This window comes from Zalophus californianus, chromosome 2 (genome assembly GCF_009762305.2).
Source record: "Zalophus californianus isolate mZalCal1 chromosome 2, mZalCal1.pri.v2, whole genome shotgun sequence".
Taxonomy (NCBI): Eukaryota; Metazoa; Chordata; class Mammalia; order Carnivora; family Otariidae; genus Zalophus; species Zalophus californianus.
In genome coordinates, this window is record NC_045596.1 from 86,145,174 (window position 1) to 86,425,305 (window position 280,132).

General features: G+C 37.3%; 1 protein-coding gene and 1 pseudogene across 1 annotated transcript; both read left to right on the forward strand.

Annotated features, from left to right (window-relative positions):
• Positions 1–53,176: 53,176 nt before the first annotated feature.
• TET2 (tet methylcytosine dioxygenase 2) lies at positions 53,177–186,727 on the forward strand. The gene is made up of 11 exons (XM_027598453.2): positions 53,177–53,429; positions 90,936–91,080; positions 136,711–140,174; positions 141,869–141,959; positions 143,360–143,453; positions 144,076–144,284; positions 172,865–173,015; positions 174,750–174,839; positions 180,383–180,520; positions 182,956–183,310; positions 185,203–186,727. Exons 3-11 carry the CDS (start codon positions 136,757–136,759, stop codon positions 186,693–186,695), a joined length of 6,039 nt encoding a protein of 2,012 aa, XP_027454254.1. The 5' UTR covers positions 53,177–53,429; positions 90,936–91,080; positions 136,711–136,756; the 3' UTR covers positions 186,696–186,727.
• Positions 186,728–223,032: 36,305 nt separating this feature from the next.
• On the forward strand, positions 223,033–236,306 carry LOC113925520 (annotated as a pseudogene).
• The last annotated feature ends 43,826 nt before the right edge of the window (positions 236,307–280,132 follow it).

Here is a 280,132-nt window from a genome sequence, read left to right on the forward strand (position 1 = left end):
CACTCCAAACTGGAGGTCAAACAAGTACAGCCAGTGGGCCAAAACCACCACCACCAGTTTTACTGGAACACAGCCATGCTTGTTTACTTTTGTACTGTCTCTCGCTGCTGCTTTCATGTACTACAGAATGGAATGGGGTTGCAACAGAAACCATGTGACCTGCAAAGTTAAAAATATTTACTATCCAGCTTTTGAAAAAATACAGAAAATTCAGAAAACTTGCCAACCTCTTTTCTAAACCTCTGATCCCTTTTACTTTTTCATGTACAATTGATTTAAATTTTCATGTAAACTAATCATTGCAAAATGCCATCTTAATTCAGTCACCTGCTAACAATTCTATAGTGACTTCTAATTATGTATCTGATAACTACAAACTCTATATTCCTCCACCAAATTACTTTAATTTACCCAACAAAATTTAATTTGCAGTTTTTCCAAACCATCTTCTCCAATCTAGTGCATTTTCTCTTATTGGATTTCAGAATCTAGGAACATAGGAACTGTCTTATGCTCTAGAAATATAGGAATTAAGTCTTATGCTTATTCTTGTGCTCTGGAACCAAGCACAATGTCTGGCATATGGCAACCAGCGAGTGTGTGTTAAATTAATGCTCCCCCTGAATACTGATTTTATTTATACTTTTTTAAAAAGATTTATTTATTTATTAGAAGGGGGAGGGGCAGAGGGAGAGAGTCTTTTATAGTAGGCTCCACTCTCAGCAGGGCTTGATCTCAAGATCCTGAGATCATGACCTGAGCCGAAACCAAGAGTCGGACGCTCAACAAACTGCATCACCCAGGCACCCCTTATTTCTACATTTGTTACTTTATTTATATACTTCTTCTACTTAAAAAACCCTCTCCATTCTTCTCAATCTATCCAAACTATTTTCTCTAGTCCTAGCTTCTCTCCAAACTGTCTTAATCTTAATGATCTGTTCTTTTATTCAAATTCTATGACACTAAAAATACATACCATCCATCCACCCACTGCCTCCTTGCATAAGTGGATATGGGATTAGTCACAATATTGATTGTTGAGACAATAAGAACGTGCCATATGTTTAAATATGCACATTTTGTAACATCTTTTCACATACATCACAGTTATCCTTTGAGATATTTCTTATTAGCCTTGATTTGGGATTGGTCCAAAATTATAAGGCTAGTAACTATTAAGAGCCAAAATGATGATTCAGCTTCTAAATATATAAGCTTGAAGTCCAAGATCTAAATTTATAATGCTTTCCAGGAAATGTCAGATGAGTTGTGTATTATAAGATTTGATTCTATTTTTTTTTGTAAATTGAGAGTTAAAATAATTCAAATAGAAAAAGATGAAAGAGTTGTGGAAAAGAAATAGAAAACACTTATTCACTGGTTATTATTCAGAAGAGAAAATTTCACTTAAACAATCTAAAAATTACAACCTACCCTTTCAACATTTGTGAAGAAAATTCTGAAGATGATACAGACATCCCTGGAAGCCAACTCTTAAACTATGTGGTTTCAGGTCTTACATTTTGGTCTTTAATCCACTTTGAGGTGTTTTTCTGTTTTCATTTGTTTTTGTTTTGCATATCGTTCAGGAAAGTGGTTCAGTTTCCAGTTTCATTCTTTTGCATTTAGCTGCCCAGTTTTCATAGCACCATTTATTGAAGGTTGTCTTTTCCCCACTGGATATCCCTGCCTCCTTTGTCATAGATTCATTGATCATATATGTGTGGGTTTACTTCTGGACTCTCTATCCTGTTCCATTAATTTTTGCGTCTCTTTTTTGTGCCAGTACCATACTGTTTTGATTACTATAGCTTTGCAGTATAATTTGAAATCTGGGATTCCTTTAGCTTTGTTCTTCTTTCTCCAGATTGCTTTGGCATTCAGGGTCTTTTATTCCATAAAAACTTTAGAATTATTTGCTCTAGTTCTATAAAAAATATTATTATTATTTTAGTAGGGATAGCAACCCTGATCTTTTAAAAATCAATGTAAGTGGTATTTTTCTGTATCTGTCTCCTCAGTCAAGAGAAACAAAAGCAAAAGTAAACAATTGGTACTACAGCAAACTAAACACATTTTCCACATTGAAAAAAACCATCAATAAAATAAAAAGGCAACTGAATGGGGGATGATATTTGCAAATGACATACCTGATAAGGGGCTAATATCCAAAATACAGAAAGAACTCATACAACTCAACACCAATAAAACAAACAATCTGATTAAAAAGTGGGCAGAGGATCTGAATAGACATTTTTCCAAAGAAAAATACAGATGACAAATAGATACATGAAAAGATGCTCAATATCACTAATCATTAGAGAAATGAAAAATAAAAACCACAACAATATAGCACCTCACAATAATCAAAACGGCTAGTATCAAAAAGACAAGAAATTACAAGTGTTGGTGAGGATGTAGAGAAAAAGGAACACTCACGCATTGTTGGTAGGAATGCAAACTAGAGAAGCCACTGTAGAAAACAGTATGTGGGTTCCTCAAAAAATTAAAAACAGAAATACCATATGACCCAGTAATTCCTCTTCTGGGTATTTAGCTGAAGAAAATTAAGCACAAATTCAAAAAGATATATGCATCTCTATGTTTATTGCAGCATTATTTACAATAGCCAAGATATGGAAGCAACCGATGCATTCATCAATGAATGAATGAAGATGTGATATTTATATATACATATATAATATGTATATGATGGAATATTAGTCAGTCATAAAAAAGGATGAGATCTTGCCATTTGCAACAACATGGGTTGACCCAGAGGGTATTATGCTAAATGAAATACATCAGAGAAAGAAAAATACCATATGATTTCACTTATATGTAGAATCTAAAAAATAAAAAAATGCAGAAGGAGACCCACAAATATAGCAAACAAACTGGTGATTGCCAGAAGTGGGGATGAAGGGGTGGGGGGATGGGTAAAATGGGTGAAAGGGAGTAGAAGGTACAGACTTCCAGTTATGGAATGAATAAGTCATAGAATGAAAGGTACAGCATAGAAAATATATTCAATGGTATTGTAATAACATTGTACAGTGACAGGTGGTAGCTACTCTCATGGTGAGTGTAGCATATTTTATGGAGTTGTCAAAACACTATGTTGTACACCTGAAACTAATGTAACATTGTATGTTAACTATACTTCAACAACAGCAAAAAAGGAAGTTGGCAAATGATACAAATAAAAAAAATTTTAGAGTTTTCCAGCACATCACTGGGTATATACATACATTATAAAAGAAGAGGAAAAGAGAAACAGAAGGCAATAATAATCACAATATTAATTAATAATAATTGATAAAGACACATTAATTTAGTATTTACTCTGTTCTAAGCCACGTGTTCTAAGCACCTAACATTTTTTCAGTAGTGTGCTAAAGCCAGCTAGTACCAGCTTGCAAAAGCTAATTATGCACATCTCTTCCCAGCTCTGAATTCAGTGACCTCACATTGGCACCTTGAAATCAGACAGTGGGAGTATCTACACCGTGGAAATCAGTAGATACTACAAATCAGGATTTCTTACCCAGAGAGCCAGTCATCAAACCTTAACACATCACAGGTCTTAAGCCAGACTTTTACAAGGCAGAATAGTCACTATGGTTTCTTAATGCATTATTCTGTATTATTTCATCAATAGGAAACCTATGCTTAAGCAGAGGAAAGGAAAGGAAAAGTATTAGATTGCAAAAGTAGGAAAGACTTGACTACAGTACAATTAGTCTGTGACAGCAGAAAGCTGTGGAAGCCCTTGCTTACATTACCTTCCTTCCACCAGAGGAGCTTCTGGGAAAAGTCGGTAGCATATTCTTCCACTGACCATGCTATCTCCATCATTCCTGACCATGGCACAAAAGAGAATTGTGAACAGTTCAATCACTTCACCTTAGCTCTTTGAGAGTCACTGACTATTTCTAATCAGACAACACTCTTCCAATCAATAAGTAGGTACTTCCTAAACCCAGACAATCAGCTATTAAACTATAACCTTGGGCAAGTTCAAAGGGATACTGCAGTGCTGATGCAGTAGGCAAAAGGATAGGCCAAGGAGGAGAGAGCCAGAATAAGAAAAGAAATTGAGAATGACACCTCAGGTAGGGTGAGTTCTGTAGGAGCTGAGTTTCCACTTTATTAATAGGGTTCCCTTGGTGATTTGAAATGATAACACTGTGCCTGTGTTTGCCACTCCTCCTTCCTTCCTTAATAATTCTCGGTATATCCCAGAGAGTAATGTGGGGCAGTGCACAAAAGGAAAATTATGACAAGCTTCTTCTGTCATAGCTCCACAAAAGGATAAAATGTCTATACTTCAAGGGCTCCAAAGCAAAAGTTAATTTTTAATCCAAGCTTATGCTTCCCTTAAGGGGAGAGCAGTCCAGTGAATTAGATAATTTTCAAAATTTGCTAGCAGAAATACAAATCCAAAAATTTGAAGGAAGAAAATGAACACAATAACAAATCATAAGTTATCTGTCATAAACAACAACTGCTGGGTCTTGAAAGTAGAAGAGGGAGGTGTACAGCTTAATTAGGAAGTGTCCTCCCAGAATACCAATGGCCTCCCAGATGCTCTACTTAGTCTGCCACAGGCCATTGTTTTCCTCCATAAATTTAAATTAGCATCTGCAGCCACTCTCCTAGAAATAAAGATTGAGCTCTATGCTTCATTTTCAACGCCCACTGGTCTTGAACTAAAATTAAATCATGAATGGAGTATTAAAGGTTGATAATCTTCATGCAACATCACTTCAGCAATGAAACTAAAACCCTTGAACAAAATTCTGCTAAATACCCAAAAGTGTCATGGTTAGGTTCCAGCTTAATAAAATTGTCTAGCATTTGTAACTTTAAATGTCTTTGGGCAGTTTTTTTCAAGAGGATATTATAATCTATACAAGATTGAGCATGAAGTGATTAAACAATACAACCTCGAGCTGATGGGGGGATGGGGGAGGGTGATAGAATTCCATGGGAAGTGTCATGGTCCTGCCCAAACTGGGGGAGAGGGAGAAATTCTTTTTTCTCTTTCCCTTCTAACATCAAACAAGAAGTAACTCCTCTGTCCCAAAGGGGTTCTTAAAGCCTCCATCCCAAAGAAAACACTGATTGCACTGAGAAAACATTGATTGCTCTCAGTAGCCAGTTAAATCAGAACCAGAAGCACACATACTAGGGAGCCATCCAAAGTGATGCCCTCAGTTAACAAATTCTTTGTTATGCTTATGACATCTAGAAGCATCTGTAGGTACATTTGTTATGTGGCAGAAGGGCATAGTTGGAAGGAGGTAATCTTGTTATTATTACACAATCACAAAACTGCCAAACCCCAGAAATGGTGCAGACCATCTTTTCTATTTCGATCTGTAGATATTGTCCCTAGTGCCACACCAATGGCTCCTTGTAGTGCTTGGTTCCCAAAGAAGGCTATACATCCTGCAAACTCTTCAACTAAGATGAGCACTTAAAATGTGATACTTTTGATATGTTATTATGGTTTTGTGGGGGGTTGGAGAGAAAAAATGAGATCTTTAAAAAAAAAAATCCCAGACTAGAGAAGAGGAACTACCTAGAGGGATCAAAGAGAACTGAACAGAAAAAGATTCTACTTCATTTTTATGTTTCCTTCCCATTTAAAGATTTAGCCAACTCAGTAGTGTTCCTGGAGCAAGCATCTCAGCTCAGGGTAGACTTTGAGCTAAGAACAATAGCTCAGACAGTGTTCACGTGACAAGTACATGCCAAACTTCTACATAGTCCTGAGATATAAGCCTACCCCAGATGGCCCAGATGTTTATGTGAGTAATTCCAGCATCTTCCAGAAGCCCTACCAGGTATCAAATAGATTGGCTTTATATCTAATATCCTAGAAGTATATTGTATCATATACTGAGGCCCTAATGTCTTGCTCACTGAATGTTCAGAAACATATGAAAAGTACCTACTATGGTCTCAAAGACTGAAGAAAGCTTTGGGATGCTCTAATAGTTCTGGGCTTCAAGGAAATAGATCAGCCCATTCTGCCAGAAAGAGGACACGGGCAGATCTTTTTGTGAGTATGCTAAAAATTATTAGGGAAGGAAAATAACACCAAGAAGGAAGGTTACAGTCAGACTCCACAAATGGTTGTGGCATCAATAAATCAGTAAACAGTTTGAGGTACCCATGTGATTTATAACTAATAATCCTAAACATCTATGGTAGATACAGATAGGTATAAATGATACAGACATGATAGAGAATGTATAGAGATAGAGGTAGGGATGGAGAGAGTTATATACATATACTCCAAGCCTGATACAGGTAGAACTGAGACAAAAGTGTGACTACTATTATCAATCAATGCGTTAAGAAACAACATGACAAGTCCGCTACTACTTCTACTTCAGTTTCAAGTGCAGGGTAAAAGAAAGAAGTATTCATGCATCAATTGCTGTATTTCCATCAGTGATATCATCTTTGATTTTCCTTCCAAAATAGCACTAGAGTGATCATTCTAATCTTAAAACAGTCCCATAGGGCTTTGTGAACTTTAAAATCATTTCCTATGTGTTACTTAATCTCAAAATAACCCTGTGAGGAAATCAGGCTATCGGGGCACACATAGAGGCATGACGAAGGAAAAGGAGTGTCGGGGAAGAAAGAAAAGAAGGGGAGAGAAGGAGCGAGGAGAAGAGGGATAAAGGGACAAGGGAAAGCTGCCTACTCAGCTCTTCCTGCCGTCAGATATCACTCTTCCTCCCAGTAACAGTTCCTACCATCACCACCTCCTAACAAGCATTCCAAGGATTTAGATCCACACAGTTCTTCTTTAGACTCTCCAATAATAATTGCTGTATAAATTCTAAGTAGTAATATCATTATCACCAATTTTAGCTATCACATTTTTCATAAACTCAAATATGAAGTTGGGGAACTTCAGAAAAAGCAACAGTAGGAGCAAGTAAAAAGTCAAGAAAGTGAGTTAAGAAAGAAAACAACAAGCACCTCACTTTCCTTATAGGCCTCATAATCTTTCTTCACGAGGCAATCTAAGCAGGCAGTAAGCTTACATTAAAAATGGGGCGTGTAAAGAGTGAGTTCTTGGAGACCAGCCTAGGAAAGGAAAATCCCTCCCATTTTGTCCTCAGTTCAACTCCCAAGATTCCCAGCCTCACCGTGTGAGTCACACTGCAATTGCCTAGGATAGGCATCTGCACGGATGCCTTCTGCTTTAGCAGGGATTTCAAGCTTCTGCCTGCCTATAATAAGGGGGAAAATCAGTGCAACAATGTGACCGGATGCTGAAAAGCTGGCAGCCCGGGAAAACAGTAGTGCATTTGGCTAATTTTCTATTTCAGGGCTTTTTACTGTTAAGAAAATTGGCCTCCATGGATTAAGAGAAATTCAACATTTGCATCCCTTTCTTCAATTTGATCTCTTTGTTTCCATTTTAATATGTCGTGGGAAGTTTCCTGTGAATATGTAAACAAGCTTTGTGTTTATTTTAATCACTTTTTCCTCCTGTTTCCAGGCTTTAGACAATGCAGGCCCTCACTCAGATTCTGCTGTTTCAAGTAGAACACAACCAAGTTGTAACCCAAGTCTCTCCTTGTGTAAGAGGAAGTGGTACTGGGATAGAGGAAAGGATGGCATTTCCTAAAGCAGCTGAGACTCTTACTAACTGGCTAAAGAACCAACTCCTCAATAAAGAATTAGTCAGATGAACTAGTTTAAGAAAGAAATCTTTGGGCTGACATAATTTACAGCTTCGGAACATGAATAGCCACCCACGATTCTCTCCCTTTCCTGTTAATCTTGAATGTTGTACCTCTACTTTGCTTCTCAGGGAATCACCTTAAATGCATTGTCATATTCAGGGTCTCTAAGCTCCCCATCTGGTTTATTAACCCACTGTAATCTTCCTTTGGTCCTTACTACCTTATCAGTAAGGTACTACCACTTACAAAGATGGTGGTCAAAACGACTGACTTATTGATAAATACAGTGAATGTTTCTCAGTACTTATTTTACTGGATTTCTCTACGGCACTTAAAGATGATGACCACCTTCTCCTTTGAGAAATTTCTCTTGTAGTCTATGATACCATGCTCTCCTTATTCTCTTCTATCTAGATCAGTTCTGTCTTCTCTGAATTCTCCTCCCCCATGCTCTTAAAAATAGGTGTTCTTTGTGTTCTCCACCTCCTCTTTAACAATCTCATTCCTTCTTATGTTTTCAATATCTCCTCTACATAATTTTCACATCTGTATCTCTAGCCTAGACTTTCTTCCTATGTCCTTTTATTTTCACCTGCCTATCTCAGTTGTCGTCAGCTGTGGTTATTAAGGACAATTCCAACTCGGCTCCTGCTGCCACACTCCCACCTCAAGTGCCTGCTGTTGTGTGTCTTTCCATGTTTTGCCCCCAGGGTCTTCTATAATGCCATAGGAGCTGGCTTGTCCACTTAAACCGGGGAAACCCACAATGAAGGAGTCAGTAGATAAATGCTCTAAAGTCCTGTCTCTCACATAGGCTAATTCTTGGAGGCCTTCGTTGTTCTTCTCAAAAGTCCCCTTGTTGCCTGGAGCACTGACCTCAGTGAAGTACCCTTACACTGCATTTTTCTCCTTCACTGTCTCACTCTCCTTACTTGGTCACTCATGGTTTGTGGGATCATTTCCCAAGGAAACTACCCGTACCCAAGTTCTTATTGCAGGTACTACTTTCGGGGAAACCCAAAGGCATTGGGTACCAGAAATGGTCCTGGAAAGCAGACTTTCAAAATGAGATTCTATAGTTGGATTGTCTCTATTTAGGTGATACCAATAATCCAATTACTGGTGGTAAACAGGATATGGTGGTAAGAGTTAGCATAATGTAGCATTCAATTACTAGGATTCTCACCCATAATGGATGTGATGAAGTATAGGAGAAAGGAAAAGCATTGTACTGAATGATATGGAGCAATGGTAATTATGGTTATGGAGTTGAGTGGCTTTTCTTAAATGCCTTAAAAACTGTGAAAAAGTAAAATATGGAATAGAAATAAAATACCAGGCTGAGGGCAGCTATCAATTCAGTGCACACTGTGAAGATCAGAAAGCTTCCATAGAAAGTTTCTTTTTTTTTTTTTAAGACTTTTTATTTGTTTGACAGAGAGAGACATAGCGAGAGAGAGAACACAAGCTGGGGGAGTGGGAGAGTGAGAGGCAGGCTTCCCACCGAGCAGGGAGCCCTATGCGGGACTCAATCCCAGGACCCTGGGATCATGACCTGAGCTGAAGGCAGACACTTAACAACTGAGCCACCCAGGCGCCCCCATAGAAAGTTTCAAAAAGACTTTCAACTCCTATAATCAGAGGGCAATCTATGCTGAAAGGCCAAATATCTAAACCTTATGGAAAGACAGAATGTGTAGTATTGAGAGGTCTCCTAAACTGAAGACATAACCAGTAGAATCCTGAAACTTGATATGAGGACATTAGGTGGGTTCATTTAAGAAGATTGAAACTCCACGTTCTCCTGGATCCTCCAAATTGGCAGTTTCCTCCCCCTCCTAGAGGAAAGGAGTCTCCCTTACCTGAAGATCTTGCAAATGCCTAGTAAGATGATGTCTCCTCAAAATCCACAACTGCCTCCCCTTATAGCTTACAAACCAATAATGAAGGTATGGCTCAATATTAATTTAGCAGGGAAATACAGTTCTTGCTCTAGAGGGAAATAGCTTTTTTTTTTTTTTTTTTACAGAAAATGTAGTGCTGGTTTATATGTATTGTCAGGAATTGGAAGAGTATGTATGGGAGTGGTTTTTAAGGATTAAAATGGGGAGGCAGTATATAAACTTGGATAGGGGAGATTTATTGACATTGAAGTATACTCTTCCATGACTCAGGATTTAATGTCTCAGCAAGAACACCTGGCAAGCCAGAGCTGAGAGGCCTCCATGAAGCTTAGTCACAACTTTGGCCTATAGTAATAAAGGTAGAGACACTGTAACTGCCTTGGCAAAGTATTGGAGAAGAATTTGAAAGTCTCAGGGAAGTATGAAAAAAACTCATCCTAACCATGTTTTGCAGGATACTTCCTTTACTAAGAAAATAAGGAATAAATTTTTGATGAGATTCCATTATATATTTGAGAATTTCAGTGATAACTCTTCTTAGTAGGCCAGGGTAGATAGTAGGAAATTATGCCATGGTGGAACTCATTTCCAATGAATCAATGGGGATTGATAGAATTCAAAAAAATCAGAGAAAAGGTTATAGCATTTAGAGGCAAGGTAGAACTGATGACAATAATGGGCATCAAATCCAGAATGGCAATCTGAGAACCTTGACCATGGTGTTCCTAGGAATGAGAGAGACGGGCACTTGACTACAGACAAAAATCAAGAGCTGGAAAATGGAAGTCTGATGTCAGCCTCCACTGTAGAAAAATCACAATTATTCAACCAATTTTAATATTGGATCTTGTTCTCAGACAAAGAGCCAATCATTGAAGGGGGGAATGGTCCTCCTTAAAGAAAAATCCGTGAAGATTTCCTTAGGGAAAGTATGTGTATTATATATACTACTGCAACAAGCATATACAACAAACATCCCCTAATTCATTACCAAAAAGACCTGTGGCCATTTACCACAGTAAATTGTACACTGGGAGAAGATGAGCACTCTGACCTTTCAAGGATTATAAGATACAGTTCTAGGCTGAAACATGAGTGGAACACCCTCATGCCCTACTACATTAGTTAGAGTGGGGCTTTGAAGGTCAGATACATCCTGACCAAGAACTTTCTCACAATGTGTACATCGACCTGATTTTGTTGTTATTTTCCTTGTCCCTGAGTATATAAATGGTATGGATATACTCAGCAGCTAACAAATGCTCATATGGTTCCCTGAATTGTTCAATATAAGCCACTATTATATGAAAGGCCAAGGATAAGACTTTGAAGCAACAGTCAAGATGGTAAATCAGAAGCAATACTACAATCCACATGAAAATACAATGTTAATGTTTCAATCAAGACATAAAGGACACAAGTATCATGGTCCTTATATTGCTGTCTAGTTAATATCACTGTAAATGGTAATTGATTACCATGAACTTGCTAAATGAAAGCCATAGTTATGTGTCTATGTGAGATGTGGTATCTTTACTGGAACTGATCAACACTCTTTCTTAATCAAATGGTAGCATGTGGTATGTAGCTATTAATCTGTTGAATATATTCTTTTCAATCCCTATCAATTAATGAGGATCAAAGCAATTCACATTCATGTAGAAAAGATACCAGTACTCAAGGTGTTGATTGTGCAGCTCTAATCAATCATAGAATGGAAATAATATACCGTGATTCAGGCCTCAACAGATCTAGAGGACACAAGTTAATCATATGAATATATGGCCATGATCTCTCTATCACTTATCCCTATGGTACCAGTGACTCTCCCTCAACATACTTTTGTCCCAAGTCTTCCTCCTCACAGAGGAAGAAAAATCTTGGTCCTATACACAGCTCAATAAATTGATGTGAGACAGAAAATCCTGCCACTACACTGCAGCTCCACTCATGATTTTTTCCTAGTGGAAAATAATGAGGGAAAATGCTGTTTGGCAGGGCTTTGACCAGTATATTTAGTCGGCCACATTTTTTTGGAGGGAGAAGTGGGCTGAGGTAAGGGTATATAGAGACTCCTATGCAACAGATTACTATTACCAAGAGGTAAGAGAAGGATTGGCCCCTTACCATCACTGCCAATAATACAATTGCAAAATTTGTGCTCTTTCCCTGCAGTCTTAGTCTCTGTTGGATTAGAGGTTCTAACTCTGAAAGGGGTGGCAATATCAGGGAATTCTTCCATCAGCAAACATTGCAAGTATTCCGTTGAACCTGAAGCTATAGTTCCTCATGCCAATGGACCAACTGGCAAATAAAAGATACTCTACTGATGGAAACATTCAAATGTGATTCTCTTGTGGAGCTAGAGTTGCCACAGAATAGAGATAAAGTGGACTATATCTGCAACTTGGAGCATTGGCCATAGTGTATTATGCTTCCATGCCTGGGGACAACAGCTAACCGGCAACTGGAGCAATTACAGCTTCATGAGGGCAAAGTAACCAAAGACTCAGACCCCCTCAACCTGACAAGGCAAGCAACTTAGACCTGCTTAAGTGTTGGCTGAGGGTTATAAAAATCTAGCATTAGTGGTGTAAAAGGAAGATGATAAAATCAATTACAGTCTGAGGACCAATTGAAACAACAAAGACTATAGCTTATACTACCAATTAACATGAGCATCTTCCTGCCTTCTGTCCCATGGCCTTCCCTAACACAAAAGTTCCCCATGGCTAAGAGAACTGCAGTGCAGTTCACACCTCTGCAGGCTTCCTTCAACAACACTCATCCAATCAATTCCTGCATCCCCTTGACTCTACTTCCCAGGAATTGTTAATATATCATTTGAACAGTGTCTCTTTTTCTGGTTCCCCTGACTGCAACCTTACTCCTTCCAAACATTCTTCTCTAATGCCAAGATAGGATTTTAAAAAAGTAAGTTACGTCTCTGCTCTTCTTTCAATCTTTCAATGGCTCCATATTACCTATAGGTTAAGGACTAAGTTCTTTAACATGGTATATAAGGTCCTGAATAGCCTTTCTCTGCCTATGTCTCCAGTCTCATTTCCTGTCGTTTTTCATCGCTCTCTAAATATCAAGTACCTTAAACTTCCAAATACTCTGTACTAGGTATTTTAATATTCATTCTCCTTTCCAGAAACCATAGTCTAAGTTCTCCCCCCTTTTAGAGTAGATGCTTGCAATTAAGCTATAGTGATTGTCCCAGAAATGGGCATTACCCAATCATAGCCAGTGATTCGTGATGAAATTTATTTTTTCAGGAATCTTGAGAAAGAAATCCTCAAGCTTTTCTATTAAACACAAATCCAGAATTGTGTAACCTCTGGATCTACTGGCAGCCATCTGGGGACTACAGGGGATAGCCCTAAGAATAAAGCCAACACAGAGGAAGCAAAGTGAATGATGGAGAGAAAAAAATTGGATACTGATTACCTCATCTGAAACCCATGTGCAGCCAAACCAGAAGCCAGGTCTACCCGAGGCTGTTCATGTATGTGATCCAATACCTTTCATTTTTTTAAAAAAATTTTATTTATTTATTTGACAGAGAGAGAGACAGCGAGAGCAGGAACACAAGCAGGGGGAGCAGGAGAGGGAGAAGCAGGCTTCCCGCTGAGCAGGGAGCCCAATGTGGGACTCTATTCCAGGACCCTGGGATCATGACCTGAGCCGAAGGCAGACGCTCAACAACTGAGCCATCCAGGTGCCCCAATACCTTTCATTTTTAATTTAACCTAATTTGATTCAGATTTTCTTTTATTGACCACCAGATGCGTCCAAACTGATACACACATAGTGCTTCACGCCTCCATATACTTGTGCATGCAATTCCCTCAATATCAAATGCACTATTTAAATATTTTGGCTAAATGTTATCTTCTCTTAGAAGTCTTCCTTAATGACCCAGAATCATCATCTCCTTCATTGTGTTCTCTCTGCATAAGAATATGCTACTGTTGAATTTATCACCATATATCATATGCATAGGTAATATATAGGTCTCTCCCACTGGACTATTAATTCTATTAGTTTCTTGAAAGAGGTTGTGTCTTCATTTTTTTTAACTAGGCCAATGACAGGTACATAGTAAGCGCTTGCAGTTATATATTGCTGCATAACAAAACTTCCCCAAACTTAGTGACTTAAAGCAAAAAAAAAAAAAAATTATAATTTCTCTTGATTCTGTGGTTTTATTGGATGGTCCTTCTGCTCCATATAGTGTTATCTGGGGTACTAGGGCAACTGAATGATACAAAATGGCTTCACTCACATGACTGTTAGTTGACATGCAGGAGCTCAGCTGGGATTGTTAGCCAGGGCACTTGGTTCTCCTTCACATGGGCCTCTCCATGGGGCTACTTGGGCTTCTGCACAGCATGGTGGCTGGGTTCCAAACAACAAAGGCAGTAGCTAAAGATCTTTTAAGGCCCAGCCTCAGAAGTTACACAGCATCACTTCTGCCAATATTGTTGGATGAACTTCCCACAGGCCAGCCAAGATTCAAGAGGAAGAGAAACAGACTCCAGCTCTCAGTAGATGACTACCAAGATTATTGCAAAAGAGCATGTAAGATGGGAAATATTGTTGCCCCATCTTTGAAAATGAAATGAGACAATCTACTGCAGCACTCAATCATTTCTGAATGCATGAATGAATGAATGAATGAATGAGAAAATGAATGAATGAAGCATTGTCACCTTTATTCCTGTCACTCTTCCCATTTTACCACTTTTTTGTCTATGGTTTCATGCTGTTACTATCCTTTGTTGGATAACTCACCTTTTTTTTAATAAAACCTACTAAAATTTTAAGCTATTAGGATCAAGATTTAGGTTAGTTCATATAACTTTTCTCTAATATTCTCTGGGTAGAAAAAGCAATCCCTCTTTTAAGCCTGTATTTCAGGACTGCGTGTGTGTGTATGTGTGTGGGTGTGGGTGTGGGTGTGTATGTGGGTGTGTATTTGCTTATTACATATCTCCAACAGTCCTAGAGTGCTTTAATATTCTGGCTCAAATTTTAAATTTCTGAGTTTCAAGGCCCATGTCTAATTTCATCACTTTATATAATACACAGTACAATGACATTTAATAAATGTGAGGAAGATCATGAGTTGACTTGTAGTAAGATTGCTGAGTCTTTAATAGCCAGATAAAGAAGTTTGTTACCGTGTTTCCAAGTCCATAAAGAAACTACAAAACTCCATAAAGAATGCAGAAATGTGGGGCACCTGGGTGGCTCAGTTGGTTAAGCTTCTGCCTTCGACTCAGGTCATGACCTCCGGGTCCTGGGATAGAGCCCAGGGTTAGGCTTCCTGCTCAGCTGGGAGCCTGCTTCTCTCTCTCTGACTCTCTCTCTCTCTCTTTCTCTCTCTCCCTCTGCCCCTCCCCCATTCTCTTTCTCTCTATCTTAAGTAAATAAATAAAGTCTTTTTTTAAAAGTGTAGAAATGACTGCTAAACATAGATTAGCATTGTATTTTTTTCATGTATAATAAAACAGACACACAGTGAAAACACTCAGTTTTTGAGGAGACATGAATATTGTTAAAGTCCCTACATTCCTTCCATCCACTGAATTTCTTTTAAGACCAGATGGCCCTGGTCAGAGGACTTTTAGTTCAATTAGTCATTTCCTGAGGAGAGATCTCTATGGTATGTCCTTTTGAGTATAGTTCCTCTTCCTTTTCTTATTTATTGGAGTTTGATCTAACTTCTCTTTTGAGTGGAGTATTCTAAGATCTCACAACATATTTTTGCTGTATATCTTCATAAATTGCCATGTTTGTGTACTTACCATAGTCTCATCTTACTCTAGCTTCTACCTTTATCTTTCTATTCCTTTTGTTTCTCCTAGTTTTTGCCTCAGAAATCAAGCCCTAAGTATAATAATAAATTCTCTGTTCCAAATGTTCTTGAATCAAAATCATTAGCAACTGTGTGAACCATCACTTGCCTTGGATCTACCAAACCAGGCTCCATTCCTGTGGCCAAATCTGTGGATTCATCTGCTTGGAGATTGGCATATATATCTTCACAATATCTGTGATTAGGTTCTATGAATCAATGAAATTCTAATTAACCTGTGATGTAGCTAAAAATTTGCTAATTGTTGGACAAAATTGCCACAAGCCAGCCAAGATTCAAGGGAAAGAAAAACAGATTCTACCTCTTGATGGGATGAATGGCAAGATTATATTGCAAAAGAATATGTAAGATGGGAAAGAGTTGAGTTTTAAGTAGCAGGTGTATTTGAGTTTTAAGTAACTGAAAACTCTGAAATTAGAGAAAGAGCAGCTTTTATAGTAGCTTGGTGAGATGGTTCTCATGACAATAGCCATCTGTCTACCATGTGTCTTCGTCCAGGAAGCATGTTTCAAGTGCAAGCTGGAATTTATTTTCTGAGTACTGAAAATGGCACATCTTTCTTTCACTTGCCCTAGTAGGTGAGCTCATATTGTCAGGGAAATAGTTCTAGTTCCCTTCTTCAGAAATTTTTAAAAGCTTCTCACAGAACATAAGGAACAAGGGCTTATATTCTGTCTTAAGCCCCTCTTCTATGGGGGTGGTATGTGTAATCTGTGTTTCTTAATCCTTGTTCCCACTTGAGACACCAAACAAGGTAATAATAGTTGATGCTGAACATGGACTTCTTTTTTATTGTTATGCTAATCACCATACATTACATCATTAGTTTTGGATGTAGTGTTCCATGTTTCATTGTTTGTGCATAACACCTAGTGCTCCACACAGAATGTGCCCTCTTTAATAACCATCACCAGGCTAACCCATCCCCCCATCCCCTCCCCTCTAGAACCCTCAGTTTGTTTTTCAGAGTCCATCATCTCTCATGGTTCGTCTCCCCCTCCGATTTCCCCCCCCTTCATTCTTCCCTTCCTGCTATCTTCTTCTTCTTTTTTTTTTTTCTTAACATATATTGCATTATTTGTTTCAGAGGTACAGATCTGTGATTCAACTGTCTTGCACAATTCACAGCACTCGCCATAGCACATACCCTCCCCAATGTCTATCACCCAGCCACCCCATCCCTCCCACTCCCCCACCACTCCAGCAACCCTCAGTTTTTTTCCTGAAATTAAGAATGATACATGTCTTTCTCTGATTGACTTATTTCACTCAGCATAACACCCTCCAGTTCCATCCACGTCGTTGCAAATGGCAAGATCTCATTCCTTTTGATGGCTGCATAATATTCCATTGTATATATATACCACTTCTTCTTTATCCATTCATCTATCAATGGACATCTTGGCTCTTTCTACAGTTTGGCTATTGTGGACATTACTGCTATAAACATTGGGGTGCATGTACCCCTTCGAATCCCTACATTTGTATCTTTGTGGTAAATACCCAGTAGTGCAATTGCTGGATCATATGGTAGCTCTATTTTCAACTGTTTGAGGAACCTCCATACTGTTTTCCAGAGCGGCTGCACCAGCTTGCATTCCCACCAACAGTGTAGGAGGGTTCCCCTTTCTCCGCATCCCCGCCAACATCTGTCGTTTCCTGACTTGTTAATTTTAGCCATTCTGACTGGTGTGAGGTGGTATCTCATTGAGGTTTTGATTTGGATTTCCCTGATGCCAAGCGATGTTGAGCACTTTTTCACGTTTCTGTTGGCCATTTGGATGTCTTCTTTGGAAAAATGTCTGTTCATGTCTTCTGCCCATTTCTTGATTGGATCATTTGTTCTTTGGGTGTTGAGTTTGCTAAGTTCTTTATAGATTTTGGATACTAGCCCTTTATCTGATGTGTCATTTGCAAATATTTTCTCCCATTCTGTCGGTTGTCTTTTGGTTTTGTTGACTGCTTCTTTTGCTGTGCAAAAGCTTTTTATCTTGATGAAATCCCAATAGTTCATTTTTGCTCTTGCTTTCCTTGCCTTTGGTGATGTTTCTAGGAAGAAGTTGCTGCGGCTGAGGTCGAAGAGGTTGCTGCCTGTGTTCTCCTTTAGGATTTTGATGGACTCCGGTCTCACGTTTAGGTCTTCCAACCATTTGGAGTCTATTTTTGTGTGTGGTGTAAGGAAATGGTCCAGTTTCATTCTTCTGCATGTGGCTGTCCAGTTTTCCCAACATCATTTGTCGAAGAGGCTGTCTTTTTTCCATTGGACATTCTTTCCTGCTTTGTCAAAGATGAGTTGACCATAGAGTTGAGGGTCCATTTCTGGGATCTCTATTCTGTTCCATTGATCGATGTGTCTGTTTTTGTCCCAGTACCATAGTGTCTTGATGATGACAGCTTTGTAATAGAGCTGGAAGTCCGGAATTGGGATGCCGCCAGCTTTGCTTTTCTTTTTCAACATTCCTCTGGCTATTCAGGGTCTTTTCTGGTTCCATACAAATTTTAGGATTATTTGTTCCATTTCTTTGAAAAAAGTTGATGGTATTTTGATAGGAATTGCATGGAATGTGTAGATTGCTCTGGGTAGCATTGACATCTTCACAATGTTTGTTCTTCCAATCCATGAGCATGGACCGTTTTTCCATTTCTTTGTGTCTTCCTCAATTTCTTTCATGAGTATTTTATAGTTTTCTGAGTACAGATCCTTTGCCTCTTTGGTTAGATTTATTCCTAGGTATCTTATGGTTTTGGGTGCAATCGTAAATGGGATCGACTCCTTAATTTCTCTTTCTTCTGTCTTGTTGTTGGTGTATAGGAATGCCACTGATTTCTGTGCATTGATTTTATGTCCTGCTACTTTACTGAATTCCTGTATGAGTTCTAGCAGTTTGGGGGTGGAGTCTTTGGGTTTTCCACATAAAGTATCATATCATCTGCAAACAGTGAGAGTTTGACTTCTTTTCCGATTCGGATGTGGTATGTATATATATACACAATGGAATATTATTTAGCAAAAGGAATGAAATCTTGCCACTTGCAATGACGTTGTTGGAACTGGAGGGTATTATGCTGACGAAATAAGTCAATCAGAGAAAGACATGTATCATATGACCTCACTGATATGAGGAATTCTTAATCTCAGGAAACAAACTGAGGGTTGCTGGAGTGGTGGGGGGTGGGAGGGATGGGGTGGCTGGGTGATAGACATTGGGGAGGGTATGTGCTATGGTGAGTGCTATGAATTGTGTAAGACTGTTGAATCACAGACCTGTACCTCTGAAACAAATAATACATTATATGTTAAAAAAAAGAAGAAGAAGAAGAAGAAGATAGCAGGAGGGGAAGAATGAAGGGGGGGGAATCAGAGGGGGAGACAAACCATGAGAGACTTGGACTCTGAGAAATAAACTGAGGGTTCTAGTGGGGGGGTGGGGGATGGGTTAGCCCGGTGATGGGTATTAAAGAGGGCATGTCCTGAATGGAGTACTGGGTGTTACATGCAAACAATGAATCATGGAACACTACATCAAAAACTAATGATGTAATGTATGGTGATTAACATAACATAATACAATTTAAAAAAAGACAAAAAAATTTTAAAAATCATGCAGTTGAAAATCTAGACCAACCAAATGTTGAGTACTACATTTCAAGTTGCTGGAGTCCTAAGCCACTGAGAACTCCAAAGGTAGGAGCCAGAGGAAAAAGAGTTTTCATGGTATCCCAGGAAGATGGTTCCCATGCCAAAAACATATATATATGTGTGTCATTTATAAGTCAAGAATCATCAAGGTGTGCAGCAGAGAATACATGTTATCCAAACCCATAACTGACACATATCAACCTAAGTTTATGAAATTTTGTTTATAATTTTTTTCAAAAGTTAATGCTATTTTATATAAAACTGCTTCACATTTAGAGTTTTCATTCACTTTTTCTATCTCAGTCCTAATTTTCCTTTCTAAAAGTAAAATATGAAGCCTTTAACGCAGTAGCCATTTTCCCCAATGTTCCAGGGACCCCACTGATAAGACCCATAGTATAGCATATGTCACCCTTTAAACATAAACCATCGACCTTTGTCTACCTTTTCCTAACAAAGGTTTTTACAGCTTTCTCCTTTATCACCTTTCCCTTGAAAAACAATTCCTGACAGCTTGAAACTACAGTTTATTTGAATTTAGTGAACTGCTTAGTGCTTGTATTAGGGTGCATCCCCGGCCTTTGCCACAAACCACAAATTCACATTTTGATGCTCTTCAACAATAAATCCTCTCAACAAAACTGTGGCATTGCCTTACATGTCTACTTCATACATAAGTTCCCCTATAGAATTTGTGTTATGATGGACATGAGGTATAAGATTCTGGAATCTTCTGTAACATCTAGACCAAAAAAGGGTTATATTTGGCATTCTTCTAATATTATCCTCTCTTCCTCTCTCTATCCAAGTCTTTTCCCTAGAAACTTACTCAGCCGTATATTCTTCCTGAGTTAGACTTTTACACTTCATTTTTTAAGCGAGATGTGTTAGTAAGATAAGGCTTTGGCTGACTTACATGCTGGCCTAACTATAATTACCTGCTCTGTATGCTGCACCCTTCCAAAAAAAAGTAGGAGGAATTTTTCTGGAGATCCCAGTGATTTTTTTTTTTGACTCCAGTAATTTTTGTATAACTTGTCATTCCAAGGTGTTAGTGGCCATTTCCATTCTCCAGATTGTCTGGAGAAATTATGTATTAAGGCCAAACCTAGCTCAAGGTAAGCCCTAAGTCTTCAGTCCTGAGCAATTCTCAAGAGGCCTTATCTCTCTTCTCAATTTGAAGTATTCTTCACCTATTAGCCAACACTGAGAAAGGGGCGGCCAGAAGCACAACCTCGTGAAATTCAGCCCAAGTCTTCCCACTTTTTAAGTATCATTTCCTACTAGCCTTACATTTAATAGAGGGTCACTGTGGTGTAGTACATTATTTATCAAGTACAATATCCTGAAGTTCATCTTTCCAGAGATGTCTGAAACATTCAGGAGTTAGGTCATCAGTTCAAAATTTATCCCACCGTTAGGTCAACTCCAATTGACAATTTAGTTCATGTATCATACTCTTTGCCAAAAAGTCAATTATCAATTATCCACTTAGTTATTGACCGTATTTGGGTCTAGTCTTAATAACATTTAAAAAATATTTTATCAATAACAGTTGAATGAAAATGATTAATCATAAATACAGAGTTAGTTTAGTGATTTTTTATACTTAAAAGGAGAGCATTAGTTAGTTATAAATATCCATTATCAGAGATGATAGAACATAAACTATAGATAGCCATCTTGTCAAATCATATTGGCAAGAAGAAACAATGTGATAAATCAATTTAACTGTAAATAAAATTCCTGTTGGGTCTCACCAGCAATCCTCTTAGAATGGAGAATACAGCAGTTTTGTGATATTGGGGAAATTCCAACTTAAGGCAAAGGTAGTTTTGGATAGCTATTGGCATCTCATTGACTGGGTAAAAATCAATAAATCATTCAAACATATTTATGCCTCAGTTTCTACTTCTGTGAAAGAGAATGAATCGCATTTGTGTTTGAAGCTCTTAAGACCAAGAGAGGCAATATATCATAATGATTATGTGCATAACCCTGGAAACATACTGAATGAGTTTGCAGCCCATTCTGACACAATCAATAAATAACCTTACGCAAGTAACTCCAGCTTTCTGTGCCTCCATTTTTGCATTTGTAAACAAGGAGAATAATAATATGCCAACTGTGGGGGATGTTGTAAAGACTAAATGAATGGACGGATGTCAAATACGTAGAACAGTATCTGATACAGAGCAATAATTCAATAAATGTTAGGTCTGTAGCCATAGCCATCAAAGCAAGACTATATATTTTTTTAAGTTTTTATTTAAATTCCAGTTAGTTAACATACAGTGGAATATTAGTTTCCGGTGTACAATATACTGATTCAACACTTCCATACATTACCTGTGTTCATTACAACAAGTGCACACTCCTTAATCCCCATCACATAGTTAACCCATCTCCTGCCCACCTCCCTTTGGTAACCATCAGTTTGTTATCTGTGGTTAAGACTCTGTCTCTTGGTTTACATCCATCTCTAAAGCAAAACTATATTTTTAAAGCAATCAGAAGATACAGCTAATGAAGCTATGACTGGCCTTCTTGACAGTTTGTTATCATACTTTTCCAAGTGCTTTGCAATGATTTCTGTTATGTATCTGAATATTATGTTTAGGATAATATTAGATTGAAGCACCATGAGAGCAAAAGAAATCATTTTGAACTGAGAATCGGGATATAGTGCCTGTCTCTGCAATGAACCAATTGTAAACCTAGGTGATTTGGGTTCTGTGTTTCCTCATCTGAAAACTGAGGGCTGTAAATTCATTATCTCTAAGGTCTCTCCAGATCTTTCATTCTCTCTACTAAGATGCATTTGATCAGATTATCTTGAAATAACTGGAATGCCATTTTATAATAGCCATTTTTCAACAGGTATGTTTGCAGAGGTAAAAGCTCATTTTGCTTCCTTTAAACTTTAAATCCAAGGTTTGTGTTAACTAAAATAGACAGAAATCTCATGAATGTTGAAGCAGAAATGTACCAAAAAGCATTTCTCTACCAAAGAGTCAAGGTTAGGTAACTATGCTTTAAATGAACTTAATTTTAATAAAAGTAAACTTCTAGGTTAGGGCAACTCAGAAAATGAAGACTTCAGTTAAGATCTACATAGAATAGAGAGAGCTGGGGAATTGACAGAAAGCAAGTATAAGTCTTCAAGGAGAATTTAAATTACACTTTAGAAAATATTTGTAAAACAAAATGTTTGTCTTTGCAGGGAGCACATAGTCTTTAAAGGGAGGTGCTAAAGAGTCAGAAAGATGAGTAATACCATACCAATGACAAAAATAGTATTATCTCAAGGAAACAGATGAGTCCCTATAGGGAAGGAGGAAAGTTGGTTAAGAAAAAAAATAAAAGTAAACCAAAAAAAAAAAAAAAATCCCCCAAACTGTTGAAAAACAAGAAAGGGACTTTTTAAATAAATAAAGGGGAGAGATATGGAGATGGCAGTGGCGGGGGGGGGGGGGGGCAGAGACATAAAAGGAACATATAGAGAGAAATTATTTCAAAAGTAGATTGATATGACAATCAAAAAGACATCTTCCATATTTCAAAAAGATGGTGAGGATAAGTCTGAGAACCTTCAAAAATGTCAATGTCATGAAAGATTTTTAAAAAATTAAAGACTGAGAAACTGTTCTAGATTAAAGTAGACTAAAGAAAATAGATGATCTTTGATAGAATCCCAATTTTTTTAAGAAAAGTTGTAAGGCATTGGGATGACAGGAGAAATTTAGATATGGACTATGTATAGACAGTAGTATTGTGTCGATGGTAAATTTTCTGAGAGTGATAATAATATTGTGGTTGAGTAGGAGAATGTCGTATTATTAGGATATATGTGCTAAAGTATTGAGGGGTAAGTAACCATGATAACATGCATCTTACTCTCAACTGACTCGGGAGAAAAATGTAATATAAAGAAAAGGAGACACAGTAAATGCGGCAAAATACTGACAAATAGTAAATGTAGCTTAAGAATCTACAAGTCTTCATTGTTTTATTCTTGTAATTTAACTGCAGTTTTGATATTTTTCAAAATTAAAAGTTTCTCAAAATTAAAAAAAGACATTATTCACACATAAACTTCGAGTAAATAAGTTGTCATGCTGTTTCCAAAAAAATGAATTTTCAGCCAACCACCCTTGTCCATCAGCCTCCTTCCCTAGCTTCATCAAAGAGAGAATGTGTGAAACCAAATCAGTACTAGTTGCTGATTAGCTCTTCACATAAAAACACCAGGTTCTTTGGAGGTTAGGTTCTTCTTATAATTAGAGCCACAAGAGTTCTCTACCACCAGTTACTTTGTGGTATCTATTAGGTAACATCAAGAGACAGAAAATGGGAACCTCTAAATGAAAATTCAGCTTATGGTGAAAAAAAAAAAAAAAAACAGGTAGCCCAAGAGAATTTATTTTCCTAGACTAAGGTAGCAGTGTAATGGTCCAGGGGACAAACGGCAGGGATAATTTGACAAAGATTGCCATATGTCTCATATATCTTGGGAAGATGTGGATGGCAGAGAATAATCTTATTTTGGTAGGCTACCTCTAGAAAGAGAACTGTATTGAGCATTTTTTTAATAATCAAAAGATTAACTTCTCTAAAAATGTAAAAGATGAAAAGCTTTAAAAGGAACTCTCCCAAAAAGGTAGAATTTTTGCTAATAAAGAAGCATTCTACCATTTAAAATTATAATGAACAATTCTGGTAAAGATGAAAAAAATGATACATATATTACTAATTTCAGCAAAAGTTGGTACATTTTTGGTAAATAATTTGGCCAAGTTTCAAGAGTTGAAAAAATTTTCTTTTTCTTTAATCACTTTTCACAATTTATTTTAACAAGACAGAGAAAAAGAGGAGTAAGGGAGACAGAGGAAAGGAAGGAAGGAAGGAAGGAAGGAAGGAAGGAAGGAAGGGAGGGAGGGAGGGAGGGAGGGAGGAAGGAAGGAAGGAAGGAAGGAAGGAAGGAAGGAAGGGAGGGAGGGAGGGAGGGAGGGAGGGAGGGAGGGAGGGAGGGAGGGAGGAGGGAGGGAGGAAGGAAGGGAGGGAGGGAGGGAGGGAGGGAGGGAGGGAGGGAGGGAGGAAGGGAGGGAGGGAGGGAGGGAGGGAGGAAGGGAGGGAGGGAGGGAGGGAGGGAGGAAGGGAGGAAGGGAGGAAGGAAGGAAGGGAGGGAGGAAGGGAGGGAGGAAGGAAGGAAGGAAGGAAGGAAGGAAGGAAGGGAGGAAGGGAGGGAGGAGAAGTGAACTATATATAATATAGTCATTTCAGATACTTAGAAGAAAAGGAGGGGGGAAGAAAAATCTCAAGAAAAATAAAATGTTTATATAATGCACATCAACATTAAATACATAAAACATTTTGTAAATCATAAGACTATACAAGAAAAAAAGAAAATGCTAATATACAGTGCTAAGCGCAGTATATAGAATTAAAAATTATATCTGCCTTATGACTCAACCATGTAAAGTCATGAAGCACAAGGAAAAGTTAATTTGTTAGACTAAAATCAGGATGGGAATCAGAGTTCTTTTAATTTAATTCTTTTAGTTGCTCTCTAAATAGGATATGGCATGCATGTAGCCAAGTCTATCATAGTGAATGTATCTTTTGGGGTATCAATAAATAAAAATTCTCTCTTCACCTCTGCTACAAACTGTGAAATTTATGTTAAATCCCCACTACTCCTCAGCCTATTCTGCTATAAAACCATCTTTTCAAGACATGAAAACAATATTTACAAGATTAAAAAAACTCTTTATGCCAATTTGGTGAGAGCATTTACTTTAGATTCTCACATTTACAGTGTGATTTTAGAACCGGCAACAATTCCATTTCTATTTGTCCTTTAGAGGAAGCTTGGTTTAGAAGAGAAACCGTATACTACCGATCAAATGAGGGCTCTAGACTTAGATAAATCTGGGTTTAAATCCCTTTGTCCATACTAGATGAATATCCCTGGGTAAATTTCTTTTTTTTTTAAGATTTTATTTATTTATTTGAGAGAGAGAGAGATAGCAAGAGAGAGAGAGAGAGAGCACAAGCGGGGGATGCGGAAACGAAGTAGGCTTCCCACTGAGCAGGACCCTGAGATCATGACCTGAGCTGAAGGCAGACACTTAACCAACTGAGTTGCCCAGGCACCCCCTGGGTAAATTTCTTAATATCTCTCTGTACCTCCACTTTCTCATCTCTAAAGTGGCACAAAAATTATATATACTTTATAGTGCTATCAAATAAGTTGATGAATATGAAGTTTTAGCACAATGCCTGGCATGGAGTGACACCAGGTAAGCATCAGGTATTGCTGTTGGTTCTCTCTAATCTGCCATTTTTATATAGCATGTAACTGAGTCTAGGGGTGGTCAGAATAAAGCACATCTTTAATACTGTAGGGCTTTGTTCTATAATTAGAATCATTTCCATTATAGCCAGAATATTCATGGCAATACTCCTTGAAGACATCTTCAGTGCCCTAGTTCCATCACCATATAAGATGTTATGTTAAGTAATATAATAATAGGGGTGTGGGAGATTTTTCAGGAAAAACTTTGCAAACTTATATCCAGATACATTATTTCTTGAGTCCCACAGAATGTATGTGCTTGAGGGGAAACTGAAGAGTAAATTTTGGTCCTTCTGAAACCAATGCAGGAAGGAATTCACTTCTCAGTGCCTCCTACTGTATTCCCCAAACCAACCCTCAGGGTTTGGACTATCCAGGAAGATATTCAGATACTGTAGATAATCTGCACTTTTTTGTTTTTCAAAAAAAGTCAATTGTGTAATAATGGAACTCATCCAAACTGTGTTGAGGGGGCTAGTCTAATACCTAATCCAGCTATTATCAGGAAAGCACGAAGGAAAGCACTAAGAAAACCTCTTTGGAATAAGCAGAGAAAATCTGACACTAATAAAGAAGACATGAATGCAGACTGCATCCTGTTATTATTCACCAAGCAATTTGGAGCACTTATAATGAACAAGGCTGTATACCAGCACAGTGGAGAAACAGGTGGCACTATCTTTGCTCACAAGTAGCTTACACTTCTGTGATCAAAAGATATCCATGAATAAATACATTATGAATTAGTAAATGCACACAAAACGCAGTTCTGATAGCATGATTGTGTAAATCCTAAGGAGTTTCTCCAGCAAGTAGTATTCTTTTGGTTCTTGTTAGTTCCACCAATAACAGGTCTTGAACTTTCAACACTTAATTAACCGAAAGAAAAGGCTGGGGCAATCACTGTTGCAACAGCATGACTGCTATTTTTTTTTACTCTCAAAGCCACCAACTGATAGTTGGAAAGCTGAACCTCCTAAAAATGTGTTGAGAGAGTTTCCAGGCTCAGCAAAGTTCACCCTCTTGCTGTCAGGTACAATTAGACATTTGATGTAGCTCCCACGGTAATTATAAAGTATCGCATTGAATTAATAAATGCTGCAGTTGCCCTTGCAATGAGGAAAGACGGTACCGAATAATTCAGCTAGCTCTCTCTGGTTGGCACTTGGCAATGTTAGTTATTTAGCACGTCAACCTGACCTGGGTTATGTTGCAAAAGACCACATGGGGCAGCTGTGGAAGCAAATCAGCAATCCTAGCATAAGGGTCACACAAAGCATTCTGTGCACGTTTATTAAGTTCAGATACCATATGCTGTAAGCTGGGTTTCTCCTGTGGACTAAAAGTAAACATGTTTTGCCACTTGTTTAATTGGTGAAATATTTTATTTTGGAGGCACATTTCACTGAAAGTATTCTGCAGAAGTATTACTAAATTTGGGAAACATGAACAATATACTGATGGAGTGAAAAGAGTCTATTCTTGGAAAAGGTCTTTCAATATATATAATCTATGTCCAAAGTGCATTTAAAAGCAACTCTGCCTGAGCATATCAAAAGTGACTTCTAGGGTGCCTGGGTGGCTCAGTTGGTTAAGCATCTGCCTTTGGCTCAGGTCCAGGGTCCTGGGATCGAGCCCCACATCAGGCTCCCTGCTCTGCAGGAAGCCTGCTTCTCCCTCTCCCATTCCCCCTGCTTGTGTTCCCTCTCTAGCTGTCTCTCTCTGTCAAATAAATAAATAAAATCTTTTTTAAAAAGTGACTTCTAAGTAAATTTGGTGATTTGTTTTATTATAATAATAGAAATGACAGTAAAATATTTCATCTTTTCTCCTCCTAGAAGATCTTGATAAATATTTCTTCAATAAATAAATAACCTGGGGAAATAGAATTCATTTGGCATTTATACCTAATATTAATTTCCTGGTGATTTCCACTGGTATTTTAGGATAAGTTTTGAGATCCCAGTAACCTAATTTCTTGCTATTCAAAGCATGGCCCACAGACTAACATCATCAACCTAGCAGCTTGTGAGAACTACAAAATCAGAATTGTCACATTCAAGTCTGAGAAAACCTGACTTAAAACAAGTGAAGTCCTTTTAAAATTAACATCAAAAGCCTGCCTTAAAAGGAAACACAAGGGAAGTGATCTCATAAATGGTGACAGAACCAGAGGTGATGTTTAGAAGGTCAAAAATATTACTTGCATATATGATATGGCTGTACCCAAGTAATTATGAAACTTTGTATAAGTTTCTTAACCTGTCTTAGAATTATATTAAAAAAGAAGAAGAAAAGGCCAAGAGAGAAGTCTTCTAGCCCTAATGTGAGTTTTCTCATGTCTTCAAGTGCCTTGGTTTTATTTCCTACAAATTAACAGGGCTATCTCTTTCACCCTAGGTCACTCCTATTTTGGCCTTTGCCTATGTCTCCTGCCCCGCTCTGTCCGCTACTCTGCCCAGTTTCCTGAGACATGTGCTATATGCATTCTAAATATACTTTTAGCCCATGCATTGTAAAAACAGCATGTATTGCCAAAAGCCCTTGTTATTTCAGATAGATCAGAAAAGAATTTACTCATATGTATGATACCTACTCTCACTCAATTAATGGGGCACAATAAAATAAATATCTAATCCTTATAATATTCCCTCTTCAACACATATTCACTCCTATTACACTTCATACTATTAGACCAGATGTCCGTTTTTTCCCTTCTGCACAATTTTTTTTTCATCTTTTCATTTTTATTATTTATTTATTTATTTTTATTATGTTCAGTTAGCCACTGTATAGTATATCATTAGTTTCTGACATAGAGTTCAATGATTCATTAGTTGCATAGAACACCCAGTGCTCATCACCACACGTGCCCTCCTTAATACCCGTCACCTGGCTACCCCGTCCCTCCAACCCCTCCCCTCTGAAACCCTCAGATTGTTTCCCGGGGTCCAGAGTCTCTCATGGTTCATCTCCCCTCTGATTTCTCCCCCTTCAGTTTTCCCTCCCTTCCCCTGTGGTCCTCTGTGCTATTCCTTATGATCCACATATGAGAGAAACCATATGACAATTTCCTTTCTCCACATGACTTATTTCACTTAAGCAGAATTCCCTCCAGTTCCATCCATGTCGATGCAGATGGTAGGTATTCACAAATTTTTGAAGAAATCTTCCAAAAGACCTCTTTCAATTTTTTTAGCTTTGTATTTTTATTGTTCTATGAACTTCGTAAGAGTCTTTCAGTACATTTAAAGGGGATCCCATTATTTTCCCTTTGATTACTTTATGGTCTTTCTCCTATGGCATCTTTGTTGTTCCTGACTGGCCTGCTCATCCTGCTTGCACTCTTCATGGGAAATTTCCCCCCAAATCTACAGACAAAACTTTGGAAGGAAATAGGTTAATTGGCTTGGTTTTCGGGCAGAACCTTTTGTACCAATCATCTTATAGGTTATTGGCATTTTTATGGGTGGGCTTTAATTGGCCAGGTACCCACTTTGGTCATATTAGGGTCTGACTTTGCACAAAGAATGCATAAAGAGCCTGGCGCTGCTTTCCTGAGCAGGCAGTTCATAGGAACATTGACCATGGTTGGCACCTAATCTGATTGTTCTGAACAGTTCATGACTAAATCCTCAGACCTTTGAATTAACCAATTACTCCCTATTAAAATGCAGACACTCCCTGCACACATGAAACTACTCATCAATTGCTTAAACGTTAATACACATGAGACGTTTCCAATGTAATCTAGCTGCAGGGGTTCAACATTGGAAGAGAAGTCCTGAGATCTATGGACACTTGATAGAGCAGAGGTGCTAAAAAGAAGTCAAGGAAGACTTAAAGGAGAGATTAAAGAGCCATGAAGGATAATTTTTCCTATTTTTGCCCAGAGCGGGCCTTTGGCTTAAGAGTAGAGCTACAGACGAGATTTTTCTAGATATGTCAGATCCCTTGGAAGATCGTATAAAGGCATAATATGGTGATTAAGATTGTGTGACAGTAGAGGAGGCAGAAGATGGGCCAAGAAGATACGTGAGGAATGTCAACAAGGGGTGGAGCCTAGACAAACAGGAAGAGAGTAGAAATTTTGAGAAGTATAAAAAGTATAAGGCCCTAAAAAGTTATCCACTACGTAAACTTCTTCGGTGAACTCAAATACTTAAAATCAGCATCTGCATAATAGATACATGTAGATAGCCATTATTTACTTCTAGAACTTAATGATCTGTATGCATCCAGAGACTTCCAGAGTTTTTGAAATTGTATCCCCTTTATAATTTTTTGAGGAATTGCCAATCTGAAATGTACATCATCTCAAATATCAGGGCTTTTGGTATACTATGCAGATGATCCAGAATATTGGGTGCAGAAAGGAACATGAAAATTACCCAAGTGGCAAAAGTCAAATAAAGTAGCCTCTTATATAAACGAATTTCAAAATCTCGACAAAGCATATTCATTTCTCATGCAAGAGAAAATCTCATTCATTCTCACCAGTTTATATAAAAGATTTTTAAAAATAGTCTTTCTAGTGTTAATTAGACTGAACTTTTTTTAAAGATTTTATTTATTTGATACAGAGAGAGAGAGAGAGAGAGAGCACAAGCAGGGGGAGCAGCAGGCAGAAGGAAAAGCAGGCTCCCCAGTGAGCAAGGATTGATTCGGGGCTCAATCCCAGGACCCTGGGATCATGACGTGAGCTGAAGGCAGACACTTAATGACTGAGCTATCCAGTCGCCCCCGGACCTAACTTTTTAATTTCAATCAAAGACTACATAATCAGGAAATTAACGACTTTAATTTTAATGTTCTCTCTACAATATTTGTTTATTTTTATCCACTCCACTTTATAAAACTATAACAGTAGTGTATCATAGTGCTCAAAACTATAAAAACAAATTCAATGAAAAGGATTTCAAATATAAGTCTTGTACTCATTACAAAAAGAGCCAAGAATGTGATTTCTGTATGGTAGATCACAAGGAAAAAGTTTGGGGACACCACGAAAGAATTCATATGCCAGAATTTGGCCAAGTATGCATTTTGGTGAAGGCACTACAGAAAGAAGAGATCTCCTTTAGTCATTTGAAAAGGTCCCTAACTCACATAAACCCTTCAATAGCTTCTTATTGCAACTAGAATAAATTCTAAATTCCTTCCCTTGGTCTCAAGTCTGCTTACTTTTCTGACCTCATCTCTTTACACTTCTCCACACCACAGGCTTGTCCTACTGGCCTCTTTCTGCTCCTTGAATGTGTAAATCTCTGCCTTGGCTCAGGATTTTGACTTTTGCTATTCTCTCTGGCCATAGTGCCCACCCCCACCCCCAACACCTCAGATCTTCTTATGACTGTTTTTTTTCACATCCTCCAGTTCTTGGTTCAAATGAAAACTCAGAGAGGCTTTTTCGTTTCTAACTATGTGTGGTAGGCAGAATTCTAAGATGCCCCTCAAGGTTCCTGGCCCTGGTATATATGCATACCTTCTCCCAGTTAGTCAAACATTAATCCAGCGCCTGCTGTGAAAGGATTTTGGAGATGAAAGCAAGGTCCCCAATCTGTTGACTTTAAATTGGGAAGATTAACGGGATAGACCTGACCTAATCACATGAGCCTTTTAAAAATAGATAATTTTCCCTGGCTGTTAGCAGAAATCAGAGATTCAAAGCATGAGAAGGGTTTCACATGCTGATGTTGATGTGAAGATGGATGAAGTCAAAGAATGTGGGAGGCAAGCATAGCCCCGGCTGACAGCCTGCAGGGAAACAAGGACCATGGTCTTACAACTGCAAAGAACTGAATTCTGCCAATAACAGCACAGAGTTGGGGAGTGTATTTTTCCACAGAACCTTTGGATGGGAACAAATCCTAGTCAACACCTTGATTTCAGCCTTCTGAGACCCTGAGCAGAATGGAGTCACACTGTGCCAGATTTCCGACCTACAGAGTCATAAGATAATTAATGGGTGATGTTTAAAATGGCTATGTTTATGGTAATTTGTTGCACAGCAACAGAAAACTCACCTGCCATTCTAATTTTAAAAAATAATCTAAAAAGTCACACCAGTCATTATGTATGTATGAACCTATTTTTCTTCCTTCCCAATATATAAAACTATAAAGTTAATATTATTTATGTGCTTGATTACTTGTAAAATGTCTTCCTTCTAATATTAGACTGTAAGTTCAATGGGTGAATGTAAAAAGTTCTCACACTTAATATTTGTTGAACAAACAAATAAATGCCTAAAATTAAACAAAGGTTTTTCAACAAGATTTTTTTACCAAATCTTTTTTATCTAAACTTTTATCAAATATTTGATTAAATTTTTATCAAATGTTTTCATCAAAACATCAGCCTAAAAATCTGTGGGTTATTTTTGTTATATCTTCTACTTGTCAAGATTGCTGTACCTGTCTTTTAACTTTTTTATTTTTATTTCTATTTTTTTTTAGAGAGAGAGAGTGCGCGTGTGCTACAGAGGGGCAGAGGGAGTGAGAATTCTAAGCAGGCTCCATGGTTGGCAGAGCCTGAGGCCGGGCTGGATCTCACAACCCTGAGATCATGACCCGAGCTGAAATCAAGAGTCCCATGCCTAATCCACTGAGCCACCCAGGCGCCCTGCTGTAGCTATCTTTTAAAGACCTAAGATCTTTCCATAATATGAATTTCAATTTGTATTTAAGATTAAACAACTTGGAAAATGCATAAAAGTTAAAACAAAGTTCTTAAAGGAGTCAGCTGAGTACTTGGTTCACTCCCAACCCAGCTTTTAAAAAAAATGTTAGTCTTCAACAATGAATCATGGAACACTACATCAAAAACTAATGATGTAATGTATGGTGATTAACATAACAATAAAAAATTTAAAGAGAAAAAATGTTAGTCTTCATTAATGTGGAATGTCGGAACAAATATGCTAACAAATCATTCCACAGGCCAACTATAGAAATCGTCAAGAAACATATCCTCTTACTTAAGGCAATCTTTTTATGATAATTTTCTTTATTAACAGCCTAAGCCAGACATTTTTGTTGGCCCCTCCAAGTCCATTTTCCATCCCTCTCCATCTTACTTTCTGCTATAGGAGGCTGGCCTCTAATTAACTCCATCAACAGACTCCTATATTCCCTTACTTCTGGTGAGTTTATCCAGTACTCTCCAAGAAAAATGATATGATATAGGTGGTATATGATATAATATAATATGATATTGTATTATAATGCAGAAATGTATGTTTTAATTTTAATAATTTTCTAAATATTTTATATTTTCTAGCAGTACATTTTAAAATTTAAAAACAGGTGAAATTAGTATTAAAATCACATATTATTTATCTGTTACATATAATAAATATATATTTAATAATGTAAGTTAATATTTAATAATATATACATTGAATATACATCTAAAATATTGCCCTTCCTATTTTTATGTAAAATTATTAATGTGATGTTTTACATTCTTTTTAATACTAAGGTTTCAAAATTTGGTGCATGTTTTACACTTATAGCCACATTTCAAGTGCTCAGTAGCCATCTGCGACCAGGCTACCACAAAAACAGTGCAGTTCAGCCCAATGGGATCCCTGGCAATGGATCAGAAAGAAGGTGAAGAGTAAATTTGGGATATTTCTTCCCTGACTCCTTCCCTGTGAGGTCATCTCAGATTGTTTTTGTCCTTTACCCAAGGTCATAGCTCCTCTAAAGGTGGCTTACTTAATACATTGCTCCCCTTTTGGGTTCTAGTAACCATTCCCTCATCTTGCCCCTTCAAGCTTAAGGGTTATGTAAGTGCTCTCCTTTGTGATTTCCATTAAGTCTTCTGCAAACATCTATAATATCTCTTTATTAAAACCTTCTCAAAGGCCCTTCTCAAAGGGCGTATTTGAGTATGTCCTCTGTTTCCAGCTGGGATCCTCACTGACCCACAGTTCCTTTATTGAGATTTCTCTAATGGAGTTAAGGGCTATATTTCCTGAATATTATTTCAGGAATTATCAATTCTGAATATCTACCTATCAAATAATAGGGTGGTATGCCTAAAAGGTAAACTAACAAGCAGAAAAATTAATTGGAATTTGCTAAATTAAAAGTTGTTTAATGTAATTATAAAAGTCCCTAAGAGAGATATACCTTCTGTTCAATTTTAAAAAATAACATCATGGAAAAGTTGCTGGGTTTTTAAAAGTTGCAACAATCTAAAAAACGTTAAATGCCGGTATTTTCCCATGTTCCAGGACTTCTGTACACAATATTCTAGCATGAATAAAAATTCTGGAAGTCCTGACAGGTCTTACATTTTATGGATCAAAATACCATTTTTCAAAAAGAATGTAAGAAACAAATAAAATTAAAAGTTCCATTATGTAATATAGATATTGACCTTGTTAGCTTTATGTTTGATTTCTAAGGTTTATCTTGATTGAGAAGGGCTGTTAAACCACTTTAGGAAGGGAAATGTACATAATTATCTTTCTAAGTGGTAAATAATATATAGATCTGGATTTAAAAATTCTTTGGCACATGTTTTTAATAAGAAACCTTACTCTACTCCTTTATGGAAGAAAAGAAGGCTACCAAATTATGTAGTACAATCCCTCATGTAAGCTGTTTGGGGACAATTTCTGAACACTCTTTTGGACCTACGGAAATGAATGTCTCCTTTGTCATAAACTGTGATCATAATTTTGAATTTTTATGAAAGAAAGAAACTTTAATTATTTATCCTTCTCTAGGGAATTCCAGGCCTTTTAATGAAATACTTGCTTTTGTAGATGTTCTTCCTATCTAGGGTAGCTGTCCACAGGACAGATGGAAAAATCTATGCTGAAATGAAAAAGTACTTGGGGTTCATAAATTGACCTTAACCTAATGTGATGAGAATATCTTCTACTCTAAAAAGTAAAGTGCCTGTCTTTTTTCAGAGATCAATAGGGTAGTAACAACACTTTTGCAAAACATATTTGAATGAGATTGCATGAGGCATAGTAGAAACAAAAGCACTTACAAAATCGGTTTTCAAAGTTAAATACCATTTGTCTCACTGATGCCAGCCAATGCCCTCTATGTTTTGAAATAGTTGGCAGATGTCCTGAGGACCATGACATTATGGGTGCAGTCAATTTCTTGTGGCTAAACTCACATTTATGTATTGGTTAAAATAGAAGGGGAGTGGGAAGGTTACTCTTAAGCTGTGGTCTTCACTGATGCATATGTGGATTCATCTTAAGAAACTCAGATTTTAAGGACAATCACTTGTAAAACCACAAAAGGGTTACCCCAAACCTCGGCCACTTAGAATTGGCCACAGAAGCCTGGTTTTGAATAACAAACTCTGTCAAACAGTAAGTTAGTCTCTATGTTTATCCTCTTCTGCTTCTGCTCAAAGGGAAACAGTTTAACATGTTAAGATAGGAACTTGTTGAGTAAATAGTCTCAAGGAGAGTATTTCCTTTTTTTTTTTCCTTCTGAGAATGGGTCTAATGAATTACCCAAAATATTGCCAATATTGTTGGCACAAATATCTCTTAGTCAATCATTAAGCAAAATGTCACCCACAAAATTCAGTGATCTAGGTTTTTAGGTCATTCTTCCTCAGTAAAATGTTGACAATCATTGACAAAAAAGAACACTGAAGGAAATCTTGTAGCTCAGAAGCATTTGGGGATGGAAAGGTAAGTAACAAACCAAAATATATGTAAAGGTTAGCATCCTGATGCAGGAGGACTACAGTGGGAAGCCAAGGCAGGTATTATATCATCAGAGCTTTCCAGATTTTTCTAATGATAATGAAGTCATGAGATTTCACAAACAGAAAGTAATAATGTGGTGGCAACACTGAATGGGGAAAAAAATGCTACTTACTTTTTTATTTTTAATTGGCTATATCCCCGATGCTGTATTATACATCTCCATGACTATTCATTTTATAACTAGAAGCTTATACCTCTTAAACCCCTGCACTTGTTTTATGCTACTTAATTTTAAAGTGAAAAATTGTATCAATAGCATTTATTCAAAAATCATACAAAAATCCACCAACAAAACCTGGCTTGCTTTTCTCAAAATTATTTTTCCTAAAAATCTTTCATCAGACACATATTACTGACATCATGTTACACAATTATTCCTCATAGTGGTATGACACTGAGAGTTTCCTTTTGTAAATACCCAACTCATTTTTGCTTTGCGATTGCAAAGTAGATCATTGCAGAGTAGATAATAGTATAATAATTGCAAAGTAGCTAATAGTAATTTACCCAAGTCCAGATATATAAAAGGTTGCCAAGAAATTTGATACTGTTGATTGGTAGTTCCTTTTTAAATTTATATTTATATCAAATAAGACTTCAGGTTCTAGAAATCTGTTTATACAAAGTAATTCTTGAGTTTCTTGGAAAGAAAGGTTTATACTCACTAATAATGTTAATATCAGAGTGTAAAGTGCATTCTTTCCACTGGAATGAAAACACCCAAAGAGAGCATTTTTAAATGTCCGTTGCAGGCAAACTGCTTAACCATTCAAAAACCCACGAAAAAAATCAATGTGTAAAAAGTTTCACCTCTTTACTTTTAAGTTGCATAGATGTGAAGTCCCACTTGTTTGCTCTTTTGAGTGAGAGAAGCGTTTAGAGCCACTTGTCTGGAAGAGAAACATACTGCTCTGCTGCCCCTCGGGCCTCCCTCTGTCAGCTGCTTCCCACCGTGAAGTGAACATAGCTACCTTGAAGAAAAATTTGCATTAGGTCATAATTTTCCCCTTTTATGTTTTTCTTGCATTCTGAGGAAGTGGAATAGGTTCTCAGCTGAAAAATAGATCCTTTTTTCTTCACAGCAAATACATATTAGAGGTAGAGGACACATTTTTTTTTTTTAAATGAGGGAAAGAGTTTAACAGCATAGTTTAGGGGCTTGCTTTATTTATTTTTTTCTTTTCCCCAGATTGGCTTTTGTTTTCCTCCAAAGCATTATCAGATAAATTTTTTTTTTAATTTTTTATTGTTATGTTAATCACCATATATTACATCATTAGTTTTTGGTGCAGTGTTCCATGATTCATTGTTTGTTCATAACACCCAGTGCTCCATGCAGAACGTGCCCTCCTCAATACCCATCACCAGGCTAACCCATCCCCCTACCCCCCTCCCCTCTAGAACCCTCAGTTTGTTTTTCAGAGTCCATCATCTCTCATGGTTCGTCTCCCCCTCTGACATACTCCCCTTTTCTTCCTCTTCTATTATCTTCTTCTTTTTCTTTTTTCTTAAAATATGTTGCGTTATTTGTTTCAGAAGTACAGATCTGTGATTCAACAGTCTTGCACAATTCACAGCGCTCACCGTAGCACATACCCTCCCCAATATCTATCACCCAGCCACCCCATCCCTCCCACCCCCGACCACTCCAGTAACACTCAGTTTCTTTCCTGAGATTAAGAATTCCTCATATCAGATAAATTTTTTTTCTTAAATCTTTTTTAGACTTGAGGATTTGAAGCGAATCAGGAGACTAAGTTTAGTATTTCCTTTCCTTTTTCTTATGTGCTTTCTTACCTCTTGCTGCTTCAGAAAGGAAACATCCCTTGTTACTCTGTTACATATCCCTACTTTTCATAAAGCCCATGCAGTTTTCTATGGACAGTGTTGACAAATCTACACATAAAGTTTCTTAGGCCACTTGTATATAGTTACCTGTAATGCTTGTTTAAGAATGTAGACTCCAGGACCACACTCCAGCCTGAGTAGATGAGAATCTCTGGGAGTAGAATCAGAAATTGTCTTTTTAAATAAACTTCCCAGGAAATTCTTATGCATTCTAAAGCCTGCAGCCATTGCCATGGAGGGTGATCCCTCCATATTATGAGAATAAAGGACAAGTTGGGTTTTGTTTAGTTTTTGGTCATCTAATCTGCTACACACACGCACATACCACATACACACACCACATACACCATTGCTTATTTGGAAATAACAATCCACTGAATTTGATGGATGTATATATAGTTAGGTTACATGCTAAACTGATGTAATAAAGAGCCACCAAAATACCATGCTTCAGATAAAACAGAGTTTATTTATTTCTCATATGTGGTCCAGGGTAAGTAGGTGGCTCCAATCCAGGAGGTCACTTGGGGATCCAAGTTCGTTTTACCTTGTTGCTCTCCCTCCTCTAAAGTGTAGGCTTCAACGCTGTCTTTATACCATCATGTTCACAATCTGGCCCATAGTGGGATGAGGAGATGAAATAAAGGGCAAGAAAATCCCTTTAAAAATGTGATATACAAGTTGTATACTTTACTTTTACCTATTGGCTAAAACTAAAAGATTTAAAAAAAAAAAACAGGTTAGTTTATATGATACGCCAGAAGACAGCAAGACACTGCTAATTTCATAATAAAATTCCCAACATTTCTTCTTAATGAATATATGCACATGGGATATAATCAATGCTAACAAATAATTCTTTATCTTTCTATAAATAATTATAGCATTTAATGGGCCTGTTCTCTTCCATCTTTTCATAGAAAAGAAAAAGGAGTCCTACCAACTGTCTTCTCAAATTTTTAATTCACAACCAGTGAATGAACCAGAAATTTAGTCATTTCATCTGTGAAGTGCTAACTGGCTTGGTAAAGGTATAAAAGTATTCATGGATAGAATGCTATGCAAAGTAAAGGAAGATTAAACAGCAGACCTTAAAGAAGAGTAAACAAAATGATGTGTATTCAATATTCATCTACCGTGTCCCCAGTAATGACCCCTGAACCCCAGTTACCTTTGGTCTCGCTACAAATATTGAGTACAAATATAGGTACAATCAGTAAGCTGACTGATTTTTCTTCTTTATTACTTTTGGGGAATGACATGGAAAAGGCTTTAGTGGTGTTCCTTCAAGAAGAGTTGCTCAATCAAACCTTAGTCTTCAAAAATCGCAACCCTGATCACATCCCTCTCCTGATAAAATCCATTTCATGACATCCCATTGCTCTTGAATTAAAGACTCTTTCAGTTGGGAAGAAAATAAACCCAACATAAAATAGACTGCCTGCCCCCCCCCCCAAATGTGGGAGGGCAGGGGATTAACTCACATAATAAAAAATTTCAAGGATAGATTAGATTCAGCTAGATGTGAAGCGGCTCAAACGCTATCACCAGGACTAAGTCTTACTATCATTCTGCTCTCATTTTCTCTATTTTTGCCCTATTGTCAGGTAGGCTCTTCATTTATGATAGCTGCTAGAAGCTTCAAGCTTGTAGTCTATATTTGCAGCAATCTCAACAGAAATAAAATGCCTCTTGCCTCGCCCCAGAACTGCCTCATTGGTTTTAATTTAACTGGCCTGCATATTAACCTGCGGTTCAGATGTCCAAAAGCAGTCACTGAAGTCAGAGGGTTATAATGTCTGATTGGCCAGGTCCATGTCAATGTTGACCTTCTCAGTCTGAAAGAGAACTTAGAATCACCTAGTCACATGTAATGAGAGTTGGGTGGGTGGGAAGAGAAGAGTAGTTCCCCTGAGAAAATCAGGTAGGGAACCTATGAGAAATGGATTCTAGATAGGCCAAAACACAGACAGCTATTACAGTTCACCTCCTGGCTACACAACATCCACATATATTTTTCTTATACCTAAATTTTTTAAATTCCCCAGACCTACATTAGGCAATAATATCAGATGGAATCAAAAACATATGTACTGGCACCACTCAAGTTTTGTCCAGTTACTGCATTCAGCCTGAGTCCAGACTCTCCTTAATGCACTTTCCTCATGGTTCAGAAACCTACTGTAAAATGATACATTTAACCATCTTACACATTTATGAGGAGGAAACAAAATAACTACCATAAAAACTTCTACTTGGAAAAGGGGAAATTGGAGGAGGGGCAGTATGCAATATACTGTCTGCATACATAACTATCCTGTTGGACAGTAGAGGGATCCCTTGTCTTGACTTCAAAGTGAGTTTCTTGGGGGTCCCTTCTTTCTGCTTTTGGATCTGTCTTCTGGGATGTTTTCCCTTGTAATCTGTCCTATATAGCCACAGCTGAGAAAGGCACTGGGGAATATCTACTTACTGATTATCATAACTGACTAATAGTGCTGTTTCTGTTAGTGTGGCTTTAAGATACCCACTAAGTATTGCCTTGGGGGTTGAGCAATCATAGTCCTGAGTTTATGGGTGTTTGAGTTTCTCTGGTAACCCAAGTTCCTTAAAAGCTTAGTAAACTTTACAATCTATTTGTTTCCAGTAAATTCAGTGAGTTAGCAACAAAAGCCAGAGTTAGTATGGAGGCCTAATCCTTGACTAGATTCCAATCAGGTTGTTTCTGTCTTCTAACTATTGACCTTGATGTTCTGTCAACAGGAGTGGGTAGGGCTTCTGTTTTCAATCTTATTTTCTAATTTCATTCTACCCTCCCCAACTTTGCTAGCACTAAATTTAGATTGGAGGAGAGGACCTGACTTTTCAAACCATAAACAGTTAAAATGCTTCTGACTCTTGGCTGTTTTGGATTTCAGGGTAAGGGCTAATGGGCTACTCTGACTGTATTTACTGCTTCCAGGCAAGCCAGCTTTAACTGTAGTTTGTCCCTTTTATGAAGGACCTCACTAAACCTCACATGAAGGAACAATATATTCCTGTTTTTTTTTTTCCTCAAACATGCTTTCCAACCTCCAGTCTCATAGGCCCGGGCTCTGAGTCCCAAGATACCACAGATAGCAAGTTAATCAATTGCTGTGTTCATTTTCTGCTAAAGAAAGAGGGGTCATCATTGCATCTTTCCAACCTAGTTAATATGCTAACTCCACATTTTAGAGTCTGTTCCTACCACACTTCAATTCTTGTACCATGTTTAAAAAAAGTAAATCAAGACTCTTCCAGATCTGAGTGACTACAGTATATCTCAAACAGGATTGCTTGGTAAGAGAAATTTACTGTTTCACAAAAATGAAAATCATTTATTTCAACTGGACCCATCTCTTCATCTCTCAGCTCAGCTTTTTTCTGCATTGGCTACACTGTAGGAGAGACATTTCCTTTGAGAGAATTGAATTTTTCCCTTCTGGTTGCCATTGCTTTAAGTTTAGATCCCACAGAACTACCAATCCTCACAGAACGTTCCACCACAACATCTACAAAAGGCTCTGTTAGCCCTATTGGAACTGATTGGCCTGGCTTGCATTGTATGTTTCCCTTTCTTAGCAGTTCCTGTAGGGAGATGAGAAGGTTATTCTCTGATTGGCCAAGGCTGGTTTAACAAGTGCTCACCCTTGAAGCTCAGGGTAGACTAGCTCTCCCTGAGCTTCATGGTTTAAAGATTGGTTGCCCAAGGATAGATCATACTGTCATTCATTGCCTGACAGAAGCAGGAAGAGGTGAAACCTGAGCAGGTAAAAACAATAGATAATTATAAGGACGAATACTGAACATGACCCACAAAGCCTTGCGTGTTGGGCCCCTGCTTACCTTACCACTCTCATTTAATACATTCTCCTATTTATTAGGCTCCAGCCACATGGGCCTTATGCCATGTGTCTTTCTGCTTTTGGACATTCCCATGTGCAATTTCCTCTGCCTGAAACAAGACTCCTCTCCTCATGCCTCATTTGATTGATTCATTTCTATTTATTTTTCAAAAGTCAGCTTAATTATCACTTCCTCAAGGAAAAAAGTTGACAAGGAAAGCTTAACTAAGTTTTTCCCTTTTCATCTTCCCCCATAGCCTCCTAACTTCTCCTTTGTAGTGCTTGTCATGATTGCAAGTAAGTATTTAATTGTGCAATTACTTTTAGCTCTATGTCTGTAAATTTAAAAATATTAGGGGTGCCTGGGTGGCTCAGTCGGTTGGGCGTCTGCCTTCCACTCAGGTCATGATCTCAGGGTCCTGGGATCCAGCCCCATGTCTGGCTCTCTGTTCAGCAGGAAGTCTGCTTCTCCCTCTCCCTCTGCCCTTCCTCCCACCTCCACCCCTGGTTCATGCATGTGAACACACACTCTCTCTCTAATAAATGAATTTTTAAACACTTAAAAAAATTTTTTTAAAGATTTTATTTATTTATTTATTTAATTGACAGAGAGTGAGAGACAGCAAGAGAGGGAACACAAGCAGGGGGAGTGGGAAAGGGAGAAGCAGACCTCCCACCAAGCAGGGAGCCTGATGTGGGGCTCGATCCCAGGACCCGAGCCTAAGGCAGTCACCCAACCAGCTGAGCCACCCAAATTTTTTTTTAAATATTCATTGAGTGACTAAATGGGTGCATGAACACATGAGCAAGCTGAAGGAATATGTGATGCTGGAGATAATGACTTTTTTTCTCCCATTAGTCTCTGTATTTCTGGATCCATTTTTCCTCCAACTCTCTCTCCCTTATACACCAAGACCAATTTTTCCCTATGTTAGTTGTTCACTATTTTCTAACAGAGAATATATTTTAGTTGCCTAACAGCACATGACTATGAAAGAAAAAATTCAGAACAAAAATAATTCTAATTAGATATTTCTGCAAGACACCTCATGTTACTCAGTGCAAAAGGCTCACACCCTGAAACTGACAAGCCTGGGTTCTAATGCTAGTTGAGCCATTTACTAGCTCTTTGATTGTAGAAATTTATTTTCTCTGAACCTTTCCTTATCTATAAACTAAAAATAATGATATCTACCTTTTAGGATTCTTATAAGAATATAAAAATAATATACACTTTGTACCCAGCACTCAGTAGACAATCATTATTTGATATGTATTCTTATGATTATTCTTGGATCACAGACCTGACACTCTAGTGGGAAGCATGGATTAAGAATCATAGCCATCCCTGCCCATCACCCAGAGGAGATTCTCTTGCCACCATAGGGTAACTTTATATATGTAGTACCTACAACGTTTTACGATACACCCTTGTGTTTTAAAAGAAACTCTGACCTCTAGAATCTTGTATTATATAACAGACACCACCCCAGTCTTGCCTAAAACATCAGCATTTAATTCATAGTACATTTCACGGACCCCATTCCTCCTTCTCTCCAAAGCAATGATAAAAACTCATGAAGAAAATCTTCAGGACCCATTAGAGAGGGAGAGATCAGGTAGGGCACCGTGAAATGAACTTTTAACCTCTGTCAGTAACTACGGACTACACCCTACGTGAACCATAAGAAATGTAAAGAAAACTTCACATTGAACGGATTAGCCTATCCTCCACCTCAGCTTATCAGCAGAATAATTTTTTTAAAGACCTCGCCTTTTAGGGACCTTGTACAATAAGTTTTATGTTCTTTTCTACATCTTTAACCACCCACCTCAAACTGATCTCTCCCATCAGTAAACATGCTCAAGTCTTTCCCAACTTAAAAAATACTTTCCTCAATCCTGTATCCTCCTGTTCTTACTTTTCTATCTCCTTCCTCCTCTCTTGAGCTAACCTATAAGTAGTCATTTCCACTCCCTATCTCCTCATCCTCACTCGCTATTTATCCTTCAGGCTCAGGCAATCTGGCTTCTGTTACCCCTAATCTTCAGCTGAATGGCACTTTGCCAAAGACTGCAATGGGTGCACCCCTGCCATGTCCAAGGCACACTTCTTACTTGTCTCTGGTGACAGCTCACTAGTAGGTGGCATTGCTAACAGGTCAGACCTCCTCCAGACACCTCTGGCTTCCTCCTTTGGGGGCTCTATTTCTTTCTGTCAAACTCAGTGGTGACATTCCTCTGTTTCTCTCCTAGACCTCTACTTTTCTTCTCAGGGCACACAGTTATCTTTCTCAGCTGCCATCTTTATACAGATGATCCACACCTTTATTCTTCCTGTTATTTCTGTCTCTAGTGAAAGTCACCAACAACGGTCTCATTGGCCAGGTCAGAAACCTGGGTGGCATCCTTGAGCCCTGCCTCTGCACTCACTCCTACTTCCAAGTAGTAGTTACTATGCCCCATTTCTTCTATGTCTGTGACATCCATGGACCTCTCCTTTTCTCTCCTTCCTATCGCCTGATTGCTAACACAAACCACTCTCATTTTCCCTAAGTGACTTCCTCTGTCTCCTCACTGGTGTCCTAGGCTCTGCTATTGTGTTCTCTCAATCTGTTCTCCCCACTGCAACTACCAAGATATTTCCAAAGTCCAAATCTGGTGATTTTCTTCTCCTTTAAAATCCACTATTGATTTCCCATTGCACTTAGGCCACAAGCCAAACCTTTCACTATGATTTATACTAACCCTGATGATTAGCTCCCTGCACGCTGCTGCAGTCTGAAAGTTCACAGTCTTGCTCTTGACTTTCTAAACATGGCATTTGGAATGTATTTTATTTTTTCAAATATGTCATGCTCTGTCATGCCCCGGTTCTTCATACACTCTTTCTCATCTCCACCAAATACTCTTCTCTGACTTTCTACCTGGACTTAATAATTCCTATTTACTCTTAAAATCTCAGATTAAATCTTACTTTTAAGGGACATTTTCTCTGAGTTAAGCATCCTTCCTATTGCTGCCCGCACACTTTTGTTCATACATCTCACAGTGTTATATAATTGCCCATTTACAGGTCTGTTTCCCCACTTGACTATAAGCTCTGTGAGGGCAGGGGACACATCTTGTTCACTCTTGTATTGCTGGATGAGAGAAGAAATAAGAGCATATTGAATTGAGGATAATGTTGTGGGCTAAGGAAGCGGAGCATGGGAAATGCCAACACTAATGTGGAACAAGGATGAATAGATATGTCATTCTTATAACACTCTTTTCAGGGGTGTTCTATGATGGTATTTCCATCCACTTCTCATCCCTCTCTGTTTGAGCATTTCCTGAGCAGACCCCCATACTGATGCCATTTGACTCAGTTTGGCCATGCACTGATTAAACTACCTCTCAAAAATGAGAAAATTAAGATACAAATGACACACCAGTATCTCGAGCACCACCAGAAACTATGATAAATTAGAAATACAGACTTGAACAACCACGTATGCAATAGAAAGTGAAACTAACAATCCTTCATTTTTAAAGTTTTTTTAAAAAACATTTCTGAGAAGGTGTCCTGACTAGGTTAGTTTTCATTCATCCCAAGTCCTTTTGTAAGCTTCTCCCCAACATCCAATTCATAGCACAACTCTTTCATGAGCAAAGCAATCCAAAATGACCCAACTAAAAATTTCTCTTGTCACCCAAAGCTATGCTTTTGAATTTTATGCTTTACTACCAAAATCAGTGCCTTCATAGGCTACCATGCATGAAGTTTCTAAAAATTCAAAGGTAAAAATATATGCTACCAAGTAAAGTAATGATTGTCACCAAGAATTAACAATTCTATAATAAATTTGTTCTACATTAGACTTTTTTATAAAGATATAGGATATATGATAAGGTTTTTTGGTTTGTTTGTCTGTTTGTTGTTTGGCAAGCAGCCCTGTTGGAGAGCATTGTTATTTGCTAGAATTGTACGAAACGTGTCTTTTCATGAAATGGTTGGGAGGAAAACCGTTCACTCAGTCCAGATTGTGTGCATGAAGTTTCATTCTGAGTTTTGGTTTCATTAGAAAATCTGTGAGTTTGAAACTCTGACTTACACTAAATCAACCACCAACCCCCCCCCCAGCCCTACTCAATAAAAGGGGAATTGTTTACATTAATTTCAGATATTAAAAAAGTTTTTTTTTTTTGCTTTTTATGAAAATGTGAGTCTATGTCTTCTTATTCAACAAGTCTGCTTCTTTTACAAACGTTCATACTCCAAACAGCTTTCTCTGTGGCCTGAGAAAGGAGAAATCAAGGAAGAGGTCTAACATTTTATCTTTCATACCTTTGAGCAACTTGTTCTCTCCCTTAGAAATGTTTATAGGGAATAGATTAGCTCTCACCTCACATTTGGAATGAACAGAATTCCTACCACGATGGATGACCTACTTAAAAAAATACAAGATGTGGCACCTGGGTGGCTCAGATGGTTAAACATCTGCCTTCGGCTCAGGTCATGATCTCAGGGTCCTGGGATCGAGCCCCGCATCGGGCTTCCTGCTCAGCAGAGAGTCTGCTTCTCCCTCTCCCTCTGACTCTCCCCCTGCTTGTTCTCTCTCTCTCTCTCTCACCCCCTCTCTCTCTTTCAAATGAATAAATAAAATCTTAAAAAAATACAAGAAACACATTTTTCCTAAATGTAGCCTTCTCCTCCATGTGGGTGAGCATAGGCAAGGAATGAAATGTATCATCCTAAGATACAATGTCACAAGTGCCTAAAGCTTCTTTTCTGCCCCCAGAAAGGAATTAAAGTTGGTTTATTTGTTTCCTTGGTTTGTGGAAGGCATACTGAAGAAGACTTAAGTCTGAGAACTTATCACCTGCTGTGTGACCCTGGGCAAGTTACTTAATCTCTCGGACATGTCCCCTCATGTGTTAAACACATGTTCTCTAGTGCTAAAAATATTTTTTAATACTTTAGATGATAACTCTCTCACCTATTTTCAAGATTACTGTAAATGAGATAATTGTAAATGAGATAAGGCATATTAAAGTTTTCTTGGTAGATTTTTAGTAGCAGCATCTAGGCTACAATCCTAGACTATGTCATTTACTTAGACCGAGCTTAATACCTTCAATAGCTATACTTTTACTAGTTTCTCTTTCTAAATTTTTGGAACATGTATTTTGTGAGTTCAGACTACTTTTACCTTTAACAGCAGGCCTCGCCCATCAAAATTATGACTTTACCCTTTTCTGGGTTTTAAACTTAGAGAGAGACTCTTAGTTCTTTTCACTAGCAGAAAGTCGCTATTGATGTTTTATGATTTCAGGAGATTTAGGAAAGTTTCCTTCATGATAATGCATTCATATTATCACTAAGATTGCGCCCACCTGACAACCACCACCCCATGCTAAACACACCTGTCTCCAATAGTTCTCACTTCCTTGCCTCTACCTACCCAGTCTAACTAGAGCCAATGATCATAATATTACCGAGAAATAAAAATTAGGGACCCCCAATGAAATGTTCCTTTAGAATTTGTTTTTTATATTCTAATTTAGTGTGTGTGTGTGTGTGTGTGTGTTTCTTTACACCTTCTACTCCAATCTTTCCTTCAGGAACCCTTATTTTGTGGTCCCTGTTTGGATATAATTCATTTTCTTGGTAACAAAAGTCATTGCAAAATGCAGAGTAATTGAAAATCAACCCATATTCAACTTAGAGGCATGCCTAATTACTGACAGATCAAGGAGGTTTTTCTGCCAACTAGCAATAATATTGTACTCTAATATATAAAATAAGAAAACAAATTAAACAGAAATTGGTAGTGCAGAGTTTTCAGGAAACTACTCGGCCTCTCCTGCTCCCATTAGCTCTGAGTTGGCACGAGTCAGATCTCATTACGTTTTCTCACACATCTCTAGAAAGAATGAAACATACTTCAGAATATTTGAAAAAAAAATCGGATGTCAAATAATGGCTACCCTACTTCCTTTATAAATTTTTCTTTCTTTTTCATACAGAGTAACTATAAGAAAGGGATTAACCTAACAGGGACCTAAAATTAGTTTAATCTCTATAGCTCTTCCTTCTAGAAGCATTGCACTAACAGCATGGAGCTATATAATACATTCACAAACTATTACATGGCCATTATCTTGGGGATAATAAAGAAATTAGAATCACTTTGTCTAATTGCCTAGATTAAAAAATGGTTTAATTTTTTTAGGGAAAAAAAAGTGTGACAAAACTCAACCAATAGAATTACCCCGTGGGAACGCCAATCCCAAAATACTCTTCACAAATTGAACGCTGGCAACTTCCGATACATCTTTCTTGCATCAGGGTATTAGGGTATCAATACTATCACTTGCATTTTCCCCTGATATTTCTTTTTCACTACTGATAATCTGGGTCATTCTTTGGCTGCTAATCATTTATATTTTCCTCAAAGGAGATTTATTTTTTACCTGTCACAAGAGAACTTAGATGAATTCCATCAACCCGAAATATAGAAAGAGAGTCACAGGCAGCTTTGCTGGATCTTTGCAAAGGTGTGAGGGTTCCACCAGACTATAGAGGTGTACACACTATTTGCTCTTTTTCATGGGACATTCTATGAATGACAACATTGTGTGCCTATTAACTATTAATATTCACATATTAAGCCACTCCAGTGATTTTTAAGCAGTTGTACATCTGATTGTCCATGAATGTTTTTAAAAAACACTGTTATCTCATCCCCATGCCAAACCTTATTAATCAGAATCTCCAAGAGACTTTGGGGGTAGAGGAGTGGAACCTAGTTATGCATATTTTTCAAGTGTTCCATAGGTTATTCTGATTTGTTTTCCCAATGGAAAGATTTGGTGCTATCGCATGCTGAGTATTTTATCCCCAAAGACCCATGTCTTAGTAACACTTTCGGTAGGTGGCGCTCTTTCCACCTGCCAGCTTCCCTGTTTGGCGGGAATGAACTCAAAGTCATTCCAGGAAGTCAGGAGCAGATCAAGGGTGCAATTCCCTTTTACCACACCAATATTGAAAACAGATAGCAGAACTTATTTTTCCAAAAAATTTGTTAGTGAGGGAAGACATATGTTAAAGTGGTGGGGGGGGGGGGTGGACAAGGCTGTGGCATCACTTTTATTACACAAATGTAATCATTGTTCCAAAGAGTTCAAGCATGCCAACTTCCTGACATGAAAAGGAAACTAAAGAAACAGAGGAGAGAATAAATGATGAGAAGAACCCGAGTAGAGATTTAGACAGGCAAGACTTAAATATATAGAGATGGGGAATACTGATGTTATTGCTAAAAACTGCTGTGTGAAGAACTTATGGTGTAAACATAGGTATCTATAACTGCTAAAATGGGGAGACGGTACAGTGTAGTTTGCAAGGATATGAGCTTTAGAATCAGACAAACCTAGATTTAGACCTTGGTTCCAGCTCTTTAATATTTAATCCCAAGCAAATTACTCAACCCTTCATTCTCAATAAGATGATACCTACATTATTTGGTTTTAATAAGCATTAAATTAAAAGAGATAGTAAATGTAAAACAATTATCCACATGCTTGGTGCATGGCCAGTATTTAGCAATAGTGTTACTTTTGGAGTACTAAAAATGAGTAAATGTAAATGCTGTTTTTTTCTTCTCTCTTTTTTTAAAAGATATTATTTATTTATTTGACAGAGAGAGACAACAAGAGAGAGAACACAAGCAGGGGAAGAGGGAGAGGGGGTGCTCAGCAGGGAGCCCGATGCTGGGCTCGATCCCAGGACCTTGGGATCATGACCTGAGCCGAAGACAGACGCTTAACGACTGAGCCACCCAGGCGCCCTGTCTAAGTAACAAAGAATAATGGAAAATTATTGTGAATTTTGGAGGGAGGATTCCTATATCAGTCAGTACTATTAATAGTAAGAACAATTTAGAGGAAGCTGAACAGGAAAAGATATATAAGGCTAATTTTAGTGTAATGAATAAGGCCTGAACTTGAATTCACAAAGCTCGAGTTTGTGAGGTGCTCCTTCCTCTACACTCAGGCTGTATGATCTTGAGAAAGTCACTTAAACTCATTTTTCATATTTATAAGATAGGAATAAAATTCAATGCCAACTTGAATATGGCATATGATTTGAATATTAAACATAATGGTATATCTTTACCAAAGAAAACAATAGTGTACAAAAAAATGCTTTGAAATCTATAAAATCATATATAAATGCAAAGGGTGTTGTTGGGGTAATTACCAATAGTTAAAACTTATTCATTATTGAAGTTCATCATTAAAGCTGAAAAATTATCCTCTCAAAAAATGGGTGTATTGAGTTACCAAACTTGGATGAAAAGAAAAAAAAGTAGTTACTAGATTGTGAAATCAGAATTCATGAGGAGAAAAGAGATTGATATTAACATCATATTTGCAATACTTCTGAAAGCATTTCCATGATGTTTGTCCCACTAATGATCCTAATATTCTTTTTATAATGCCTTCAGCAATATTTGAACAGGATTAGAGTTTTGAGTTTTATCTGACATTTCACTTTGCGCCCATTATATCAGTATACACATTGGCTAGCACCTGACTCGAATAATTTAGGATTATATCATTTGTATCTGTTCCTTAAAAATTTCCAAATTAGAGAAAGAGAAATTAGCCATATGAGATAAGGTCACAAAAAAATAGAAATCATATTAATAAAAGAGACTCTAGCAAGACCTCATTACATTATGATCCCTGGCCTTAGACAATAATGGTTTTTGTTAATAATAATACTTATATCAGTAAGGTAGTGTTATGTGTAAATGTTTCATTTATTGGAAACTTTTAAAATTAGTATTCTACCCGTGTTAAACATGTACCTTGGTATGGTGTGCAGTAATGTCACCAGATAAGAGAAACAAGAAAGTCCCTTCACAGCAATGACTGCTGTGCTGTTTGAAGGTCAATTGTCTTTTAAGCATGCAGAGAATCTTTATCATGTCATACTTCAGAAATATGGTTTTGGAGATGGGAAACAACAGGCCATGATTTAATGTTTTTGTTGAACCACTGTAATTCTTCCAAAGCAATACGTATCACAAAAATTTCTCTCTGTTAAAGAGAATATCAAGTCCTTAAAGAAAATTTCCTATTTTGCAGGTAGAGAGGAAATTAAGAATGCACCTTTTTTGTTGTTGTTGTTGTTGGTTTTGTTTTGTTAGTACACTATAAGAAATTTGCATTGTAAAACAAGCCGCTGTTGTCAGCTCTCTTTAATGGACCAGAGCAGTCAGGAAGCTGCCTCCACCCTAAGAGGCTTAGAGACTGAGCAACTGAGTTAGACAGCAGGTGCCCAGGCCAATCAAGTCAATTTTCTAACACAAATGCATGTTGTGGAACTTGTTCTATTAGTCTTTTTTCTCTGTTAAGGAAGCAAGAATTTCTCTGTGTGGATGCAGTGCTGCTATTTCCATTTTGAGAAAAAAATGGTGAGGAATTTGATAACAATTGACTGGTATTAAAACAACAAATTACCTTTTAAAAAATAGATTATCCACACCTATAGGAAGAATCTCAAGAAGGAACATAGTTAATAAAAGCTGGTTCCTAATTACACATACAAATATGCACTAATGTCCAGTAAATAACTGGTTGTGTGCACTATATCTTTTCTTTCCCAGAAAAAGCAACAAAGCAAGAGGGTTTTTTTAAATCAACAATATAAAAATCTCATTAACATATTTTACAGTTGGAGACCTTCAGAATTTTACTTCCTTTTGCTATTGAAAAGTCACAATAGCCAAAAGGAGTTAATGTATGTTCTTTTAAATTAACGAATGTGGTGGTGGTTAAGGGTGGGGTGAGGGTGCACAGAAAGAAGTTGGCAAGAAAAGGTTCAGGGCCTGTTACAAAACCAACTGCAAGCCAAGTATGATTCCAGATAGACAAGAACCACCTGTTACAACAGAGGGAGAGGTTTAGAAGATGAAATGAGAAGGAGGTGACCTTAAAGATCATTTTCCCAATTATAATACAAACAACTAAGGGAACATGCAGATATTTATATCAAACACATGTGAATACAATATTTGCCACATGTTATTCAATATAAGAAGGCATATAATTACTTACGTATTTCAGTTAATCAAGAGAAACTTCTGGAAGTAGATGGTTTATTATTGGTAATAGTAATGACTACCTGGACATTTACCTAGAGCCCTATTGAATCCTCACAACAACCCTTGTGTTTCAGAGGGTGTTTAACACATGAAGAAACTGATACACAGAGGTAAGTAACATGCTCAAGGCCACACACTTGGTAAGGGATACAGTCAGGATTCAATCATATCTGTCCAACTCCAAAGCCCATGCTTTCAACAATTCTGCTGTACTGTGCACTGCATAAATATATGTCATAGTCTTTGGAAAACTTTATTTTCTGGACTTGACCAAAAAAAAAAAAAAATTAGAGGGACCTCCCAAACAGCTTAAAGTCCACTAACAATTGCCAGGACGTCCATGGCACATTAGTGTGCAGTTGGAAAAGACAGAAATTCAACGTTACATGAAATGCTTAAGGAAAAATGAATTTTACTTGGCCGTTGCAAAATCAGAAACCCAAATGAACTCTGCCTCAGAATGGAATATACAATGTTTCATTAGAACACACTCTAAACGTTCTTCTTAGTAACAATGTGACACACAGAAAGAGTTCCCTTTTTAACTCTTTTCAGGGGAAATATTCCAATTTCATAAAATTAGGAAAAGGCTTCACTTTTAAAGAAATTACAGACAAAAAAAAGAAGCTACACAAAATAACTTGTGTTGACTTATAAATATTGTGATCACAATGCAGTGATCCTATAAACGATGTGCCCGAAATATCTATTTAAAAGTTGAATGTGAGTACGTGAAAATTTCTTGTAGAGGGCGAATCTCAACAACTGATGTAATGATTCATAAGAGCTGTTCTTGATTCTTACCTTCAAATAAAAATTTTATGATTAGAAAAGGGGCATTAAAAAGAGAATTAAAGTTAGTCGGCAATAGAAAAGACAATCTGTCAATGGAAGGACGTAGGTATAGAATCCGGAACGTCAGGGAATATCGAGCGTCCGTCACTTGGAATTTAGTTCTTTATGGGTCGATTTCTTCATTACTTAATTATACGTACGGGTAGAAATTTTTTTTTCAAAATAGAGGCTCTTACTGGAGAAAACGTAGGCATTTGAAAGCGCAGGTTTATTTCTTAAAACCGAGTCGAGCGAGAAGTAGAGTCACTGGTGAGAAATTCATCTTGGATCTGTAAGAATCCCTCTTTCCCAGCCCACGTGGCAAAAGTAAACAGAAGGTGGGCCGGGGCGGGCTGAAGCAGGGCTCGGTCAATTTCCTAATTTGTCGAGTCTTTAAAACTACAGGCCCCTAAAGCACTAAGGGCATGCCCTCGGTGAAACTCGGGAGCGCTTTTGTAGAGCGAAATTAAAGCGACGGTGTAGAGGATGCCAAAGCGGGGGCGAGGCGGGAGCGGGTGCACCTACTGGGGGTGGGGTTGCTGGCCCTCGCGCGCGGAGGTGGGTGCGCGCGTGGGCGTGTGCGGAGATACCTGCAAGGAGGTGGGAGTAAGGGCTAGTGCGAGGCTGCGGGGTAGAGGTGGCAGCGCGCCGGGCTGAGGGGCGCGCACATACCTCTAAGTGGGTGGTGGAGTGCGGTACTAACAAAAAGTTCAAAAGGTTAATCTAGGGTCTCCATCCTTGTGCCAAGCACCCACGCCACCTCCCCCTGCGCGCCTGCCCCGCGCCTTCACCCGGGTGGCTTCCCGTCCGAGGGGCTCCGGGGTGCCCCGGGTCTGGCTGCGGCGCCCAGGGAATGGACTTTCCCCCACGCTCGCCCCCACCCCGCGTTCACCCCGGCGCACAGTTCCCCAGGCTCCACCGCCCAGCGCCAGGGCAGCCCCGGCCTCGACTGCGCACCCCATTGTACGGCCCCCAGGTGCCGCCGGCCTTTGTGCGGGAAGCCCCGGGCGGGGGGCTGATTCCCTGGGAGCCGGGGCTGAGGGCCCCAGGGCGGCGACGGAGGCCAGGGCGGAGGAGGAGGAGGAGGCTGGTGGAGGAGGAGACGAGCCGGGCGGAGGAGGAGGAGGCCAGGAGGAGGAGGAGGAGAGCCGGCGGCAGCAGCGGCTGCGGCGAGAGCTCGGGCGGCCGCCGCCGCCGCCTCCTCGCGAGCGCCGCGCGCCCAGGCCCGGCTCGCATGCGAGTCACGTCCGCCCCCTCGGCGAGGCCGCCCCGAGACGCCGGCCCCGCCGAGTGATGAGAACAGACGTCAAACTGCCTTATGAATATTGATGCGGAGGCTAGGCTGCTTTCGTAGAGAAGCAGAAGGAAGCAAGATGGCTGCCCTTTAGGATTTGTTAGAAAGGAGACCCGACTGCAACTGCTGGATTGCTGCAAGGCTGAGGGACGTGAACGAGGTCAGAGCGCTTCTCTTATGCCGCGAAACTCTCCCTTTCCTCTCCCCCTTGCTTTCTCTCGGGCTTCCAGGGACTGGGGAGCAAACCCTGCAGTGTCACCCACAAATACCAAGAGGGAAGAGGGAAGCTTCACAAATTACTGGAGCCTCTTCAACATGGCTGACAAATATAGTTTTAATTCCCCCCCCCCCCTTTAAACCTGTAGTTCTGTGTTCTCTCCGCTCTCCTGCTAATGCTCCTCTCCTTACCCAGAAAACTTACCTTTGTGACTCCGACCAGCCGGTTTCCCGGCCTTTTATCCTCAGGAAAGTGATTTTTTTCTTTGCTTTCCTTTCTCAAATAGTTCAGCTTTGGGGGGCATTACTTTTCCCTTGAATCCTCCCCGACCCCCTTTCCTTCTTGTAAGTCAGACCAGTCTCTCGTTTAACCTAACCCACCCCGGAAAGAACTCTGACGGAGTGTTTTTCGACCCTTTTATCTGTTGTAGGGTCTGAGTCTGGGTTTGCGTTCGCGTCCGCCTCTTTCTACCCCGGTGTCCGCTTTTTGGGGGGCGAACTAAGCGAATGTCACGGGGAGTGGACCTGTAGTACACTAAGTGGGGTTTTGTTTTTTCCTAAGTCCGCGCGTTTTGCTAGTGGTGCTGAGTGAGAGAGAATAGTTTCTCTGGTCCCCCAAACAAGACCAGATCCCACTTTTCTCAAGGTACATCAGCTCTGCAATGGGCTGTGCCTTCCAGCCTGGGGAGTGGGTGTAAGAGAATTTGTGGGCAAATCTGTGTCCTGGCTTTGTGCTTCTCCCGAATCAGCTTCGTTTGGTTCCCCGGTAAGTGACAGGCAGACACAAAGGCAGGCGCAGGCCGGGGGAGGGGGCGGGCGGGCGGGAGAAGGGGGGCAGAGTTGAGAGTTGGAAGACTGCAAGGTCAGGGGCGCCGAAAGAAATGAAACCCAATCCCAGCAAAGAAACGGAGAAGTAGGGAGCTGATTTCTAACAGTCCCATCCAAATTTCTCTCTCTGTGTCTTGGTTGCTCTCTTTCCTTTGGTTTTTTATTTATCTGCCTTTCTCTCTGTGTCTCTTTTTTCCTCCTCCTTCTATACACACACACACACACACACACACATACACACACACGAGTCTTGCCGAATCTTTTCGCTGGGGCTGCTTGTCTAGTGTTATTAAGCTAACAGAGTTTCTATGGAGAGTTTTCTACCTATGACAAAATAAAGTGTGGCCTGGATAGACTCCTGGGAAGGTCGAATATGAAATATAAGTGTTATTTACTGGCTATTGCTTTCATGACATACATACATAATCACTGACTGGTCCCCCCCCCCTTCTTCATCTAGTGTTTAGTAATTGAAAGAAGGGTTATTTCCCAGTTGTTTGCTTAAAATTTACTGAAATATTTTTATATTTTCCTGTGTAGGGAATAGGATATATCCACGAATTTAAAATCTAAAGTCTCATAATGTGCTTTCACCTCTCCAGTAAGGGATAATAATGGCAAATCCAAATAAAAAATATTCATCAACAAATGATCCAATATAGGAGGAAGATTGTTCCTTAGGGGAAGTTGGGATGTAAAGAGAAAAGATATTGGTTTGCTTTGCTTTGCTTTGGTTTAAGACTGTGGGTATTGTTGCCTGGTTAATGAAATCATTTATTTGCGTTTTAATGGAAAGTTGAAATGCTGGAGGAGAGTTACATTCTTTTACATGTTTGCATGTGTGTTTCCTAATAGGTTTGAGGTAGAATATAAGTTTCATCACAATATTGGTTTTTTTTTTTAATGTTATTAAGCAGAGAAGTGTTAGTGAAGGACTGGAAAGTCAAACTTAAGCTTAGAAGGCATGTATATGATGAAAAGATGGACGGAAGGAGGAGTACAGTAATGGACATTACTCCATAAACCAGATTTCCAAAACCATTTGTCCTCAGTAGTTCACTTTGTAACTCTTTCTATTTTGATCTCTGAAAAAGCGGTTAAGTTTAATCATTGATACTGAAGGTTATTTCACATGATTACAAGGGAGTAGTATTACTGATCTCTGGAATAGAAACAGCTCATTTGGTTAGTTCTTATTTGTCCTAAAATAAGGAAAATACTTAGGAGTTTAGCATAAATGCTTACTGTTCCTTGAGAAAACTATGATTAATTATTGCAGTAATTCAGAGTTAAAAATAAACAGTTCCTTTTGCTAACAGACTAATATTTAGCTGCTTTTTTGGGGACTTTTCAAATGTTGTGGTTTATGCTTCAAGTTATTCAACTAATAATAGATGTAGTATTTTCCATTCATATTGGTAAATAAGAATACCTACATTGGTTAATAATATTTATTGTGACCGTGAAGATTTGTTCTTTCATATCAAATTTAGACTCTTGTTATTTTATGTATCCTATTTGTATGCTGAAAATAACTGTTAGTATGAGGGGCTTAAGTGATTATTAGGAGGAGATGCACATTATTCACCAATTTCAATATAAGTACCACTTTCTCCTTTATTATAAAAGAGAAATTATTTGAATTCCTTCTTTATTATATGTGTGATAGTAGCACCTGGATGTTCTCAAAATTTCATAGGACAGAATTGTCTTGAGCAGTTGAATTTTATGGAAATGATAATGGACAATAACAAGATAGATCTTTTTCTTAAACTGCAGTATTGTTTTCCTTATTTTCTTATTGAACTAATGGTTAGTGAGAAATTAACTTGGAACGAAGAGAGTCCCTTGTTTTGTTTAAATTCACAGATTTACCAACTATGGCTTTAATTATATTTGGCATTATGCTGGTCCATGCAAGGAGTCAAGGGGATTGATATGATTTTGATGCAGTGGCACATGAAGGTAGACATTGGCAGGTCAGCATCACTTCCAGAACAAGTGAAATGCACCTGCCAAGGAGTTATTATGAGAGACTTCCAAAGTCCTGTTTAGGCACTGGGCTTGTTGTATCAGGTAACAAAAAATGGAGTTAATGTTTTGGTTTCACTTGCTGAAGTTATAATTTCTCTACCAATTCCTCCAAGGCTCCACCCACACACAATGTTGAAAGCCAGTGTCACTATTGAAATGTATTTCCTTATTTGCTGATCTCATTAAGAAACCTTTCTTATAATTCACAGACACACCTGGCAGAAACCCATTTTCCATTATGTCCCAGATCCAAGTTGATAAATTCTTATGAATTCTTTGAAATTATCTTTAAATAAAATATCATCAAAAGCTATGGGTGTTTGACATGTTAGAATATCTAATACTTGGAAAGATTAAACGTGCTTTTTAATGCTCTAATTCCTTCTTCGATGAGTTCAGTTGTCGTTGCTTAATAGAATTTAATAGTCTTACCTAGCCATCTCCGATTACTGGAGGGAGCCTTCTTTGTTTTATAAACAACTCTATAGACAAGGTAAAGCTTTGGAGTGGCTGTCAGTGTTGGTTCATCAAAATAACATTTTCCTCAATGATTATGCCACCATTGCACACTAGTTCTTAAGCATAGTAATGGCACCAAAGCCAGTAGCAGGAAAATATTTTACAAGCCAACTTTACAATTGGAGCCTTAACTGTGGGAGAGTCGTTTTGCCAAGTAGAGCTGGTGGTTATCTTGGAAATTGTGCTGAAGAACACAACCACAAATGATTTTGCCAAATATACAGTATTTACTTGGTCTAGATCTCTAATTTCTGTTTTGACTCACTGCCAAAACTCAGGGAATACTGTGACATTATTTAAGGAGGTTATATAGTACATCTGTATACCTTGGTGTACAGTACAAGATATATATACTTTGGTATACAGTGGGAAAGAAGAGTTCCACAAGAGGAGAGGGTAAAGTGAGAGCCCTTGAATCAGTGTGACTGCAAGCCAAAAAGTCTTAAGTATCTGCTATTTCCAGCATTATTCTGATTCTAGATTGTACATTGCAGAAAATCCCTGACTTAAGATAGACATATAATCTTTTCGCAATAAAATAGATTTTGGTTGCCCCTTCCAAAATAGTAAATTCTATCAGCTTTGATTTATGCTTGCTCCACTTGTCATGAAATGCAGTTAAATGTGCTAGGATTCAAGAAGTAGAAATAGTAGGTGAATTTTCAATATTCTGTGTAAAAACAAACTCAGTGATAATGTCAACCTACCTGAAGTTCTAAGAATTTGGAATTCAATATTTTATATTTACTCAGGATTGTTACTCAAACTGACTTGAAATCAAGCTCCAAATAATCTGAGAATTAAAATTAAGAGATGAATAAATTAGGATGAAGTGTTTTTGGAGGACAGATTAGGTCATAAAATGAACTGGTTGCTTCACTAAAGATACTATAAATGTTTCTTTTAAATTAAATTTATGGTTCTTGGAAGAGAGGCACTGATTTCTACATCTATTTATTCCATAGTAGAACTTAGTGGTGTTCTACTCAGTCAATATGTAATGAAGGGAGTACAAGCTTCCAGTTATAAGAGGAATAAGTTCTGGAATGTAATGTGTAGTACAAAGTTCTCACCACACACACATGCAAACTTTGTAAATATGTGAAGTGATGGATGTGTTAACTAACCTTATTGTGGTAATCATTTCCCAATATATACATATATCAAATCATTACATTGTACACGTTAAACTTACGTAGTGTTATATGTCAATTATGTCTCAAAAGCTGAGAAAAAATAATGAATGACCTAGAACTGGAAAAAAGTAATGTCATTTAATTAGAAAATGTATAATCTAGTCTCAGTGGTAATGGTGATGATGGTGGTAATGATGGTGGTTTTTCCTTAAGTATAACTTCTATAGGCTATGGCAAATGTTTCATAAAAGCCATCCATTGTAAACATACAGCTTAATGATTTTTAGTAAATTTACACAGAGATCACATATTTTTAATTGAAATTTCTATTAAGGTGTTTGTAGATTCAGATACAGGTATATGAAATAATAATAATTGGGCATGTACCTTTTGCCCAATTTCTTCCTCTGGTAACTTTTGGTAAAAAAAAAAATATATATCACAACCAGGATACTGACATGGATATAGTCTACCAGTCTTACTCGGATACCCCCAGTTTGACTTGGACACTTGTGTATTGTATATTTAGGTCCATACCATTTTATCACACTATCAGGTATCTTTAAATCTTTTTTCCTGAAAGCAGAAAAGTTAACCCAGTTCTACTTCATCAGTCATGTGATTGTGCTACCATTCCTTATCAAAACGTGCATCAGAATGTAGGTTTTTGTTTACTTAAAAGTGTTTTTGCATAAGATGGCCTTTGTGTTCAAAATATTTTAAATTGTTTTAATAACTTACTACATTGTAACTATGTCATTAATTCTCTTCATGACTGGGGGTATTATTACCCCCATGGGTAATAATACCCATTACAATGGGTATTATTATCCTCATTTCAGGTGAGCTAACTGAGGCATAGTGGGGTTGAATGACCAAATTCATACAGCCAGTACATGGCTTAGCTAAGGTTTGAATTAGGCAGTCTGTCTCTAGATCCCAGCCCTTTAACCACTCTGCTGCTCTGCCTCATTACTAGTAATAAAAAAGTAAAGCTATGATGTAGGCTATGCAGGGAAAGTCCTAAGAGGAGACTTAAAATACACACAATTTGTCTACATAAAAACTGGTACCTGAATACTCGTAGCAGCATTATTCATAATTGTCAAAAATTGGAACAACCCCAAAGTCCATCACAACTCATAAATGTATGAACTGTGGTATATCCATACAATGGAATATTATTAGGCAACAAAAAGGAACGAAGGGCGGATACATGCTGCATCATAGATGAACTTGAAAAGAAGTAAATAACAAAAAGCCACATATGATATGATTTCACTTATATGAAATCTCCTGAATAGGCAAATCTAGAGAGGCAGAGAGTAGATTACTTATTGCTAGGGGCTGGCGGGGAGAAGAAGGGGGGCTGACTGTTGATAGATACAGAGTTTCTTTTGGAGCCTAAAAATATCCTATAGTTAGTAATGTTTGCACAAATCTAAAAAAGTACCCAATTGTATACTTTAAGAAGGTGAATTCTTTTATTATATGTGAATTATATCCTAAATAAAGTAAAAATGCATACAACTGACAAGGTATTTGGCCTTCAGAAAGTATCTCATGTCTCATGCAAAGCAATGTAGGGTGCTATTTGAATTAAGTGGTATGGGGCTATGCATATCTTTCTAGAAACATGGCACCAGTGAGTTTTTTAGGATTTGTCCCTATGAAATTAGGATTTTTAGTTTTGGAAACAGAGGGTGAATTACTTGGGGTTGGTTTTATTTTGAATTTCTAACTTAATGTAATTCTAGATACCAGACATTCTTCTTGTTGAGCAATGCTTCTCTCCTTCTTTATTCTGATGAGAATGTTGATTTGCTGCCAATTGGATTCCATAGTTTGGAACTACAAATATAACTAGGGTGGGGGAGATTCAATTATCTGCAAGCATTCAACTTTAATAATGTATACATGTTATTGTACTCAATAAGGAAATGCCTTGGCTTCATATAATTGCTGTAATCATTATTTTTTCAAGGAATCGCTATAGCAGTGGCCAGAAATTCTGCTTTTTAAGAGTGTGATTATAGCACTTACCTGTAGGTTTGTTGTGTATTTGGAACAGGTACAAGTTAGACACTCACATTAGAATCTTGATCCTATCAAGCTGATGGAGCGATTGTTGTAGAAAGCAGTAAGGTAGAATATAGGTCTGGTCCTCCATATAGGAGAAATGAAAAGCTTCCTTGTTTTTACCCTCTCTTATTTCTCTTAATACTTTGTGAACCACCTCAGTTGATAATAGGTTTTTATAATAGTATTTCCATAATAGTTGTGTTCAAAAGTTGTTCACTGGGTTTAGTGTGCTGTTCCATCTTTGCTTTTTAAATATACTCCCAAAAATCTTAAATTTTTTCAAGTAAATTAAAAATATAGGAGATGAGATATTTTGATTTGTTTATATTTTGAGCTTTGCTCTTTATAAGTAATTTCTATGAAAGATGCCCTATATTCAGAAGTAAAACATAGGGCTGTGAATTTTTGCTGATGGACTGCTGTCTTCAGGGAACAGAATTGTCTATGGTCAGGCCTAGATATAGCAGATCTCCCATTAAGGCATGCCATACACAGTATTGTTATTTTTTCATTTGCTCCTTTTACAGTTTTGAGATTTGTTTCAGTTTGTTCTGTGAATGCTGCAAAGTAATGATAATTTTTATTACTATTGTCATATATCATTAGCCATTGCTAAAACCTGCCTTTTCAAGTTGCTTGCTTTCTTTATCGATAGAGTATTAACCTAGCTTCTATGTCCAGATTATTCTTTAATGAAAACTATTCACCCAAATCTCAAGATGAGTTTTTATTATAGTATTTCTCCTCAAATTGGTATATTTTTCGTCTTGTAATGTAGAAGTAAAAAGGCTTAAATAATGATAGTGAAACCCAGAGGATATAACATGATCTATCTCTGAGTTATTCCCCATTTTTCTTCCCTGTCTACATTAAGAAACAAGGGCAACCATTAAAAAATACCTTAATTATTAGTTTTGCTGCTTCTAAAGTAAAGTGCCAGGATCTGAAAATAATACGATGACACCACACCCAGATTCCATCCCTAACATACCATCTTGTTCCTATTAATTTATTTTTTAATCTGTTTGTTCTTTCAGCACTTTCTCCATTTTTTGTTTGAAGTCTCTTACTTTGAAGTTATAGAATTTTCATATTTGCCATTGGCTATAAAGTTCTCTCAGCTCTTTTATAATCTCTCATGATTTTTGCATTAAAAGGATTACTTTTATGCACCCTCTAATTAGTTTGGATGATTATTAGCTTTTTGTTTGTTTTACTGCATACATCATAACAGAACAAGAAATCACTTCTGCAAATAAAGTGATCATTCATAAAATTAGAATAAGCCTCTTAAAAAGTGAATCCAGTTATTGAAACATTAATTAATTTATATTTATATTTTAATGTACCAAAGAGAACTGGTGAAAGGAAAAATACCATATATGGATACTTTTCAAACATGAAGGAAGAACAAATTTTCCAACATCAGACTAACCACGTAAATTGTTTCAGTAAAAACAGAAGCAGGTACATTTTAGCAGGAAAGCATATATTTTAAACTTTATACTCTAGATTTAATCTAGCTTTATACCAGTATAGCCAACCGAGCGGTTATTTTTTTTCTCCTGTGAAGTTATAACATTTAGTTGAAAGTAAGACAAAGTTGTACTTATTTTTGGAATGTCTACTACATCATAACTTGGAGAAAAACATACTGGTGGGAAGCAAAGCTAGTAGACATTTTGCTAATGGCTTACCTCTTAATATCTATAATTTACTTATGTTTTTCTAATGAAACACATAAGGTAAGGACATTTGTTATTAACTTTGGGAACTAAATTTTCAATATTTTGAAACTTGTGATTCTTATATTTCAAGTAGGAAATTTTATAGACATCAACTAATTTTAATATATAATTTAAAAACATTTTTTACCAAGTGTGTAGGAGATATAGAATATAGCATTTTAAAATGATTTAAAAAATGCTTGAGATTTTGTTGAAATCAGAGTATTTTTCATATCACTAGTTTAATTTACTGACAGTTTTGCTTCAGTTTTTTTTTTTTTTGCATTGTTATAATATGTCATGCTTTAAATAAAGCTGAAGGTTATGGGAAACTTTCCATATTTAGGGGTAAAAATCTTGATACTGACATTTTTCTTGAATATTGGTAAGAGCTCAACCCCCTTAAGAAATGGTTTGCTTGTTTCCTGTTCATAAACCCATTGTAAAAGATGCAATGAATATAGATGAGGGTGAAAATTAAAATAAGAAGACAGGTAAAATACTAAATTGCATTGCTCTTTACTCAAACATAGGCATGGGATACTTTTTGCTGAAAGGGTCATGTTGTAATTTTATTTGGATGTAAATTGTCTTTTTGCAAACCATTTGCCTACTTAAGAGTATCTCTGTCGAGTAGTTGTGTAATCCTACTTCTCATAATATTTCAGTTCACACCAAAGTAAGTGAGCAAAGATAAAGGAGAAGTCTTGGGATAAGAGGAGGTAGAAAGTGCATTCAGAATGCATTGTTGAGATTTCAAAACGTTCCCCAAATTTAATTAGAAAAGGCAGTTAATTGTGATTCTGTACTCTGGTTAGGTGCTGTTTAAAGAAGGAAAGGAATACAGTGGGGGATTGGTCATTTCTCCTGTTCTTCCTCCCATTAATTTGGGGGGGGGGCAGGCAGAGAGAGGGTAAGGAAAGGAAAAGGTAAAATAAATCACTCTTAGAGATAGTTCCTTGACAGGCACATGCTCATTTTTAGGGCCAAAGAAAAGGTAGGCTTTTCTTCGGAGCTTGTTGATGCTCTCTCGCCTTCTGATTACACGCGGTCACATCAACATTTGACACGTGGGTACCGTGCGCATGGCAGCGCTATTTACAAACACCATCCTAGGATTCCAGAGACTCTTATGTAACAGCTGAGAGAGTGCGGGCTTTGTGTGTCTGTGGGCGGAGGAATCAAACAGTTTAATTCATAGTCAGGGAGCCCTTGTCTGGCTCTGACAGGGTCATGAACCAAAGATCAAGGTGTCTAGGTCAGGATCCGCCCAATACGCCGTTTTCCTACCAAAGTCTCAAAGGCAGTGCTTTAATACCAGATTAATCTTTTTTTTCTTCCTTCAGCAAATGGAACCAGTTATGCCAAACTTTTTTTTTGTGATTTTGGTAAATGTGGGCAAACCGTACCTTGGTTCTGGTTGTTAATTTGCAATGCCACTGAAAGTGAAGTGTGCTTGCCTATCACTCAGTCTCATAAATAATGCCTTTAAAAAAAAAAAGATGTATTTTTGAATTTGTAATCATCTTCAGATGCAAGACAATTCATAATCTGACTTGCAAGATTAGACAAACTACAGAACACTCAAGAAAGTGATTAATTGATCATCCTCCTTATGCCTTCCTGCACTGACCCCTCTCCTCTCCCTTCCCCCTCCCTGTTCAGTTCTTCTTCATCACACCTCCCTCAACCCTCCTCGGCTTTTAACTCTACATCAAGACTTGGGTTAAAAAAAAAAAAGTCTCTATACTTAGGGAATTGCTTTTCCTTTCCCAGATAGATTTTAAGAGTTTTTCATTTATATTTATCAATAAAAAGAAAGTCTTGAGTTTTAAAGATTTTTATTTATTTATTTATTTGAGAGAGCGAGAATGAGAGATAGAGCACATAAGAGGGGGGAAGGTTGGAGGGAGAAGCAGACTCCCCGCTGAGCAGGGAGCCCGATGCGGGACTCGATCCCGGGACTCCAGGATCATGACCTGAGCCGAAGGCAGTCGCTTAACCGACTGAGCCACCCAGGTGCCCAGGAATTTGTTTAACTTTTAAAAATAAAGAATCTTTTCCCCAAGAGTTAAACCAAGCACCAAAAATCTATTTTGTTTTAAGTACTGTGTTGGTATAAGAAAAGTTCAGATCTGAAATAATTTAGAGATTATCTGTCCAAATTTATTATTTACATATGAGACTTAGAAAGTAGGTTTTAGCTGTTTAACATCTGAATTTGCTCTCATGTGGAAGAAATTGCCAAAAGAGTGACTCATTTAACCAACACAACAAAGTCTAAGGATGGGCATTTTTCATCCCTGTTGCGTAAAAGTTCCTTCTGGACTTGAAAAGATATAATTTATTTAAAATATTTTGTACATTTCTAATACACTGAATTAAGGTATGTGAAAGTAGATTATAGGCTTACAAAGATTCTTTTCATTTGCTTTATTTGCTTGCTTTTTTATTATTTTGGCCTAAAGATAACGTATTCATCTTAATCACTGTTGGCCTAAATAGTGAAAGTTTGTGTGAAATTACGTATGAGTATCCTTTTCTAAGAGCAGTGACAATTCTGAACATTCGTGGGCTTTCACAAGAATTATCCTATATTAGAACATTAATATTTTCCTCTCAACTTTTTTGGACACTTAATTATATGTGATCATAAGCTGAAAGTGCTCAGAATTTGATAAAGGCCATAAATTAACACATTTCTGCTAAGAAAGGGATTTAAATATAACTTTCACTTGATTGTACTTTGGTTTCACTTGAAGTGGCAAGCATGCAATAAAAATTGATTTATTCAATGGATGCACTCCCTTCACAAAGACGATACTTAGCTGCAATTGTCTTAGTATTATAAAATATCAAAATGGTACATTGAATGTGAAAGATATATGCCAAAAAGCAGTGTGAAATTTTACTTTATCCCCTTTCAATTACTACTGTGTGTGTGTGCATGTGTGTGTGTGTGTGTGTGTGTGCGCATCTGTTCACATATATTTTGGACTTCTGATATTGTTTAAGTCCTCTTGGTAGAAATGGTTAATTAAACAAACCACAGTAAAAGTTTCTGTCTATGAATATAAAGTGAAAAAATAACTAATGTCATGCATCTTTTCAGATATCATGAAGTTGCACAAAATCCTAAAGTTCATTTGTATCAACTGCTTTTATATGCCCTTTTAGAAGACAGCTGAAGAATCAAATAGGAGCTCACCCAGAAACAGCTGGCTTGATGATGTTAAGATTGGCACCAGGTGTTCCCTCTTCCCATGTGGTCAGGCACACATGACTCTAATGTTTACACACGCTGTTCCAGAATTCTGAACACCAGTGATGCAACAATGAGTATAGAAGGAGCGAGCGGTCTGTATCTCGTTAATTGTTTAGCGACCTGGATCCTGAATATTGATGCAGGATAAGAAAGCACTGATTATAATAATGCTTGACTGGGACAGAGGGGGATGAGGTGAGGGGGCATGGTAGATGCATAAAGGAGGCTTTCCCCCAAACCCTGCACACTGTTATTTTAAACTGTTTTTACCACTCGAAAGGAGCTTTCTACTTTGAACTTAAAATAGTAGCTTTTAACCAGGACAAGTGACTAAGGGCTTTAGTATCCAAGGAGTGAAGGTGATGAAGCTCTTAAGAGTGTTACTCTCTCTCATAACCAAGCTGACTCAGACTCTTTTAGAAGCTATTGTGGCAACTTATCCATGTCTAGTAAGTTACTGCATACCTGCATGGAAACAGTTGGAGTTCGAGCTGCCATTTTCTCATGTTTTAAAATTGTTCCTCACTCATTATTTGTTTTATGTTTGAAAATATGCCATTCCTAGTACATATAGAAATGCTTTCCAAAATCACTGAATAGGTTTGGGTAGAGCTAATTTGCTTAACATTATACTCTGTTTAAGAGCCTATATCTGCAAAAACGTGGGGGGAAACTCCCTTCTTATCTGGTAGAATCATGATAAAGGAAAAGGTATGTGATAATTTTGGAAAATATATAATAACAAAGTGGTGGCATTCATTCAACTAAATACCAGCAACTACGTTTAACGTGGAAACGTGCCTTAAACAGTGAGGGGGAAAACATGTAAATATAAGGAGGATATAAAGAGTTTTTAATGAATAAATGTTCTGTCACAAATGATGAACATTTTAAAGATCTGTTTCAAACTCTCTTACTTATAACAAATTATCAAAGACTTTTTCATCCACCTTCCTTTGAACTTGTAACAGTTTTTTTCTGGACTATGGGTTTAATTCTGTGTGCATGTATGTGTGTGTTTGAATACGTTTTTATATTTTAGATCTAGCTGTGTAAACTAGAGTTGTTTCCAATTGCTTATATGGTATTGCCACCACTTTTACTTCAACATTTCAATAAATCATTCATCAGATTTGCAAAAATATAGTTCATTTTCAAATATAGAATCATGGATTGTTGTCAGCTGAAAAGGACTTTAGAGACTCTCCAACCTGTCTGTTGCATTTACAATTGAAAAAACGGAGCCATAGGAAGGGAAAGATGTTTGCCTCAAATTACATAATAGGATCTCTATCATTCTGGTAATAGCCAATATTGACTTAAGTTCTTACATTGTGTTAAGCACCATGCTAGGCACTTTACAGAGATTATCTTATTTTTTTCTCACGTCACCTCTTTTTGTTTGTTTGTTTGTGCTGTATATCCCCATTTTACTGAGGAAAAGAATAGGTCATAGGGTTTTAAACCTCTGCATGAATTATATTTAACATCACTGCCGTTCTTTTAGACTGTAATTTCTTCCTCTTTGGTATTCTCACTTGTGTGACCTTTCTTTCCATCCTTTCCCAGTTATTCCTGCTTTTCACCATATTTTCCCCCCAAAGGAATCTACACTGCCACCTTATTTCTAATGGATCACAATGAACTAACTCTTAAACAGCTGGCTGCCATTAAACAGTTTGGCCTTTTGGGTTAGGAAGATCTAGTTTTGAATCCTAAGTTTCCTTCTTATAAACTGTGTATGTTTTTACCCCACATAGTAGTTTAAGCCTCTCAGAATCTGCTTCCCCATCTGTGAAATAGGAATAGCTAATAATTCTTATCTCCCATGCTACCAAGAGGGAATAAATGAATGAGTTAATATAATGAAACATCCAATGTATTAGTTGGCAAAATTTCAATGACTGAATAAGTATTTGGTCATTCCTCAAGCATATGTTGAGCGTCTATGTATTAGGGAAGGAGAAAGCCATTGTCCTTGCCCTTGTAGAGTATATAGACTCATAGGAAAGAGTCAGTACCATGATCTTTTAAAAAGCGTAATGAGATGAAAATTGTAGGACTCACAGACTGGTCAGGTGGGGAGTTTCCCAGGATGCATCTAGCCCTCTGCTCGAAGGATGATTCTTCAGTTGCCTGAATGGTCCTAGGCACAAGAGTCGGCATGGCTTTCTCAACACTGGGGCCTGACAGAGATTGCACAAGTCTAACAACATTGTCTCTGAAGAAGGCCCCTAGAAGGAAAGATTATTTCCATCTCTTTTATTATCTCAATCAGGATACAAATTATGAGTCCATAGTTTCATCTGTTCACAATCATCTTTTACTATATTAGGTACACTGAAAGGATACAAACTTGTCCATAGAAATATAAAATGGTAGCATGCATGATTTAAAAACTACTGAGGATGGTAGATGTTACTTGTTCTAACTCTGTTTCGTATCCTGTTTTTAGGAACAAGGACAGATACTTTGGCACACCTTGCTTAAAGATAGATGATAGTCTTGTGCTAATCCCAGGGACTTCCCATGAGAATGAAGATTCCTTACATGGTGGTGTCATGGGATTTGGCACCCATGTGAAAGATGTTTTGGAGTGTCTCCCAATTACTTAACAGTTTAAAATATATCAGCTATTTATGTGTCAGCAACTGCCTCCTTTCATCATGATAGAAGTTTCCTTGAGAGCCAGGATCATAACTTGTATGTTCATTGAATCCCCCCACAATAATTAGCATGCAACCAAGTGCATAGCAGGCCCTTGGTATACATATATGCATACTGATAGACTGGTTGCCCTGTGTAGGTTGGAAATATTATTGAGTACCATTCCGGTCTGAACTATCATTTCTGGGAAATAAGGAACACAAAAACAGAGAGATTTGATTGATTGGTTGGTTTCTACAGTGACTTTTAAAAAAATACAGGTATGTGGTAACATCAAAAACAATTTAAAATGATGTAATAAGTATGTCTTTATCACTTTTTCCTACGGTAATACTTAATTTTCAAAATTATCAACATCAAACCATAGCTTCCTGACTCCCCACTATGCAGGATATGAACATTAGTATTTCTCATTTCATTTCCTTTTTCCCTTGGCTTCTACCAACTTCTGTATTCTATACCATTCTCTATTGCTAAGTTTATTTATATTCTGTTTATATATTTATATTCTGTTCTTCATCTATAGCTCTCTCTCCTGTGCTTTGTTTGTTGAGAAAAAAAAAACCCACAACATTTATAATGTTGTGATTATAATAAATAGAATTCAGTGTAACACCAAGTGGTGTGGTTGAATATGTAGAGAAGGAAAAAAAAAATGATCCCATAGCATTAAAATTTTGTTTGTTCCGAAAATAATATGTTAAGTGCCAAGATAAAATAGATTGCACTTTCTTAAATGCCTCAAATTGTGCCATATATTAGTTTCTTTCACATTTGGACTTACATTTTTTCTGTGAGCTTTAAATTTTTCTTGAAAATTCTAATTTCTTTTTTGGTGTTCTTGATAGAAGAATTATATGCTTTCATCACATCACAATGATTTTTCCAGTTATATCACTTGGTAAATGAAATATACCATCTTCTTTTTTTTAAGATTTTATTTTTATTTATTTGACAGAGAGAGAGTGAGAGAGCACAAGCAGGGGGAGCAGCAGAGGGAGGGGGAGAAGCAGGCTCCCCGCTGAGCAGGGAGACCGATGCGGGGCTCGATCCCAGGACCCTGAGATCATGACCTGAGCCAAAGGCGGTCGCTTCACTGACTGAGCCACCCAGGCGCCCTATACCTTCTTCTTCTTCAGGTCATTCTTCTCTGTGCTGTCTGGTTCCTTTTTTCTGAATTAGGGTTTCTTTTCATTATTCTCTTGGTTAGATCTGCTTTATTATTTCACACCCTTGTCTTGCTTGGTATTTGATTTTTTCCCCCCTTTCTCCTTGCATACATCCCCAAGAGTTCATTCTTGTTTCTGTTTTCCAGAAATGGTGGGTAGGAAGCAAACTGAGTCCTTGCATATCCAAAATGCCTTAATTTTTTCCTCAGAGTTAACAATTTATTGTGTATATGCTCCTTGGTTCAAAGTAATCTCCCCTCAAAACTTGGGAGACTTTTATCCAGTGTTGCTTATGAGACATCTGATAAAAATTTGATTCCATTTTTTTTAGATAACTTTTTTTCTTATTTAAATGGTAATTAGGATCTTTATCTTGGCAGCTCTGAAATTCCACCTAGAAAATTAAAAGCTCACAGGAAAATCTACGTCCAAATCTGTCTAGGCATAGCTCTTTTAAAATGCATTCTTCTCAGCCGTAAATGGTCCTGTACAATCTAGAAAAAAAATGTCCTCATTCCACTTTAGGAAGTTTTCTTCTGTTGTACCTTTGACTATTTCTTCCCCTGTATTTTTTCTTTTCTCTTCATGGAACTCATCCTAACTCTACATTTGACCTCCTCAATTTATTTTTCTTGTGTATTAAACTCCCCTCATATTTTCCATTTGTTTTCTCTATATATTTCCCCAATTCACTTGATATTTTTTAAATGTTAATAAATTTTAATTTCCCAAAATTCTTATATCTGATTAACTCTTCTTAATGGAAGCCTTTTTTGCACTCACATCCTAAGGAATGGATGAAATTTTATTAAAAAATAGAACAACAAAGAAAGAAATGTTTGTAACTACATTACCATATATGTTAGCAACTGAACACTCTGATGTTATTGTAATTGAATAGTATTTCAGTTATACTGTGTTTAAGAGGCTTCTGGGACTGATTCAAAATATGAGCATGATTTGCAAAACTACTTTAAGTTTTAAACAACTGATTTATGAATAGACTTTGGAGCTCAAGCCTCCTGAAGATGAGTACTGCCTGTGTTCTTCTTTTGCTTCTTTTCTTTCAGTTCTGTGGCTACCAGCAACCTTCTGGGCCACAAGAAATAGCACTGTTTCCAGTATCTGTCAGTATTTACTGTCATGATGAGATAATATTAGATTGGTCCTTAGTTCTGGGTTCAAGTGAACTTGGCATTTATTTCCTAGTGAAAAATAGTTATAGGTAGATGATTCCTTATACACAAGTTTTCCATTGGTTTGGAAATACCTTCTTTATTCATTTTAAATATGGCTAAAATAATAGTATTTTTGAGTGCATTTTCCTTGCTGCTGTTATTGTAGTTATTATTAACAGTTCAAAATCCTGCAGAATTTGAATTTGATTTGTAAGCTCCATGATGGGCATTCTACTTCTGTTTTGTTCAAACTGTTATCTGCAGTTTCTAGCACAGTGCCTGAAACATTATAAGCTACAATCAATATTTGTTGACGAATTCTCCTTCCAAAGATTTAGCAGCGTAAGAAACCCATAATGAGGGGTGCCTGGGTAGCTCAGTCGTTAAGCGTCTGCCTTCGGCTCCGGTCATGATGGGATCGAGCCTCACATCAGGCTCCCTGCTCTGCGGGGAAGCCTGCTTCTCCCTCTCCCACTCCCCCTGCCTGTGTTCCCTCTCTTGCTGTGTCTCTCTCTGTCAAATAAATAAATAAAATCTTTAAAAAAAAGAAACCCATAATGAGTAATGCTCTTCTCAGTGCTAGTGAAATGAAGTACAGGTAGAGTAGCTCTTTCTTTACTTTTTTTCCAAATATAGAGAACTTTCTGAAACCAGAGAATTGATTTATGAGTTTTAATATGTTTCATTGACATAATAATGTGTAACCAGGAAACAGAAACCAGTTCTTTAAAAAATGGCAGGAAGATGAGAAAAAAAAAATCAGAGGTCAAAAAAAAATTTAAACAGTATAACTTACTGAGGCATCTGAAATCTTTGAATTCTGTACTGGTGCAATATATGACTCTTGAGCTACAACTGCTTTTTGATAAAGGATGCTGGTTCATGCTGCCAGTGTTATATCTTCCCCTATATAGTACCTGAGATGTTGAAAAAGGTAAGGCAACATTCATACTTGTGAGCAGACCTACAGAGATAGGCTAGACTCTTTCAGATTGCATTATTCATTTTCACATGCTTGTCTTTACCTCTTTTGGAAGTCTGTTTTCCAACCTTCCAAGGCTTATCATCTCCTTCGTATGTCCATTGCATGCTTTTTTCAGAGCCCAAACAGAATTAGTGCATACTTTGTATTGCAAAAAAGCGTTGTTGACATTAAATGAGGTCTTTGACTTTTCATGTGATGCTGGGCAGGAAGTTTACTATTTCCTCATTTATCAAATGAAGGACTTGGACATCTTTTCTGAAATTTCACTGAACTTAAAAGTCAGCATATTAGATATATATGACTAGTTGGAGCATATTGCAGATGTTAAATAAATATTTGTTTTATTGCATTTTGTAAGTGACCACATTATTTCCTTTTAAGGAAAAAATAGTATTACATTCAAATGCCTGTATGTTTATGAGAAACATTTTAAAACTGTTGAGGTTGAATTCAAGGTTTCTTACAGATGGTCTTTGTACTTTCAGCAATATCTCTCATAATGTGAGAATATTGGTGGACTCAAGAGTGAAACTGATTAACTCTGTCCAATTAAAAAAAAATCTTTCAGTGAGGGGGAAAACGTATTCATCAGAAGTATTCTAGTAAATGATATATTTTTGGTAATGAAACTGATAGGGGCAGAAAAAAAAAGGAAACTGATGGGCAGTTAACAGTTTTTTCTAAGTTGGCTATGCTACTACTATCTTGTTATGCAATGATAATGGTTTTCTGACAGGGCAGAGAGCAAAGTTACTTTGTTCTTATTTCCATTAACCAAACCTTAAATATCCCTTCAGAGAATAGATGTGAAAAAGAATTCTGCTTCTCAGATCTCTTAAGAATATAGATTTTGTTTTTAAGACGAAGTTCACTCCTGCTGCACATAAAATTGCTATTTGCTGTGTACAGTCTAGGAAAGTGATAAGTTCCTGGTTGTATGAACAGGATTACAATTTAACAGAGATTAATACTGGTTATGAAAAATCTTGAGACTTCTTTAGGACTTCAGTTTAACAAAATATTGACTAGCTGTAGATGTACACATGGAAATATAAAACATTCATGCTTACAAAAATAGTGTCCAGTTGACCCTTGAACAACACCAGTCTGAATTGCTTGGGTCCACTTATACACAGATTTTTTTTTTTTTTTAAATATGGTATGGTAATAGAAATGTATTTTCTCTTACAATTTTCTTATTAATATTTTCTTCTCTCTAGTTTACTTTATTGTAAGAATACAGCATATAATACATATACAAAGTATGTGTTGACGGCTTATGTTATTGGTAAGGCTTCTGGTCAATATAGGCTATTAATAGTTGAGTTTGGGGGAGTCAAAAGTTATACATGGATTTTTGTGCAAAGGGTCAGTGCCCCAACCCCCACATTGTTTCAGGGGCAACTCAGTATCATTTCTTAATAGTAGGTAGCAATGACTTCAAAAGGCCATAGATCCCTCTGTCAATATACACATTGACAAAATTATTACAACCATGAATTTAATATGTTAATTCCATTTTCACCTAGAACCTCAATTCATTCTATCACTAGAGTACATATGTGAATAAAAACTTATGGATATTAAAGAGAGAAAAGAACAAATATCTGTACATAACCACGGTAAGCCTACACCTTATTTGATAGGCCTTAAAAGACAGTTTACCACTGCTTTTTTCTAAAACAATCATTTATACATTGTAAAAACCCTTTCTGAGAAATGGCTTGCCACACACACAGAATTTATAGTCACTAGGATGTCCTAATACATATTTGGAAAAGAAGACTTGATATATTACTAGGACTACATATGGTTAAAAAGTTTAAAAAACTATATTTAAAAAACCCTAAGATTTCCAGTTTCCACTTTAACATGTAAGGAGCTTACTATTCCAACAAATAAAAAGCTGAACAAACTGAAAACAATCAATAATTCTTCTTAGCTCTGTAAGAGAGGTGAGGTCACAGGGCAAACCACTGCCCCCAAAAGTAGAGAGACAGGCGAATACGGAGAACCACAACCTACTGGAGCAGAAACCCACACAAGTAGAAACGTCCATAGGAACCAGAGCTAAGGTAGAAAAATCTGAACTGTAAAACAAATTGTTGGAGGCTCAGTGTGGATAAGTCATAGAGTAAAAAACCCAGGGGAACTCAGTTATAGGGAGCCCCCACACTTTCATGAGCTTTACCTCCAGGTGTCCTACCAGTCCCTTCAGTAAATATCAGAGGAAAGTCCCCTTGTACTTCATTCAGTAAGGGGAGAGATGAACCATTGTGAAATATGCCAGAACATCCTGTTCTTCTTAACAAGGCCTGCTCTCAAAAGAAACTATTTTACCAGAGCCAGGGGGAAGGGAAATTCCCAACTTCAGCTCCCTCTAACCTTCTATGTGGGGGAAAGGAAATATGTACTTCAGCTCCCTCCAACCTTCTGTGTGGGGGAAAGGAAATATGTACCTCCAGACCCCTCCAGCTGTCCTGTCCTACTTAGGGAAGGAATGGTTGGCACTGAGAAGTACTGGTAAAGTTCACAGTTCAGTGTCACAGGCTGACCAAAAGACTGAGGTGGAACCTAATCATACGACAATAGAATGCTTCCCATCCCTCCACACCTTACCACTACATTACTAAAGGCCTCTTTACTGCAGTTCCGTTTCCCCAGTACATCTTGTCCACCTTAAAACAAAAAATTACCAGGTATACTTAAAAGGCAAAAACAGTTCAAAGAGACTGAACAAGTATCAGACCCAGAATTAAATAAGGCAAGAATGTTAGAACTATCACACTGGGAATTTTTTTAAAAACTGATTAATGTATGAAGGGTTTTAATGAAAAAAGTAGACATGATGCAAGAAGAGATGGATAATGTAAGCAGAGCAATGGAAATTTTAAGAAAAGAAAAAGAAATGCAAGAGATCAGAAATACTATGACAGATGAAGAATACCTTGATGGACTAATTTGCAGACTGGTTATGACTGAGAAAGAAATCTCTGAGCTTGAGAATATGACTGGAAACTTCTAAAACTAAAAAGTAAAAAGTACAGGGAAAAAATAATATCCAAGAACCATGAGACAGTTACAAAAGATGTGATATAGACATAATGGAAATATCAGAAGAAGAAAGGAATAGAAGCAATATTTGAAGCAGTAATGAGTGAACATTTTCCCAAGTTAACAACAAACACCAAACCACAGATCCAGGAAGTTCAGGGAACACCAAGTAGGATAAATACCAAAAAACCAAAAGCAAAACAGACAGGACATGTAGGCATATCATATTCCAACTTCTGATATCAAAGATAAACTCCTGAAATAAGCCAGAAGAAAACTACACCTTACCTATACAGGAGCAAAGATAGGGACTACATTTGACCTCTCCTGGGACACCATTACAAGCAAGAAGAGAGTGGAGGGAGAAATTTAAAGTGTTGAGAGGAAAAAAACAAAAACAACAGAAACCTAGAATTTTGTACCCTGTGAAATTATCCTGCAAAAGTGAGGAGAAATAAAGATTTTCTCAAACAGAAATTGAGGGAATTTGTTGACAGTAACCTTCCTTACAAGAAATGTTTTAAAAAAGTTCTTTAGGCAAAAAGAAAATGACATAGATCAGAAACTAGGATCGATGTAAAGAAAGGAAGAACATTGGAGAGTAAGTAACTGAAGGTAAAAGAAAACGTTTTATGTTTCTTCTGTTAATTCTAACAAAATATAGTTTATTCAGCATAATAATGTATTAAGTGTATCAGTGAAATAAATGAGAGCAATGATACAGACAGACAAGAGGTGGAATTAGGAATATTTTGTTATTATAGGGTACACAGACTACCCAAAAAGTGGTATAGTGTTATTTGAAAGTGAACTTGGATTAGTTATATATGTACATTGCAATCTCTAGGGCAACCACTAAAGAGGGTTTAAGAAGAAGTATAACTACTATGCTAAGAAAGAAGAAAAAAGGAAATATATACAAAGCTCAATTAAAAATACAAAAGAGAGAAAAAGTATGGGAGACAAAAATAGGTACAAAGTCAACAATTAGGAAAACAGTAATGAATATGGCAGATGCTAATTCACCTGTACCAATAATCACCTTAAGTATCAGTGGTCTAATTCACCAATTAAATAATCAGAGTGGATCAAAAAGATACTTAAATATAAAGACATGTAGATTAAAAGTAAAGAGATGGAGGGGTGGCTAGGTGGTTCAGTTGGTTAAGCATCTGACTCTCGATTTCAGCTCAGGGCATGATCTTGGGGTCATAAGATCAAGCCCCAAGTCAGGCTCCATGCTCAGCATGGAATCTGCCTGGGATTCTCTCTCTCCCTCTGCCCCTTCCCCCATTCATGCTCTCGATCTCTCTGTAAAATAAAACCTTTTAAAAATAAGTAAATAAATGGAGAAATATATACCATATTAACATTAAAAGGACAGCTGGGGTAGCTACATTAATTTCAAACAGAGCAGACTAGAGCAAAGAAAGCTATCAGACAAAAAAGGCATTGCTTAATGACAAAGAAGTCAACACTCCAAGAAGACATAACAGTCTTTAACATGCATGCATCTAACAACAATGTCAAAATACATGAGGCAAAAACTGATAGAACTGCAAGGAAAAATAGGTGAATCCACTATTATAATTGAAGACTTTAATGCTCCTCTATCAGAAGTGGACTGATCCAGAAGGCAGAAAATCAGTAAGAATATAGTTGAATTCAGTAGTTCCATCAATCAACTGGATATAATTGATATCTATAGACTACCTTATCCAACAACAGCAGATTATATATTCTTTTCAAGTTCCCATGGAGCATTTAAACAACATAGACCACATTTTGGTCCATAAAACACACCTTAACAAGGTTAAAAGAATAGAAATTATATAATGTCTGCTCTCAGACCACAAGGGAATTAAACCAGAAATCAATAACAGGAAGATCATTGGAAAATCCCAAATACTTGGAGATTTAACAACAAACTTGTAAATAGCACATGGGTGAAGGAAGGAATCACACATCAGATATAAAAATATTTTGAACTACTCTACTTAACACTGATTTGTCATGCAGTTCCAGTGCTACTTATATTTTCACTGTCTGCTTACTTCATTCAATTTTTGTGAATTTCTTTCTATCAGAGGATTTCACTGTCTGAGGACCCGTGACCACAGTGTTAAAGGTACAGTGAAAGTTACTATAAATCTGAAAAATTTTTGAACTAAATGAAAATAAAACATCAAAATTTGTGTGATGCAATGAAAATAGTGCTTAGAGGGAAATTTATAGCATTGAATGCATATATTAGAAAAGAAGATCTAAAATCAATAATTTTTTTCTTAATTTTATTATGTTAGTCACCATACATTACGTCATTAGTTTTTGATGTAGTGTTCCATGATTCACTGTTTGCATATAACACCCAGTGCTCCATTCAGTACATGCCCTCTTTAATACCCATTACCTAAGCTTCTATCTTAGGAAACTAGAAAAAGAGCAAATTAAATCCAAAATAAGCAAAAAAAAAAAAAAATCAAAACAAAACAAAACAAAAAAACCCTAAAAATTAGAGAAATCAATGAGAATAAAAACAGGTAAGCAGTAAAGAAAACCAACAAAACCAAAGCTAGTTCCTTAAAAAGATCAAAAAAATCAATGAGCCTCTAGCCAGGTAACTAAGATAAAAAGAAGATAAATATTACTAATATTAGAAATGAAAGAGGGGATAGCACTACAGATCCCATGGACATTAAAAGGATAATAAAAGAACAAGTCCATGTGCAAAAATTTGGTAACTGAGATAAAAAGAACCGATTCCTTGAAAGGGCACAATCTGCCAAAACTCACACAAGGAGAATTAGGAAGTCTGTATATACTCTACTACATAAGTCAATCAGTAATTAATAACTTCCCAAAACAGAAAGCATCAGGCCTGTGTGGGTTCACTGGTGAATTCTACCAAACAGTTAAGGAAGAAATTCTATCAATTCTCTATAATCTCTTTCAGAGAACAGAAGCAGAGAGAATACTTCCTAATCATTCTGAGGCCAACATTACCCTAATACCAAAACTAGACAAAGACATTACAAGAAAAGAAAGCTATAGAACACTCTCTCTCATGAACACAGATATAAAAATCCTCAACAAAGTATTAGCAAATCAAATCCCACAATAGATTAAAAGAATCATACACTATGACCAAGCTAGATTTGTTTCAGGTATGCAAGGTGGTCCAACATGCAAAAATCAATTAATGAACTGATCACACTAACAAGCTAGAAGAAGAAAAGGCACATCATCAAATCCATGGATGCAAAAAAAAAAAAATTTAACAAAATCCAACACCTATTCATGATAAAACTGCTCAGCAAATTAAGAATAGAGTGGAACTTCCTCAACCTGATAAAGAGCATCTACAGAAATCCTACATCAACAGTTAATGGTAAGAAACCCAGATTTTTTCCACTAAGATCAAGAACAAGGCAAGGATGTCCCCCTCACTTCTCCTTTTCAACATAGTAATGGAGGTCCTAGCTAATGCAATAAGCCAAGAAAAGGAAACAAAAGGTATATAGATTGGTAAAGAAGAAATAAAACTGTCATTATTCCCAGATGACATGATCGGCTATGTAGAAAACCTGAAGTAATCAAAAATCTCCTGCAACTAGCAATTATAGCAAGGTCGCATAGTGTGACATTAATACACAAAAGTCAATCACTCTTCCTATATATCAACAATGAGTAAGTGGAACTTGAAGTTGAAAACACATTACTATTTACATTAGTATCCCCCCAAATGAGATGCTTAGGTACAAATTTAACAAAATAGGTACAAGATCTGTATGAGGAAAACTACAGCATTCTGATGAAAAATGTCAAAAAAAGGAAATAAATGAAGAGATAGTCCCATGTTTGTGGATAGAAGGATGCAGTATTGTCAAGATGTCAGTTCTTCCCAACTTAATCTATAGATCTAACACAATTTCAGTCAAAATCCCAGCATTTGTGAATATCAACAAATGGATTCTTAAGTTTATATGGAAGAGGAAGAAAACCCAGTATTCAAACACAGTATTGAAGGAGAAGAATAAAGTTGGAGGATTGACAACTCAACTCCATGTCTCACTGTAATGTTATATCAATCAATACAGTGTGGTACTGGTGAAAGGATGGAAAAATAGATCAGTGCAACAGAATAGGGAGCCCACAAATAGCTCCACATAAATATAGTCAACTGATCTTTTACAAAGGCTAAAGGCTATGCAGTGGAGCAAAGACAAACTTTAAACAAATGGTGCGGAAACAGCTGGACATCCACATGCAATAACAGGGATCTAGTCACAAACCTTACACTTTTCACAAAAATTAACTCAAAAAGGATCATAGACATAAATATAAAATGCAAAACTATAAAACTTCTAGAGATGATGACATAGGAGAAAACCTAGAGCTTAGGTATGGCAATGATGTTTTAGATACAACACCAAAGACATGATTCATGAAAGTAATAATTTTTAAGCTGAACTTCTTTAAAATGAAAAAAATTCTTCTCTACTAAAGTCAATGTCAAGAGAATAAGAATACAAGCCACAGACTGGGAGAAATTATTTGCAAAAGGCTCATCTGATGACTATTATCTAAAATATGCAAAGAACACTTCAAATTCTCAAAACAATTTTTAAAAAATGAGCAACCTAATTTTTAAAATGGGCAAAAGACCTGAACAGACACCCCATCAAAGGAGATATACAGATGCAAGTAAGCATATGATAGATATTTAACATCCTATGTCATTAGGGAATTGCAAATTAAAATAACAATGATATTCTGCTACATATCTGACCCACCAAATGTTGGTAATGATGTACAGCAACAGACACCATTCATTGCTGGTGGGCTTGCAAAATGGTACAGCCACTTTGGAACAAAGTTTGGCAGTTTCTCACAAAATTATACTTACCATACAATCAGCAATTGCACTCCTTGGTATTTACCTAAAGGAGTTGAAATTTATGTCCACACAAAAATCTGTACATGGTGTTGATAGCAGCTTTCTTCATAATTGCCAAAACTACCCTTCAGTAGGTGAATGGATAAATAAACTTCAGTAGTCAGACATTGGAATATTATTCAGCACTTAAAAAAAAAAAAACTACCAAGCCATAAAGAAACATGGAAGAAACTCAAATGCATATTATTAAATGAAATAAGCCATTCTATTCGGTTCCAGTTGTATGACATTCTGGAAAAGGCAAAATTATGAAGATAGCAAAAAAATTAGTGTTTTTCACAGATGAGGGGTTAAGAAGGGATGAACAGGCAGAATATAGAGGATTTTGAGGGTAGTGAAACCTTTCTGTAATGTACTACAGTGGTGGATACATGTCATTATACATCTGTGAAAACTCATAGAATGTACAACACCAAGAGTGAGCCTTAATGTAAACTATGGACTTTGGGTGATAGTGATGTGTCAATGTAGGTTCATCAGTTGTAACAAATGTGCCACTCTGATGGGAGATGATAGTGGGGGAGATTTTCTTTGTGCGTGGACAGAAGTATGTGACAACTATATACTTTTTGCTAAATTTTAGAGTGAACCTGAGTCTGCTCTAAAAAATAAAGTTTATTAATTAAAAACATATAAAGCGGGGCGCCTGGGTGGCTCAGTTGGTTAAACAACTGCCTTCAGCTCAGGTCATGATCCTGGAATCCCGGGATCAAGTCCCACATCGGGCTTCCTGCTCAGCAGGGAGTCGGCTTCTCCCTCTGACCCTCTTCCCTCCCATGCTTTCTATCTCTCAGTCTCTCTCTCTCTCAAATAAATAAATAAAATCTTTAAAAAAAAACATATAAAGCAACCTGAAAAAAACCCCTAAATTTGTAAAAAGAAAATAAATTAGGCAATACATGTCTTCTCTTTCTTATGGGTAGTTGTAACGTTTCAATTCAAGTCCTCTTTTGACACTCAGTTTTCCAACCTGAGGTTAAGGAAAAATACCCTAATCTCCTTCTTAATTAACCTATAAACTTATTTACAATGAACCATTAGTACCAGTCCTTCATAAAAAGGTGAGTGGAAGTGGAGGTATAGGATGTCCAGAGGCAGTTAATAGGCATAATTCAAGTGGCTTCATTCAGTGTCTGTGGTACATCAAAGGCTACCAGCCAAATTCATGTACCTACAGACTCAAAAAGACAACAGCCTTTTCTCAGGGTGTTGAAGATGAAAGATACTTGTTCAGTTTTATGTAAGGATCTCCCCCTCACCAAACAAACCTCGAAAAATGAAGGGTATGTATCTTCTTCATTTAGGAAATGACTGCTTATAATAGAAACTTATTTTTAGTCAACTGTTACACTTCCATGATTTCTGTCACCTCTGACCTGCTTTCTGATAAAGCATGACTTCATTCATGGCTCTGGACATGACCTGTGTACACTGACCTGGCGTAAACCTGGAGTGTTAAGTCATTTCATTGGCACTTGCTGGAGGGAAGATTGACATCCCACTATAAGACTGTCTGCAGTGTAAAGCAGCTGCATTCCTAGTGAGACCTGATAAAGTTTATCCCCACTATTTAGGCTCTGCAGTATTACTCACCTTCTCACAAGGTTTTTTAATGGCTATTTTTTTTTTGTCTATGTTATTTTTATTATTATTATATTAATCATCATACATTACATCATTAGTTTTTGATGTGGTGTTCCATGATTCATTGTTTGCATATAACACCCAGTGCTTCATGATGCCCCTTTTAATACCCATCACCAGGCTAACCCATCCCCCCACCCCCCCTCCCCTCTAGCACCCTCAGTTTGTTTCTCAGAGTCCATAGTCTCTCATGGTTCGAAGGAGAGCAGTTTTTAGCATGCAGCATTATCTGGTTTTTAATGGCCACTGAGCTAAAATAACATGCGTCTATGTATGGTTGTTCATTTGTTTCCCTTCTCTTCTTTTACTGGTTCATTCTTGGAGGTTAGAGTAGTTGTGCCCTTCTGGACAGCTGACAATTGACCCTTCTTAGAAATGACACTCACATGTCCAAGTATAAGGAGTTAGATGCTCCAGTTTTCGTTTACCTTCTCATCTACTCAGAACCAATGAACAATCAAGACATTCAATAGTGATTTTCGTGGCCTGTGGACCTGTGTCAACTCGGCACAAAGGGCTTGTCCCAGACATTTTTCTCTGAAGGCTAAGTCGTGGCTCTTTTTTTCCCCAAACTCCACTTTGCTCAGTGATGATTTAAAAATGGTGATTTTATTCTTTCAGTATCTAAAAATGGTGCCCCACATTCCAAAACCTCCATCATTAATACATAAAGGAAAATACAGATTTTGACATACCTGCTTTTTTTTTCTACTCTTATAGATTGATAAATACAAAATATATGCACACATGTCCTATAATTATTAAGCTCTTTTAAAATACGTAGTTTCTTTGTTTTACTAGGGAGCTAAGTTATGTTTATTGCAGAGCTTATTTCCTGTACTCTGGAATATGACACTCAAAAAAACTTTCTGAAATGTTAATATGCTCTATCATTTACCTCATTCTGTTCCATTATCACAAACAGCATTTCACATTCTAATTGATATTGTCCCCTTATCAATCTTTATAATTCAGATCCTCATATTTATTATTCTGTGTTAAAGTTGCTTCCCCTATGTCCTGTTCTACTTTAATAATCATTCCTTGTTTGCCTCTATAAAAGTAAGTTCAAAAATAAAATCTTCTATAAATTATTATAATGCCCATATCTGTTTCTACCTAGAATATTTTAAAGCCCTTAACAAAGTTTCCATTATTGAGTCCCCTCTATAAGCTATGATCTCTATACTCTTTGGTTAAGTTAAGTCTTTTGTTATTTTTTGGAGTGTGTATCTCTTGTCTGTGTGGTCAAGATTTGTAAGCTCTCAATTTAATTAGACTTAATATGCTTTTATAGGAGGTTTTTTCCCTGGGAATTTCTTGATGACTTTTACCTTGTCATGTGATGAAAAATGTGTGTCAGAGCACTGTAGTGTAGCACGGTGCTTTTCTACTTGCTTGCACTCTTCTGTTTTAGATGAACTGGTAGTAGACAACCAACTATTCTATTTTGGTTTCTACAACACAGAGGTTGCTAGGTGATTTTAATCCCTCTCAAAAAGAGGACAATAAACAACAACAAATTCCTGTTCTTTATATTGACGTATTCCACCTAGGAGATCTATCGAATAAAAAATGATTTAAAACATTTTCTAAATGTGCAGTTCCTTATAGACCACCCCCTACATCTCTGTAACATTGCAGCAGATGTTTTTTAATTATGCTGCTATTTCTTCCACATTATGATTTTGTTTGTTCCTAAGAGATCAACTACTAAATAGCAATAGTTGAACACCAACTCCAGGAAATTTAAAACATGAACATCCAACTTATTATGAACACGATAATTTGGTAAAAAACTACTGTGTCAAAATTTTATTATTTAAATACCTATTTGGATTTCTCATCCATTTATATGATTCTCCAGTCTTAGGTGTGATTATAGCTTTTTATTCTAAAGGTCTTATTTGTTTAGGGAGAAATATATTTAAATTCTGTCATCTTGGTCATTATTTGAAGGTCTAACCTCGTATTTTCATTTTTAAATAATTTAAATAATGTCATAAAATATTTTTATAATTTTCGTTTCATTTTGAAAATTAAAAAAAACATCTTTCATCTTTAAGTTTTCATTCCTTCCCCTGAACTTCCCTCATGATGTTGCTTGCTAGCTACTGCCAAAATTAATAGTTAACATTTTCTCTAGTAACAAGTAGTAGATTTTCAAAGACTTAAACAATTGCTTAATGCTTTTTAAATCTGTATTTAAGAATTACACGAACAGCCAGAGCTGATATGCAGCAGGTATACATGAGTGTGGCTATAGCTGATGTTTACTGAAATTTTTCGAAGGTAGCCAGAGAATTCTTCCCTAAGATACTGTGGCTCCCTCTGCATGACTCCCTGGACCTCCCCACAATCTTGTAACTAAAATAGTAATATATGGCCTGTAGGTGGCCTCTAGACCCTCCTCCAGCCCTATGACCCATATTTTGACATGTCAACTGTTAAATATTTTTGTTACCGCTCATGTCCATGGCAAGAGAATCATCATTTATTTGTCTTAACTTGATGTTTACTAAACTGTTTTTAAGAATATCTTATGATAGAAGTTTTTTATATCGTCTTCCTGACACCAGTTTTGCAAAATGCATAATTTGCTTTTAATGGTCCTGGTAAGCATACCTTCAGAGTTTTCCTATATGTTCTGAAATCTTTTCAATGTAATATTCCACTTTAAGGAACAGAATAAAATTAGAACCTTTGGGAAATTTGTGGAATTCTTCATTCTCCTTTCTTTGCCTTTTTATTAGAAATAAAATTTAATGAAATTTCCTTGTTTAAACTTTTAGAATGCAAAATGTAGACAGTATTATAACTGAAATAATATTGCTTTTTACAAATAGTAAAAAATCAAATGTTGGCAATTTTATATATACTATAAAAATCTTATTTTATACAGCTTACCAACTCATCAAGCATTAGAATTTGTCTCATTGATCCTTTGCTGTTTGTATTGATGTTATTAATGTAATGGCTTTAAACCTTAACTCATGTAGCCCATAAGACATAAAGCATTTTTACATGAAGATATTCTTTGGGCTTTTGAATAATTTATATCATAATTAATGATTTAAAAATTTATTCTTTTACTTCCCATCTGTCCTAAAGAAATAGGAAGATGGAGTTAGTATACATGTAATAATTTTCCTAAAGAGTAAGGAGAATGGACTCATTGAAAAAGTATCTAGGTTAATGCTGTAGATTTGAAACAGTTTTTTAAAAAGCACTTACAGTCTACCAAGTTATTGATCCTCAATCTATGGCTGTTATAAATGGATGTAATTAGCAATTGACTCTAAATGAACCATGGTAGTAGCTTCATTACTTTGAAAACTTCATTATGTTAATTTATAACATGAAATTCCCAAATCTAAAGGAATAGAATATACATTGTATATCTTAGAATAGAATGTACATGCAAAAATTTCTTTGGAGTTACATATTACAATTTAAGAAGTATTTATTATAAAGTTTTAATGTAAGTGTTTTTAAATTGGGATAATTCTACCAATATAATTTTGCTCATTTTTACACCTTATTCATTTTTGCAATTACCCTTTTTTTATATTTGTATTTGTTCCACCCTTATCAAATTAATAGTATCTAAGCCATAGAATCATAAAGCCCAAACCTGATTTGGAACAGAGATAATACAATTTAATATTTTATAGCCTTCTCTAGTCCTCAGTTTCCTTAAGTGACTGGCTCAAGATCATGAAGTTATGGAGAATTAATGTCAGAATTAGAGCCTGAGATGGATCTATACTTTGGTTGTATCTTCCACCTGCCTACTTCCTTAGCTTATTTATGGGTTTGTGAGAGTTACAGGAGAGAAGTTTCTTTTGAGATTCAGCTTAATACCCAGCTCCCAGTAGAATTATTGTCCTGCAGCGAACCATATAAATACAGTTGCCAATTCCCAAAGTCCCTTGTGTAAAGAAAAAAGGAAATGACAGATGAACCATTAAATAAGTACACACTCTTTTCTTTACCTCTTTCCTCTCTTCCACTACATGGAATTTCTAGACAGAATCCCCCAAATGCTTGGCACTAGGAATGGCAATTCTGTTACAGAAAATTGTATTTCCTGTTTTAGTGGATGAAGAATAAACCATATCTTCTGCTGGCTTTTTAGAATTAAGATATTGGGCACACCTCTATTAGTTTATAATAGCCTGTTCTCGGACCAAAGAGGTCAAGTATTAGCAAGTATCAGAATATCATAGAAATGTTTTAATTTCAGATGTAAGAATTTGTATGGTTTTTTTTTCTGATTTTTATTCAGTGTTTTTTCTAATGTGGGTTCTCCATCTTGGTTTTTAAAATTATTGATTCCATCATAACTTTTTGTTTGTTTCTGGAAGGTATATAAATTGATCTGATAATGTACATAGAATGCCAAGTGAATTTATACCTGTCCCTCTACATTCCTGTGTTTGATTCTTAAATAATTTTTTGTGCAGTGGAAATGCTGTGCCAAACAATTTCCAACTGCTGCCTATACTTCAACTTTGTTTGGCAGTTTTAGTTCTATAAAGACTGTTGATTAGAAACAACCTTGTTGGGTGTATATTTGTTTTTAGCTTAGTGGAATTTGTTCCGTAAATGCTTACTGAATTTTTCCTTGGAGTCACCACTTTGTCTCTGTTAGGAAGTGCAGGGAGTAAATATGCATGAGGACTTCCTTTAGTTTTCTTCTTAGAATTTTAACTGCTGTAGTGATTTTTTAAAAGCATTAATAGAATAGCCGTTGCTGCCAAGAAGCTGACATTCTGAAATAGCACTTCCCTTTGGGCACCATACAGTTGGAATCATTTACTTGCAGAAAAAGTGTATGGGAGTGGCTATGGGGAGGGGGGAGGGAGGAGGAAAACCATTTTATGGGCATATCCTGCTGAGGTCAGTAACCTGCTGTTCAGTGAACTCCAGTCTGACCCCATTTAGACCTGGAGGAGGATCACATAGAGCAGAGAAGCAGCTGAGGCAGCATCACAACAGAAGGAAGCACCTATTGCTGGAAGCTTTGAAGAGACATACAAGGAGGATGGACAAGTAGCACAAAAAGGAAAGGAAGGACTGGATCCAGCAGGATAAACATAGTTTGTGATGAAAGCATTAATGACTTCTGATCAGTGATTGAGAGGAGAATGTATTTAAGGCCCCAGAGAAAGATTTCTATGCAGGATGCACAGCCTATATTGATATATACTTGTTTATAGGTAGAGTAACTGGTTTACAGAGAAAAGTTTTATTTTGATTTTGAGATAAAATATCTGCTTCTAGGGTTTGAAAAAGAGAATAGTTTACCTTTCACCAAAATGAAATGTTTTCTTCATTGAATCTCTTACAAGCTGGTAATGTTGTGAAGCATGGTCGGTAACCGCACAGGCTCCAGAGGCCTGCCACCTACAAAGTGTGTCCTAAGGGACAAGACTGGGAATGTGAGAGTAGTTTGAAGGTTAAATGACTAAGCATGCATTAATAAATTGTAGCAATTTTTATTGTCATTGTTTTTTCATCTATGTTCTGGAAAATATAGAAAGTAGATACTATCTTTTAAAAACACAGTGAGTAGTTGATGAAGATTAAATATACCAGAATAGACTTTAATTTAGGAAACAAAGAAAAATCTGTCTTGGAACCACATTATCCTTAGCAAGATTCCAACTTTGACCTTGAGGTTTATTTCATTCAATTAAAAATGTAGATATGTGTGTGGGAGTGAGAACATTTAAATGTATTCATTGGCTTTCCCTCAGATTTTTTTTCTCTATAGCTCTTATTTTAACCTCTTTCTTCAGCAGTAACCCTTCGTGTTTATTCTGTTTTGCCTTCTGGGTGATTTTTTTTTTTTTTTTTTTTTTTTTGTATAATCTCAGTGTATTAGGTCAGAGGGAAAACTCAGTGTGTAAGCTGACTGACAGTGTTGCATTTTCTTGGAGAATATTTACCACAGCATCCTAAGTAGTACTAAATTTTTCTTTCAGAACAGGTAACCAAGTATGTGAGTCATCACTGCATTGATTTCTGAATGTTACTATTTTGGAAATTTTCCAAAACTGAACAAAGCCAGAATCGTTGACCATTAAGGAACTGTATTGTAACAATAGACTTGAGGTCTCTTATGGGTGTACATTCTAATTGTTGGTTTTTTGTTTTTTGTTTTTTTATTTTTTAAGGGGGCTGTTTGGGGCATAGAAAACTGGAACTTCATGTTCTCCTTGAGAGTTTGCCAGCTGGTTTCCAGCCAACCAGATAACTGCTTGTAGCGACATTCATTTCTGTCGGCCTCTTGATCTTGTGCCAGCCCTTAGAGGGCAATACCACTAAGCCTGCTCACACCATTCTGAACCAAGGGCACTGCTGTCCTGAATGCCTCAAAGTATACATAAAAATCTGGTAAGTCCCCTCAAGGGACTTACAGCTCAAGTTCTGATGAAACTCTGAGTGTAAAGAATATATTATTTTACTATTTAAGTTTTGTATTAGTATTTTAAACAGAAAACAGGAAGGCAAATACAAAGTTCTGTCGCTCTGTATTCCTCAGTGTTTGGTCCATAAGTAAACCCAGCCTTAAGGAATCTAAACATGTACAGACAGTGGCTCTCTTCTAGTCTTACCAATGCCTCTTTGACCCTTTCTAAAAACACAAGATATTTTATTGTCTCCAACCCTGACCTCCTATCTGATAATTAATTATTTGGATTACATTGGTTCTCAAATACATCATGGCAACAATTTATTTTGTCGCTTCAGATTTTTTTCTAGAATTATCTCTGATTAATACCATTATTTTTCTTTGCAGCCAAGCTCAAAGTTTTACTTCTATAATCGAGTCTTTCTTTTTCTCCCTATATCTACAATGCTACTAATATCCACTCCTTTCCCAATCAGTAATATTTCCCTGCTTGAACATTTTATTTCCTCTGCCACCCTCTTGTTCAGACTTATCACTTTATATCTGAACTACTGCAATAAGCCAATATCTTGTATGTAATAATTTAGAACAGCTAAATCTTCTACTACTCCATAACTGGGAGAATGGCTTTTAAAAAAAAAAAAGTCAGGCAATAACAAGTATTGGTGAGGATGAAGAAAAATTGGAACACTCATACATCGCTGATGGGAATGTAAAATGACACAGCCATTCACTTTGCAGAACAATTTAGCAGTTCCTTGAAAGGGTAAGTATAGAATTATCATGTGACTCAGCAATTCCACTCCCTAGAGAATTAAAAAGGTATGTCCACACAAAACTTAAAAACAGTGAATGCCATGTTCATAGCAGCATTATTCACAATAGTCTAAAGGTTGAAGCAATGCAACAGATGAGTAGACAAACAAAATGTGGTATATACGTGTAATGGAATACTATTCAGCCTTTAAAAGGGAGGAAATTCTGATGTGTGCTACAACATGGACAGATCTTGAAGATGTTAGGCTAAGTGAAATAAGCCAGTCACAAAAGGACAGATATTATATGATTCTGCTTATATGAGGTACCTAGAATTGTCAGATTCATAGAGACTGAAAATAGAGTTGTATTTACCAGGGGCTTGGGAGAGGGGAGATTGGGGAGTTATTGATTAATGGGGATAGAGTTTGAGTTTGGGAAGATAAAAAATTTCTAAATATGGGTGGTGATGATGATTGCCCAACAATAAGACTGCTTAATGCATAGAGCTATACATTTAAAATATGGTTAAAATGCTAAATTTTTGTTGCATATATTTTATCACAATATAAAAAGAGTTGTAAATGAGTGTTGATAGCAGCATTATTTATAATAGCTAAAAAGTAGAAATAACCCAAATATCCATCATGAATAAAGTATGGTATATCTATACAGTGAAATATTACTTGGCCATAAAAAGGAATGAAGTACTGATTCACAATAAAACATATATGAACCTTGAAAACACTATGCTACATGAAAGAAACTAGACAAAAAAAAAAGTCAAATTTTGCATGATTTCATTAATTTGAAATATCCAGAATGAGCAAAGACAAAGAAATAGAAGGGTGATTAGCTGGAGGAGGGATGAATGAGGCCTGACTCCAATTGGCTAATGGATTTATTTTGGGAGTGATTAAATTGTTCTGGAATTTGATAGTGACAATAACACAACTTTTGTGCAATGGCACAACTTTTTGGCTGAAACCCACAGAATTACTTTAAAATAATTTTATGGAATGTGAATTATATCTCAATTTTTAAAAACCCTAGGTGTTAATATATAACTCTTGTAATGCTGTGTTCTAAAGAAACAGCATGTTGTCTGGTCTTGGCTTACTATTTCTAGCTGTGGAATTTTGAGAAAATTAAGTGACCTCCCTTCTTACTCTGTAAAGTAGGGATAACAATAACTACCTAACCAGATGTTTGTGTTAAATGAGATAACATATGTAATGCATCAAGCACAGTGTCTGGCATTTACTAAGAACCCAGTAAATTTACTAAGACCCCTTGGGACATGAGCATTCAACATCTCTCAATACTATTCCAGGTACTATTTCCAGATATTATAGAAAATGACCCAACTTCTTTAGCCATTTATCACTAGGCTGTACATTCTAGCTCAAATCTGCCTCTCCAAATTCTTGTAATGCTCCCTTTACAGAAATCCGTCAGTCAGAATGGGCTGTTTAGTCTCCCTCAGTTTGCTGCACATATTCTAACAGCTATGTCTTTGAAAATGCTCTCTCCCTGTTCCTGTCTTTCTCTGACTTTCAGCCTGCCCTTAGAACTCAGAAGACTTTCTTCATGCATTTAGCTTTCTCCCTCATTTCAGTTCATGGTCATCTCTACTTTTGGAGCACCCAAGATTCTCACTACATCTTTGACTAATGAAGCCTTACTTTGGTTATATTTTTAAAAATATGTGTCTTATCATGGATGGAACTGGAGGGGATTATGCTAAGTGTAATAAGTCAAGCAGAGAAAGATAATTATCATATGGTTTCACTCATATGTGGATCATAAAGAATAGCATGGAGGACCACAGGGGAAGGGAGGGAAACTGAATGGGAAGAAATCAGAGAGGGAGACAAACCATGAGAGACTCTGGACTCTGGGAACCAAACTGAGGGTCACAGAAGGGGGGTGGGGAAATGAGGTAACCCGGTAACTGGGTGATGGGTATTACGGAGGGCATGTGTGGTGATGAGCGCTGGGTGTTATATGCAATTAATGAATCATTGAACAATAATCAGCGTAAACTTCCGAAGCAAAGTCTAGGCATAGAAATGTGTTGTGGACCCATAGGAGATTTCAGGAGTAACACAAATGAGAAATGGGAGATGGTTGTATCTTATTCTAATGTAATTTTTGAAAGTACTGACTGAGGCTGACCAAACTCTGCAGTCTGCTAGCATATCAAATGTATTATCTGCCTTGTTCAGTTTGGTGGTTAAGAAGCATTTTCAAGTGGACCCATCTTAATTGCATGTATAGTGATTGCTGTACTAAGAAGGGTCAGCAGAATGGGAATTAAACAATAATAATAATAATTAAAAAGTATGTGTCTTGTTAGGTGATCAGATTAAAATTTGTATTCAATCTCTTGAACTAAATTAAAGTCCCTGAGCACAGGGACCACATGTTACAATGTTCTACCTTTACCATCACACTTAGTACATTGCCTTGATATAGTATATTCTGAATAAACATTTGCTATTTATAAGTTAAGTTAGTGCTGCATCTCAACAAGTACAAGGCCTTAAATTAATGATTCTCAATCCTGGCTGCACCCTAGAATTACTTGGGGAATAAGGCTTCATTTTTAGCCCAACAAATCAGAATCTCTGAGCATTAGCCCCCAGCATCCCGCCCAGTTGATACTGTTACAACCAAGGCTGAGAACCACTGGATTCAACAGATGAAGTAATATAACCCAGTGGGTCCCAAGACTAACTGATAATCACAGTCAAGATATGAGGATTGCTGATTAGGCAGAGATACTTTGGGCATTGCAAAGTTTTCTCTACAAATATTAGTATTGTATTATGGTGCATTTGGGAGTTTTCATTGCTTTGAGAATGATCCTCCAACCCTGAATTTTTTAACAGCCAGTGGTCTAGTTGGACATATCAAATTATGGGCATCTATAACCTTTAAACTTTATATGATAGTTTTCATACCAGATGTATATCTTGTTCCTTTTTGCTAACTTAAAAATTTTCAAACTCTGTGTCTTTTCCAGGCTAGCCAACATCATCATCAAACCCTCTCAAGATTGTCTACTTGCCCTTGCTCCTGTTGAGTTACCACACTTGGAAGCAGGAGATGGGCTCAGCAGCAGCCAACAGGCCATGATCCAGGAGTAGCAGTAAGGGATAAAGCTGCTGGTAAGAATTTGGGTACAGTTGGTGCTTGGTTTCTGAGAAGTAGAAATTTATTCCTAATTTAACGGTCAATCTCTCTTCTAACTTTCAACTCGAAATTATTCTGTACTCTCTCAAATATCTTAATTATCTATGCTTAGGACACATGGGTTAGATTTTAAGAGCTGTGAATGTCCTGGAGTTTTGTGCTAGCCTGTATGGATGGATGGTTTTGTATCTACATTGTTTTCTGGAGAAAAGGAAGGTTTTCATCAGATTCTCAAATGTCTTTGAATTTTTTTAAAAAAGATTAAGAGCCATGCAAATATAACTATAAGCATGGAAAAATGTGATATCTGTAACCACTTGTCACAGTATTTCTCCTCTCCATTATTACCTCACTTGTGGTCACTTTGTCTTATTTGTTGAGGATGAAAAAAAAAGTGATTATTTGTGGTTATTTGCTGATCAGAAAAGTGAGCACCTCCTGAACCTAGGCAGCCAGTTTTCATGATAATTTGGCCCCATAGAACCATCAGGGAACTAAAGTATACAATGACCAATTTCAGGAAAGCCTATGTAATTTTTTCACATGATTTTTCTGAAAATATAAATAGAGGTACTGACAGGGAGATACCAAGTACTTTTTTCATCTACAGTTGATATTAATAAAGATCAATTTGTTCTGAATGCTCTTCACTGACAGGCTAGTAGGTGTCCCAACCTAAGGGTTATTTATCAGACCATTAACATTTATATAGATGAACAGAAATGGGGAACTGGTAACTGATATTTTTTCCAAAATATTCAAGATGGACACCAGAATGAATTCCATGTATACCTTTGCCCGTACTTTCAGTCAGTTAAAATTATGGGGGCATCGTTGGAAAGAAAATGGAGGTTACATTAAAAAAAGAAGAAGAATGAGTGTTGTTTTTTTTTTTCCTTCTGTAACTCTTAGCAGGTAGTTCAGCTTCAGTTTCACTGAATCTTGTTTATGCATTCAGCATAACAAATCTTCTAAAAGGCCCATGTAGCTGTAATCTCTGCCCTCACTCTAGATGCCTGAGGATATAAGTATCTACTCTGCCACTTGATACTTCTTAGAGACTGACCTGGTGCTGAGAAATCCTTCCCATTGTGTCCTCAATTAAACTCCCATGATTCCTAGATGTTGCCATTTTCCAGACATAAGGCAACTACGTCTGCCTAGATTACCTCTCTACCCTGGGAATTTTAAATCACTCTGTAAGGGAAAGAGAACTCAGCACTACTAACTCTCAGAATGAAAATTTTCCCCTTGCATGCTAATATTTTTAGAGTATTCATTGTCACTGAAAATAGACTTCCTCTTTCCCCTCTAAGGCTGGGCTGGAAAATCTTAGGTAATTATGAATAAAGCATTCTTTGCTTTTCCCCTCCTCCCGTAATGGATGCTTTACCTCTCACTGTGAGGACTGTGGCTACTCATTCTATATTTGACCTTTATATGAGAAATGAGATGCATTTTTAAAATGGAAGTTTTACAATAACATTAGAATTTTTCTCTTCTTGGAGATGAAGTGTAGGTAAGGAAGGAAGTGCAAAGTTTGGGGGAAAATGTAAGAGAAATTACTAAGAAAAGGAGAAATTAAAGTATTAGCTATTTGTGAGAGAGAGAGAGAGATTGATTTCACAAGTAACTCCCAGAGGAGTTCTTCCTTCATATCCGAAAAACAGTATTATTTTGTATTTAGCTTTTTACAGTTGGATAAGCTCAGCCTAGGAGATATTTAGAAATTTAGTGATAAATAAACCTAGGACTTATTTTTAATAATATTTATTAGCTTTGTGTTCTTAGGGAAATTATTTAACCTCTTCAAGTCTTGTTTTATCTGGCAAGGAGGAAAATAGGTCATAAATAACAATAATGGGATTATATACATATATGGATATATGTACATGTATGGATAATATGTACAGGGCCTGGCACAATTAAATTCAAAATCATATTAGTATTTGTTTATTATTACTATTATTAATGTTGCTTTCAGTTTTTAAATAATAAATGCAATCAAAGAGTATTTCCTGAGTTCCTATCAAGCACCAGGCGCTCTTTAGGAACCAGGGTGCCTTACTGAGCAGAAAGATGAAAGTCCCTGTACTTGTTTGGCTTAGAATCTAGAGTGGCGGACAGATATAAACAAGATAAATAAATAAAAATGTATAGTGCATTAAATACCAAGAAGTGCTAAGCATAAGAAATTTAAGACAGAAAAAGAAAATTGGGGGGATGGTGAGGTAGTAATTAAAGATGGAGTAGTCAAGAAAGACCTCATGAGAAGATTAATTTTGAGTAAAAACCTAAAAAAAAGTATATAAATAGACCATAAAGTCATATGGGGAAGAACAGGTAGGGGAGAATACCACAAAGACCTAGAGTAGTAAAAAGTTTTCACAGAATGATCCAAACAGAATCAGAGGATCTTATACAGCTAAATCATCTACCATCTGTAAGTATGTACACATACACCCAAATAAGTGATACAGATAAGAACTTTGGAAGCTCAAGGAATAGCAAGGTCCCTCCAGACTAAAACAGTTAGAGGAGGACTTCGCAAAGGAAGGTGGCAGATGGTGGCCTGGATTTGAAGGATAGGAAGAAATTGCATAGTCAGCAAAAGAGTACAGACTTTCAGTTATAAGAGGAATAAGGTCTGACAATCAAATGTGTAACATGGTGTCTATAGTTGATAACACCATATTGTATAATGGGAATTTGCTAAGAGAGTGGAAGTGTTCTCACACACACAAAGAGTGGTAAACATGTGAGGTGATTAATATGTTCATTAACTTGATGGGGGGGAATCCTTTCATGATTTATATGTACAGCAAATCATCACCTTGTGCACTTTAAATATCTTACAGCTTTGCTGGTCAGTTGTACCTCAATCACACTGAAAGAAAAAGTTCTAATTAAAGTTATTTTTGTACATCACAGTTCCATAGCCTTCACACTTTCAGCCATAAAAACAACAACAACAACAACAACAAAACAAACAGGGAATGACATCCTAATGGAGAAGTGGAAGAGAAACAGCATGAGATGGAGTGAAATAAGGATGTTGGTGTTGAGGGCAGGTGGGCGAGACAGAGGACGACGGGGGAGGCAAAGAGAGGCTACCTTGCATAGGGATGGCACTGGTGGGAGCGAAGATAGAAAAGCAGGTGAGGCCAAATTTTGTAAAGCTCTTAGGCCAGGCTAAAGGTGATTACATGCCATCATACAAATACTGAGGAGCAGTGGAAGCAGGTGAGTAACCAGATGCATCCAGGTCATTAGCAATACTATTTATTTTGGCAAGTTTAGGAGAGTATGGAGATGGAGGAAGTGGTTGAGTGATTCAGGAGTGAGGCTGAGAACATGGATTATGATATTAGAGGTAAGACTGAAAAAGGAAGGTAGATTTGATAGGGAAAATCCTGAGGATTTGATCACTAATTGCAAATAGAGGATAAGAAGAATCAAAGTTTTCTCTTCAGGTTTTAAATGACCAATTAAGTGTTGGCATTAAAGGAAATAGAGAAGTAGGGGCATATTGTGAGTTTGAACTTATGGTGAAGGAGGTGACGCAATCTAGGGTAGGTATCCTTAAGACTACTAAGGATAAAGTTCATGCAATGTTTGACAGGCTGAATTGAGTTGCTAAGAGAAATTTTTCACTGTGCATTGAAATCTAAATATTAACCTAGTGCAAAAATTGTATGAGAATATGCCTATCAAAATGTTACATTTTTACACCAGGGAATCATAAAAGTATTGCTCAAAAATGGGCCATTAGACATCACCTTGGTCCAGTTGGCTAATTTTATGGCAGGTTAAAGGGTACCCAGACATAATACATGACTTCCTAAAGGTCATGTCATTAGCTATTGGCAAAACCTGGACTAGCCCCTCAGTAAGTGTCCTTATTGAGACCTACTACCTCTCTATGTCATCTGTAAGAAGTGTTAGTGATTTCTATTTTGCTGTCTTGTTTGTGGAGAAAAGAGTTAGAAGGTTTGGATTTGCCCATTAACTCTCTTGTAGCCATTCTTCTAATTATTATGGATATTCTCACCCTTCCTCATGAAACGGACCTTACTCATTTACAAGCTTCACTCTTCTTGCCTTAGTCATTTTCTCCCACCTATGGTCATTGTTGATGTATCCTGATTAAAAAATAAGTCATCATTCTATTTCCTCAGTAGTTTGAGACAGAACAGTTATTTCTAATATTGTTATTTTTTCCTGTTTATCTTTTGGAAGAAAAATGGCTTTTCTTATCTCAAATTTAAATCACCACGTAGTCTTTAAAATGAAGACTCCAAATGTCCTTTCTTTGCAGACCAGCCTTATGAACTGAAGTCCATCATCATTATTCTAACAAACCCAATTGATTTATCCTTTGAGTCACAGAACTTTAAAACAAAAATAGATCCTAGAGATCATCTAAGGCAGTGCTCTTCAAACTATTATTCTCCAACCCATCTGTTACTAAATGTTTTCTTAAATGTAATTATCTAGCAATGTGCAGAAGTGTATTTAAAAGAGGAAAATGTTTACTTTTTTATTTACAATAGTGCTACAATCTTTCTTTATGTTTCTTTACTCTCTCCATTACACATGCCACATTATGATACAAGTCATGGCTGAACTGTATGAAAGCTGTATCTTGTGTATATTTTAAGGCCCAGATTGGTCTCATTGTCTCTATGTCCCAAGAGACTGAATTATAGAAGACTATTGACATTCTCATGGGATTCTACTGAGAGCTTTGGCAATCCCTGAATTCACAAATAGTACTGTAGCATTTTTTTTTTTGCATTAATGCCTGTCCACATGTGACCTGTACTATGAGTTTAGAACAAGTAAGCCATGCTAAAATAGACTACACACTATGAAAGTTATTTTCACTATTCTTGTTTCAGTTTCCCATCAAAGGGTGAAGTATCAGTTGTCTCCATTTATCTCATAGGATATTTTAAGCAGAAATGAAAGTCTTGGTGAAAACACTTTGTATTCTGAAAGAAAGTTGCAGTGCAAATGAGGACATTAGAAATGTTTACCCATCTTTACAGATGTTAATCTGACCAAAGCGTTTTCTCAAAATGTGAAATAATGCAGTCAATGTAGTCTCCCCTTATGGGGGAGGGGGGAGGAGGGATGTTCCAAGATGCTCAGTTGATGCCTGAAACTGTGGATAGTACCAAACCCTATATATACTCTTGTTTTTTCCCATATATACATACCTGTGATAAAGTTTAATTTATAGACACAGGAAGAGGTTAACAATTGTTCTAAAAATAGAACAATTATAACAATATACTGTAATAAAAGTTACATGAATGTGCCCCCTTTCCCTCTCCTCTCCCTCAAAATACCTCTTTTTTTTTTTGTAATGATGTGAGAAGATAAAATGCCTACATGATGAAATGAAGTGAGGTGAATGGCATAGGCAGTGTGACATAGCACCTTCTGACCATGTGTCAGAAAGATTCTGGATGGTAGATGACCACGGATAACCAAAACTGCAGAAAGCGAAACCAAGGGGGGCCAGGGCAGCGATTACTGTAGTGTGTTATCTTGGCTTTTTTAATGTTGAGAAGATTGGGAGAATAATTAATGGGTTTCTTGGATAATCTGTGACCATATAGTTAAAGTTGTATATGTGTATTGCACTTTTGTAATTCTTAAAAGGCATGTACAGTCCTTGAATTTTGCTAAGAGTCTTAGAGAGACTTTAAGGAAAAAAACCTTGGCCATCTTCTCAAGATCTTGAATCCTCCTCCATACTTACACATGTGCACACTTACATGCTTCCTTAAATCCTTCTAGCCAGCTTGCTTCCTACTTTACTTAGAATATTGAACTCATTGGGCAAGAACTTCTACTTTTCTTTTCCACTCATACCCTCAAATCCAGCTGATCCATATTACTTCTCTTCAGAATTTTCTGTTTTTCCATGAATTAATTATTTTTTAATTGTTCCCTCTGCTATTCTTTTCTTTTTCCTGATGGTCAGTTTAAAGTGTCCCAGTGTGCTTATTCTTAAATGCAAATCTAACCATGTATTCTCCTTCTTAATACCCTTTAATGGTTACCCATTGTTAAACTTTGCTAAAGCAATAGAAGCTTCCTCCTCCCTGCCCCACAAAGTTTTTACAGTTAAAATGGAATTCATCTGGTCAATGCAGGAATAGATGCAATTTTGGGACTCTTAGGGTCACCTGCTAACCCCTCTTTAACCAGTGTGGCTTGAACAGCTCTGTGAACCATTGATATCTAAAGTACTCAGTTTGGAAAACCATTGACCTACAATGGTTTTGTAGCCCTATCTGGCTCTTAATTACTCTTCAACCTCCAGGTCACCCTACCGTCCTTCAGATTCCATGAGGTAATTATTCCTTACTGTTTATAGGTCTTGAACCTAACATTATATTTCACACATTCAAGCCTTTGTACTGGCTGTTTCTCTCCTCTGCCTTTTCAGTAAAGACCCAACTCAGGTTTCTCATCAGCAAAGCCTTGTATCTGTGGCACTCATGTTCCTCAAACCCCACACTTACTGTAGTCTCTTGTGCCTGTTTCTCTATAAACTCAAATCCCTAGGACAAAGGCTGTGTCTTATCTTCTTATTCCTAATATCTTGCACAGCATCTGGTTACATAGTAGGCGCTCCATCACACTCTTTAAAACAATTCACTTTGTGACCTTTTTCATATCTTTTATTTTTTTTCCTTTGTCCTCTCTAATCCCCTATTAAAATAAATACAACACCTGCCCCTTTGGAGGATGGGGGGGTAAGGAACTGTGGAAGGTGAGTAGTTGGAACTTCAAGTTCCAACTTGAATCCAATAGCAATATCATATACAAAGTTAACATTATTTCAGAACTTGAACCCCACACATACTCAGTTGTAACTAACACTTGTATAAGTAACATTTGCTACCTGAAATATTTTTTTTTCCTGCAGTATCCTACCCAAATTAAATTTATTGCCATTGGGATTTGTGCTTTTGTTGGCTATTTTGGGAGACTTTGGGGATGTATTCAGTGTTCTAATTCCAGTAGTATTGATGAACATAAATGCTTCACTATGGGAAGAGAGATTTGAAGAGATATGATATTTAATGTCTACTGGATGATAATTTTCATGAATAAATACACTCAAGACTTCGTTTAGTAAAACATGAATTTGGAAAATGTTTTGAAAATTCCAAAAATTTCAGTTGATGATAGATTTTCTTCTCAGGCCATTTTTGTTTTGTTTTGTTTTTTTAGTCTCAGGGAGGGAGGAGGAGAAAAGTGGTCAGTGTACTTCAGAACATAAGCTCTTTGGGAGGCCATATGTTTGGCATTGTTGTCTGGGTGCTTTGTGGTATTAAGAGGACATAGCTGGGAATGTATGCAAGGTTGCCGGGCTAAATCAATATGCTAGAACTCTAGAGAGCATTTTTGGAAAGATTTCTGAGCTCCAGGTTCCCTAACCAAATAGTAAAGTGATTATTAGAATCCATAGGTTTTCTAGATTATGAGAATTCATAGAAGAGAGTAAATAAACTTCTCAATTAAAATGCAGAGTTGAATCACAGATCTGTACCTCTGAAACAAACAATACATATATGTTAAAAAAAAAAAAAAGAAGAAGCTAGCAGGAGGGGAAGAATGAAAGGGGGGAAAATCGGTGGGAGAGACGAACCATGAGAGACGATGGACTCTGAGAAACAAACAGGGTTCTAGAGGGGAGAGGGGTGGGGGGATGGGTTAGCCAGGTGATGGGTATTAAAGAGGGCATGTTCTGCATGGAGCACTGGGTGTTATACACCAACAATGAATCATGGAACACTACATCAGAAACTAATGATGTAATGTATGGTGATTAACATAACAATAAAAATTAAAAAATAAAATGCAGAATTGAACACTTGGACTTATTAAATGTATTTCACTAAGAACAAAAAAAATGTATAGCCTTTTGTCATATTTATTCAAAGTATAAAACCAGGTGGTCTCAAAAAGGTTTTATTTCTCTTGTTCAGTTTCATACTTTCTTAAGGTATAATATAGTAAGTTTTCTTTGTTTAATTTGTGCTTTAGTTGTCCCCTGCTCATTTTCAAAAGTTCTGCCTTCTCAAGGTGGGTCATTCTTTTAGACATTTTAAAAATTGAGATTACTTTGATGCTCATTCTACTAGCAAGTTTTCCTAGAGTAGCAAGGTAGTAAAGCATATCTGAATGAATGCCTAGCACATAGTAAGTATTTAATAGTTTTTGATTGAGTAATGGGATTATCATCCTATAGAATGGAAGATAACTTAATATCAAAATGTTTTTCAAAAACTAGCTTTTATTAATGATGTAGAAGATACTTCTCTTCATTAACACGGGTCATACAACTGGAATTTATCATAAAATGCCTACTTTCAAATCTTTATCGAGGCAAGTTTAAAAGGGCAGAAGGGGAAGAGAAGTGGCCAGGAGATAAAGGAATTGACTAAATTTATGAGACTCAAAATATTTACTAAATTTGTAATTTTATAATTGCAAATTTTGTAATATTACAAAATCACAGAGAAAAGTTATATTTTTAAAAGCTCAAAGAAAATGATTATTTCCTTTCATGCCATGGAGGAATCTTCTTTATTGCCTTCCTAGAAAGGACTAGTCTAGCACCTGATTGGGTTCTTCTGATAATGGTCCACGCACTGATTTAGCACATTTTTAGGAAGTCCTCCTGGTTCAGTGTCATGCTGAGTTACAATCCGCATTTACTAAAGAATGTTGGATCCCTTTTTCATACAAAAGTCCCTTAAATATTAAACTGTGGTATTCGGTATTTTAGACACTCTCAGATCACCTGGGGCTCCCCTGTAGTTGTCTGGACACTGCACATCTGTCACTCGAGTCCTGGACCACACTTGCGTCCTTGCCTGCGAGTACACACCGCTTTTCACACTCCAGTGGCAGCATACTCCCCCCCCCCATACAAGCAGCTGATAAACAAGATCTCTTCCACCTTTATTTGCTACTGTGATTGTCGAAATCAGTGTGGAAGATTTTAACAATTTATTAAATTCCATTTTGTTATTTTTAGTTCCTCTTTTAAGCCTACACAAATTTATGAAAATCTATTTCCATTCCATGTATTGTTTATAAACACAGGTTCTCTTTCTTTCTCATTTCCTCTATAAATTTTGTAAAGATGACTTCTTTTTTATTACTGATTTAAGTTGATATAATTTCTTTTTTTTTAAGTGGATAATGATTGAGAGAACATGTCATATGTTTTTAATTAAAATCTTAGCTAAAATTTAGAAGAACTCTTATTATATCCTTCATCTTCTCTATTTTTAACTTTCTCCTCTGGAAAATGGAGGCATCAGATTTCTTACTTAATAGGAAAAAAGGATCTACTTTCTTGATATAACATCATACTTTTAAAACTCTAAAAGTCAGCTTTACATTTATAACCAGCAACATAATAGATGGCTCCCACAGACTGGAGGCAGCTGGAGAAGGATGTGATATGCTCTGCGCACCCCACCCCACCCCACCATGTCCTCTGTCCCTAAACAAGGGGCAGATATGGAATTGGCAAGGCCTTACTGGAGTCATTTTAAGGAATTTGTTCAGTGAGTTGGACACAGTGATGAATCATGAACCTAAGGATGTACTAGAAAGTAGGTTTGAAGATGTTGAAGCAATTTTCTGAGTTCTGAATGTGTGGTTCCTTTTGCCTTTACTTAGAGATGTTCCATTGGTTGTGCAGATAATGCATTTTTCACCTTATTTTTCATATAACCAATTTATTAGGAATAGCAGGTAATATACCTGATAAATCATAGAAACCTGAGAATGTTTGGTCTAAGTCACATTAGAATATGAGGGTCAGAATGACATAATAAGCACAACTGGCATTGATATGAAGAACTGTGATTTGTTTTTAGAGAACATTAGAACTGATGTATATAAGCTTTAAACTTCCACGACTGTTTCTCTAAGCCTCAGTTCATCCATTATTTCTATTTGGGAAAATTCCTTCAAGAGTTTTGTTTTGTCAACATAGGAAAAGGTATATTTATGTATAAAAAATATTAACTCCCTATTCTTTGTATGTTCACTCAACCACTATCTAATTACCTTTTTACTTAATTCTCATTTACTCCCTTCTACTTTTTAACTGTTTTTTCATTTTCCTCCGTCTGAAAACACTGCTTCTTGTTTGCCTGATATGAATACACACACACACACACACACACACACACACACACACACACACACATTTTTTTAAACAACTAGGTCGTACTCTTAACCAAAATGAGAAAGAAGGTTGACTTCACTGGAGTGCTTTTGTTGTCTTTTATGTTCATGAGATAATTATGTCTTAAGACCCTTGATAATACTGTGATTGAAAGACCTGTTGCTGAATCCTTCTACCCCTGGAAGATTGGTAAGAATTCCCTTTAAATTAAGCTATTCAGCTGAATCATTTAAGTACTTGCAAATCAAGAGTTTACTTTGGAAACATTACATCTGATGTATTTTAAAAAGTTGGATGAATTGCCCTTTAAAACAAAATCACTTCTTCAGAAGAGGCCCCATTTTTCCCAAATACTTAATGGAGAAGAAATCTTTTCCTATTGAAGTGATTCAGACTTACATTATTTGCTCTCTTGTTTAATGCAAGGGATTTCTTAAAAATTTTATGGAAAGTGTAAGTATATTTTCATGCATTCATAATAAGCAAGACAACAGAGGTAAGGCAAAAAAAAGGATTTAAAAATGATAAATAATGTGGGCATTGTTGCTATGCTAATTTCTGTTCCCATTTCAGTGCTCAATAGCTTCTGTAAATAAAATTATCAGTTGATAACATTTAAACTAGGCACTTTAGTAAATGGAGGTATTGCTTATATATGAGCTTTTTAAAAAAAAGTTTAATTTTACTGAGGGGGTTTCAGGACTACTAATCATGGATTACATGAAGCAAAGTATAAAGCAATAGAAGGTCACCTCCAAGTTGGGGATAGAGTTGAATTCCTGCCAATATAGTTAAATAAGGTATTATTAACAGGACACCTTCATCCAAAATCTGTACATTACCAACTCCTGCCCTCCAGATTTGTGTGACCATGAAAATTGCTGCATATTTCCTGAGATAACACCTGTCCCCCAGCTTCAGTCCTTGACATATTGTGAACAAAGATATATGTCCAATGAACTGGTTCCCAGGGAAATGAATGAGTGTACACGTGCGCGCCTGCATGCGTGCGCGCATACACACACACACACACACACACACACACACACACACACCTCTTCAGACTTTATTATTACAGACGATTTGCAAAATCTGTGGATAAATAACATGCATTAATCTTACTTAATGGATAGATGATGCTGAAAGTAATATGAAAATCAAATTAATTCTGTTTTTCCCCATCCTTGCCTTTGAGAAACCTGAGTCTTCTGAGAGGTGAGGTGACTGCTTCAGGATGGGGTGGTGAATTACTGGTGCTAGTGGGTCTGCCTCTCAGATCCTCTGAATGCATACATAGGTAGCTTTTCACCCACAGCTCCATATAACATCTATCTTAAAAAGTCTGTAATTCATAGTTTCTTTTTAATCTTTTTCATAAACATGCATTGTTATTAAAGAAATTATTAAAGGAAACACTTTTCTAATTACCCATGGTTCTGATATCTTAGTGATTGTTTTTCTTCTCTGAAATTCTGTATTCCTTAAAGGCAATGGATTTTTGTGTCCTCCTCTGAATGACACCTTGTTTAGTAACATAACTTTAATCAATCAGCATGGCCACATTAAGCCTTTATTTTGAACCATATTTCTACTTACTTTTTATAATGAAGTTTGGGTGTTTCTTTCTTTTTTTTCCTTCATTACTTGTAATTTATTAAAAAGAAAGTACTGCCCTTTAGGTTCCATAGTTTTATAACAGGATTACTGACAACAAAAGAGTGGGTACTACATTAGCACCATAAATATTTTTTGTATCAATTTTTTATTTACATTGTAGTTGGTTAACATATAGGGTAATATTGGTTTCAGGAGTAGAATTTAGTGATTTATCACTTACAACACCCAATTTCATCATAACAAGTGCTCTCCTTAATACCCATCACCCATTTAGCCCAAAAAGATTTCATGGTGAAGAAATGGAGTGACTGTTAACTATAGCAGGCAAAATGAAAATTTAGTAAATGCAAACATTTTCTGGAACAAAGCAGAATACCGGTAAATAAAGGTATCAAATATAACTGGTTACCTGGACAAATATTTTTAAATGTTATAAGAAATATCAATGAAAACATTTGAATTGTGTAGTCATCCACATAAACTGAAAATGACCTGATGGAATTTGAGCTCCTGAAGTACTTGGACTTCTCTTTTATCCTTATTATGATCCCTAACACTGTGCTTGGAACATGGTGGGTAATTAATAAGTGCCTGGCAGATGAATAATGATTATCATTGATTTACTGAATGAGGAAGTGCGTTGGGAAAGTGCTGTCTATCAATATCAAGTTGGTTACTTTGAAACATTTTATATAAGATTTGGGAGGAAAATAAAAGTGTGCCATTTGATTATGCTATATTAAGAATTCCATTCTTACACCATATAAACTCATATTTGGCCTACATAATACACAAAGCACCAAACTGGGTTCGAAGATAGTTGGAAAAGGATGTGGTCAGAGAGGGTTTTAAATTATGGATTTACTGGAAAATAATCTTGTTTCTAACTTTAAAATCCTAAACAATACTGTAAACAGTTGGGGATTGAGTGTGCTTTGTGTCAGAGAAAGGTCTTTGTATGTATTTATTAGCACATTTCATCACACAGAAAGGAGTGCCTGGCTCTGGGAAACACACCTACTGAACTCTTAATTGCAGTAGTGATGCTTCCAAGCAGTAGGGAATACCAAAGACATCAGAGCCATGATTGAGGATGTTGAGGAAATGTCTTAGGCAAGATTTGAGTAAGTTTTAATTGTAGTAAGAAATACACAACCTCTGTGAAGTCATCCCCAACTCCTTGAAGCAAATTTAGACCCTTTCTTTTCTATGTCTGCAAAGCATGTTTATAAAAATCTAGTGAAAAACTAATCACACTATTTCCTTATGATGTTTCAAGAATCTCTCTTCCTCAGGGACAAGAATCTTGAATCCTTCAGACATACCAGGTACTTAATAAATATTCAAATGAATAATGGGCTATTATTGCCTAAAAATACAGAAACCATGTAATATCAGGTATATAGTTGAGAGAAAAAAGTGCTCTCAGTTATTCACAATAATTTATTTATAGAGAGATCTCTAGTAATCTCTTTCCCTGTGCTTTTTAAATTTTAAATAGCATTAGAGTTACATATTTCTTGGGAAATTGAAAGAGTGTTTGTGAGAACATTTGGGCTCTGGGCCTAATTGCCAGATAATAATTTGAAAAGTTTAAAGATTATAGTCCAAAGGTATAAACTTATTTAGGCATTTTATTTTTTTGAGCTTATTTTAGCAGTGTATATTTCCCTATACCACCATTCTATCTATCTAGGTTTTCTAATTTGTTCACTGAAAGTGTATAGCAGGGGCGCCGGGGTGGCTCGGCTGGGCGACTGCCTTCGGCTCAGGTCATGATCCTGGAGTCCCGGGATCGAGTCCCGCATCGGGCTCCCTGCTCAGCGGGGAGTCTGTTTCTCCCTCTGACCCTTTCCCCACTTGTGCTCTTTCTCTCTCTTAAATAAGTAAACAAAATCTTTTAAAAAAGCTATATAGCATTTTATTTTTTAATATTCTCTATATCTGTATTTATAGCACCTCTGTCTACATTCGTTTGTGTTTTTTTTTTTTTTTTTTCTTATCGTTTTAGTGATTTTTCTGTCCACTGCATTCCTTCTCAAAGAATCTACTCTTGGGGGATGCCTGGGAACTCAGGTCATGATCCCAGGGTCCTGGGATGGAGCCCCTCCTCGGGCTCCCTGCTCAGTGAGAAGTCTGTTTCTCCCTCTGCCCCTCCCCTCGCTGGTACTCCCTCCCTCTCTCTCAAATAAATTCTTTAAAAAAAAAAAACTCCTGGATTTATTCATTGAACCTACTATATATGTTTTTGTTCTTAATTCTCTTATTAATTACTTTGCTTAAGTTTGTTTTGTTTTATTTTCCTAAACTATTGGGTTAGAATGCTTATGTCATTTATTTTTATTCTATCTTGTGTTGTAAAAGATTTTAAGGCTGTGGTTATAATTTGACTACAGTTCATGCATTTCAGGATGTCCTGTATTAATTACCTGTTTTTCAGGAATCCTTTCTTTTAAAGTTTTCATTAAAAAAAATAAGTTTTTGTTTCTTCTTTGAACAAAAAGTTATTTAGAAAAAGAAAAAATTGTTCAGCTTATTCTCTACTTGACTGATTTTTTGCAGTATGAACTCTATTTTTTTTTCTTCTTTTGATTCTGTTTTATATTTTGCTATAGAATTACGTCATCTGGCTCTATTTTCCTTAACTTCTTAATTTCAGTGTCTTTTCCAATTTAATCATCCATCTGCTGCTTCAGAAAGTACCTGTGAAAACTTCCCTTGGCAGGACAAGGCACAGGAGATCTACAATTTATTTCTAGAACACTAAGCAAATCATTTCTAAAAGCATGCTCTTCTGCTACTATTGAGTAAGATGTTAATTTTTTTTCTTTCAGTTGAAGTTCTTTTTTTTTCCCATAGGTACCATTCTGGATTATCTCCCCTTACTCATATATCCTTGAAGGAGGGCTGATTCACCTACTACCACAAAAGTGTAATAGTACCTTAGACTATTCAAAACATTTCTTTTACTGGGACATTTAGAACATTATTACTTTTTTCTATTTGTTGAAACTATTGCTTAAGAGATCAGGTCCCCCCACCCCCAGTCTGTCTTTGTATTTCTCTTTCACTTGTGGTCTCTAGTCCAGGTTCATAATTTGGTTTTGTCTGATTTCCCTCCTCCTTCCCTCCCTCCCTCTTCCTTCCTTCCCTTCAGTCCCCCTCTCCCCTCTCCCTCTCCCTCCTCCTGCCCTGTCCCCCAAGTAAGGGATATTGGGGCAGTCAGATAGGGTTTTCTTTATTTTCCACAACTGACTTAGGAAGAGGGACTGTGGTTAGACTCAGTGTTGTCCCTTAATATGGATTCATCTGCAGTTTATCCATAAATTTCTCAAACTTACTTTCAGCTAGCACTGTTCCCTGGTATTTTAGTGCTGCTGCAGGATATTTTCCAATTTTTGTTTTTCTTTGATTATTTCAATGATCCACTGGGAAGAGGGCTTGGATATCTGCTCTGTGTTACCACTCCTCTACAAGTCCTCCAGCCTAATTTTGTTCATGAACATGATGAAAATTAGCTCCTCAAATGGATTTAATATTGGATGCTGCTTTCAAGGAAATTCAAAATAGAAAGTAGGCTTTCAAGAAGAGAGAATAAATTATCAGCCAGTCTCTCAAGGACAAAAATAAGCCAAATCTTATGAAACAGGTTTTGGAGTAAACTTTTTTTTTTTTTACACATTTCTAATTTAAGTTGAACTCTTCAAATGAAACTGAAGAGCTAAAATCTTTAACTCACAAGCATTCTTACATAAATTTTGCTAGGAAAAGGGGACTCGTTGCTTTCCTAAGATTCTCAAGAGGATCTCAGAGCTTAGGAATGAATGCTGCAAATGCATAAGAAAATTAAGGCAAAAATTCATTATCTTATGAGTTTCTATTTTGGATAATAAGCCTGATTCCACAAGAGATTGCTTTAGCACAAACATGAAAACTTTAAGCATGAAAACTCTTTTTACTACATAAAAGGGGAGAAAAGAGCTGCAACTGGAGTGCAGAAAACTGGATGATTTGAACTACATCCAGAATAATCCACAGATTTTAAACAAGATCCTGTATTGCGTAGTTCCTCTGGTATGCTGAAGGAAGAAGGACGAGGGAGTTTTAAAGACAAGTGAAGAGCACATTCAGTTTCTCTTGGCCTCAGCTTCAGTTTCACTGTCTGTATTAAGGGCACATAAGAAGGAACTAAAATGATTGGTCATGATGGCAACTGTGTACTTCTATGGTTGCGGAGGGGGAAAGAGCCCAGCTATTTCCCTCTTAAGACAACTTTTTCTGCTAAAGGTATTTTGCTAAAAATACATTCATTATGTAGTTAGGCACTAGCAGAATAAATAAAGCATATTCTGATGTATCAGGATATTTTCATCTGCTGTTTGTTTTGGTGGACTGGTAGAACATATTTCTACAAAAATTGAGCCAGTTGATTGTTCAATTTGTGAATAACTGTCCAGGAGTGAGCAGGACTCCTCAGTATATTCCTCTGCATTACTGGTAAATCCTCTGAAGAATCAGTTTCCCAAGTTGGGAAACTCTGGTTTTCTCATTTATTTTTATCGTCTAATTATTTTTCTTACCATTAAGTGAAGTATAAAGGGCACAGAAAGACCTGATTTATTTTTATGAGCAACAAGTAAAAAGACCTAATTAGGGCATCTTTATTTTATTATTTAACCTTTTTATATTTCTTGAATCTTTTCCAGTCATAGAAAAGTTGCTGATCATGCTCAATTTTATTTACTAGCTTATAAGATGAAAAAGAGTAAAATAGGAGTGTGTAGGACACACTGATGAGTAGACAGTGTTTCCAATTAATCTCAAAGTTTGGGATTAATTTAGCATTAATTCTATTCTTTGGTGTCTTCCTGTGTTTTTTTTTGGATTTTGTTTTTGTTTTTTTGTTGTTTTTTTTTTTTGACATGGTGACCTTCCATAACAAAGAGGAAATAGCAGGAAACTTGGTACCAATTAAAACCAGTTCTCCTTCCACCAAAAAACTGAACTGTCAGCAAATGTAATCTCAAATTCAAGTAGTGATAAGTGTTTTAGAGTGAAACAGGAATAAAGGAACAAAGCTATTAAATTTTAGCATCTGCTGGAAAACAATTAAAATGCATGCCAGCTTAATTAAGTTTGGTATTTAATAAGTTACAACTTGCACAACAGAAGTATAAATAGATGCCTAATGCATGCTGTATATGTTTGGATGGGGGCCGCTTCCAGCAAAACTGAATACATTGGGATGAATGTCTGCATGAATATTGTTTATACATTCACCTTTGGTGTTCATTCCCGCTATGAGTTATTCAACCACTATGATTAAGTTTGTACCAAAAAAACTCCAAGTTAAGTTTGCATCTGATTAGCAGTATTTGAAGCTTGAATTTTTCTAGGATGAGTCAAGTGTAATAACAGGTTTCTGGATCCAAACAAGTCTTCAGCCGTATCATCGAAAGAAACTTAAAATTTGAACTATCTGTTCTTACTGTAACCAAGATGCACTGGATAATCCTGGACACAATCCACTGACTTTGGTTCCTTCCATCACAGTCAGTTGAATTGTCTTCTGAGGTTAGAGGTCTGAATACTCTGTGCCCATTGATTCAGGTCCATGGCTGTCATGATGTGCCTCTAACAGCTTTCTTTTGACTAAAATAGTGCACATGTCAGCTTGGTCTGTTACAGTGAGAACAGAACCGAAATCTGATAGCAGATTTCTCTCATATTTTTTTGTGTTTCTTAATGAAATTAAATATGTGACTTTGCTCTTCTACAGTGAATTAAAAGCTGTCTTTAGGAAAATTCAGAACTCTTAAACTTGTAGCTAGCCATGAAATAAGTATTTCAAGTAGAAACAGAAAACTTAGAGTTTATTTCTAATCAGCTGGGAATACCAAAATGCTAAGACCAGGCCCATGTGGTTGGCATACAATATTTAGATATAGACATGTTACTGACATTTCAGGTTTGTTTATTTACAGTGGAGCCTGTCAAAAATAGTCATATCTGTTCTGTTTTCATTCAGTCAACAGGCAGTCTTTTGAGTGCCCGCCGCATACCTGTGTTAGGTTTTAAGATGGGGAGGGAAGGTAGATAAAGCACAGTATTTGCCTGGAGGGATTTGAGAAACAACTAAGCCAAAGGACAAACCATGTTAGTGATAAGTAGAGGAGTTATCAAGGGAACTTAGGCTCCAAACCCCTCTGAAGTCCTTGCACTTCTATCCACTGTGCTAAAAAATAAGTGAATCATTTTTATTGTGGTTAGGCAGTTTTTTGAGAGTTTGTTTTTGTGTTTGTTGGGACCTGGGTTGAAAATAAACATGTATGGGAAGAGACTTTAAACTTGTTTTTCTCAACTGCTAATTCATGACTAGGTTTCATTTTTTTCTAGGTAATACCTTATCTATACCTGACAGTATTTTTTTCCTTTTATAGAAGTGTTGTGTGTTCCAGCTTTTAATATGCTTAGTCACTAAAATAAATTTATATGTTAAAAGATAGGATTGCTAAATGTAAATCTTAAGATTGCTAGAAACCAGCAGGAAAGAGGATACGTATATACTGTCATTCATTCATTCAGCATATATTGAATATCTACTTTGTGCCAGGTACTGACTGAAGTATTTTAGTTACGACTATGAAACCAATAGACATAGCTCTTGTTCTGCAAGAAGTTTAAGTCTGATGGAAGATGCAGATAAGAAATAGGTAGCTATAGTATAATGTGTTAAGTGCTGTGATGAGGAAAAATACAAGGTGTTCTTGGAACACTCTGGAGAGCATCTAACACTCTCTTGGAAAGTCATTCAGGGTTTCCTAGATGAAGTATTGTCTACACTAGGACCTGGATAGAATATGTGAGAATTAATTTGCCCAGAATGGTAAGGGTAAAGAGGAGAGAGATAAGATTTGCTACAGCGAGAGGGACTACACGTATAAAGGCACAGGGGCAATTGAGAACATGGTATGTTAGAGGAACTATATAAAAATATCAATAAGAGGCTGGGGCAAATAGGCATGAGAGAAAATCCCAGAGAGGCAGCCAGGGCAGATCCTGACAGCTTTAGGGTCATATTAGTGGGTATGGAAAACTAAGAGGATCTACTGAGGGTGGGAAGAAAGGGAAGTGATGGTATTGAGCACTGGGCTTTAGTATAGAGAATAGGTAGAAGATGAACAAGACCAGAAGCAAGAAGTCCTTTTAATGGACTATTGTAGTGAGCCAGGAATGATAACAGCAAGAGTCATGGTAGTAAAAGTGAGGATGTAGATAATTTATGGATTCCAGAAACAATTAGAAAGTAGAACTAATCATACATGGTATTTAATGGGATGTTTCTATGAGGAAAGAAAGAACTAAATATCCAAGGTTTCATAAGTAAATGGGTAGATGATATTGCTACCCAGTAGGACAGGGAACAACATACACGAGGGGACAAGTTTGGAGTGAAAGACAATGAACTCACTTTGAGATACAGAGATGATTAAGAGACTATTGCAAATTCAGACTGGGGACTCTGCTAAGGACTCAAAGTGGAGATCTGGGATTGATCTGCACCTAGAGCTCATGGTATGTAAATGGGTCATCCAGCAAATGATGATCTCACTCTTTCTGGCCATCTCTTGGATCACCTTGCTGTCTTTTCTTTCTCTTTGCAATCTCTAAATTCTAGAGTTTTCTCAGCCCCAATCTTAGGCCATCTTCTCTAACTGTACCCTCACTCAGGATGATTTCATCCAGTGCTGTGGCTTTAGATAGCATTTGTAGGCTGACAAAGCTCAAAGTTATCTTCAGCTTAGACTTCTTAGCCCTTAGACTTCTTACTAGCCCTTCTTACAAATGCATGTCTAATATACCCACTTGAGTGATATCATGCATTTACACAGGTTGTTCAAGACAGAACTTACAATTTTCTTTTTTTAAGATTTATTTATTTATTTTGAGAGAGTGAGAATGAGAGAGAGAGTACATGAGAGGTGGGAGGGTTAGAGGGAAAAGCAGGCTCCTCGCTGAGCAGGGAGCCCGATGCGGGACTCAATCCTGGGACTCCAGGATCATGACCTGAGCCGAAGGCAGTCGCTTGACCAACTGAGCCACCCAGGTGCCCAGAACTTATAATTTTCCCATCAGTTTTATTACTCCCATTCTCCTCTATCTCAGTACATGGTACTATCTTCAGCCTTGTAGCTGACCCCAAACTAGGCATTAGCTTGGTTTCTTCCCTTTCATTTATTCCCTCACATTCAATGCAATTCCAGGTTGTTTTGTTTCTGTTCTGCCTCCAAAATGTATCCTAAATCCATCCATCCACTTCTCTGATTTACCACCACTGTCACCCTAGTCCAGGATATCATAGCCTTTCTCTTGGATTACTACAGTCTCCCAACATTTATGCTTAATGCCTTCACTTCACTCTCTACAGACTACCAGAGTGATCTTTTAAAAGTTCAAGTCAGAGCATGCAACTATTCTATATATAATGTTCTGATGGCTTCCCATTGGATTTAAATAGTAATTTAAGTACCTTACCCTTACCTGGCTTTTGCATACCTCTAACCTCATTTTAAAACCGCTCTCTATCTTGCTGAGAACCAACCAGACCAATTTCTCTGTTCCTCAGATTGCCAAGCGCAATTATGCTTCAGTGCCTTTGTATACTCTGCTCCTTCGGGATGGACTGGTATCCCCCCAGCTCATCCTACCATAGGCTTTTTTAGTCAGCTCAGATAGATGTCACCAACACAGAGAGTCTTTTGCTGACGTCTCTGATTAATCCCATTTCAGTTCTTCTCTATCCTGTCTTTCAGATTTATTTCCTTCATAGCACTTATCAATCTGCAGTGTCTTATTGGCTTACGTGTTTGTATAAGTAAGCTTTACTAATGGGGGAACCCAGACTATCTTGTTCACTCATACATCCCTTGAACTCAGAATGATACTTTGATATAGCTCTCTGTTGAATAGATGAATGAATATTGGGGAGGGTCTCCACTAGAACCCTGAAGACACTAGCCTTTAAGGAGTAAGCAAAGGAAGAAGAGCTTGATGAGACTGAGAGCAATGAGAGATAGAGGACCACTAAGACCAAGATGTCACTAAAGTGAAATGCAGGTCTGAAGGAAAAGAGAGTTGAGAATAAGGCATTCCTTCTGTCTGAAAGGGAGCAGGAAAAGCTGTATGGAGGAAGTGAATTTTGACTGAACCTTGGAAGTTAGGTAAGGGAATCTTGTAAGAAGGATTGAATGGAAGCTCAAAGGCCTAGGTGCAGAAAATGCATGGCTGTTTGGGGAACAGAGTCATCTCATTTGTCTTTCACATACCTCATTTAATTCTTAGAGTAACCCCTTTAGTATTAGTCACTAGATTAAAAAAAACCAAGCCTCGATCAAGATCACACAGTAAGGGGAAGAATGAGAATTTAAATTCACATCTATCTGAATCTTACTCTTACTCCAACTTTAAGTCATCAAATTTCTATAGATAACTCATATTCTCCCTGCAAATAACAGTATGCCAGTGATGGAATGAGGTGTGAACAAGCAAAATGGCAATATAACAGATAGGCTTAACTTTGAGTATTCCCATTATGGCATTAAGGGAAATTGAGGTTGAGGATAAAATTAACTACAGGCATACCTTGGAGATATAGGGGTTTACTTCCAGACAACCACAATAAAGTGGGCATCATGATAAAGTGAGTCAAATGAATTTTTTTTGTTTCTCAGTGTGTATAAGAGTTATGTTTATGCTGTACTTTGGTCTATTAAGTGTGCAATAGCATTATAGCTAAAATAACAATATATGTACTTTGAAAAATACTCTTTTGCTAAAAAATGTTATTATCTGACCTTTTAGCAAATTATAATCTTTTTGCTGGTGAGGGTCTTACCTCAGTGTTGATGGCTGCTGACTGATCAGGGTGGTAGTTGCCGAAGGTTGGGGTGGCTGTGGCAATTTCTTAAAATAGGACAACAATAAGGTTTGCCATGCTTGATTCTTCCTTTCATGAATGATTTCTCAGTAGCATGCAATGCTTTTTGACAGCATTTTACCCATAGTAGAACTTGTTTCAAAATTGGGGTCAGTCCTCCAAAACCCTGCCACTGCTTTATTGATTAAGTTTATGTCATAATCTAAATCCTTTGCTGTCATATCAACAATCTTCACAGCACTGGGGCACATGGGTGGCTTAGTCAGTTAAGCATCTACCTCTTGATTCTGGCTCAGGTCATGATCTGATTGAGATCGAGCCCAGCATCTGGCTCCATGCTCAGTAGGGAGTCTGCTGGAGATCCTCTCTCCCTCTCCTTCTGCCCCTCCCCCTGCTCATGTGCGCACGCTCTCTCTCAAATAAATAAATAAATAAATAAATCTTTAAAAAAAAATCTTCACAGCATCTTCACCAGGAATAGATTCCATCTTAAGAAACCACTTTCTTTACTTATCCCTAAGAAGGAACATATCTGTTTTGTCATGAGATTGCAACAAATCAGTCACATCTTCAAACTCCACTTCTAATTCTAGTTCTCTTGCTCTCTCTACCACATGTTCAATTCCTCCACTGAAGTCTTGAACCCCTCAAAGTGTTCCATGATGGTTGAAATCACTTCTTCCAAATTCTTGTTCATGTTGATATTTTGACCTCTTCCCATGTTCCTAATGACATCTACAATGGTGAATCCTTTCTAGAAGATTATCAATTTACTTTGCCCAGATCCATCAGAGGAATCACTATGTATGGCAGCTTATGAAATAAATATCTTAAATAAGATTTGAAAGTCGAAATGACTTCTTGATCCATGGGCTACAGAATGCATGTTGTGTTAGTGGGCATAAAAACAACATGAATCTCATTGTATATCTCCATCAGAGCTCTTGGGTCAGGTACATTGTCAATGAGCAGCCATATTTTGAAAGTAACCTTTTTTGTTCTGAGCAGTAGGTCTCAACAGTGGATTTAAAATACTTACGGGCGACGGGGTGGCTCAGTCATTAAGTGTCAGCCTTCAGCTCAACTCAAGATCCCAGGGTCCTGGGATCGAGCCCTGCATTGGGTTCCCTGCTCCGTGAGAAGCTTGCTTCTCCCTCTCCCACTCCCCCTGCTTGTGTTCCCTCTCTCACTGTGTCTCTCTCTGTCAAATAAATAAATAAAATCTTAAAAAATAAAATAGTGAACCATGTTAAACAGATGTGCTGTCATCCAAGCTTTGTTGTTTCATTTATAGAGCTCAGACAGAGTAGATTTAGCATAATTCTTAAGAGCCCAAGGATTTGGGGGATAGTAAATGAGCACTGGATTCAACCTAAAATCACCATCTGCGTTAGCCCGTAACAACAGAGTCACTCTGTCCTTTAAGCTTTGAAACCAGGCACCGACTTCTCCTGTAGCTATGAAAGTCCTAGATGGCATCTTCTTCCAACAGAAGACTGTTTTCACCAACATTGAAAATCTGTTGTTTAGTGTAGCCACCTTCATTAATGATTTTAGCTAGATCTCCTGGATAATTTGCTGCAGCTTCTACATCAGCACTTGCTGCTTCACCTTACTCTTTTATGTTACAGAGACCATTTCTTTCCTAAAACCTCATGAACCAACCTCTACTGGCTTCCAACTTCTCTTCTGCAGCTTCCTCACCTCTCTCAGCCTTCACAGAATTGAAGAGAGTGAGCTCCTTCCTAACTCTGGATTTGGTTTTGGCTTAAGGGAATGTTGTAGCTGGTTTGATCTTCTATCCAGACCACTCAAACTTTCTCCATATCAGCAATAAGACTGTTTCACTTTCTTATCATTCATGTGTTCACTGCAGTAGCACTTTTAATATTCTTTAAGAACTTTTCCTTTGGGGCACCTGGGTGGCTCAGTCGGTTAAGCGGCTGCCTTCGGCTCAGGTCATGATCCCAGAGTCCTGGGATCAAGTCCCTCGTTGGGCTCTCTGCTCAGCGGTGAGTCTGCTTCTCCCTCTGACCCTCCCCCATCTTGTGTTCTCTCACTCTCTCTCTCTCAAATAAATTAATAAAATTTTAAAAAAAAGAACTTTGCCTTCACAAGTTGGTTGTTTTGTGCAAGACGCCTGTTTCAGCTTTCCACAGGAATTCCTCACTAAGCTTAATCATTTTTAGCTTTTGATTTAAAGTGAGAGATATGTGACTCTTTCTTTCATCTGAATACTTAGAAGCCATTGTAGGATTATTAATTGGCCTAATTTCAATATTGTTGTGTTCCAAGGAAAGACCCAAGGAAGAGAGAGACTGCGAATGACTGGTCAGAGAAGCAGTTAAAACACATACAACATTTATCATTCAAGTTTACCATCTTATGTGGGGGTGGTGCATCATGCCCCAAAACAATAATAGTAACATCGAAGATTACTGATCACAGATCACCATAACAAATATAACAGAAAAGTTGAAATTACCAAAAATATGACACAAAGTGAGCAAACGCTGATGGAAGAATGGTGCTGACAGACTTGCTCTACACAGGTTTACCACAGTCCTTCAATTTATAAAAAAAAAAAATGCATTATCAGCAAAGCACAGTAAAGTGAAATGCAATAAAACAAGATGTGCCTGTATTCTCATTTCAGCATTTTATCTGTCCCAAAATGTGAGAAATTCCAAAATGTTTGAACCGTGCAGTTTCCATTGGTCAGATTGTTGACAAATCGTTTACTTGTAATGAGAAGCATCTCCTCTTTATCATTTTTTTGTTCTGTTTTGCAAAATGACCTATACAGATCACTTGATATTTGAAACATACCACATTTTCTTTATCCATTCATCTGTTGATGGACACTTAGATTATTTCCATGTCTTAGCTATTATAAATAATGCTGCAAAAACATGGGGGGTAAAAATATTCCTTCAACATCGTGTTTTTGGTTTTGTTTTTAATTTTTAATTTTTTTTGTAGTTCCAAGTTTGTATTTAAATTCCAGTTAACAAATAGTGTGACATTAGTTTCAAAAGAATGAAACTGGACCACCTTGTTAGACCATACACAAAAATAAATTCAAAATGGATGAAAGACCTAAATGTGAAACAGGAAACCATCAAAATCCTAGAGGGGAACAGAGGTAATAACTCTTTGACATCAGCCGTAGCACTTTTTTTTAATGTGATTTTTTTTAAGTTTTTATTTTATTTTATTATGTTATGTTAGCCACCATACAATACATCATTAGTTTTTGATGTAGTGAGCACTTCTTACTAGGTATGTCTCCAGAGGCAAGGGAAACAAAAGCAAAAATGAATGGTTGGAACTTCTTCAAAATAAAAATTTTCTGCACGGCGAAGGTTACAATCAACAAAACTAAAAGGCAGCCTTAGGAATGGAAGAAGATATTTGTAAACGACATATCTGATAGAGGGTTAGTATCCAAAATCTATAAAGAATTTATCAAACTCAACACCAAAAAAACAAATAATCCAGTTAAAAAATGGGCAGAAGAAATGAATAGACATTTTCCAAAGAAAACATTGTGTTTTTGTTTCTTTCAAGTATATACCCAGAAAAGGAATTGCTGGATCATACGTAGTTCTGTTTATTTCTTGAGGAACTGCCATACTGTTTTCTGTAGTGATTATACCAATTTGTACTCTCACAAGAGTGCGCTAAGGTTCTCTTTCCTTCACATTCTCATCGGCATTTGTTATCTTTTGTCTTTTTGATGATTGCCTTTCTAACAGGTATGAGGTGATATTTCATTGTGGTTTTGATTTGCATTTCCCTGATGGTTAGTCATGTTGAGCACTTTATAACATACCTGTTGGCCTTTTGTACCTCTTCTTTGGAAAAATGTCTATTCAGGTTCTTTGCCCATTTTTAATTGGGTAGTTGTTGTTGTTGTTAGCTATTGAGTTGTTTATGTATTTTGGATATTCAGTGCCTATCAGAAATACGACCTGCAGATTTTTTTTCCCAATCTGTAGGTTTTCACATTCTGTTGATTATTTCTTTTGCTGTTCAGAAGCTTTGTAGTTTGTTGTAGTCCTACTTGTTCATTTTATATTTGTTGTTTGTGTTTTAGGTTATATCAAAAAAAATCATTACTAAGACTCATGTCAAGGAACTTTTTCCTATGCTTTCTTTTAGGAGTTTTATGGTTTCAGGTCTTTATGTTCAAGTCTTTAATTCATTTGGAGTTAATTTTTGTGAGTGGTATAAGATAGGGGTCTAATTCCATTTTTTTGCATATGAATACCCAGTTTTCCCAGCATCATTTATGGAAGAGACTGTCTTTTCTCCAGAATTCTTGGCTCGCTTGTCAGATATTGATTATATATACCTTGGTTTATTTCTGGGCTCTTGGTTCTGTTCCACTGGTGTTTGTGTCTGTTTTTTACCAGTACCATATCATTTTGATTACTGCAGCTTTATAATACTGCTTAAAATTAGAAGTGCATTGACTCCCGCTTTGTTCTTTTTCAGATTGCTTTGTCTATATGAGGTCTTCTGTGGTTTCTTACAAATTTCAGGATTGTTTTGTTTTCTGTAAAAAAAAAAAAAAATGCCATGGAAATCTTGATAGGGATTGCACTGAATCTATAGATGACTTTGGGTAGTATGGGTATTTTAACAAGATGAATTCTTCCAGTTCATGAACACAGATAATATTCCATTTATTTGTGTCTTCTAATTCTTTCATCAATGTTTTATAGTTTCCAATGTGCAGACCTTTCATCTCCTTAGTTAAATTTATTCTTACGAATTTTATTGGTTTTGATGCTATTGTAAAAGGAATCATTTTCTTTATTTTTCAGCAAATTCATTGTTAACTATATAGAAATGCTACTGATTTTTGCATGTTAATTTTGTATCTTGCAACTTTATTGAATTCATTGATTATACCTAACAGTTTTTTGGTGGAGTCTTTTGGATTTTCTATATATAAAATCAAGTCATCTGCAAATAGAGACAGTTTTACTTCTTCCTTTCCAATTCTGATGCTTTTTATTTCTTTTTTGTTTTTGTTTTGTTTTTTTGCCTGATTGCTCTACCTAGAACTTCCAGTGCTATGTTGAATAAAATTGGTGACAGTGAGCACCCTTGTCTACTTTCTAGTTTTAGAGGAAAAGCTTTCAACCTTTCACCATTGAGTAGGATATTAGCTGTGGGCTTGTCTTATATGGCCATTATTATGTTCCCTCTGTATTAAGTCTGTTGAGAATTTTTAATATAAACATGCTGAATTTTGTCAAATGCTTTTTCTGAATCTATTGAAATGATCATGTGATTTTTATCTTTCATTCTGTTAGCATGATGTATCACATTTTTTTATTTGAGTATGGCAAACCATCTGTGAATCTCAGGGATTAGTTGCACTTGATCATGGTGTATGATCCTTTTAATGTGCTGCTAAATTTGGTTTGCTAGTATTTCCTTGAGAGTTTTTGCATCTGTTTTCATCAGGGCTGTTGGCCTGTAGTTTTCTTTTCTTGTAGTATTCTTATCTGACTTTGGTATCAGAGTAATGCTAACCTTGTAAAATGAGTTCGGGAGTGTTCCCTCTTCGATTTTTTGGAAGAGTTTGAGAAGTATTGGCCTCTAATCTTAATTTTTCTTTTCAGTGTTTAGTAAAATTGCCAGCAAGACCATCTGGTCCTGGGCCTTTCTTTGTTGGGAGATTTTTTATTGCTGATTCAGTCTCCTTACTCATTATTGATCTGTTCAGATTGTCTATTTCTTCATCATTCAGACTTGGTAGTTTGTATGTTTCTAGGAATTTATACATTTCTTCTAGGATATTCTAGTTTGTTGGTGTACAGTTGTCCATAGTAGTCTTACGATCCTTTGTATTTCTATGGTATAATTTGTAATGTCTCCTTCATTTATAATTTTATTTAATTGAGTCTTCTCTCCTATTTCTTGGTTAATCTAGCTAAAAGTTTGTCAGTTTTACCTTCTCAAAGAACCAACTCTTAGTTTTGTTAATCTTTTCTACTGTTTTTTGGTTATTTTATTTTATTTTTTTATTTATTTCTGCTCTAATCTTTATTGTTTCCTTCTTCTGCTAACTTACAGGGTTTTTTTACACAACTAAAAATAGAATAAAATTCTTCCTTTGAGCACACTAAATCAAAGCTTAGGATTCCCAAAATTCTAGAAGCTAAAACTGAAGGCTGTCTATATTTTCTAGTGCTGGTTTTTTTCCCCCAGCTTAAATACATTAAAAATTGAATTAATTTTATTAGTCTTGATTTTCTAACTTTCTTTTATTAAAAAAAAAGGCATTCATTCTGCACCCTACTTCCCCTACCAGAAGACTCCATGTAAGTTTTAGTTTACAAATGCATCTGCCCATCTAATTTCTTTTTATCTGCATAGACCAGTTTTTCAAGTCTGAGTTTAAATTCTGACTAAACTCTTCAACCCTTCTTCTGAAATGGAAACGTACAGCCACAGTATGAAATAGCTTATAGTGACTGTTTTTTAGGACTAGACGTCAATATGTGTAAGCATGTTGACATAACTTGCTGAAGTTTGATAATATACTTGGTTTTCCTAAGGTCATGGAAATAGAATTTGGGAAGATTCTCAGTTTTTCAAATATATTCAGAAGTAAAATCTAGAAGAAGCATACTAAATTTTTAAGCCAATTTTAATCAAGTTGAGTGATTATGCATCAAAGCTTGTAACAATCATAAATAGCCTTTCTAAAAATGACATCCTAATTATGATCACATCTGTACCCCTTCTCACTCTAAGGTTTTAAATATACCTATGTGGAACTGAATTGGTTTCTTGTTATTTTAGGATCTTTGTGTTTTAAGTCTGCTATAAATTTTCTCAAACATTTTCCTTTACCTAGGATGGTCTTCTCTCACTGCAACTGAAGAAATCCTTAAAATTCTTAAGGTCTTCTACCAATCATCCTCATTTTGATATTACTGTAGTTCATGTTTGTATGAGCCTGATGGCACATAGCTTCTTTTAACTCCATGATCTACCTTTAAATTAAGTGTAAGCTCCCAGAGAGCACTATGGCCAGTCACCGTTGTGTTTTTCATGGCATCTAGCACAGTGCTCAGGTGATAGGCTCAATAAACAATGAGCTGAACTACAGTTTTGAAAATAGGTGTCAAACCTACCATTAAACATTTGCCATGTATAGTAATAAATGTGTAATGCTTACTTTCACAGAAAATGCCACATGAAAGCTTTTATAAAATCCAACTTTCTTTAAATAGCATTTAAACTGAAGAGAATGGGTTAGTTCAGTGTGTCTTTATAACAGCATCTTATGATCACTTGCTAGATTGTAAAATATATATTCAAGAAAATTAATGAAAGAGCTTTTTAATTTTTGTGACATTTGACTTATATTTATTACCAAAATATCTGAATTCTTATACAGCATATTATAATTTCAATTTATTTAAAACTTAAATTAGCTAGCAGGTACTTTAACTCTTTACTAAGATTGGTAGCTCTGTGGCAGTTTCCAAAGCTGGGAATGTCAGAGAGGGTTCTGAGGAAAGATTTAGGGTTTTGAAAGTATTTTGAATAGAGAAACAGAAAGGAATACATTTTCCCAGCATTGTTTCAATAATGCTATTTTAACCATCCTTTCAAAGCATTAACTTCCTTCAGCAGGCAGTGTTGAATTTTTATGTAATACTATAAATGAGTGGCCTAAGTAATGTTTAACTGTAAGTCAATACCTTTGAATAGAAAACTCTGATGATTCAGAGTTCTATTTTCTCCCTATGTGAGTAAAGTAAAGTAATTTCCTATTAGGAGACTACCTACCATTTCCTTCTATCCTTTGTTTTCCCCTCAAAATTATTTTAGCTTCATAGTATTTTAAGATCTTCATTGTTAAATGTGGGTTTAGAAGACAGTGTAAAATATTTCCACACTATGAATATTAGAGTTAGTGGACTTGGGTGTTATGCTGAGTGAAATAAGTCAATCAGAGAAAGACCTGTATCATATGATCTCACTGATATGAGGAATTCTTAATCTCAGGAAACAAACTGAGGGTTGCTGGAGTGGTGGGGGGTGGGAGGGATGGGGTGGCTGGGTGATAGACACTGGGGAGGGTATGTGCTATGGTGAGCGCTGTGAACTGTGCAAGACTGTTGAATCACAGATCGTTACTTCTGAAACAATGCAATATATGTTAAGAAAAAAAAAAGAATAAGAAGATAGCAGGAGGGGAAGAATGAAGGGGAGTAAGTCGGAGGGGGAGACGAACCATGAGAGACTATGGACTCTGAGAAACAAACTGAGGGTTCTAGAGGGGAGGGGGTGGGGATGGGTTAGCCTGGTGGTGGGTATTACAGAGGGCACGTTCTGCATGGAGCACTGGGTGTTGTGCACAAACAATGAATCATGGAACACTACATCAAAAACTAATGATGTAATGTATGGTGATTAACATAACAAAAAAAATTTTAAAAAAAGAGTTAGTGGACTTGGACTTTGGTTAGAGTTTCTGGGGCAGATGGAAGAGGACAGGTAGAGTAGAAATTAGTATTTTTAAAGCCAAAGACTAAAACAAATGAATGTTTCAAATGTGTTTATTTCTCTGTAATTCTTTGCAAGGATAACTTTGCAGGTAATTAGGTCTTATTTTGAATTCAAATGGTATTTTTAATATAGACATATATGGAAGTATATTTTTAGTTTTTATTAATGCTTAGATTTAGTGAGTTTATAATCCTCTTTTTAATATTCTTTTTTTCTTTCTTTTCCTTCCCCACATACTCTATGAAGATATATGAATGCAATGCTATATTAAAGGAACGGTCGCTTAGATTATACCCTGAGAGCAGACCTTTCTCTTAACTTTAAAAACATAACTTAGTCTATTTTGCTCAGATAAAAAATTTTTTTAACAATTTCCTATGTATTTGGGCAAAGTAAAGAGTTACATGGGATAGATTAATATAAATAAAATTTCTACTGGGAATCTGAATTTTCCTGTTTCTCTTCATTTCATTTTTAAAAAAATTATGCTTCAGGGTTATTTTACATTATGCTAAATACTATTTTATCTAATACCTGATGTATTTGGAAAGATTTAGAAGAAAAAAGTTTAATCGTTTATTTCAAGGCTGACAAAATCTTTGATAGAAAATTATTTCTCTTTCATATATGAACATCATAGAACAAACATTTCTCATATTTAAAAAATAATCATAAAAAGCTGTTTTCTATTCCTATTTTATTCAGTAGAACCCTTTATATCATTGTATTTTCTCAACTCTAATCTGATTTTATTTCTATTATTTATACTTAGTATATAAAAATTTACCTTATGTCAATCCTTATGCTTCCATTACATTTTGATGTGATCTGGTATTGGACAATTAAGAGTAGATTTCTTGATGTGGCAGGTGGGAATGTAGAAATCACAAAGGCTATTTTTACAAAATTTAAAGCTAAGCGCTCATTTGTCTCTTAAAATAAGAATATATGATGAAAATCGCTTTTGGCATTAAAAAATGGCTGCCACTCTTAGAATTATCAAGAAAAAATGTTACTATTACAGAAATTATGAGTTACTGTTTCAATACTCTTATTTCAATTTGAGACTTTATTACCGCTTTTGAACATTTCTACCAGTACAGAAGAGATTTTGAGCAAAAACAGCCATTTCTAAGGAAGAGTTTGAATAATTAGGATAGTAATATAATTAGAAGAAATAAGATGAAGAAAATAAGTGTTTATATGTTTAATTTGAAGTAAAAGCAAGACTGGCATATATACATGTCTTTAGTTCTTGAAGATGGACTCAGAGCTCTTTATAGCTAAGTTATGAGCAGTGACATGAATTTATATTCTCCTACGCCACAGGTTCTCGTCAGTGCCTCAAGATCCATGTACATATTAAAACTGCATGAAATTATCATATGCATCTGAATTAGAGTTTTCTAGTACGTGCTATTCCATGGGATGCCGGTTTGTAAGATACTCCGAAATGGCATATATCATAGTGCCTTTTTAGAGATCCCATCATCATATTAAAGTCTTTGAAGACTTTCATTAAAGAAAGGTTTAAATTTATTTTTAACTTCATTTCCCTACTTGTTCTTCCTCAGCCTGGCCCTTCCTTTTTATAAATAAGTATTAAATCCATGTGATGTGACGCTGTTCCAATAGTATGGGTGTGTATTTGTGTTCCCCTACCTATACATACAGACTCATCTGTAGTTTATTAGCAATACACTTATAAAGAGACTTGGTAGAGATATCAGGAAGATCTAACTTTGGGGTGGACACCATTGCCCAAGATCTGTGCCTTAATTTGAAAATCCAGTCATCCAATTTTATCTTCCCCTCACAGTTGATTGGATTGATGGAAAGGGATTTGTTTTAATCAGACTCACATGAGGTTTAGTGTTTAAACAGATTTATATATTTGTCAATTCATAATCAGGAATTCATATTTCCAGTGATCAAAATATGATTTACATCCACTATTCAAAATGCTTGCATTAAGGGTACCCAGTGTTTCTTGGAGATGGAGAGTCTTAAGGAATATTTTATTATTTAGCCCTTAGTGAAGACAGCTTCTTAGTCATCCCTGTCCCATAGAAGAATTTGCTGCCTATTGACTGTATTCATATCAGCCAATCCAGTGTTTCCCTTCCCAAGACAGTATTGATAAAGAATGTTGAATCTGCCTCTCTGCCCTGAACTGAGCACCCCTCCATCTGTTCATAATGGCTCAGAAGTTGGGACAGGTCTGCATTTCTTATTTACCTCTGCCTCATGTCAGCAATGCCAATCTGCTTTACCCTTTCAGCTTCTGTTTACTTATATGTAAAATGACATGAAAATTATACCTTCCAGACCAAAAGTAGTCTTTGTGATGACTTATTTCAATAAGACACCAGTAGATATTTGTCATTGCCAATTTTAGAGGATTATAGCATTTTAGAACTCAAAAAGACCTTAGATGTAATCTTGTTCATTTCCTTCATATTTACATTATAGATTTTTTTAATTGTGATGTGTAGAGGTTGTGACTTGCTCAGAAATCCATATCCAGAACTAGAAGCCAGCTTTCTTATTCTGAATAGGTATTCCCATGTCTTGTCTTGCCGGTTAAATACTTTAAAAAAATCCTTAAAGATAGAGACCATATTTGATACTACTTCTGGATCCCATAGATTGTGCTTCCAGAAGTAAGAAACTTTTTTGAGGAAAAAAAATTTAGTAGTCTTTCTACTTTTATTTTGATAACATTTAAAGTGTACACTGTAATTTTGGATGATCTAAAGTATTTATCAGATCTTTTAGCAGAACACAGATGATCAAAGAAGGTGAGAGTAACACAACATAGGGACATATTTCTGATGAATATGTGGTTATATGATACTCTTTTAAAACATCTATGTAGTTGATGTTTTTCATTTTCCTAATGCTTTACCCACTTAAGAATTTACTTCTTTTTCTTCTGAGTATAGACCAAAATTATTTATATTATAAAATGTTAGCAGTTTTCTTTGGTACTGGAGCATACTACAGTATCTTAAATTGATAGCCATTGGTGGGTAATGGGTTTAATGGCATTTAACTAGAATATTCATTTTGCCCTTAAGTATAACTTTGTAACACCCTACAAGTTAATTGAAACACAGTAGTCACTAATTGTTCCAAAATAGGAAGAAGAAAAACAACTAGCTTTTCATAACTGTAGCAGATTAGGACTGGGTTGGTATGAAGATGGATTGTTCAAGGTTATATAGAACATCTCAGAACACAGATGACATGTCCTTTGAGGCAATGGGGGGGGGGATTAAAACACCTTTGAGGAGCAGATTTCATGAATACTATACAATGAATAATTACCAAAATTCATGTGTGTAGGGATTGCTAGTATAGTTTTCAGTGAAATTTTAGGTATGTTATTATTTTCACGTTAATATTTTTAGAGCCCCTTGGTATGTCACAATTTAGTTGGCTCTAATATAGTTAACCATCTTGATGGTTTTGCTTTTTTTTTTTTCCATTCTTGATTTTAGGGCTTAAGACAGGATAATGTATCCAATAATATAGAATTAACACATTGAATAACTAAGATCATCTCAGTGAATTGGATGTTTATTATATAATTTGGCTCCAAGACCTTGTTCAGATCTCACTATCTCAATGAGACTTACTCTGACTATGCCGTTCGATACTGCAACCTGCAAACCCCTCCCTAGTACTCTTGATCCCTCATTATTTACTTTTCCCTTAGTACTATACCATATCATTTATTCCTTATTATGTTTATTGTTTCTCTCCCCACTAGAATATCAGGTCCAATAAGGCAAGGGTGTTTGTCTCTTTTGTTCAGGGTGTACTGCTGTTGACTACAATAGTGCCTAGCACATAGGATGTGTTCAATAAGTATTTGTTAAAAAGAATGATGAATACATTGACAGGTTATTTGTATGACTCTACCACTGTCATTGTGTAAAAACATTGAATGATCATGAACTGTCAGAATTTATATAAAGTTCTTATATATTACTAGAAACTGTTTTATTGGATTTATGTAACCATTTTATTGGAAAAGTCATACCTCAAGGTATAAAAATGAAAGCATTTCCCCTATAATTGCCCCTGAGATATATTATGATAATCTCCTCCCAACCTACTCTCCCTATGGTGTCTTCTTGACTAGATTCTGTGATTTTTATAGATCTTTTGGTTATTAGAACAATTTTATTCCAGTCTTTGAAACTCAGTCCCATTCATCATAAAACTCCCAAGTCAAGCCTGATTCAGTACTCTTCTTCCCCAGCACAGGCTTGACCTCAGGTTCCAACACTTGCAGTTGAGAGTAGGGGAGTCTCACTCAGAATATCTCCCCCTGCTACCTACTTTAAGTTCCAGCCACTAAAAGGTTGAGCAGGGCTGGGAAGGATGAAAAAAAGCTTAGGGCACCAGGGCTCCTTATTGACCTGAATAAGACTGCAGGACTTTTTGGTCCTGCTATTTTGGTAGCTGACATTGACTGGCCATGGGATGCCCTCTGTGAGGCAAGCATTCACATACTCGCTCTCTCTTGACACATATGAGTTCTTCAGAGGGGCTTGCAGGGGCTCTTACTGCACAGCTCCCTCCTTTTCATCTCTTCTGTCGCCTCACCCACTTCTGCTTTGCCTACAGAGTCTACCCTACAGCCTTTCTTCTACTGGGTCGGCTTGCCCACTGGACAGATTCTACATAAGGTATCAGTGAGGTCAAGCCCAAACAACTGTAGTTTCTGTAGTGTATATATTTTTAATTGAAAGTGTCAAGCTTTGGATAGTGTAGCCTAGTAAGTATACTCTAAAAATAATGTTTGTGACAAATTACATTTTGAATTCTGTTTGGGGATCTTTTCCCTCAGCACATATTAATTTCGTGAGAGTTAGAGAGCAGGAGGAATATGCCCAAATTTGAGAAACAATCCCACAATTAACAGATATTTGGATAATTGGGAACTGACAAGATGATGCCCATTTTACCCATTGGGAACCAGGTTGGCTGGAGTTGCAAACTGTAAGCAGATACGTTTCTAAACTGTCAGTTGTCTCCCCATCTTAAATGCAGACTTCTGTCTGTAAGGCTCTTCTGTAATCTTCAGTGACATTCCTCCTGAGTCTCCTCCCTCAAATAATCTATACGTTATTAAATTTTGTCTCCACTGTTATTTTAAGATAAGGAACAAATTTTAAAACTTCAAACATTGGAATTAAATAGTCTCTACTGAGGATTATGAAAAACTTGACAAGGTCTCCCCTCTGAGTATGCAGCCCACTGCAGGAGCAATGCACATGCTTGTCATGTGTATACGGCTACTTCTTAGTGCACTTCCAGAAAGGCAGGAACTTTCTCTGAGATTTTGATATGCTTGTGTGTTCACAGGTCCTTTTCAAAAGATGTAAAATGTATCTTCACAGACTCCTTAATATTAAGATTGAAAGTTCTTAAAGATTGAAAAATGTAAAAGTCAGTTTTACCATGAAAATACTAATTCACCTCATATTTTTTCTATACTTAATGCATATAGGAACCATTATATTCCAGTCTTAACATATAGCTTGGGTACATTAATTTTGCTGTTGAAAATATATATTTTTGGATTGACTATTTGCCTTTAAATTTTTGTTTTAATATGGAGTTAACATTAAACTAATAAAGAATGGCTTTTAATTTCATTGATAATGCCCTATAAAAAACACTTTGCTTACTACCTGAGTGGGACTTAACAACCATACTAATATTATCTGTTAAGAAAGAAAGTCAAACTAAATGGAATTTCATAGGTGCAGAAGATAGGGGTTGAAACCAACATTATGGTTAGGATTTTAGAGCCCTATGCATACAGATACTTTAATAGGCAATACTGAGGCCCATTGTCCTGCTCGTATCCTGAAATAAATGTATAATTGACACAATTATGTCCCATTTTGGTAGAAAGATTCTAAAATAGATCTGGAGATTAGTACCATCTATGCAAGTAGAGTCAAATATATCGTCTTTACTCAGCATTTTCTATGTCAAGAACGAATTAATTTTTTAACACCAGAATTACCTATAGGGTTTGCAAAGCCTGCCAGTGGAGGTGTTGGAAACATATTCAATCATCTCCTAAGGCTGATGCTGAAACATGGACTTTAGATACAGTCCCTACAAGTACTGCTCTTAAGAATTTACCTCCAATAATTTGCTTATATCAGTAAATAGGACTCATCTGATGATGGCAGAATATTTTATGTACTCTTAATATTAGTACATGAAGTGAAAGGTTTTTTATAGAAAAAACTTTACTGCCTTATAGTATGGCAACTACGCAGATCTATAAATTGACTCTTTTGTCTCCTTGAAGAAAAAACTGACATGAGATTTAAATGATATGTTTTTTCTCTTAGAACAGTAAAAGACACACCACCAACAAAATCAATAAACCAAAATATAAAAGCAGAAACAAAAAGCCCTCTTCACAAATTTTGAGCACCACCTACAGCTTTATGTGGTGAGAGATACAGCTACCATTCTTGAGTGATTCAAATAGAGTCAAATGGTGTTGAGCTAAATTACAACCCTAAATGCATATTGGTGAAATGAGATGCTGATCCATTTGCACACTAATGTGCTATTTTTAAGTCATGCATCATAGCATCTTCAAAGAGGCCTGTCATAATTATGATGGATTAGACTGCAGAGTCAGTCCTAGATGCAGTAATTGTTTCACAGATGCTGCCGATGTGACTTGAATTCATAATAAATTATGTCAGAGAGGCCAGAGAAGGAGCCAAATCAAATACCAAAGGAAAACTGCTGTGGCTAAACCTGTTTTGGTTTTAGGAAACTGGTCAAAAGACCAGTATTTTCAGCTGAGTAAATTTGTACCTCTGACATAGAGGATGAAGGTTGACATACTTGGCGTTTTCACTTAAAGTTCTCAATCTCAAAAAAAAAAGCTCTCAACCTCTGTCTCATTATCTTTCTTTCCCTCCCTCTCCCCCTCCCTCCCTCCCCTCTGTCTTTCTTTCTTTCTCTCTCTCTCTCTCACTTACTCATTCACTCGCTCACTCTTGTAGCTTCTGAAAAATTATTCAGGAGCATTAGCTGCAATCATAGGGTGACCATAACATATTTTTGCCTGTTCCTATATATATATTACATTACCTGGTTATAATTTGACCTTTAAATGTCCAACAAAATTGGTGATATTTATGACTGATAGAACTGTTCTTTTACATTCCTTAGAAGGGCATACTGTATGGGAAATATTGGACTATTAAAGGGATAAACATAAATAATATGACTAATAGGATCTAAATTACGACATTTTAAGTTGTGGTTTAATTGACATCTGTCATTTAAGTAAATAATTGCTAAATCTGTCTCTTTAGTCTTTAAAAAGAAATGCCAGGAGCACCTGATGGCGCAATTGGTTAAGCATACAAGTCTTGGTTTTGGCTCAGGATGTGATCTCAGGGTTGTGAGATCAAGCCTTGTGTCAGACTACATGCTTGGCGTAAATCTCCCTTTCCCTCTGCACCTCCTGTTCATGCTCTCTCTCTCTCCCCCTCAAAAATAAATAAATAAATCTTTATTTTAAAAATGCCAAAGCCGGTTTTAGAATTTGAGTGTTATATTTTGTGCATTAACATTTAAGTCATATTGTTGCCTTTTTTAGGTATGAAGAAACCTCATACTGTACCACATAATCAAAAACCATGTGTGTGTGCATGTGTGTACAATTTAAATAATGAGCTACTTACTGCATTTTGATTAGCAAAGATAACTATTAAAGCAGATAAGTGTATGCCGTGTCTTTTCCTAGGTTAAGGGTTCAGTAGTTAGAAAAGTTTCTGTAAGTCATTTGTTGAATGACTTTTTTTTTTTTTTTAAATATACTCTACTGGGACACCTGGGTGGCTCAGTCGGTTGGGTGTCTGCCTTTGGCTCAGGTCATGATCCTGGAGTCCCAGGATAGAGTCCCACATCGGGTTCTCTACTCAGCGGGGAGTCTCCTTCTCCCTCTGACCATCCCCCCTCTGGTGCTTTCTCTCTCTTACTCTCTGTCTCTCAAATAAATAAATGAAATCTTTAAAAAATTAAAAAATTAAAAATGTACTCTACCAAGGTTTTTACATAGTCTCCTCTATACTTGATGACTACTGATATATTCTACTTAAGACACTAGTCCTTCTGCCTCAGTGATGTTGATAGACATGTTTGATGAACATTCATTATCCTTTTAAAACTAACTTTGACTTAGTGGGATAAGTATTTGTTTCTTACTGTGGCAAGAGGGAATGAAGTTAAATTTCATGAGAGATTTTGGTTGATGGTATGCAGACCTTGACAGCTAGGAGTATATTTCCCCTCTCCTATAGTCCTGTGGCTCTTGAACAGTCACACTGCCTTACCACAGTCGAGGGCAGTACATGATCTGTACATCTTTGTGTTTGTGCTACTCCATAGCACTTGCACTGAGCGGGGATTCAACTAATGCTTGACTGAATGCACAAATGAACTAGAGAGTGTTGGGCTCTAATTCTCTCCATAACATTACCAGGGAAATTGTCCTCAAATACTTTAGAGAAAAAATCATCAGCAACCCAGCATCAGTTGAAAAGGTAATCTAGAGAGGTAGCAAAGAAGGGATCAGAATAACTGTGGGAACTTCAAATTCCATGTACTAAATGTTTCCATTTTCTTTTTTATTCTGTTCCAATTCAAAGACTTGATACTTCGAAATACATGTAAAATGCCCTTAATTGTGCAAATAGTTACAGCCCTACAGACGTGTAACCAGAATACTTTATTTTTTCATCCTAATCCTATAAAGAGTCAAATGTTGGCAAAGTGAATTTATTAATAAAATAAAACCTACTCTCTGAATTATGTGTTTTTCTTGATATTACGGAGCCACCAGTCTAGCCCTTGGGGGAGATTATTTTGATGCCTAACCTCAAGCAAATTGCTCAGTTTTTTACATCTGTAAAGTGAGAGAATGGAACTAGATCCTTTCCTATACTCTGAAATGTTTTATACATTGTTAGGACCGTCATCATCACATATTATCACTCATTTTGGATATGTCACTGTAAAATTTCTTAGCCTTCCAAAAGTTTAAAATGCAATTCACTGATTCTAGGAACAAGAGTTTTGTTGTCCAGTATGACTCTGGATTGAAGACTATCAAAATAATATGGCATGTACTTGATCTTAGGGAACTTTCATTCCATTTTTTAAAAAAAGAAAAGAAAGTAAGTAATATGATTTGTTAATATTTTGGTAGCTCTAACAGTAGTGTGTTAGAACCAGCTTGTAACAGTTTGTGAGAGCAGATTGTAAAATTTTCAGGAATTTTGTAAGCTGAAGGTTGATAGCTTGAAATCAGCCATGACCCATAAGAGCATTTCTTCAGGTATATGTTAAAAGTTCACTATTCGTTTTTAAATTGTAACTAATTACTGTAACATGAAGTACTGGCACCATGAAAAAGATTCCTGGGTAAGCCTACCCAGTCAGCCTCACCAGGTTTACCAGAAGCTCTTCTGCCTATACTCTTGCATTTAAACTTCATAACACTTTTAGGGAAAAAAATGCCTTAACTTTGATTGGACAGTATCCTCTTAGGTGAGTCACTATCCCTAGTGAAAAATTGAGACTTCTAAAAAAAAAAATTATCTCTCCTGGTTTTTATAGATACAATTTTATTTGGCATAAATTACCATACACAAACCTCCAAGAGCTAGCATTACTTTAAAAAACATTTGAATATTCGGTTGCCCAAGGGAATAGTATCCTGATTGGTACTGTACATTATAGTAATTAAATAAAGGATATTTAATCTCAATCTCAAAACACTCAGCTATGAGAATTCAAAGTATTTCTGATATCAGTTACTTATAAGAGCAGATATGAATGAATAAAAACGATTTCTATTCCTGGTCTCTAAAAAGCAAAAGGAATGTCACACAAAAATCTCTATAGCAAAAATTTACATTCAGTTTAATTTCAGAAAAAGTTTTTTTTTCCCTAAACTTGTAAAAACCTATTAACTCTAGTTTCACTGATCAGCATATAGATATCTACAAAAAATTATCTTGGATTTTTTCTTTTATATATAAATTATTGACTTTTGTAAGCTTGGAAAAACTTTGTAAATGATGCTGTAAAGATTATAGTGTCAATGCTTTTTTAAATATTTCTACAATGAGCAAGAGGAACAGGTCTCATTTCTTTCTTTCATTTATTAAAATAAATAATGCTTGCCAGTGTCAGTATAAAATCACCAGTGTGATTTTGATTGTGAATGAATAATGTGCTGTACAACTAGATTACTGGATCATGTAATATTCTGGGGTATGTACACAAAAAGTGTGGTTTAGGATATATTGAACTTGAATAAAGTATTTTTTCTTCCTCTACAATGGCACTTTATTGGTTTGAATTTTCTGAATCAGATTCATAAACCAGTTACAATTAAGCCTCAAAAAAAATTATCCTTGTCCTAAAATAAAAAGATAATACATAATTTTCTTGCTCTCCTTAAAAATGTTAACCCTTTAGCTTTTCACATCCAGTGGTTATACTCAGTTAAGAAATTGCTGTCACAGACAGAATAGTTCTGTTAATAGTTTAAATTAGTATTTAAAGATGGTTATTGTGTTTAAAGTTCCATATTGAAATAAATTTCATTTTAAGTCACCTTCATTTGTTCTTAGCTATTCTCATAAAAGATTTGCAAACTCCATCTATGGTAATTGTGCCCTTGACACTTTAAAGAATGTCCAAATTATGTGGAACGGATCATAATAGAGAATAATGTGTTAAATGCTTACAGTATTTTATATCTAGAAAATTAAGTAGAATAATATATATTGTATATGGAGCCTGCAAGTTTTATAAAATATATAACATAACATAAATGTACATGTGTGTGTATATGTAAATACTTTTTGATTGGTATGAGTGTGAAATGATTTTACAGTTGCCAAAAGAAAGCATTTTTTGTTATAGTATTTGGAAAGCTGATTGACCTGGTCTCTAAAGAATTTATCTAGGCTTATTTCTGTGCTCCTTAATTTTTGAAAAGTGGTAGTGGCCCTGATTTTGCAGAAACCCCTTACATTTAAGACTACAAATCAATTTTCATTCATGATTCCAGAACCTAAAGTTTTTTTTATTATTATTAAGGATTATTGATGATCAAGAGTATTAGTCTAGCTCAGAGTTGTCCAATAGAAATACAATATAAGCCATATATGAAATTTAAAATTTTCCAGTACTTACACTAAAACAAGTAAAAACGTAGGAACAAATGAAATTACTTTAATGATATATTTTATTTAAAATATCCAAAATAGGGCACCTGGGTAGCTCAGTCGTTAAGCGTCTGCCTTCGGCTCAGGTCATGATCCCGGGGTCCTGGGATCGAGTCCCACGTCGGGCTCCCTGCTCAGCGGGAAGCCTGCTTCTCCCTCTCCTGTTCCCCCTGCTTGTGTTTCTGCTCTCGCTGTCTCTCTCTCTGTCAAATAAATAAATAAAATCTTAAAAAAAAGAACTACTTTATAAAAAAATAAAAATAAAAAAAATATCCAAAATAGTATTATTTCAACATGTAATAAATATTTTTAAAAATCAAATTATTTTGTATTTTTTTGTCCACACTAAATTCTTTGAAATCCAGTGTGTATTTACACTTATGGCACATCTTCATTTGTGCTCAACACATTTAAAGGGCCCCATAGCCATATGCACATCTAACCCATTTCTTAACATTTGTAGGAAGTTGGTCTAGCAGAAATAAACACTATGCTCTGTTTTCTTTGCACAGTAGGAGTTTGACTTGGCAGTTTAAGTTTTATTTACTAATTAAGTAATATACATGCCTAAAAGTTACAAAAACAATAATAAAAAGCAGTTTCCTTCCCAGTGCTATTCTCTGGACTCTCCATTCTTTTCTCTGGATGCAAAATGTTATTACAATTTTGTTGTATGTTCTCCCAGAGCTGATTTTATATTTATTTTTGTAAATGTACAGGTTGTAACATTTTTTAAAAGATTTTATTTATTGGTTTATTTGAGAGAGAGAGAGAGAGAGAGACAGCAGGAGCTGGGGGGGGTGCAGAGGGAGAGAGAGGGAGAAGCAGACTCCCCATTGAGCATGGAGCTCCACGCGGGGCGCAACAACTGCAGGGCTTGATCCTGAGACCCTGAGACCATGACCTGAGCCAAAGTCAGACGCTTAACCAACTGAGCCACCCAGGCGCCCCCAGGTTATAGCATTCTTATACATACCATTCTGCAGCTTGCTGTATTTCATTTAATTACTTGGAAATACTTCCACCTGAAAATGTAGGTTGTTTCCCACCATTTACTATTGCAAAAGATTGTTCACACATTACTTAACATATATATGAGCATATTTGTTAGATAACTTCTTAAAACTGAACAGTCAAAGAAAGTTTCTGTGAAACTCTGAAGATTATTGTTAAATTGTCCTCCATGGTATTTGTACTCGTTTTCATTCCCATGAACCACACAGGGGAGTGTTATTCCCCATGTGCTTGCCAATATCTTGTATTATCAAACCTTTTGATCTTTGCAAATTTGAGGAAAAAAAAGCTGTATCTTGCTGAGGTTTTAATTTACATTTCTTTTTATGAGTGATACTAGACATCTTTTTAAACATTTAAGGGCCATTTGCATTTCATTTTCAGTGAACCCATGTCCTTTGCTCATTTTTCTATTCAATGATTGGTTTTTCCTTTGTCAATTTGTAAGAGTTCTGTATATTAAGAAAAGTTTTATGTGATTTTTTAACTTCACTTATGGGTTTATTTTTGCATGCATAAATTTTACTGAACTTTCTCGTTTTTTATGGCTTCTAAATTTTTTGTCATAAAGACCTTACCCAGTCATTAGATTATTTTTTTAAAGTTTTCTCAGACTGTTTTAGATTTTTTTTTTTTAGAGTTTTGTTTTACATATTAAGTGTTAAATCCATCTAAAATTCATTTTGGTGTAAGATGTTGGGGGTAAATCCAACTTGATCATTTTTTTCAGAAGCTGTCCAGTTATTCCAATATCATATTGATTTGCAGTGCCATCAGGATGCCACATTTCTATGTGTGTTAGGATCGATTTCTGGACATTCTGTTCTGTTTCATTTGTCTTATTAACACTCTTTTATTTACTAATTTGCAAGTACAAGCTGTGTTAAGTATAGTAGCCTTTGTTCTTTTTTAGTATCTTTTAATTTGGTTACTGCCCTGCCCAGACCCCTTTACAATTCTTTTTCAGGTTATTCCTGGCTATCCAGTTTGTTTATTTTTCCACATGAACTTTAGAGTCAGGTTCTTTAATTCCTCACAACAATCTGCTAGTATTTTTATTGAGAATAAATTAAATTAATAAATTCATTTGACAACTACCCAAGAACATATTATACCTTTCTACTTGTTTTGCTTTTATGTATCTGTCAATACAGTCTTAAAGATTTATTTAAATAGGACTTCCACATTTCTTTTTAAATTTATTCCTAATGTTTTAAGAATATTTTTTCCTGTTACAGTATTTTATTCCACTAAAGCTTCTGACTGGTTGTTGCTGTTATATATCAAAGCTATTGATTTTCTTATTCAACTACTTTTCTCATAAACTGTAACAGTTTTTCAGTTGATTCTCTTGGTTGACCAGTATACGATCTTATTATCTGTAAATGATAACTTTAGTGTTGCTTTCCAGTGTTTATATCTTATTTCTTCCTCTTTTGCACTTAATAAGCAATGGCTATAGTTTTTTGTAGCACAAAAGGAAAATAGTCTAGATTTTTTACTTACCTCCTTAAAATAAATGTGATGAGAAAAACTGTAGGAAAATAAAGCATGACTGTACTATGAATGGGGCAGCATTCACTTTATATGATGGATTATTTATGTTTTTTAGTGCCCATTCCTCCATGCACTCCAATCATTTGGACTTTGAAATCTCCATCAGTATTGGTCTCAGAAATATTTGAATTAATGAGTGAATGAAGAAATGATTGTAAGATGAGCAAATTTATATCAGTTTCGTGAAACTGATTGGATGCTCACTCTATACTAAGCACAAAAACAGAGTAGAGTAATCTTAAGTTCACAGTCCAGTGAGTAAACAAAATAAAATCAAGTATGATATGTTCAGCAGCAAGCCATATACAAGATATGGAAATAACATAGAAAAGGGAGTGATTTATTCTCTTAGAAAATCAAAGAAGGAATCGTAAAGGAAGTGATATCAGACTATTTCAGAGGAACGCATAGGAGTCACTGGGCAAATCAAGGTACTCAGAAGACATTCTAGGCCGACAAAACAACAGCATGGAGGTCTGAAACCATTTACCATGTTTGGGTATTTATAAGCTGTTGTTATAGTTCAAGTATAAGCTGTGAGAGGAAGTAGGAGGAGAGAAAAACAGAAATCTGCCTATGAAAAACCATTTGTGTCAGGCAGGGATTCTCAGTAGAAGTGGGCAGCCAGCGCCTGTGGAGGAAGACATAGAATAGAAGTGACATTTTATAAACGACACTTCTCACCCCATTCCATTTCCTGGAATATTAACACTAAAGGGAGCATGCCTTGTCTTTCAGGCGTGTGGGTGAGAAAGTTTGAGAACTACTAATACAGGCAATATGGAGCCAGAAAAGCATGTTAAGGAGGCTGTGACATCAGATTTGCATTAAGAACATTTCCTTTGGTAACAATTTGAAGGAACCTTGAAGAACTAGGGAGAGGACAGGGTGGGCAGGGGAAGAAACCCTCTAAAAAGCTACTGCAACAAATAATGAAGCAAGATAATGTATGTCTGGCTACCAAGTATCAGTGGGATAATTCAAGGAACATATAGGAAATGGAATTGATAGACCTTAGCAAGTGATTGGATGTATAAGGTACTAGAGAAGAAAGAAAGGATTGGCAATCTTTCTCTATTGTTCTTAGCATTTTGACAAAAAGAGTTATTTGGGAAGGAAGTTGATTCTATTTACTAATGCACTATGAACTTCCCACATTAGCTGGTGCTTTTGATCATATTTGTTCTCTATGACCATAAATATTTGAGAGTTGCTGAGAAGACAAGAGTAATCAGTTCCCGAGTAGCTATCGGTTGTCAGTCTGAAACATGCAAATGAGTATCGCAGTTTGCTATGTCTAGGAATTTCAGTATCATTAATGCCATGATTATGCTCCCAGATTTATTATTAGTGCTAATATGTATAAATGCACTTCAATTTCTGTTTCCCTGCTCTTTAGAATTCATTCAGAGGGCAGCCTTGTGGATGGCCCCGAAGCAAGCCTGATGGAACAGGATAGAACCAACCATGTTGAGGGCAACAGACTAAGTCCATTCCTGACACCATCTCCTTCTCCCATCTGCCAGACAGAACCTCTGGCTCTAAAGCTCCAGAATGGAAGCCCATTAACTGAGAGACCTTATCCAGAAGTAAATGGAGACACCAAGTGGCAGTCTTTCAAAAGTTATTATGGAATACCCCATATGAAGAGAAGCCAGAATAGTCGCGTGAGTCCGGACTTTATACAAGAAGGCAGAGGGTATTCCAGGTGCTTGCAAAATGGAGGAATAAAGCGCACAGTTAGTGAACCTTCTCTCTCTGGGCTTCATCAGAACAAGAAATTGAGACAAGACCAAAAGGCTAATGGAGAAAGAAATAACTTCGGGGAAAGCCAAGAAAGAAATCCAGGCAAAGGCAGCAGTCAACTGAATGTCTCCGATTTGAGTGATAAGAGAGAATCCGTGAGCTCTGTAGCCCAAGAAAATGCAGTTAAAGATTTCATCAGTTTTTCAACACATAACTGCAGTAGGTCTGAAAAACCAGAGCTTCGGATTCTGAATGAGCAGGAAGAGAAAAATGCTAACTACCATGACAAGAACATTGTATTACTTCTTAAAAACAAGGCAGTGCTAATGCCTAATGGTGCTACAGTTTCTGCCTCTTCCATGGAAAACACACATGGTGAACTCCTGGAAAAAACACTGTCTCAATATTATCCAGATTGTGTTTCCGTTGCGGTGCAGAAAACCACATCTCACATACATGCCATTAACAGTCAGGCTACTAACGAGTTGTCCTGTGAGCTCACTCACCCATCGCATACCTCAGGGCAGACCAATGTCCCACCGACCTCGAACTCTGAGCTGCCTCCAGAGCCAGTTGCAGTGGTGACCGAGGCCCGTGATGCTGACAAAGCCAGTAAGACAGCTGCAGTGATAGGGACCTGTCCCTTTCAGAAACCAGAAAAACAAAAATCAGTTTTTGACATATGCCTGTCGCGTGCTGAAAACAGTCCTATACAAGGAACCACAAAGCTGGTATCTGGTGAAGAATTCTGTTCAGGTTCCAGCAGCAATGTGCAGGCTCCCAGTGGCAGCTCTGAACGGTATTTAAAGCAAAATGAAACAAATGGTGCTCACTTCAAGCAAAGCTCAGTGTTCACTAAGGATTCCTTTTCTGCCCCTACCACATCACCACCATCACAATTGCTTCTTTCTCCCCCTCCTCCTCTTCCACAGGTTTCTCAGCTTCCTTCAGAAAGAAAGAGTACTCTGAACGATGGAGTTTTGGAAGAACACCATCACTACCCCAACCAAAGTAACCCAACTCTTTTAAGGGAAGTGAAAATAGAGGGTCAACCTGAGGCACAGCCATCCCCGAGTCCTAATCCATCTACACATGCATCCAGCCATTCTCTGATGCTTCCAGAAAGGCCTCAGAGTAATTGTGTTAACAAGAATGACATGCAGACTCCAGGGATGATGACGGTTCCAGCATGTTCTGAGAAAGCGAGACAAATAGCAGAACACCTCAAGCATAACCCACCAATTCTTGGTAGCAGTGGGGCTCCACAGGACCCCTGCCAGCAGTTGATGGGACACGAAGAGCAAGATATGCCGAAGGGTCGAGACAAGGAACAAACACGAGGTCTTGTGCTCCCGGCACAGCACTATCTGAAACCGGGGTGGATTGAATTGAAGCCCCCTCACTTTCGTCAAGCAGAATCGCACCCAAAGTGTCATGAGGCATCACTGCGGTCAGTTCTTCAGTATCAGTCCAACCCCGCCAATCAAATGACCTCCAAACAATACACTGGAAATTCCAGCTTGCCTGGGGGGCTCCCAGGGCAGGCTTACATCCAGAAAATAATGCAGCCAGAGCAGAGGCCACAAAGGTACCAAGGTGAGATGAATCCAGGGCAGTCTCAAGGTACAGTGGACCAGCAGCTCCATTTCCAAAAACCCTCACTCCAGGTGCACTTCTCCAAGACAGACCCTTCATCCAAAGCTCACGTGCAGTCATTGTGCACCCACAGGTTTTATTTTGAACAAAGACCAGATTCCCAAAGTGAGAAACTCATACCCCCAACGTTGAAACAGCACTTGAATCAGCAGGCTTCAGAGACTGAGCCATTCTCAAACTCACACCTTTTACAACACAAGCCTCATAAACCGGCAGCACAAACACAAACACAACCATCCCAGAACTCACTTATGTCTCAAAACCAGCAGCAGCAGCAGCAAAAATTACAAATGAAGACTAAAGAACAAATGCCCCAGACTTTCTCTCATCCCCAAGGCAACAATGATCAGCAAAGGGAAGGATCATTCTTTAGCCAGATTAAAGTGGAAGAATGTTTCCGTGGTGAAAATCAGTATTTGAAATCAAGTGAGTTCCAGACTCATACTACTCAAATGGGATTGGAGCAAGTACAGAATATGAATAGTAGAAATTACCCCTATGGTCAGATCTTGAAATCAAATGAAAGCAAACTACAGATTTCTTGTTCAAACAGTACACACCTAGTTCCAGAAAATAAAGAACAGACTATAAATTCTGAACTCTTTGCAGGAAACAAGACCCAAAACTTGCATCACAGGCAATATTTTCCAAATAATGTGACTCCAAAGCAAGATGTTCTTCATAGGTGCTTTCAAGAACAAGAGCAGAAGCCTCAACAAGCTTCAGTTCTACAGGGATACAGAAGTAGAAACCAAGATATGTCTGGCCAGCAAGCAGCACAGCTCCCTCAGCAAAGGTACCTGATGCAAAACCAAGCAAATGCTTTCCCTGTGTCTGACCAGGGAGGAAGTCACATTCAGACGCCTCCCCAGAAGGACATTCAAAAGCATGCTGCTCTAAGGTGGCATCTCTTGCAAAAGCAAGAACAGCAGCAGATACAACATCCCCAAACTGAGTCTTGTCATAGTCAGACGCACAGGCCAATTAAGGTTGAACCTGGATCCAAGCCCCATACCTGTATGCGCCCCATGTCGGCACAGCCAGAAAACAAAACATGGAAAAAGATAACTAAGCAAGAGATTCCACCCCCGAGTTGTGATAATGTGCAGCAAAGGAGCATCCTTGAGACCATGGAGCAACATCTGAAGCAGTTTCAGGTCAAATCATTATTTGACCATAAGGCTCTAACTCTCAAATCACAGAAGCAAGTAAAAGTTGAAATGTCAGGGCCAGTCACAGTTTTAACTAGACAGACCACTGCTGCAGAACTTGATAGCCACACCCAAGCTTTAGAGCAGCAAGCAACTCCTTCTTCAGAAAAGACACCAACCAAAAGAACAGCTGGTTCTGTTCTCAATAATTTTTTAGAGTCACCTTCCAAATTACTAGATACTCCTATAAAAAATTTATTGGATACACCTGTCAAGACTCAGTATGATTTCCCATCATGCAGATGTGTAGGTAAGTGCTAGAAATGTACTGAGACACATGGTGTTTATCCAGAATTAGCAAATTCATCTTCAGATATGGGATTTTCTTTCTTTTTTAAAAAAAAATCTTGAGTCTGGCAGCAATTTGTAAGGGCTCATAAAAAACCTGAAGCTTACATTTTTTGTCTTTAAATTACAGATGCTTGTGCTGTGCAAGAGAGAACTTCACTTACATTCAGTTTTTCCAAAAAAAATTAAAACAATGTGCATGCTCATTTCTTCCTCTAATCAAACCCTTTAAAATGTAAAGGTATCTGTTTTAGATTAATCAGTCTGTTTAACTCTTTGTATATCATCTCCTGAAGAGACGTCTAGGCATCTCTAAAAACATCTATTAAAATGAGAAAAGTAACTGCTATATGCAACTTAATGTGGGAGCTTTTTAATATGTATCAGTTCAAGGTTGAACATATTAGTGGTTTTGGAACATTAATTTCTAGATGGGGGAAATTATCTTCAGTCTTGGTGAGTTGGGGGAAATCATAATGCTGAAGTTCTGAATACTCATGACATTGCGCTTCAGTTATACACTTGAAATATTGTATGATTTATATTCATTTTGATTCTGTTTTCTCTTTAAAGTGTCATCTTTTTAATAGAAAATATGCTCTTTTCTTTTCTTTTCTTTTTTCAAACCAACACGTTTTTGTTAAAATTCAAGATACGTGATAGGTCTGTTGGAATAGGGAAACATTTTGCTGATAGGTGCATATGTGTGTGTGTATCTATATATATATAACATATAAAATATATACGAAGACTTCATTATAGTCTCTCAGCTTGGATACAGTAGAAGACATTTGAAAAAAACAAATGTTAAACTGATATGGCCAGTGGTCCACCCACCTCATGTTCTTCCTCTTACAACGGGACACCCCACAGTTTATAGAAGAATGGAGGGAGGGTCCATACTGCCCCTTTGTGCGGTTACTGTTAGGTTGCCCCAGGGGTGCCGTACCACACATGTCATAGATAACGTTAGGTAAGTTCTAATTATCTGCAGTCTTTTCTCCCATCATCTTACCTCTCCTCCCCCTTTCCATCTTCGATAGTCTACAAGAACCTCTTCCTTTTACCTGACCCTCTCTCCAGAATTTTCTCTTATCATAAATTATTCTAAAGTACACACAAATACGGGTCTGGAATCTGTATTCTTATTTTCAAAACACAGCAATTAAATGTTGAGGGGAAACGAGGAGAAAAAGATACCTTGACAATAAAAACTGAGCAATATCCTGGGGGTGAGATAAGACAGGAAATTTTTAATCTTTTAACATCCAAGTAGTAGGCAGGCTTCTAGTTAGCTATAAAAAAATTTTTTTCAGTTCAAAAAACTGGATTGTAGTCGGTATTACATATAATATATTCTAATTCCCTCACTGTTTTGTTTAGTTCCACTTATTTTGTTTAAAATAAATAATTTATACCGTATCTGAAATGTAATTTAATATATTTTTATCCGACAGCCAGCATGTACATATACTTAATTATTTGGCACATTTTCTAATAGATTAGTCCATCAGTTTATTCATTTTAAAGAAAAAAAAATGTTTAAAGTCACATTTAGGGCCCTTAATGTACAGTTGGGGGATAAGCTTTGTGGATGTAGCCTTTATATTTAGTATAATTGAGGTCTAAAATAATAATCTTCTATTATCTCAACAGAGCAAATTATTGAAAAAGATGAAGGTCCTTTTTATACCCATCTAGGAGCAGGTCCTAATGTGGCAGCTATTAGAGAAATCATGGAAGAAAGGTAATTAACGCAAAGGCACAGGGCAGATTAACGTTTATCCTTTTGTATATGTCAGAATTTTTTCAGCTTTCACATACAAAGCAGTAAACAATTGTAAATTGAGTAATTATTAGTAGGCTTAGCTATTCTAGGGTTGCCAGCACTCCACACTGTGCTATTCACCAGAGAGTCACAATATTTGACAGGACTAATAGTCTGCGAGCTGGCACAGGCTGCCCACTTTGAGATGGATGCCAGAAAACCCAGGCACGCACGAGAACCAGCCAGCCCGCCTGCCAGGCACAGGGGTGCTGGCACAGGCTGTAAAGAGAGGCCCCACTCTGGCTTTCCCACTTGATGATAAAGTATCCAAGAAGAAAGGGAGGGGAGATGTGGTATAAGAAAGGAACCACTGAGTTAAATTCACCTACAGCTGTAAATGAGTAGTTATCTCTAAGGAAGTTGTCCCTTAGTATGAGCAGAGGGTAAGTGTGAGATGCTGAATAGAAATAGAGACAGATTCTATTTATAGCTGCATTTTTTTTTTTTTACTGTCAATCAGGTAGGCAAGTATTTACCTGAATCTACACAGTCAGTCCTGCATATGAGTGAGACCATCAAGGCAGAGAGAGACTTTCATATAGGTATCCACAGATGTGAGCTGTTAACTATGCTAGGGGGCTTTTTCTTTAAGAGGTAGGCAGTGTTATTATTAAAATATGTTAGGAGACATTGTGGGCAGCAAGGACATTGTATCATTCTTGCCCAATTTACAAACTATCCATTTCTAAATTAGTATGTAGAAATTCACTAAATAATCCTCTAGTAGCCTGGCAGATACAGTGAATTTCCCTAAGTGCCTTTTGTTATTAGCAAGTAGTAAGTAGTGCCTTGGTCAGAAGGGAAAATATAATCTATCTCTAGAGCTATCCTATATTTTCAAAATTGCTGGATGCTAGTTATTTGCAAGCCATCTTTAAAAAATGGTAGAGATTCTTTGAGGAACAGTTCTAACTAAAATCTGTTGTGATTCCCCAAGTTTTAAAATAGCTAAATTTAGTAAAGGACAAAAATCAAATATATATCTTAGAAGACTGAATTTAACAAACTTAAAAAAGTTTTGTACTTTGTGAAATTATGTCTAAAAATAAGCTTTCCCATTTATTTTCACCCAACATATAATTTCAAACTAGTTCATTACAATTATCAATATATTTTGATACCAAAGAAATACAAAGCTTAAAGTGTGTTATCCAGTTTGCTTGGCTTAGACTTATTTTTTAAAAATAAATTAAACCATTCATTTCTCAGGGTGTGGTCATAGAATAAAATTATGCTCAAATGTTCAATATTTTGGTTGCCTCGGTTTCATTTGTTAATTTTATGTGTGTGTGTGTGTGTTTCTGTGGATTTCTTTTAAGGTTTGGACAGAAGGGTAAAGCTATTAGGATTGAAAGAGTCATCTATACTGGTAAAGAAGGCAAAAGTTCTCAGGGATGTCCTATTGCTAAATGGGTAAGTGACCTGACAAGGCCTTTGGTCTTAATCTTGGGCGTTTTGATTCATTAACCCTGAGAATTGGGCTACCAGATCAAAGAGTAGAGTCATTTATGCCAGTTGAAATGAACATTGCTTATATTTATTTTGTGTTAGCTCTTAAGAAAAAGGCAGATTAGTTTTTAAAGCACGTACAAACTGTATTTAATTGAAAGACGTTAGTGGGGAGGAGGTCCATTCAAATTGATAAAAAGTGTAATTCTTCTGGAATGTGAAGTCATCCTTAATCCTTTAAATACCTTCCATTAATCTTTATAGTGTCATCTTTGAAAGCCTTGAACTTTGTGAAAAAGACCTGCAGTTCTTCCATAAAGCTCTAGCTTTAATGCAGGGGTCATTACCCCTCCCTGTACTGGTACTCTGCTAAACATTGAGCAGTTTTGCATCTCTCCCAGTTCTGACCCCATTTTACAGATGGGTAGCAAAAGGCAAGTTGCAGGTGCTGGCCAATGTTGCCGTAATTGTGACCCAGACATGAAAAAATATGCATACATAAATCAGTGCCCTCCTCTGCCACAAGTGACCCTTGTTTTGTTTTGGTGGGGGTGGGGGTGTTGGGGTGGAATGGGGACCCGCACAGGTGGTTCGCAGAAGCTGCAGTGAGGAGAAGCTACTGTGCTTGGTGCGGGAGCGAGCTGGCCACACATGTGAGGCTGCAGTGATTGTGATTCTCATCCTGGTGTGGGAAGGAATCCCATTGTCCCTGGCTGACAAACTCTACTCGGAGCTCACTGAAACGCTGAGGAAATACGGCACTCTCACCAATCGCCGGTGTGCCCTGAATGAAGAGTAAGTGAAGCCTCCCCTCTCTCTCCACTGACCGCAAAACCTGATCTTGGGTCTGACCCAAGGGAGTCGAACCTGCATTTTTACATTTATAAAATGGAGACCAAAATGCCTGTTTCAGTCATGCAGAAGGAAGTTGGATTTGCTAACGTGGGTAATTTGAGGTGATTTCCTTAACCATTTCGTACCTTCAGACAGTGCAGACATTTAGTTAGGAGCAGCTTGCTGAAAGTCTGAATGTCTGTACCCCATGAACTCGATCGTGCCATAAACTTGAAAATAGTTGTGTGTCCACTTGCTGCAAGTGACAATTCTTGTGTGCCTGGCCACCACACTAGTAAGTATTGACACCATTATTATGTTGCAGTATCTGAAACAGATACATAATGCTAATGTAGCAAACATCAAAATATCAGGCTTATAGAATTTCTGTAGAAACAAACTGATTCATTCATCAGTTCAATCCCATTTATTATTTCCACAATAGTAATAAAGATTGCTTTCATTTTTACTACTACTATATAAGCAAGAAATTAGTGGCTATGGACTTGCATTATTTTTGAGGAATATAAACATTTGGAATAGGAGAGCAGGGGCATGCTGTTAAATATATTTAGTGCATCCAAGTGCTAGTATGTGTGTGTTTGTTGACCTCATCCAGTTTAGGAAGTTTAATCTTCACTTGGAGAAAGCTTCATTACGATTGTTCCTCTGCTATGCCATTCCTGTATAACATTAGAATACAGGAGAATTTATAGTGCTACACTGAAATCCTACAGGAGTTATTTTACTCACAATTGGTCCTAAAATAATTTTAATTTTGCACTTCTTCCTTTAGTCTCCTTTCCTCTGCATTCACCAAACTACAGTATAGTTTACTGAATATATGGAAATACTGTGCTGCTCGTTGCAACAGCCCATTGCTACCATAATTTGTTCCTTTGCTATTAATCTGACTGATACTGCTTTACTAACTTCATGTTGACATGGGTTTTCTCTGGGTCATGGGGGGGGGGTGTGCAAATCAACTATAATGTGTCTAGGAAAGTTACTTTTCATATAGGAAAGTGTGACGTGGCCTCCTGTTGTAGTTATGATCCAAAACTGTAATGGTGTGTACCTCAATGCCATAAATCCACTTTTATAAATGATGTGCTGGAAGATAGAATGTTGATTCATAACACATGACTCAAACTCACGATGGACTGTTCTAGGTATAAAATACTATTCAGTGTACTCTAATTTCCATTGTTCCCTCTTTAAAAGATGTATTTAAATGACTTTAATCGGAAAGAAAATGAGGGGCACCCGGGTGACTCAGTCGTTAAGTGTCTGCCTTTGGCTCAGGTCATGATCCCAGGGTCCTGGGATCGAGCCCCGCATCGCGCTCTCTGCTCAGCAGGAAGCCTGCTTCTCCCACTCCCCCTGTTTGTGTTCCCTCTCTTGCTGTGTCTCTCTCTGTCAAGTAAATAAAATCTTAAAAAAAAAAAAGAAAATGAAAGTTAAGGCACCTTGAGATGATGTCAGTGATAGCATTTTTCTCAGGAATTAAGTATCTGCCTTGTTTGTTTTTTTGTTTTTGTCTTTGTTTTTTTTAAAGCAGACTTCCTCTTAGACTTGGTGGCTTGAACTTCTAAACTACCGAAGAACTTCTTGTGAAAATAACAGTTGTTTTATTTAAATTTCTTGAAGTTTCATGCAAACTATATTTCACATTCTTCGTGATTGATTTAATTTTCAGTTATTCTATATCTCTGGTATTTTTCCCCTGTAGGCTTTTCTATAATTTCTATAAATGCTATTGCCTGAAATGGAATCTGACATATAGAAAGAAATTCTGTGTTAAGAACTTTTCCTGAATTGTGTTATTTGCATTTAAAATCCATGAGCAATGGTTGGGCCAGGGTCTAAGAAAAATTATAGTTTAACTGGTCTAAACAGGACATGAGTACAAAACCGTTAGAAGATGTGCTTCAAATATTAAGACATTTTAAAGGCCAGTCTGCATACTTTTGCTTCTTTTGGTCTGGAATTTCAAAAGGTAGAGGTAATTATTTAGATGAATTTTAGATTTGGGTTATACATATTTAAAACAATTCTCCAAAAACAAAACAAAACAACATACACAATTAAAATAGACATTTACCAGTGGCAATAGAGACTTCATTCAGATGTAGTTTTTGAAATTTCTAATACCTCATAAAATAAATTTTATGTCTGGCAGAAGTTAAAATTATGACTTTGCCAAAAACAGAGGATAATCTCAAATTGGGGCTGCTGACTCAGTTTAATATTCTAAGCTGTATGAACCTCATCTCTGAGTTCTTACAAATCCCAATGCCTACATGCACCATAACCACCCACTGTGAGTCCAGAAAAGAACTCAGAGTATCTTTCAGTGGGAAAGTCAAAAACAGATTTTCATGTTTCCTTTGAGCCTAAACAGCTGTTTCTTCTTTAAAGATTTCCCTTTGAGATTTCCATTTTATGACTAAGCCTAACCAATATTTTTTTGGCAAGTAAGAGTTGTGGGAGTGTATCTGTCATGATAAGAAGTCAAAGCCAGAAACGTGTTCTGCCATGCTGGGTGATGTTAAATTTTTTAAGTTAACATTATATTATAAAAATTTTCAAACATGCATAAATGGAGGAGTGCAGGGTAATGAATCCCCATGGATCCATTATGTAGCTTCAGTAGTTATCAACATTTTATCAATACTGTTTCACATGTTTCCCCGACACTTCCTACCCCCACCGCCACCCCCCACCAGTGTTTTAAAGCGAAACACAGATAACCATCTCACGCATATACATTTCAGTGTGTAACTCTAACAGATAAGGACTTTTTTTTTTTTTTACAAAACCTAGTTACAGTGTCATGTCAATGATTCTTTAATATCATTTCATGTTCAGACCACATTCAGATTCCCTAATTGGATCCTGTTTCAAAATAATAATAATAAAAAGTAAAAAGATACGGAAAACGTGAAAGCCCATACCTTGTATTTGATTGAAACTTTTGAGTGGTCCCAGTTCATGCCTGTTGTCTAGCATAATAATTAATAGAACTTCGTTTCAAAAAAAATAGAACTTCCTTTCACTCTCAAAAGTATCCTCATTTGGAAGATAAATCATATGATTCATAAGCCTCTTTTTGTTTATAACAGTTCCCCCTCTCTTTTTAATGCATTTATTGTCAAAACAGACTATATCATTTGCTGTATAAAATTTCCCACATTCTGGATTTGGTTGATTGCACACTCGTTTTGTTCAACTTATTCTTCTATCCCAACTGTCTTTTGTACACTGATACGAAGAGACTTAAACAAGTTATGTGTATATACATGTATGTATGTCTATATTAGCAGAAATGCTTCATAAGTGGTGATGAAATAATCTTAGTTCTTCATATCCAGCATGAGGGTTATAATGTCTACTTTATAGACATTCTTAATGTTGTTAAGAGTGTTTAGTGAGTTCAGGAGTTGTCAGCTTGATCTGTCCATCATCAAATTTCCCAGAAAACTTTCACCTAATGGTGCAGCATATTCATTGAGGATCGTTGCCTGTTTCCATTATTTTGAGTTTGCAAATTGATAATTTTCTTATTTTTGAAGTATATATTTATTTGTTAGATTCAAGACATTTTTGCTAGTGTTTCTAAAATTGCATAAGGTTGAATATGTGAACTAATTTTTAGTTTAAAGTTGTTGAGGTTTGTTTGTTTTTTTTCCTGTTAGAAGTCCAGATGGTAACTCAACGGTTGAGAATGTTTTTAAAAATCTGTTATATAGATGAATATTTTTATTACAATTGCTTTACTGATTTGTCATTTAACCATGAGCCAATTTGAGTCATGTTAAATGAGGCTGCCGTGTGCTAATTCTAATATTATTTGAAAGGGCCCTATAGAAATAAAAATGCCTTTTAGTAGCCATTTCATGTAGGAAATCATCTTGAAGTTGCTCCACCTTATTATGCAAGGATTTTTTTGAGATACAATTCACATACCATAAAATTCACCATGTTAAAGTATACAATGAGTGGTTTAGTATATTCACAAAGTTGTGCAATGTTTCTTCACTCCCAGAAGAAAACCCCATACCTATTAGACAGTCAATTCCCATTCTCCTCTCCCTTAAAATGGCAGCCACAATCAACTTTCTGTCTCCATAGATTTGCCTGTACTGGGCATTTTGTATTGGTGGAATTATACAATATTTGGCCTTTCTGCCTGGCCTCTTTCACTTAGCATAATGTTTTAAAGGTTCTCCATGTCCTAATGTTAATCAGTATTTTATTCCTTTTTGTGGCTGAGTAATATTCCATTGTGTATATATACTACATTTTCTTTATCCATTCATCAGTTAATGGACATTTGGATTGTTTCCACTTTGGGGCTCTTATGAATGCTGCTGCCGTGAACATCTGTGTACAAGTTTTTGTATGGACATATGTTTTTAGTTCTCTTGGAGTTACATTGTTAGTCATATGGTTACTCTATGTTTAGCTTTTTTGAGGAACTGCCAAACTATTTTCCAAAACAGCTGTACCAGTTTTCATTCCTACCAGCAGTATATGGAGGTTCCAATGTCTCCACATCCTCACCAAAACTAGTTATTGTCTGTCCTTTTTATTATAGCCCTCCCAGTGGGTGTGAAGTGTATCTTGTGGTTTTGATTTGCTTTTCCCTAATGACTAATGATGTTAGGCATTATTTTCTGTCCTATTGATTATTCATATATCTTCTTTGGAAAATGCCTACTTGATTCTTTGCTCATTTTTAAGTTGAGTTCATTGTTTTTTGAGTTGTAAGAGTTCTTCATATATTCCAAATACTAGAACTTTATCAGATATATGGCTTTCAGATATTTTCTCTTATTTAGTTGCCTCTTCACTTTCTTGATAATGTCCTTGAAGCACAGAATTTTTCAATTTTGATTAAATCAAATTTATGTAATTTTTAAGTGCCTGTACTTTTATCTAAGAAACCATTGTGTGATCCAAGGTCTTGAGGATTTACATCTATGTTTTCTTTCCAGAGTATTAGAGTTTTAGCTCTTACATTTAGTTCTTTGATCACTGCTAAGTTAATTTTATGATTTTAAGAGTCCAATACCATTCTTTTGCATATGGCTCAGCACCATTTGTTGAGGAGATTATTTTCTCCATTAAATGGTCTTGTCACTCTTGTTGAAAATTAATTGACAAAGATGTATGGGTTATTTTGAGACTCTTCTATTCCATTAATCTACCTAAATATCTATCCTATGATTGTAATATACAATGTTGATTACTGTAGTTTTGTAGTAAGTTCTGAAATTGGAATTCATCTCTTTTGCCGATTCTCCCTATCACCTCCCCTCTGACAACCACCACTTCTCTGTATTTATGTAAGTCCTCCAATGTTTTACAAGACTTTTGCGGCGGGGGAGGGCTACTCTGGACTCTTTTCATGTATTTGAGAATTTTAGGATCAATTTGTCAATTTCCCCATCTGGGATTTGACAGGGGTTCTGTTGAATCGGGGTGGGGGGGAGTATTGTCAGCTTAACAATATTAAGTCTTCCAATTGGTTAACAAAGGATGCCTTTACACTTACTTAGGTCTTTAATTTCTTTCAATGATGTTTTACAGTTTTCAGTATGCGAGTCCTACACACTTATGTTAAATTTCTAAGTATTTTTTCTTTTTGATGCCATTAAATGGAATTATTTTGATTTCATTATTGGATTATTCATTGTTAGCATACACTTAGACAGTTGTTTCTTATGCTTTTTTTATTGAGGTATAGTTGACCTACAATGTTATGTCAGTTTCGGGTATATAACATAGTGATTTGACAATTCTATATTTTAAGCTATGCCCACCAAGAAAAACGTAGTTACCATCTATCACCATACAATATGATTACAGTATTATTGATATATTCCCCATGCTGTACTTTTCATCCCTATGACTTATTTTATAACTGAAAGTTTGTACCTCTTAATCCCCTTCACCTATTTCACCCATCCTCCCACCCCACCCCCACCCCCACCCCCACCCCCTCCCCCGGGCAATCAATTTCTTCTCTGTATTTATGATTCTGTTTCTTTTGGGGTTTTTTGTTTGCTCATTTGTTTTGTGTTTTAGATTTTACATATAAATGAAGTCATATGGTATTTGTCTTTGTCTGATGTATTTCACCTATCGTGATACCATCTAGGTTTCTCCATGTTGTCACAAATGGCAAAGTCTCATTCTTTTTGTGGCTGAATAATATTCCATTGTATATATGTGCCACATCTTCATTATCCATTCATCTATTAATGGACACTTAGGCTGCTTTCATATCTTGGCTATTTGGGCCAAGTAGTGGAATTACTGGACTATGTGGTATTTCTAGTTCTATTTTTTTTTTTTAAACAAAATTCACATTTTATTTAGGTTGAAATAAACTATACAAAATTGATTTTCTTCACCAAAAATAACAGCAATATTTTCTGTATTATTCCTAGATAATTATTTTTGTAGGTTTTCCAGGTTTTGTTTATAAATCAAGACGAGGCAGTAGATATAGTCATGGAAAAAGACGGAGGAAAACAGACAAATCATTTGTCAGTATCCATGGCCTCTGATCCGGTCTTGACCATGAACAGAGGTGTTCAACATATACCTGCTAAAAAGCTTATGAAGACGTAGGTGTTCTACATACACTTGCTAAAGAGATTATGAAGATGTAGGCTCAACAAAGGAATGTAAACAGCAACAATCCAATGTGGAACAACAATGGTAGGCTCTCCCATTCAAACTTTAACTGTAACTTGTTCCTTTAAGTATTTTCCACAGTGATAGCACCAGTTTACATTCCCACCCACAGTGCATGAGAGCTCCCTTTTCTCCACATGCTCACCATTTGTCTTTTTGATTCTAATCATTCTCACTGGTGAGAAGTGATATCTCATTGTGGTTCTGATTTGCATTTTCCTGATGACTCATGATGTTGAGCATCTTTTCATAGGTCTGTTGTCTGTATGTCTTCTTTGGAAAAATGTCTGTTTAGGTCCTCTGCCCAATTTTTAACTTTTTTTTGAGTTATATAAGTTCTTTATATATTTTGGATATTAACCCCGTATTGGATATGTCATTTGCAGATATCTTCTCCCATTCGGTAGGGGTTCTTTTGTTTGGTTTTCTTGATGGTGTCCTTTGCTGTGCAAAACCTTTTAGTTTGATGTAGTCCCAATAGTTTAGTTTTGTTTTTATTTCCTTTGCCTGGGGAGACAGGCAAATCTAGAAAAATGTTGCTAAGGCTAATGTCCAAAAGATTATTGCTCATTTTTTCTTTTAGGAGTACTTTATCAGTTCAGCTCTCACATTTAGGTCTTCAATTCATTTTGAGTTTATTTTTGTGTATGTTGTAAGAAAGTCATCCATTTCATTCTTTTGCCTGTAGCTGTCCATTTATTGAAAAGGCTGTCTTTTCCCTAATGTATATTCTTGCCTCCTTTTCATAGCTTAATTGACAACGTATGTATGGGTTTATTTCTGGGTTCTCTATCCTATTCCATTGATCTCTGGGTCTATTTTTTTGTGTCCGAACCATACTGTTTTAATTACTGTAGTAATCTATGGTATATCTTGAAATCTGGGGTTGTGATACTCTAGCTTTCTTCTCAAGATTGCTTTGGCTACTTGCGGTATTTTGTGGTTGGATAAAAATTTTAGGATTATATGTTCTACTTCTGTGAAAAATGCCATTGGTATTTTGACAGGGATTACATTGAATCTGTACATTGCTTTGGGTAGTATGGATATTTTAACAACATTAATTCTTCCAATTCATGAGCATGGTATATCTTTCCATTTCTTTGTGTTGTCTTCAGTGTTTTTCATTAACATCTTAAAATTTCCAGGGTATAAGTCTTTCACCTCTTTTGTTAAATAGATTCCTAAGTGTTTTATTATTTTTAGTGTAATTGTAAATGGAATTGTTTTCTTAATTTCTCTTTCTGCTACTTTGTTTTTAGTGTACAGAAACACAACACATTTCTGTATATTAATTTTATATCCTGTAACTTTACTGAGTTCATTTATTTATTCTAATAGTTGTTTTGGTGGATTCTTTAGGATTTTCTCTATATAGTATCATGTTATCCACAAATAGTGACCATTTCACTTCTTCCTTACGATTTGGATTTTTTTTTTCCTTGTCTGATTGCCGCAGCTAGGACTTCCAGTACTATGTTGAATAAAAGTAGTAAGAGTGAACATCCTTGTCTTGTTCCTGATTTGAGAGGAAAAACCTTCAGTTTTCCCCATTATCGGTGGGTTTGTTATATATGGCCTTTATTATGTTGAGGTGTATTCCCACTAAACTCACTTAAGTTGAGTTTTTATCATGAATGGATGTTGTATTTTGTCAAATTATTTTTCTCCATGTATTGAGACATCATATGGCTTTTATTATTTCTCTTATTAATATATATCACATTTACTGATTTGTGAATATTGAACTACCCTTGAATCCCTGGAATAAGTCCCCCTTGATCATGCTGAATGAACCTTTTAATGTATTATTGAATTCGGTTTGCTAATATTTTGTTAAGGACTTTTGCATCTGTGTTCATCAGAGATATTGAACTATGTTTTCTTTTTTTCATAGTGTTTTTGTTTTTAGTATCAGAATAATGTAGGCCTCATAGAATGAATTTGGAAGCTTTCCTTCCTCTGCTATTTTTTTGGAATAGTTTGAGAAGAGTAAGTATTAACTCTTCCCTATATGTTTGCTAGAATTCATGTATGAAGCCACCTGGTCCTAGATTTTTGATGGGAGTTTATTACTGATTCAGTTTTGTCACTAGTAATTGGTTTCTTCATATTTCCTATTCCTTCCTGATTCAGTTTTAGAAGATTTTATGTTTCTAGGAATTTATCCATTTCTTCTAGGTTGTCCAGTTTGTTTGCATATAATTTTATAATGTCATAATTTTTAATATTTCTTTGATTTCAGTTATTTCTCCTCCTTCATTTCTGTTTTTATTTGAGTCCTCTCCTTTTATTTATGAGTCTAGCTAATGTTTTATCAATTTATCTTTTTGAAGAATGAGTTCTTCGTTTCATTGATCTTTTCTATTATTCTTTAGTCTCTTTTTCATCCATTTCAGCTCTAACCATTATTTCTTCCTTCTACTAGCTTTAGGCTTTTTTCTTTTTCTAATTTATTTAGGTGTGAGGGTAAATTGTTTGATATTTTTATTTCTTGTGGTAGGCTTGTAATGTCATAAACGTCCCTCTAAGAACTGCTTTAACTGTGTCCCAAAGATTTTGGACCATTGTGTTTTAGTTTTCATTTGTCTCCATGTATTTTTTATCTCCTTTTTGATTTTCTTGTTAATCCATTAGTTGTTTTTCTTTTAATATTTATTTATTAGAGAGAGAGAGTGAGCACACGTGAGTAGTAGGAGGGGCAGAAGGAGAGAGAGAATCTGAAGCAGACTCCCCACTGAGTGTGGAGCCCAGTGCAAGGCTTGATCTCACAACCCCAAGATCGTGACCTGAGCTGAAAGCAAGAAAGATAGTCACTTAACCAACTGAACCACCCAGGTGCCATGCCATCAATTATTTAGTAGTATGTTATTTAGTTCCCACATGTTTGTGAGGTTTGTGTTTTTTCTTACAGTTGATTTCTTGTTTCATACCATTGTGGTCAAAAGTTGCATGATATGATTTCAGTCTTCTTAAATGTATTTAGATTTGTTTTCTGGCCTAACATGTGATTTGTCCTGGAAAATGTTCCATGGATAATTTTCCACACTTGAAAAAAAAAAAAATGTTCTGCTGGTTTTGGATGGAATGTTCTGTATATATCTATTAGGTCCATCTGGTCTGATGTGTCACTCAAAGCCACCGTTTCCTTGATCTATTCATTTATGCAAGTGGAGTCACTATTGTATTACTGTCAATTTCTTCCCTTATGTCTATTAATATCAGCATTTTGTATTTTGGTATTCCTGCGTTGGGTGCATAGATATTTACAATTGTTATACCCTTTTATTGGATCGATCCCTTTATCATTACGTAGTGCCCTTCTTTGTGTCCTACTGCAGTATTTGCTTTAGTGTTGATTTTGTCTGATACAAGTATTGCTACCTCAGGTTTTTTTTTTTTTCCATTTCCATTTGCATGGAATATCTTTTTCCATCCCTTCACTTTCAGGCTGTGTGTGTCTTTAGGTCTGAGTTAGTTTCCTGTAGGCAGTATATAGATGGGTTTTGTTTTTTAGCCATTCAGTCACCCTATGTCTTTTGATTGGAGCATTTAGTCCATTTACATTTAAAGTGATTGTTAATAAGTATGTACTTAATGCCATTTTGTTAGTTTCCTGGTGTTTTCATATTTCATAGTTCTTCTCAGTTCCTTTTTTCTTCTTTTGCTTTCTTCCCATGTGGTATGATGGCTTTCTTTTAATGTTATGCTTGGATTACTTTCACTTTATTTTTTGTATATCTGTTATAGGTTTTACATTTGTGGTTATCATTGGGTTCATATAGAACATCTTGTGTGTATAGCAGTCTATATTAGGTTGATGTCACTTAAATTTGAACACATAAAAGCACTAAATTTTTGTTCCCTTCCATATTTTATGTGTACGAGGTCATATTTTACATCTTTTTATTTTATCACTTGACTAATTTTTGTAAATACAGTTGATTTTACTAGTTTAGTTTTAATCTCCACACTGACTTTATGAGTGATTATTCTACTACCTTTACTATATGTTTGCTTTTACTTGTGAAATTTTTCCTTTCATATTTTTCTTCTAGTTATGGCCTTTTCCTTACACTTAAAGAATTCCCTTTAACCTCTTTTGTAAGGCTGGTTTAGTGGTGATGAACTACTTTAACTATTGTTTGGGAAACTGTATCTCTTCAATTCTGAGTGATAATCTTGCTGGGTAGAGTAGGTAGAGTATTCTTGATTATAGGTTTTATCCTTTCAGCACTTAGAATATCTATCATGCCACTCTCATCTTGCCTGTAAAGTTTCTGCTAAAAAAATCATCTTATAGCCTTACGGAGTTTTCTTTGTATGTAACTGTTTTCTCTTGCTACTTTTAAAATTTTCTCATTGTCATTACTTCTTGCCTTTTTAGTTTTTATGTATCCTGGTATGGGTCTTCTTGGGTTCATCTGAGAGGGACTCTCTGTGCTTTCTGACCTGGATTCTGTTTCCTTCCCCAGATTAGGGAAGTTTACAGGTATTTTTTTTTTCCAAATATATTTTCTGCCCCCTTCTCTCTTCTCCTTCTGGGATCCCCACAATGTGAATGTTATCATGCTTGATGATGTTGCAGAGTCTCTTAAGGTATTCTCACTTTTTAAATTCTTTTTTTTTTTTTTTTTTTTTTTTTTTTTTTTGCTGTTCACCTTGGTTGCTTTCCATCTCCTGCCTTCCAGATCACTGATCTGTTCTTCTGCACCCTTTAATGTGCTGTGGATTCCCTCTAGGATATTTTTCATTTCAGCTACTGAATACTTCAGCTATGACTGGTTATTTTTTATATTTTCTTTCTCTTTGCTGTTCTCACTGACTTCATTCATCCTTTTTTCAAGTCCAGTCTCTATGACCATTACTTTGAATTTTTTATCAGGCATATTGCTTATCTCTGTTTCATTTAGCTCTTCATTTTCATTAGTCTTCATGCAACAATTGATTTTTATGTATTCATCTTATATTCTGCAAACTCACTGAACTAGTTTATTAGTGTTAATTTTTTTCTTTTGGTAGATTCCTTAGGATTTACTACATACAAGATTATGTCATCTACAAATAGAGATAGTTTAATTTTTTTCCTTTCGATGCTGGGTGCCTTTATTTCTTTTTCTTGCCTAAATTTTCCTGTGTAAAACCTGCAGTAGATATTAAGTAAAATTGACAAGAGCAAACATTTATGTCTTGCTCCTAATTTTAGGGAAAAAACTCAGTTTTCACCATTAAGTATGGTGCTACCTGTAGATTTTGTAGATGCTCTTTATCAGGTTGGGGATTTTTTTTTTTTCTATCCTAGTCTGTTATTTTTATCATGAAAAGATGTTGGACTTTTTTCAAATGCTTTTTCTGCATCTAACAAGATGATCGATCATGTGGTATATTATTTACATTTTTGAACATTGGCCCAACATTGCATTTCTGAGATAAATCACCGAGGTTATAATGTACAAATCTTTTATACGTTGTTCAGATATGTTTGCTAGTATTTTATTGAGGATTCTTGCATTTATATTAATAAAGGATATTGATATATCACAATATTGTGATGTCTTTGCTTTTGGTATCAGGTTAATACCACCTTCATAGAATCCATTGAAAGGTCTCCCCTCTTCTATTTTTTTGGAAGAATTTGTAAAGGATTGGGGTTAATTCTTTTTTTATAATTTTATTATGTTATGTTTATCACCATACATTACATCATTAGTTTTTGATGTAGTGTTCCATGATTCATTGTTTGCGTATAACACCCAGTGCTCCATTCAGTACATGCCCTCTTTAATTTCCATCACCAGGCAAACCCATTCCCCCACCCCCCTTGCCTCTAGAACCCTCAGTTTGTTTCTCAGAGTCCATAGTCTCTCATGGTTCATCTCCCCCTCCGATTTCCTCCTCTTCATTTTTCCCTTCCTACTATCTTCTTCTCTTTTTCTTAACATACAATGTATTATTTGTTTCAGAGGTACAGGTCTGTGATTCAAATCTTACATACTTCACAGTACTCAACATAGCACATACCCTCCCCAATGTCTATCACCCAGCCACCCCATCCCTCCCACCCCCTACCACTCCAGCAACCTTCAGTTGGTTTCCTGAGATTAAGAATTCCTCGTATCAGTGAGATCATATGATACATATGTTTCTCTGATTGACTTATTTCTCTCAATCTAATACCCTCCAGTTCCATCCCCCATGTTGCAAATGGCAAGATTTCATTCCTTTTGATGACTGCATAATATTCCAGTGTGTGTGTGTGTGTGTGTGTGTGTGTGTATACCACAGATTCTTTATCCATTCATCTGTCGATGGACATCTTGACTCTTTCCATAGTTTGGCTATTGTGGACATTGCTGCTATAAACATCGGGGTGCACCTACCCTTTCGGATCACTACATTTGTATCTTTGGGGTAAATACCCAGTAGTGGAATTGCTGGGTCATAGGGTAGCTCTATTTTCAACTTTTTGAGGAACCTCCATACTATTTTCCAGAGAGGCTGCACCAGCTCACCTTCCCACCTACAGGGTAGGAGGGTTCCCCTTTCTCCACATCCCCACCAACACCTGTCGTTTCCTGACTTGTTAATTTTAGCCATTCTGACTGGTGTGAGGTGGTATCTCATTGAGGTTTTGATTTGGATTTCCCTGATGCCGAGCGGATGTTGAGCACTTTTTCTTGTGTCTGTTGGCCATTTGGATGTCTTCTTTGCAGAAATGTCTGTTCATGCCTTCTGCCCATTTTTTGATTGGATCATTTGTTCTTTGGGTGTTGAGTTTGATAAGTTCTTAATAGATTTTGGATACTAGCCCTTTATCTGATATGTCATTTGCAAATATCTTCTCCCATTCTGTCAGTTGTCTTTTGGTTTTGTTGAGGTTTCCTTTGCTTTGCAAAAGCTTATCTTGATGAAGTCCCAAGAGTTCATTTTTGCCCTTGCTTGCCTTGCCTATGATGATGTTTCTAGGCAGAAGTTGCTGCGGCTGAGGTTGAAGAGGTCGCTGCCTGTGTGTTCTCCTTTAAGATTTTGATGAACTGCTGTCTCACATTTAGGTCTTTCAACCATTTGGAGTCTGTTTTTGTGTGTGGTGTAAGGAAATGGTCCAGTTTCATTCTTCTGCATGTGGCTGTCCAGTTTTCCCAACACCATTTGTTGAAGAGACTGTCTTTTTTCCATTGGACATTCTTTCCTGCTTTCTCAAAGATTAGTTGACCATAGAGTTGAGGGTCCATTTCTGGGCTCTCGATTCTGTTCCATTCATCTGTCTGTTTTTATGTCAGTACCATACTGTCTTGATGATGATAGCGTTGTAATAGAGCTGGAAGTGCGGAAATGTGATGCCACCAGCTTTGCTTTTCTTTTTCAAGATTCCTCTGGCTATTCGGGGTCTTTTCTGGTCCCATACACTTTTTAGGATTCTTTGTTCCATTTCTTTGGAAAAAGTTGATGGTATTTTGATAGGGATTGCATTAAATGTGTAGATTGCTCTAGGTAGTATTGACATCCTCACAATATTTGTTCTTCCAGTCCATGAGCATGGACCGTTTTTCCATTTCTTTGTGTCTTCCTCAATTTCTTTCAAGAGTATTTTATAGTTTTCTGAGTACAGATCCTTTGCCTCTTTGATTAGATTTATTCCTAGGTATCTTATGGTTTTGGGTGTAATTGTAAATGGGATCGACTCCTTAATTTCTCTTTTTTCTGTCTTGTTGTTGGTGTATAGGAATGCCACTGATTTCTGTGCATTGATTTTATATCCTGCCACTTTACTGAATTTCTGTATGAGTTCTAGCAGTTTTGGGGTGGAGTCTTTTGGGTTTTCCACATAAAGTATCATATCATCTGCAAAGAGTGAGAGTTTGACTTCTTCTTTCCCGATTTGGATGCCTTTGATTTCTTTTTGTTGTCTGATTACTGTGGCTAGGACTTCTAATACTATGTTGAATAGCAGTGGTGATAGTGGACATCCCTGCCGTGTTCCTGACCTTAGGGGAAAAGCTCTCAGTTTTTCCCCATTGAGAATGATATTCGCTGTGGGTTTTTCATAGATGGCTTTTATGACATTGAGGTATGTACCCTCTATCCCTATACTCTGAAGAGTTTTGATCAAGAAAGGATGCTTTACTGTATCAAATGCTTTTTCTGCATCTATTGAGAGGATCATATGGTTCTTGTTCTTTCTTTTATTAATGTATTGCAACACATTGATTGATTTGCAGATGTTGAACCAACCTTGCAGCCCAGGAATAAATCCCACGTGGTCATGGTGAATAATCCTCTTAATGTACTGTTGGATCCTATTGGCTAGTATTTTGGTGAGAATTTTTGCATCCATGTTCATAGGGATATTGTTCTGTAATTCTCCATTTTGATGGAGTCTTTGTCTGGTTTTGGGATCAAGGTAATGGTGGCCTCATAAAACGAGTTTGGAAGTTTTCCTTCCATTTTTTTTTTTTTTTTGGAACAGTTTCAGAAGAATAGGTATTAATTCTTCTTGAAATATTTGGTAGAATTCCCCTGGGAAGCTGTCTGGCCCTGGGCTTTTGTTTGTTGGGAGATTTTTGATGACTGCTTCAATTTCCTTAGTGGTTATAGGTCTGTTCAGGTTTTCTATTTCTTTCTGGGTCAGTTTTGGTAATTCATACATCTCTAGGAATGCATCCATTTCTTCCAGATTATCTAATTTGCTGGTGTATAGTTGCTCATAATATGTTCTTATAATTGTTTGTATTTCGTTGGTGTTCATTGTGATCTCTCCTCTTTCATTCATGATTTTATTTATTTGGGTCCTTTCTCTTTTCTTTTTGATAATTCTGGCCAGGGGTTTATCAATCTTGTTAGTTAATTTTTTCAAAGAACCAGCTCCTAGTTTCGTTGATCTGTTCTACTGTTCTTTTGGTTTCTGTTTCATTGATTTCTGATCTGATCTTTATTATTTCTCTTCTGCTGGGTTTAGGCTTTATTTGCTGTTCTTTCTCCAGCTCCTTTAGGTGTAGGGTTAGGTTGTGTATTTGAGACCTTTCTTGTTTCTTGAGAAATGCTTTATATACTTTTCTCTCAGGACTGCCTTTACTGCATCCCAAAGATTGTGAACAGTTGTGTTTTCCTTTTCATTGGTTTCCATGAATTTTTTAAATTCTTCTTCAATTTCCTGGTTGACTCATTCATTCTTTAGTAGGATGCTCTTTAGCCTCCATGTATTTGAGTTCTTTCTGACTCTCCTCTTGTGATTGAGTTCTAGTTTCAAAGCATTGTAGTCTGAAAATATGCAGGGAATGATCCCAGTCTTTTGGTACAGGTTGAGACCTGATTTGTGACCTAGGATGTGATCAATTCTGGAGAATGTTCCATGGGCACTAGAGAAGAATGTGTATTCTGTTGCTTTGGGATGGAAGGTTCTGAATATATCTGTGAAGTCCATTTGGTCCAGTGTGTCATTTAAAGTCTTTACTTCCTTGTTGATCTTTTGCTTAGATGATCTGTCCATTTCAGTGACGGGGGTTAAAGTCCCCCACTATTATTGTATTGTTGTCAATGTGTTTCTTTGCTTTTGCTATTAATTGGTTTATATAATTGGCTGCTCCCATGTCGGGGGCATAGATATTTACAGTTGTTAGATATTCTTGTTGGATAGATCCTTTAAGTATGATATTGTATCCTCCTTCATCTCTTATTATAGTCTTTGGTTTAAAATCTAATTTTTCTGACATAAGGATTGCCACCCCAGCTTTCTTTTGGTGTCCATTAGCATGGTAAATTGTTTTCCACCCCCTCACTTTCAATCTGGAGGTGTCTTTGGGCCTAAAATGCATCTCTTGCAGATAGCATATTGATGGGTCTTGTTTTTTAATCCAGTCTGATAGCCTGTGTCTTTTGATTGGGGCCTTTAGCCCATTTACATTCAGGGTAACTATTGAAAGATAGGAATTTAGTGCCATTGTATTGCCTGTAAGGTAACTGTGACTGTATCTTGTCTGTGTTCCTTTCTGGTGTATGTTGCTTTTAGGCTCTCTCTTTGCTTAGGGGACCCCTTTCAATATTTCTTGTAGGGCTGGTTTCGTGTTTGCAAATTCCTTTAGTTTTTGTTTGTCCTGGAAGCTTTTTATCTCTCCTTCCATTTTCAATGACACCCTAGCTGGGTATACTATTCTTGGCTGAATATTTTTCTCATTTAGTGCTCTGAATATATCATGCCAGTCCTTTCTGGCCTGCCAGGTTTTAGTGGATAGGTCTGTTGCCAATCTAATGTTTCTACCATTGTAGGTTACAGATCTCTTGTCCCGAGCTGCTTTCAGGATTTTCTCTTTGTCTCTGAGACTCATAAGTTTTACTATTAGATGTCGGGGTGTTGACCCATTTTTATTGATTTTGAGGGGGGTTCTCTGTGCCTCCTGGATTTTGATGCCTGTTTCCTTCCCCACATTAGGGAAGTTCTCTGCTATAATTTGCTCCAATATACCTTCTGCCCCTCTCTCTTTCTTCTTCTTCTGGGATCCCAATTATTCTAATGTTGTTTCATCTTATGGTATTGCTTATCTCTCGAATTCTGCCCTCGTGATCTAGTAGTTTATCTCTCTTTTTCTCAGCTTCTCTATTTTCCATCATTTGGTCTTCTCTATCACTAATTCTCTCTTCTCCCTCATTTATCCTAGCATTTAGAGCCTCCATTTTTTATTGCACCTCATTAATAGCCTTTTCGATTTTGACTTGGTTAGATTTTAGTTCTTTTATTTCTCCAGAAGGGGTTTCTCTAATATCTTCCATGCTTTTTTCAAGCCCAGATAGTATCTTTAAAATCGTCATTCTGAACTCTAGTTCTGACATCTTACTAATGTCCGTATTGATTTGGTCCCTGGCAGTCAGTACTGCCTCTTGTTCTTTTTTTTGAGGTGATTTTTTTGTCTTGTCATTTTGTCCAGAGGAGAATAGATGAATGAGAGAAGAAAATGCTAACAGGGTAACAACGACCCCAGAAGAATATACACTAAACAAACCAGAAGAGACCTAAAACTGTGGGAAAAGAGAGGGAAAGAAGGAAAAAAGAAAATGATAAAAAAAAAAAAGAATATGATCAAATATGATCAGGCTGGTGCACAGATCAGTGCTACACACTAGATTTTGGGCATATTTTGGTCTGTTAGAAGAAACTGCCTCCCAAAATTTTAAAGAAAGAAAAACTTATATCTGTACAAAAATAAGGGTGAATATGATGAAGGGATGGAATATGACTATAAAGATGAAAATTATAAAAGATTTTATAAAAGGAATTTTAAGATAAATTCGTTGAAAAAAGAAAGAAGAGGAATTAAAAAAAAGGAGAGAATATGATCAGGCAGGAGACTAGAACAAAGCCATACACTAGAGATTTAGGGTATATTTTGGTCTGTTAGAATAAACTGTATCCCAAAATTTTAAAGAGGCAACAATATATATATAACCAAAAAGAAGGTTAACTACTATGAAGGGATAGAATATGACTCTAAAAATGAAAAATAAAAAAGATTTTTAAAAATGGGATTAATGTTTGTTGAAAAAAGGAAAAAGAAAAATTAAAATAGAGAAACAAGAAATTAAAAAACTTATCTTTGAAAGACCAAAGAATTAAGGGGGGGAAAAAGCCACGAATTCTATGTGCTGTATTCCCCTAGTGCTGGTGTTCTGCTGTTCTCATTGATCTTGTTCTTGGCTGGCTGTTCTTCCAGATCTTCTGGGGGAGGGGCCTATTGCCGTGGTTCCCAGGTGTCTTTGCCTGGTCGAGGCTACCTAATCTGCTCCGGTTTGCTCTCAGGTGCTTTTGTTCCCTGTAAGCTTTCCCTGCAGCTTTGTAGGAGGAGCGTGAAATGGCGGCCTCCCAATCTCTGCTCTGGAGGAGCCAAGAACTCCGGCCCCGCTCCTCAGTGCGCCCCCAGGGAGAAGCAGTCAATCACTCGCGTCTCCCACGTCTCTTCTCTTGCTGCACTCCGTGCTCACCGGGCCTGTGACTGAGCGTTTCTGTTTCTGGCAAACAACCCTGTGTGGAGTCTCCAATCCTAGCAGATCCCTGCGGTGCGCTCCCGCGCCGCTCCACCGGGGGGAGGAAGGGGAGTCTCCCCGGATCTGCCGCTTGTTGGGTCCCTGGTGGAGGAGCAGTGACCCGACTGTGCCGAGGATCACGGTTTCTGGCAACCCCGAGCTGTGAGCCCGCTCCTCAGCTCTCTCTGCAGCTGGCTTCCCAGCTCCGATACCTGGGAGCTCAGCCGCACTCAGGCACCCCCGGTCTTTCTGTGACCTCGAGGGTTCTGAGACTACACTGTCCCTGCGAGGGTTCCACCCCACCCCCCCACCCCCCGCTTAGCCACTGGAGCGACGTCCCTCAGCGGAGCCGACTTCTAAAAGTTCCGATTTGGGGCTCCGCCGCTCTATCACTTGCCAGAAGCAGCTGACGGAGGCCCTCTCCCCTGCCGTCTATCCTCCCGAATATCGCCTCTGATTCACTTCTCCGCACATCCTACCTTCCAGAAAGTGGTCGCTTTTCTGTTCAGAGAGTTGCTGCTATTCTTTTCTTCGATCTACTGTTGAGTTCGTAGGTGTTCAGAATGGTTTGATAACTATCTAGCTGAATTCCTGGGACCAGATGAAATTTAGGTCTCCTCCTCTGCCATCTTGCTCCTGCCCCCTAATTCTTTATTTTTTAAAAAAGATCTTATCTGTTATCTATTTGAGAAAGAGAGAGAGCATGAGCGGGGGGGGGGGGGGGGGGGCGGGGGGAAGAAGTGGGGCTCAATCCCAGGACCTGGGATCATGACCTGAGCTGAAGGCAGACACAACCAAATGAGACAGCCAGGCACTCCAGGGCTAACTCTTTAAATGTTGGGTGGAATTCAGCAGCAAAGTCATGTACTTCTGGGCTTATTTTTATTGGCAGTTTTTTTGATTACTAACTCAATCTTTTATTAGTTGTAGTTCTATTCATATTCTCTTTTTTTTTTTGAGTCAGTTTCAGTAGTTTGTGTCTAAGAATTTGTCCATTTCATCTAGGTTATCTACTTGGTCGATATTTTTATATTATTCCCCTATAATTTATAAGGTATATTTTCTCTTTTAATGCCCAGTTTTAGTAGTTTGGGTCTTCTCTTTTTTCTTATTCAGTCTATGTGGTTTTCTCAAGTTTGGATCCTTCCAAAGAACTTTTGATTCTTTGATTTTCTCTATTTTTCTGTTGTTTATTTCATCAATTTCCACTCTAATGTGTTTCCTTCATTGGTTGTGTTTAGTTTGCTCTTCTTTTTCTAGATTTTTAAGGCAGATTATTTTATTGATTTGAGAACTTTTTAAATATAGGTATGTAAAACTATAAATTTTCTTCTAATTCTTCTGTATATGCATCCCATAAAGTTTTAATATTTTGATTTTTCATTTTCATTTATCAAAGTATTTTCTAATTTCCCTTATGATTTTAATTTCACCCACTGATTATTTAGAAGTGTGTTACACATATTTATTAATTACCCAACTTTGCTTCTTCCCCAGTTATGATTTCATCCCATTCATACCAAAGAATACACTTTGCATGATTTTATTCATTTAAATTTTGATAGACTTATTTATGATATGACATATAATCTGTCCTGGAGAATGTTCCATGCACACTTGAGAAGAATGCATTCTGCTGCTTGGCGGAGTGTTCTCTGGATATTGGTTAGCTCAGTTGATTTCCCGTGTTTTTCTTCCTTAATTTTGTCTAGTTGTTATATCCACTGTTGAAAGTGGAGTATTGAATAATCTATTTTTCCTTTTACTTCTGTCATTTTTTACTTTATGTATTTTGGTACTCTATTTTTAGGTTCATATATATAATTGTTACATCTTAATGGACTGACCCTTTTATAAAATGTACTTTTTTCTGGTAATAATATTGTCTTAAGTCCTACTTTGTCTGATATTAGTATAGCCACTCCAGTTCTATTTTGATCACTATTTGCATGAAACATTTTTTCTATCCACTTACTTTCCGCCTATTTGTATCTTTAAAACTAAGTCATGTCTCTTAAAGATGACATATAGTTGAAATTTTAATCCATTTTCCCATTTTTGCTTTTTAATTGTATTATTTAAACCATATACAGTAAATGTAATTACTGAAGTAGGATTTATGTCTGCCAATTTATTATTGGTTTCTATATGTATTTTGTTTCACTATTCTTCCTTTACTTTTGTGTTCGGTAGATGTTTTCTAGTGTACCATTTTCACTTCCTTGCCACTCTTTTACAATATTTTTTGGAGTTATAACAATCTAATTTAGAGTAATACCAATTTAATTACAATATTGTACAGAAACTATTACTACATAGCTCCCTTTGCCCCTTTTCCTTTGTGCTTTTATTGTCATACAGTTTTATGCATTGTATATACATTAACACAGATTTATAATTACTGCTTTATACAGTTGCCTTTAAATCAGATAGAAAAAGAGTTAAAAACAATACACATATAAGGTCTTTTTTTGTTTACTTATGTATTTACTTTTACCAGTGTTCTTTATGTTTTCCTGTGGATTTAAGTTGCTGTCCAGTTTCCTCTCAGTCTGAAGGACTTCATTCAGTATTTCTTATAGAGCAGGCCCAATAGCAATAAACACTGAGATTATTTGTCAGGGCATACCTTAATTTATTATTCATTTTTAAAGCATAGTTTTGCTAGATATAGAATTTCTTAGTTGACAGTTTTATTCTTGCAGCATTTAAGTATGCCATCTCTGTGCCTGTTGGCCTCCATTATGTCTTATGCATCATTGGCTGTTAATCTTACTGAAAATATCCTGTACATGATGAGTTCTTCTTTACTGCTTTCAAGATTCTTTATCTTTGGCTTTCAACAGTTATAATTATTCTAGGTGTGGAACACCTTTTTATGCTACTTGGAGTTAGCTGAGCTTCTTGAATGTATAGATTAATGTTCATCAAATTTGGGGAGTTTCGACCATTATTTCTTCAAATAGTTTTCCTACCTCATACACTCTTACTTCCCTCCTCTACTTTGGGGATGCTTATTATGAATATGTTGGTATGTTTGACAGTATCCCCACAGGTCTCTGAGGTTAATTTTTTTCTTCCTTTTTTTTTTCCCTTTCTGTTTCTTGGAACAGATACTCTCAATTGACCCATCTTCAGCTTCTCTCCCCACTGCTTTTTCTGTCTCCTACTCAAATCTACTGTTGAATCCTTCTAATGGACTTTATTTCAGTTATTTTACTTGTCAGTTCCAGAATTGCCACTTGTTTTATTATGGTTTCTACTTCTTTTATCTCATCTATTTGAGAAGACATTGTTTTCCTACTTTTAATTCTTTAAGCGTCACTTCCTTCAGTTCTTTGAACATACTTGAAATCATAACTCAGTGTCTTTGTTTAGTAGTTTTACACCTGGACTTCCTTACTGACAGCTCCTAGTAACTTCTTTCTTCCTGTGTATTGACCATACTTTGTTTCATTGTATGTTTTATCATTGTTAGAAACTGGACATTTTAGAGTATGTAGTTACTTAGGAAGCTAGATTCTCTGCCTTACCCAGGATTTGTTGTTGTTGCTGGTGCTTTTTGTTAGTTTAGTGACTCTTCTAAACTAGTTCAGTAAAATCTCTATTTTTTCTCATGAACAGCTGTGGAAGTCTGTGCTTGGTTAGCTTAGTGGTCACCTAATGATTAGACACAGATCCTTAGGTACCTAAAACCAGTAAGTCTCCCAGTCTTGGCCAAACGATGTATATTGGAGCATGCCTTCAACAGTCAGCCAGGCAGTTTACAACTCTGCCTTACCCCTTTACTCCCTGCTTGTGCAGAGCTTCAAAGTTAGCCAGTTTAGAGCTTATGTCTTTTGTGAGTGGGCATACAGCCCTATGTATGTACATGGCTTTCTGGATTTCCAGACACATGTTGGAACTTTTCTAAAGCTTTCTATAGACATCTTATTTCCCATGTTTTAAGCTTTCAATTAGCTTTTTTTTTTTTAAATGCCACCTGTTATCCACCACCTCAGGCAGCCACAGTGGTTAACAATTAATACCTCCTGGGGAAAAACCTGTACACACTAGGTGAACTCCAAGTTGGGTAAATGAAGACAGTTCTCCAGAAGACCCTACTAGCAAAGCTATCTAATAGGTAAAATAATGACACTTTTCTGGGAATGGAGCATTAGAGGATATCTAACCTAATTCTACCCCTTCCAGTGGTCGCCAGGATGCTGATTTTTACTATAAATGTGGGTTGTTGGTTTTGAAGGCTGTCATAGAGTTCTGGGAACAATGGGAATAGGGCAAATTAAAACACTACGGAGCTTACTCTTCTTATTGAAATTCCATTACTTTTCTTGCATAAACATTCACTGAAATGCTGCAAGTCTTTGTTAATTTGCAGGTTTCTGAAAAGTTAATTCTGACAGTATTTACCAGTCAGCATTCTCAGTGCTTTTATCGAGTGAAATTTCAGAGATCCTTATTCTGCCATTTTGGCTGACATCTCTAAAATGATAATTTCTAATTATAACATTCCTTCTGCATTTATTAGCGAGAATTCTTTAAAGAACTTTTTCTTATCAACTGTTTAATTGCCATTAAATATGGTTTTTAAGCAAATTAACAGATAAATGTATGGTATATATCTTTAGTTGTGAAATTTGAGAATGGGGATTTGGTGTCCTAATAATCACCCAAAATGATCAGTTAGTCTGTTCTTTCTTTTTAGTATCATTATTAACTTATGGATTTTAACCTGTTTCATTTTGATGAGAAGTGATATTTAGAGGTCACAATTTGTGCCCAGATATGTTCATTACCACTGAGATATTGTTACTCTTTGACATTTTCAGTGGGCAGATATAGTAATTATTTTTTAGAATGAGTGATTTTGAGCTATTAAACCATGAGTTTATATTGTTATTTCCTATTTGTAATTAAGATTACAGGATATCTACTTATTTTTTTACACTTATTCTACACTGAACATTTTTTTGACATTTAACAGTGACTTCTTCATGTCACAATATACTTAGATGATTTCAAAATATCACTCCTAAGACTGTGATGTTCACTGAGGTCAGGACAGCAATGCATAAACAAAACAAGAATTTTAACAAGAGAAAGTATTTTTAAAGTACCAAACATAAGTCACAGAGCTGAAGAATAACTAAAACTAAAAAATCCACTAGAGGAGCTTAAGAGAATGAAAAAGAGTGAAGATGGCTTAAGGAATTTATGGGACACCAGAAGAGGACCAATATACACAATACAAAGGCCCTAGAAGGAGACAAAAGAGAGAAGAGCAGAACACTTATTCAGGAAATAATAGCTAAAAAAAAATCTTGAAACAAATATACCAAAATTTATGGACTGTAACAAAAGCAGTTTTAAAATGAGACTTCATAGTAATAAATATCAACATTAAGAAAGAAAGAAGAACAAAGCCCAAAGTTAGCAGAAGGAAGGAAATAACAAGAATAAGAGTGGAAATAAATGAAATAGAGAATAAAAAGATAAAAAAGATGAATGAAACTAAGCTACTTTTTTGAAAATATAAACAAAATAGTAAACCTTTAACTACCCTTACCAAGAAAAAAGGAGGACCCAAAGAAATAACAACTATAAATGAAAGAGAAGGCATTTCGACTGTTATCACACAAATATAAAATATTATAAGCAAATACTATGAACGATTGTACACCCACAGGTTGAACAACCTAGAGGAAGTGGCTAAATTCCTAGACACATACAACTTACCAAGACTGAATCATGAAGAAATAGAAAATCTAAATAGACCAATTACTAGTAAGGAGATTGAGTCAGTAATCAAAAACCTCACAACAAAGAAAAGCCCAGGATCAGATGGCTTTAGTGGTGATTTCTACCAAACATTTGAAGATGGGTTAGCAATCCTTCTCAAACTCTTTCAAAGACTTGAAGAACCAAACATTTTATAAGACTAGCATTACAATGATACCAAAACCAAAGACACTACAAAAAAATAAAATAAAATTACCTGCCAATATCCAATGAAAAATTAAATGCAAAACCTTTCAACATAATATTAGCAAACCAAGTCCACTAGTACATTAAAAGGATCATATACGATGATCAAGTGGGATTTACTCCAGGGATGTAAGAATAATTCAATATACCCAATCAATCAATGCAATATTCCACATGAACAAAATTAAGGATAAAATGATATCATTTAAGAAGCCCAGAAAAAAGTATTTGACAAAGTTCAACATCCTTTCATAATAAAAACTGAGTACAGAAGGAAAATATCTCAACATAATAAAGGCCATATATGAGAAAGCCACAGCTAACATCATACTCAGTGATGAACAGCTGAAAGGTTTTCCTCTAAGATCAGGAACAATACAAAAAATGCCTACTCTCATCACTTTTATTCAATATGTAATTCGAAATACTAGCTAGAACAATCAGGCAAGAAAATAAAATAATAGGAATCCAAATCAGAAAGGAAGAAGTAAAGCTATCACTATTTGCAGATGACATTATATATAGAAAATTCTAAAGATTCCACCAAAAACTGTTAGAACTAATAAACAAATTCAGTAAAGTTGCAGGATACATCCATATACAAAAATCAGTTGTGTTTCTATATACTAACAATGAACTAACAGAGAAAGTAAGGAAATAATCTCATTTACAAAAGAAAAAGAAAACAGCTAGGAATAAATTTAAGCAAGGAGATGAAAAATCTGTATACTGAAAACCACAAAAGATTGATGTCTCAAAAAAAAAAAAGATTGATGAAAGAAATCAAAAAGGACACAAATAAATGGAAAGATAGTCTATGTTCATGGATTGGAAGAATCAATATTGTTAACATTCCCATAGTACCCAAAGCAATCTGCAAATTCAGTGCAATCCCAAAATTCCAACTGCATTTTTCATGGTAATAGAAAAAAATCCTAAATTTATATGGAATCACAAATGACCCCAAAGAGTCAAAGCGATCTTGAGAATGAAAAAGACAGTCCTTACTTCCTGATTTCAAACTATATCCACAAACCTATAGTAATTAAAACAGTATGATACTGGCAACAAAACAGACACACAGATTAATGGAGAATGCAGAGCCGACAAATACATGTATGCAAATGTGGTCATTTTTTTTTTTTTAATGGAGCCAAGACTATACAATGAGGGAAGGATCATTTCTTCAATAAATGGTATTGGGAAAAGTAGGGATCACACCTAAAAGAATGAAACCAGACCTCTCTTAGACTATACACAAAAATCAACTTAAAATGGATTAAAGTTTTGAACACAAGACCTGAAACTGTAAAACTCCCAGAAAAAAACATAGCGGTAAACTTCTTGGAATTGATCTTAATGTGTTCTTTTTTTTTTTGCATTCCAAAAACAAAGGCACCAAAAGCAAAATAAGTATGACTACATCAAACCAAAAAACTGGACAATAGAGGAAACCATCAACAAAATGAAGAGGTAATCTGGGACGCCTGGGTGGCTGAGTCGTTGGGCGTCTGCCTTCGGCTCAGGTCATGATCCCAGAGTCCTAGAATCGAGCCCCGCGTTGGAGCCTGCTTCTCCCTCTCCCCCTCCCCCTGCTTGTGTTCCCTCTCTAGCTGTATCTTTCTGTCAAATAAATAAACCTTTAAAAAAAAAAAAAAGTAATCTATTGAATGGGAGAAAATATTTGCAAATAATATATCTAGAAAGAGGCTAATATCCCAAATATACAAGGAATCTATAAAATTCAATTAAAAAAAAAACAGGCAAAGGACCTGAGTAGACATTTTTATAGAGAATGCATACAAATGGCAAACAGGTACATGAAAAGGTGTTCAACATCACTAATCACTGGAGAAATATAAATCAAAACCACAATGAGATACCATCTATCACCTGATCCTGTTAGCATATCTTTTACCAAAAAAGACAAGAATGTTAGCAAGAAGGTGGAGAAAAGGAAATCCTTGTACACTATTAGTGAAAGCATAAACTGTTAACAGCCAGTATGGAGAGTCCTCAGAAAGTTAATAGAACTTCCATATGATCCAGCAATCCCACTTCTGAGTATACATCCAAAGGAAATGAAATCATTATCTCAAAGAGATTTCTGCACTTCATTGCAGCATTATTCATAATAACCAAGGTGTGGAGACAACCTACGTGTCCACCAATGGGTAAATGTGGTATGGAGGGAGAGGGAAAACAAGTTATTATTCAGCCTTGAAGAGGCGGGGAATCTTGTAATTTGTAACAACATGGATGAACCTAGAGAACATTGTGCTAAGTGAAATAAGCCAGACAGAGAAAGAAAAATACATGATTTCACTTATGTGTGGAATCAAAAAGAAAAACAAAAAAGCTGAACTCTGAAACAGAGTAGAGAAGTGGTTGTGAGGGCACCTGGGTGGCTCAGTCTGTTGAGCATCTGACTCTTGGTTTCTGTTCGGGTCATAATCTCAGGGATCATGAGATTGAACCCCACATGGGGCTCTGCACTGAGCACGAAGTTTGCTTGGGATTCTTTCCCTCTTCCTCTTCCTACCCCTTTTTGTGTGCATGCTCTCTCTCAAATAAAAAATCTTAAAAAATAATAAAAAATAAAGTGGCTGTGAGAGGCTTGGGAGTAAGGGAAATAGGGAAAGGTTGATAAAAGGGTACAATCTTTCAGTTATAAAATGAATGACGTCTGTGGATCTAATGTGTAACATGGAGACTATAGTTGATAACACAGGTATTATATAATTGCAGTTTACTAAAAGAATACAACTTAAATGTTCTTTTCAAAAAGGGGGGCATTAAAAAGGTGAGGGATATATTTACTCAGTGGGCAAATCCTTTCACAATGTACACATACATCAAATCATGTTGTACACTTTAAATATCTTACTGTTTGCAAATTATACCTCAGTAAAGCTGAAAAAAATACCTACTGAGTAAGTTTTCCTAGTAGGTTATTTTATCATTTTTGTTCTTTGGGTTCTTTGCTAGTTTTTTCTGTTTGTTTATTGCCCTTAGGGTATATCTGTCACAGTACTGTATTTTAGCCAAAAACTAGAAAGCACTCCAATGCCCATCAATGGTAGAATGATTATTTTGTGAAATATTCATAAAATGGAAAATTGTATTCAATGAATAAATACATGAAAAAGTACACTTATATGCAACAATATGGATGGATATCCCAAACATATGTTGAACAAAAATAACAAGACACAAATAAGCTTATACAATATAATTGTATCTGTGTACATATATATAGTTTTACCATTTTTGTACTACATATATAAATAAAAAACATGGTATACCATATAAATAAAAATTTAATATAGTGTGTATATATATATATATATGAGTGAGCAAAATTGTATATATATACTACATATAGTATAAAAATATGCAAAACTATGCATACATATATACATACACATATAGTACACTATATATATAATATAAAAATAGGCAAAACTCTTCTGACAGAAGTTATTGTTATAGACAATGCCTGGAAGTATAGAAGAGATTCTGGAGTGCTAGTGTATATTTGTTTCTTACTTTGGGTGCTATTTACTTGGGTATGTTTTATTTGTGAGCATTTGCGAGCTGTAAAATTATGTGTACTTTTTCTGTATATTATGCTACAATAAAAAGTTTGTTTAAATTGTGTTTTAAAATCAATTAAAATAGTTCTTTTCTGATGTGGTTATGGCAAGCTTAATATAAACTTCTTTTAAACCTAATTTACACTCCTTTTTGCATGCAGACGTCCAGAATACAAGATTGGTAGCCTAGATAAGTGTTCGATATCGATTATCTATGAACTTGGTGCTTTAATTCCTCAGGAGAACCTGTGCCTGTCAAGGGCTGGATCCCGATACCTGTGGTGCCTCCTTTTCTTTTGGTTGTTCATGGAGCATGTACTACAATGGATGTAAGTTTGCCAGAAGCAAGATCCCAAGAAAATTTAAGCTGCTTGGGGATGACCCAAAAGAGGTTTGTTTACTTCCTGATATATAATCTCTTTAATTTTGGGGGAGAATTGATGAGTACAGATGAAGTGAACAGTATAACATACTCTGTTAAATTCTCATTAACATAGAGAATTTCATCTCAGAGGTACATCAGAATTTTACTATACTGTAGATACACATTATATATTTGATAAAATTAGCATAATAATAATAACCATGTGATACCAAAGTAGTAAAGTTTGAACAATATAAACTCTTCATACCTTATGGCCTTTTGTACTTATCTTTTATGTTAATTCCAGAGTTTTAAACAGCCATCACTGGTATTAAAACCAAGTGGTAACATTTTATTGTTAAAACTTTCATTTTTCAAACCTGAATTACAGAAGTCATGTTCATCACTGCCACATTCAATAAAGACCACTTCTCATCACATTTTCATACCATGAGATTTGATAGTTTAAAGTTATCATAATGAATGCGTTCAAGTAACTAAAACATAAATTTCTCAAAATATAATTTACAGATGTATACCAATTTTAATAACCTTTGGGTATAGCTTCTAGTGTATGCTAATTGAATAATCAAAAACCCCCCAAATGTTTACCATTTAGATATGACCAAATTTTTAGTGACTCTATGAACCTTATAATTATCTTTTCAAACTTTAAATGCAATTGAAATATAGTTATACTATGTATAATATTGATATTTCCCTCTAAATGAAAAATGTGTTAGCTTTATTATCTGTGACTATAAGTGGAAATTTAGTGAAGTACGGAAACTCGTGAAATCATGATATAAATTTTTTCACAGGATTATATTTTTAAACTATATTAAATGGGCTAGATGTCCCTTTTCATAAAAAAAAATACAAATAATAAGCCTAATGAAGTGTAGCAATTTTACATATCATCAACGACTTTAATTTTCCATACTGGAGGGTTTTACCACTATTTTATAAATGTTTATCACTTTCACTAGATTTAATATAAAGCAAATCCAAGAAATGGCTAGGAACATCCTCCCTCAGGTAGGTAGGAGAGCTTGGCTTAGAAACCTTCTCACCTTCTAAACTACAAATAAGTATAACTCTGCCAGGTAGTTACATCTACCATTTTATAAGCATCTTACCTGGAAAATCTGCTCTTTGTAGGGAGGAGGGAGTGTAACTGAACATTTCTCCTTTCAAGTAAACTTTACAAAGTTCTGCATATATAGCACATTCTAGTTCTGAGAGTTTTATCCATATTTGAAGCATCTACTAACTTTTAGTTCGGTGGAAAGATCTTCTCAAATTTTGAATGCTATTTTTATAAACATTTAAAAATATAAAGATTGAAAATAGATGAACCAAACAAATCCTTTCAATAGCTCATCTTCCATGGCAGCTGATTGGAGAAGGAGTGGAGAATGTGACCTCTTTAAGATCATATGGCTTCATTCTCCTTATCCTATTACTAGCATAGGCTTATATTTATAAAATGCCAAATATCTGCATGCAGAGTACAAAATTGATTAATAGAAAAATACCAAAGAGCTAGATATTTTGATAACACATACAAAAATAGATGATATATGGTTTATACTTTTTACTTAGAAATAGTCATGTTAAGGAACTTTAATTACTTAATAAGAAAGACACAATATATTGTCATTTGGATCTAAGATGTAGCAGGAAAAATTTAACTGATAGCATCTCTTACATATAGAAAGGATTTAGAATTTAATAAGTAGAGTTATTCATTTTATACAGGAAGAGAAACTGGAGTCTCATTTACAAAACCTGTCCACTCTTATGGCACCAACATACAAGAAACTTGCACCTGATGCATATAATAATCAGGTAAGTTTATTAAAAATAATTGACAATGATTGGAACAGTTTACTTATTATTGATGGCCTACATACTTCCAGAAATATTTTTGAAGCAATGATTTTCCTTTATTTTTCTAAATTTTCCTCTTCCCAATTAGTGAAGCCACACTGTTCTGTTTCTGGTACATAGGAATTATATCATCCAAAAGAGCGTATTTTTGGTCTTTTAATCCGTAAAGATAATGAGCTTTTAAGTCTCACAAGCTGTTCTATCCACTAATCTTGTTCTCATATCTCTTCTGTAAGCACACTTTGATGGTTAACTAAAATTATGTGGCCCAAATTGTAGGTTCTAACCACCTATTAATAGTAACTGTTTTCACATATATGTCTATACATATTAACCTATGAGTGTACTGCTTTGTAAGTGTACATACATGTGTCCAGATAGATCAGATTTTGCTGGATTCTCTTCTTTTTGATTGGCCTTGGCTCCATGAACCAAGCAAAAACATCTTTTTCCTATTTTATAGGTGTGTTCTAGGCTGTACCTATTTGGAAGGCTAGGTGATTTGTTCAGAAATGTTCATGAAGGAGGAAAAAAAATTGTAAATTCTCCCCTGTCATAACATCAACAACAGAAGCATTAAATGGATATAAGCTAGATACCATATTTAGTATATGTTATATATATTAAATATATATATATGTCATAAACTAGATACTGTATTTAGTCACTGTGGACATAAAGATGAGCAATGTAGGGTTTCTGTCTTTAAGGAATTCCTTCTTTAGAGGAGACAGATAGATAAAATAGCAGTTACAGCTGGAATAGAGGTATGCACATTTCTGAAGGAACAAAAAAGTTCTCCCTGAAAGTAGAGACAACTAAGGTCACAAATAGCCTTGGAGACCATATAAAAATCTTTGAACTTTATCCTGTATGTAAGAAGGCTACCATTGGGGCATTTTAAGTGTGTGTTGGGGCAGAGGAGGGTGATTTAATTTAAAAAGAACACTACATCAAAAATTAGTGAAGTACCGTATGATGAGTAACATAAAAAAATGAAAAAAAAATTTCACTCAACAAGCCAAATTAAATGAAATACAACTTAGGTTAGTGTAAGATTAAATTAGAGAAGTAAGCTAGTGTAGTCATTGGCCAAGAGATGTTAAAATCCTAAATTAAAGAAATGGCAGTAGTGATAGAATAAAGAAAATAAGTATGTGAAATATCTGAGGTAGAACATACAGAACTTAGTGACCAATGGATTTGAGGACAAGCAGAAGGTAAATTTCAGGATCCACCAAATTTCTGGCTTGGACAGATGGTTCTATTAACTAGTATTTGGAGTCAGTGAGGAAAAGTAAGTTTGGGGGCAAAATGGGAAAATGATACATACCTATCGTCAACACTAATGTATTAGACACTTAAAACTTTAATGGTAGATCTCATGTTATGCATTCTTCCATAATATGTTTGTATAATGGAATATTACTCAGCCATCAAAAAGAAGGAAATTTTGCCATTTGCAGAGATGTGAATGGAGCTAGAGTGTATTATGCTAAACAAAATAAGTCAGAGAAAGACAAATACCATCTGATTTCACTCATGTGTGGAATTTAAAAAAAATGAAATGAATGAACATATGGAGAGGAAAAAAATCAAATCATAAGAGACTCTTAACTATAGAGAATAAACTGAGGGTTGATGGAAGGAGGAGGGTGGGGGGTGGACTAAATGGGTGATGGGTATTAAGGAGGGCACTTGTTGTGATGAACACTGGATGTTATATGTAAGTGATGAATCACTAAATTCTATACCTGAAACCAATTTTACCATCTATGTCAACTAGAATTTAAATAAAAAAATGAAAAGGAAAAAAATAAAAATAAAAAATGTAAATACATAAATACTCATACATTAAAAAAATACGTAAAAAATAGATGTAATGTCTATCTAAATTAAATCAATCAATGGCTGTGAATGGATAAAGTGTTTTGTATATTGCATGGTAGCTACTAGTGGTAATGTTCATCTGTATGTCTTAATATGTCTTAATAGAGATCAAAAAAACAGCCACGTGATCTTTCCACACAGTACATGGGAAGACCTGTTAAGGTTATGGATGCTGTCAAAACCTACCATTTGATTTTTGTCTCCTCCCCCAACTGAATATATTATCCTTATTTTTCATATCTAAATGCTCTTCCCTTGCTTTTTTCCTTGATTTTATAAAGTCTCATTGCTAAAGTTAAACTTCTCATCAGAGAAAAATGTAAGAAAAAAAAAGGAGAAACATCTTTAAAGTTCTGAAAGAGCAAAAAACTGTCAACCTAGAAATCTCTACCCAGTAAAAACAACTCTCAAAAGTAAAGGCAAAGTATTTTTTTTCAAACTTACAAAAGCTGAAATAATTTACCATGAGCAGACTAATAACACTTGAAAAATGTTAAAGGAAGCCCTCCAGCAGAAAGAAAATGATACCAGATAGAAATCTATATTGACGAAAAGGAATGGAAAACATCATAAACAGTAGATATGTGAATAAAAAACCTTTATCCTTATTTTAAAAATTTCTTTAAAAGATAATTTGCTATTTAAAAAACAATGCATTTTGAAGTTTATAACATGTAGAAGTAGCATAGAGGCTGGGGAATTGAAAGTATACTGTTGTAAGGTTCTCATGTTATATATACAGTGGTGTCCTATTTCTTGAATGTAGACTGTGAGAAGTGACAGAATATACTGTAAACCTTAAGGCAAGCAGCCACTGGGGGTGGGGGTGTATAGCTAATCCATCAGTAAAGAGATAAAAAGAATGGAATCAATCCAAAAAGGTTCTTGAAAGGAATATGGAACCAAATGAAAGATAAGACAAATATATAACAAATAGCAGAAAAGAATATATATATATAAATTCAACATACTTCTAAATGACCTATGAGCCAAAGAATAAATCACAAGGGAAATTAGAAAGTATTTCAAACTGAATGAAAATGAAGCCATGACATTGAAATTTGCGGGATGATGTCTATGCCTTGCTTAAACATTTATAGCGTTGAACACTTATTAGAAAATTATAAAGTCTCAAATTAATGATCCAGGCTTCTACTCTAAGAAACTTGGAAAAGGGGAGCAATTTGAGCCCTAAAAGGTGGAAGGAATGAAAAACTAAACAACAGAAATCAATGAAATGAAATACGGAAACGAGAATAAATCAGTGAAACCAAAAGCTGGTACTTTGAGTCAATTCAATCAGGAAAAAAGAAAAGGCACAAATTGCCAATATCTAGAGACAAGACATTACTACAGATCCTACTGACATTAAAAGAAAAATAAAGACATATTATTGAAGCTATATGCCAATAAATTCAACAATTTACATGGAATGAGCAAAGTACTTAAAAGACAATAATTACCAGAGTGCCTGGGTGGCTCAATTGGTTAAGCATCCAACTCTTGATTTCAGCTAAGGTCATGATCATAGGGTCATAAGATTGAGCCCCACATTGTGTTCTGCACTCAGTGCAGGGTCTGCTTAGGATTCTCTCTCTCTCTCTCTCTCTCTCTCTCTCTCTCTGCCCCTCCCTGTTAGCTTGTGCTCTAAATAAATAAATAAATAAATAATTTTTAAACACATACAAATTACCAAAGCTTACTGAAGAAAAAAATAAATACCACAAATCATCCTATATCTATTAAAGACATTGAAATTATAGTTAAAAACTTTCCTAAAAACTCCAGGCTCAGATAATTTCCCTTCCAAACTTGACTCATTATTTAAGGAAGAAATAACAATTCAGTGGAAACTCTTCTAGAAAAATAGAAAAGGAGTAAACGTCCAACTCATTTTATGAAGCTGGAAATAACTTGATAGTAGAACTAGACAAAGGCTTTAAAGAAAAAAGATTACATAGTCCATTGTTCTTCATAAATATTGATGTGCAAATTCTTAACAAAATTTTAGTGATTAGACACAACAATGTGTAAAAGGGATAATACAGCCCAAATGGAGTTTATTTCAGGAATGCTTTAACATTCAAAAATCAATCAATGTGATGCACCATAATAGCCAACGTAATGGGGAAAATATGATTATCTCAATAGATAGAGGAAAAAAGCATTTAGCAATATTCAACACCCATAGAAGGGAACTTTCTCAGTCTGATAAGGGGAATAATTGAAAAACCAAAAGCTAACTTCAAACTTAATAGTGAAAGACTGACTGCTTTACCCCTAAGACTAGAAACAAGACAAGGACATCCATTTTTACCACTTCTATTAACATCTAACTGAGAATTTTAGACAGGGTAATAGGCAAGAAAAAAACAAGAAGCATACAGATTGAATAGGAAGAAATGAAAGTGTGCTTATATGTAGACAACATGCTTATCTATGTAGAAAGTCCCAAAGAATCTACCAAAAAACTCCTAGTACTAATAAATGGTTTAGCAAAGTTGCAAAGTAAAAAAATGAATTGTATTTCTAGGTACTAGCAATAAACAATTAAAAATTGTAGTGAAAACCAATAGCAAATAGCATCAAAAATATGAAATTCTTATGCATAAAAATTTGACATTTGACAAAAATGTACAAGACCTACGCACTGAAAACCCATTGCTGAAATTTAAGAAGACCCAAACTGGAAAGATAGATTTATTACGTTCCCCAAGTCAATCAGTGGATTCAGTACCTATCAAAAGGTTACCAAGTGTTTTGAAGGAATTGACAAGGTGATTCTAAAATACATAGAGAGAAATGCAAAGGATCTGAAATAGAGAATTTTCAAAAATACCAGAATTTGAAGATTTCTACTCCCTGATTTCAAGATTACTAAGGGTCCATATTTACTAGTAATCAAGACCGTGTATTATCATATATACACACACCTCCCAACACACTGTTATATACCAAAAGATCAGAATAGAAAGTTCAGAAATAGATCCAGCATGTACAGTCAACTGATTTTTGATAAAGGCAATTTAGTGGCAAAGGATAATCTTTTTATCCAGTAGTGTTTGAACAGTTGGATAGCCATATGGAAAAAAATTAACCTTGACTCTTAATCTTCATCATATATAAAAATATACTCAAAATAGGTCCACTTATATAAAATTCTAGAAAATCCAAAGTAATCTGTAGTGACAGCAGATCAGTAGTTACCTGGGAACAAAGGAAGCGTGAATTAAAAAGGGAAGGAGGAAACTTTGGAAGTGATGGCTATGTACATTATTTTTATTGTTGCAATGGTTTTACGTATATGCATGTCAAAATTCATCAAGTGGGTACACTTTAAATATATGCTGTTTAATGTATATCAATTATACCTCAACACTGTAAAATAAATACTTTACCATATCAAAATGTTTGGCCTATTTTGTATCATTCTATTGTATTTCTGGATATAAAATATGCAACATTTTTTTTAAAGTTCTAAATAGCCAAAATACTAAGGAGTCTTTTTGACCTGTTCAGTACACAGGTTTTACACTATTTTCTCAAATGTAGCTTAAGAATTTCAAATGCCTAAGTATGTCCCCATTCACACACACACTTTTATTTTTCAGATTGAATATGAACACAGAGCACCAGAGTGCCGACTGGGTCTAAAGGAAGGCCGACCATTCTCAGGGGTCACTGCATGTTTGGACTTCTGCGCTCATGCCCATAGGGACTTACACAACATGCAGAATGGCAGCACATTGGTAAGTGGGGCACAGGATGGGTTAGCAGCACATCCTGTGAAAGAGTGAAAGGCTGCAAGTTAGTAGCATGTGATTAGAGTAATATGTTCTCTACAGGTGTCATTGCACAAGTGTTTTCATGAATGAATTGCTGTTGCAAAGGTGACCTTGTTTGGCATATCTAGTACTCTCATAATGGGTTGGCACATTACTAGAAATCTGTTGACAAGCACAGGAAAAGCATGGTTGATGCAAAGCTAAACCAGTGACTAGGCATTGCCAGCTACTATTAGCTGCCAAAAGTTCTTTCAAAATTCAGTGTCAGGTATCTGGTAGGTTATAATCAGTAAAGTAAAAAGCCGTATACAAGTCAAGGCACCAGTCCACCTTGCAGAGAGAAGTGCAAATGAAAAATACCCTTCTGTGGCATAGTAACTACTGTAAAAAATTCAAAGTACAGAAGAGCCCATTTTAACTACATAGCATAGTGGGTGAAGTAGATTGGGCCGTATAATTGGAGGTCTTGATAAGTGGAGAAAATGAATATGGTCTTAGGGTGGAGCAGTGTCCAACACTGAGAGTCCATGGTGTGGCCTTGCGTGGAGAGAGAGAAACCAGGGTGGAGATAAAGAATGAAAAAGTTTAGGTGAAGAAACTATAATCTACCTAATGCGTCATCAACATGGATATATGTGTAGTTGAGGAAGATGACCAATGAGACTTAAGATGAAAAACAGAATACAGAGACCAAAGTCATAGTCTCGGGTAGACAAGAACCCCAGGGAGATGGTAAACAATAGTGGAAGTAATTTACGGAACCTAGGTATGAAGTTTTTGAGAAGCAGAAAAGGTATTGGTTTAATGGTCTAGAGCAGGGGTCAGAAAGTTTTGTTTTTTTTTTAATTAAAGGAAAGTTAGTAGATTTTTAGGCTTCGCAGGCCACATAGGATCTCCACCACATTATTTTTTTATTATTATTAAAAATGCAAAAAACACTCTTAGTTCACTGGCCATGCAAAAACTGGCTGTGAGGCAGATTAGCGTGCGGACTTCTGACCAGGAGGACCAACAAGGCAGCTTATCATCCACAATATCTAAAATTGTCACTAATTATGTGTTGAACACTTGCTCACTATTAGAAGGCTAGGCTAGATTCTAGGAAGAAGAAATAAATAATAATCAGAGCCATAGTAGGTTCTAAAGATAGCCATGTTTCACGCTAGCAAGGTGATGGAGAGAAGGCAGAGGTGAGAAAGGTTCTGCGTAAAGGGGACTTTGCCTCTAATAGGTCACGGTTTCCACGAGGTGCAAGGGAAAGCAGCACTAGGTAAGAAGAGAGTAGGGACACACACGTGAGAAAAGGTGGCAAGTGCTTAGAGATGTGGATTTGGAAGACTTATTTATGTATTGGAAGTGAAAAACTCGTTTTAGTCCCATCTCGTGTTAAACTTGTCTATCAAGGTAAGTCTGTTATCACATTCCTTTCAAGAGTATCTTCCAGTAATTTTATATTTCCTGTACTTTAAATAATCATGATCATGTTTTCTGCATCACTCAAAAACACTAAATACTAAAAGCTAGTATTTTAAAGCCAACAAATAATCTCCCATCAACACCAATATAACTGTGGCTAACAAAAGAGAAAAAGGGACCATCAAGTTAGCAAAGCAAGAGAGGTAGACTTTACCCATTTTTGGAAGAGCCCCTTGTATGGTGCAATAGCTTAGAAGAGAAAAGAGAGAGGAACAACAGTAAGTTAGTCTTGACAAGTACAGAAAAGGAGAGAAGAGGAAGGTAGATGCAGAGTTGAGTTACACATCCCCTAGAGCAACTGTATCTTCAGTTTTACATTACTTAGATTTCACTTTGGTAGCTTGTGGAAATGTCTTAAGAGCAACGAAAGGGGAGTTAGGAGTCCGGTGTGAGGAAGGATGTGAAATTTCTTTGTGTACAAAAGTATGAGATTAGGTGACTGTGATAACTAGCAAAACAGGAAATCATTTGGTGGAAGAACCTTTTAGCCCCTTCTTGAAGAGGTGTCACATCTCTCACATCTATGTTTCAAGTGTGAAAGGTGGGAGATTGCTCCATTTTGGTGGGAGTGTCGCTTCTTCCCTTAGAATCAAAAATATATTTGAAGAACAAAGTCACCACTGGTAACATTTCCTGATAAGACTCAAAAAAAGAAAAGGGGAAAAAAAAAGTCAACATGGACTTGTCTATCTCCCTGTACCATTTTAATGCAACCTCCCTTAAGAACAGAAAGACGTGGTTCATGGTAATATGCCTGTTACCGATCTGGTCCAGGAGACCACCACCACAAATCTAAATAGTGACAGGGAGAAAGTTACACACACACAGACACACACACACACACACGCACACACGTGCGCACACGCGCACACACGTGTCTTTTGGACTGAAACTGAGGCGGTACTGTCTTATTTTCCTACCAGGTATGCACCCTCACTAGAGAAGACAATCGAGAAATTGGAGGAAAACCTGAGGATGAGCAGCTCCATGTTCTGCCTCTCTACAAAGTCTCTGACGTGGATGAGTTTGGGAGTGTGGAAGCTCAAGAGAAGAAGAAACAAAATGGTGCCATTCAGGTGCTGAGTTCTTTTCGGCGAAAAGTCCGGATGTTAGCAGAGCCAGTCAAGACATGCCGACAAAGGAAACTAGAAGCCAAGAAAGCTGCAGCTGAAAAGCTTTCCTCCCTGGAAAACAGCGCAAATAAGAATGAAAAGGAAAAGTCAGCCTCATCTCGTACAAAACAGATTGAAAATGCAAGCCAGACTAAACAGTTGGCAGGTAAATTTAATGTAAAGCAACATGCATCTGTGTTATCTGAAACTTATGTTCAAAATAAGGGTCTTAAGTTTTGAACCAGAATCTTCTCTGAAGTCCCAAGGGCCAGGCTTTGCTCTTGGAGATGGTAATGAGATATTGCACCCTCAACCCCAGCTTAATGGAGAAGTATGGATTCTATTCTGTAATAAATGGCAGTTTTATGAGGGGATATGGTGAAATTAGTGTTAATCTAGCAGTGACAGGAGGCCAAATTAGAGGCAGAGGAGCTATGAGTTTGGAGACAGATGCAATAAACCAAGAGAAAAGCTTGAGTTTGGGTGGTAGCAATGAAGACGTAGCAAAAATGATAGAAGTGAATGCACCCAAAATGATTCGCAATACATGGCTGACAAAGCATTGGAACAAAGATGAAGAAAAATTTAAGATTGACTTGAACATTTTAAGCCTAGGTAACTAAAACAGTACTATTTGTTGAAATAAGAAATTTGAAAATAGGATTTATGGAGCAGGGGCAGGAGAAGAAGATCCTTTCCTTAGCCACATTAAGTCTGAGTTGAGGAGGGGTATCCTCATAACATGTAGTTATCTTCTAAAGCTTTTACCCATCCAAACAGATCACATCTGTGGTAGTAGCAACAGAGCATTATTTATCAATACTAAGTTGATACTTTCCTTTCAAAATCCCTTGTTTGTGTCTTCAGTTAATTGCTATAAAAAGCCATACAATGCAATGTCCATATCCACATCTTACAAATGGTATTGGCCTGGCCATTAACAAAAGAAAAAGGTTTATCTTTTTAAGTTTAGTCTACTGGTTTGCTTAGAACCAACCATCTTTGCTTCACCAAGTCAAATTCCCCTACCAATTCATCTCAAAACCTAGAGAAACTAAGTAATTTAGAATAATATGCTAAAGATGCTTAACAAAAATTTGTTGATTGGTTGACTTACACTAAGAGAAGTAAATCCTATTCACTCCTTAATCTCTCCTTTAGGTTAGCTGCAAAGTATAATCGGATAGAACTTTGCCTCCAGTCTTTTCTAACTGGTTTCTGTAATAATCATTTCAATGCTCAGGACTGCCATTACAGCTCCATTTATTTGTTCTTTTCTCATACATAGATTTTTATGAGGTCATGCAATAAAAGTATGACTTAAAGTTTTCACTTACAAAGCTGAAAATTACTTTAAAGTTTTATTGACCACTGTGTAGATGGGGTTTACCAGTTATGTAAGATATGCTTTGGGTGTTAAGTGAAGGTCATTCTTTTCTTCATAGCATTGCTGAATCTTCTGTAACAAATTTTATGCTACTCCCAATTATTTAACAAATTTTATTGCATGCCAGACAGTGGAGAAATAAAGTAAAATAAGACCTGGTCCCTTCCTTCAAGGAACGGCTTTGCATCAGTGGGAGAAGAGGACTAAAAAATGCATAATTACCATACATTATGAAACATTGCTCTATCTGTGGGTATTCTGCATGCACTAGAAGATGAGGTCAGAGAAGGCTTCCTTGAAGAAGGGAGGACCGTGCCAAGGAAGGGCAGGGAGGTGGGGTGGAGGGAGAAGGGCACTTCAGGTAGAATGTGGCATGGTCAGATGCACAGAAGCTCCAGAAAACATGATGCTCTCAGTGAAACAGCTCTTGGATGTTTGTGACATTTTTCTTCACTTACCACATCGTACTGTTGTAGAGATCTGCTGTTTTATCTAATGCTTTAGACAAAAAAATTACACCAGTGATCAGAACCCTGACTTTGCTCTTGTCCTTGTTTGATGGGTATTGCATCATCTTACCGGGGGTTCTCACATACATTTAAGCATCTTCGCTAGCTTCTGTAAAATAATAATCGGACACATTTGTGTGCTTTCTCTTACCCTGTCCACAGAACTTCTGCGACTTTCAGGACCAGTCATGCAGCAGTCCCAGCAGCTCCCGCCCCCACCCCCGCCGCTGCAGAAGCAACCTCCACAGCCACAGAAGCAGCCACCCCAACAGCCACCCCAACAGCAGCAGCAGCCCCAGCATCACCCCGTGACGAATAACCCTCAGTCAGAGTCTGGCAACTCCTACTCTTCCTCTGGATCAGCCAATCTTTACATGAGGCGGCCCAATCCAGTTATCCAAGCTTATCCGGGCTCTTCACACACTTCAGATATTTATGGAGGCGCCAGCCCTATGAACCTCTATTCCACCTCATCCCAAGCTACAGGTTCATATTTGAATTCTTCTAATCCCATGAATCCCTACACAGGGCTTCTGAACCAGAATAATCAATATCCATCATATCAATGCAATGGAAATGTATCGGTGGACAACTGCTCCCCGTATCTGGGTTCCTATTCTCCCCAGTCTCAGCCCATGGATCTATACAGGTATCCAAACCAAGACCCTCTCTCTAAGCTAAATTTACCACCCATCCATACACTTTACCAGCCGAGGTTCGGAAATAGCCAGAGTTTTTCCCCTAAGTACTTAGGTTATGGAAACCAAACTATGCAGGGAGATGCCTTCAGCAGTTGTACTCTTAAAACAAATGTACACCATGTAGGGACATTTCCTCCTTATTCCACTCATGAGATGGATGGCCACTTCATGGGAGCCGCCTCTAGATTACCACCCAGTTTGAGCCATCCAAACATAGACTATAAGAATGGTGAACATCCCCCATCTTCTCATATAATCCATAACTACGGTGCAGCTCCAGGCATGTTCAACAGTTCTCTTCATGCCCTGCATCTCCAAAACAAGGAAAATGACATGCTTTCCCACACAGCTAATGGGTTCTCTAAGATGCTTCCAGGTCTTAGCCATGATAGAACTGCTTCTGTCCAAGAAGGCTTATACAAATTACAGGATGCCGGTAACCAGGAAAAGCAGCCTTCTGCCCCCGAGGACAATGATGAAGTCTGGTCAGACAGTGAGCAGAGCTTTCTAGATCCTGACATTGGGGGAGTGGCTGTGGCTCCAACTCATGGGTCAATTCTCATTGAGTGTGCCAAGCGCGAGCTTCATGCCACAACCCCTTTAAAGAATCCCAATAGGAATCACCCCACCAGGATCTCGCTGGTCTTTTACCAGCATAAGAGCATGAATGAGCCAAAACATGGCTTGGCGCTCTGGGAAGCCAAAATGGCTGAAAAAGCCCGAGAGAAAGAGGAAGAGTGTGAGAAGTATGGGCCAGACTATGTGCCTCAGAAAACCCACGGCAAAAAAGTGAAACGGGAGCCCACTGAGCCGCATGAACCTTCCGAGCCCACTTACCTGCGCTTTATCAAGTCCCTTGCTGAAAGGACCATGTCCGTGACCACAGACTCCACAGTAACTACATCTCCATATGCCTTCACTCGGGTCACAGGGCCTTACAACAGATACATATGATGTCGCTCCTTGTGGTGGGTACCTCATTTGAAAAGACCACAACCAACCTGTCCGTAGTATAGTTCTCATGACGGGGGCAGTGGGGAAAGGATACAGGATTCCTGGCAAATGTGGTGGGAAGAACCTCAGCTCACCAGCAAAAAAAGAGGTCATCCTACCATAGCACTTAATTTCCACTGACTCCTAAGTGGTCACAGATGGCATTTAGGCAAAAGACCAAAGCATTCTATGCAAAAAAGAAGGTGGGGAAGAAAGTGTTCCACAATTTGCATTTTTAAACACTGGTTCTATTATTGGACGAGATGATATGTAAATGTGATTTTTTTCCCCCTTTACAACTCTACACATGTGACCACTTTTAATAATACCAAGTTTGCATAGTCATGGAACACAAGTCAAACAAGTACTGTAGTATTACAGGGGCAGGAATTTTAAAATACCATCTGGTGCTGAATATACAATGTACTGAAATACTGGAATTAATGGCTTTTTAACATGCAGTTTTTACTGTAATCTTAATATTAACTTTTATTTATCAAAATAGCTACAGGAAGCATAAATGAATAGACAGCAAAACACTGAATTTGTTTGGATGTTCTAAGAAATGGTGCTAAGAAAATGGTGTCTTTAACAATTGAAAATTTAATGCCTTTATATCATCAAGATGCTATCCGTGTGTACTCCAATGCCCTTGAATAATAGGGGTACCTTTTCAGTCAAGTTTTTAGCATAATTACCTATTCTTACACGAGGTTTTTGTTCTTTTTTTTTTTAAATGTGGACATTTAAAGGCCTCTGGATTTTGCTCATCCAGTGAAGTCCTTGTAGGACAATAAACGTATATATGTACATATATGTATACACATATGTATATGTGCACACACGTATATGTATAAATATTTTAAATGGTGTTTTAGAAGCACTTTGTCTACCTAAGCTTTGACAACTTGAACAATGCTAAGGTACTGAGACGTTTAAAAAAAAAAGTTTACTTTCATTTTAGAATGCAAAGTTGATTTTTTTTTAAGGAAACAAGGAAAGCTTTTAAAATATTTTTGCTTTTAGCCATGCATCTGCTGATGAGCAATGTGTCCATTTTTAATATAGCCAGTTAAATCCGCCACGGGGCTTACTGGATTCAAGGGAATACATTAGTCCACAACACATTTTTCTGGTGCTCATCTCACATGCTATACTGTAAGACAGTTTTATACAACATTGTATGACAAGTTCATTACTCAAATATGTAGTTTTAGGAATTTTCTCTTAACTGCAGGTAATAACGACATGCTACAGACATAACAAAGCTAGTTCACTTAAGCTGATGCTATTTTATGGATCTGTATGCTCTTCAGCAAACCGAATGGCAGTCTGCTTTTGTGTTGATAATTGTACATTGTGATGTTGTCATTTCTTAGCTTAAGTGTCCTCTTTTCCAGGAAGATTGAGCAGACTGATGCCTGCATAAGATGAATAAACAGGGTTAGTTCCATGTGAATCTGTTAATTAAAAAGAAAAAAAACAGGCAGCTGGTTTGCTGTGGTGGTTTTAAATCATTAATTTGTATAAAGAAGTGAAAGAGATGTATAGTAAGTAAATTAAATTGTAAACAAAACTTTTTTAACGCAATGCTTTAGTATTTTAGTACTGTAAAAAAATTAAATATATACATATATATGTGTATATATATATATATATATATATGGATTTGAAGCAGAATTCACATCATGATGGTGCTACTCAGCCTGCTACAAATATATCATAATGTGAGCTAAGAATTCATTAAAGGTTTGAGTGATGTTCCTACTTGTCATATACCTCAACACTAGTTTGGCAATAGGATATTGAACTGAGAGTGAAAGCTTAGAGCATCGTGTACCATCATTTTTTTCCAAGTCTTTTTGTTATTATTATTAAAAAAAAAAGCATACCTTTTTTTCAATACTTGATTTCTTCGCAAGTATAACTTGAACTTCAACCTTTTCGTTCTAAAAATTCAGGGATATTTCAGCTCATGTTCTCCTTATGCCAACATGTCACCTGTGTTTATGTAAAATTGTTGTAGGTTAATAAATATATTCCTTTTTCAGGGATTTAACCCTTTTATTTTGAATCCCTCCTATTTTACTTGTATATGTCCTGATGTAACTAAAACTAATTTTGTAAAATTTGTTGGCTCTTTTTATTGTAAAGAAAAGCATTTTAAAAGTTTGGGGAAATCTTTTGACTGTTTCAAGCAGGAAAAAAGAATTACATGAAAATAGAATGCACTGAGTTGATAAAGGGAAGATTGTAAGGCAGGAGTTTGGCAAGTGGCCGTTGGCTAGAGTCTCTCGACACTCTTAAGAGTTTTTGACCCCGTAGCCAATACAGTCAAGGGCCACGAGGACTTCCCTCCATAGGCAGAACACGTAAGGGTGTGGCGTGCAATCCACTGGACAATTACATTTTGGTCTAAGTACATTTGTGCTTTCTAACATTTCAAATAAATAAATTCTTAAACGAGGCCTTGGAGTTTGGTCAAGTCCTTATAACATGGCTTTTGTCTTTTTAAAAAATCGCCCCACAGTTTTTGGCTGTGACCAATTTACAAATATTTCAAAAACATTTGCTTTGCATATGTCAAACCACATGATTTCAATATTTTGCATATACCATGTGTCTAACCCCAAATATCTGGCTAGTCTGTGCACATCTGTTGGTTTTGAGTCAGCCATCCCTATTTGAATATCTGGTTTCTGTATCGTCCACTGTCATTTGTCAAACTGCTGGCCCAACAAGAGCAAGAAGTGTAGTTTGGGGTTTGGAGAGCGGGAGGGAGGGGGGGAGGGAGGGAGGAAGAGAGGAAATCCAGTGGCATATTGTAAATATCAGATCTATAATTGTAAATATCACACCTGCCTCAGTTAGAATGAATGGAAGCAGATCTCCAATTTGCTTATATAGGAATATCAGGTTAACTATATAGCCATACTTGAAAATGCTTCTGAGTGGTGTCAACTTTACTTGAATGAATTTTTCATCTTGATTGACGCACAGTGCTGTACAGTTCACTTCTAAAGCTAGTGGGTAACTTGTATAGGAAACTTTTGCAGTTTGACACTAAGATAATGAACTCTGTGTGCATTTTTCTATGCTTTTTTTAAAACTTAGTTTCATTTCATTTTCATGTTCAGTTTGTCTATAAAACCTGAGGATGGTTATAAATACTTGTAAGTATTGTAATGTTATGAATGCAGGTTATTTGAAAGCGTTTATTATTATATCATTCCTGATAACGCTATGTGAGTGTTTTTAATAAAATTTATATTTATTTAATGCACTCTAAGTATGGTCTTGTTGAAGTTTCTGTTTACTGCCTGAACCGCTGCTACTTCAATGAGACAAAAGGGAATGGAAAGAAATTGCTTTTTAAAGATACTTTTTAGATGGTTATTTAACTGTACCTAAAATAATATCTGGATAACTAAAGCCAAATTTTTTCTCTAGTGAACTAGCCTAGATACTCAACTTCTTTTTTTCCCCCCAGCTTACTTTAGCCTGTTCGCTGTGTGTGTGTAGCCAGTATTAGGGATGGCGCGACAGACAGCACTTCTGCTGACCCTCCATCCTCTAGCTGAACTTCAGGAACCTCCCACTTTTCAAATTTGCTAGTCATTGCCCAGCGCAAGGGGAATTTGAGATTCTGTGAGCTCCAAAGCTTCTCCCCGCTAGGGCGCCATACTGACCCTGACCCGGGCTGCCAGGGGCTGGTGATGCTGTAAATGAAGGTGGAGGCAGACTTGCTGCTTAGGAGCCTGCAGGTGAACTGGAATGCGAGAGAAGCTCTACCTGCCCCTTGCCTCCTCGGGAAATACTGCCAAGAATGAACCTTTACAGGCAGGCAGGCGGGCACACAGCTGCCCTGTCCCACTGGGGCACTGCTTCCTTGCCTCAGGTCTCTTCAGTTGGCTTGTCATAACCCCTCCCCCTGTTTGGGGTAATTCTAGCTTAGCTTTGACCCCTTCCTGACTCTTTGCCTCTCTACTCCATCAGCTGTGTGACAACCAGACTGTGAGAAAAGGCCTTATTTATCAAGGACCTTCTCGAGCTGCTGAGAATTTTAAATTGGTTTTGTTGGGTTAGAGGGCATCTGGAGTTGAGGATATTGGGATTGCGGGGGGGGGAGGCCGGGGGAGCATCTTTTCTTTCCACAGTCAATGTGAAGGGAGAGTGCTTGCTGGGTGAAGACACTTGCTCACCAAGCAGTCACTGGGCTCACCACTGAGGCTCGGGTGCTTTCTCTCAGCCTTCCTCCCTCCGCTGGGAGCACACTCTCTAGTTGTTAGAGTTCACAAAAGACGCTTAGAAGAGAATGAACTGCAATTAGAGATTGTTTCAGTGTTAGCAGCACTCTTCAGTTTCAAAGAACAAAGATACTCTTGTTTCCCTATATTGGTGGCCACCTGCCTACATTTCCCTCTCTCTTACCCAGCAATTTCTCACAAATTTCTGTGTTTGTCTAGTCCAACACACTCCTGAAAGGAGCAGCTATTTTTCCCACATAGACACTCAAAAAATATGCTTTCTTCGGGGCTTCCTTTTATAATGTTTCAAAAGGAATTTCTCTACCCAATTAGACATTTTACTCTCTAATCAATTCTTAATTCAAACTGAAATGGGATTTCTACTTAGGTGTTGAGGAAAATAGTTACATAAAGGCACTCTACTTCTTCCTTACCCCCATAAGAATGAATTCAGAGGATTTAAATCACTAAGAATTTGTGGGCATATCCCCTGAGCACTTGCTTTTATTCCTTACACAAAACAGTCACATTAATAGAAATCTGGGTGTTGTTGCTTGAAACTTAAGATGTCTGTGGTGCCCTAACCCTTCCCCCATGGGTAGCTCCTGATTTGGCTCTAAGGAATACAATGAAGTACAAGTAACAGCATAGTAGAAAGCACCTGGTTTGGGATTCAACCTTGCATTTTCACTAGTTGTGTGCCATCAAGCCTCATCTGTAAAAATGAGTAAAATAATGCATCCCTCAGAAATGTGGTGAGGGTTAAGGAGAATATAAAGCTTTAAGCACACACTAGAATAAACAGCTATTCTCACAAAATTTTTCATCTCCCTCCCGCTCCTTTGCTTACTGCTGGAAGATTCAGTCCACTGAGCATACCGCAATGCTCACCTAGCTGACTCCTGCAGCCTCTCTCCTTTCTCCCTAAAGGCAGGAGCCCAAATTACCTCACCTGACAAAATGGGTTTACATACCAGTGTAAAAGCTCTTGAAGAAGCACTACTAGAACCTCAAAGCTACAGAGAGAGAGACAAAATGAGGAAATAATCCCCTGTCTGGTAATCTCATAAAGCTTCAAACTGATTTTCATACAAGTTAATGATCCTCTAGTTACTGTGTGAAAACTCATAGTTGAAATGATGGGACAGTTTCTAACATACCAAATACACAAAGACTAAAAAAAAAAGTCCAAACAATTTAAGAGTTAAAAGAGGGACGCCTGGTGGCTCAGTGGGTTAAGCATCTGCCTTCAGCTCGGGTGATGATCCCAAGGGTCCTGGGATCAAGCCCCAAGTTGGGCTCCCTGCTCAGTGGGGGGGGTTCTGCTTCTGCCTCTGCCCCTCCCCCTGCTCATGCTCCCTCTTCCTCTCTCTCTCCCTCAAATAAATAAATAAAATCTTTAAAAGAAAAAAAAGTCAAGAAAAAAATTCAACCAGAGAAAAAATAAATTAAGGAAACTATAATATTTTAATTTCTATTATTTATATTACATGGAATACATTCCATGTAATATAATGTTTACAATATCCATGTTTCAAATATGCATATTACAAAATATTTTTAAAGCAGAGTATGTTAAAATGGAAGGGAGACACTGGCTATGTTTTAAATATCGTATATCATTAACTTTAAAAGAACTTCACTTTTATATTCCCTAGGCCATGACATACAATAAAGAACTACAGCTCTGGGTTCAAGTTCTGGCTCTGCTTGTTACTAGTTTTGGGACCTTAGGCTAGGTGCCAATACTTTCTCTCTTTTCCACAATTTCTCCATCTGGAGAATGAAAATAATAATACCTACCTCACAAGGCTGTTATGAGGAATAAATGAGTTTATTTAAAGCACATCAAAAGAATTTTTTTAAAAGCCAGCTATTATAATTATGTTAATTAGTTCAGCTGAAGTTGTCTGTTTTTTACCACAGAAGCTTTATTTAACATATTTCCAAGTCATTAGTGAGAAAGAGGAAAAACATATTCACTGTACAAAATCATGGATAAGCAGATTTGAATGAGACCTTAGAGATCACCTTTCTCACACTCTGATTTTATGTAATCATTCATTTATTAATTCATTCACAAATATTTTTTAAGTTCCCACTCTGAAAAATGGTGCCAGGCACATTTCTGGGAGTTAGGCATCCAGCAATGAGCAAACCAGTAAGTCCCTATCTTCTTGGGGATTATCTTCTACTTGGGAGAGAGAGACACAGAATAAAGTAAATATGGAGATAAAAGCCATGGGGAAAAAGAAAAGGGATGGAGAAAGGGAGTGTTGGTTCTCACCAGAGGAGGAACATGAACTGATTTGTGTCTTAATGGATAATGGATAACTGTGATAATGATGAATTTTTGTTGAGGTGTAATTTACAGTATTATATTAGTTTCAGGTGTACAACATAGCAATTTGACAATTATATACATTAAGAAATGGTCACCATAAGTGTAGTTACCATCTGTCACCTTATAAAGTAATTACAATATTATTGACTATATTCCCTAATACTGTACATTCCCATGATTTATTTTATAACTAGAAGTTTGAACTTCTTAATCCCCTTCACCTATTTTATCCATTCCTTCCTCCTCTCCCTTTCAATTCTTTTCTTAATAGGTCATCTCAATATTTTAATCTAAAACGTTCTTCAAGACACATAACAACAAAACTCTAAAACCAAAGACAAAGAGAACATTTAAAGAGACAAGAGAAAAAAAATCTCTCATATAAAGAAACCCCCATAAGGCCATCAGTGGATTTCTTAGCAGAGACCTTACAGGCCAGAAGAGAATGAGATTATATATTGAAAGTGCTAAAAAGAAAAAAAAAAAGCTGCCAACTAAGAATACTTTACCCAGCAAAGCTTTCCTTCAGAATTGAAGGTAAAATAAAGGCCTTCCTAATCAACAAAAGTTGATGCAATTCATCATCACTAAACCAGCATTACAACAAATGCTAAAATGAGCTCAAGTTGAAACAAAATGATGCTAATTAGTTACATGAAAACACATGAAAATATACAACACATTGGTAAAGGTAAGCACACATAGATTCAGAATACCCTAATACTGTCACATATGGTAATGTGCTAACTACTTAACTCTAGAATAAAGGTTAAAACACAAAAGCATAAGAATAACTATAGCCTCAACAATTTGTTGAATACATGATTAAAAAATGGTAATTTTTTTATTTAAAAAAATAAATTTTATTTAAAAAGGGGGGTAAAAGGATAGTGCTTTTGTATGCAACTGAAGTTAGATTGTTATAGCATAAAATAGCCTTTATATGTAAAGTGCTTTATATAAACCTCATGGGAACTACAAAGCCAAAATTTACAATAAATAAACAAAGATAAAAACAAAAAAGAGAAAATCAAAGCATTCCACTATGGAAAATCATCAACTTGCAAAGGCAGGCAGCAAGAAATGAAGAAAAGAAAAACAGAACTTCAAAACAGCCAGAAAAGAATAATATGGCATTAATAAGTCCTTACTTACCAATAATTACTCCAAGTATTAATGGATTAATTTTCACTAATGAAAAGGCATAATGGATTTAAAAAAAAAAAAAACTATTTGCTGCCTACAAGAGTCTCACACTCAGCTTAAAGGACACACATAGGTTCAAATGAAGGGATGAGAAAACACTCCCTGTAAGTGGAAACCAAAAAAAAAGAATAGGAGTAGGAAGCTATCCTGACATCACAAAAAAATAGACTCTCAGCCAATAATGGTAACAAGAGAAAAAGGTGGACATTATATAATAAGGGAATCAACTCATCAAGAAGTTAGAACAATCATAAATAGATACGTACCCAACACTGAAGTATCTAAATGTATTAAGCATATACAAACAGATCTGAGGGGAGATATGGTACAATAATACAATAACAGTGGTGGATTTATATATTCCATTTTTAACAATGGAGAGATCATCCAGGTGGAAAAATCAAAAAGGAAATGTTAGACTTGAAACAAATGTTAGGCCAAATCAAACTAATAGGCATGTACATTGATCCAACACTAGCAGAATGTATATTCTTCTCAAGAGTACACAGAACTTCCCTAAGGATAGACCACCTGATACATCATAGAACAAGTTTTAACAAATTTAAGAAGATTGAAATCCAATCATAACAAGTATCTTTTCCAGCCACAATGGTATGAGACTAGAAATCAGTAATAAGAGGAAAGTTGGAAAATTCACAAATATATACAGATTCAACAACATGCTCCTGAACATCCAACAGATCAAACTAAAAAATAAAAAGGGAAATCAATAAATATGTTGAAAGAAATGAAAATGGAGATACAACATATCAAAACCTGTGAGATGCTGCAAGAGCAGTAATAAAAGGGAAGTTTATAGTGACAAATGCACATTAGGAAAAATGGAAAGATCTCAAACAACCTAACTTTGCAACTCAAGAAACTAGGAAAGGAAGAAAATAATTAAGCCCAAGTTAGCAGATGGAAGGCAATAACAAAGATCAGAACAGAAATAAATGAAATAGAGGCCAGAAAAACAACAGAAGAGACTGATAAAAACTAAGAGCTGCTTTTTTGAAAAGATAAACAAAATTGACAAACCTTTAGCTAGAGACTAACTCAGAAGAATAGAAAGAGGAATGAGGACTCAAATAATCAGAAATGAAGAAGGAGAAATTACAATTGATACCACAGAAAGACAAAGTACCATGAGAGATTACTAAAATCATTTTATACCAAAAACCTAGATAACTTATAAGGAACGGATGAAGTCCTAGAAACATATAATCTGCCAAAACTGGTGTATTATAAAAGAGAAAATCTGAACAATCCAATAATGAATAAGGAGAATGAATCAATAATCAAACTTCCCAACAAAAGAAGTCTAGGACCAGACAGCCTCACTAGTGAATTCCATCAAATATTTAAAGAAGAATTAACAACAGTTCTTCTCAAACTCTTCCAAAAAATTAAAGAGAGTGGAATACTTCCAAATTCATCTTACAAGGTCAGCATTACTCTGAAGATAAACAAGACAAGGACACTACAAGGAAAGAAAATTACTGGCCAATATCCCGGATGGACATAAATTTTAAAAACACTCATCAAAATATTAGCAAACCAAACTCAAAAGTACAATAAAAGGATCATACACCACGATCAAAGTGGGATTTATTCAGGGATGCAGAGTGGTACAACATTTGTTAATCAACAATGTGATACACCACATCAACAAAATGAATGATAAAAATCATATGATCATTTCAATAGATGAAGAAAAAGCTTATGACAAATTTTAAGATCCGTTTATAATTAAAAATTTACAATAAAGTGAGTGTAGAGGGAATGTATCTCAACATAATAAAGGTCATATATGACAAGCCCACAGTTATCATCAGATTCAATGATGAAAAGATCAAAGCTTTTCCTCTAAGACCAGGAAGAAGATAAGGATGCCCACTCTTGCCACTTCCATTCAATATAGTATTGAAAATTCTAGCCAGGGCAATTAGGCAAGGAAAAAAAAAGGCATTCAAGTCAAAAAGGAAGAAGGAAAATTGTTACTATTGCAGATGACATATTATATGTAAAAAAAAACCCTAAAGACTCCACCATAAATCTTAGAACTAATTTAAAAATTCAAAAAAGTTGCAGGATACAAAAAAAAAAAAATCAATATAGAAAAATCAGTTGTGTTCTATGCACTAACAATAAACTATCAGAAAGAGAAATTAAGAAATCAATTCCATTTACAATTGTATCAGAAAGAATACAATATCTAGTAACAATAACCAAAATATGGAAAGAGCTCCTATGTCCATCAACAGATGAATGGATAAAGAAGATGTGGTGTATATATATATACAATGGAATATGACTCAGTCATCAAAAAGAATGAAATATTGCCATTTGCAATGTTGTGGTTGGAACTAGAGAGTATTATGTTAAGTAATATAAGTCAGAGAAAGACAAATACCATATGATTTCACTCATATGTGGAATCTAAGAAACAAAACAGAGGAACATAGGGGAAGGGAAGGAAAAATAAAGTAAGATGAAAACAGAGAGGAAGGCAAACCATAAGAGACTCTTAACTATAGGAAACAAACAGAGTTGCTGGTGGGAGGATGGGGTAACTGGCTGACGGGCATTAATGAGGACACTTGATGTAAGGAGCAGTGGCTATTGTATGAAACTGATGAATCACTAAATTTACCTCTGAAACCAATAATACAGTATATGTTAATTAAATTTAAATTAAAAATTTAATTAAAAAAGAATACAATGTCTAGTAATAAGTTTAACCAAGGAGTTAAAAGACCTGTACTTTGAAAACTATAAGGCAGGATGAAAGAAATTGAAAAAAAAAATCACAAATAAATGGAAAGATATTCTGTGCTCATGGATTGGAAGAATATTGTTAAAATGTCCATAGTACCCAAAGCAATCTACATATTCAGTGCAAACCCTATCAAAATTCCAAGGCATTTTTCACAAAAATAGAAAAGACAATTTCAAAACTTGTATGGAACCATAGAAGACTCCAAATAGCCAAAGCCTTGAGCAAGAAAAAAGGTGGAGGCAAAAAATTCCTAATTTCAAACTATATTGCAAAGCTACAGTAATCAAAACAATATGGTATTGACGTTAAAAGACACATTTATTAATAGAACAGAATAAAGGGACCAGAAGTAAACACATGCATATATGGTCAAATCAGTTATGACAAATAAGCCAAGAATATACAATGGGGAAAAGACAGTCTCTTCAAATAATGGTAAGAAAACAAGATATCCACATGCAAAATAAAGAAACTGAACCACTGTCTGATACCATACACAAAAATTAATTCAAAATGGAACAAAAACTTGAACATAAGACCTGAAGCCATAAACCTTCTATGAAAAAATATAGGTGGTAGTCTCCTTGACATCAATCTTGGCAATGATTTTTTGGATTTGACACCAATGGTAGAGGCAACAAAATGAAAATAAACAAGTGGGCCTACATCAACCAGAAAAGCTTCTGCACAGCAAAGGAACCCATCAACAAAATGAAAGGCAACCAATGGAAATAGAGAAAATAATTGCTAACCACATAGCTAATAAGGAGTTAATATCCAAAATATATGAAGAACTTATACACAACTTGATTACAAAAAACAAATATGGTTACAAAATGGGCAGAGGACCTGAATAGACATTTTTCAACAAGGACATACAGATGGATAACAGGTACATGAAAAACTGCTCAATATCACTAATCATCAGAGAAATGGAAATCAAACCACAATGAGGTATCACTTCACACCTGTTAGAATGGCATCAAACATCAAAAAGAGATAACAAGTGTTGGTGAAGATGTGGCAAAAAGAAATGCTGTGTACTATTTATAGGAATGCAAACTGGTACAACCACTATGGAAAACAGTATGGAGGATTCCTCAAAAAATTAAAAATAGAACTACCACATGATCTAGAAATTCTACCTCTGGGTATTAACTAATAAAAGATACCTGCACACCTATGTTCACTACAGTATAACCCACAATGGCCAAAACATGGAAGCAACCTAAGTGTCTATCAATGGACAAATGGATAAAGAAAATGTGTATATGTATGTGTGTGTATATATATATATATATTCATATATATATATTTGATTGAATGAAAGGTGTATATATATGTGTGTGTATATATTCATATGTATATTTGAATGAAATATATATATTTTTTTCTTATATGTTCAGGGTTGAATATACATATTCAACCCTGAACATATAAGAAAATCCCATCATTTATGACAACATGGATGAACCTTTAGGGCATTATGCTAAGTGAAATAAGTGAGACAGAGAAGACAAATACCATATGATCTCATTTATATGTGAAATATAAAAGCAAAAACAAAACCGAAAATCCTGAACTCAGAGACACAGATGACAGACTGGTGGTTGCCAGAGGCAGGTGTGGAGGTTAGGTGAAAGGGACACAGGCACACAAAAGGTACAAACTTCCAGTTAAAAGTAAATAAGTCCTGGGGACGCAGCGTACAGCATAGTGATTCTCAGTAACAATGCAGTATTGTATGTTTGAAGGTTGCTAAGAGAATGCATCTTAAAATTCTCATCACAAGGATAAAAAAAATGTATAACTAATATGTGGTGATGGATGTTAACTACACTGATTGTGGTGGTCATTTTGTGATATAGATAAATACCAAATCATTATGTTGTACATCTGAAATGAATATAATGCCATATGGCAATTATATCTCAATTTTTTGAAAAAGGCATCCAAATAGAAAAGAAAGATGTAAAATTACCTTTGTTTGTGGATGATACAATCTTATATAGAGAAAGTCCTAAAGACTCCACTAAAAAAACTGCTAGAACTGATTGACAAATTCAGTCAAGCTGGATACAAAAATCAACATATAGAAACAGTTGCATTTCAATACACTAACAATAAAATATCTGGAAAATAAACAACCTCATTCACAACAGCATCAACAGCAATAAAATACTTAGAAGTAAATTTAACCAAGGAGCCCAAAGATCTATACAATGAAAACTACAAGACTATGATGAAAAAGTTGCAGAAGAAACAATTGGAAAGATATTGCATATTTGTGTATCAGAAGAATATTGTTAAAATGCCCATATTACCCAAAGCCATCACTAGGTTCAATGCAATCACTATCAAAATTCCAATGGCATTTTCACAGAAATAGGAAGAACAATCCTAAAATTTGTATGGAGCCATGAAACATTCTGAATAGCCAAAGCAATCCTGAGAAAAAAACTAGAGACATCACATTTCCCGATTTCAAGCTATACCACAAAACTACAGTAATCAAAACAGTATGGCACGGGCATAAACACAGACACAAAGACCAATGAAACAGAATCAAGAGCCAGAAATAGGAGGGGCGGAGCAAGATAGCAGAGGAGTAGGAGACCTGGATTTCGTCTGGTCTCAGGAATTCAGCTGAATAGGGACCAAACCATTCTGAACACCTACGAACTCAACAGGAGATCGAAGAAGAGAGTAGCAACAACTCTCTGAACAGAGAAGCGACCACTTCCTAGAAGGTAGGACATGTGGAGAAGTGAATCCGTGGCGACACTGGGGAGGATACACGCGGGGGAGGGGGGCCTCCGTCGGCCGCTTCTGGCAAGTGATAGAGCCGCGGAGCACAAAATCAGAACTTTTAGAAGTCGGTTCCACTGAGGGACATCACGCCAGTAGCTAAGCAGGGGGGTGGGGGGTGGGGGGGTGGAACCCTCGCAGGACAGTGTGGACTCAGGACCCTCGGGGTCACAGAAAGACCGGGGGTGCCTGAGTGCGGCAGAGCTCCCAGGTATTGGAGCGGGGAAGCCGGCTGCAGAGACGGAGCTGAGGCGCGGGCTCGCAGCTCGGGGTGGCCATAAACTGTGATCCGCGGCCCAGTTGGGCCACGGCGCCTCCAGCAGGGACCCAACGAGCAGCAGAGCCGGGGAGACTCCCCTTCCTCCGCCGGGAGGAGCGGCGCGAGAGCGCACCGCAGGAATCTGCTGGGTTTGGTGACTCCACACGGGGTCGAGTGCCAGAGATAGAAACGCTTGGTCACAGGCCAGGTGAGCACGGAGTGCGGCCGGAGACTGGGGAGACGGGAGTGATTGACTGCTTTTCTCTGGGGGGACACTGAGGAGCGGGACCCCGAGTTCTCAGCTCCTCCGGGCAGAGAGTGGGAGGCCACCATTTTCACCCTGGTCCTCCAAAGCTGTACCGAGACCTTGGAGGGAACAAAAGCTCCTGAGAGCAAACCCAAGCAGCTTGCTTAGCCCAGACCGACAAGGGCGGGGCAATTCAGCCTCCAGCAAAGACATTTGGGAACCACAGCAACAGGCGCCTCCCCCAGAAGATCAGCACGAACAGCCAGCAAGCCAAGACCAAGTTTATCGATCAAGGAGAACGGGAGAACTCCAGCGCTAGGGGAATACTGCACATAGAATTCATGGCTTCTTTACCGTGATTCATTAGTTTTTCAAAGTTAATTTTTTTTAACTTTTTTGTTTTTGTTTTGAATTTTTCTTTTTCCCTTTTTCAACCAACATCTTATCAATCCCTTTTTTAAACATTTTTTATTTTTCATTTTTAGAGTCATATTTTATCCCTTCATAGTAGTTACCCTTATTTTTGGCATATATACATATATGTAAGTTCTTCTCTTTAAAATTTTGACATACAGTTTCTTCTAACAGATCAAAATATACCCTAAATCACTAGTGTATGGCTTTGTTCTAGTCTCCTGCCTGATCACAGTCTCTCCCCTTTTTTTTCTTTTCTTTTTTCTTTTTTTTAAATCTTCTTCTTTCTTCTTTCAAACAACTTCTTATGAATTCCGTTTATAAAACCTTTTATAAGTTTCATCTTTACAGTCATCTTCCATCCCTTCATTATATCAACCCTTATTTTGTACATATATAAGTCTTTCTTCCTTTGAAATTTTAGGAGGCACTTTCTTCTAACACACCAAAATACACCCAAAATCTAGTGTGTGGCACTGATCTATGCACTAGTCTGATCATATTTGATCATATTCTGTTTTTTTTTGTTTTGTTCTGTTTTTGTTTGTTATTATCTTTTTTTCTTTTTTTTCTCTTTCTTTTTTCTTTCTTTCCCTTTCTTTTCCCCTGGTTTCAGGTCTTTTCTGATTTGTATAGAGTATATTTGCTGGGGACATTGTTAACCTGTTAGCATTTTGTTCTTTCATTTATCTGTTCTCCTCTGGACAAAATGACAAGACGGAAAAAATCACCTTAGCAAAAAGAACAAGAGGTAGTACCGTCTGCCAGGGACCTACTCAATACTGACATTAGTACGATGTCGGACGTAGAGTTCAGAATCATGACTTTAAAGATACTAGCTGGGCTTGAAAAAAGCATGAAAGTTATTAGAGAAACCCTTTCTGGAGAAATAAAAGAACTAAAATCTAACCAAGTCAAAATCAAAAAGGCTATTAATGGGTGCAATCAAAAATGGGGGCACTAACTGTTAGGATAAATGAGGCAGAAGAGAGAATCAGCGATATAGAAGACCAAATGATGGAAAATAAAGAGGCTGAGAAAAAGAGAGAGAAACAACTACAGGATCACAAGGGCAGAATTCGAGAGATAAGCGATACGATAAGACGAAACAACATTAGAATAATTGGGATCCCAGAAGAAGAAGAAAGAGAGAGGGGGGCAGAAGGTAGATTGGAGCAAATTATAGCAGAGAACTTCCTTAATGTGGGGAAGGAAACAGGCATTAAAATCCAGGAGGCACAGAGAACCCCTCTCAAAATCAATAAAAATAGGTCAACACCCCGACATCTAATAGTAAAACTTACGAGTCTCAGAGACAAAGAGAAAATCCTGAAAGCAGCTCAGAAGAGATATGTAACCTACAATGGTAGAAACATTAGATTGGCAACAGACCTATCCACAGAGACCTGGCAGGCCAGAAAGGACTGGCATGATATCTTTAGAGCAATAAACGAGAAAAATATGCAGCCAAGAATACTATATCCAGCAAGGCTGTCATTGAAAATAGAAGGAGAGGTAAAAAGCTTCCAGGACAAACAAAAACTAAAGGAATTTGCAAACAGAAAACCAGCCCTAAAAGAAATATTGAAAGGGGTCCTCTAAGCAAAGAGAGAGCCTAAAAGCAGCATAGATCAGAAAGGAACACAGACAATATACAGTAACAGTCACCTTACAGGGAATACAATGGTACTAAATTCCTATCTTTCAATAGTTACCCTGAATGTAAATGGGCTAAATGCCCCAATCAAAAGACACAGGCTATCAGATTGGATTAAAAAACAAGACCCATCAATATGCTGTCTGCAAGAGACTCATTTTAGACCCAAAGACACCCCCAGATTGAAAGTGAGGGGGTGGAAAACCATTTACCATGCTAATGGACACCAAAAGAAAGCTGGGGTGGCAATTCTTATATCAGATAAATTAGATTTTAAAACAAAGACTGTAATAAGAGATGAAGAAGGACACTATATCTTACTTAAAGGGTCTATCCAACAAGAAGATCTAACAATTGTAAATATCTATGCCCCTAACATGGGAGCAGCCACTTTTATAAGGCAATTAATAACAAAAGCAAAGAAACACATTGACAACAATACAATAATAGTGGGGGACTTTAACACCTCCCTGACTGAAATGGACAGATCATCTAAGCAAAAGATCAACAAGGAAATAAAGACTTTAAATGACACACTGGACCAAATGGACTTCACAGACATATTCAGAACATTCCATCCCAAAGCAACAGAATACACATTCTTCTCTAGTGCCCATGGAACCCAGAATTGATCACATCCTAGGTCACAAATCAGGTCTCAACTGATACCAAAAGACTGGGATTATTCCCTGCATATTTTCATACCACAGTGCTTTGAAACTAGAATTCAATCACAAGAGGAGAGTCGGAAAGAACTCAAATACATGGAGGCTAAAGAGCATCCTACTAAAGAATGAATGGGTCCACCAGGAAATTAAAGAAGAATTAAAGAAATTCTTGGAAACCAATGAAAATGAAAACACAACTGTTCAAAATCTTTGGGATACAGCAAAGGCAGTCCTGAGAGGAAAGTATATAGCAATACAAGCCTTTCTCAAGAAACAAGAAAGGTCTCAAATACACAACGTAACCCTACACTTAAAGGAGCTAGAGAAAGAACAGCAAATAAAGCCTAAACCCAGCAGGAGAAGAAAAATAATAAAGATCAGAGCAGAAATCAATGAAATAGAAACCAAAAGAACAGTAGAACAGATCAACGAAACTAGGAGCTGGTTCTTTGAAAGAATTTACAAGATTGATAAACCCCTGGCCAGACTTATCAAAAAGAAAAGAGAAATGACCCAAATCAACAAAATCATGAATGAAAGAGGAGCGATCACAACCAACACCAAAGAAATACAAACAATTTTAAGAACATATTATGAGCAACTCTATGCCAGCAAATTAGATAACCTGGAAGAAATGGGTGCATTCCTAGAGATGTATCAACTACCAAAATTGAACCAGGAAGAAATGGAAAACCTGAACAGACCTATGACCACTAAGGAAATTGAAGCAGTCATCAAAAATCTCCCAACAAACAAAAGCCCAGGACCAGACGGCTTCCCAGGGGAATTCTATCAGACATTTAAAATAGAATTAATACCTATTCTCCTGAAACTATTCCAAAAAATAGAAATGGAAGAAAAACTTCCAAACTCATTTTATGAGGCCACCATTACCTTGATCCCCAAACCAGACAAAGACCCCCATCAAAAAGGAGAATTACAGACCAATATCCTTGATGAACATGGATGCAAAAATTCTCACCAAAATACTAGCCAATAGGATCCAACAGTACATTAAAAGGATTATTCACCATGACCAGGTGGGATTTATCCCTGGGCTGCAAGGTTGGTTCAACATCTGCAAATCAATCGACGTGATACAATACATTAACAAAAGAAAGAACAAGAATCATATGATCCTCTCAATAGATGCAGAAAAAGCATTGGACAAAGTACAGCCTCCTTTCTTGATCAAAACTCTTCAGAGTATAGGAATAGAGGGTACATACCTCAATATCATAAAAGCCATCTATGAAAAACCCACAGCGAATATCATTCTCAATGGGGAAAAGCTCTCAGCTTTTCCCCTAAGGTCAGGAACGCGGCAGGGATGTTCACTATCACCACTGCTATTCAACATAGTATTAGAAGTCCTAGCCACAGCAATCAGGCAACAAAAAGAAATCAAAGGCATCCAAATCGGCAAAGAAGAAGTCAAACTTCTCAATCTTTGCAGATGATATGATACTGTATGTGGAAAACCCAAAAGACTCCACCCCAAAACTGCTAGAACTCATACAGGAATTCAGTAAAGTGGCAGGATATAAAATCAATGCACAGAAATCAGTGGCATTCCTATACACCAACAACAAGACAGAAGAGAGACAAATTAAGGAGTCGATCCCATTTACAACTGCACCCAAAACCATAAGATACCTAGGAATAAATTCAACCAAAGAGGCAATGGATCTGTACTCAGAAAACTATAAAATACTCAGGAAAGAAATTGAAGAAGACACAAAGAAATGGAAAAATGTTCCATGCTCATGGATTGGAAGAACAAACATTGTGAAGATGTCAATGCTACCTAGAGCAATCTACACATTCAATGCAATCCCTATCAAAATACCATCCACTTATTTCAAAGAAATGGAACAAATAATCCTAAAATTTTATGGAACCAGAAGAGACCCCAAATAGCCAGAGGAATGTTGAAAAAGAAAAGCAAAGCTGGCAGCATCACAATTCCGGACTTCCAGCTCTATTACAAAGCTGTCATCGTCAAGACAGTATGGTACTGGCACAAAAACAGACACATAGATCAATGGAACAGAATAGAGAGCCCAGAAATGGACCCTCAACTCTATGGTCAACTCATCTTTGACAAAGCAGGAAAGAATGTCCAATGGGATAAAGACAGTCTCTTCAACAAATGCTGTTGGGAAAATTGGACAGCCACATGCAGAAGAATGAAACTGGACCATTTCCTTACACTGCACACAAAAATAGACTCCAAATGGTTGAAAGACCTAAACGTGAGACAGGAGTCCATCCAAATCCTAAAGGAGAACACAGGTAGCAACCTCTTCGACCTCAGCCGCAGCAACTTCTTCCTAGAAACATCGCCAAAGGCAAGGGAAGCAAGGGCAAAAATGAACTATTGGGACTTCATCAAGATAAAAAGCTTTTGCAAAGCAAAAGAAACAGTCCACAAAACCAAAAGACAACCGACAGAATGGGAGAAAATATTTGCAAATGACATATCAGATAAAGGGCTAGTATCCAAAATCTATAAAGAACTTCTCAAACTCAACACCCAAAGAACAAATGATCCAGTCAAGAAATGGGCAGAAGACATGAACAGACATTTTTCCAAAGAAGACATCCAAATGGCCAACAGACACGTGAAAAAGTGCTCAACATCGCTCGGCATCAGGGAAATCTCAATCAAAACCTCAATGAGATACCACCTCACACCCGTCAGAATGGCTAAAATTAACAAGTCGGGAGACGACAGATGTTGGCGGGGATGCGGAGAAAGGGGAACCCTCCTACACTGTTGGTGGGAATGCAAGCTGGTGCAGCCACTCTGGAAAACAGTATGGAGGTTCCTCAAACAGTTGAAAATAGAGCTACCATACGATCCAGCAATTGCACTACTGGGTATTTACCCCAAAGATACAAATGTAGGGATCCGAAGGGGTACGTGCACCCCAATGTTTATAGCAGCAATGTCCACAATAGCCAAACTGTGGACAGTGCCAAGATGTCCATGGACAGATGAATGGATAAAGAAGATGTGGTATATATACACAATGGAATATTATGGAGCCATCAAAAGGAATGAGATCTTGCCATTTGCAACGACGTGGATGGAACTGGAGGGTGTTATGCTGAGTGAAATAAGTCAATCAGAGAAAGACATGTATCATATGACCTCACTGATATGAGGAATTTTTAACCTCAGGAAACAAACTGAAGGTTGCTGGAGTGGTGGGGGGTGGGAGGGATGGGGTGGCTGGGTGACAGACACTGGGGAGGGTATGTGCTATGGTGAGCGCTGTGAATCGTGCAAGACTGTTGAATCACAGATCTGTACTTCTGAAACAAAGAATGCAATATATGCTAAGAAAAAAAGAAGAAGAAGAAGATAGCACGAGGGGAAGAAGGAAGGGGAGTAAGTCGGAGGGGGAGACGAACCATGAGAGACGATGGACTCCGAAAAACAAACTGAGGTTTCTAGAGGGGAGGGGGGAGGGGGATGGGTTAGCCTGGTGATGGGTATTAAAGAGGGCACGTTCTGCATGGAGCACTGGGTGTTATGCACAAATAATGAATCATGGAACACTACATCAAAAACAAATGATGTAATGTATGGTGATTAACATAACAATAAAAAAATTTTAAAAAAGAGCCAGAAATAAACCCTTACATATATTATATAGCAAACTAGTATTTGACAAGGGCACCAAGAATACTGTATGGGAAAAAGATGGTCTCTTCAATTAATTATGTTGCAAAAATTAGATAATCACATACAGAAAAATGAGACTGGACCCCTAAGTTAGGCCACTCAGAAAAGTTAACTCAAAATAAAGACTTAAATGTAAGACCTGAAACTGTAATACCCCTAGAAGAAAACAGCAAGTTCCCTGACATTAGTCTCAGCAGTGATTTTCTAGATAAGACAGCAAAAGCACAATCAATAAAAGCAAAAACAAACCAGTGTGACTACATCAAACTAAAAACTTCTGCAAAATGAAAAGGCAGTCTATGGAATGGGAGAAAATACTTGTAAACCATGTATGTGATAAGGGGTTAGTTATTACTCAAAATATATCACAAACTAATAGAACTCAATAGCAAGAAAATAATAAATAATAAAATCTAATAACCCAATTTTTAAAAGGGCAGATCAACCAAATAAACAGTTTTTCAAAGACGACATACAAATGGCCAACAGGTATGTGAGAAGGTGATATCACTAATCATCAGAGAAATGCAAATCAAAACCACAATGAGATAGCACCTCACATCAGTCAGAAAGGCTAATATCAAAAAGACAAGAAATACAAGCGTTGGTGAGGATGTGGAGGAAAAGGAGCCCTTGTGCCCTGGTCGTGGGAACAAGAATTGCTGCAGCCACTGTAGAAAACAGAATGGAGAGTTTCCTCAAAAAATTAAAAATAGAACTACAATACAACCTAGCAATTCCACTTCTGGGTATATATCCAAAGGAGCTGAAATCAGGATCTCTGAGAGATGTCTGCACTCCCATGTTCATTGCAAAATTACTCACCATAACCAAGATATGGAAAACACCTAAGTGTCCATCAACAGATGCACTGATAAAGAAGAGGTGATTTTATATATATATACATATATATATACACATATATATATTCACATATATATACACACATGTATTACATATATATAATTAATATCTATATATAAAATAATGAATATTATTCAGCCACAAGAAGAAAGGAAATCCTGACATTTCCACTAACTTGGATGAACCTTGAGGGCATTATGCCAAGTAAAGTAAGTCAGACAGAGGAAGACACTAACACACTGTATGATAACACTTAAATGTGGATTCTATAAAAGACTCAGAAACAAAGAGCAGCGTGGTGGTTACCAGGTGCTAGGGAGTGGTGGATACTGGTCGAAGGGTACAAACTTTAGAAGTTTAACAAGTCTGAGGATCTCATGAACAGCATGGTGATTTTAGCTAACAATACTCTATCATATACTTGAGTGTTGCCAGGAGAGATCTTAAGTGTTAAAACCATAAAAAGAAGTGGTAACAGAATGACAGGATGGAGGTGTTAGCTAATGCTATGGTGGTCATCATTTTACAATATATAAATATCAAATCAACACACTGTGCACCTTACACACTGTTATATGTGAGTTTTGTCTCATTAAAGCTGGAAAATAAAATAAAGACAAAGATGGAAATAAGGAGACCAGATCGGAGGCCACTGTATTAAGGCAAATAAGAGATGAGGGCAGTAGACATAATGACTGGTTGTACCAAGGATGTGGAAGATTGAAACTGCCATCTACTCAGGGGAGAAGGATGAAGTTCAAATGAAGAGACTGTAGAAAGAGGAGGTTTGCGGGACCTGAGGTGGGAAGAGTTAGGAGTTTAGTTTCTGAGATGCTGAGTTTGAAATGCTTATTAGACATCCAAGTGGAAGACTGACAAGTCTATTGGAAACAAAATCTGGATTTCAGGGAAGAAATGTGGCTGGAGATACAAATGCGGGCATCATCAATGTCAGATGGTATTAATACCATCAGACTAGATAAAATCATCTAAGGAGGAGTGTAGATAGAGAGATGCCCAAGGACTGAGCCTGAGTGCTGGGCTGTTCTAATTTTCAGGGACTGAGAAGTGAAAAAGAAACCACAAAGACCACCCACTGAGAAAGAGCAAGGAATGAAGCCGATGAGGGTGGGGAGGAGAGGTTTTCTAGAAACCAAGTAAAGAAAAGGCTTTGAGAAGAAAGCCATGATCAACTGTGTTAAATGAGGCCTGAACATGGACAGCTGGATTTAGAAGCATGATTGGCAAACCTGAGGCTCCCCAGGAGTGGTTTTGCCAGAATGGCAAACGGGACAGCCTGGCTGGAGAGAGTTCAAGAAGAAGAGAAGGGAAATTTCAGGCAGTGAGCATAGGTGGTTCTTCTGTCAGAGTTTTGCTGGGATGAGAAAAGAGAAACGAGGTGGTGTCTGGAGGGTAGGGGGGAGACAAGGAAAATGCTTCTTAAGGTGGGATACCATCAAGAATCTTTATATGCAGATGGCAGTGATCCACTAGAGATGGAGACCTGATCATGCCGGGGAAAGCATGAGGGGAGGTTTTCTGGCATGGGGCACTTGAGGAAGCAAGAGGCTTCTTTCTTTAAATTGAGAAATGGAGGAAGAAATTGAGGCCTAGGGAAGTAAAGCAACTTGCCTGAGGTCACAGAACTGTACAGGGTGGCCCAGGCCTCCCTCCATTTCCTTCAAGACTCTTCCCACTGGATCACAGCAGCCGGTCCCATAACTAAAGGCAGAAGAAAGTGGTAGGTAAAAACTCCTGACCTGAGAAATTCCACTGTCCCATTAAATAAACACCATTTTATTACAATCAAATCCCATTTCTAACTGAGGTGGGGTTTTTTCCTTAAGCAGAGATGCTGGTAGGTCTTTCCTATATAAAGTTCATTCATAATTGGTATAAAAGTTTTAGATAGTTGACAGTTCATGTCCCAAATGCTAAACAGATGATTTGTGAATCACAAGTAGGCAAATACCTAGCAATCTTACCTCAAAGAAGTACCTGCTCTTTTTCACCAGGAAGCATTATGGACAACACAGTCACAATGCTGACTAGTGTGTTATTGCAGAACCTGGATGAGGGTAAGCTTTGCAGAGCTTTATTCCAGTTTCATTTTTTCTTAATATGATGCCACTGTGAACTTCAGGAAGATACACATTTGAGGGAGAATATTTCATTCAGGGCATTTTCAATAAAGACCTCCCACGAAGTGAGGTTTAACCGAGAATTAAGGGCACACTGTGCTGGGATTGTTGGGTTCCTTCTTGGCCAATTCAATTGCAGTAACTTGGTTTATCTAGTAGTTGTTATTAGATATTGTTATTGATCAAATCATCTAATCTCTTTAAGCTTTGTTTACACATCTGATGAATGAGGATAACACATTGGCGGCAAAGTTGATGTGGAAATCAAAGAAAATTATTTACATACAAGAGTGTGTAGCCAGTGCCCAGAACAGAGTAAGCACTCCAGCGTGGCCTGACCCCCCTTCCCTCCTCCTTCAGTTCTGGGTCAGGCAATGGGGCTGGGAGGAGGAAAGCCAGAATTCTGGCCCTGCTTCCTGTCCCTATCAACAGCTAAGCAATGATGTGCTAAGCGCTCCCCAGTGACAGAAAGCCACACAAGCAGACGCCTTCACAGACTTCACAACACATTCAGGGTGACAGGCTGGAGAGCGGCCCCACCCCTGACCAAATCCTTTCAGGGCCTTCTCACTGTTCTCGGACTCAAGTTGAACCTTCTGGCCAGGGATTCCAGAATGGCGCCTGCTCTGGGTTCTGGCCACATCTCTTGCCACTCCTCCAAACCACCCCCATCAATCCCATCTCCAGTACCATTTCAGGCTCTCATCAGACTGAAGTTTTTATTTTTTAAGATTTTATTTATTTATTTGGGGGGGAGAGAGAGAGAGAGAGAGAGAGAGAGAGAGAGAGAGAGAGAAAGCACTAGCAGGGGGGAGGGGCAGAAGGAGAAGGAGAAGCAGACTCCCCGCTGAGCAGGGAGCCCAATGGCAGGAGTCGATCCCAGGACCCTGAGATTGTGACCTGAGTCGAAGGCAGACGCTTAACTGACCGAGCCACCCAGGCTCTCCAGACTGAACTCTTTTTAGTTCCCCCACTGCAGCACCTCTTCACGGGAGGGAACATACCCCAACCCCACCAATCCAGGTGAGGGACCCTTCCCCCCAGGGCCCTGTCTCCCCTCTCACACCACTTATCGGCCTACAATGGCTTGCTTAGCTCCTCAGGGGCAGGGACTCGGGTCTCTCTGGGCCCTGGTTTTACTGCCCCCACCTGATCTAGTGGCTGGCAAGTAAAAGGAATTCAAATGATATTGAATAGTCCCCTGAAATAAATTATGAAAGTATATTAACCCAAGGCTGCACAGGCTCCAGGCACAACGAAGGCAGCTGTTAGAAGATATGGAGTCTAAAGGAGGGAGCCACCACCAGAGACTTAAGCAGCCTGGGAAGGTGATACAAGCGGCCTGGAAACACACACAAGGGCTTTTGTGAGTAGCAAGGAAGGGGAGAAACTCAAGAGCAAGTCCTTGGACTTGAGGGAAGTGGAGGGAAGACAAAATATGAAATGAAAGAATAGCCAGAATCTACAAGATAATCCAGAGATGTGGTCTGCTCAGTTCATCAAAATATATTTTGACGTTGTAAACTGTTCAGGGCAGTTTGGAAGATAAAATGTACAAAAGAACTACCCCCCCCGCCACACACACACACACACGAGGATGATGATGGGGAGTGTGGATGGGTCACCGTGCAAAGAATGCAATAAAAGGGTGAAATAAGTAGGTGCTGAATACAGGATCAAACAGGCCTCAGAGTTATTCAAAGGAAGGAGAGGGCACCGGGAGGAACTGTTCCCAGGGAAGGCTGGGCAAACCAGGGGAGACCTGAGCTGGGCTTCGAAGGACAGGGGTGTTCGGGTGGGTGAACGGACAGAAAAATACTGCCGGATTAGCCCTCTATTTTAGGACGCTCCTCCACAAACTATATTATGTGGTCATCCTTCTCCTCTGGACAGTATTCTTTTATAATTATCAAAAGGAAAAGGATTTGGAGACACTAGGGTTAAGTAGACAAAATTTTAGGTTGAATAGACCCGAGTTTGATTCCCAGCCACATGCTTTTAGGCACAATTTCCTCATCTCTATTAAATGGTAATAGCATCTCTCTCTCTCACACAAAGGTGGCCCTGAGGTCCCGTGGGCTACGCCTCGGAATGTGTCCAACATGGTGCCCGGCATAAAAATCAAGCTGGCTCTTCCAGACAGTTCATAGAGGCCGCAGGAGTATGCATTTGTACCCGCCACCTTAAAAATCACTCTCTGAGACAAGAGGAAGTAGAACAGAAAATGGAGATCCCAGAGAAAGATGCCTTTTAAAGAGAGTTAGATCAGCAGATGAAATAAGCAAAGGCCACCATCACAGAACCCCAGAGACTATAGGACTTTAAAAGCAGCAAAGAGATGAAGTGCTGAACTACTAGAGGGAGCTGATGGCACTAGGAAGATTCCCCGCAAAGGGGGGAGGCTTGAAATATAAGAATTAAGTAAAGGGACTAAGAGATAAAGTGCATGCACTTTCTCCCCAAACTGGGGAAGTGAAAACTCTAAACCAAGAGTTAAATGCTGGCTAAATCTGTAAAATCAGCAAAGAGAGATCTTAAAAAAAAAAAAAAAAATCAAGGGTAAAAGGAGAATGGACAGTTAGGGGGTGTGCTGCCTCACAAAATGACAGGTCATGGTGAGACAGGATGTACAGTATGAGCACAGCCTTTCCTGGTGTCAAGTGGATGACTCTGTCTTTGCACACAGATAACTTCTACAAACAAATGCAAAAGCAACAAAGTGAGCCTGGAGTATTAAGGCTATGAAATGGAGACACTCAAATGTTGGCCCAAGGAAGATCTAACAAGAAAAAACTTGCATCATTCTGAATGGTGTGTTAAGAACAGCTGGGAAGTAAACACAGTAAATCCCGGGCTGGGAGAGTTTGCCTCTGGGGACAAGTTCCACAGCAACAGTTCACTTGAGAGAGAAATCCAGTTCTCAGCGGGGGCTGATTCAAGCCAAGGTCACCACCTCTTACACAGAAATTGAGAACAGCTGGTATGGAGTTGACCTCTCGCTGGGTCTGTGATCCACAGCTATTGGGGCCCAAAGAAACAAGACATGGCTGGAGAGAGTCCTTCCCGACTTTATCCCGAGGCCCAAATCTGTACTGCACAGGCTGGAGGCCAGCTCCATTCTTCTTCGCCAGGGCTCGGGTCCCGGAGTCAGCCTTGGGAAACAGAAGAAAACGGACCCGAGGGCCAACATATATACCAGTCAGGACAATAGGGAGTCCCAGGAAACCATCTTATCACACGGAGCACGAGACTAAAAGACAGCCATCTCCAAATTAGGACCAGCCCACGCTTCCACCTAGTTTTACCTAAATGTATATTCATTTGAAGCGAGGTCTTAAAGGATCCTTATATGGGGAGGCAAATGAGAGTAGCAGTTAATAAAAGCATGAGCATCATTGACGGCCGGGCCAGGGCTCAGACGAGGGCTCCGTCAATTACAAGCCTGTTGTTTACTGGCAAACTAGTTAACTTCTTTATGCTTAAGTTTCTTTGTCAAGACAGAATGAGGCCTACACATCAGGAAACCTGTCAAGAGGGTTCATTAAGTAAGATCATTCATGAATTCCAGTTCTCAGCATAGTGTCTGTTACTATGTACTCAATAAATGGTGGCTATTGAAGGCTATTGTTCTATAAATCTGAGATTTCACCTGACACCGATTTCAAACTAATGTTTGAACTAAATGTTTCTAAGGTTTCAAAAGGTTACTGTAACCTTCAACTACAACTTCATTCAACAACATGGATAAATCTCACAAAATGTTGAACAAAAATAGGCCAAACACAAAAGAGTACAGATTAGATTATTAGATCTATGGGAAGTTCAAAAATAGGCAAAACAAATCCTTTGGGGTTAGGAAAATCAGGGGAGTTGTTACCCTTTAGAGAGAAGATAGGGGTTGGTGGTGGGTATTGACTAGAGGAGGGCATATTGTTTCTGTATCTGGGAGCTGGTTACCCAAATGTGTTCATGTGAAAACTCATTGATCTATATACTTAGCATAGGTGTCCTTTTCTGTATGTATGTTATACTTCATTATAAAGTTCACTAAACAAAGTTTTGAAAAAATAAAGTCCTCATTTTTCCTCTCATTTACTATAGAAAACTGGCTCCTCCCATTCATTCATTCATTCGTTCCACAAATATTTACTAAACACTTGCCAAATACCAGGCACCATTCTAGATGCATAGGATACATCAGTAAATAAGACAGAGATCTTGCTTTCAACTACAAAGGAATCTTCCATATTCAGTGGGGGGGGGGGGGCAGCTTAGTAGAGTAGGCGGAAAAATTCTGGCTAAAACTCCTATTAATGTTTAATTTCTTCATGAGGCAAATGGGCATGATAAATTTCTTGCCTACTTTTCAGGGAATATTTGTGTATTTTACAACCTATCAGGAAAAAGAAAAACTTCTCCCCTGGGATCTCATAAAGAATACACACTAATCGTGTGAGTAATGCCCTCAATCATGTCCTCATAGCAGAGGTTAGAAAGGCTTTCTTTCCACTCCAAACATGGCTTTCCATATCCTCTTTACTTTGCCTTCTCATAAGAGTTTCTACTTAAACTCATGTTTTCAAAATCCAGAAATCTGGAATAGTGCCTCAGTAACTTTAGTGAGTCCCTCTTTCTCCACATCCTCGCCAACATCTGTTGTTTCCTGAGTTGTTAATTTTAGGCATTCTGACCAGTGTGAGGTGGTATCTCATTGTGGTTTTGATCTGTATTTTCCTGATGTTGAGTATTTTTTCATGTGTCCGTTAGCCATTTGTATGTCTTCTTTGGAGAAATGTCTCTTCATGTCTTCTGCCCATTTCTTGACAAGATTTTTTTGTTTTTTGGGTGTAATGTTTGATAAGTTCTTTATAGATTTTGGATACTAGCCCTTTATCTGATAAGACATTTGCAAATATCTTCTCCCATTCCATAGGGTGCCTTTTAGTTTTGTTGACTATTTCCTTTGCTGTGCAAAAGATTTTATCTTGATGAAGTCCTAATAGTTCATTTTTGCTTTTGTTTACCTTGCCTTTGGAGGCGTGTCTAGCAAAAAGTTGCTGCAGCCGAGGTCACAGAGGTTGCTGCCTGTGTTCTCCTCAAGTTCTCCTCCTTGTCTTGATCACTGCAGCTTTGTAGTACAGCTTAAAGTCTGGAGTTGTGTTGTCTCCAGCTTTGGTTTTCTTTTTCAACATTACTTTGGCTATTCAGGGTCTTTTCTGGTTCCATACATATTTTAGGATTGTTTGTTCCAGCTCTATGAAAAATGATGATGGTATTTTGAAAGGGATTGCATTGAATGTGTAGGTTGCTTCAGGTAGCATAGACATTTTAACAACCTTTGTTCTTCCAATCCATGTGCCTGGAATGGAGGTTCCTCAAAAGGTTAAAAATAGAGCTACCCTACAACCCAGAAATTGCACTACTAGGTATTATCCAAAGGATACAAACAGTGATTTGAAGGGGCACATTCACCCCAATGTTTATAGCAGCAATGTCCACAATAGACAAAATATGGAAAGAGCTCAGATGCCCACTGACAGATGAATGGATAAAAAAAAGATGTGGTGTGTGTGTGTGTGTGTGTGTAGGAGTTATATATTACATTATATATAAAGGAATTATTTATAGATATATAATGGAGTATTAGTCAGCCATCAAAAGGAATGAAATCTTGCCATTTGCAATGATGTGGTTGGAACTAGAGGGTATTATGCTAAGTGAAATAAGTCAAAGAAAGACAAATACCATATGATTTCACTCATGTGTGGAATCTAAGAAACAAAACAGAGGAACATAGGGGAAGGGAAAGAAAAATAAAATAAGATGAAAATTAAAAGGGAAGCAAGCCATGATGCTGAGCTCTTTCCTTGAGATGCTGAACTCTAGGAAACAAACTGAGGGTTGCTGGAGGGGTGGTGGGTGGGGGAAAGGGATAATTGAGTGATGGGCATTGGGGAGGGCACTTGATGTAAGGAGCACTGGATGTTATATGCAACTGATGAATCCCTAAATTCTACCCCTGAAACGAATTTAAAAAATTAAAAAATTAAAAAAATAAGAGTAACTTCAGTGGGGAGGTCTCTCAAGAAATATCAATTTCCATCAATACCCCCCCAAAGCTACTCTAAAAGAAGTCATAAAACCTAAGTTGAAGAAGGATATCAACATAGTGGTGGACCAGGAGTCTCTGAGCCCCACAAAAACATTAAACACACACACACACACACACACACACACACACACACACACACACACACAGAAATTGGCTAAAATAACCTTATAGGAGCACTGGAAAAAGTCAAAGTCAAAAGTCTACTAGCAACCAAGGAAACAATCCAATCAAGAAAAAGTCACATTCAAAATGGTAGGAATTTTGTGGTGTTTCTATTTGCCCTTGCCCATTACCTCCTGGGTGAGGCACAGTCTTGGTCTAGAAAAGGCAACATGCTAGCTTTCAAATCTCTCCTATGAACCAGAGGGTCAGGGCAGATCTTATATGCAACATTCTGATCTGTCTTGGGTCTGCCTGAACATCTATCTGGTCTCCATTTTGCTTAACTTGGAGCTCAGGTGGGGAAAAAGAGTAGGAGCTCCTCAGGAACACTGCCTGAAGAGTAAGCCCAGTACATGCATGGGGCAAGAGATTACTACTCTAGCACAGAGCCAGTCTACACAGACTGGGAGAGATTGCTGTTTTCCCCAAATGCCCAGTTTTCAACAACAACAACAACAACAACAACAAAATCACAAGGTAGACAAAGAAACAGGAAAACATGCCCATTCTAAAGAAGAAAATAAACTGGCATAAAGCATCCCTCAAAAAGCACAGACATCACATTTGCTAGACAAAGAATTTAAAACAACTCTCTTACTCTACAACAAAACAACACACAACCCAATTTAAAAATAGGTAAAGAACCTGAATAGATATTTCTCCAAAGAAAATATATAAATGACCCATGAGTACATGAAAACATGCTCAACACCACTAATCATTACAGAAATGCAAATCAAACCACAACTAGATACCACTTCACACCTAGTGGGATAGTAGTACCAAGTGTTAGTGAGGATGTGAAGAAATTGGAACTCTTGAACATTGCTGGTAGGAATGAAAACTGGTGCTATCACTAAGGAAAACAGTATGGTGGTTCCTCAAAAAAAAAAAAAATTCAAACATTGAGAAGGTGGAAGGAGTCCAAATGTCCATTGACAGAGGACCAGTAATATACATTGAATATTTGTGCCCCCCCGACTAAATTCATATGTTGAAATCTTAACCCAGAAGCAATGGTATCAGGTGAGACACTTTGAAAGTAATTAGATCATGAGGATAAAGCTCTCATGAATGAGATTAGTGTCTTTACAGGAAGAGACACGAGAGCTTGCTCCTGCTCTCTACTCACCACCATGTGGGGATACAAGGAGAAGACAGCCATCTGCACACCAGGAAGTGGACCCTCCCCAGACCCAGGATCTGCTGGCACCTTTATCTTTGACTCCCCAGATTCAAAAAGTATGAGAGAAAGGTTTATTTTTTAACCCCCCAGTCTATGGTAACTCGTCACAGCAGCCCAAAGTGACTAAGACAAATGGATAAAGAAAATGTGGGAGATAGACAGATGATAGACAGATAGGTAGAGAGATCAGTAAATCGTAATATTATTCAGCCACAAAAAGAAATGAAATTCTGACGCATGCTATAACATAAATAAACCTTAAGGGCATTGCACTAAGCGAAATAAGGCAGGCACAAAAGGACAAATACTGCATTATTTCACTTATTTGAGGGGCCCAGCATAGTCTGCTTCATAGAAACAGAAAACAGAGTAGTTGTTGCCAGAGTTGGGAGTAGGAGGGAATGCAGAGCTAATGTTAAATGGGTACAGAATTTCAGTTTTTAAAGTTGACAAATTCCTGGAGGTGGAAGGTAGAAATCTCTACAATGATGTGAAAGTACTTAATGCCACTAGATCATATACCTAAAAATGTTTAAAATAGTAAATTTCATCTTCTGCATATTTTATCACAAAAAAAGAATTAAAAATAAAACCTAAGTTGAAAAAGTGGTATCTCTACAAGCACAGACTTTAAGTCAGCCCCTTTGTGCCCCCTTCTAAACACATTACCTCCCAAAGCTCTTCCAATGTTTTTCATTTAGTTATACCTTCAACAAATATTTATTCACAGACCATGAGCCAAGCGCTGTTGTAGAGAGTGGAAATACTGTACTTAAAACAAATCTGTGTTCTTTGGGACACTTACATCATAGTAGTTGGGAATTCTAGAGTTCGCAGTACATGAAACCAGCCTCTCTCTGCCATGGAGCAGCCAGCTCTGCCCAAGCAAGAGTCGCATTTTCATGGTAAAGGCTCACGGGAAGAGCCCTCAATGCCAATTCAACGGAGCATCTACAACACACCAGCCTATATGGAAGAACCACAAAAAGGGCTGGAAATAAGGATAAATCTGACTTGGTCCCACCCCCTACATGCTTCCTTTTAACGTAACCACAGGCAGAGAGTATCATATTCATGGAGTATCAGGTATTTATGGATCAGGAGGATTCTGACAGCTAGTCAGGGTGCTTTCTAGCTGAGGCACAGAACCTTCCAAAGACTATGCTTTCATCTCCCAGGTAAGCTATGATATTACTTATAGGTTTGTAGCTTAAGAAGCTCCCAAACTAGAGGCTTAATAAGGATAATAATAATTACTATCACTTAGAGAATTTTACTATGGGCCAAATTTTGATCCAAGTACCTTACATGGATTAACTCTCCCAATCCTTGCTAACCACTGTTTAAGGGAAGTAATGTTATTATCTGCATTTTAGAGTTGACAAAACTGAGATACAGAATTGAAGTAGTTTTCTCAACGTCATAGAGCTACTTATTAAGTGGCTCTGGAGCCTGGCAGCAAGTAAGGCAGAAGTGAGAAATTCTGTTTTATCTGGGCAGTAGACCTTTGGCTAACCAATCAGAACAGTCAGAGGCCCAGTAGGTTAGCCTTTGGACCAGCTGTCCAATTTTTAATAGAATTCCCAGGTGACCACATATATATTAACCTCATCTAGGACTGTCAGTGGAGTCCTGTGGATTGTGTCTGGGCTCCATGAATGAACTGGCTAAGACACACTGCCCATTATTTTTGTTCCCTTGCAAAGAAGTCTGGGTGGTCAGTGGGAAAAGGTGAGTGAGAGGGACAAAAATGGCCTCAGATCCAATGACACAGCTTAAGATGGTGAGTACGCATCACCTACACGTTACAAGTCTGCCCCCCACCCCCCTCTCCCCTTGCAGCTGGGTCTTGCACCTGAGTCTCTGAAAAGAGTCAGTGGAAAACATTATACGGTGGTATTACAATACTGGGATCCTGCCCTATTCAGCACTTCCAGCTCTAAATGACAAAAGCAAAATAGCGTAGGTGTGGGTGGGCATGTATCTGGTTCCAAGGACACGCCAGCAGCTGATGTCACAGCACCCCACCTACCCCTTGATATATTAAACAGTGGTGAGTCACTCACTCTCATGATAACCATTCATAACCAGAATGTTTGAAGAGGGAAAACCCCCAAGCCTGCGCAGATTGACAACGGAAGGACAGAACAACGCCCAGAAGCCACTGACTGAATCTAACCATGAGATCTTTCAGAGAAGAGAGGGCTGTTCATCTTTTCTGAGTCACTATTAATGTGAGCCATCCAGAAACAGAAAGAATGACTCAAGAGAGCACTACCTGTTCTGGAAATGGGGTCAAAGAGTGGAAGGTGGAACAAGGGCTGAGGGTGAGTTTGAAGGAGGGGACATGAGAAGCACATTTCCTCAAAGTTAGTGCTCTTCTCAAATGTTTAATGATGACACCAGTACTTTCAAAAGGTTGGAGACTCAAAAGTGGCAGATTGCCATCTACCTCAGAGTTTCAGAGAGACAGCCCAGAAAGGAAAGAACTTGCCGTCATAATCCAGTGTGTACAGCATCTACATCTGACCAGAGAGAGGAAAATAAACTGGGCAAAGAAAAACCCTCCCCCTATTTTCTCTCCCATCTCACAGACACAGACTCTGTACCAATGTGGCTACCAGGATTATTGAGAGAACTGAGGAGGGAAGAATAGCAAGCATCCTTTCCCCACTAGAAAGCCAGGAAATTAAACACTTCCTGTGGGGGAAAAAGAGCTATTCCTAATTCCTCCTTCTCTCTCTTATACTTGCTATCCTCTCAGCAAAATCGCATACTTGTTACTCTGTTAGAAAATGGTTCTAAGTCTAACGTGGCTGGAAAAAGTTGGAGATACCACCTCTTTGGGCACTAATTAGACCCCTGGAAGAGGTATCACTTACAGTCTTCTTGAGATCCAGGAGAGAGACTAGTCTGCTGCACGAGGACAAGAACCTTGTCTCCAAAGAAAGACCATAGCTTTTAAGTCAAACAGACATGGATTCAAAGGCTGATTTTGCCATGTCTTTACCTTGAACAGGTTATTTAATTTTTCTGAGCCATACTGTCCTCGGTCCAAAAAATAAGAATAATGATGGCTATCTTGTGGATTGGTTAACAGAATTAAACAAGATGATGTGAAGTTCACTAGACATTAAAGTAGTTCTTATTTTAGAAGTTTCTTTTCCCAAGCCAAACAAAGCTTCCTTCATATTCTTTCCCTGGCTCTCCATTCCACCCAAAGAAAAATCAGAACCAAATAAAAAGCTTAGTCTAGACTAAACACATTCACATTTTGTGTGTGGGTGTGTGTTTGTTGTTTGTTTATATTTTCTCCACTAGGAAAAAATAAAAAGTAATAAAGGGAAAAAGAGACATGTGGGTGTGAACACACATCTGTTCCATTGTGTGGGTTCAATCCTCCTGGGATGTTCTGCATCAGGCACTGATGGTGCCACAAGTTCTCTTCTCAGTAAGGGACCTAGACAGACTTGACCAAGGAAGGGGCAGTCATTTACAGTTTAGAGTAGCCCCTTCTCACTTTAACTGGGCTTTTCCCCAGATGGCCCTGGGCATGTCTATGCTCACCACCAAGGGGAGGGAAATCACACTCCTGGTTCTCTGAAAAAGGTAGAATGGAGTCAAGGGGCTGGAAGGTACAAAGCCATATAAACCCAACAATCTGTTTCATTTTCTGATAAGTTGATTACATCCAGGGCCAGCTCCACGGGCATGCAACCAGGGCCCCATGAGCCAAAGTTCCCATATTTAGGATTTAATGCTCTTGCTGTTACTTTCTTGAAATTCTTTACAAATTTCTTCTTTTTCTTTTTGTAAATAAAGCCTGGTGGGACAACGGGAAATGTGCTGGAAACTTGGAGCCTGGCTCATGCCTCCTCCCAAGGATGGTTCTGGTGTTATAAAGTGTGTAGCACAACCAACCCAAGTACATTTCAGCTCCATAGGTTTCTTAATTCAGTATAAAAACATTTATTACCTCATGTCTGTGCTTCACCAAAATCTGTATTATCACAAAATAATTTCTTATTCAAAATTGAACTTCTCTTTAAACTAAATTTGCAATGACAGTCACAGCGACAATCAAAGAAACTTCCAAAAGGCTTACTTTGGTTCCATGTATGATATTTTTTAGGAAAAGGACCAGTATCGGAAATAATGGATTTTCTAACTGAAGCATCTGATAATATTGATACATAACCAGCATCAATGATTGAGAATTTCTCCTCTTCTAATGGAGCCAATGGTTGTCCTTCACCATTCACAGATGCACTAGAAGACTTGGAATTGGATATGAACAGAGCAGTCATTTGATCTGTTGAGAAGTCATGTTCATACGCTGATAAGAAAACATACTTTCTACAACTGTACATAGTAAATTGTAGTCACACGTAGCTTTCTTATAAGTACTAAATTCTGTAAGATTGGCTTTCAGTGATTTCTGTCTTCTGCTTTTCATATGGTAAGTGATGCTATTTTGTTTAATCATTTTGTTGGTCAATCAACATCAAATTTCTCAAGAAACTATAACTCAGCACCTAATTTTTCACTGAATATGTGCTTTTGATTTTTTTGAACTCATAGCTGGTGAATGCTTTTATTGCTATATAAAAGGCTATCAAATAATAAAACCAAGCAAATAGTTGTGGATGTATAACATACAATAAATAACAAAACTACTGTAGTGGACCTTCTCTCTTTATGTGCTACAACAAGACCACCCAATTTGTTTTCTGCTCATTGTTTCATGTACATTTAACCTTTACTGTCCATCAAATTCTGCTGAGCATTATAGTTTCCTGCATCTCACAACCTGGCACAACTGGCTGGTACAGAGGTAGGAAAGCAGTTTTATATACTACTCCCACCACTAGTCAAGACCTAAAGGACTTAGAATCTAGTTATCCATTGGCTTTTTTATCATGACTGCTTTGCATGCTGTCCTTGAAAGAGAGGTGCCTTTTAGACTTAACCACATGTTAAGGTGAGAATTCTGTTCACTGACATACATTTCAAATACTAGAAGAAGAGCCCATGGCAGAAGCTAGAGGTATAAAGAGAAGTTCCTAATTTGTTTTAAAAAAATGAAAAATCTAAGACAAACGCTAAAATGGGCAGGACACTACAACAGGCAGACCATTCTGTTTGGTTATCCAGCTTACAATCTTTTTCCACTAAAGCCAGAGTGATGTTCCTGAAATGCAAATTTGACCTTGTATCTCCCCTTATATCCTTCTCTTCAATGGCTCCTTATAGGATAATTTCAAACCCCTTGTGATAGCCCACAATGTGCTTCAGGATATGCATCTCCCATATCGCCCTCATCACTCACCATCCTCATCTCACATAGAGTCCACCTGCTTAAAATAAGGAGAAAGGAAGAGGGATAAGGAACATTAACTCCATTTATTAGTTCAATAAAGGACCCTGCCATGGTTTCCTTGCAGGAACTAAGATCTTGCACCTGTGCACCTCTCGGACTCTTCCCCTTCCTTCAGGTAACAGCCTAAATGTCACTTCCACAGGGAAGACGTCTCCTTCAGAACCCTGAGTCTGGGTAAGGAGTTCTTCCTGTCTGCTCTCATCGTGCACTGAGCTTCCCCCTCATAACACTTTCCGCATCCTGTTGGAACCACCCATTTTCTTCTCCGATTCCCCTATTGAACTACAATGGCCAAGGAGATAGAATGGGAAACAAGACATGTGCCTATCTCTAACATCAGATATAATACACATAGTCAGCCCTTAAAAATATTTAAATACATAAACACAATAAAAGACAGTATATAATCAGTGCCAAATTAGCAGTACAGAGTAACAATAAATGCCTAGGTTACAAAGGAGTAAGAGTGATCTTCAGATACGTTAGACATCACTAAAGATATATTTGCTCTATGTCCCAAAGAACTCCAAGAGGAAGAGTCAAAGTCAGGATTAGAGTTAAGGTTAGGGTTAGATTAACAACAGGATGGGGCTTAGGAAATATATAATGTTTGGAGCCATTTTTCTGCAGGGTGTACATAAGAATTTGGGACAGAATTAAAAAGACCAGGGAGGACCACATTATAAAGGTCTTCAGTTCTAGTCTAGGGCATATTTACTTTATCCTGTAGGCATCAGGAAGTCATTAAAAGTTGTTAGCCAGAGTATATGATAATACAGATAAGCAAATTAGTTTTGCTAAAGAACAAACTTTTGGAATCCTGAAACTCAACATTTCCAACTTCCTTAATTTAGACTCAAAACTGGACCTGCCTTCCAAAACCACAATCATAAACCCACAGAATAAAAATAAAACAGACAACAAATTTCTCGGGCTATCCCAGAGATTCCTTCAGAATAAACCATACCATCTAGGTCTCAAAAAATAAAATGTGCCCAGTATTAGCATTTCAGTAATTGGGAAAGAAATTACAATCCTTCCAGTAATGAAGTTTAATCCACCTCATTTTGTCAGTGTCATTCAAGCTTTTTTCAAATATGAGTTTGAAAACTCTTGTTGTAACTCTTGTTAGGGGCACCTGGGTGGTTCAGTTGGTTAAGTGTCTAACTCTTGATTTCAGCTCAGGTCATGATCTCAGGGTCATGGGATCAAACCCTGCTTTAGACTTCCCAGTCAGCAGGGGTCTGCTTCTCTCTCTATCTCTCTCCCCCTCTCCCCCTGGCCCTTCACTATGCGTGCTCACTCTCCCTAAATAAACTAAGTCTTAAAAAAATAAGTCTTATTATATAACTTGTTATATAGGTGTACACAAGATATTCTCATCTCTTTGCTCCTTACTCTTAAGGTTACCTTGCTCTGTCAGAAATACCTCTTGCAAGTTGAATGGAAGCCAGTTTAGAAATATAGTCAGTCTCAGTCTCCCCGTCTCCCTCCCTGCCTCCCTCTCTCTTCACCCCCCAGCACACACCCCCAGAACCAACTGTGACTCAGAAAAGAATTATTGACTTAGTACAAACCTGTCACCAGCCATGTTATTAAATATAGTGTTCTCGTAATGACTGCCCCACTTGCTGTGCCTTTGTCCCACCTCCCACTGACCTAGCTGCCTTTCATTTTGAATTGAAGTACCCATTAAAGGATCCCAGAATGGCTCTTTCTCCATTCATACAGGCAACATTTTATCATATACTACCTGGTTGGTTGCCCATACATAACTATCTTTCCAGCCATAGCACAAAGGCACATGTGGCACATCTGTCCTTGCTAAGTACCGATGCACATGACAATTTGGGTGGAGTTCACTTCGTCAATTCAAATGCCAAAGGGGATAAAAATGGTAAATTTCACAGTTCAGCAGTAAAATAATAGTAACCTGTCATTTAACTGACATGGCCAACAATTCTGTCTTGAAAATATACATCTGGCAATTTTCTCTTACTCCCCAGAACTTTCACCTTCCAGAGACACAACCAATAATTTTGCTCATCCAGACATAGCTGACAGTGTTTTCTTCCAGTTTAGACTGACAATTTGTTCTTTAGAAAACAAAACTGACAGAACTGTACCCATCAGTCACCACCAAAACTCAACACAGCTAAGATAATGTAGCTTAAATATTTTCCTACTTTTAAGATAGCAAAAAATAACATTTGGGGGGAAAGGCTGCTATCTTTCAATAAAATAAAAATTAGTCTAGAAAGTTTTGCTTTTGACAACAGAGACAAATAATTCCTCATAGCTGACTTGTGCATACTACCTGTTTTTATCAGCTGTTCTCTATTCCCACTGTTAGGAACTTGGATGGTGGTTTATTTTGATGCAAAAGGAATGATTCCCACACAGAATCACTAAGAAAGCCTAACCTATTTCCTTTGAGTAGGATAAAAATATTCAGCACTTAGTCATTGAGGATATCTCTTCCATCATGAAAATTCAAAAGATTAGCTACAACTGGAAAAATTTAATAAAAATCCAATCATAAGCACTATTAGATTTGCCTATCAAATTCCCAAAGGAACAGACCTACCAGTCCACTATAGTTTAGGAGTTTGAACCTCTGAGCAGCCCATCTTTGACTCTGAGTCTTCTACCATCCCCACCCAAGCCCAGCTCCTTGACATTATTGCCTATTGTTCTCTTCTTGCTAGGTTTCATTCCAGACTAAGGGAGATTATTGGGAAACAAGAGAAAAACTAAATCTTTTCTTGACAGATAAAATAACATGGTTCCCTTTTATCAGATACTCATGGTACTCCTACTTCATTCTCTATACATGGAGCCAAAAAATTTTTCAAAATAAGTCAATATATGGTAGGTAAGACATGTCAGAAACTGCCCAAACAGCTCTGATATTTTTTTTTTTTTTGGCAGATGGCTTCAATTCTAACAGCCATAATTCCTATGTCCTATATTCTCTTTAAGTAACTTATTTGATCCAAAGCCCTTTATTAACCATTTTCAATTATAGCATGCACAAGGAAGGCAGATGACCTTAAGAATATAGCCTTCATAAGAGGGCTTCTGACAAACTCCTCCTTTACACTCCTCCATCCTCTCTGGCTCACTCTTCTACCCATGTCTTCTTGCTCTCCTCCTTACTAGGGGAAAGTTTTATTTTCAATAAATAAGTCTGCTTATCATCAACACAGGAAATTAAGGGTTTCTAGCCCTTGTTTTCTTTCTCAGAGCATCTTCAGACAAGGACAGCTGCTCAGCATCTGTGGGAAATGGTTTTATTAAAGGGATGGGGGAGTATTGATTTGATCTAGTGGACAGGGGAAGTCAAAATTACAGAGTCATATTAGTTCTCTTGCTGCCCCAGACTGGAAAATAATCATTAGGCTCCTCACTCAGAGGCCACATGAAGGCAATGAAAGAAACCACAATTACTTCCCCGAAGATCCCCTTGCCAGGGCTGTAACTGGGCACCATGGTACTCAGTTTTAGCCACAACAATGAATAACCAGCCTCTGCCATTGCATGCACAGAATGCATCCTGGACCTAAAGTTCTAGGTGACTTTTGAGTTGATTTCTCATAGTGTAATCAATAAAATTCTTCATTGTGACCCACCAAATCCTGCAGACATTACTAGGAGATATGAATGATGTTTTGCCTTAGGCTCTCAGATCTTTACAAAAGAGCAAATGGAATTCTATGATTTCACCACTAATCAAAATCTATGGACAAGAAAAAGAAAAAAACTCCACCCTACCCCCAATCTTCCCACTATAGCCCAATTTTATTTAATCTCTCAAATTGACTTTTATTTTTGGAGGAGTGTTGGGCCACCACATCAAATATATATTTCTTTAAAAACCTTCCCTGATTTTGTTTTAAATTTAGGCCATGCAAAAGAATCAAGAACATAGAGAAAATTGTAGTCCATTGTAACTATTGCCATTTACAGCCTAAGGAGACAAAGCCTCACATTTCCCATGATTTTAACTTTTTCTCACCTTTCCTGATGAGATCCCAAATCTTAATTCTAAACTTCCCGAGTGCTCATTAAGAAAACCTGAATCCCAGACCAAAACACCCCTGAGAAATGCTTAATGAGTTGAAGAACAAATAAATCACACTTTTCAAAACCATGAGCCTGAAAAAAATAATTTAGATCACAGGACCAAACACATGGACTTTCGCTAAAAACAGGAAACCATATTCCCTTGCTGAAGAAAGGGGCTTTCATCCTTCCTTCCTTCCTCTTTAGCCATAGCTGATTTGACCAACAGTGGACACTTTTCAAAAGGAAACCAAGATGTAAGCTGAGCACAATGAACCAGATTCTCTCTCAAGAATTTGAGCTAGGAGCAGACATATCTTGCCCAACCCATTTGCCCCAGGGGGTGCCTCTTCAAAGCAGTTTCCATCCTGTCATACCCAGCAGGAAGCGTCAGCTAGGACCAGCACTCCCACCACAAAGCTGGCACACAGAGGGCTAGGCTAGCCCAACCACCAGCATTCCTGTAGTAGTCATGGCCCAGCCACAACAGGAGAGTTCATACAACCCACACAGGAGACACCTATGGAGTGCCTAGTTCTGGCGATGGGGGTTGGGGGGGGAGAATGGGCTTTTCTACATAAGGCGATTCCTTCTACATAGGGCCACTACTACAAGACTGGGAGATATAGCTGATCTACTTAATACATAGAAAAAAACAGAGAATCTGGCAAATGAGAAGACAGAGGAATATGTTCTAAACCTAAGACAAAATATAAGAAAAAAATGAAACGAAATGGAGATAAGCAATCTACCTATTCAGAACTCAAAGTAATTGTCACAAAGATGCCCACCAAACTTGGCAGAAGAATGGATAAACACAGTGAAATTTCACCAAACAGATAGAAAATATTTTAAAAAAACACTTAGAGTGGAAGAATTCAATAACTGAAATAAAAAATACATTAGAGGGAATCAATAGAAGATTAGATGATGCAAAAGAACAGATCAATCTGAAGGGGTAGTGGAAATCACCTAAGCTGAATAGCAAAAAGAAAAAAATTTAAAAAAAATGAGAATTGTTTAAGGGACCTCTGGGACAACATCAAGCATACCAGTATTCATATCATAAGGAGGAGAGAGAGAAAGTGGAAAAAAACTTATTTGAAGAAATAATAGCTATAAACTTCCCTAACCTGGGAAAGGAAATAGAAATCAGGTCCAACTCCATAGAGAACCCCAAATAAGATGAACTGAAAGAAGTCCACACCAAGACATGTAATAATTAAAGTGCCAAAATTTAAAGATAATGAGAGAATCTTAAAAGCAGCAAGAAAAAAGCAACTAGTTATATATAAGGGAATACCCATAAGGCTATGAGCTGTTTTTTCAGCAAAAGCTCTACAGGCCAAAAGGGAGTGGCACAATATAGTCAAAGTGCTGAAAGGAAACAAGAATACTCTACCCAGCAAGGGTATCATTCAGAATTGAAGAAGAGATAAAGTTCTGTAGCACTACAGGCCTACCTCGAAAAATAAGAAAAATCAAATAAACAATCTAACCTTATACCTAAAGGAACTAAAAAATGAATAAACAAAGCCCAAAATTAGTAAAGAAGGAAATAATAAAAATCAGTGTGGATATAAAAACTAAAAAAAAAAAAGAAGAAGACATTAATAAAACCAAAAGCTGGTTCTTTGAAAAGATAAACAAAATTGATGGACCTTTAGCTAGACTCATCAAGAAGAGAGATAAATCAAATAAAAAAAATTAAAAAATGAAACAGAAGTCACAACTGACACCACAGAAATATAAAGGATTATAAAACATTACTATACACAATTATACACCAACAAATGGTATAATCTAGAAGAAATGGCTAATTTCCTAGAAACATATAATCTTCCAAGACTAAATCAGGAAGAAATAGGAACTCTGAATAGACCGATTACAGGTCATGAAAGTGAATCTATAATCAAAAAATTTCCAACAAACAAAAGTCCAGGACAAGATGGCGTCACTGAATTCTACCACACATTTAAAAAAGGATTAATACCTATCCTTTCAAACTATTTAAAAAAACTGAAGAGGAAGAAATGGTTCCAAATTCATTCTAGGAAGCCAGCATTATCCTGAACCAAAGTTAGCAAAGACACTACAAAAATAAAATTAGTCTAAGATGAACACGGATATAAAAATCCTCAACAAAATATTAACAACCAAATTAAAAAACACATTAAAAGGATCATACACATGGCCAAGTGGGATTTATTCAGGATGCAAGAATCGTTCAACATTTACTAATAAATAATTTGATATACCCAGAATTAACAAAATCAAGGATAAAAATTATATGATCATCTCAACAGATGCAGAAAAAACATTGGACAAAAACAACATCCATATTGTGCAAACTTTCAACAAAGTAGGTACAGGGTGAACAAGAGTATGAAGTGAACATACCTTAATATAATAAAGGCCATATATGACAAACCCACAGCTAATATCATATTTAATGGCAAAAGACTTTCGACTTTTCCTCTAAGATCAGGAACAAGACAAGGATGCCACTCTTGCCACTTTCATTCAACATAGTACTGAAAGTCCTAGCCACAGCAATCAGACAAGAAAAATGAATAAAAGGCATCCAAACTGGTAAGAAAGAAGTAAAACTGTCACTGTTTGCAGATGACATGATGCTTTATATAGAAAACCCTAAAGACTCCACCAAAAAAACTATTAAAACTATTAAATGAATTCAGTGATATTGTAGAATACAAAATATAGAAACCAATTGCATTTCTACATACTAATAATGAACTATCTGAAAAAGAAATTAACAGTCCTATTTACAACTGCATTAAAAAAAAAATCCGGAAATACATTTAACCAAGGAAGTGAAAGAGCTATACTCTAAAAACTATAAGAAACTGATGAAAGAAATTGAGGGTAACACAAATAAATGAAAGATATATTGTGCTCATGAATTGGAAGAAATAACATGGTTAAAATTGGCCATACTAGGTGCACCTGGGTGGCTCAGTTGGTTAAGCAACTGCTTTCGGCTCAGGTCATGATCCCAGAGTCCTGGGATCAAGCCCCACATCGGGCTTCCTGCTCTGTGGGAAGCCTGCTTCTCCCTCTCCCACTCCCCGTTTGTGTTCCCTCTCTCACTGTCTCTGTCAATTAAATAAATAAAATCTTTTTTAAGAAATGGCCATACTACCTAAAGCGATATACAGATTCAGTGCAATCCTTATCAAAATATCAATGGCATTTTTCACAGAACTACAACATATAATCCTAAAATTTGTATAGAACCACAAAAGACCCCAAATAGCCAATAGCCTTGGGAAAGAACAAAGCTGAAGGTATCATGCTCCCAGATTTCAAACTATACTACTGATCTATAGTATTCAAAACAGTATGGCACTGGGATGAAAACAGACATACAGATTAAAATAGCAGAATACAGAGCCCAAAAACAAACCTATGTTTATATGGTCAGTTAATCTACAAGGAGGCAATTAATCAAGAGGAGGCAAGAATTTATAATGGGGAAAAGACATTTTCTTCAATAAATAATGTCAGGAAAACTGGACAAGCTGCAAAAGAATGAAAATGGACCACTTTCTTGCACTATACACAAAAAAGAAACTCAAAATGGGTAAAAGACCTAAATGTTAAGACCTGAAACCACAGGACTTCTAGAAGAAAACATAGGCAGTATTTTTTTGGATATCAGTCCTAGCAATATTTTTATGGATCGGTCTCCTCAGGCAAGGGGAATAAAAGCAAAACCAAACAACTGGGACTACATCAAATTAAAAAGTTTTTACACAGTGAAGATAACCATCAACAAAATGAAAAAGCAAGGGGTGGGGTGGGAGGATGGATCAGCCTGGCGATGGGTATTAAAGAGGGCACGTACTGAATGGAGCACTGGGTGTTATACGCAAACAATGAATCATGGAACACTACATCAAAAACTAATGATGTAATGTATGGTGATTAACATAATAAAAAAATTTAAAAAATAAAAGTATTCATATGATTTCTAAAAAATGAAAAAACAACCTACTAAACGGGAAAAAATATTTGCAAATGATACATCCAATAAGGAGTTAGTATCCAAAATATATAAAGAAATATACAACTCAATACTAAAATCAAAAACAAAATAAAAAAACAAAAAACAAACAATAATCCAATTTTAAAAAATGGGTGGAGGACCTGAATAGACATTTTTTTCAAAAGAAGATATATAGATGGTATAACAGATACATGAAAAGATGCTCAAAATCACTAATCATCAGGGAAATGCAAATCAAACCCTCACAATAAGGTTTTGCAATATCACAATGAGATACCGACTCACAATTAGAATGGCTAGAATCAAAAAGACAAGAAATAACAAGTGTTGGTGAGGATGTGAGAAGAGGGAACCCTCATGCATTGTTGATGGGAATATAAGCTGGTGCAGTCACTATGGAAAACAGTATAGATGTTCTTCAAAGAAATTAAAAATAGAAATACCATAGAATTCAGAAATTCCACAACTGGGTATTTATCCAAGGAAAACAAAAACACTAGTTTGAAAAGATATATGCTCCCCTATGTTCATTGCAGAACTATCTATAAGCCAAAATACAGAAGCAACTTAAGTGTCCATCAATAGATAAATGGTTAAAGAAATGTAGTATGTACACGATGAAATATTACACAGCCATTAAAAAGGAATGAAATCTTGTCATTTGTGCCAACATGGATGGACCCAGAGGTATTATACTAAGTGAAAAGAGTCAGACAGAAAGACAAATACCATATGATTTCACTTGTATGTGGGATCTAAAAAAAATGAACAAAACAAAACAGAGACAGACTCAAATACAAAAAACAAACTGGTGGTAGGAGGGTAGGGGGATGCATGAAATAGGTGAAGGGGATTAAGAGGTACAAACTTCTAGTTGTAAAATAAGTCACAGGGATGCAAAGTACAGCATAGGGAATATAGTAAATATTATAATAACTTTATATGCTGACAGATGGTAACTAGACATTGTGGTGAGCATTTCATAATGTAAATAAATGTCAAGTCACTCTGTTGTACACCTGCAGCTAATATAATATTGTAGGCCAACTATACCTCAATAAAAGATAAATTTGAGCTATGAAACAGAAGTAATGCAGGAATAATATGATCATAGATATAAGAATTATAAGAATGATCATGTAGAATTGGGCCAGGGAAACCACATTGGGCCAGGTGTCGATAAAAACCATTTAAGTTTGCAAAGAGACATTCAGAAGCAGGAATAAAAAGAATATGCAGACTGAAATGACAGAGGAAGAACCTCACTTGTTAAATTCCCAGTTCTAGTTCCTGCATGGCCTTGCTTTGCTTGGTTTTCTATTCCTAAATGTTTATGTTCTATTCTAAGTAGGTGTTTAGTCTTATAAACAGTAAACTTTAAAAGAATAGGGTTCTAACTGGCCCAGTTTACCAATTCACATGCAAGGTCAAATTGTGTGCTGATTGAGAATGAAAATACTGTACAACAGAGAGGTCAAGGAGAAGCATTCCTGAGCATCATGGGTGCTTCCCTTTTTATTGTACTTGGGAACAAACCAAGTCTTCAGCAGTATTTCCATCCTCTCCCTATCACCACTTCCAAGTAGTCTGGTGTTGTGTAGCTTCTGGACAATAGAAATCATGTATCTGTGTCTGTATCTAAGGTTCTTTGGTTAACACTGTCACATTTAATTTTACTATTTGGAACTATTTGGTCTACTCCAGTGATACCAAGAAATCTTTTAAGAGAAGAGAGTTTCTTTTCCTTTTTTAAACGTTCAGTTTGGGGTGCCTAGGTGGTTCGGTCAGTTGAATGTCTGCCTTTGGCTCAGGTCATGATCCCAGGGTCCTGGGATTGAGTCCTGCTTCGGGCTCCCTGCTCAGTGGGGAGTCTTCTCCCCCTCTCTCTGCCAATCCCCCTGCTTGTGCTCACTCTCTGTCTCCCAAATAATTAAAACCTTAAAAAAAAAAAACATTATTTAGTTTATTTTCTCAACTCTGTGAGAATCCCACAAAGATGGCCCGATTTTTCAAAAATTTACCAACTCCTACTCTGATAGCCCACACAAAAAAAGTGACATCAGAGGAAATTTTGGGTACCATCAGACAGTCTGAATAAATGATATGAAACATTAACAAGCTTCAGGAAGCACTGGTTTTACATTTCTCTCTTCTTTTCCCACCTACTAATGCATACACCTAAGCTCATTCCCTTTTCAACACACCTCACTTTGCTGGTGAACCACTCCTACTTGATGAACCCAGTGCTGCCTTGTGGCTTGGCATATCCTCTCTCACTTTTTCTCATGAGACCCAGCTTGTTTTACTCTTTTTTCCCTGTGTACTTCTTACATTTTCCCCTTGGTGTTTCCCCAACACATCTCACCTATATCCTCACTTAGTCAAAATCCCCCATAATACAAGTTGTCTAGGAAAAAGAACCAGACCAAGAAACTGAAGACACAGCTACCAGTCCCAGCTCTGCCATCAACAAGTTCTGCAATCTATTCCCTAGTTTTCTAATCTGTATGAAGATAGAGTTCAAACAGGTGACCACCAAGCACCTTCCTAGTTGTAACATTCTATAACTTTATATTTTTTCAAATGAAAAAGATTTTAAAAGGTATTTTTCTCATTACTATGTCTTTGGATCCCCAGTACTTAGCATAGTATCGAATACTTGGAGGTTACCTAAAAAATACTTGTTTGTTGAATGAGAGTATCACCCTGGCCGCTGATTTGTGGCATAAGCGTCCGCAACATTACATTTTCAGGTCATCATTGTGGTGGAATAGAAAAATGAAATATAATGAAATAGGAAAGTGTATTTTCCATAATTCCAGGTATCAGAGGCAGGCAGAATAAACTTGAAGAGAATGTTCCCCATTAAAGAAGGAGTAAAACTGATAGGAATCTGCAGCGGTCTGCAGATCATGAGAAAGGTCTTTTGTCAGAGTCATGGGCATTTAGAAGGAGGCAGAGCCTGACAAGTGAGGCAAGGAAACTGATCAAAGATTGTGTGATGTGATCTCTCCTAACAGCCCTTCAAGTTTTCAATAATGCTACTTAATTCACAAAATCATAACTGATTCGATTTTTTCATGGAAAATGAAACGATGGTCTGCATATTGGCTGATATAGGCTAGATTATAATGGAAAAATGTGCTAGGATGGACGATAAATAGGAGTGACCATTAGAAATAAATATGGGAAGGGGTACCTGGGTGGCACAGTCAGTTGAGAGTCCTACTCTTGATTTTGGCTCAGGTTGTGATCTCAGGGTCATGTGATGAAGCCCAGCATTGGGTTCCACACTCAGCATGGAGTCTGTTTGAGACTCTTTCTCCCTCTCCTTCTGCCCCTCCCACCCACCCTGCACACACTCTTTCTCTGAAATAACTCTTAGGAAGGAAGGAAAGAAAGAAAAGAAAGAAAAAGAAAAAGAAAGAAGTACAGGAAGTCACAGAAATCTTGTGCGGAATTCTGTATACATAATAACTGAGATATTGAAGGTTTGAACCAAATTTACCTAAGTCTTCAGGTACCAGAAGCCCCAACTAATATCTGGGTTACACATTAATTTCATTTTCAATAATGGGCACAAATGCATCCCTTGTCTGCTATTTTTAAAATTTGTAATTATAAGGAGCTAATATATCAAAATTATATACAAAAGGCAGGATGTTATAATTAGACTAACACCAATTATAATGGAAATAGTTCCATTGAATAAGGCAGAATGCCTAATGACACAACTAATGAAAACAAGCCTCTTCTATATACTGACTAAAAAAGAAGTTGCCTTTATCAACAATAGCCAAACTATGGAAAGAGGCAAGGTGTCCATCAACGTGAACGGATAAAGATGCGGTGTGTGTGTACACACACACACACACACACACACACACACACACACACACACACACACACACACACTGGAATATTACTCAGCCATCAAAAGAGTGAAACCTTGTCATTTGCAACTACATGGTTGGAACTACAGGGTATTATGCTAAGCAAAATAAGTCAGTCAGAGAAAGAAATACCACATGATTTCATTCATATGTGGAATTTAAGAAAAAAACAGATGACCATAGGAGAAGGGAAGGAAAATAAAATAAGATAAAAACAGAGAGGCAAACCATAAGAGACTCTTAACTATGGAGAAGAAACTGAGGGTTGTTGGAGGGGAGGTGGCAGGGAGGATGGGCTAAAATGGGTGATAGGCACTAAGGAAGGCACTTGTGATGAGCACTAGGTGTTATATGTAAGTGATGAATCACTAAATTCTACTCCTGAAACCAATACTACACTATAGGTTAACGATCTTGAATTTAAATAAAAACCTGGAAACAAAGAAGTTGCCTTAACTTTATAAAAAAAAAAAAAGGAAATACAGTCTCACTTAAAATTTTATTTATTTGAGAGAGAGAGAGAGAGAGAATGAGAGAGAGAGCATGAGATGGGGGAGGGTCTGAAGGAGAAGCAGACTCCCTGCTGAGCAGGGAGCCCAATGCAAGGCTCCATCCCAGGACCTTGGGGTCATGACCTGAGCCCAAGGCAATCGCTTAACCAACTGAGCCACCCAGGCGCCCCAAGACTGTATTTGCTTTTATGCCCACCCAAAAATACTAAAATTTAAAAAAATTAACTCTAGATATCTGCCTTTTAAATTTTTATCGTACCAATAACATCTGAACCAAACCTATCAATACGAGGAACCCATAAAGGAACCACTTAAATAGGTCAGCATTATTTTGAGGAGCAGAGAGATTGAAGCAAAAGATGTTCACCCATCTAATTACTGGGCAGTTTTTCAACCTGCTCAAGTTCACATTCAAAAGGAGATCTTTAAAAGCCATGGCTGAGGCAGGGCTTCCTGACTGACTTGTTCCTCGGTGAGAGCGAACAGCGGTGAGTCAGGAGCAGGAGCAGGATGTCCAAACCTCGGCCGCAGCTGCGACCACGTCTTCCTGAAAGAGCCTGGGAAGACACCCGTGGAACCGGAGGTGGCTATTCACCGAATTAGAATTACTCTCACCAGCCGCAACGTGAAATCTTTGGAAAAGGTATGTGCTGACTTGATCAGAGGCGCAAAGGAAAAGAATCTCAAAGTGAGAGGACTAGTTCGGATGCCTACCAAGACTCTTGAGAATCACTACAAGAAAAACTCCTTGTAGTGAAGATTCTAAGACTTGGGATCATTTTTAGATGAGGATCCACAGCGACTCATTGCTTTGCACAGTCCTTCTGAGATTGTTAAACAGATTACTTCCATCAGTATTGAGCCAAGAGTTGAGGTTGAAGTCACCATTGCAGATGCTTAAATCAACCTTTTTAATAAATTGATTATCAGTTGTTAAAAAAAAAAAAGAAGAAGAAGAAGGAGAAGGAGATCTAACATAATTCCATGTGGTATTAGCCCTGTCTCACACTTCTAACCACTCTTTTATCAGGACCACTTATCATAACATCTAAGATTGTCCATCTCAGGATGCACTTGGTATCAGTGAAATCATTAACTTGGAAGGGTAAAATCATATAAGTGGCTGGGAGATGACCAGTCAGAACTTTTTTTTAAATGAAGTTATGCTGAGGTTAGCTTTGTAACTTTTTTCCCCTGGAACATAAAAGATGACATGTTTACTGTAGAAAGTTAAGCAATATAGAAGAGAATCAGTAAAAAGGTTAAATGTCAACCCAAATCTACCAGAGATGACCACTGTGTCATTGGTGAACATCCTTTTAAACCTCTCTTCATGCAAAGACATCATTATAAAATTATATATAAATAAGTTCACAATTCATGTGAGCTACTTTATCCCTTTATTTGTCTGCTTAGGCAGTTAAAACAAAGTATCACAGACTGGGTGGCTTAAACAACAGAAATTTATTTTCTCACAGGTATGGAGGCTAGTAGAAGTCTAAGATCCAAGAGGAGAGCAAAGCCAGCTTCTAGTGAGATCCTTCTTTCTGGCTTGTAGACTACTAACTTCTCACTGTGCCCTCACATGGCTTTTCCTCTATGCATGCCAAGAGAGAGCTCTAGCATCTCTTCCTCTTCTTACAAGGATACTAGTCCTATCAGATTAGGGACCAACCCTAGTTACCTCACTTAGTTTTAAGTACCCCTATAAAGGCCCTATCTCCAAATGCAGTCACATTCGGTGTTAAGGCTTCAACATATGAATTTGGGGAAGACACAATTCAGTCCATAATATCCCCCATAAAAATTTTAAAGATATTTAAATTCACATCAATAAATATAGATCTGTATGATCATTTTAAGGGTTTCTTAATATTCCCTTATTGGATGCACTATCGTTTAAGCAATTACACATTTGTGTTGTTTCTTTTTATCTTGATACTGTAAAAAATGCTGCAATGAGAACACATGTATGTATATGTATGTTTACACTCTTTCCAACAATTTTCTTATGATAAGTTCCAGGTAAAAGCGTCCTTGTGGGAAATGAGGCTTGGGAAATTGGTACCAAAGATGCTGCTGTTCTGCCTATTGTCATTGATATGAGTAATACAGTCTTCTGTTTCTGACCCAGGCACTCATGAACTGTGACAGCGTAACTCGTTGGTTTTGCCAGTAATGTAGAACCTCAGATGCTTCCCTACTCTTGACACATTTTTACCACAATTTATGATAGCATCCATTATCCTTGCTAATGTAGGGCGTTCTCTACCCCAAACCTCATATGGCTAATAGTTTTAAAACAGAATCTTTTTTGTAATTTTTATAGGTTTATTGGGCATTTCTATCACTTATTTGGTAAGTATTAATTTTTCTATTATGTGTCATGTTTTCTGTATAAAATTGGAAGAGTTCTTTGTACATGAGGAATATCGGCCTTTTTGTCTGATAGGTTGAAAGAAACTAGTTTATAAGTATTTAAATGGGTGTTTTATTTTTTAATCAAATCTAAACATCTTTTGTCTTATGGGTTTCATCTTTATGTCATGTTTTCTCCTTTATAAAATACATGCACATTGATTTATGCCTCTCTAGAAATTCAAATGGGCCACGGATTAGCAGGAAGAGTGCACAACACAAACAGACACACACAGACACACACACTTCCTGATTTATTCATCCAATTTGGTGAAAGTGAAGTGACTGCACAAAGCAGAAGCAAATGCTTCATATCTCATTATAGCTTATCTTGGCCCACACCCCAATATGCTAATTACAGGGAGCCCAGTGACACTATTCTGTCTATGCTGGGGCTACCACACTAAGCCACAATTCTCTTATACTTAGAAGTTACATCCCTATTCAGGAAGACTTACACAAACAATTCCTGAACTTAATTACACTTACCAAGACCCAGATCTCTTGCACCAAAATTCAGTTTAGCCACATCTTCACCCCTTTTAATCCCCTTTCAGAGAATTAGGCAATTCTCATACTTTTACTTGTCCAGAAAATTTTAGATTCATTTTTTTAAAAGATTTTATTTATTTATTTGACAGAGAGACACAGCGAGAGAGGAAATAAACAAGCAGGGGGAGTGGGAGAGGGAGAAGCAGGCTTCCCGCGGAGCAGGGAGCCCGATGCGGGGCTCGATCCCAGGACTCTGGGATCGTGACCTGAGCCGAAGGCAGACGCTTAATGACTGAGCCACCCAGGCACCCTAGATTAATTTTTCAAACTTCCCCATTTCACTTCCCACCCCAACACTACTAAGATTTTAATTATGATTACATTAAATATACTATTTTAAGAAAAAATGACTTCTGAACATATTGTATCTGGCTATACATTTTTTTTCAAGAATCTTTCATGCCCCTTACATTGTACAATTTTCTCCATATTATCCTATACATGTCTTGATAACTTTGATCTCTATTCTTTTATTGTTGACTGCTAATTTAAGGATCTCTGGATCAAGATGGTGACATAGGAGGCTCCTGAACTTACATCCTCCCATGAACATACCAAATCTACAGCTACATATAGAACAAATCCCTCTGAAAAAAAAACCAGAAACTAAATGAAAGACTCCAACACATTGGTTAGGCAAGCAAACACCTACATCAAAACAGTTAGGAGAGGATGAGACACAATCTCTCCATAAACCTCATCTCTAATGCAGCAACACATGGCCAGGAAGAAACTCACAACTCTCAGATGCTCCCTGAGGGGTGAAGGGTTTGGACCTTACATCTGGTATCCCCAACATTTCAGACTTCACATTGAGAGAAGGAGCCCAAAAATATCTAGTTTTGAAAGTCAGTGGGGCTTGAATCTGTGAGGTCCACAAGGCTATAGTGGACCGTGAAACAGTCCTTAACAAGCTCTCATGGGCTCACTGAGGCTATCTCCCCAGGGCACAGTGCAGAGGCAGCAGACTAAAATTGGCTCAGCCATCCTGTGAAAGAGGCCTATTTGCTTATCTCATAAGCTTTGGTCTGAGGGGCAGGCTTCTAATTTAACACACACCTAGGGACAATTTTAATAATCTCCAGAGACCACAGAGGCTGGCAGTTGTCATTTTCATGTTCTCACTCTGCCTCATTCCATGTGCCAGTATCTCCTGGGAATGAAATTGTGCACATGACTGGCACCCTGACTTTTGTGGCTGCCATCAAGGGGATGCATCCCTTGATTGCCTGGATCTGATGGCCACTGCGGCTTAAGTTCAAAGTTTCAACAGGAGGACAGTAGCAAACAAACAACAGTTTTGAACTATTCCCCCCAGGGCTCAGTGCAGAAGGAACAGACAGAAACACTCATCTCCCAGTCTCCTCTGAAAGAGGCATATTTGCATATTTTAAAAGTGCTGCCTAGGAATCTGACTTCCAATCAGCATGAATCTAGGCACTAACTGAAATCCTCCACCTTGGGACAATACAGGTCTTGGCACACCCTCAACTACTGGGAGACACTAAAAATACAGAGGCCTGCTTGGACAGTCAAAAGATTTGAGACAACTAAGCTAGGGCAGGGTTGAACAGTAAGGTTCATCTACACAACAATTTCTTCAAGAACAAGAGAGGCAGTTGTTTTATGAAATGCATAGAAACCAAAACAGAGTCGAGGAAAATGAAGAAACAGAGGAATATGTTCCAAATAAAAGAACAAGATAAAACCACAGAAAAAGACCTTAATAAAATGGAGATGAATGATTTATCTAAAAAAGAGCTGAAAATAATGTTCATAATGATGTTCACAGAAGTCAGGAGAACAGTGTGTGAACAAAGTGAGAATTTCAACAGAGAGAAAACATAATAAAGTGCCAAACAAAAATCACAGATCTAAGAATACAAAAACTAAACTGAAAAATTAATTAGAGGAGTTCTATAACAGACTAGATGAAGCAGAAGAAAAGATGGGTGAAAAAAGACCAGGCAGTGGAATTTATCCAATCAGAGGAGCAAAAAGGAAAAAATAATGAAAAACAATGAAGATAGTGTACGGGACTCATGGGATACCATCAAACCAATCGATATTCACTTTATGGAGGCCCTAGAAAAGGAAGAAAGAGGTAGAAAACTCATTTGAAGGAAAAATAGAAGAAAGCTTCCCTAACCTGTAGAAGGCAGAGACATCAGATCCAGAAAGCCCAGAGTTCCAAATAAGGTAAACCTAAAGAGACCCACACCAAGACACACAATTAAATTGTCAAAAGTTAAAGGCAACAAGACAATCTTAAAAGTAGTAAGAAAAAAACAACTTCTAATGTACAAGGAAACCCTCATAAGACTATCAGATTTTTTCAGCAGAAAAAATTGTTTCAACAGAAACATACTGAGAGAAAACCACTGCCAACCAAGAATACTCCAACTGGAAAATTGTTCTTTAAAAATGGATAAAGAGTTTTCCATACAGACAAAAGCTGAGGGAATTCATCACCATTAGACCAGTCTTATAAGAATTATTAAAGGGACTTCCACAAGCTGAAACAACAGAATGTCAATTAGTAACAGGAAAAATATATGAAAATATAAATCTTAATAAAGGTAAATATATAAATTTAGAATACTCCAATGTTGTAATGGTGGTGAGTCAATTCTTTATAAATTTAATATGAAGGTTAAAAGACAAAAGTAGTAAGAATAACAATAATTTTTAATGGATATACAGGATAAAGAGAGGTAATGGTAACATTAAAAACATAAAAGGTGGGAGAGGACAGTAAAAATGTAGAAGTTTAGGATATGTTCAAACTTAAGCTGTTATTAACTTAAAATAGACATATAAATATGTTTTATGTAAGCTTCATGGTAACCACAAAGCAAAAATTTATGGTATATACACAAAAGATGATGAGTAAGGAATCTAAGCATACTAGAGAAAGTCTCAAATTACAAAGGAAGAGAGCAAGAGAGAAAAAAGGTACAACTAGAAAACAATTAACAAACTGCCAATACTTACATACTCTTAATAATTACATTAAATGTAAATACACTAAATTCTCCAATCAAAGCAGAGTGGATGAATGGATTAAAAAGCAAGACCCAACTATATGCTGTCTACAAGAGACACTTTAGTTGTAAGGACACAGACTGGAAGTGAAAGGATGAAAAATATATTCCATGCAAATGGAAGCCAAAAGAAAGCAGGCAGGGGTAGTTACTCTTATATCAGACAAAACAGACTTTAAACACTGTAATAAGAGACAAAGAAAGTCCTGATGTAATGACAAAGGGGTAAATTCCACAAGAGAATCAATCCCAGGAGAGGATGCAACAATTGTTAATATGTATTCACCCATCATAGGAGTGTGTGTGTGTGCGTGTGTGTGTGTGTGTGTGTGTGTGTGTGACACACACACACATATCAAATATTAACAGACCTAAATGAAGAAATAGACAGCAATACAATAATATAGGGGACTTCAACACACCACTTTTATCAGTGGATAGATCATCCAGACTGAAAAATCAATATGGAAACATTGGACTTAAATGCCACATTAGACCAGATGGACTTGACATTTCTAGAACATTCTACCCAAAAGCAGTAGAATACACATTATTTTCAAGCGCATATGGAATATTCTCTAAGATAGATCATATCTTGGGTTCAAAACAAGTCTCAATAAATAAGAAGACTGAAATCATACTAACCATCTTTTATAATCATAAGATAGTATGAAACTAGAAATCAATTGTAAGAAAAAAATGGAAAATTCACAAATATATAGACAATACAAAGTCGGCTCCTGAACAACCAGTGGGTTGAAGAAAACAAAAGAGAAATCAAAAAATATCTTGAGATACTTGAAAATGGAAATAAAACATACCAAAATTTATGAGATTCAACAAAGGTGGTTCTAAGAGGAAAGTTCATAATAATAAAACACCTACATTAAGAAAAAAAGAAACTCAAATGAACAATCTAACTTCATACCACAAGGAGATAAAAAAAAAAACAAAAAAAACAAATGAAGCCCAAAGTTAATAGAAGGAAGGACATATCAAACACCAGAGCGGAAATAATTGAAATCGAGATTTAAAAAGATAATAGAAAAGATGAAACTAGGTGGGAGGAGCAAGATGGTGGAGGAATAGGAGACCTAAATTTCATCTGGTCCCAAGAATTCAGCTAGATAGGTATCGAACCATTCTGAACACCTACAAACTCAACAGGAGATCGAGGAAAAGAATAGCAGCAATTCTATGGACAGAAAAGCGACCACTTTCTGGAAGGTAGGATATGCAGAGAAAAGAATCCGAGGTGATATTCAGGAAGATAGACCATGGGGAGAGGGAACCTCTGTCAGCTGGCTATTGGCAAGTGATAGAGCTGTGAAGCATAAAATTGGAACTTTTAGAAGTCTGCTCTGCTAGGGACGTTGCTCCAATGGCTTAGTGGGGGTTGGTATCCTCGCTGGGACAGTGTGGTCTCAGGACCCTCGGGGTCACAGAAAGACCGGGGGTGCCTGAGTGTGGCAGAGCTCCCAGGTATTGGAGTGGGGAAGCTGGCTGCAGAGATGGAGCCGAGGAGTGGGCTCTCAGCTAGGGGTTACCATAAACCGTGATCTGCAGCACAGTCAGGCCACTGCTCCTCCAGCAGGGATCCAACAAGCAGCAGATCTGGGGAGACTCCCCTTCCTCCCCCAGGAGGAGCGGCGTGGGAGCGCACCGCAGGGATCTGCTAGGTTTGGAGACTCCACACAGGGTCATGTGCCAGAATTAGAAATGCTCAGTCATAGGCTGGGTGAGCATGGAGTGCTGCCGGAGACTGGGGAGACAGGAGTGATTGACTGCTTTTCTCTGGTGGCTCACTGAGGAATGGAGCCTGAATTCTCTGCTCCTCTGGGGCAGAGATTGGGAGGTCGCCATTTTCTCTCTCGTCCTCCAAAGCTGTATGTAAAGCTTGCTGGGAACAAAAGTTCCCAAGAGAAAACCTGAGCACATTACTTAGCCCGACCCCAGCAAGGGCGGAGCAATTCTGCCTCCGGCAAAGACATTTGGGAACCACGGCAACAGGCCCCTCCCCCAAGAAGATCAGCAAGAACAGCCAGCAAGCCAAGACCAAGTTTACTGATCAATGAGAATGGCAGAACACCAGCACTAGGGGAATATAGCACATAGAATTTGTGGCTTTTTTCCCCCCTTAATTCTTTAGTCTTTTAAAGTTAAATTTTTCTTTTTCTTTTTTTTCTTTTTCTATTTTTTAATTTTTTTTCCTTTTTTCAACAAACATCAATCCCTTTTTAAAAAATCTTTTTTATTTTTCATTTTTAGAGTCATATTCTATCCCTTCATGGTAGTTAAACTTATTTTTGGTATATATACATTTATATATATATATATATAAAGTTGTTCTCTCTTTAAAATTGTGGGGTACAGTTTCTTCTAACAGACCAAAATATACCCTAAATCTCTACTGTATGGCTTTGTTCTAGTCTCCTGACTGATCACATTATCTCCCTTTTTTTTTTAAATTCCTCTTCCTTCTTTTTTCAACGAACTTATCTTACCAATTCCTTTTATAAAATCTTTTATAATTTTCATCTTTATAGTCATATTCCATCCCTTCATCATATTTACCCTTATTTTTGTACAGATATAAGTTTTTCTTTCTTTAAAATTTTTGGAGGCAGTTTCTTCTAACAGACCAAAATACACCGAAATCTAGTGTGTGGCACTGATCTATGCACCAGCCTGATCATATTTGATCATATTATTTTTTTATCTTTTTATTTTTCTTTTTTCTTTCTTTCCCTTTCTTTTCCCCCAGATTCAGGTCTCTTCTGATTTGTTTAGTGTATATTTTTCTGGGGTCGTTATTACCCTTTTAGCATTTTGTTCTCTCATTCATCTATTCTCCTCTCCAAAATGACAAGATGGGAAAACTCACCTCAAAAAAAAGAACAAGAGGCAGTACCGACTACCAGGGACCTAATCAATATAGACAGTAGTAAGGTGTTAGAACTAGAGTTCAGAATGATGATTATAAAGATACTAGCTGGGCTTGAAAAAAGTATGGAAGATAATAGAGAATCCCTTTCTGGAGAAATAAAACTAAAATCTAACCAAATCGAAATCAAAAAGGCTATTAATGAGGTGCAATAAAAAATGGAGGCTCTAACTGCAGGATAAATGAGGCAGAAGAGAAAATTAGTGATATAGAAGACAAATGATGGAGAATAAAGAAGCTGAGAAAAAGAGAGATAAACAACTACTGGATCACGAGGGCAAAATTCGAGAGATAAGTGATACCATAAAGGAAAACATTAGAATAATTGGGGTCCCAGAAGAAGAAGAAAGGGGGGGGGCAGAAGGTATATTGGAGCAAGTTATAGCAGAGAACTTCCCAAATTTGGGAAAGGAAACAGGCATCAAAATCCAGGAGGCACAGAGAACCCCCCTCAAAAATCAATAAAAATAGGTCAACACCCAGACATCTAATAGTAAAACTCACGAGTCTCAGAAACAGAGAAAATCCTGAAAGCAGCTTAGGACAAGAGGTCTGTAACCTACAATGGTAGAAATATTAGATTGGCAACAGACCTATCCACTGAGACCTGGCAGGCCAAAAAGGACTGGCATGATATATTCAGAGCACTAAATGAGAAAAATATACAGCCAAGAATACTATATCCAGCTAGGGTGTCATTGAAAATAGAAGGAGAGATAAAAACTTCCAGGACAAACAAAAACTAAAGGAATTTGCAAACACGAAACCAGCCCTCCAAGAAATATTGAAAGGGGCCCTCTAAGCAAAGAGAGAGCCCAAAAGTAACATAGACCAGAAAGGAACACAGACAAGATACAGTGACAGTCACCTTACAGGCAATACAATGGCACTAAATTCCTATCTTTCAATAGTGACCCTGAGTGTAAATGGGCTAAAGGCCCCAATCAAAAGACACAGGGTATCAGACTGGATTAAAAAAACTACCCATCGATATGCTGTCTGCAAGAGACTCATTTTAGACCCAAAGACACCTCCAGATTGAAACTGAGGGGGTGGAAAACCATTTACCATGCTAATGGACACCAAAAGAAAGCTGGGGTGGCAATCCTTATGTCAGACAAATTAGATTTTAAACTAAAGAGTGTAATAAGAGATGAGGAAGGACACTATATCCTATTTAAAGGGTCTATGCAACAAGAATATCTAACAATTGTAAATATCTATGCCCCTAACATGGGAGCAGCCAATTATATATGCAAATTACTAACAAAATCAAAGAAGCCCATCAGCAATAATACAGTAATAGTAGGGGACTTTAACAACCCCTTCACTGAAAAGGACAGATCATCTAAGCAAAATATCAACAAGGAAATAAAGGCTTTAAATGCCACACTGGACCAGAAGGACTTCACAGATATATTCAGAACCTTCCATCCCAAAGCAACAGAATACACATTCTTCTCTAGTGCCCATGGAACATTCTCCAGAATAGATCACATCCTAGGTCACAAATCAGGTCTCAACCAGTACCAAAAGATTAGAATCATTCCGTGCATATTTTCGGGCCAAATGCTTTGAAACTAGAACTCAATCACAAGAGGAAAGTTGAAAGAACTCAAATACATGGAAGCTAAAGAGCATCCTACTAAAGAATGAATGGGTCAACCAGGAAATCAAACAATTAAAAAAATTCATGGAAACTAATGAAAATGAAAACACAACTGTTCAAAATCTTTGGGATGCAGCAAAGGCAGTCCTAAGAGGAAAGTAGATAGCAATACAAGCCTTTCTCAAGAAACAAGAAAGGTCTCAAATACACAACCTAACCCTAAACCTAAAGGAGCTGGAGAAAGAACAGCAAATAAAGCCTAAACCCAGCAGGAGAAGAGAAATAATAAAGATCAGAGTAGAAATCAATGAAATGGAAACAAAAAGAACAGTAGAACAGATAAACGAAACTAGGAGCTTGTTCCTTGAAAGAATTAATAAGATTGATAAACCCCTGGCCAGACTAACCAAAAAGAAAAGAGAAAGGACCCAAATCAATAAAATCATGACCAAAAGAGGAGAGATCACAACCAACACCAAAGAAATACAAACAATTATAAGAACATATTATGGGCAACTCTATGCCAGCAAATTAGATAATCTGGAAGAAATGGATGCATTCCTAGAGATGTATAAACTACCAAAACTGAACCAGGAAGAAACAGAAAACCTGAACAGACCTATAACCACTAAGGAAATTGAAGCAGTTATCAAAAATCTCCCAACAAGCAAAAGCCCAGGGCCAAATGGCTTCCCAGGGGAATTCTACCAAACACTTAAAGTAGAATTAATTCCTATTCTTCTTGAAACTGTTTAAAAAAAAATAGAAATAGAAGGAAAACTTCCAAACTCATTTTATGAAGCCACCATTACCTTGATCCCAAAACAAGACAAAGACCCTATCAAAAAGAACTACAGACCAATATCCCTGATGAACATGGATGCAAAAATTCTCACCAAAATACTAACCAATAGGATCCAACAGTACATTAAAAGGATTATTCACCATGACCAAGTGGGATTTATCCCTGGGCTGCAAGTTCGGTTCAACATCTACAAATCAAGCAATGTGATACAATACATTAATAAAAGACCAAGAACCATATGATCCTCTCACTAGAAGCAGAAAAAGCACTTGACAAAGTACAGCATCCTTTCTTGATTAAAACTCTTCACAGTGTAGGGATAGAGGGTACATACCTCAATATCATAAAAGCCATCTATAAAAAACCCACAACGAATATCATCCTCAATGGGGAAAACCTGAGAGCTTTTCCCCTAAGGTCAGGAACACGAGAGGGTTGTCCACTATCACCACTGCTATTCAACATAGTATTAGAAGTCCTAGCCACAGCAATCAGACAACAAAAAGAAATAAAAGGCATCCAAATTGGAAAAGAAGAAGTCAAACTCTCACTCTTTGCAGATGATATGATACTTTATGTGGAAAACCCAAAAGACTCCACCCCAAAACTGCTAGAACTCATACAGAAATTCAGTAAAGTGGCAGGATATAAAATCAATGCACAGAAATCAGTGGTGCAATACACCGGCAACAAGACAGAAGAAAGAGAAATTAAGGAGTCGATCCCTTTTACAATTGTACCAAAAACCATAAGACACCTAGGAATAAATCTAACCAAAGAGGCAAAGAATCTGTACTCAGAAAACTATAGATCACTCATGAAAGAAATTGAAGAAGACACAAAGAAATGGAAAAACGTTCCATGCTCATGGATTGGAAGAACAAACATTGTGAAAATGTCTATGCTACCTAGAGCAATCTATACCTTTAATGCAATCCCTATCAAGATACCATCAACGTTTTTCACAGAAATGGAACAAATAATCTTAAAATTTGTATGGAACCAGAAAAGTCCCCGAATAGCCAGAGGAATGTTGAAAAAGAAAAGCAAAGCTGGCGGCATCACAATTCCGGACTTCCAGCTCTATTACAAAGCTGTCATCATTAAGACAGTATGGTACTGGCACAAAAACAGACACATAGATCAATGGAAGAGAATACAGAGCCCAGAAATGGACCCTCAACTCTATGGTCAACTCATCTTTGACAAAGCAGGAAAGAATGTCCAATGGAATAAAGACAGTCTCTTCAACAAATGCTGTTGGGAAAACTGGACACCCACATGCAGAAGAATGAAACTGGACCATTTCCTTACACTGCACACAAAAATAGACTCAAAATGGATGAAAGACCTCAATGTGAGACAGGAGTCCATCAAAATCCTAAAGGATAACACAGGCAGCAACCTCTTCGACCTCAGCCGCAGCAACTTCTGCCTAGAAACATCATCATAGGCAAGGGAAGCAAGGGCAAAAATGAACTATTGGGACTTCATCAAGATAAAAAGGTTTGCAAAGCAAAGGAAACCATCAACAAACCCAAAAGACAACTGACAGAATGGGAGAAGATATCTGCAAATGAGATATTAGATAAAGGGCTAGTATCCAAAAATCTATAAAGAACTTATCAAACTCAACACCCAAAGAACAAATGATCCAATCAAGAAATGGGCAGAAGACATGAACAGACATTTCTGCAAAGAAGACATCCAAATGGCCAACAGACACATGAAAAAGTGCTCCACATCACTTGGCATCAGGGAAATACAAATCAAAACCTCAATGAGATACCACCTCACACCCGTCAGAATGGCTAAAATTAACAAGTCAGGAAACGACAGGTGTTGGCGGGGATGTGGAGAAAGGGGAACCCTCCTACAGTGTTGGTGGGAATGCAAGCTGGTGCAAACACTCTGGAAAACAGTATGGAGGTTCTTCAATAAGTTGAAAATAGAGCTACCCTACGACCCAGCATTTGCACTACTGGGTGTTTACCCCAAAGATATAAATGTAGTGATCCAAAGAGGCATGTGCATCGCAATTTTTATAGCAGCAATATTCACAGTAGCCAAGCAATGGAAAGAGCCTAGATGTCCATCAACAATGAATGGATAAGGAAGATGTGGTATATATACACACATACACACACACACACACACACACACACACACACACGTACACAATGGAATATTATGCAGCCATCAAAAAATGAAATCTTGCCATTTGCAACGACATGAATGGAACTAGAGGGTATTATGCTAAGTGAAATAAGTCAATCAGGAAAGATAAGTATCATATGATCTCACTGATATGGAGAATTTGAGAAACAAGACAGAGGATCATAGGGGAAAGGAGGGGAACAAATGAAACAAGACGAAACCAGAGAGGTAGACAAACCATAAGAGACTCTTAATCTCAAAAAACAAACTGAGGGTTGCCGGAGTGGAGGGGGGTGGGAGGGATGGGGTGGCTGGTGATGGACATTGGGGAGGGTATCTACTATGGTGAGCGCTGTGAATTCTGTAAGACTGATGAATCACAGACCTGTATCCCTGAAACAAATAATACATTATATGTTAATACAAAATTAAAAAAAAAAGGTGAATCTAAGAGCTGGCTTTTGAAAACATATATAAAATAGACAAACCTTTAAAAGTTAGACTCACCAAGAAAAAAAAAAAGAGGACTCAAATACATATATTCAGAAATTAAAGAGGAGACATTATAACTGATAACACAATACAAGGGATTGTAAGAGACTACTATAAACAATTTTATGCCAAAAATTGGAGAACCTAGAAATAGGTAAATTTCTAGAAACATACACCTACAAAAACTGAATCATGAAGAAATAGAAAATCTGAACAGTCCAATTACTAGTAAAGAGATTGAATCAGTAATGAAAAATCTCCCAACAAATATAAGTCCAGAACCAGATGCCCTCATAGGTGAATTCTACTAACATTTGAAGAATTAACATCAACTGTTCTCAAAATCTTTCAAAAAAAAAAAAAAAAAGAGAGAGAGAAACTCGGGTGCCTGTGTGCCTCAGTCGTTAAGCGTCTGCCTTTGGCTCAGGTCATGATCCCAGGGTCCTGGGATCAAGCCCCGCATCAGGCTCCCTGCTCCGCGGGAAGCCTGCTTCTCCCTCTCCTGCTCCCCCTGCTTGTGTTCCCTCTCTTGCTGTGTCTCTCTCTGTCAAACAAATAAATAAAATCTTAAAAAAAAAATAGAAACTCATTTACAAGGCCATTATTATTCTGATTCCAAAACCAAACAAGGACACAGAAAAGAAAATCGCAGAGGCAAAAACCCCCAACAAAGTATTAGCAAACTGAATTCAAAAATATATTAAAAAGATCATACACCATGACCACATGGGATTTCTTCCAGGGATGCAAATTAATCAAGGTGTAGCACAGTGTGTTTTCACAAATGAAAGATGGTCTCTTCAACAAATGGTTCTGGGAAAACTGGAAGGCTACATACAGAAGAATCAAACTGGTCCACTTTCTTACACCATACACCAAAATAAACTCAAAATGGATTAAAAATATGTGAGACCTGAAATCATAAAACTCCTAAAAGAAAACAGGCAGTAATTTGACATTGGCTGTAGAAACATTTTTCTAGGTGTCTCCTCAAGCAGGAGAAACAAAAGCAAAATTAAACTATTGGGACTACACCAAAATGAAAACCTTTGCATAGTGAAGGAATCTATCAACCAAATAAAAAGGCACCCCACCAAATAGGAGAAGATATTTGTAAATGATATATCTGATAAAGACTTAATATCCAAAGTGTATAAGGAACTTGTACAATTCAACACCACAAAAATAAAATAATCCAATTAAAAATGGGCAGAAGACCTTAATAGACATTTTTCCAAAGACATATAATGGCAAACAGACACATGAAAAGATGCTCAACATCATTAATCATCAAGGAAATATAAATCAAAATCACAAGGAGATAGCACCTCACACCTGTCAGAATGGCTAAAATCAAAAAGACAAGAAAGAACAAGTGTTGGTGAGGATGTGTTTAAAAAAAAAGGAATGCTCATGCACTGTTGGTGGGAATGCAAATTGGTGCAGCCACTGGGGAAAATATGGAGGTTCCTCAAAAAATTGAAAATGGAAATACCATATGAAGTAGTAAATCTGCTACTGGATATTCACCCAAAGAAAATGAAAACACTAATTTGAAAAGATATATGCACCCCTTTGTTTATTGCAGCATTACTTACCTTAGCCAAGATATGGAAGCAACCCAGTGTCCACTCATAGATGGATGGTTAAAGACATGGTAAGTATATACAATCGAATATTAGCCATAAAAAGAGTGAGATTTTGCCATTTGTAGTAACATGGATGGACCTGGGGGGAGGTGCATAATGTTAAGTGAAATAAGTCAGATAAAGAAAAGCAAATAGCATATGATTTCACTTATATGTGGAATTTAAGAAAGAAATCAAACAAACAAAAAAAAGAGAAACAGAAAAATAGATTGTTAAATACAGAGAACAAAGTGGTGGTTGCCAAAGGGAAGGTAGATGGGGGGGATGGATGAAACCGATAAAGGGGATTAAGAGTACACTCATTGTGATGAGCACTGAGTAATGTATAGAATTGCTAAATCGTTAAATTATACACCTGAAACTAATACTGTATGTTCATTATACTTTGATTAAAAAATAAAACAAAAGATGAAAATCATATGATCATTTCAACAGATGCAGAAAAAGCACTTGACGAATTTCAACATCCATGATAAGAACTCTCAACAAACCAAGTATAGAAGGAACATACTCCAACACAACAAAGGCCATATATGACAAGTTCACAGCTAATATCATACTCTAACACTGAAAAGTTCAAAGCTTTTCTCGTAAGATCATGAACAAGATGAGGATGTCCACCCACTACTTTTCTTCAACATAGTATTAGAAGTCCTAGCCAGAGCAATTAGGCAAAAAAAGAAAGAAAGAAAAAGAAGGAGAGGGGAGAGGGGGAGGGGGAGGAGGAGAAAGACTAAAAAGTAAAAGGTACCCAAATTGGGAAGGAGAAATAAAACTGTTTCCAGAGGACATATTATATATAGAAAACCCTAAAGATGCCCCAAAACTCTTTTGGAACTAATAAAGAAATTCAGTAAAGTTGCAGGATTAAAAAAAAAATCAATATGGAAAAATCAGTTGTATTTCTATACACTAAAAATAAACTATCAGAAAGAGAAATTAAGAAAACAATGCTATTTATAATTACATAAAACGAATAAAATGCCTGGGAATAAATTTAACCAAGGAGATGAAAGACCTGTACACTGAAAACTATAACACATGGATGAAATAAGTTAAAGAAGATACAAATGATCTCCTTTATATGTGGAATCCAAAAAAACACCAAATGCATAGATACAAAGAAAAGATTGGTGGTTGCCAGAGGTGAGGGTTGGAGAGTGGGGAGTGGAAGAAATGGGTGAAGGTGGTCAAAAGGTACAAACTTGCAGTTATAAGATTAAAAAGTACCTGGGACATACACGCAGCATGGTAACTATAATTAACAATATGGTTTTGATTATTTGTAAATTGCCAAGAGAAAAGATCTTAAAAGTTCTCATCACAAGACAAAAATTGTACCTATGTGTGCTATGGATGTTAATTTATTATGGTAATCATATCATAATAGATGCTATATCAAATCATGTTGTCCACTTAAAACTAATGCACTGCAATATGTCCATTATATCTTAATTTAACAAGTTTAAAAAGTACTATTATCGGTTATGTCTTTCAACTAATTATGGTTAGTGTATGCAAAAGCTATTGACTTTTATATATCTTACAGCCAGTCATTTAACTTATCTTCTATTGATACTAATAGTTTTTCAGTTGATTAGTTGAAAATTATAGTCATATATCTTTAGTCTTCTTATATAGCTGCATTTAGGGTAGCCAGACAAAATAAAGGACCAAAAACTATTTGTTCAGTTAAACAATAGATAAGTCCTAAGTATTTCCCATCCTATATTTTAGAAATATCAATACTAAAAAATTATTTTGCTTTTCTGAAAGTCACATTTAACTGGCTGCCCTATATTTTTATTTGCTCAATCTGGCAAATCTGGTTGCATTGCTAGTACAAGAGTCATGCCAAGTAACAGTGATTAAAGCATTGATGTACTGTGTCTGATTTTACTAAGAATAGTCTACAGTGTTTCTCTAAGTACTTTAGTGATGCTGATTTTATAAATTCAACAGGGGTAGGGACCACTCACAAATCTGTAAACTCAATCCCAGCAGAGAACCTGACATACAGTTGTTGTTCAATAGATTCTGGCTCAGGGACTGATATGCTTTCTTATGTTAGCAAAGTTTGATAAAGACAAAATTATATAGCTTAAGCTTTATTATTTTGTAAAACTATGTAGGAATGTTTAACCTGAATGGTAAGCAAGACATGAAGGCATAATCAGCTGTGAAAAAAAAAACATAAGAAATCAATAGCAATGGGGGCGCCTGGGTGGCTCAGTCGGTTAAGCGTCTGCCTTAGGCTCAGGTCATGATCCCAGGGTCCTGGGATCGAGCCCCACATCGGGCTCCCTGCTCAGCGGAGAGCCTGCTTCTCCCTCTCCCTCTGCCTGCCTCTCTGCCTACCTGTACTCTATCTCTCTGTCAAATAAATAAATAAAATCTTTAAAAAAAAAAAAAAGAAAGAAATCAATAGCAATGAAGAGTTTAGGTTCTAGAATAGGACCTCCTACATTTATATAATCACCTCCATTTTTCTCCAACTGTCTGATTCTGGGCAACTTTCCTTTGAACTTCAGTTTGCACGTCTATAAAATGAGAACGATTGCGTCTACCTCAGAGTTAATATGAGGATAAATCAGGCAAATTCATAGTAAATAATTAGCACAATGCCTGGCAGAGGGCATTTTAGGAAATGCTATCTACTCATGTCAGTTATTATTATAGCTACTTGTTATTGAACACTCAGCAAGGGCTGAGCACTCTTAACACTTTATATGTTATTTCATTTTCAAGATTTTTATTTATTTATTTATTACTTGACAGAGAGAGAGACAGTGAAAGAAGGAACACAAGCAGGGGGAGTGGGAGAGGGAGAACCAGGCTTCCCGCGGAGCAGGGAGCCCGATGCGGGGCTCGATCCCAGGACCCTGGGACCATGACCTGAGCTGAAGGCAGACGCTTAACGACTGAGCCACCCAGGTGCCCGTTATTTCACTTTAAATAATAAAAATAGAACCTTCATCCTAGTGTTCACTCTCTGAAGAAAAACAAAGAAAATGCTGAAACTTTTTCAGAAGTCTGTCAGTTGGTAATAAGACTTACGAAAGAGAAGCCAGTTATTCTCCAGTTGTGTTCCTGGGACCAGCAGCATCAGTATTACCATGTGTGTGAATTTGCTATTGCCACTGTTAACATATTATCACAGATTTAATGATGAAAATAACAGAAATTTATTATCTCACAGTTTCTGTAGGTCAGATGTCTGGGCATAGCATGGCTCAGCTCGTTCTCTGTTTAGAGTCTCACAAGGCCAAAAGCGAGGTGTCCTCAGGGTTGCACTTCTTTCTAGAAGTTCTGGGAATGAATCCACTTTCCAGCTCATTCAGATTGTCATCAGAATTCAGTTCCATGTAGGACTGAGGTCTCTTTTTCCTTAAGGTGCTTGAAGCTCTTCTCAGTTTCCAGAAGCCAACCACATCCTTGGCTTGCAGCCCCCTTCCTCCATCTTCAAAGCTAGTGAGGACAGAGTGAATGTTTCTCATGCTTGAACTCTCTCTGACCTCCCCTTTCACTTTTAAGGGCTCCCGTGATTACATCAGGTCCACCCAGATAAACCTAGATAATCTCCTATTTTACAGTCAGTTGATTAACAACCTGAATCCCATCTGCAAAGACCCTTCACAGCAGTTCCCAGACTGGTATTTGATTGTATAACCAGGGGGTGGGGTTCCTGGTGGGACATCTTTAGAGTTTTGCCATCACACCTGGGAACTTTCAGGAATTCAAATTCTCTGGCCTTAACCCAACCTTACTGAATCAGGACTCTCAGAATGGGGTCCACCAATCCAGATTGAACAAGCCCTTCAGCTGCTTCTGATTCGTGCACACCAACATTTGAGAACAATTGAGATAAGTGGAAGGGTTAAAGCATCTGGTTTGATTTCAAAACTTAAAGCCAAGAAAATCTGTTCTCAATTTTAAAGTGAATCTCTGGAACTTACTTTAATAAATTATTTTATAATACATGGCTATATTAATTTTATCAACTATTACTGATTTCAGTTTTATTTAATAGTGATGGATCTCAATTGAAGTGTTAATGGATACAAATGAAATTTTTATTTCCCCCAGACAAAGAGGTTTTCTGTGTGTGCATCTTCTTGAAAGAGTCTGGTTTATGGAGGAAAGTCCTTAAGCATGAGGACGATATATAATTAAGAACACATGAGGAACTTCATACAGGAGCCTAGAAACCCCTTTAACTCTGGTTAGTTAGGGGGGTCTGAGCAGGACTTTCTAGGCACGACTCACTGTTTATTCATTATTTACCTGCTTGATTTGCATTTTTTTCTTATTAACTTCTTCTGAAATCTCAACTCTATCAAATGAAATGAGATTGGTGCAGAAAAAATGGGGCCCAAGGGGCAACAGGAGGAAAACAAAAGTGGGGCACCTGGGTGGCTCAGTCGGTTAAGCGTCCCACTCTTGATTTCAGCTCAGGTCATGACCTCAGCGTCATGAGATCGAGCCCCACATCGGACTCTGTGCTGGGTGTGGAACTTGCTTGGGATTCTCTCTCTCCCTCTCCCTCTGCCCCACTCCTCCCTCTAAAGCAAACCAAAACAAAACAAAATAAAAAAAGAAGAAGAAGAAGAAGACAAAAGCTGTCTCTAGAAAATGAGTCTTCTGGGGCACGTGGGTGGCTAAGTTGGTTAAGTGTCTGCCTCTGGCTCAGGTTGTGATCCCAGAGTCCTGGGATGGAGTCCTGCATGGGCTCCCTGCTCAGTGGGGAGTCTGCTTCTCTCTCTCTCTCTCTCTCTCTCCCTCTGCCTTTCCCCCCTGCTCGTTCTCTTCCTCTCTCAAATAAATAAAATCTTAAAAAAAGAAAGAAAGAAAATGAGTCTTCAAGTTGGGTTCCCAATTGGCTGGATTATGTGTACAGACAGTTGGCAAATGTAGACCAGAGGGCAATTATTTCCTGACTAAAATATCCTAAACAGACCCTTTTATCTTATATTTTATCTATACTAAAGGTATATTAAATGCTCTAAAAACATTTTTAAATGAAAGAAGAATGTGGCATGAAACATCTTTGCAAATGAAATGGCAAAAGAGAGTATAGCCGCTCTCACCTATAATAGAATACATGTCCCTAAACTCTAATGACTCATCTTCACTTAAATTTGCCTGTTGTCTATAAAATATGGGGGTGTGCAATCACAGTATGTATTAAACCTGACATATAAATCATTATAGAACGTTTCCTTGAACTTCTTTCCATACACCTTGGGAAACCTACCAAAACCTCAGCGGATTTTGGACATACAATTGGTTTCCAGGATCCAGGTTCTGGATCAAGCTCAAGAGCCACCACATTAGCCTTCTAAGTCCACAATTGTAGTTGAGCTGGTCTATCAGAATTGTTGGAGACTGAAGGTTTAGGTACCCCCAACCTTCCTATATTAATCCCTAATGCCCATCGTCATGGTATTAGGAGGTGGAGTCTTTGGGAAGTGATTAGCTCATAAGGATAGAGCCCTTGTGAACGGGATTCGTACCCTGTAAAATAGACCCTAGATGTGAGGGCACTGAGAAGACAGTCATCTATGAACCAGGACTCTGGCCCTCGTCAGACCCTGACCTTGCTGGCACCTTGATCTTGGACTTGCCAGCCTCCAGGATTCTGAAATAAATCTCTGTTGTTTGGAGGCACCCAGTCTGCGGGGTTCTGTTACAGCAGCCTGAGTGGACTAAGACAATGATGTTTTGTTCTGTTGTTGAAGTTTCTTGAATACCTAAGACAATTCTCCACCACCAGCTCCCAAATCTCCAGAAAGTGTTCATGTGAAACCCCCTGCAGAATCAAACTCTGACTCAGGGCATACATAGTGAGGACTTGGGGAACGAGGGGTCAGATATATTGTGCAAATTGTTTAAACGCACGGTGGAGGAGTGAGCGCCCTTCCATTTGTTTTTAAAAAGATCCCCACTAAAGCAATCTCACAGCTAAACCTGTCACTTGAAGGGGGAGATTAGCTTAACATTATATAAAACGGTCTTTCCTGCTAACCTTTTTCCTCTCCCTTGTGTGTTTCTGAGGCAGAAACAGTTACAATTCTATTTCAAGCTTTAAAAAAATAAGAAGGCTCCACCTCCTGCTCCTGGCGGCGGACCGGTTTATCACGTCCCCCCGCAGGCATTTACGCGGGAGGATTGCCATTAATGTGGCATGTCAGTAAATTGAGACTCTCCGAGTTAAGGGTTAATCAAAATAATTGAGGTGATAGCCGTTAACTCCCGGGAGAATGGAGTCCTCATCAGAAGCTGGCTGCACATGAGAGGGGAAGAAGAAAAAAAAAAAAAATTCAAGCCACGGCTCTTTGAGTAGAAACCTCTAGGTCCCAGCTGGCACACGGGCTCAATTATCGGCTTTTAGCTTTAGTGGAAAGTCAAGCCTCCCCAAGCCCACTGGTGCTCCAGGCATTTTATTGGCTCATTAAATATAGGATTTTGCTTTGCAGCCCCAGCCAAATGTGATGTGCTCTCCAAACAGAACATCTGATGAGAACGGCCATAGGGGCCATGTGCGCTTCCTTTACCCCTTCTCGGGGCTTCTCTTTTTCCACCCACCTCCTACACACTGTATTCCCATCCCGGGATTCGTATACACACACAGAGCTGGAGGCTCTGCTGCAGATTCTGCAGCGTCAGAAGGATGCAAACCTCAATCAGTACGTTTTCAGTGCGTGTGTGAGATTGTCACTCAGACATATTTCCTACCCCAAATGGTTCACGAAGTAGAAGACGATGATGAGGAAGAGAGACCCAGTGGACTTACATATTACTCAATAAACGTCCCTTCAGCAAACGAAACTGTCTAAAAGTCAGAAATCATCCAGAAACATGAGAAAACACTGGAAAGCTGCCTAATGAGAGCTGGGCAGGTCGAAAAAGAGGTTTTGCCTCAATTACTCATCCTAATAAAGAATAACTTGTTCTCTTGATTAATCTCCTCTATAACAAAAGTTCCACGCATTTTGGAATAGTGACATGTTCGCTGCATGCCTCGGGTTGAACTTTTAAACAGTTAAAATAAGCCAATATAATGGAAGTGGGGGAGCACTGCAGAGAAATGTGCTGAAATTCCTGGACGCAATCCCAGCACACCCTGGAGGTCCCTCCTCCTCTGCACACTTCCAGATCCTTCCTTTTCTTTTTGAAGTAAGCAGCTTAGAAAAACTGAAAGAAATCTATCTAAGAACAATCTGCCACGCCGTTTGCCATGCACATAAATAATCCTACTAGATTATTTTTAAAAATAATAAATATTAAAACCATCCAACAGATATAGACGAAGTTGTGGTAACATTGAATGCATTCATATGGTACTGCTCATGTTCCAAAGTAATGAAACATTTAACTGGTGACACCCTGAGAGCAATCTGGTCATATGTATTAAGAACCAAAAACATGTTTATACCTTTTGGCTGAGGGATCCCACCTCGAAGAATGTATCTGAAAATGAATAAATACATAGAAGAAAAAGTCATATACTGAAATTCATGTAAAAACAAACAAACAAACAAACCATAAAACTACTGGGCTCTGGTTCTGTGCTAAATACCTACTCCACAAAGATGAATGGAAAATTGGCTTCAGTCACAAACTTCAACCCCTTCACTCTCCTAGTAGGAGAAGACAGGGACCTAAAAACTTGCAATCTGATGGAAAAAAATTACGTCACCTGAGGTGTGTTCTAGGTATAGTAGTTTACACAGAGGAGGTCGGAGAAGAAATAAAGGAGCGTTTATTCCACACATATTGTAAGTGCCATGCTAGGTTCTGAGAATAAGTAGTAAGCAAAACAGATGATACCTGAGTTCAAGATGCCCAGTGGTTCCAGATGAAAAGAGTGGCAGATGCAATGGCCCCCGAGGAATAAGGTAGCCTAGTATATTTTGGGGAATGGAATGCGACACGTATTTCTGGAGCCTAGAGTCAAGGGCTAGGGGAAAGGGAGTAAAGAGTGAAGAGAGGCCAGGCTGTGGGGAACTCGCATGCCAAGAAAGGGGCTGAGACCATTCACCCGCTCCTTGATGTAGCATCCCTGAAGGATTTGTAGGGAATGACAAAGTCAGAGCTGCATTTTTCAAGGTGGTTCTGTTGCTAGTGTGGACAATGAGTTGGGTCAGGGTAGAGGTGGGCAGTGAGACCAAATGGGCATCTCCTGTAATCGCCCAGATGAGAATCACAAAAACTTGAACTAGATTAGTGTTAGAGGGCACAGAGAGAAGACCAATTCAAAAGATCTGGTACAGCAGGCCTTTGATATTCACAAAGGATTGGTCCTTGTAAATGTCCCATCTGATGACCGTGGCAGTGTCTACAGAAGTGCCTGGCTTTCTCCCACATAACTTTCCATTTCCACTTAGAGCTTCCTATCCTGTGCCTGTCTAAATACCATAAATTAAATAATCTTTAATTTTTCATTAAATCTTGCTCTTCCGCTTGAGCAGTCTTGTACTTAAACAGGAAGGCCCACTGAATGTCCTTCATAATGATGAAGTTGGTTATGGTGCTGACCTGAGCCACTGCCAAATACCACAGGCCACTGATTCATCCACCCAAAGGATTTTCTTTAGACTGTCTTCTCTTTCTCTTCATTTTGGTCATTAGCAATAAGTAGTTAAGTACTAAGTTCTTTTTTTTTAAGATTTTATTTATTTATTCACGAGAGACAGAGAGAAAGAGAGGCAGAGGCAGAGGGAGAAGCAGTTTCCCTGCTCCACAGGGAGCCTGATGTGGGACTCGATCCCAGGACCCCAGGATCGTGACCTGAGCCTAAGGCAGACGCTTAACCAACTGAGCCACCCAGGCGCCCAAGTATTAAGTTCTATATAGAATCATATTTCATAAGAAGTAAAGTTTTGCTTTTGTCACCATAAATGCTAGGACAAATAAGGAAACACAAAGTTGAAGGCAGGAGGATTTTGGCGGATAGTTCAGAGCAGTGATTTGCTTCTGCATATCAGCCTGACAAGATCCCACATTAAATTTTGCCTCAGAATGTGATGCAATAATGCTTATAAAGCAGTTGGCATAGTACCTGGTATAGAGGAAGCACTCAGAAAGTGTTAGCAATACAATGTAATTCAAAGTCTACAACTAATTAATTTTTTTTAATTAATGAATATGAACCCTCCACCTCAGGCCAAAAAGATTTTAACTACAATTTCAAAATACATACAAATATGCAAAAAAAAAAAAATGGGTTGCTCAGGTATCAAAAAGCTATGCTAAAAACTATACATACTTGTACAAAAGGGTGCTCAAGATCATCAGTAAGTGAAAAAAGTGCAAGCTGACGATGCACATACAGCAGGATCTTCTCTGTGTAAAAAAATATATAAAAATTTTGTCTCAGGGAAATATCAAGTTTTACAACTCTTAAAGTATCTCCTTGTGGTGCCTGGGTGGTTCAGTCGGTTAAGCGGCTGCCTTCGGCTCAGGTCATGATCCCGGGGTCCTGGGATCGAGCCCTGCGTCGGGCTCCCTGCTCAGCAGGGACACTGCTTCTCCCTCTCCCTCCACCTGCCGCCTCCCCCACCCCACCGGGCTCATGCTCTCTCTCTCTCAGATAAATAAATAAAATCTTAAAAGAAAAAAAAAGTATCTCCTATATTTTCAAAATAAAGTGATGAAAAAGTTCACAATTGTTTTAGGGAAAATACTCATGTGTTATTTCCAGGATAACATGGCTGATATCGCCTGACGACATTTTTGGAGTCTTTTGCTGGCAATGGAAGCTCTCATGCTGAGCGTGACTGAGGATGATGGAAAGTGACGTCTCAGTCGCTGTTGAGCAGGTTTTACGTTCCCAGCGTGCGATTCCCAATACGTGTATTCCCAGAGTGGTGTTTTTGTTTCTTATTTTTTAATCTTTTAAGAGTTCACATGTCTGTAAAATGTCATGTAATGCCACTGGGATTCATGCAAGCTGAAGCTTTTACCTCTGGTATAAAAATAGAGGTTACTGCATATCATGAAAAAATGTGAATGGGTCAGCTCTCCGAGGACTCCCTTCACCAGAGGGAAAGTATTGGCACAGTGTTGCCGATCTGTGAGACCCAAGTCTGAAACTTCCCCCAGTAAGATGGAGATGATATGGGACAAGAATTCCTTGAAAGGCAAATGAACATAACTTTGGGTGGAAAGCCTAAGGTCCTGCTACTGTAAGCGGGGTCTTCTAGCCAGCAGCATGAGCATCACTGTGGAGCTCAGGCTCGGGCCCTATCCCAGACTACCTCGGTCAGAATCTACATTTTATCAAGATCTCCAGGGGACTTGTAAGCGCATTAGAGTTTGAGATAGTCAAGCTTGAATCAGTGCTTTGTTGGGGCACTGTCATTAACATGTTTTTTATGGAAAAAAAATACTCAGTACATTCATTTTTCTGTAAACTTTCTATTATTCACATTCCTACAATATGGCTATTCTATTTTAACTTACTTGAATATATATACCTCTGATGCTGCCGCTTTTCTTACAGAAAATTCATTTTTATTTATTGATTTTTATTTATTTACTTGTGAGAGAGAGAGCAAGTGAGAGAGAGCACAAGTTGGGGGGAGAAACAGAGGCAGAGGGAGAGGGAGAAGCAGGCTCCCTGCTAAGCAGGGAGCCTGATGTGGGGCTCAATCCCAGGACCCTGAGATCATGACCTGAGCCGAAGGCAGATGCTTAACTGACTGAGCCACCCAGGCGCCCCCTCATTTGTATTTTTTTAAATGACTCACTTTTAGGAAACGAACCATCCCTTAATTAAGAGAAGAAATTACTCTAGATGATTGACTTAAAAAAGAGCCCAGAATAGTGCAAACCACAAAGTCACAGGTTTACTGGGAGGCAGAACTGACCAGACTGAGTGAAACTAAACATGGAGGCAAATGGAAGAGGAATTGCTGAGAGTAACTCCCGGGTTTCTGGCTTAGGCATGTGGACAGACGCTGAAACCCATAAATTAAATAATTTTTAATTTTTCATTACATCTTGCTCTTCCGCTTGAGTAGTCATGCACTTAGGCATGTGGATGGACCTGAGCCGTTCTGAGCACATGAAAGGACGTGTATAATTTGGAAAGAAAAACGATGAGTTCAGTTTTTGGACATGCCGACATCTGTGGATTTTCCAACTGGAGATACCTAAAAGGCAGCTAGACACACAGGTCAGGCTAAGGAAAGAAGTTTAAACTGACAAGATAGTGGGCCACTGAGGCAAGGCCCAGAGCAGCCTCCTCCAGCAACAGGATTAAGGTCTGGCCCCTTCACTCCATTTGTTCTCAATCCTAGCCATTTAAGAGCAACGGAACCTCTGATGTTCTCCACAATGTCCATGCAATCCTGAACATGTCAGTGAGATGTGATGCACCCACCACGAAACCATATTGTTACTACCTAGCAGGAGAGGGTCTTCTAAGTCCACTCGATCAAGGCCATTGGGGCAGTTTCAGGAAGTCTACACCAGAGTGGAGTGGGTCCCAGCAGGGCATATATGGGTTCCTGATATTATCCCAAACCAGGCTGAAGACTGGACTTCTCCCCCAATTTCTCCAGCCTAAAACCAGAGGTAGCCATAACCACTTCGCTGACACGTGCAAGATGTATATTTCTTCTCAGACCTTGTATATCCTGATTTTCTAGGAGATGTCTTCTGACAACTGCATTGGTACCCTTGCTTCTAAAATAAATATTGGCCTTAGACTAAAGTAGAACTTAGCCCTGAAGGGTAAGGTCTGGAAAGCTGCAAGTGAGAAAAGAAGGAAATGTACTAGATAATGTCTCCCACTATGAAATCATTAAAAAATCTTTCAGAGAATAGTTAATTTTTTTGCCCTCATTTATATTTTTTGGTTGTTAAAAGCTGACAGTCCAGCAAGTGAAGGCACTTCTTTCATTTGGTAAATCAAATCATCTCAACAAGAAATGATTTGGTATGTTTGGGTTTTTGAATTTTTCAAAAAGTTACTTCCTCTACAATATCAATTATAGAACACAGGTTTATTGGGATAACCTCTGAAACAAATAATACATTATATGTTTAAAAAAAAGAAGATAGTAGGAAGGGGAAAATGAAGGGGGTTAAAATCAGAGAGGGAGAGGAACCATGAGAGATTATGGACTCTGAGAAACAAACTGAGGGTACTAGAGGGGAGGGGGGTGGGGGGATGGGTTAGCCTGGTGATGGGTATTAAAGAGGGCACGTTCTGCGTGGAACACTGGGTGTTATGCACAAACAATGAATCATGGAACACTACATCAAAAACAAATGATGTGATGTATGATGATTAACGTAACATAATAAAATTTTTAAAAATAATAATTTTTCTTTTATAGACAGCACCCACCTAGAAAATCCAACTGCTGCAGGTGCAGGAGAAAAAGTACATTCATACCTATTTCATAATGTCTCTTTAATGAGAGGGGATATTTAAATTCTAAAAATAGACAACCGATTCAAGCAGGAATGAAACAGCACATCTTGGGTAGTTGTTCGTGTTTCAGCTGAGCTTGGCTTTGGGTGGGGAGAGGGGAATGACTGCTTCTTTCTGCTTGAGAAATACTTTTTCACAGCCCAAGAAGAGGAGCTTGTGGAGGGTAAATATATACTACTTTAATGTTAAAACAAGGAGCTTTCATTTGGACCCCATGTCTTGCTTCTGGTACTCTATACTCAACAAAATCAATGAAGGAAGAGAATGCTATGTCACAAAAAAAGTTAGTCAATAGCCACATGTCTTTTATATAAACTCAAAGACAATATCCAAATAATTTAGTCCTTCTGCTAACTAGTTTTTCAAATAGCCCTCTACATATCATAAACTTCTATAGGAAGCTCAGACGAGACCGCAGAGGTGGAAGGCAGGATGAGAGTGTTGACCAGGTTGGCAGAACTTGATCACAGTAACATCAGGTGCTGGGGTAGCTCCTTTTCATAGTGGCCACTTTGGTCAAGAAAGAAATTTTCAGAGACATCACATGATAATGTTTCTGTGAGCTTCCTTCTCTGATGACAAGTGCAGGAAAATACGATTTCAAAGATTAAGTGGAGGAGATTTTATGGCCCTTTCCTATCCGCAGTATTATTTCACAGACTCCACATTTATTGAGCTACATGCCAGCACTGTCCTAGGTATTTCACATACATTATCTCATTTGATCCTTAGCAAGTCAAGTTTCAGTTATAGAGAAGCCTATCTCTTTGTTCCCACACCTTGTTAGACTCCAGGAAGGGGCTGATCTTCATATGACAAGATCCTAATCCACCAGGTCACAACTGACTAGACCAGAGGGGTATACCTGACATCAGGTAAGCTGTGCCAATCACATTCATACTGGTAAGAATTTGCAGTTGTATATAGATAACCAGGTTGGTCTCTATTGAATGTTAGAACCAATAAATGTTCTACTGGAGAGGCCATGTTGGATCCATTTTCAAGTCTTTGGGGATAATGAAGAATGATACAAAGACCACTTGGCCTTCATTTACTCAGAAGTCACATTGGTGCCAGACTGTATTTCAGTTACCAGATTCATTTGCTTATGAGGCCCACTACACTTCCTGCCCTTGGGGATTCATAAGACACCCCATATCCTTACAATTATTTCTCCTTTCTTCTTAAATTACGTTGAGTAGATTTCATTCAATACAACACAGTGGTCTCAAAGAGAGTATTCTTACCTCCACTGTACTGATGAGGAAAGAGACTCAGAGGGTTTAAGCACATTGCCCAAGATCATGCAGATAGTAACAAGTAGAATTCAAGCCCAAGTCTATATGACTCCTAAGTCTGGGCTTTTTACTACTAGATTAATTTAGATCTCAAAATTTCAGCATACATTGAGGACTGCTAAAGCCGTCTGAATCTACTAAACTAGAGCCTTTGTGATTTTCAGAATTTACTGCTGTGGCTTCTTGAAGTTTAATATGCAAAACAAATGTTCATTGGAAACAGGCATAGAGCGTCCATATTTTTATCTACATCATTACGTCGAGGGAAGTGAAACTTCCTGCTTTCTAGCTGAGTTGGCCTTCTTTCAAGGACTCCAATTCTAATTGCTTTTGCAGAACATGTATACCTTCAGTAAGTTAGACCCATCTCCTCCCATGAAAAAAATTTCATTTTCTTCTGGTCAATTTTCCATGCACAATTTATCATCACTAGACCATCCTTATTGTTTATCTTCATGGACTGTTTCCCTGAAGAAATTGACATATATATTTTTTTCTCTTTGTAACTAGCTGCGAACTCAGTTACTCATATAACTTCTGAACAGCCCAGCTTTAGAGTTTAGCTATTAGTCCTCCTTTATGGAGAAAGAAAGCTCACTTAAGTGATCCTATTACCCTTTCTGAGCTCTCTTGGCTCTCATCCTAGGATGTGAGGCCTCACCAATCTATCACCCCATATAACTGCTTGGCTCACAAGAATCTGGACTTGGGCCACTCTGATTCAGTGATTATGTGCATGGTTTAGGTTAAGATGTTTTTATTGTAGTTCAAGCAAAAAACCATCACTTGCTGTAAATCCATCAACTCTGGTTACTTTAAATTTGTTACACTCATAATACTATAACATCAATGAGAATTTAAAAAAATTATCCAGATTCCCACCACTTTAATAAATCACCTTCCCCAGTGAGTCTACATTCTTTTGCGTCCTGTTTGTGTAAATGTATACTTTTTACCCACTTTGAACCATAACAGATGCTACTTTGTATTTACCTTCCCTTCACCAAACCTGTCAGGAAGAACTTTTCTATAGTGCTAATTTTTGAAATTATCATTTGAGTGACCACATCCATCAATGTTAGATGTTAAACTCTGTGTGTTTCCTGTTACTTCTTTAAAGAGTTCTAAATCTGGTAACTACTTAGCCTTTTAGCTGACAAGCTCATCGTCATCCCCCTTACCGTGAGCATCGAGCATCGACCAGCATTGGCCATGTGCAAACAAAGGTCAAACTAGCAACAGGGGGAGGTAATCCCAGGATCTTATCAGTTAATCATTTGCCTGGTAGGGGGTAAAGATGGGTCTATCACTTCCTTGGCAGTAATCTTGGCAGAAGGTTTTGAGAGTTTTCTTCATAATTTACTTAGGGTCCAAAAGCAACAGAAAAAGAAGCTGGGGATAATGGCAATGATGCCTTTTATCCTAAGGGCAATGCAGTTCAGCCGGGGACACACAGTTCTAATTGAAATTCATGTTTTCTACGAGCACTTAAAGTTCCGTGCCTCCATCTTCTGTCCAAACAGGTCCCAGATATGTTACAGAGAAATCTAGGATGTAGTTTTCTCCCTTCTGATCCCAGCTGAGACTCAGAAGGACTCTAGGCATCTCTAGTACTATTAGTGGACATCTTTGCATTCTTCTCATCTAGACCCTCAGTCAGCGCTTCTAGAAGGCCGGTATGCCTCTTTTGGCTAGTAGAAGACACAGTGATCTAGGCCTGGAGAAATGTAAATCTGGGCAACAAAAACCCAAAAACAAAAAAAACCCTACTATTTTTCCTAAAACACACACACACACACAAACACATAATCAAATCTTATCAAACACAAATACATGGAACCACACAACAAAAAAAAAGGGGGCATGGGGAGTAGGAAGTATCCTATGTTTCTTCATGTGTATATGAGGACTGTCACTCAGCTTTACTTCTGCGTGGGATTCACTCTTATTTTCCATTCAATCTCAGTGTTTAAAAAGCTAGACAATTTGCTACTTTGTTACTTTGTTGCTGTGAGCTACAATGTACTCAATTCACCTGTTCAGCCTATCTCTGATCAGCTCCATTCTTCTGGGTCCTGCTTCGCTCTGACCAGGGTCACTCCCTTCCCGGAAGGTCTCCATTCTAGTCTTCCGGGAGCAGCCTGAAATACCCCTCTTCTCCTGCCTTTTGCAGTGGCCACCATGATGTTCCTCCCAGCTGTTTCTGAGCTGGTTCCTAAACTCAAGACTAAGTGACTCAGCCCTCATCAGTAAACTCGCCATTAAAAGATCAGACTATTTGAGCTATAAGCAATGTAGATTAAATGCAGTCAATCCCTTTACCCAACAATTCGAAATTAAATACAGACACACTGAACATGTATGCTATGAAGACATAAAGGAGGAAACACTGTTTGCCAAGTTCCAAAAAGTTTTAAAAAAGAGATTTAATTACAGGTAATCTGCTGAAGATGGTAGGTATCTTTAAAGTTACCAGTGGTAATGCAAAAAAACAAAAAACAAAAAACTAATTTTAATTAAAAGCTTTAATTAAAATTAAAAACTAAGTTCAGGGGGCTTTCCTTCAACCTCATTCTCACTGGCCATTCCTGCCTTTGGGTGGCTAGCCACCTTGTCCCTCCAGTTTGCCCCCCCTACCCCCGCCCATACTGGCTTAATTTTGCACTCATTCTCATTCTCACTGCACCTCCTGGTTCCCCTTCCTGGTACTTCCTATTCCTTCGGGGAGTTCATTCACTTCAAATACCTGCAGTTATCACCTACACGTGGCTTCTAGGTATTAGCTGGAGTTGCAAGTAATAACAACCTAACTTTCACCAGCACAACAATTTAAAAGATATTTGCCTAAGGGATCCTAGACGAGAGTGAGGTTGAACCTTAGAAACACCTCGCATCTGGGACTCAAAACATGTAGGCTTTCTTACTTATTCGGTTTTCTTTTTTGGTACGGCAGTTTCATTTTCTTTTGTGCAGTCTGAATTTATATCTGTTTTGATACAGAGAACAGGAAGCCTGGACTGTAATGTCTTGGTCTCAATTCCAAATCTTTAAGAAAAGATATTGGTTGGCTCAGCTTGGGGGTAGGTCTTAAATAAATCCATTTTGACTGCGGGTACCATCATGGGAAAGGGTCAGGTGCTCACCTTGAATGGAGCAACTATGACTGAGCGGTCCTAAGAACACAGTATCTCTAATTGTCACCTCCAGACTGAACACATAAAGAATTGCTGGATATTGTCACATGCTGACACTTCAAATTTCACAAGCCTGAAACTGACCTCATCATTTCTCACCCAAATCATATGCCACCCTCACCCCCACCTTTGCTCTTCATCAGTGAACAGCCCTGGCCAAAGCCTTGAATCATCCTGTCTCATCTCTTTCTCTTTCCTCTCTGATGCAGACATCCGTTTACATAATAGTAATAGCTAATATTTAGTGGGCATTTACCGTGTGCCGCTAAATGGCATATACATTATTGCACTTAATTCTCAAAACAAACCCAGAAGGTAGATACTATTGATCGAGCCATTTTACAGTTAAAAGAGAATGAAGCTCAAAAAAATAAACAACTTGCCCAAGATCCCACAGCTACAAAGTAATGGTGCTAACAAGCAAATTTAGTTTGATTTCAGAACCAAAGATTTTAACAATCATGCCATACTATCTTATTGCTTCTGACACATGCTTGTTCCTTAATATTTCTGATGTCTCTTATCCTACAAATTCCTCTCCAATCACCTTATGCATCTACCAGAATAGCCTTGGCACTGTCATTCCCCTACAGCCACTAAGAATTCTGAAACTGCCCTGGGAACCTGGAGTTAAGTGTGACACCCAGACCCTCAGCAGTCATGGTGTTATGTTCCTTGACACTTGTGTGTTAAAATCTCTAATAGTTGTTTAAAGTTCGTGTTTTTTTAAAAAAGCAGTTAAATGTATTAACTTGTTCTATCTTCCCTTAAAACCATTCATTCCTCTATATCTTCTGTTTTTCATTACTCACCAGGCACCTTACAAAAATCTCAAAGTGTAAAATTCTTTAGTTGCACATTATTGATTGCTGGCCTATGGTACAGACTTCACCTTTTCCTTGACCAGATGTCCCTCACTTTCAGACTCCTATTACTATTTCTAGGAAAATCTTTTCCCATAATGAGCCTTAATTTTCTAGAATAATATTTTTTTTTGGAAATTCAACTCAGGTAAACCTCATGAATTCTCTGCCAGAGTCCATTTTCCCCGGGAACATGGAATATTGGCCTCCTGTCACACACAATGTTCTGCTGGTTGTTGTTGAATTTCTACTGGTTACAGTTAGTGGTTGTGGTAAGCAGACTTTAAGGGTGCCCAATGATCCTTGCCTCCTAGTATCTACTCCCTTGTTTAGTCCCCTCTCTCAAGTGTAGGCTGAACCCAGTGACTTGCTTCTAACCAATAGGATATGGCATGGTGATGTGATGTCACTTCCATGATTAGGTTACAAAAGATGGTGATGGCCATCTTGCTGGGGCACTCTTTCATTCCTGGCTGGCCCATGGAACAAGCAAGCTGCCATGTTGGAGAGGCCTCCATGGCATGTTACTAAGGGTTGCCTCTAGCCAGTAGCCGGCAAGAAACTGAATCCTCCTAAAAAACATGTGAGCATAGAAGAAAATCCTTCCACAGTCAAGGCTTAAGATGACCCTGAGCTAGAGGACCCAGTTAAGCCCTGCTTGTGTTTCTGACCCAAAGAAACTATAACCCACAGAAACTGTGAGATGAGTTATAGCCTGTCAAATGCTACGAGAGTTTATTATGCAGAAACAAAATTCAAAAAATAACAAAATTCAAAAAATCAGTTTTTTAATAACCATTTAACTTTTATGTTTGTTAGACAATAGGGCTATTTATGTTCATTCTTTTAGAGTGTTTCCAGTTGACGGCTCTCAGTATACTGTGCTAGAAACAGACAAGGAGGCAAATGCAAATCTGGGCCTGTGTTTCCCTTGTTATGCTCCACTATTTGGGAAATGGGAGCAAGCACACTCCCAACATAATCATGGGACACCTCAGTCTAAAGGTAATCTGATGATTGTTCTCTCATGGAAGTCTTTCAATATGACTTCTACGAATTGTCACTCGGCTAACATTCTTTCTATACCAGTGTGTTTTTTTTTTTTTAAGATTTTATTTATTTATTTTGGGGGGGAAGACATGAGTGGGGAGAGGAGTAGTAGAGGGAAAGGGAGAAGCAGACTTCCCGTTGAGCAGGGAGCCCAACGTGGGACTCGATCCCAGGACCCTGAGATCATGACCTGAGCTGAAAGCAGACCCTAAACCGACTGAGCCAGCCAGGCACCCTTTTCTACACCAAATTTTTGAGGTAATATTCGTTTGCCTAAATCCTACACAATGGTGATTTAAATTTCAATATGGAAAAATAGAGCATATTAGTTCAAAGGTCTTGAATAAATGAGAATAGCAGGGAAAATTCTCTAAGCTCTGAAATGACTCCAACATCAATCTCAGAGTTAGTGCAAATCAGGCTGCCAAATAATCAAATTATCAGTTGTAGCGAAGAAATTAAAATTACCAACCCCTTCTTATGATGTTGTCACAACATTAGTGTTAATGACCGTGTTCTCTGTGATAGTAAAGAGCAAAAAGGGCACCCCCCACCTGACATTAACATTAGTTCTTTATATGTGAAGTTACTGTACTCCTCACGAATTACAAGAAGATAATTGTTTTTGTGAACTATGTTCTTGGGAGCAGAATTTTTACACTGATTCTGTCATCAAAGGTTTATGTCCGGTGATGGGTATTAAAGAGGGCACGTACTGAATGGAGCACTGGGTGTTATATGCAAACAATGACTCGTGGAAACTACATCAAAAACTAATGATGTAATGTATGGTGATTAACATAACACAATAATAAAAAATGTAAAAAAAAGTAATGGCTATTCATAATAAAAATTTATTAGAAAAAGAATCTATATCTCTCCCTTTAGAAATAACCCCAATTAAATTTTTGTTGCATAAAAAATAAGTTTATGTCCCATTAAAGCAAGAGCCAAATTTCCATTCGTGGAGAAAATAAACAAGGATTCGTTATTTCTCCCTTTTTTTCCTCCAAGAGGCACCACCTTACATCATACATATGGGTACACACACCAAGATGGTCAAATATATGTTCTAATAGTATATGTTATAATAATGTTAGCCAGTGGAGGAAAGGGGGATAAGAAGCCAAATGCCATTTGCATGTAAAAAGTATCTCCTTTCTCTAAGAAATTTGTACTAATCTAAATTGAAATTGCATTCTAAGCTGGACACTCTCATGTGCATGTTTGTATCAGCAAGGAATTGTTTGTCACACTTCTCCCAAGTATCCAACCCTGAGGCCAGCCCTTAACATTCCTCACATAATATGTTTCTTGTAATAAATTGCAAAGAGCTTTCATGGGATGGACAATTGGTTAGAAAGGATGAATCTGTGCCACAGAGTAGTCGGCCAACATCAATTCCAGCTCCCACGCCACCTGTTTCGTCTGAAATTCTGTTTTAAATCTTCCATTCGCTGCACATTGGAAAAAAGCAGTAAGGAGTGGCAAACCTGATTTGTTGCACTTTTTGTTTTACACCATGGGAAAACATCCACCCAAACAGATGTTAGTATAAGGGCAGCATTTTTGATAGCATGGCTGGTTTATGTCCCTGCCGTTTGCTTCAAGTACTGATACATCATGAAGAACTTAAGACTGGCCCACAGCTTCATTGCCCAGTGTAAATGTGAAGGGGGAAGAGCCACAGATTTGCTTTTAGCTCTTTCCTGTACCCAGTATGGGATACTGGGAGCCACAGACTAGACACATGCCACCAAAGATGAGCAAAAAGCTTATTGTCAGACTCACACACAAAGATTAAACATAATTTTGCCAGAAAAAGTGGCTGTAAATCACTCACAAGTACTATTTTCCAATTTTCAATAAAACTTGCGCTGTGCTAAAACTCAAATTAGGGTTTGAGAGCCTACCAGGAAGTTCTTATGACAAAAAAGAAATCTCCATATAAAGAATACTGTTTTGTATTTTTTTTCTTTTTTAAATATTTTATTTATTTATTTGACAGAGACACAGCAAGAGAGGGAACACAAGCAGGGGGAGTGGGAGAGGGAGAAGCAACTTCCTGCTGAGCAGAGAGCCTGATGCGGGGCTCGATCCCAGGACCCTGGGATCATGACCTGAGCCGAAGGCAGACGCCTAACGACTGAGCCACCCAGGTGCCCTGGATACTGTTTTGTATTAAAACTACAGACATTTCAAATAACTTTTGGTTGGGAAGAAATTTACAGCCAAGAATGGCAAAATGTTTGCATATCTTCATTTCCACAGTCATGACAACACATTAAAAAAAAAAAGATTTATTTATTTATTTTAGAGAGAGTGAGAGCGAGCATGAGCAGGGAGAGGGGCGGAAGGAGAGGGAGGGAGAGAGAATCCTCAAGCAGATTCCCTACTGAGTGCAGAGCTTGACTCGGGCTCAGTCCCAGGACCCTGAGATCATGACCTGAGCCAAAATCAAGAGTTGGACGCTCAAGCAACTGAGCCACCCAGGTGCCCCAACACAATTATTTTTAAACACATCCTCACAAAGAGGCAAATGATTACCTCTCTACTTTAAAGGTGGCAAAGTCCAACAAAACCAAAACCAAAACCCTAGGCTTGGATTCAGAAAATCTACTTTCTGGTCAGTCTCCCCTACTTGCTTGCTAGATAGCTTTGGGCAACCAACCTCTCTGGACTCTACTCGCCTCATCTTAGATGCAAGATTCTTTCCAGTTCAAAACATTCTATATTCTAAATCCTCTTTTAGATTCAGAAAAGCAACTAATAGCCTATAGCTATTGTGCTTTTGGCAGACTGCTGAATTACATAGAATTTATTTGTAAGTGGTTAAGTATATTCCTGAGGCAATACTACTACCAATGAAAATTACATTTGTAGTACTTGTTTTGAGGGGCAGAAGGATAGAGGCTTGGGGTGGGTATTGGTAAAAATCAAATTATGGTTTAAGAGCCTACCAAGAAGGGGGGAAAATCAGAGGGGGAGATGAACCATGAGAGACTATGGACTCTGAGAAACAAACTGAGGGTTCTAGAGGGGAGGCGGGTTGGGGGGATTGGTTAGCCTGGTGATGGGTATTAAAGAGGGCATGTACTGAATGGAGCACTGAGTGTTATATGCCAACAATGAATCATGGAACACTACATCAAAAACTAATGATGTATTGTGTGGTGATTAACATAATATAATAAAACAATTTAAAAAACTTACCAAGAACTTGTAAAGTCTTCATGAATAAATTAGCAATTTTAAATTGCTTTAAAAAACTAAAGGAGAAATCAGAGGAGCATTTGATATTGTAGAAAGAAATGGGAAAACTAAACTTTCTGTGAGAAAATTATTCTCTGAAATACAGTTTAGAGTAAGTGGAATTTTGAGGGCAATAGATGCCCTTTAAAACTATTTTTTCACGAGAGTTCCTCAGCTAAACTATTTATATGAGATCCACATGGATTGCATTTTTCTAATTTCTCACTATATATTTTTCTCATTTGTTCTATCACTCTCTCAAGATTATTTAGCACTTCTAGCACTGAACTACTCACAGTATTTCTAATTTGAAAACCAAAAAATGTGTTATTTCTACTTTCAAATTTGGGAGATCATGTTTCAAACATGGAAGTTATTATCAATAATTACACTAAAACCCAGGTAGGAAGGCACTGTGGAACAAGAAGTTTAGCCTTTGGGCCCTGAGCCTATTTTTAAGTGTTTCATGTTTATTTTTGTCCCATACTCCACAAAAAGAGCAGCAGTAAACATGTGATGATCAGCCTTAGTATTTTCACAGTTAAGGTATTGTTTTTATGTAAGTTAAACTTTTCTTCCTGAGTATTAGAGAAATCTTATGTATAAATTCTCAAAATGCCTTAAATACTAATAAGAGATAAGATCCTTTTCAAAATTCTCAAAATGCCTTAAATACTAATAAGAGATAAGATCCTTATCTTTCTGGATACCACTTATTCACTTGGGAGGAGAAAAAAACAGGTAACACTAGTCATTGTTTCAGAAAGGACACAATATTCTAGGCTGCATTAAAAAGGTATGTGGAATGCATAAAAAAATGATCAGTTTTTTCTTTTTTTTTTTACACTGGGCAGACATCTACTATATTCATTTGGGGGCTCTACAGGGGGAAATAAAAGATAATAAAATGATTTGGAAAGGATTTCAAGAAAATTCTCAACGAAGAGTACAATTTTAGGAACTAAGAATTACACAACTTGGAAAAAAAATTTAATACTTAACTTGATACCTGAGATTTATGAGGAGTTCTCAGAGTACAGTGATCAGGTCCATATATATTAAAAATACAACAAGCTAAATTGAAAATACTATTATATTAGATATGTTACATTTCCTCTTTTGAAGATCCCTATTTATTTATTTGACAGAGAGAGACACAGCGAGAGAGGGAACACAAGCAGGGGCAGTGGGAGAGGGAGAAGGAGAAGCAGGCTTCCCACCAAGCAAGGAGCTCAATGCGGGGCTCAATCCCAGGACCCTGGGATCATGACCTGAGCTGAAGGCAGATGCCCAACGACTGAGCCACCCAGGCGCCCCAGGAATAGATTCTTATATTTCAAAGATATTATTACATAGGCTTTTAGAAAACAGCAGAGATAGCCCTCAAAATGCTTTCATTGCAGTAATAAACACTGACAGCAGATGCTAAAGGCCTGTAATTTCCGGGCATCCACTCAACCTCTAAATTTACTTAGTGCGGTAAGTGTAATGGAAAGACTATCTGTCTTCTTCACAGGATGTTGTATCAATATAGTACAACAAACGTGAATTGTTAATGTGTAAAACAAAAACGCCTAAATCGTCATTATCCAATCTCTGCTCTGAGTTTATAATCCAGTAGTAGAGACCATATGAACAATTGTTTTTTTTTTTTTTTAATTTATTTATTTGAGGGAAAGAATGAGAGAGAGAGAGAACACACGAGGGGGAAGAGGGTCAGAGGGAGAAGCAGACTCCCCGCTGAGCAGGGAGCCCGATGCGGGACTCGATCCCCGGACTCCAGGATCATGACCTGAGCCGGAGGCAGTCGCCCAACCAACTGAGCCACCCAGGCGCCCTGAACAATTCTAATAGAAGCCAGAATGACCCAAATCCTGGGAAGGAGGAATAAATCAGTCGTGCCATTCTCCTCTCACAGAGGAGAAAATGATTGATTTCAACAGGAGGGTTGGGGAAGGGTTCACAGAAACGGCAGCGTTTGAGTTGGGCTGCGAGGATGAGAGCTCCAGGAGCATCGGGATACAGTGCAAAGGAAGTCAACACGATGGAGTCAGCAGCCTCAGCTCTAGCCCACTTCTGCCTGCCCCGGCCCGGGAAGCTCGCAGGCGTCTCCTGCACGGAGGGGGAGGGGGCCCTGAGCATGTGCCTTTGCCCGCCTTGCTGGTGGTTTAGGCAGGAAGGAGCAGCGAAGTGTACGTGCTGATTTAACTGTGGACTCAGCTGTTTTTATCCACCTGTGCACAGAAAGGCTCCTGATGTAGGAGATTGGCCAGAATCCTAGTGTGTATGTTCTTCTTCCCAATGGAGAGAACCCTTGCAGAGGGATGGTAATCCCTGATCTTGCCGACTGCCAGGTACTTCTAGTCGTAAGACTACAGATGCACTTCTGCCATCCAGTTTTAGCTGCTTTGATTGGAGAAGTCTCATTGTTTGTTACTCTTTCATGATTTTTTTAAAATTGTACTGGTTCTACCAGATTTTATCCATTTTAGTTTGGAGTGTGAGTCTTAAAAATTTCTTACTTTTCATGTTTAACTTTTGACAGACACCAGGAAGCAGTAACATAACATAGTCCTATGTTAGTCCTGCTTGAGACAAGGAAAATTGGCGTATTTTGCCCCTGCTTCTCCAGTTAGCTCAGCATAAATATTTTCAGGATCCAGGTTTAGATGTTTTTATTTGAATGTGGGCTTATCTCTTTAAATTTGGATGCAGTTTTCAGGATTCAATTTTTGCACCTGAGACTAAGGATATCATAGACACTGATAAAAACATTCAGATCCAGTAGATAAATAGGTAAAGAAAACAAACAGAACATTTATAAGACACTATTACTAGTCAAGATGTAGGAAAAAATTTAAACCTATCATGAATAACAACAAAATACCCTGTCATAGGAAGGGTGGGAAAAAAGAAACTAGAAATCTCATATATTGCTGGTACCAATATAATATGGAACAGCCCTTATGGAAGATCTTTTTGGTCCTAAAGTGTTCTTATTCTATGAGTACATCTTATGGAACTTATACTAAGAAATTGACCTCAAAGAAAATGTTTTCCAGTATACTGGATTACCGTAGAAACCTCCTCAGTGAACTTCCTGTTTTTATCCTTGCCCTACACCGCCCCCAACCCCTCACTTCCAGCACAGTCCATTTTCAACACAGCAAGCAGAGTGACCCACTCTTCCGCTTAGGACCCTTCGTAGCTCCTGATTTTATCAGGGTGAGAGGCCAAGGCCTTACATGGGCCTAAAAGGCCGTTTGCTCTCTCTCCGTGACCTGTGGGACCTCATCTCTGTGACTCTGGCTGTTCCTTCTACAAGCCGGCCATACTCCTGCTTCAGGGCCTTTGTTCTTGGTGCTCCCTCTGCCTCAATGCTCTTCTTTCCCCAGAGACCCACGTGAGCCCACTCCCGCTTCTCAGCAACCCTCTGCCTGGCTGTCGTCTTCCCAGGGAGGCCTGGCCTCACCAACTCCATTTAAAATTCCAATTCACACTCCTACCCCTGGACCCAGGCTGGATTGCCCGTGTTCACCTTACCCTGTTCTTGTTCTTCTATGTACAATATAAATTACCTACGATGTTCATCTGTTTTCCCCACGCAGATGCAAGGTCCACAAGGGCGGGGACTTTTGTATGTCTTGCACTGACATAGCCAAAGAACTCGGAATAGCACCTGGCACGTATATAGGTAGTCAATAAATAATTGCTGAATTTTAAAATAGCAAAAAAGAGGAGGCATTTCTAGAAACAGAGGGTTGGCTAAATAAAATCATTGTAACCAGATGCATTCAGGACTGATGTAATTAAAGCCCTCTCATCTTTCAGCAGGCTTCAAACCTTTGCAACCAGGTACTCAAAAAGGGGAAGGAGTCCTTGATGTGTTGGGTATTCCTAATAGAGAAGGAACACACTGAAGCTTTCCTCTCGGGGTACACCAGGATAACCTTAAGTCATGGCATTCGGGGTATGACTGATAGATGCATTGTTGGTCCTGACACAGAGAGCTCAGAAAAGATTTTTTGACCGAAGCAAAGAGCAGCTTATGCCTTCCCTCCTGGCTGCAGTGGGCTCCTGGCTCCCTCTGAGTTGGGGGATAATGTGAGAAGTGGAGTTTGTTCTCACAGGTCATCCAAATAGGGTAACGTCAGGTCAACGGCAGAAGCCCTGACCTGCAGCCGGCCTCACATTTTACAAAGCTCTTGTCTTGTCGCCGCGCGGTCTCTGCTCCTGTCAGAGCGCAGCCAACCGCCTCACTGCTCCGACTTCTCTGCGGCTGTCCCATCAGAAGCAGAGGTTTCTCTGTCACCGGGCCTTCAGAAGACAGGTGCCAGGTGTAGGGCTGGCGGGATGGCCGATTCCTGTGGGCTCAGGCACTTTATCCAATCAGTTTGATAACTTAGAAATCAAAAGTTATTCACATCGGGTGTAAATTTTTCTGATTTGAAACCAAAAACACATTTAATATTTAACACTAAACTTAGTATTAACTTTATTCCCTTTCGTTTTTTTCCTACCAGGAGGCAATGATAACTTTCTGTGCATGAGCTCACTACAAAGGCAGACATCTAGTTTTCTTCCTCTTCTTCTTAGGGGAACAGTCTCAAACAGAACATCAACTGAGAAATCCCCAGTATCACTGATCCCTCGATTATCTAAACCAATGGGTTTGAAATTTGAATATATAAGACTCATGGCGATGAGGGGAAAACATGTTTGGGGCCCCCTCCCCCCAAATTCTGAGTTAACAGATTTTTAGGGAAAGGTGGAAAGATTTTTAAGAAGCATTCTAAGTAATTCTGAAGCTGGTGTTTCAAAGACCCCCACAGGCGAACCCTGATACACACCTTGGACAGAATGTACAAGGAGAATCAAAAAAGACACTACCCAGAATTTATAGATGTAATCCACTCTATAATAAGAGGGTAATAAGTAATAAAGATAATTGAGCAGTCACAAGACATATCTTTATCTATGACAATGCAATGATCCCTCTTCTGGGAATAAATCATCAAATGCTGCTCTTAATGAGTATATAAACTGCTAAACATACATGTAGTCCTTGATGGAGAAATGGGTTTTATGAAATTCAATGCACACCTTCTGCACAATAATGGGGTGAAATTAAACGTCCCATGTATGAAATGATTCTGTATGTGAAAAATAAAACCTCAGAAAAATTTCAGATACTTATAATAACAGCAAGTTTGAGAAAAATGGATCATCGATAGTCTACCTCTGATTTTTCACATCCACAGTTACTGGCTCTAGTAAGTGTTACTTAAACCCATCCACGGGTCACTTTTGGTTTCCTAATTTGTTGGAGGCAATTTTAACAATGGTTTACTCCACTTTTTCCAGGAGTTTTCCTTTATAACTATACAGTATAAAATTTACTAATTGTTCCATGGGAAAGGGCTGGAAAAGATCAAATCAGCTAGTCTGGAAGACACCATGAAACAATCATGAAATAGCCATTCAGTTAAATGTAACCGTCACCATTATAATGATGGCCATGTAGCAATGTAGAAAGATGCCTGTATGAGAAAAACTAAAATTCAAAATTATATATTTATTAAGATTATAACTATGCAAAATCATATATTGTGAAGACAATTTTGATTAACCATACTGAGGTCAGCAAGGCTCACTAAGTAACATCTAAGTACTACTAACTTCTAGGAGGGGAGGAGTCCAGCAGGTGCGGGTGGCCCCACCAGACATGGCCTCTCTCTTCCAACTCTCAGATTAATACACAACATGCCATAAGCCCATTAATTTGTCTTTTGATAACTCAGCTTACTGTTTTACAACTACTGTAACATTAGTTGTTCCTTATTTCCTCTATGCTTTATTATTTCCACAAAATAAAAAATCAGTGTTATCAATAAACTTAAAAACAAGAGATTCTCTCCTCACATTCTTAATGTCCTCCAAAGAAGTTTACAGATTCCCAAAGACGTCTCAAGTGAACATGACTATGTCACTTGGGCTAATCACTTTAACCCTCTGTGCCTGTCTCCTCGTCTGTAGAACAGGCATACTCTGAGCTTTGCCTACATCACAAGGCGGCTGTATGTGGGAAGCAACATGCATAGCAGGATGGCAAAACACAGCAGTTAGAGCCATACTGTCAAGAGTGCTAATTCTGGCTCTGAAACTGACTGTGACCTAGGGCAAGTTACAGAACTTCTCGGAGCCTCAAAATGAAGTGGGCAATCCCTACCTTATAGGGCATTATGCATGCATGACATCTAAAACCAACGACACAATAGATGCTCAAGAAATGGTTAGCTATTGTAACAGTGCTTTGTAAATTTCAAAACAGATTATGCAAATAGAACATGCTCATAATGATAACAGAGAAAAGATCTGAACGGAACTGGCCAGAACAGCACAGTAAGGGGAGTGTGAGCAGACAAGATGTTCTTGGGAGAGGAGCGAGTAGCGTGGCATGGCTGGAGGGTGGGACTCCTGGGGAAACCAGAGGGTCTGATTCTTCTTCTCCAAAACATGGAAAGCCATTGAAGCCATTCTGAGAAAATGTAACAAGGCAAGACCTTTGCTTTAGGAAAGTAACTGGCCATGTGGAGGATGGCATGAAAGGGAGAAAAAGCCGGAGACAGCACAACTCGCTCAGAAGACAGGAGGGCATGAGCTGGAGCTAGAGCAAAGGGGCTGAGGTGGAGGCCTGGATCCGGGGACCACGGAGAGGGGCTGGGAGGCTCCAGGGATCCAAGTGAATCAGGGGCCAGAGGGAGGTGGAAAGGAATGGAGAGGGCCAAGAAACATTTAGATGATCTTCATGAATGAAGACGGGAGGAGGTTGTTCAATATGATTTCAAGGGTTTGAGTGGGGGAGGCTAGGAGAATGTGAATTCCACTGCTGAAGAACGAGGGAAGATAAGAGTTCAGTTTTGGACCAGAGGGGTTGCAGACATCCAAGAGATAG

Excerpts from the sequence above, each read along its gene's own strand:
- TET2 (XM_027598453.2), top strand. The coding sequence starts at position 136,757 with ATGGAACAGGATAGAACCAACCATGTTGAGGGCAACAGACTAAGTCCA. Across the intron at positions 143,454-144,075 it reads GATGTCCTATTGCTAAATGG|GTGGTTCGCAGAAGCTGCAG; the intron begins GTAAGTGACCTG and ends GGACCCGCACAG. Across the intron at positions 144,285-172,864 it reads CGGTGTGCCCTGAATGAAGA|GAGAACCTGTGCCTGTCAAG; the intron begins GTAAGTGAAGCC and ends TTAATTCCTCAG.